The 218636-nt window shown below is 39.0% G+C and overlaps 20 protein-coding genes, 2 long non-coding RNA genes and 1 pseudogene across 43 annotated transcripts in view; 13 read left to right on the top strand and 10 right to left on the bottom strand.

Moving 5' to 3' along the window:
* c1galt1b (core 1 synthase, glycoprotein-N-acetylgalactosamine 3-beta-galactosyltransferase, 1b) overlaps positions 1-2606 on the bottom strand; it is a 9799-nt gene extending 7193 nt beyond the window's left edge. Inside the window, exons 1-2 of one of the 2 annotated variants that reach the window (XM_034870355.1) lie at positions 2038-2606; positions 1604-1875 (exon numbers count right to left, since the gene is read on the bottom strand). In XM_034870355.1, the coding sequence (XP_034726246.1) occupies positions 1604-1826 (223 nt within the window). In that variant the 5' untranslated portion in view covers positions 1827-1875; positions 2038-2606. Of the gene's footprint in view, positions 1-1603; positions 1982-2037 lie in introns of those variants that run through there. The other variant, XM_034870356.1, reaches the window with a different exon arrangement.
* Positions 2607-4141: 1535 nt separating this feature from the next.
* Positions 4142-14542, bottom strand: os9 (OS9 endoplasmic reticulum lectin). Of its 2 annotated transcripts, XM_034870344.1 has the most exons (15): positions 14343-14542; positions 13749-13931; positions 13189-13252; positions 13034-13110; positions 12744-12842; positions 12347-12548; positions 11881-12036; positions 11612-11727; positions 11360-11420; positions 8447-8529; positions 8112-8306; positions 7684-7885; positions 7109-7276; positions 6496-6605; positions 4142-5561 (listed from the first exon to the last, which is right to left on the bottom strand). In XM_034870344.1, the coding sequence occupies exons 1-15, from the start codon at positions 14490-14492 to the stop codon at positions 5424-5426; spliced, it is 2004 nt and encodes a 667-aa protein (XP_034726235.1). In that variant the 5' UTR covers positions 14493-14542; the 3' UTR covers positions 4142-5423. The 2 variants fall into 2 exon arrangements, with proteins under 2 accessions (XP_034726235.1, XP_034726236.1); XM_034870345.1 differs by lacking the exon at positions 7109-7276.
* A 7410-nt stretch (positions 14543-21952) lies between these two features.
* Positions 21953-33705, top strand: b4galnt1b (beta-1,4-N-acetyl-galactosaminyl transferase 1b). Of its 6 annotated transcripts, none has more exons than XM_034870348.1 (12): positions 21953-22162; positions 26059-26154; positions 26975-27197; positions 27311-27487; positions 28118-28224; positions 28580-28617; positions 28713-28893; positions 29542-29634; positions 29770-29957; positions 30045-30185; positions 30276-30513; positions 32192-33705. In XM_034870348.1, the coding sequence occupies exons 3-12, from the start codon at positions 26983-26985 to the stop codon at positions 32407-32409; spliced, it is 1596 nt and encodes a 531-aa protein (XP_034726239.1). In that variant the 5' UTR covers positions 21953-22162; positions 26059-26154; positions 26975-26982; the 3' UTR covers positions 32410-33705. The 6 variants fall into 6 exon arrangements, 5 of the variants coding, with proteins under 5 accessions (XP_034726239.1, XP_034726238.1, XP_034726240.1 ...); XM_034870347.1 differs by lacking the exon at positions 21953-22162 and adding an exon at positions 24377-24507; XM_034870346.1 differs by lacking the exon at positions 21953-22162 and adding an exon at positions 24384-24582.
* Positions 33706-34293: 588 nt separating this feature from the next.
* LOC117943919 lies at positions 34294-34663 on the bottom strand. Its single transcript, XR_004656460.1, has 2 exons — positions 34611-34663; positions 34294-34470 (listed from the first exon to the last, which is right to left on the bottom strand). It is a non-coding gene; the product is annotated as an uncharacterized LOC117943919 (long non-coding RNA).
* Positions 34664-35315: 652 nt separating this feature from the next.
* arhgef25b (Rho guanine nucleotide exchange factor (GEF) 25b) lies at positions 35316-55110 on the bottom strand. 2 transcript variants are annotated; one of them, XM_034870342.1, is made up of 17 exons: positions 55051-55110; positions 52818-52923; positions 45078-45400; positions 44882-44986; positions 42222-42349; positions 41832-41898; positions 41552-41655; positions 41259-41328; positions 40451-40540; positions 40256-40348; positions 39923-39973; positions 39502-39579; positions 39210-39401; positions 38938-39118; positions 38642-38847; positions 38412-38544; positions 35316-36259 (listed from the first exon to the last, which is right to left on the bottom strand). In XM_034870342.1, the coding sequence occupies exons 1-17, from the start codon at positions 55108-55110 to the stop codon at positions 36237-36239; spliced, it is 2010 nt and encodes a 669-aa protein (XP_034726233.1). In that variant the 3' UTR covers positions 35316-36236. The 2 variants fall into 2 exon arrangements, with proteins under 2 accessions (XP_034726233.1, XP_034726234.1); XM_034870343.1 differs by lacking the exons at positions 35316-36259; positions 52818-52923; positions 55051-55110 and adding an exon at positions 50243-50684 and having other exon boundaries at positions 38323-38544.
* A 1312-nt stretch (positions 55111-56422) lies between these two features.
* ankrd33ab (ankyrin repeat domain 33Ab) lies at positions 56423-61272 on the top strand. Of its 2 annotated transcripts, XM_034870353.1 has the most exons (6): positions 56423-56691; positions 57513-57821; positions 57921-58050; positions 58289-58429; positions 59455-60285; positions 60371-61272. In XM_034870353.1, exons 2-5 carry the CDS (start codon positions 57561-57563, stop codon positions 60276-60278), a joined length of 1356 nt encoding a protein of 451 aa, XP_034726244.1. In that variant the 5' UTR covers positions 56423-56691; positions 57513-57560; the 3' UTR covers positions 60279-60285; positions 60371-61272. The 2 variants fall into 2 exon arrangements, with proteins under 2 accessions (XP_034726244.1, XP_034726243.1); XM_034870352.1 differs by lacking the exon at positions 56423-56691 and having other exon boundaries at positions 57203-57821.
* A 235-nt stretch (positions 61273-61507) lies between these two features.
* LOC117943916 (activin receptor type-1B-like) lies at positions 61508-70234 on the top strand. The gene is made up of 9 exons (XM_034870351.1): positions 61508-61754; positions 63205-63450; positions 64117-64383; positions 64518-64748; positions 64896-65063; positions 65680-65836; positions 66355-66479; positions 66589-66719; positions 67659-70234. Exons 1-9 carry the CDS (start codon positions 61688-61690, stop codon positions 67782-67784), a joined length of 1518 nt encoding a protein of 505 aa, XP_034726242.1. The 5' UTR covers positions 61508-61687; the 3' UTR covers positions 67785-70234.
* A 594-nt stretch (positions 70235-70828) lies between these two features.
* prkag1 (protein kinase, AMP-activated, gamma 1 non-catalytic subunit) lies at positions 70829-78990 on the bottom strand. Of its 3 annotated transcripts, none has more exons than XM_034870104.1 (13): positions 78804-78990; positions 77671-77722; positions 77473-77573; positions 76521-76602; positions 76356-76414; positions 75512-75557; positions 75366-75420; positions 74882-75008; positions 74453-74618; positions 74314-74351; positions 73708-73854; positions 72713-72812; positions 70829-72527 (listed from the first exon to the last, which is right to left on the bottom strand). In XM_034870104.1, exons 1-13 carry the CDS (start codon positions 78810-78812, stop codon positions 72517-72519), a joined length of 993 nt encoding a protein of 330 aa, XP_034725995.1. In that variant the 5' UTR covers positions 78813-78990; the 3' UTR covers positions 70829-72516. The 3 variants fall into 3 exon arrangements, with proteins under 3 accessions (XP_034725995.1, XP_034725993.1, XP_034725994.1); XM_034870102.1 differs by having other exon boundaries at positions 77473-77591; positions 78804-78956; XM_034870103.1 differs by having other exon boundaries at positions 78795-78944.
* A 661-nt stretch (positions 78991-79651) lies between these two features.
* Positions 79652-84270, bottom strand: rhebl1 (Ras homolog, mTORC1 binding like 1). Its single transcript, XM_034870617.1, has 8 exons — positions 83864-84270; positions 82773-82844; positions 82601-82668; positions 82113-82195; positions 81619-81675; positions 81485-81532; positions 81083-81164; positions 79652-80991 (listed from the first exon to the last, which is right to left on the bottom strand). The coding sequence occupies exons 1-8, from the start codon at positions 83913-83915 to the stop codon at positions 80899-80901; spliced, it is 555 nt and encodes a 184-aa protein (XP_034726508.1). The 5' UTR covers positions 83916-84270; the 3' UTR covers positions 79652-80898.
* Positions 84271-86524: 2254 nt separating this feature from the next.
* On the top strand, positions 86525-98209 carry LOC117944076 (zinc finger protein Eos-like). Of its 5 annotated transcripts, XR_004656493.1 has the most exons (9): positions 86525-86727; positions 87854-87911; positions 88010-88105; positions 88433-88687; positions 89175-89342; positions 89427-89576; positions 89886-90017; positions 90542-92020; positions 98198-98209. XR_004656493.1 is itself a non-coding variant. In XM_034870611.1 (8 exons), exons 2-8 carry the CDS (start codon positions 87872-87874, stop codon positions 91426-91428), a joined length of 1728 nt encoding a protein of 575 aa, XP_034726502.1. In that variant the 5' UTR covers positions 86525-86727; positions 87854-87871; the 3' UTR covers positions 91429-92248. The 5 variants fall into 5 exon arrangements, 4 of the variants coding, with proteins under 4 accessions (XP_034726502.1, XP_034726504.1, XP_034726505.1 ...); XM_034870611.1 differs by lacking the exon at positions 98198-98209 and having other exon boundaries at positions 90542-92248; XM_034870614.1 differs by lacking the exon at positions 98198-98209 and having other exon boundaries at positions 86625-86727; positions 88010-88109; positions 90542-92248.
* LOC117944080 (40S ribosomal protein S26) lies at positions 94509-96283 on the bottom strand. The gene is made up of 4 exons (XM_034870619.1): positions 96195-96283; positions 95121-95298; positions 94886-95016; positions 94509-94603 (listed from the first exon to the last, which is right to left on the bottom strand). The coding sequence occupies exons 1-4, from the start codon at positions 96195-96197 to the stop codon at positions 94568-94570; spliced, it is 348 nt and encodes a 115-aa protein (XP_034726510.1). The 5' UTR covers positions 96198-96283; the 3' UTR covers positions 94509-94567.
* Positions 98210-99007: 798 nt separating the features above from the next.
* Positions 99008-103048, bottom strand: fkbp11 (FKBP prolyl isomerase 11). Its single transcript, XM_034870616.1, has 6 exons — positions 102682-103048; positions 102492-102554; positions 100438-100525; positions 100282-100315; positions 100041-100111; positions 99008-99257 (listed from the first exon to the last, which is right to left on the bottom strand). The coding sequence occupies exons 1-6, from the start codon at positions 102778-102780 to the stop codon at positions 99049-99051; spliced, it is 564 nt and encodes a 187-aa protein (XP_034726507.1). The 5' UTR covers positions 102781-103048; the 3' UTR covers positions 99008-99048.
* Positions 103049-106190: 3142 nt separating this feature from the next.
* Positions 106191-110899, top strand: LOC117944079 (ADP-ribosylation factor 3). Its single transcript, XM_034870618.1, has 5 exons — positions 106191-106311; positions 107838-108090; positions 108197-108307; positions 108397-108521; positions 109126-110899. The coding sequence occupies exons 2-5, from the start codon at positions 107943-107945 to the stop codon at positions 109285-109287; spliced, it is 546 nt and encodes a 181-aa protein (XP_034726509.1). The 5' UTR covers positions 106191-106311; positions 107838-107942; the 3' UTR covers positions 109288-110899.
* A 2899-nt stretch (positions 110900-113798) lies between these two features.
* erbb3a (erb-b2 receptor tyrosine kinase 3a) lies at positions 113799-133644 on the top strand. 2 transcript variants are annotated; one of them, XM_034870609.1, is made up of 29 exons: positions 113799-114158; positions 120194-120351; positions 121151-121337; positions 121667-121792; positions 121901-121966; positions 122471-122589; positions 122934-123075; positions 124446-124559; positions 125027-125144; positions 125264-125337; positions 125440-125530; positions 125704-125721; positions 126562-126779; positions 126891-127023; positions 127173-127266; positions 127828-127982; positions 128077-128130; positions 128231-128372; positions 128453-128572; positions 128671-128769; positions 129280-129465; positions 129572-129727; positions 129846-129921; positions 130057-130203; positions 131174-131271; positions 131427-131621; positions 131720-131788; positions 131968-132229; positions 132763-133644. In XM_034870609.1, exons 1-29 carry the CDS (start codon positions 114071-114073, stop codon positions 133536-133538), a joined length of 4281 nt encoding a protein of 1426 aa, XP_034726500.1. In that variant the 5' UTR covers positions 113799-114070; the 3' UTR covers positions 133539-133644. The 2 variants fall into 2 exon arrangements, with proteins under 2 accessions (XP_034726500.1, XP_034726501.1); XM_034870610.1 differs by lacking the exon at positions 125704-125721.
* A 2899-nt stretch (positions 133645-136543) lies between these two features.
* Positions 136544-143923, top strand: pa2g4a (proliferation-associated 2G4, a). The gene is made up of 13 exons (XM_034870196.1): positions 136544-136808; positions 137979-138107; positions 138302-138407; positions 139180-139249; positions 139351-139443; positions 140172-140235; positions 140429-140507; positions 141812-141890; positions 142010-142143; positions 142277-142371; positions 142461-142588; positions 142695-142748; positions 142854-143923. The coding sequence occupies exons 1-13, from the start codon at positions 136727-136729 to the stop codon at positions 142908-142910; spliced, it is 1170 nt and encodes a 389-aa protein (XP_034726087.1). The 5' UTR covers positions 136544-136726; the 3' UTR covers positions 142911-143923.
* A 1314-nt stretch (positions 143924-145237) lies between these two features.
* On the top strand, positions 145238-146887 carry LOC117943933. Its single transcript, XR_004656461.1, has 4 exons — positions 145238-145323; positions 145424-145450; positions 145951-145973; positions 146568-146887. It is a non-coding gene; the product is annotated as an uncharacterized LOC117943933 (long non-coding RNA).
* Positions 146888-148377: 1490 nt separating this feature from the next.
* On the top strand, positions 148378-160610 carry crbn (cereblon). 2 transcript variants are annotated; one of them, XM_034870125.1, is made up of 11 exons: positions 148378-148566; positions 148854-148963; positions 149146-149348; positions 149927-150079; positions 151575-151737; positions 152347-152409; positions 152519-152603; positions 152734-152849; positions 153962-154026; positions 156879-157010; positions 159032-160610. In XM_034870125.1, exons 1-11 carry the CDS (start codon positions 148494-148496, stop codon positions 159213-159215), a joined length of 1347 nt encoding a protein of 448 aa, XP_034726016.1. In that variant the 5' UTR covers positions 148378-148493; the 3' UTR covers positions 159216-160610. The 2 variants fall into 2 exon arrangements, with proteins under 2 accessions (XP_034726016.1, XP_034726017.1); XM_034870126.1 differs by lacking the exon at positions 159032-160610 and adding an exon at positions 157887-158373.
* Positions 160611-163980: 3370 nt separating this feature from the next.
* On the bottom strand, positions 163981-166016 carry LOC117943601 (annotated as a pseudogene).
* A 714-nt stretch (positions 166017-166730) lies between these two features.
* vhl (von Hippel-Lindau tumor suppressor) lies at positions 166731-169536 on the top strand. The gene is made up of 3 exons (XM_034870278.1): positions 166731-167209; positions 167792-167905; positions 168411-169536. The coding sequence occupies exons 1-3, from the start codon at positions 167023-167025 to the stop codon at positions 168602-168604; spliced, it is 495 nt and encodes a 164-aa protein (XP_034726169.1). The 5' UTR covers positions 166731-167022; the 3' UTR covers positions 168605-169536.
* Positions 169537-172387: 2851 nt separating this feature from the next.
* On the top strand, positions 172388-179926 carry tatdn2 (TatD DNase domain containing 2). Its single transcript, XM_034870476.1, has 7 exons — positions 172388-172657; positions 174858-175168; positions 175589-176011; positions 176276-177271; positions 177423-177550; positions 177854-178037; positions 179766-179926. Exons 2-7 carry the CDS (start codon positions 174869-174871, stop codon positions 179904-179906), a joined length of 2172 nt encoding a protein of 723 aa, XP_034726367.1. The 5' UTR covers positions 172388-172657; positions 174858-174868; the 3' UTR covers positions 179907-179926.
* A 1027-nt stretch (positions 179927-180953) lies between these two features.
* On the bottom strand, positions 180954-182479 carry ghrl (ghrelin/obestatin prepropeptide). The gene is made up of 4 exons (XM_034870085.1): positions 182072-182479; positions 181355-181432; positions 181159-181273; positions 180954-181040 (listed from the first exon to the last, which is right to left on the bottom strand). The coding sequence occupies exons 1-4, from the start codon at positions 182183-182185 to the stop codon at positions 181021-181023; spliced, it is 327 nt and encodes a 108-aa protein (XP_034725976.1). The 5' UTR covers positions 182186-182479; the 3' UTR covers positions 180954-181020.
* A 2394-nt stretch (positions 182480-184873) lies between these two features.
* ccdc174 (coiled-coil domain containing 174) lies at positions 184874-189321 on the top strand. 2 transcript variants are annotated; one of them, XM_034870327.1, is made up of 11 exons: positions 184874-185129; positions 185311-185418; positions 185531-185631; positions 185719-185777; positions 185861-186014; positions 186298-186393; positions 186502-186638; positions 186736-186830; positions 187189-187336; positions 187485-187637; positions 188559-189321. In XM_034870327.1, the coding sequence occupies exons 1-11, from the start codon at positions 185088-185090 to the stop codon at positions 189161-189163; spliced, it is 1698 nt and encodes a 565-aa protein (XP_034726218.1). In that variant the 5' UTR covers positions 184874-185087; the 3' UTR covers positions 189164-189321. The 2 variants fall into 2 exon arrangements, with proteins under 2 accessions (XP_034726218.1, XP_034726217.1); XM_034870326.1 differs by having other exon boundaries at positions 187479-187637.
* A 16063-nt stretch (positions 189322-205384) lies between these two features.
* Positions 205385-218636, top strand: part of LOC117943825 (FYVE, RhoGEF and PH domain-containing protein 5-like) — a 20101-nt gene continuing 6849 nt past the window's right edge. For 2 of the 4 annotated variants that reach the window (XM_034870194.1, XM_034870191.1), the window contains exons 1-10: positions 205386-205603; positions 206503-209050; positions 212926-213079; positions 213614-213672; positions 213786-213816; positions 214177-214328; positions 214437-214593; positions 217525-217615; positions 217724-217774; positions 218183-218241. In XM_034870194.1, coding sequence (XP_034726085.1) covers positions 205594-205603; positions 206503-209050; positions 212926-213079; positions 213614-213672; positions 213786-213816; positions 214177-214328; positions 214437-214593; positions 217525-217615; positions 217724-217774; positions 218183-218241 — 3312 coding nt within the window. In that variant the 5' untranslated portion in view covers positions 205386-205593. Of the gene's footprint in view, positions 205604-206502; positions 209051-212925; positions 213080-213613; positions 213673-213785; positions 213817-214176; positions 214329-214436; positions 214594-217524; positions 217616-217723; positions 217775-218182; positions 218242-218636 lie in introns of all 4 variants that reach the window. The other 2 variants (XM_034870192.1, XM_034870193.1) reach the window with 2 other exon arrangements.

The raw sequence follows: 218636 nt of genomic DNA, 5'->3' as shown, positions 1-218636 counted from the left end.
GCTCTGTGTGCATGCGCGCTCCCGCGGCCAGGGGATACAGATCCTGGCGGGGATAAGTACATTGGCACGACACCGGAACGCACAATCACCAAACGAGCCATAGACATTTGAACTGGCTAAGGTTAGCGTTACGTGGCATTGACCGCTTCGGTCCGTGGCTGCTTGACGCCGCCATAACGGATGGACACAGACAGGGAGACGGACAGACAGACAGACACACACACATAGACGGAGACAGACAGACAAGCAGGCACACATACGCGGAGACAGACAGACAAGCAGGCACACACGGAGAGACACACACACACGGAGACACACACACACACACACGGAGAGACACACACACACACACAAACACACACACGGAGAGACACACACACACAAACACACACACACACCTGTCTACATGCCAGTTTAGCCCGGTCAACCATAGCAGCGACGAAGAGCAACAAATGAGTTAACCAAAGCAGTCAATGTTGCCCCTAACACTATATGTCAATAAACGGTAGCTAAAAGTCTAAAATTAGTCCTAACTAGACACCGACTCCCTTCAACTTTGAAGAGTGAAATTCGGCTCGCTTATCTGTTCACACATTTCAGTCACTATTTTGGAATTAACGTTATTTGACAGTTAAATACTTTGTAATCTACAACAGAAAACGAACACTTACCAAGTTTTGGATTTCCCCCTTTTATTTTGAAGCATCCTCCAAACGTTACCTTCGCGTTGCACCCGGAGGATGAAGCGATGGAAAGTGCTCGCTGTCTCGCAAATGCGCAAATGGGCGTATTAAACTTTATTTTTTTGGCTATCCAACGTAAATCAATCTCTTAGGTGGAGCTATTAATACATTTTTAGTTAAACCACTTGAATATATATATATATATATATATATATATATATATATATATATATATATATATATATATATATATATATATATATATATATATATATATATATATATATATATATATATATATATATATGATCTTAAATAGATATATTTAAATAAAGCAAATTATATTTAAATGTGTCACCTCTAAGAAGGGCTTGAATCATTTTTTTGAGTGTAACTTCTGGATTTCCCCAGGTCTATTCCTGATTGTCTTTCTTTATAATCTCCATATACACCAGGAAGTAAGCCATGTAAAAATGCAAAAATGAAACTAAGTCGTTGTAATAAAACGGCTAAAAAGTGTGGCAGACAATAGCTGATGGACTACATGATACCCTAAAAATACACATTTACCAATCTTTAAATCTTGCTCTTTACCATCATTTGTACAAATTAACATCGGTCTACTTCAATCCACAGTGCAGATTTGAGAAGTATGCCTACATTAGAGTTGCTTCCAACGTGTGCGTGAGGAGAATTAGTCTGTCTACAAAGGTGTAAAGAACAACTTTATTGTGAGACATTACAATCAAGTTGTTCTTTACAATACAAGTATGAGTTTTGTATTAGGATCAGATCATAAAGCCTAATGCAGTGTCTGGGAAGGACAGAAACAATGCCCTACTTTAGGCAGATGATTTGAGTAGAGGGAAGCTGAAATTTGATATAGTCCTTTGGGGACATATAACGATCATAAGACATACCTATATGATGCGGGTGCTTCAGGTTAAAAAGAGCAGACCTCTCCTTCTTCCATATTGTCTTCTCTTCCTCAAGCTGCTGGTCGTCATGGACTTTATCAAAACTGCTGGCCTTCTGTGTTGACACTGTCCTCTCAAACGAAACTTGCCGAAAAAACACGTACAGTGTGAAGGTTCCCACCGCGAAACCTGCACAGAAGGACAATTTGGATCCGAGGGCCTTCATGCTGGACCAGGTGCCTCACTGTGTCCTATGTCGTTCAACTTGGCAGGTGCTGCAGGTATAGTGAGAAAGACAGCATGCACAAAAGTTTCACTACAAAGGCCCCCTACTTGAGCTGTTAAGTCCCTATCGACTTGTTAGCAAGTGGGGCAATTACAATAAAGTGACAACTGATGAGTATCACTCCCTGTTAAAGAAGGTGGGGTTTACTCACCAGCGGTATCGCAGACATCATAGCAGCTGGGTTATCCCACAGCTGATTCAATATAACAGGTAACATGAACTTTGAAATGCGTAAACCAGTTTTCACCACGACGTAGGTTAACGTTTCCCCACCATATCTGAACGATAACTTGAAGCTAGCTCAGCCAGCCACAGAAAATGTCGCTAACAGTTGTCGTGACAAAACTGAAAACGAGCTAACTAATCTCAGGATTGGGGAAAACGAATTATAATAGCAGCAATTTACAGCTGGCATTGACTCCTGGCCTTGGTGGTGGGACAGCAGGCGTTAGCAAACTAACCGTTAACGTTAGCTAACAATAGTCCGTTAGTTTCACCGACACTACAAACGGCTATCCTTCCTGTTGTGTCAACACAACTAACGGAAACGTTACTGTTACCTACTGAGCAAACTAAAATGTAATAATTGTTGAAGGAATACGCCCAGTAGCCTAGTTAAAAGAAAATAACCTAAATACTAACACACCAATCTAAAGTTGTTGCAAAACGCTGCATAAACTACATTGTAACTTATGTCTGCTGTCTTCCGTCCTGTCTTTCCGGTCAAGTTGCATTATTTTCAAAAGAAAGCGCACATGTTTTCTCCTGCTAAGGCAGTGGTGCATTAGCAAACGTTTTTTATAATACATTTTCCACTTACTGTATTTCAATTATTTATTATTAATTAACTACTAATAGCACAAATCTGACAAATAAGTTGTATACATCAGTCCAAAATTTGTCCAAATAATGCAACAGTAGGTGTAGTGGCCGTCAGTTCGTTAATCTTGCCCAGAATTACGGCGATTCCTCCACTAGGCTTGTATGCTATTATGTCATGCTGCCCCCATAGACTTTACTTTTACTATTATGTTTTAAAGTCTTGTAATATCAGCAATAATACTATTTATTATTTAACATTGTGGATTTACTGATTTTACAGTCTTTGGCTCCCACAAGGATATTTATCTGTGCTTTGTTTTGAAAACCAAGTCTTGGCTGCTTGCCTGGTGTCGGCAACATGCTCGTTTCCATAAGGGTCCGGGCAAAGAAATATGAGTCCGAGCTAAAGCTCGTGGCGGTGGAGAGGTTTTTGTGACCTGGCAACATTTACAGTTTACAATTTTTTGTTGTTCTTTTGCGCAAATAATTTGAAGTAGGCTAATGTGCATCGTGGATACCCCCGGCTCCACCCCTAAAAAAGCATATTGGTGGGTCTGCCATTTTTGTTACGTCTCCTCAACGCGAAAGGGGACGTTTGGTTTGTTTTTCTCTGCAGATAGCCTAGTTGAATAACCAGTTACGCGTTTATTTTTTTGACTGTAATCTGATTTTTGAAATTATAAACAGTAGGCCTATGCGTCCTATTACTTCGTTACAGATGAGTAACGTTCCAATTGCATTTGTTTATCTAAAACTTGCAGAAGCGTGACAGACACGATTGTATCACTTAAATTAACAAAAGGCTATACATTGTCCTACTGCCTGTGAACCAGCAGCTGAGAAAATAAGTATTAAGTTACACCTAGTTGTTCAAATTAATTCGGGAAAAATTAAAATAAGGACCTGATGCAGAAGGGCATTCAGTTTGTTCATCTAATCCACTACAAACAAATGTTTATCACTAGTACATACAAAAAACACGTGGATTGATATTATGCAGAGGACTTGTATGGTATATCTTTTTTTTATTGCAAAACAACTTATATTTAAGGCAGCACAGATGGAATTTTGTCAGACTATGAAACCAATATGGTGTTCCTAATACAGTTAATATAGCCCCATTCAAGAATATAGTAATAAACATATGTTGTCCTATCTGCCTCTACTGTGAATTGTCATGATTCACAAATAATTTGTGCAGCTAAAGTGTAACGGCACACCCATTTCTTAAGAACAGGGTGACACAAAAAACAACAAAAAATGTGTTTGTTTCCCGTCAAGCCACACAAAGGAGCTGGGGCCTTAATCGCAAACTTGAACATAGTTTAGCTCTCTTTGGATTAGTTGGGTTTACTGGGCCTAGAATTGTTGATTCTATAGTATTGTTTTCCTATTTATATAGCTAGCTCAACCCTGTCACTTTGTATTGCATGCCAAGAGCAAATAAAACCATTAAGGCTGCATAACAAAAAAGATCTATCTAAATCATTTAGAAAACAGATCCAGCTAAGTCAATAAACCACATCAAAACACACATCCCGATGCTTTTGTCTGGTTACTCTTATTCTTAAGCCTCTAGAAGAAATGCCTCAATTGTGTGTCTGAAAAAGTTTGTATACAACTTATTTCCACAGTTAAGTTTCATATGCAAGATTGCACAGTCACAAATCTGAACACATTCACTCAGGTAACTGAAGTCCCACTTAATTTGTGCCAATTTACAACAAATCAAAATTATACTCACACGCAATAATCGTGTTCATGTGTTCCAAGTAGTCACAATTCCTCATAAATTATACAAACCACCTCTGTAGGATCCTTAGAAAAGTTTTGTGTGGATCCATTATTTCGGTCCAGTGAATATTGTGTTCTTCGTTTTCCTTTGCTCAATAAAAGGTAAATTAAATTCTTGTCAGAAATGAAAGTACACACTTAAAAGATGTATCTTCCTACATTCCTTTTAGTAGTCTTTTAAATCCCTTTACCAACACAGAACCAAAAAGAAACAAATTTTTGTGAAACAATGTTAAAATTCTGAGTTTTCAAAACCTTGTACTAAAGATATAAAGTGTCACAGCATGTGAGGAAACACTTCTGCAATCTACAGTTGTGATCCAATCACAAAATGCAGCAACAAAGTGTCAAAGTGAGAACTGAAATTTGAACCTGTGGGTTTTTTGTTTGTTTTTTTCAAATCCAGACACAATCCTACTTTTTAGTAAACATTCAATTGAGCATGTGCAAACACTCCTCCAGTTTGTTGAAGCATGCACAGTTAACTTAAAAAGGTATTTTAACGTTAACGTTTTTGAGACAAATGTAATAATTCAACTGTGGACACTGTGCAGCTGACAACTTCAAAACTAGATGCAAACATTCAGTACAATTCACTGACATTAAAAAAAAGGGTACATCACAATCTATCAAAACTGGATCCCATCAAAAGGGACAATGCATAACTTCCTTCAACTGCACGAGTACAGTTGAAACATTGCGGTTTCATTGTGCAATATAAACCTGGTGCCTACTGCAAACACATAGACACACAGACACATATCTGCATGTGCAAACAGATGAGTTGATATTATCTGCCAGGTTTAATAGCAGTAATTGAATCATTGGGGCTCTATTTGAAATTTGCAGCTGCACTTCAGAGTCCCCCTCCCTGCTGGTTTTCACAGGAGTTCACCATTACATAAGTTGCACTGAATGAGCTCATATGTCCACATCGTCTGAGTCAGAGGCGCTGGATGACTGCGACTCCTCCTGGGACTCTCCCCACACAAACCTATAGTTGTTCTCCAAGTCCTGCTGCCTCTTTTGCTCTTTGTAAACCTCTTCTGTGCCTCCAGTCTATAAAATAGAGGGAACAGAATGTGTTTCAAAGCAACCACAACTTTTCTGATCAAATGTTTACTTAACTTGCGGTTCATTATATAAAAACAAAAGTCACAGTCCTCAAGCTGAAATGCTGAATGGCAATGACACAAAACACACACAGGTCATAATCTAGTTAATGTTTTCTAGACAGTGTGGCAAAGGTCGACAAGAAAGTGTACTTGAGGGTGGTAAGTTGTTTTAAGTGAGGCGGGACTGTCACCCAGATCCAATACATGACACCTGAAACAATAATCACACTAATTGAAAAGGCTTCATGTGCTGAATAAAAATAGCACCTCTGCTCCCTTGTCTTGCAGGGTCATGTTTTATCTCCTAAAACGTGTATTCATTTTTTTATGTTAGAGTGGTGTGGCCTTGACCAACTGGCACTTTGCTTGTTTGAAAGCCATGATGTCTCTCTCTCGTGGGTGGGCTAAATTCTCTGAGCAGGCGAAGCATAGAAAGGGGAGGTAACCTTGTCCTTTAGGTCGGCCCATCTGAGCTTCCATTTTCTTAAGGACAGAGCAGGATACTCAGGGCTTGGTTTACACCTATTGCCATTTGTAGCCACAGGGGGACAATAGTTATGCTGGGGGAACGCATATAAATGTTAACAATATAAAGTGAAATTTTCATGCCATGTGACCTTCAAGTAAATAATAAGTTAACAAAATGTTGTGTCTGAATGAGTGTTAAGTGATAAAACGACTCAACTGACAACTTACATCTGTCACTATACCATAGTGTTTCATGACTACAGTCTAGTGATTTGACTATCTAATCAAGCAGTAGTTTTGCTGAACAGCTGTCTCACACATCTGCTGGCAAACACGGTATTACAGTATGACTCACACCCATAGGGTATCAAATGAGACCAACAAAAAGCTACAATCACTTCTTAAATTACCAGGAGATTTATGAGGAGCTCCCTGAAGGACTTAGTATCTTCTTCAGTCAGCCATTGATCACCTGCCTCCTCTGCATTTTTTCGCGTCAAGATCTTCACCTCAATTTTACCTGCCAAAAAAAAAAAAGAAAGAGCAAAAGGCAGGCTTTGCCAATTAAACAGATATATCTAAGTCAATTCAGATATTAAAACAACAAATAATCATAATGAAGTATGGTACAAACACAATTGTGAATGAAAAACAAAAGACAGACATGGCACACCTTTGGTTTCCCTTTGCCTTTAAAATAAGCTTCAGCCTACTGCTGTCGGATATATTTTGCTACCATAATCTTTCATTTTGCAATTCTGGTTAAAAAAAATTAAACTAATTTAATTGGTGCCCAAAAGCAATTTTTTAATCTTTGGTGAAAGAATACGTGTTTAATTGCTGGCAGCATGAACAATTGGACTATTTGCATGACGATCTTTTGAACAGCTAAACCTTGGGAAAAACCTAAAATCTGACAATTTATGCTTTTTGACGAAGATGAGAGGAGAACTACTATATGCTGAAGATAACCGATGGAAGAGAGAAAAGGCCGTGAGTGTTTTGGGCACTCCCCCCTCATACCTTCTGCCTTCAGTCCTGCTTTCTCTAGCTGTTCTTTAACCACGTCCTTTATGTGCTGCCACTGGGGGTCTCCTTCGCCCATCTCCTGAACTTTGACCTCCCCATCAGGGCTGCTGCCCGTCTTATACTTAGTAATTTTGATCTTAACATGGTCGTCAGTCGCTTGGTCTGGGGTGACGAGACAAAAGAGGGACAAACAACATAGTTCACCTCAAAAACCCATCAGCAGGGCCACATGATGGAGGAGGTGTGAGCCAAGAATGCATATTTCAAAGTCTTTTAAGCAATACATTTCTGCGTTGTCATAGATTTATGAAACTGTGATTAATTTCAATTGGGATTTGATTACGGAAAATCCCTGACAGATACATCAATGGCAGCAGAGGAAAGACCTCTAACCAAAATAATTGAAAATATAAATCTGACAACATAAATTCTCTTTGAATCAAACTAACTCCATGTCTATACTGGGATGAAAGAGGTCATGACAAACTATTGCACATATGAATGAATGAAATATGAGGCTGATGGAGGGAGACACAGAGTGTACAGACATGAGCAGGTTGCCTGGTTACCTGGCTGCTTGGGAGCCAGGCTGGGGCTTCCCCTGGTTGGGTCACTGGCTCTTTGAACTCCTGCTGTTTTCTGCTCTGGGTCCTGGACGTCTTTCTCCTCCAAATGATCAAGGAGCTTGTCCAGCGTTGTCTCCAGTGTCTGTGTTGCTTGAGTGCGATCAAACTCCCCTTTCAGACCTTCTGTCTCTAATTCCTGCTGGGCCTATAACACAAGAGAGAAGCCAATCACATCCAAGTATTGTTACATTGTTTCACTGTGTCAGATCTGCCACTTAACTTTATTTATATATATATATATTTAAATCAGTCTTTGTGTTGAAATGACTCTTTGTATTTATTATAAGGATCCCCATTAGCTGATGCCTAGGCAACCAGCTAGTCTTTCTGGGGTTCAAAACAAACATAACAAATTGTCTCTAGTCTGAAACCTCATTTATGATGTTGTCAAATTCCTTCTGCATTTCCTCCTTTATGTCATCAATCTTATCAGAGGGCACTGAGAGGTCGGCCATCTCATCCTCGAACTCCTGTAGCAAACGCTCATCTTCATATTCCTCGCCGAGCTTCTTGGTTACCCTGTCTGCCGGTTTCTCTCCTTGACTTTTGGCTTGGTTTTGTGCTTTCTACAAAAAAAAAAAAGAAAAAAATGCAGCATTGAATACTCATACACTTAATATTATATTATATTACACAACAATATTATAAGAAATATAATCCAACAGGTTTTCAAAAAAGTATTATAGTAATCTTGGAGAGTACTGACCTTCCGGTTACTCTCTTTGAGATGTTGGACAAATTTCATCAGGTCTGCGGGGTCAGTGATGATTTTAAAGTTGAATTTTTCAACTGAAATTCAAAAATGTGAAGAGATAAAAGAATAACGATGAACAACAACACACAAACTAAATGTTTAATATAATGTTCCATCATTCAATTTGCAAATCAGACTACACAAAATAACTGCACAGAAATGAAGTAATCGGCTGTTTTATTAATCGTGTTTGAGGCTCTCTAAAGCAGCAGGACAATAAATCAGCTGTGCTGTAAAACAGTGGCCAGAATGATCATAAATGGCACTGGTCTTCCTTCTGGACTATGGACAGTGTTGGTAAGACATGTTTGAGTTAGAGTGAGAACTTATTGCTGCTCCAAAAGGAATTTCAATCCCAAAGCTGCTTGTCACTAAGAGGTGAACCAGAAGGCCATTCTCCCTCCTGTTAAAGCCTAACTCTCGCCAAAATGCAACCTAGGGTGTTTTTGTGAATGTAGTCTATCCGAGTCAAACATTTGTTTAAAAAGCATAATTAGGACGGAAAGGCTACTTTAAAGATTTACAGTATTTTAGTTTTTCGTTCAAATGGCCTTTTGAGTGCCAGAGCTAGGGGCACTTCTATGATAGCCTGGCTCTGCCCTCCTACGTACTTCCTCTCAATTTTGATTTCACTTCAGTACTCCTGCCGGATTTTCGCGGTACAGCCTTGGGTTTTCTTGACCAAAGTTTTTGGCGGTCCAATCAACAAACAGAAGGAGTGGTTGACAATGATGACATTAAAGTTGTGCGCTAGTTTGAGTAGTATTTCCGTAACGCCAGCAGATTCGTTGTGGCAACACTGCAGAATATCCAGAAGTTAAAGCCTGAGTAATAATCTTTTTTGAGTTTTGTTGGTGGCCATGATGTTGTGGCCCTCCTCCCTACAGGGTTTGGGATAAGTTTGATTTCCCAGCTCGCTCCGTAAGTGGTGAAGGAGTTGCCTAAGGCTAAGGCTATGAGGCTAATGCTAGCAATGCTAATGCTAAATATAAGCCTTGTCGATCTCCCCTCTTGTTGCACATGTGCATGATATACAGTAAGTCATGGGCAAACGTTAGCGATTGGTTATAGCAGATCCGGAGTGTCTCTGGGCAGATCAAATAGTTTTAAACTACTAAACCATTTCTTTTATCCCACCTAGAACAGTTGCCACATCACTTGTTTTGATACCATTACTTCTTTTAGTAAACTTTCCGATTACAAAATGTATGAATGCAAATCTGCTATACTTTTCCTTTAGTACTCTGAAAGAGTAAATTCCCCAGGTCAAACACCATTTAAAATAGTTAGAGATAGCTTAATTTATCTTGATATTAGAATTACCAATAAAATTGATGATTTAGTAGAAGCAAATTATAGTCCAGTAATAGAGTCGGTTTCTGAATCTATTAATAGATGATCCACGTTATCAATTTCCATGATAGGGCGTATCAAGGTACTTAAAATTAATGTTCTTCCAAAATTTCTTTACCTCTTTCATTCCATTCCTCTTGGTCCTCCTATTCATTTTCTTTCAAAGATGAAAAGCCTGTTTTGTAATTTAATTTGGAACAACAGACGGGCTAGACTTTGGTACTATTGGGTTGCCCAACTTAGTACTGCCTCCTCTACCACTCAATTCATATTTATATTCAGCTATATTAAAACTAGAACTAAAAGCAATAACACATAATCCCTTTGTTCAAAACTCGATTATGATATGGTATGAGGTTCATAAACATGTTCGTGAGATACCTGTGGTATCTCAATTTACACTAATTTGGGATAACAGCGCTTTAAGTCCCGGCAAACAAGATTTGGGCTTCAAATCTTGGACAGAAAAAGAACTAAGTAAAATTGCAGATTTATTTAACAACAACATTCTCATGTTGTTTAAAGATTTGAGACGAAAGTATGACATCCAACCAAAACATTTTTTTAAATACCTGCAGATAAAATACTATTTATATTCAAAATACATAAATCTTTATTTCTAGCTACTCTTAGCTGTATTGAAGAAATGGCAACAAAGCATCTCCCTAAGAGGGGATTGACGTCAAGTTTTTATGTCTCCTCAGAGAGTAAAAGATTGGCATGGTGTGAAGATTTAAACTCTGCAATCTTAACTGAGGACTGGCAGAGGATTTGCTTAAAATCTCAAACACAAACAATAAATACCCATTTTAAATTACTTCAGTTTAAGTGGATAATTAGAATTTATGTAACACCAACTCAGTTAAATAAATTCAGCCCCAATAATCCCGATACATGCTACAACTGTGGTAGAAAGGGCACATTATGTCACTGCCATTGGACTGCCCACAAATCCAGGCTTTTTGGAGTGAAGTGATGGATATGATTTTACATGTCACAGGCTTAAGGCTATTATTAAACGCCAAACTGTGCATCTCTGGCATTTTTACTCGTGAATCATAATCTCAGTAAGGCAAACAAATCCATGATTACTTTCTGCATCTTACAAGCTAAATATACCACTGGAAGAACTTATTTTTACGTTGAAAGGGTAAATATCTTGTCTTTGACAATATGTGGAGATCTTTTATAGTGTTTTTAGAGGGGAGAAAAGCATTGGAGGCATGCTCTCCGTATATGTCAACATTCAACAAATGAGTATTGCTATGTATTAAGTATATGTTTGCTTGTCTTTGCTTAGTTTTATCTGAAGTGCTTAACTCTTCAGGTAAACTCTGGGATAGGTTAACTTTAGGACCACATGAGCCTTACTGTGTCACCTCTGATTTGCACCTGTATTGTTTGTTGTAATGTGATTATCTTCTCTAAAAATGAATTAACACAGTTGTTAAAAAAACTATTCTACTCTGTCCATCCTTTCAAACAGCTGTGTGTGTGTGGGGGTGTGTATACCTTCATCACCATCATCTATGGCTTCATTGTCTGTCAGTGAGTTATAGCCATCATCTCCTTCCTGTGTGTAGAAAACAAAATCAGGTTGGAATTGTGAAGTGGGGAGGGACTATATATGCCTGCACCATCTAGTGGCCAGGATCTGGAAAACAACTCTACAGTACATTTTAAAAAAACAACAGTATTAGCAGTTAACCACACAATTTGTGTATATTGTGAATAAAAAATTCATTATAAGACATATTTCTTTACCTGATTCTCCTGTTGAGAAGCAGTTGTTTTTGAACTCCTTGGCTTTGTAACTCCTTCCCAGAAGTCAGAATCTTCTGCCTCCTCTGACCCGGCACCCTCAAATACTTCAGAAGTATCTGCTTAAAATTAAAGGCACAAACAAGTTTACATCTGGCATCTGATGTGGAAATTTAAAATACTGAATATTATTATTTATGTGAATTTACAAATTACTACAATATTTTAAAGGTAATTTGCCTTTTAAGTATAAAAAAAAAAAAAAAATGCACCTTTTGTGTCAGACTGGTTTGGATCATCACTGGGTGCAGGTGATGTCTCTTCTGCTGTTACTTCCACTGCTCCATCTGCCCCTTCATTACCAGTCAACATCTCATCAAGACTCCTAAGCTCCTCTGAGATCTGCTCTACTTTACGCTTTGTATCGGCTAGGAACAAAGGAAAAGGAAGGAGGGAGGGAGGGAGGGAAAGAAAGATAATGTCACACATTTTGTTATTGTTTTGAAATTAGACAATGAAAGATTTCATGTGCCTCAAATGCCTTTTCAACAACAAATGTCAAAAAGTTGTACATTTTACTGCCTTTATCTTCCTATCAGTCACCATTACACTTTAAAATACTCCTTTCCAATATCATGTCCTGCTCCAGTTCTACTATAACAGGACATAATGTTAAAGTAACAAGCAAGACTCTCTCCACATGCTGCCTCACAGCAACCTTCTTTTTTGTCAACTCACAGACTTGAGCTTTAACGTAATCCATGTACTGTTGGGCACTTAGTGCTGGCTGGCACACAATACCCTGGGGCTTGGCAGTGGAGGGTGGCCGCAGGAATGGATGCTGGCAGGTGCGACCTGTGTGAACTGTCAGCACATAGCGGCATGACTGAGGCTCATCCACTCGGGCGATGTAGTCACCAGAGCCTTCCTCACACACAAACTGGAAAAGTAAAATTAGTTAGGTGAGTTAAGGAGGATCGCTTAGTACAACATGCACATTTTCATGTCATATTCACATTCATATCTGTTTGGAGTAGCAAAACAGAAATGAAAACATAAACAAAACAGAAAAAAAACTGACAAAACCACACGGGTAGAATGGTATAGAAATGGATTAAGGAACTGAAAGTTTTACCCGGACTTCAGTCTCTCTTGGATTTCCATTTAGGTCACACTTTGAGCCATTTACATAGGTCTGACTGTGGTAGCGCTTTAGCCTGTGCTGTTTGGAGGCCTAAGGAAATAAACGGAAACATGTTTTAAGTAAACTCATAATATACTTAATACTCAAAATGTGATGCTTCTGATGTTTATGCACTTCTAATTGATCACATATAGTCCTTACAGAAAGTTCTTCAATGTATACCCAAAATTAATAATGAATCATGGATGATTAAAAAAACTACAAGATTGAGGCAACTTTACCTTTGCTGTTTCATTGTTCCAATCAAATTCAGATTCATAATGACCTAGGAAGAGAATGTCTCCTTTGATTTCTGTGTCTGAGGGGAGAAGAACGACATGTGTCAAAGTGATTCTCATGAAAAACATAGATTAAAAGCACAGAGATAAGCTCTTACCTTCAAGGTGGTACTGTCTGATATGCTGACCGTGGCAGAACTCATATGTCCACCAGTCCTTCGTCTGCAGGAAACACAGACAGCAAACTGTTGACCATACAGCAATTGACAGACACATTTTTCTTTTCATTTAGGCTACTTGCACAATACCATCAAAATGTCATTGATCATGCTGTTAGAATTCCACACACTCAAACAACTTGTACACATGTTTTTGAAAAGGTTAGGGCCAGTAGGACACCTTACAACAAACTCTCCTACTCAATGACTATGTTTACATGTAAATAACATTCAGATTTTTGTCCTTATTCAGAAAAAAAACCTATATTCTGACTAAGCTATTTACACGCCCAATAAAAGTGAATATTCCACTAATATTCCTGTTTACATAGCCATACAAAAAACGTTTTTTCAAAGTTTAACAGCCGTGGCAGACTTGTTGAGCCATGCGAATACAGCTTCCCTCTTTCATTCCTTAAAACAGCTTCTTGAAAAGGTCGGCGTAGCAAAGCGTGCTCAAATCAAAAAATCTGTTGAAAGATAACCAGTTGAGAACTCACCTTCACTAGACACTGAGCATTGTGCATTGGACTGAGTAGGTCTGGGATGTCAGGCCCGGTGTACCCTTGTGAGTCAGGCTCAGATGCAGGATCCTGATGAAACCGGACGGCCTGGGCTGGAAGTCGACACTCATACAGCTGCTTGTACTTACTGGACACCATCATCACCTCCTCTGTCTTGGTCTAAAGGAGAAAGACTGCTGTAGCATCCTGACGTGTGACAATGCCATTTATGACTAGTACAGTACTTTAAGTCTATTGACTAGCTGGTTTTGCTACGGTCTTCTAGTGTAGTTATTTGCAATATAAAGAAGTTGCAACTAACTCAGTGGAAGTTAGGAAGCTGAGGTTGTGTTGTGACAGCTGTCAAGAATAGCTGCGTAGGTCACGTGCAAATCAAGCTTCTTTCGTGTAATTTGCAAGCCAATTGTATAGTTACATTTTTAAATTACATTTTCTAAACTAGCTAACTACAGACAGGATACTTATTACTCGCGTCAGTAACATTAAAGGAAGATAGTGCACGCTTGCTAACTGTAGCCTACTTTCTAGCTAGCAAGCTAACCGTTAGCTTTCCCGAAACACTTCGCTCACCTGCCCCAACATTACGGGATCTGGGAGAATTTGAATCCCATATTTCATCTCATTCAGCTCCTCTAAATTCAAGAAGGCTGGAATACAGAGGGGGCATATCAACAAGAAAGCGTACAATCTTTTTAGCAACCGTACCAAGGAAGCAGCCATGATTGACTACCCTTGTCTGACAGCAACAAAACACAGAAACAGAACGCCTGACCTGGTAGCAGTTGATTGGTCCATACGAGAAGAGCTGCTCTGCCATTGGCTAATCTATGTGTCTATCAATGCTTCAACATTTCTGTGTAAAGATTTATGAAAAAGATCCTTAGCCACAGAGCAAATAGGCTCACTACATTGTGACATTGTGACATTAAAGGACATTATTCACAATTACCTCACAAACTCACACACAAGAAATGCTCTTACATACTCTACTAAAATGCTTTCATGTACAGTACACTACTGAAAATTATACCTTTACTTTTTTTACTTAGAAATCAATTTACAAACATTCAGTCATCGCAGCTCTTAACATTGGATTATAAAGAAAAGTAATTACAACTTATATAATATGAGACCAAGTAAAAAAAGTGATAAGTACTATATAAACAAATCTATGAATAGAGCAAAATAAAATTTAAAAAAAAGTAAATGTGTAAATAAAAATGTGTCAGACTTACAAACGTTGTCAATGATATTGAAATCAGATGTTCTTAATTAAATGGTTTGAGAGTATATATCAGATATGGTTATAGCTTTCTTATTTGTTGCAAATTTAAGAGACTCAAAATCTATGTCAATTTCAATTTGTAATAGTTTAAAACATGGTCTTGAATTTGAAAATTTGGATTTATGAATGCCAAACTTCCCTAATAAAATTAAAAGAGTAACAATTATACATACATATTTTTACATTCAAAATATGTAACAATATGTGCCCCACATGTGATTGTATGTGTTGCTTTAGAAACCATATACATAAAATATATAATATAATATAATAATATATTTAAAATATTTCCAGAATGTAATACAAAATGAACAACCATAAAAAAGATGAGTTAACGATTCTTGCTCTGTCTTACAAAAACTACAATAATTGACAACTGTTATGAATTTTGAGATGAACAGGTTTGTAGGATAACATTACACTCTAATAAGCAAAGATCAATTCATCTGCAATTGATCGCGGGTCATTCTGAAGCGTCTGGACGTCTTATTATGATGGAAATCTATACATCGCAGCAACATATTAATTGTGTGGCTTAGATGTATTACAGTTAATGATTTTGTGCCCTGGGACGCGTTCCTATGTGCCAGTGTGTTTTTTGTAACTATTTGTGAAAGTTATGTTAGAAATTTTTCTGAATGTAAAAATCAAAATTTGAACAAAAAACATGTATTACAGATTTTATTTTGTGTAGGCTTTGCCCTCTATGAGCTGACACTTTCTTTTTTTTAAGATTATTTTTTTAGGCTTTTCCCTTTATTATAGTGACAATGGAAAGACATGAAAGGGGGGAGAGAGATGGGAGATGACACAGAGCAAAGGGCAGCAGGTCAAGTTCGAACCTGAGCCGCTGCAGGACTCAGCCAACATGGGGCAAACCCTCTTACTGGGTGAGCTAGAGGCCTCCCCGAGAGCTGACACTACTGATTTTATCCCCTCACGCATGCGCAGTCGTGAAGATTTTTTTTCCCGCCCTTGCGTCATGCAACTGTAAAGGCTCTCCTTTTGGCTTACATCAAGTAATCGGTGGCCCTAAGAGGCATAGTGATGCAGGCTCCCAGCTCCTGCTTGCAGCCTTCTGAGTGGAGATGTTTATCCCCAGGAGCAGCCGTCCAAACGAGCCCCGCTGTGGCTGCGCTTTTTGGAGCTTCAGCCATTTGTGGAAGAGGCGTTTTCCAAGCCCGGGAAACTGAAGGCTCCGGTTTCCACCTACGCACCTTTTACCACGGCGACACAGAGTCGGTTTTCTGTCGGCCCCACCTCTGGAGCAGAGCCTGGTGGCCACCTTCTTCTGGCTGCGGAAACCCACACCTCCATCCCCTCGAGACCAAGTATGTGCGAGGGTTGATCCTCACCCTGACGACCACACGGGACGCTTTGTCGGATTAAGGCGTGCAGACTGTGGCCCAGCGCAACATTTGGCTCCACACGTCACAGCTACCCGCGGAGGTGAGACGTGAGCTCCTGGTCACTGCTGCGGCTGCTTCTTCCAGGGCCTCCTTTCCGTCCCGCAGCTGGCAATGACGGGGCGCAGGGAACATCTGTGTCACCCCAGTTAAGAGCGGAAACCACATTTGCCCTTGGCCCCACTAATCCCTCGCCACTTCCCTGTATCTAAACAGCAGTTTACCGTCAACCAAGCAGCTATTGTTTCCATTGAGCATCATCACGCTAACAAACAAACTTCCCCACACAAGCATACACTGGCCCACTGGCCCACTGTTGCACGCAGCGTACCTACACTCTCTTGTTGTGCAGGTTGCGTGAACGAGCGCCTGCTCAAAATAAGCGGCACCGCGCAGACACCCTTTTCTTCACGGCTGTTCCAGCAGGAGGAGAGGGGCTCTGACCCATTGGCTGCTCCAGTCTTAACAGATGGCAACCAGCCACCACCCTTTTGACGAGGCCCTACCATGGGCTGCGCAACACGGCCACATGTCTCACGTAGCAGCAGAATGGGCTCTGCGCTCACAACTGGCCATGTCAATAGACAACACAGACATGTTAGCGTGGAAAAGCCTGACACACATGGATTCATGGATGTCTAAGCTAATAACACAGGGCTACACGCTCCAATTTGCCTCCCCGCTACCTTGCTTTGCTAGCGACTCTTCTGTCACACCTAAACCAATACTTACCTTCTGAAATATTAACCACTTTGTATCACCATCAGAAATTCAATCAGTAAAGTATTAAAAATATAGGATCACAGTCATTAACTGGACATAGCTGTTTGTTTCACTAGTACTCTTTCTCAGATGACACACTTAATTGCAGTTAGTATTCAGTTCACAAGCAGTTCTGCTGTGTTCACACTTTTGTTTCCCTTCTACAACAGACTATGTTCAACCCACAAGCAGTCCTTTAGCAGTAGCCTATAGCAATGAGTGGAGGATAACCCACCTTGGGTTCCCACATCTGTGGAGATGGCCAGGGCATACAGTATTGTCCATATCCTGGGGCCAGTGCATTGACATTGAGCGGGTTAGTGCAAAGCCCCACCACACGTTGCGTTGGATGACCTAACGAGTCATACGTGAGTGTTTCTCTGGGTTGTCTCTCCCTATGTGATTGACGTGGTTGCATGTCAGTAAGTTCTGACTCCTGGTTGCCAGGACAGTCTGCAGCTGAAACTGTATGTGACACCTCTTCGGTACCAGCTCTACTATCTAGCACTGTGGCAGGAGTCTCAACCCTGACCTCCTTTGTTTCAGCCTCAGCTTCAGGCTGAATTATTTCAGGAGCATTTTGAGGTCCAACATTTTGCTCTCCAGGCTGGTGGTGTTGGTGTCTCAGTCTATTTGCCCAGTAACATTCATCATCACTTGAACTCTCCGAATCTACTGATGTATCTTTCGTTTTACTTTCCCTGTGTCTCTTTGCTTTTTGAACACGCAGATTCTTTCGAGTTTTTGTAGCTGGTTACTGCTGTGGTAATGCATCACAGGGCATTAACATGTTACTATGGAGGATTCTGCCTCTCCCTGTGCCACTTTTAGCCTTGACTTCATAAACTGGGCTGTCTTTGCCCTTTTGAGAGACCACAATATGTATTTGCTTTTTCCAATATGAGCGCAATTTCCCGGGCCCTCCTCGTTCCGACACGTTTCTAACAAGGACTCTGTCACCTGGAGAAAGCACTTGACTGTTCTCTAAGCATTTGTTTAACGAACGTTTGTTGTTCACTGATCAAGTGATCTAAGTTGACAGGAGGATCCCACTGTTGTTGTTTATATATCTCTCTGTGACTTTTCCATGGTATAATTAGGTTGGACTGGGGCATTATCGATAACTACTGAATTAACATGGAGCTCCTCTGGGTTGTCCTCTGTATGCTCCCCATCATAATTTTACCAGGCATCGAGATGTCATGCTGTGTAGCATTTCTGACATAGATGTTAACTTTACGAGAGGAGCAGTAAATATTAACCAGCTGGCAAGTTATTTCTATGCCCTCTTCCAAAGAAAGATTCTCTTCAGGTTCAAAGAGCATTTCTGTGTTTACTTTGAGATCCGTTGCTCCAAGGCAGCTAATACACATGACTTGTCCTCCTGGGACTTCAATGGACACGCGTCCGGTTCTGACTGGGTAAGAAGCATTGTCCCTGGTAGCTCCCTGGATCAGATTTAGTAGTGCCTCTGCCTTTCCTGAATCTAGTCTTAGAGCCTGTCTGAGCAAAGCTACTTTTTCCTTGTGCTGCACCTGGACTTTCTCATCTCTCATTATTTCAACAATGGCGTTAAACCCTATTATCGGTCTTTTTACTACGTCCCTGCTCACAAGCACTGGAACTATTACCTCATCAGTTCCTGATGTTTGACCTTTTTGGTCACACAGATTGAGACTAACCTCAACCCAGCCCTGAAAGGGAATTTTTGAGCCGTTGGCTGCTCTTAAATCCAGAATTTGCTCACTATCTAACAAGTCACTGATTGGGTGGATGGTTGCATCAGGTAAGTTTTGGGATTTCCATGCTTCACTCATGACTGATACTTGTGCCCTTGTGTCCCACAAACCTAGAGTCCTAACCTTATTCATTTTACACCAGACCAGACACTTCTGGCCTACCAGCTGTGCTAATCGTTTGTGTTTTGTACCAGCATTCTTTGAATGAGAGGATTGATTTTTATGCTTTTCCTTTGACATTGAAGGGGTAGTAACAAGTTGTGGGGGGGGGCAGTGTTCGTCTTTTTTGTTTCCTTTCATGCAAATGTACGGATTCTATCGGTGGGTTCAGCTTTGAGCGTTGATTTTTTTGGGACATTGCTATTGAGGTTATGACGTGTCCCCCGGTCACAACCTCCGCCAGTTTTCCGTCAGTTTTTGTCCCTCCCCTACTCTACATCCTTTTGCCCAATGTTTGTCACTGCCACATTTAAAACAATGGTTGCAGTTTTTGTTGTCCTGCTACACACTGTCTTTTTGGTCTCCCAGGAGCATTCACAGGTAAGTTGACTCTGTTTATATCACCCGCTTGTCCCTCGTGCTGGACAGTTTTAAACAGGGATGCCACTTGGCCTGTAAGCTCCCTGATTGCTGTGTTGTTCTCCTCCATTTTTGGAAATAGGGGGTTTTCTTTAGTTGGTTTGTTAGGTTTAGCTACAAGCAGTTGTTGGAGAGACACTTTCATCTTCACTCCTCTCTACTGCGTTAGGGTTGCCCAATGAGCGTTTTTGTTGGTGGCTTTAATCTTTTGGATCCTCTTATTTTCATTGTATTGCGCAACCTGCATCTTTTGCTCATCATTACTTTCCTCATCCCGCAGATACATTGTCATTTCTGCTCTTATGTTGTCGTTTGACAAGCCTGTCATGATGGACTGTGAACACTGGCTTTGGACTAGCTCTTTGCTATATTTCAGTACAATACAGTTGCATCCTTTTCTGCATAGTGAGCTCTGAGTCATTTTCTAAGGGTAAGGTTCCTTTTCCCCTCCAGACAACTCCTCAATTTTAATCCAGGCCTCACAGCACAAATAACTGCTTCCACAATTTCAAATTCGGGATAGCATTTCCTTAGCCCACTTTTAATCTGATGTTCTAAGCTACTAAAGCTAAGAGTGTCCTTTGAGGCTGACTCACCCACATATTCATTTATTTTGAAGTCCTTTCTGAACACCCTTGAAGGAGCATAGTAGCTGTTACTCAAAGACTCTGGCTTCGCGTTGAGTTTCATTGTGCCCCGCTGTCTCCAAACCTCTGTTCTCCAAACCTGTCTCGGTTCCTCCAGCAGCGACGGAAACAGTGTGCCTCTTCCTCGTGGTAGCTCTGATAGGGGCTGTGGCGAGTGAGCTGCTCCCACGCCGTCCGCATACATGGACACCGCTGCTGTTTCACCGCCGTCCGCCGCTCCCGCGTCCCCGTAGTCTGTCACGGCCGTCGGTTTGTCCCAGAGTGTGTCGAGCAGGTCGTTCAGTTGCAAAAGCACAGACATACATTCGTTCTCCTTCTCTAGGAGCTCAGAGCGCTCACAAAACGTTTATGACGTGCTTAACCAGTGCACGGCGGGTTTTACCTGTGTTGGGCTGAAATTCAGCCATTCAAGATTCTTTCAGGAAGAAGGGTTCAAGCCCGTAGGTTGGATAAAAGAACGTTTATTACAATGGAATATATGTTCCAGAGACAAGGTTACAGAGACTGTGCATCCATAGCTCTCCATAAGTTTGTCTGACTCTTTTCCCTTCCTGCTTGATCTTATGTGCACATGGGGGGTTCAGTTGCTACCACGTGACATGTTTGTGCGCTGTGTTTTGTCTCCAGAAGGTTAGTGCCTAGCAGAGCTCGGCCTGCAAAATAGATAACAGGTCTCAGATTGCTACTGGAGAGGACCTTCACCCAAACACAAGACGTGTTCTCTGCTCCGTGGCATGTCTCTGTGTTCTGTCGGCGGCTCGGCCGGCTCCTACTCCCCCGTGTTCAGTTTCTTCCTGGCCTGCGTGCTTTTTGGTAGCCTATTACTTTTCTTGTAGTTTCAGTAATATACTCTGCATTCTGCAAAGCCTCGCTACTTTTAACGCTACTTCATCAAACTTCTCTTCTTTTCTTCGTCAAGTTTGGAAGTCTATCGATATCGTGAACAGACAGTGTGTGAGTCTAATGCGGAGACTGAACGCGGAAGTGCCTTAAACTTAAACTATATCTGAACTCCAGCAGGGGGCGACACATGCAATTGCAAAAGGAGTTCGGTTTCTGTAGAAGTTTATGAGATGAAGCAGGGGGTGTTATAGGGCGTGGCTATGATGTAATTGTCAGTGAAAGTGTTTAACGTAAAGTGGCTCCACCCTCACTCCTCCCTCTTGTCTAAAATTGTCACATCAGCAACCATGACGGCTGGGCCCATAACGGCTAACTCAACAGGATAGCAGATCTCCACAAACCATGGGTGACGTCACACATGCTCTGTCCACTAATTTTACAGTCAATGATGGAAAGCCAAAATAGAAAAGGGAGAGGTGGCGCTGAGATGCAGGCTCAAAAGGAAAAAAGGGATTGTGTTGCTGTGCTGTGTGTTGTTAATTCATTCATCATCCAATCTCTCTCTCACACACACACACACACACTGTAGTCTACTGGGGATGTAGCCTAAAGGGGACTGAGTAGCCTACCCAGGGCACTGTGATGAGGGCCCAAAATTATTTGCTCTGGATGTGGGGTGTAGGGCCCGTAGATAATCATTTTCTAAAGGGCCCAGAATTTTGTGCTTCACACGCACGCGAGTCATTGGTAAGTTATGTTTAGAGGCAACCGTCTAGTGGATGGAACGTATTATAGAAACCGTGTTATAGTTCAATAACAGTTCATGAAGAAACGGCTAGGTTCGCATGTCGGAGCTCTATGGAACGAGCTCCAGATGCTGCATTTTCGCTGGTTGACCACTGAGTGTTGTGTTGTGTGGAGGTGCGGTGCGGTGCGCTGCTGCTGCAGGGGAGCTCCGTCCACAGCCTGCAGTGCTGATGTGCGGCTGCCTTATTTGTCTTCTGGCAGCTCCACTTTCCACATCTAATTCCATTTGCAAGTCCACAGAGGAATTCATTAAAGGGGGGGGCGACCTCCCTGCAGGCGGTAGGTGAAGCAGGCTAGGTACACTGTGCGTCTGTGAACTGAGGTGAGCTCCCTATTTTATTTGTCTGGAATAATGCCTTATATAGGCCTATAGTTTAGCCTTCGTCTTATGCACGTCATTTTTATCATTATTTTTAGTTCTGAATAAACATTGGACAACTTCTCTAACAGGCAAAACGAGAAGAAACGAGAACCGTGAACACTATCGGAGCCAAATCATTTTCGATACAATTGAATGCAACTGCGGTCAAGCCAGCCGACACTCAGATTTCCGTGATTAAATTGTAGTGCACTCATATACTAGTACTTTTGGTAAATGTTTTAAAATTAGCAGATTGACGGTTTTAGCAAAGTTAGCAACACGGAAAACATAGAACTACTTCCGGCTTTCAAAATAAGGTGTTAAGAAAGTCAATATGTAAAATACAAATAACAATAAGATTTTTGGATTACATTAACCAGAAATAAAAACAAACATTTGTACTGTATACAATTTTGGATTTTACACATTTCTATTGTTAAATGACTTTTAGGTGTAGGCCTAATAAAAACAACATTCCTCCCTTATTAAGAAAGTTGCTCATATATTTGAATGAAGGGCATCACTGACTGCACCTCTGACCTCAAATCTGATACCTTAGGTGCCATAACAAGACTTTGCTGCATAATTACAACAAAGGGAACACAATTTTGATAGCATTCTCAATGTGAAGCACTTCACCTGGAAGACATAATATTTTGGGTAACCAAGTTCTTTAAGGCTGGTGATTAAGTGAGTCAGGGCCACATAAGTCTTGTCAACTTTGATATTCACACCCACAAAGTCAACAGCACTTTATTTTTAGGTGCTTAGTCCATGTACCTTGGATACCTTATATCAAAGAAACACACTCCCTTTTTCACGTACACTGTATTTACAGCACAGTTAGCTGACATAGAGGGCCACTAGTAGTGTAAAACAAAGCCACATTACATACTGTATGCTGCATTTTTTTTCTACAAAGACAGCAATTTCAATCACCTGTCCAGTCTCATATTATTAGTGTTTCACGGTAGAAAAATATCCATATTTATACAGTAAAATTGTTTGATTTATTTTCATGATAGAAATTCTTTTATTTGGAATAATTGAGATGTGGCATCTCCCCTTGAGATCTCCCCTTGAGATGTGGCATCCTTGAGATGTGGCATCTCCCCTTGAGATGTGGCATCCTTGAGATGTGGTATCTCGTTTTTGAGGGAGTCCTAAAAGGCAAAAAAATACAGTACATTCACAATTAGACAAAACCCTTAACAAAACAAAACATACATCACAAACATACACATACTTACAAACCAAAACAAAAGCTCTTTATCACACCAAAATCACGCATATCCTACCCATTCCAACCAATACATATTAGACAATAAACAATTAAGGTGATTACTGTCCACATTAATCAATTGAGAAAAAATAAACTAAATAAATAAATAATACACATACAGTATATACAAATATGTACATACATAGCCTACACATACAGTACACATATACTTACACACATACATTCACATGTACACATACAAACAAATAATTAAAAATTAAATAAAAATCAAGTATAAGTATCAATTATGAGTATCAAGTATGAGGAAAACAAATGCAGCTTGTATGCAAATAATTATGAAGGGAGAGGAGATAGCTCTAAAAGACCTCGGTAAACCATTCCAGTCGGAAGGGGCTTTAAAGTTAAAGACTCTCCTCCCACTTTCTTTGGATATACAGTATGTGGTACAAAGAAGAAAAGATGGTCAGTGTCTCTTAGGCTATAGGATGATCGATATAGAATCAAGTGTTGTTTCAGATAAGATGGATAGCAACCAGTGAAACTGACATTGAGCATTTATTGAAGGAAGATTCAGTAACTAATACATTTGACAATGATGCGCTCTAAAATTACACCTCAGTACAAATCTGCAAAGACTTTTATAAATCACAGTCAGAGGTTTAAGATTGGTTTCAGCTGTGTTCTGGTAAACAACATCCACATAATCAAAGAGCAAAGTCAAGGAGCGAAGTCTTTTTATAAGACCACCAGTTTCATATTTTTAGTAATTTAACGGCAGTGGTATGGGATTTTACCCGTTTTTATTTCTTGTAAATATAATCCAATTATCTTATTTTTGTGTAGGCTAGGCCTACTTTATAAACTTTCTTAACACCTTATTTTGAAAACCGGAAGTAGTTCCACCTTTGCCCTGCGCCGTACAACTGCATTTTACCGAAAGTACTAGTATATGAGTACACTACAATTTCAGCGTCGGCTGATTTGACCACGGAGATCTGAGTGCCAGCTGGATTGACCACAGTAGAAAACAATATATTCTTTTTAGAGAAGATGTCTTTCTCATGTAAGGAATGTAATCGAAAGAAACATCAAGCTTTGAGTGCATGATTTTTTTTTCTGCAGTCTTAATCACTACAAGGTAGGCTATAGGCCTGTCTGAGAGATCGTATTGGGCTATCTCCAGACATTTTTCTTCGCTGGACAGATTTATTCATTACTTTGGCAATTGTAATATGTTTAAAGATGCAGGGGAGTAAGGAGGAGTGTTGATGCAGAATTCCCGTGATTTTTATATTTAGAATCTGAATGAGGCAACGGCTCTGTCACTCGCGCTTTGGGAGGGTCCCCTAGAGCTCCATGTCTGTCCACAGCTCTCTCCTCATCTCATCATAGGCTTGTTTTGGATGAATGAGAAACAGCAAGGCAATACACTTTCTGTGGCTATTTCCTCATGATTTAGGTCATCTCTCTCACCTCTCTTGAACATCCCAGTTTCTGTAAGAATGGTTTCACCATCTAAGCTAATTATCAAATGCATTAATGTAGGCTATTAGCAGGGCTACATCACTGCCACTATAAGGACTGTGGGGTTGAATTAGCAATCTTAACAGAACAAAGTTCACACTTAATGTAAAAAAATCAATTAAAAAAAATCATTATAATTCTTCAAGCATTAGCCTACATTATATTTTTTCCTGTTTGGTTTGAATTAACCTACCTTATGTTATAGCAGACCTTGTCTTACTCAATATTATGTTTATCTGATTTTGGATATGATCATATCATGCTGTCTCTTTGGTTTGGTTCGTTATAATCACTAAATTGTTAAAAGCTGCACATTTGAAAAGTTTTATGAAGCATAATAGATTTGTATGCTTTTACTTCATTTGTTTTTTATGCTCGTGTATTTCTCTATTTAATGTTGCATGTGTCTGTTACAGCTAAAATAATTTGAGATCATTAGTATACTGTGGCATAGGCCTACACTCTGATTCTAAAGCGAATACAGGAGAATTTTCTTTCTTCATTGGATGAACATTTCAGTCCTAATTCTTTGTGTACCTGAAATCTATTTTCAAGATGTAGTTTTGGAGAGAAAGCTATCTTATTTTGTCTTCTACAGACAGGATCACGTACATGTCCAAATGTAACTCTCTTTTGAGTCTACAACAGTGAAGGAAGTAACAGAGTTTGGTAAATATAAGTTAGCCTATATATCTGATGCACATACTGTATGGTGTATCTTTCATCACTAGTAGACCAGAAAGGACTGATTTTAAAGCAGCACTATGAGGAACCAGTTCCTTTGAGAGATGTTTAACTGCACACCACAACAGCCCAGCTGATTTTGTGCTTAGCGCTGGTCCTATCCTATTGAATTTTTTCTATCTTACCACAATAAAGCTAACTTGGTCACCCCCTGCAGGATTTCCCCTGGGGGCTATAGCACACAAGCAGCTGATAAAGCATATGACCGCTCAACTGTGTTTTTGTGATAATGCTATTGCGTCATGGAGTTTGGCATATACTTCTTTGGGAGCTAGTCTTTGATGTTGTTATGATTTTTTTTAACCTTTTTTTATTATCTGTTTGGCTTATTTCTTTTTGTTTCCAGATGGGGAAGGTGCTAATTCACTTCTATCTACATTGTTTCTGGAGATGCAGGTGCCTACTGAGGATGTCCTTTTACTGACTGGGTAGACGCATTTAGGTAACTTTCCTACTTATTAAACACAAGTGTAGGTCTGGAAATAAAGATAAGAGAAGGTAAAGAGAAGATAAGTTAAGGAATTTTCTTATTGGGTTTACGATTTTATTTCCACAAACCATATATACATTTTGAATTTATTTTAGGTGTTTGTAATATCTTCTAGCCACAGATGGCAATTCCACATACAGTAGACTGGAATATGTCTGTGTGGTCAGAACAATTTTGGTCATGAAGGGTGAAAGCACAATAAATTAGAAATGTCATTACATTTATATCCCAGCAAATGAAACAGGAGTGTATATTGAGAGATTGTATAACAAACATCACTTTCCTTAGTATTGTACCTTTAACATCTTTTCCTAACTGAAAAAGAAAAACATTGGAAACTTTCTGAAGTTTTGTGTGACTATATGGCTATATGAACTGGCTGAAACTGATTTAGTGTTCCGGGTTAGGACACTAACACAGATCTAGAGCCTATGAGGAGGTAAGGTGAGCTGTGGACATCTAGGATGTAGAGCAAAGTTCTTCATTTAATAAATGCTTCTACATCCATTTCCTTTGCACCCCTTGGTGGCTCCACCATAAATGTAACCAGGGCATGTAGAATTGCTTTGCAGCTCTGATTCCAGAGTCTATCTTACATGCTATGTTCATATTTATGATGGGGGACAAAATTCCCCATACATTGTTTATTCATATCAGCATCATATCAGTTTCAGCTACATTTTAAAGTGGATCTCTTTTTGGCAAGTGTGGAGAGTAGGAATTATTCTTAATTACAACAATCAGTCTTTCAACATACATATGTCTGCGTCAGGTTTCAGGATGCGCTCCCTGAAGAAGACTGTGTTGCTCGCCATCCTAGTGTCTGTGGTGCTGGTACTGGCCCTCCTCCATTCGTGGCCCACTCGGGCTTACACTACAGTGGATGTGTGGCAGCGACAGGGGCCAATAGTAGAGAGGCATCTAGGGGAGAGGCTCCCAGAACCAGACCACCGATTAGGAAACATACCCTTTCATGTGAGGGACAATGTGGCAAGGTAATTCATTTTTTTTACTTATTTATTTAGTCTATCTATAAACTCCTTAGCACAACAGAGCTAAGCTAAAGCCGGATTTCCTCACATGCATGTGTCTCCAATGATCCATCCAGCTTGTTGGCACGTAACGGATGCGTATGTGAGGGTGAGAGTGGAGGAGTAAACTTCCCCTTCGCCCAACTTCTGTTCCCACGGGTGTCAGCTCACCCGCTGCACACTGCCTTTGAGGCCTCTGAGCTGGAGGAAATGAAGAGGAGACGGGCCAAAGAGTACAAGAGTTTCCAGGAGAGGTAAGCGTCACCGTAAAACAAAATTGTCAAATGTTACCAGAAGAAATAACAATGAAATGTCATCTAATTGTTGAATAATAATAGTAATTGAGGAAGCACTATTAGAAGGACTAAATATCATTTTAATTTGGCTTTATTTGACTAAATCCAGATTCAGTCATCCTTTGATCAAGATTGCAACCTTTCTGTCTCTCTCTCTCTCTCTCTCTCTCTCTCTCTCTCTCTCTCTCTCTCTATCTCTGACATGGAAAATGTCACTGATGCTCTGTCTGTCTCATACACCTCTTCGCCTTTTGTAGTTTGGTGCCAATCAGGATTCATTATTGCAAAAAACTAGATCAAAATGGGAAAATCAACATAGTAATTTTCTTTTCAGTTTATTTTTCTTTCCTATCCTGGATCCCTTGATACCTTTTTTAACATTGAAAGGTTTTTCTGCACAACATTTTTTTTATAACCAAGAATTCAATCAAAAGGTGACAAGGGTATTAATAGCTGCTATTGAATTATCTCTGATGTTTTTGTGGTTTCAAAGAGCAAAACTCACTGGAAGCGTATTTTTATACATTCCTCGTCTGTTATGTGTAAGCTGCAGTATAAATCTTCCTGATGTGGATTCCCCCATCACAGGTCACAGACACCTTCAGATGTTCTCATTATCGCAGAGGCCAACAATCCCCTACAGTATCCAACACAGGGGGTTGAGGTACGGCCGCTGAGAACAATCATCATCCCAGGTAAGACTTCAGATAGAGTGGGACACGCATTTAAACAAGACGTATTCGTTAAAATAAATTGTTTTCCAACGTTTACAACTGGATGTTGGGGTAGCATATTGTTGCTGTATTAGATTCAATAATTTAATTAAGGCATTGGTTACTACAGCGAATAGATACAGCATGAGATAAAGAGCAATTTAACGTGTTTAGCAGAAATAAAATAAAAAATGCAAAAACAATCCTTTAAAAGTAAGTAGCATACTCTTTAGAAAGCATATATGTATTTTACTTTATGCTAACAGGAAGTGGATGACATTTATTCCAATGGCTGTAGTAGCGTATCAATCTGTTGATGTTATCATCATGTTTTCAGGCTTGGCCTTACACAGCCTTCCCAGAGACCACTACTCAGTAAGTCTTTCAATAGGTCTGTCTTTACTTTTACATGTTTGACATATTTGCTGGGCTTTTATCCCACCTATCCCTTTCTTTCCATCTCGCTGCAGATAAACATCAGTGCCGCGCTGGGAACGCTAAACGTGGCAGCAGAGGTGGACGGGATCAAAATCAAAGGGGATGGCGAGATGCACATGAGTCTGTCAAGCAGCCACCTGTCCAACCTAAACCGACAACTGCAGTTTGTCACCTACACAAACACACTGTTCCACCCTAACACAGCAGACACAGGTGAGGCCTCACACTAAAATCAGTTTTTGTTTGTTTTCTTTCTCTCTCTGGACTTTCGTATTCTTTTTTTCTTTTAATTCATACCCAAACCATTTCTGTTCTTTTCATGTACAGAATCAAGTGCTTTGTAATCTGGAATACATTTTATGGAATAATTGGAGTTTTGGGAAACAGTCTTATTTTACGGATATAGAGTTAGATGAGTAGATTGATAGCCTACCACTCTTAAATCTGAACAGTAAATATAAAGCTATAGCCAGCAGCTGGTCATGGTCTGCTGCGACAGCAATCTCCATACTTGGATATATTAGCGGAGATTTTTTCTTTGTATAGAGCTGGCCAGCCAGTCAGAAGGCCATCTAATAATATAGCCTGCCTGTTTTGCTAAAAATGAATGATCATTAACTACAGTGACAAAGCCTGAGGACAGGCCATGACCAAAGACCCAATTTATCGCTCTAAATTATCTGTCAACCAGTTACACTATTCAGCATTAATCTTTTTGTGGATGGTACAAAAATCTGATATTCAGTATGCATAGATATCTTACATCAAACAGCATTTTAAAAACTGTGGAGCCATTAGCCACAGTTAAAACCTATTACACTAATCAAATTTATTAAAAGTAGTTTTTGTTGTGTCTTTTAGTGCAGTTGGAGACAGAGGGGCATCAAGCCAGCTTCAGTATCAAGATTCGTCATGGTATAACACCCAAACTATATAACACAGGATCCAAAGGAGGTAAAACACAACACTTGTAATCATGCTGTCATTAAACCACTGAACAATAGCTTTTTATTTACATTTTTTTTATCATTTGTTAAAAATAAAAAATTAACTTTCCTCTAACGGTTGTTTGATCTTACTTCTCTGCAGAGTACAACATCAGTGCCCTCGTAACCATAGCTACAAAGACTTTCCTGCGTTATGATAAGCTTCAAGATCTTATCAACAGCGTGAGAAGATACTATCCAACGGTCACTATAGTAATCACTGATGACAGCGAAAACCCCCAAACCATTTCGGGGCCTTACATCGAACATTACATCATGCCTTTTGGAAAGGTAGTGGGAAGTGCCAGACACACACTGAAGTATTTACATTTCACAATGATGCTCTTTGGTATTCAAGCTTTGCGACATGTGTCCTAGGGGTGGTTTGCTGGACGAAACCTGGCAGTCTCTCAGGTGACCACAAAGTATGTGCTGTGGGTGGATGATGACTTCATCTTCACAGCCAACACCAAGCTGGAAAAACTGGTGGATGTTTTAGAGAGAACCACTCTGGATCTGGTGAGGAATAAACCATTTGTCTAAAATGTCTGGTTTTGTTGCTGTCAGTGATATCAGTAACATCAGTGTGTGTGTGTTTTGTGTGTCCAGGTGGGTGGTGCAGTGCGGGAGGCCACAGGTTACACTGCCACCTACAGACAGACCATCTCCATTGAGTCAGGGAAGGAGGATGGTGACTGTTTACACATGAGGAGAGGATTTCATCACATCATCCAGGGCTTCCCTAACTGTGTTGTGACTGATGGGGTCATCAACTTCTTCCTAGCTCGTACCGACAAAGTCCAGCAGGTTGGCTTTGACCCGCGCCTTGCAAGGGTAGCTCACCTAGGTGAGTACAGTGAAATAATTATTTTCATACATTACAGTTAAGATGGAATGGGGGATATGACTATACACTATGTAACATACAAATATTTTAGCATTCCATTTTTCTGACAATGAACATAAGACATTTACTTAACAACATGATGGTTAATACACACACACTGTATCAAAGCAGGAGGTGAAAGAAGCAATACCTTTGTCCCAGTTACACACTACTGCACAAACAGATTATATACAGTAGATATGTTTTTTAAACTTTTTCTTCATACTGGTACTTTGTACTAAGAGGTAATTATACAAGATGTGAAATTATGGATTTTAGTTAAACTGGTTTCACAGGTTTGGAAAGCCACTGCAGATTAAATTTACAGTAACAAGCTTGTAAAACACGTTTTAAACATCATACATCATATTTTTAGCTGTTTGCAGCTCCATGCATTGTTTTTGAATCTATTTTGGCACCATAGTGTCCGTCAATAACACATTCAAAAAAATCAAGCAGTTAATTATGCATACGGAGATCATTTTAAATTTTGGCTTATTCAATATATACCTAGTCATCATTCCTACCTCACATTGCTAGACCAGCTAGTGCAACTTCAAAACCCACTTGGAATTTCAATTTACTGAAAATTCAGTTTACTTGGCACATGAAAGATTCAAAAGAGATGTTCTACAGAGCTACACTTAGGATCTGAAATATGTAATGATGGAAAACAATTAGAAACAGAAAACAACAAAGTGATAAGATTTATATCTTATGTTAGTTATTGAGATAGTATCATATATCAGTAAACTTGTTTGTACAAATGATACTGTGAAATCTTTGAATTAGCACGTCCCAGAATCAGTGCGCTGCTATAATTAAACTAAATGCATGCATTAATAAAAAAATTATTTCAATTTAGTCTTCTAATAACCAGTTTCCCACTACTCGCCCTTTAGCTTTTAGGTTGTAAAAATCCTCCTAAACCGTCTTCATGTTTTTATGGCTGCAATGTTCATGCAAAGTTTTATTCTGTATATATTCTATAAATTACATATCTGGTATATTTGAAAACATTCCACATGAAACCTGTAATGATCCTAACCCAGTGAGGTTTAAGAAATTAGTCAGATTAGATTGAAGAGCCCCTATTATAATTTTTTGGATTTTTCCATCTTTGAGTGTTAAATAGTTTTTTGCATATGCAATAGATGTTTAAAATAACATATTTCTGATTGAGAAACCCAGCCCAGTTTTATACATTTGCTGCCCATAGGTACACAGCCTTCCCAGTGGTGAGTTTGAATTTGGCTGACCAATCACAACAGAATGGGCCATCTGACCAATCTGACCAGACTGGGCTTTTCGGGAATGGGGGCCAAAAGCTCAGACAGAGTGTATAAGACAAAGGAGTTGCAGCAATGGGCAGTACTAGAAACATATTGTGTAACATGTAATATGTTTATGTATGTTTTGTAATCAAAACATGTAAACCTTTTTGATCATACCCTTAGAGTACAAATATGATGCTCAAAAGGAGTATGATAGGGGCTGTTTAAAATGAGTTGTCTAGATGTGTGTATTTGTGATATTCTGACATGTGTGAATTGTTCTTCTGAGTTATGTGTTATATTAATAAAGTCTATCTTATATTCTCTTATTTGGCTCAATCATTTTGTTTGCGTTTATTTTGCAGAGTTTTTCATCGATGGCCTGGGTTCTCTCCACGTGGGTTCTTGTGATGATGTTATTGTCAACCATGCAACCAAAATCAAACTTCCCTGGGTCAGCCAATCAGAGAGCGACAAGACTTACGCCAAGTTTCGTTACCCACCGGCGTCCTCTGATGCCACACACACAAAAAACGGCCTCCTGTTCTTCAAGAACCGATTTCAGTGTTTGACTCATAATTAGTTCCTCTTAACCCTGAGTGTTCCTCTGCTCCTCCTGAGTTGCCAAAGAAGTTCTCCTCCGCCCCGTCCTGTCAGATAAGATTTTAGAAACATACTTTGGTTTGCCTTTTCTCAAAAATCTTCACAAGAGGTTTCAGGCTTCAACATAGAGATGTTCCATTAGAGCAGTTTTTAACATGTTTATTCGGTCAGTGTTAAAAAGAAAGTCCTGATACACAGTAAAGATCCAGAAGCTGGATAGGACAATCCATTCTCTCTAGAGAGTTGAGAACGAGCTGTAATAACAAACACAGACCTAGTTATATGAGAGCATAAATTGGATTAATTCGAGGCTTTTTGTTTGTCAAATCTTATCTGGATTTACATCCTTGAGTTGTTCTAACAGAGACTGAGCTTTGGGTAAACCAAACAGGTAGCATCTTTACTGACTCACTTCATTGTCATTCTAGGCTAACGTGAGCAGAGGTTCAAGTGTCCACTTTCAATTTGCACTATCCAAAAACAAGACTGAGCTTGAAAAAGCAATAGTGACATCTCATAGCCTGAGGACGACGGGAAACTTTACAGACAGTGGCATTCCTGCAGAAACAGCGCAGTATACTTTTTACAGATGCCACATGAAGAACGCAGTCAGAACCTTTCCACCTGTGGTACCTGCGCTCTGTGATTGACTGGTCGTGCCGAAGGTTCGGCTGCTGGTTTTTGTGTGTTTTTATCTCTTTGTGTCTTTGGTTTTGCTACCCCTCTTTACCCAGAATGTGCCGTTTGTGAGCGATCAATTACATCTAAGCAGGACAAACTTGCGATCCCATCACATCTGGTGTTACCTGACCTGGGAGCAGCCTTGTTTTTTGTTGTATGCTGTCTTATACTTTGAACCACAAGAAGAACAGCGCTTCTGTCCAGTGTATGCTGATGAGAAACAATGATTCATTACATGCTAAAAACCCTAAAAATAAAAGTGCATGTTTATTTTCCCTCATTATAAGAGAAGAAATTAGGCAAAAAACAAGCATATTGAGACAGAATTAATGAAAGTTTGGTGATAAATTAACATCCTAAAAAAAAGTGAGTAGTCAGAGCATGAGAGGGAAATTGAGAGAGACAAAGTAAATGAGAGACGTTAGACGAAGTATTTATACTGACTCTTTGGAGAGTTACTGTATGTCCGACTGACACTCATGCCTGAAGTGATGATGCTGTTGTTATATACCATGGCCTTAAGATGGCACCCTTGTATCACTATAGTTTCCTATTATTCTTTTAAAGCCAGGTTAAGCGGTTTTCTGGAAAAGGCAGAAGAAAAGACAAAAAACACCGGAATTGTAAAATACAGCCTTCCTCTTGCAGCTCTCTTCATTTGCGTTCGTAGAACAGCCAATAGGAGCGCCCTCCCCCTGAAATGACCTGTGATTGGCCAAAGTCTTCTGTCACGGGCTAGATTTTCTAAAGCCTGCAAACAAAGCCAAAATGAGGTGCAAAAGTCTAGCTATTTCTCTGTCCACTGGAATTACAATATCCTCAAAGGGTATTATTGAAGTTTTACTCAATGATGCCAATAAAAAACTGCTTACCCCAGGTTTTACAGTTGTTAGCAAAGCGGGGGCAGAGATTTATCAGCTGATGCTTTTTTAAATCTTGAGAAGAATATTTGAAAACAAATTTGTGTGTTGTTTCTTTCCATTATAGATTCTTCTTTTTTTTCACCAAAATGCAACATTCACTCAGTTCAGCGCTGTAGACAGGGGTCAGAGTGAAACTGGATCACTGACAGTAATATAAAAGGCTTTTGTGTAGTTATACGTGTAGTAAAATGTGTCTCATGTTAGGAATTGTAACCAACAACTGAGATCTTTAGCTGAGCTGAAAACCTTTATTTTAAACAGTGATCTATGTTGTGTTAAAAGAAATTTAACTTACCTGCTTTACCCAAAAACCACTGGGGTCAGTCGAATGATTACAGCTGTATGAAGCTTTTTCAATTCATTTCAATTGTTGACATATTAAATTAATTGTGGAACACCTGTCTTTAATTGCCCCAAAATATGTTGTGCGGTTGGGACTCTGATCTTTGTTATTTTTTCTGTGAGGCAATAGCTGTACCTAATCATCCACTAGGGTGCTCCCTGCTACACTGTAATAAACCCATCAAGGATATGAGAATTTTCGAAAAAGCTCATTTATGGCATATTTAAAAAGGACTGCATGGTATCAATGTTGAGCAGTGCACAGATTGTGTGTTAGAGAGCAGACATGTTTTAGAAGATGTAGGAGTTGTGGATGGTTGTGAGTGCAAATGAACAGTGAGTCTTTGGGACATGATGTTTCATACAGTCAGGCTTCAATCTGCTCAATGAAGCATTGTGGAAAGAAGAATCTAGTTTAGAAAACATTTTTATGGTTTTCTGCAGTGATTTCTGCTGCAGCCCCGTAACTTTAGAAATCATATTCTCCACAGTAGCCTAGATGTTTGAATGCATCTATTTATATTAACAGTTCCCTGGGAAGATAATGGGATTACTGAACAGGCCCAAGGGTCACCTAGACCAATACCTCTGTTTGAGGTGACTGTTGTGCTTGTTTAAACCAAACAACTACAAAGATGCACAAATGACCACAGAGAGATACAGAATGACTACAAACAGGTGCAAAACAACACAAGATGCAAAAGTTGCATGACTGAAAAAAGTGCTAATCAGCTACCTGAAGAAGCAAAACACAGGAACTGCAAAGAAACGCAAACAACCACATCTTGCTTCATTGTAGGCAGGTTGGGGGTCCTTTGACACGTCTGTGCTTCGGCCCTGTTGTCTCACCCAACATCTTGTGCAACACAAAGTAGCTGTGACATATTTTTAGTTTTTTCTTTCCTCCAAAAATGACAAATATCTGAAATGAATTTCCCTGTCTGTGTGTATTAAGTCAAAAAGCTTTATTGATATGATCCCACATGAGATTATTTACATTCAACATGACAGTGAACGGTGAGCACCTTTGTGTTCCCTTTTTCCTCTTTCTGCTTGATTAGGACGTGTGCTCTGTGTGAGATGCAAATGTGTTTGGTTCAGATAGCAGTAAAACAATTGCAGGGTTAAAATAGCCCACCAAAGGGAAAACATCTACTGTATTTTCTCAAGGAACACACAGTGGTCACAGGGAACACACAGACATACACAACTTGTATGGATTCAGAGTCCACAGTGAAGCTGGAATCTGCAATCACTTTGTGATTTCAAGGATGGAGACATTTGAGAACACAGAGTATGACTGCATGAAGGGATCTGAGATTAGAGTTCTCAGGGGAAATAAAGTGGAATTGGTCCTTTATGAAAATATTATGAATTACAAAAATATTGATCCATGAATTCTAATGAAAAAAGTGAGAAATACATATACGTACAATATGAAGTAAAGTCTCTGGTTCTTCAAAACCATATTTTCACACATTTCACCATCTGTAGATGTGTGCATCTGCAAATATGTATGCAAACACACACACACACACACACACACACACACACACACACACACACACACAATCAAACCAATACTATTATACATGATCAAATCCAGATTAAGCTAAATTATGGTGGTATTTGAAGGATATTTGGAGGGAAATTAAGGGCAAAATGTGAAGAAGGGAGACACTGAGAACTTCTGTACAGGAGTGAAACAAACAATGCTGACAGATCACTCTGACTCAGTTGAGGCACTCCTACTGCAGGAAAGTGAAGTCAGTTCATTTGTCATCGTAGTTAATTTGACCGCTAGCTCTCCTTCAGATTATCCAGATTGTTTGGTTGATGTGCACCCTCGTTTAATGTGGTCTCATGGAAACTCGAAGTCACAACCTGAGGGGAAAAAACAACTAATTCAATGTTTTAAATACTTGTTTGGTTTATGTGTGTAACTTCAAATAGTTGACAGAATGTTCCTATTTTGCATTTCCAGTGTTACAAAAACACCTAACTTGAATAAACAGTTAATGGTAATAGCAAGCAATGCCTATTTAGAAATTCATTATTCAGTCCTTTTGGGTAACCTAAAAGTAAATAAAATGTTCTATATACTTTATTAATTAACAAAACAATTTTGAAATACATTAGCTTAGCTGTCAGATAAAATCATGATGTGATTCATGCAGATAATCACATCCCCCAATTTAAAGATTTCCAGTGCCCGGAGGTCTGCGTTTATCTGCCGGCAAAACTGCACAGGATGACTTGCGTCAGCCAGTTGAAATTCAGCACTGGTTTAGCTGCCTCGTCTTCCCCATCTCCACCTTCTTTTCCAAATGGGGTCTATAAAATGCATTTAAAAAAGGCCAAATGCCAAACTCAAGGTTTACAAAAACGCCAGTCCATAGTTGAATGGGTGATGTCACAGCTGCCACTGCCAGTATTTTATTACAGTCAATGGTAAAATCCCATCCCACAAAAAAACGACTTGGGTTTTGTTATTTTACAGTTTGTGGTTTTGCTGTCAACACATAACATATTTTTAACAAAGTTGTTATAGCTATAACATGTCAGCAAACATTTGCTCATTTATACAGTGAGCAGCTACAAGCAACATAATCATTCATTTGGGTTTGTGTTTCTTTCCACCTGACAAATGCTGTTTTAACAACTCCTTAGGGAAATATCGGACTCCTTAGTCTTAGCTAATAGCTACTAAATGCTCTAACATATGCACCAGCTAGTTGCTTACTGTGTCTACTGTTTGGTGCTGAGAAGTTACAGTGAGGTTTTTAGAGATTTTCCCCCTGAAAACAGTCACCTGTCTTTGCTTGAAACTAAAAGCGGTGAGAGGGAACAAAAAACAGTAAAGTTGTGGGGCATAAAACCAAAACAATGAACTGAAAAAAACAAAAAGCTCCATAGAGCTGAGGAAAACTGTGAGATGGACTTTCTTTGTTTATAGAGATTTTACATAAAATGTGCAGAAACAGATTCTAACTAACAAAAATCTGCGGGATAAGCAGCATAGAAAAAAAGATTTGACTAGTCTGTACGCCTGCACCTAGAGCAGGATGTGAACACTTCTGATCCAAAAAAACCAAGACGGACAACAATAGGACGAGAGCGACTTTATAGAATCAGGCCAGATAAGCACATCTAATACGTGATCAAACCATTTCCTTCTCCTGGTGGAAGTCTGAGAGAATAAGATAAAACAACAGGTCAGTGAGTTTTTCCATAAACTGAATGACTGAATAATACTGGCTGCAGATTAAGTTGACCTGGTTTTTAAATCCACGCAGAAACAACAACAGGATATTTCACAAAAGGCAAGCAGAGAGTAATTTCCCCTCATCATCAGTGTTCATGACAACAAACTGCTTTAGGCAGCTGACATGGAGATAACAGCTCCATCTGATCTGATCCACCCAATGTAAAAAACAATGTTACTAATAATAATAATAATAATACATTTTATTTATATAGTTCTTTTCAAAATATTCAAAGAAAAAAGAAAACCACACACAAAAAATTTACAACACACAATATTAATCAAACATTAATAGATGCTCTAAAAAGGTGAGTTTTGACTTGTGATTTGCACATGAAGAGATTGGGGAGTTCTCGGATGGGTTTGGGGCAGTACTGTTGGCAATGAGAATAATTTCGTATTAGTCTAACATTGTTTCATCAGGAAAACCCTAACTATTATACCTTTAATCTTCACTGTATTTGGGAAGCAAAATAAATCTTAGACATGGACGTCTCTAAACATAGGTAAATAAAACCAAAAACTATCCTTATTGCTGGATACCTGCCAGTAAGTCAAAACATTTTATTTTTAAATTTGGGTAAACTAACCTTTTTTTGTTATTTAGATTATTTTTGGGGCATTTTCAGCCTTTATTTTTGACAGGACAGTTGAAGACATAAAAGGGGATAGAGAGGGGGAATGAACTAACCTTTTAAATTGTGGTTTTACTACTTCTACATACACATTGGGATACACCTTTCACCGCTGTGTGAAGTAAGACTGATGTACCTGCATGCTGTGCTAGTTGCGGGCCATTGGATGTGCGGCGGGCGTGTCTCACCTCTGTGCACAAACTGAGCTGCTGGGTGGAAGAAAGTGGAGGGAGAGGTGTTGGAGCGGTCGCAGTACAGGGATTAGAAAGCTTGAGAGGGAAAGATAAATCAAAGAAAGTGAATGTCAGAGAATGAGAAATGTATTAAAATACAGAAATGTGCGAGGAAGCGTTGCTGCACACTCACCACTTTCAAGGCCGGGCTGTGGTGTGGCGGACGCAGAGAGGGCAGGGAGGTGTTGCTCGAGAGCAGGCAGGGCTTCTGGCGTCGGTCCATGGATGCAGAGGAGTGAGGTCGCAGGCCAGATTCTGACGCAGTTGGAGACTTCACGTTCCTGCCCAGGCTGTTTGATTTGCTTTCCCTGCGTTGGTACTCTATTGGAGACTGAAGGGCTCCATTGGACAGGAAGAGATGTCACATTACTCAAACGCACCAAACTCTCACATCTGTGGTTTTATTGAAGAAACACTAAGCTCTGGTACCATTAAGGAAGTTCCTCTGACTCTCCAAAATCTGGACCACGTCATCAAACCAAGCTTGCTGTATTTCCAGAGATGATGCCTGCATGATGAAGCGTGTCACACTGCCATTAGTCCCGCGGGAGGTCAGAACCAGAGAGCATGGATCATTCTCAGAGTGCTCTTCCACGCCCAAACAGCTGACCTGAAGCCCACAGGAGACTAGTTAAACATTAAGAAAAAACACTAAACCAAAGATGTTTTAAAGATGTTTTAAAACATAGTCTCATTCGCACCTTGATGCTGTTCTTGAAAGTATACCCTGGCAAAGAGAAGCCCTTTTTCTTATCAATTGGCTCACTAAAGATGACCAGCTGCTCAAACAGAAAGACCCTCCTCTCCTTTGCTCTGGACGGGAAGCTGCTTTCCTGCTCACTGACAGAGAAGGTATCCTGCTGGAGCAACTTCCCCTGAGCCGTTATTTTCCCCTGAAACAGTGTGTTCGTCACAAACATTGTCATGGACTGTAAGTCACCCTGGATATGCGTTTCATCTGTGATAATGGACAGGAAATAATCAGTATCTCACCTCAAAACCTTGGAGCCTGCCCACGTTCATCATATCATTACAGCGCTTTGGCACAAAACACATCACATCCACCGCCACCTGATGAGAGAAATTGGATGGATGAGAATCAGTTGAAGTCAAAACACAATTTGTGATATAAAGACTCAGAATAGTACTTTACATATTCAATTGCCAATTTATTTATTTATTAGATACAACTAGCTGAAACAAATGCAGTTTTAAAAAACATCCTCGCAATAAATCCAAATTTTAAGAGGTTTGAGTGAACAGTTTAACAAAACTTAACCTTATAACCTTCATGAAGGTAGGATTAATTGCAGGACTGTTGTACTAGACTGCATTAGTTTTAGCTACTGTGGGGTGTACCTAACAAACTGGCAGCTCATTGTGCATGTATTCACATTAAGTAATGAGCTCATACCTGCAGCTCCTCAACATCTCTTCCAGCTTTGCTATAGTACTTCAGGAAGTCCTGGGGTTACCAGCCAAAGAGAAGTTAACACACAGTTTTAATAATTTTCAATAAAAGGAAACAATACCCCCATAATAAAAAATGGAAACGCCTTTTATTATAGTGTCTGCATGATAACAAATAAGACAAGGCCGATTGACTACCTACACACAGGTCTTCCTCAGAGTTTGTGGGAAGAGCAAAGCAGTTTGCCTTTTCAATTCCTCTCTTGCGGACATTGATTATATCTTTAATGTTGTGTTACAGTGCCAAGCATGCAGATACACAATCATGACAGCAAACCTTCAGCAGTAGCTGATACTTCATGATTCTCTGAACAGGTTTGATAAGCAGATCATTGAGCTGCAGCCTGTGACCCAACTGCTGCCTGAGATCCTGTCAGGTCACAGGAAAACAGAGAAAGTGTCCTCAGTAAAAAAAGTTAAAAGTCATTAAAAAGCTCCAATAACATTGACAATAGTACAATTGTTTACTCACCTCAAAGTAGGTCTCGATGTACTCAGAGACAATGTGTTCTGATTTTGGTTTGTTCTGACAGTAAACCACATACATGTGAAGACGCCGTTCCTGGAAATAAAAGAATTAAAGAGAGAGAGAGCTCATGTGACAATTACGGTATTCCAAATAATTTGTGTGTGAAGGACAGTGACAAACGGACAGAGGAAGAATTAAGCCTCTGAGTTACTCTGACTCAGTTTTCTTCCCAGAGCTTTTTTGGGGGGGTTATAAAACCAGTGAAGGACCTTTGCCTCATTAAATAGTTCCAGTGGCTGACAAAGAATGGTTTAATTTGCCATGGATTAATTGGCCTGCCACACTACACTGAGTGAAGTGGATAGAGGAGCTGAGGTGGAAAAGCTGCACCAAACCAAAATGGTTTTAACCAGTAGTTTATTTTTCTGCAGTGTAACAACATTATATACTGATACTGACATGTACAATGCCATCAAATTTTATTTACTACCCATTTTCCTTTTTTTGAAACAATGAATCCATGTGATCGGTACGTTTCAATTTATTCTGTTGTATATGTTTGTAATTCCTTCCATTCTCAAGTTGTGGAGATCTGTTTTCACTTTGATATTAAATAGTTTTCTCAAAGTTCAGTTTTACATGTAAAAACTTCAAGGAGGGTGTGAACACTTTTTCTGCAGAGCATCTTTGACACTGATTGTCAGCTTTGAGAGCTGATGATTGTAAAACTGTTTATTCTGCAGCTGCACCTGCAGACAAACTGATCAGCAAGACACATTTGGATGGTAGTAACTCACTGATGTAGACTCACATGTTTGATGAAGAGCTGGGCCAGGCGGTCAGGATCACCCACACATTTCTCCAGCTCTCCCAGCAAATAACTGTGTGAAACGAAGCAGAGAAAGTCAGGAAGAAACAGTCATCCATCCACACGTACGTGTATACGCACGCACACACACACACACACACACACACACAGGAAACAGCCACAGGGGACGTGACACACATTGAACTACCATGAAACATGAGGAGCTCAGAAAAAATGTGTAAACTGTAAGAGATTGTTCAAATTCAGAAGAACTGATTGGGGGGGCTCTGACTCACTTCCTATGCCAGTCATAGATCTGGCGAATGTTTCCAAACACAATCCTGTCCTTCCCTTTTAGGTCCTCTGGAACTACTTGATTAGCCATGGTGCCCATGTATCCCTATACACACACACACACACACACACAAACACACACACAAACGTCACTAATCAAATCAGAAGTTTGGAGAGTCTGTTTAAGATGTGAATGTTGCAGAGTGTTATTGATAAAGGGATCTCAGTTATGTCTACATTTCATAACCAGATTATTTACTGAAGACGGGATGAGAGACATACCTGCACTACGAGTCCAAGATCTTCCACATACAACCTTTCTGTCTCTATCAGCTCTGTCAGCACATATCTGAGATAACATTTTGAAAACAGCAGAGGACATTAAGTAAAAGAAATGTACATTGGCTAAATAGCCAAATTTGGGAAATAGGCTAATTTGCTTTCTTGCTGAGAGTTAGGCCTAGTCCACACGTACATGATTATTTTTGTAAACACCGTTTTCCTGTCTTCGTTCTCAAAGAAAATCCCATCCAAACAAGTGCTGTTTTGAAAATATCTCTGTCTAAAACGAAAGTGGTATCAATCTTCTTATCTAACTTAATGCAAGAAAGTGAATAAGCATGTTTCCCCCAAATGTCAAACTACTCCGTTAATGTAGGTGTCAACACCTACATGCTCTTCTCTAAGGCAATGTCTCTCTCCTCTTCGCTGTCCACTGTAGCTGACCACTGGCTGGCTGAGTCATCAGTCCCGGTGCAGCCATCTTCCCCTTGGAGAGTGTTGATGCTGGACTTTTGACTCTAAAACACACAAAAAAGACAGTACAGCTTATGGTAAGCATCACTGTAACATGTCATGTGAGAGGAGACGACAGATCCTGTTTTCTTTAGGGCATTGACCCAGTGGAAAGTACATTTTCTCAAGTACAGTTCTGAAGTATGATTTTGAGGTACCCCTTAGATTAACATTTTTATTAGAGTTGTTAGCAGTTTTATTAATGAGAGATTTTCCCTGTTTACATCTTAGATGGTTTTTATACTGAGGATAAGAGGTAAAATCATCCATTATTTAACAAGTAAAGCACATTTTAGAGAAATTTAGAGATTTTAAAACGTGACAGAGTATCCTTAAATTGTTGTATTGCACATCTTCCAAATGCTGTGGTGCAGCGGGATTTCTGACCACTGGGCATCAACCGCATAAACTTAAATCATAAAGCTTCATCTACAGCAGCCCTTGACCCAGCCAGCACACATCTGTAGAAATACATAAAGATGAGAGGGTCCTAATTCTGGGGAAACATCAGTAGAGCAATTTTATGCTCCACTCTGCTCCCCCCAAATCCCAAGTAACCTGAGAGTAATAATACACTTTTAATGTCTCTTCTTGCTGCCCACGAGACAGTTGGGCAGAGACATTTGGAAAAGTAGAATCAGGCCTAAGAGAGGATGGTGATTAATGAGCAACATTTTTAAAATTTGTCCAGTCAGATAATAAAGGTTGGGGTAATTGACCACAGTATGGAAAGTTGTTATATAACAACTATCACTCCACACTTGAAAGCAGTATAATCTAATTTGAATCTGACTGCAATCCTTTTGAAAAACTGTAGTCTAACTACATTTTGTGCTCTGCCTCTGTACACTAGATGATAATCTTTCTCCCATTTTTTTTTTTCTTCAGTCATTTTTGCTCTCTTACTCTTTCTGAGTTGACTGTTTCTGTCTTTACCCAGCACACATTCTGCCTATGAGAAACATCTCAGGCTTATTCAAACCTGGTTCTGATCAGCTAGTCAGAAGCCATTAAAAATAAACTTTGCTTGCTTGCTGCTCTAAATGTTCTCTCACATTAATTTCTCATCAGCTTGAAATCCATTAGTTTCTCTGGAAATGGAGAGGCGGTTACAGGACTATATTTTTTATTTTGGGAAATGTGGTTATCTGCTTTTATGTCAAGAGTTAGGTTAGACTACGATACCACTCTTGTGTCTGAGATTGGTCAATCTTCTCACCTGACTCTTGGCGAGAAAGCAAATAAGCGTATTTCCCAAAATGTCAAATTAGTAATTTACAGAGATGATAAGGCTTCTATTTACCCTGACCTGGGCAGGACAACGCTGAAGGGTTGAGAAGCTGAACTAAACATAAAGCTGCAGGGCTCTATGTATCCCAAAGGGCCATTGGACTGAGAAAGGCTGAAAGTGAGGATGGTCATTTATCAAGCAGAACAATTTGAAACAATACCACAGGAACTGGAGCAGTAGACAGCCAAGGAAGGAAGGAGCCCAAAAACGACAATTTCATCCTGAACTGGACGTGTAGGTAAACCCGTTCCTTTACCAATCCAACAGCCAACGCCAGTATTTATGTTCACATATGGATGGTGACCCTGAAGTTCCGCTAGGCTAATTAGCTCTCTGTTGCTCAGGCTGCTTGGGTGTCATGACAGTACATTCTTATCCCCAACCCTTTTACAGACTCCTTTGCTAGTTAATTACTTCCAGATGCCGTCTAGAAAAGCCCACAGGATTGATTCCAATTCACAGGACCTTTCTAATAGTAGTCACTACAGTGTAGGGTTATCAGAAAGTAGTTGTAAGTGCTTGTGTGTTTGCATAAACACAAAATATGCAGCAAAAATATGTGCTATTCATTTAGCACAGTTAGTGGAAGTTGAATGATGTGTGCAAATATAATGCTTTTCACATGCTAATATAACCCAAATTATAATTTACAGATTCAGTAAGAGTTGTATCGAGATTTAGGTGTATGTCTTTCTGTCATTTGTACATTATTAACTCATGAGACCTGCATAATCTAAGAGCTTTATTATGACAGAGTTTCTACTGAAAGTATTACAATAACTGGTAGGGGAGTGAAGAATTCAGTGTTGGGAGCACTTTTAACTTTTAGTTTTCATTATTTATTGTTCAATTTTGTTTTGAATTGTATTACTTAAAAAGGTTTTTTTAATGTCACATCAGAAAAAAAGATTTAATTTGTACAATGTGTCATTTCATACCATTGCAGCAATAACCTGTACGATATGTTCCCCATTTTTCTTTTGCAATTTTCATGTTGTTCTTGTAGACTGGAAGATCAAGGTAAAAACTAACTTGTTTTACTTTCTTTGTTCATATGATTAAGTTTTCTAGTTCTTTAGTTCTTATATTCTAAAACATCTTCATTTCAGGATTTATAAATCTTCAATCAATCAATCAAAGAATCATTAAATTAATCTTCACTGAAAACTGTACTTTATCTGCTAAGACAGACCTTTGAATAGAACAAAATAGACTTGAATAGAATAGACAAGAATAGAGACATTACAAGAGACTGTGTGTCTGTGCCTTGCAGCAGGTCAGATAAGTAGCTCTGACAGGGCGGCTGTGTAGGAGAAGGAGTTGCTGGACTCAACAGATCGTCTTTAAACACCTGTACAACACAAACACAACAACCATTACAAACAAGAACATTAAATGTTTCCTTAGGACGTAAAATGTACCAGTCTATCTTTAGGTCTCACCGTGTCTCCTGGCGAGAGGATGGTGTAGTTGTTGTGCGGTTCCAGAGGCCTCGGCTGACTTTCACTGTGGGAAACAAGCAATAACTGCTGCCTCCTGTCTGACATGCACATCTGCTTCTCGACTTTTCCTGCTCCTCCTCTGGCATCAGAGCTCAGCTTGCGGACGGGATTGGTGAGCCATTTCTTGAGGGTTCTAACAGGGTGCCGTGATCCTCCAGACGAGGAGTGTGAGCAGGGGCTGGAACTGCCTGAGGCCTGGTGGGGCACAGGGCCCACTGATGGGGTGACACTGATGGTACTGCCTGCCACAGAATATGACTCTGCTGCAAGGAAAGAAAAAGAAAGAAAGACAGAAAAGGATTTGGTTAACGTACGTACATCAGCTCATTGTGGTGTACATCCTCTCAGGTCAGAAGCTGCAGACAGATTTCTGCACAAAAATGTTGGTCAATTTCCTGTGTTAAGCCCTAACTGTAACTTTAGTAGCTGCAGCTCCTGTACCTACGGGTTCTAAATCATTATAAACACATCTGTTCTCACAAGGAAGGACTCATAAGTTTAAGCGCAATTTATATAATGCATTTGTTAGACATTGTCTAAAAAAGTGCATTTAATAATAATAATAATAATAATAATAATACATTTATTTATAGAGCGCTTTCCATCAAAGTGCTTTACAGCAGGAATACACTTTAGATACAAACAGTAAAAAGAAATAAAAATCGAGACAGTAAAAAGTAAATAACACCAGACAAATACATCAAAGATAGATTAGAATTTAGGACTCACACGCAGCATTGAATAAGTAATAAGTCTTAGCTTTGATTTAAACCAAAAATGTGATGACCCCAACCAAAGGTCCATCACTGAGCTTTATACAGAACCATGGCTTTTACTAAGCTGTGGAAGAAGCAATACTGGACAATAGAGTCAGTTAAAACAAATCTAAACTGAACATGTAAATTCTTGTTTTTAATGCATTGATACAAAGATAATTTACATTTGCGGAGGTGCACCTCATGTTGTGTCATGCCACATCTGCAATAACCTGCCCTTATTCTACAACATAGGTTGGACCAACACTTGTGCTGACACCGTTTTACGCCACAGCTGGATTTTGTTTACAGCTTTAAATCTCTTGACTATGGAAGCTGGTACATAATCCTCTACCACGCCGTTTAATCAACCACCCTAACATTAACATGTCACTATGTTTTGCTGATCGTAGCAAAGTGGAATGTTTCAGGACCCTCATTTTGTCGTTTTGGAGTCCTACCAGAAGCCACTATTCCCTGTCAGCACATTTATGTAAGCTGAAATCATAATAACAAGCTTTCAAGAAGGCAGTGGAAATCTAGGTCAGCCATTTGCCAAAACTGCCTGATACTGCAATTAAATATTATGCAATATTCATAGTGAAATACTAAATCATGTTATTTTTCTTCATTTCAGTTCACCTTTTATTTCACTGGGACATGCAAATCTAACATGCTGATGTTAAGCAAGTTGAATGTAGTGGACAAACTCAAGAAGACCGAATGACTCCTAGCAACGGCCCGGTGCTTCCTTTCTATCACTCTGGCATAAGCTTTCCAAGGGAAGCTGAACAGTGTGATACCCCGATAATTGGAGCGCATCCTCAGGTCCCCCTTTTAAGAAATGGGAACCCCCACCCCAGTCTACCATTCTGTTGGCACTGTCCCTGACCTCTGTGCCACCTAGAAGATACGTGTCAGCCAAGACAGCCCAACAACATCCCAGCAGTTAACCACGAACTGTCAGAAAGCCTGTGATTTAACTGTAAAATTGCTTTCTGACACCAAATCCTCAACCATGTGACTCCAATAAGACCATACCAGAACAAATTCGTAAGAATCAGGTTGGTGCAAACATCCACATGCCCACATACACACACATACTGTATGTCACGTTGAGCAGAGGCATCTAATCTCCATGTTTTTCATCTATCAAGATCCGATCATACAGGACGTCCAACAACCACCTTACCATCTGTTGAAATTATGCAAAAAGTGCACCTTACTGCAGGGTTTTTAACAAACACATCAGCATTTCCTATGAACTGACCCTTCCTGGTGCATGATGGTCACTGTGACGTCCAAACCACTACAGAGTTTAGCGACTCAGCTTGTCATGTTTATTTGAGGCGCTTATGTCATGTTATTTTCCCACAAAGCAACAGCTGGCCCACTATTCGGTCTGCAGGGAGTGTCAGCAGTCAGCCTGCAAGCATGCACGCTGTGAATGCATTCTCGCATGCAGGCTTTATGGCCATCCAAAACATATTAAACATTGTCCTCTTTTTAAACGTTCTATCCATGAAAGTAGTAATGGATGAAACGTTTTAAGAAAAACATTTTCTATGACCATTTACACTTATCACTGGGGCAGATTTGTGTAACTTCTCATGGAGGTGGTTTTATGTGCCACACAAATTCCCTACTGCGTAGTGATTAATGGATGGATTTAAGGTTGGGTGGGGTTTGATTCTCTCGGCTACCCCATTTGCTCAGGCAACATACCTACCCAGATGGAAAGAGATGGAAGTACATGGGACCAAAACATTAGTGAAGGGTCAGTCTCTCCAACAGTAATCCTTTCTGTTGGATTATTACCTGCCTGGCAGCTTGGTGTCAGCAAATTGTACTACACTGTGGCTCACAACAGTTTCATATGCAAAAGTGGAATTAATAGACCAATAATAGAGCTGTGATGACAACGTGAAGGAGTTCACTTCTGACCAGTGTTGTGCAAGTTACTACAGCTGCCAGAGCTGCATCATAAAATGGTTCAGAAAGTAATATCAAACTGAGACACACAAGGCATTTGAACACATATTTCATTGTCTATGTTGCCATACTGTTGCTTGCTCTGGAGGAAACTACTGGAACTGTTGGGTCCTTGTGGATTCTGGAGTGTGGTCTAGACCTGCTCTATCTGTAAATTGTGTCTTGAGATAACTCTTGTTGTGATTTGATACTATAAATAAAATTGAATTGAATTGAATTGAATATGTCTACAGGTATCAATATAAGTGTATAGGTGTTTGTTCACTCTTTTCGCTCTTTGCTCTTAGCTTCTGTGACCTGAGCCATTACAAGGGCAATTGTATCTGCTGGTAAACAGGAATAATTTTGATTAATGCCCCTTCACATCCTGTGTGTTGACAACTGACCCAGTTACAGTTATCACAGTGTTGCAGGACTCTTGCCACCACATTCTTTTCCCCACAGTGCTGCAGGCTGCTAACGTGGTTTCTCACTTGTACATTGTCGCCATCCCTCATAGTTTTTGTTTGCTGCTAAAAAAGGCTCCTGTGAAAACAGCTGCCTGCTGTGGCTGGAAACGATCTCCATATCAAATCAATGAGCTACAAGACGCTAAATGACGCTATCGTTATGCACAGTTGCACCTTGGCCTATCTCGTAGTTATTTCTCAATTTTATTTTTTTATTTTAAAAAGTGTTTCTATTATTTTAGTTTACTTTTAATTTTTTAATCTATATTCCCTCATAGATGCATTATGTTAAGCTCTTTGAATTGCCTTTAATCCAGAAGTAAATTTGAGGAGGAGTTCTCAGTGTCTGACACTTTGAGCTTCATGTCTTATTGTCAAATTGTTCTTAAATGATCAGGCACTCCTGTGGTTCAGCAACAAGAAATACACAACCAACAAATGCAAAAGTGCAACATGGCTGAGCCTACAGATAAACTTCTGTATGTAGGTGATCAGTGGTACTAAACACATTTGTGCTTGTTAGTCATCATGTTTACTTTACATTACATTATGGCAATGATGACTTCACACACAATGGTTAGTCATGGCAGTTTCTCAGCCACAGGGATGCATGTGTTATGAGAAAATGACATTGTTGGCAGACTTTTAAGTAGATAGTAATAAGTAAGCAATTATCTTAGTAGATAAGTAGATAAGTAACAACCCCCAAACATGCTTTGTCTGGAGGCGTTTCCCTGCCTTTATAAATATCTGTTGGACATTGTGCTAAACTAAACAAAACACTTAATGAGAGAGAAGACACACGCACAATGGAGTTACAAGAAGAAAGTCTTCAGGGAAGGTAGAGGGAGAACAGAAAGCTAAAAAACAACAACAGAAGAAGGCCCTGAACCAGACAAGAACAACGCTTGAAAATGTAAGAAAAGGGCGCTGCAACAAAAAAATTCCTGCAACCACAAGAATAGAAAAGGTATGAAAGAAGAGAAAAACTGATTAGGTGAAAAAAGGAGAGTCAAACTGGACTTTATTCGGCTTTCAGTAAACACAAAGCAAACTCATCAACAGAATCACAAACACACAGAATCAATATTTTTGAGTCAGACAGAAAGAAAACACCTTGTATAGCAGCAATATTGACAGAAAGAAAAAGTGTCTGAGATATCCTGTTCAATGTTGCGATCACAGGTGAGAAAGCAAGGCAAGCGCAGCTCAGAGAAGAGCTGCTGTAATCACCCCCGGAGCAACTAGAACAACAGAGGATTTAATGGTCGAGGCAGTAATGGGACGTGTGTCTACCTATGTGCATGTCCAAAGGTTTGTGTGTGTCCAGCTGCCTGTGTTCTGAAACAGAGTCGCTATAATAAGAAGAATGAGAGAATCCCACTGTTTTTATCTGCCGTCAAAAATCCATCTAATATAAGACTAACTAACGCTACAACACAAACAAATAAATAAGAGAAAAGGTCTTTACTAATGTATGCTAATGTTTAATTGCATGCACTGTCAAATATGGAGCCCCAACATTAACATTTACTAAATGTAGTAACAAGTCAACAGACTTTTAAAAATACACTATTGTTGATTAAATAATTTAAAAAGAGAAACACCAAACATAAGGCTTTCTTATTTTCCTTCAACCTCCAATCAGTTGATGATAAAAAAAGAAACTCTTGCTTTAGGGAAGAGTGCTTATATAAAAGGAAAAGTCAGGAAACCCAATAAAGCCCTACTATGTATGGCTTATTTCTATTGTTGTCCCAGGGGATGGGGAGTAATTATTGCCAGTCATGCAGATTGATGTATGAGACATAAGATCCAAGTGCATCTCCTACAGGACAAAACGTTGTATACAAGCACTCCAAATAGCTGTTTCATATAAAGTAAAAACTTTACTACACCATCTACGTACCTCTAACTCGAACAAAGCAGCAGCCACATTTGTTGAGCAGTTTTCTGAACAGGTGCTGACACCCACACCCTTGCTGGTGGTGACCCCCTCTCATGATGATCCACTCCTGCTGCTGGACTCAAGACCATCAGAAGCAGACATCATGCTGGAGGAGCATACAGATATGCACGTGGGCGCGTGCACACACACACACACACACACACTATTCCTTTGGTAATACGAGGAGGAGATGGGTGAAAAAGTATACAGAGCGCTCCACGGTCATTTTCCAAATCCGCTAGATACCCCTGAGACAAGACAACAACAAAAATTCTGTTTCTATCCCATCATTTGAAGAATAACAGCAAAACCTCCTCCTCTACTCTCAAGCCTCTCTGTGTGGTCAGATAGTGGCCAAAGACTATGAGAGGGTCAAAAAATAAGCGAGGGAGCAACAGAGAGGCAGGGAATGGGAGGGACTTTGATGAGGGAGGGGGTGGTGGCTTATATGCTGCACTGCTATGCCAGCATCTGTTTCCCAGTCCCACCTCCTCCAATTCCTCTTCACTCCCTTTCCAGCTTCCTCATCAGCTTCTCTTCTCAGTGTTTACTCTGTGGCTGTGCGACCTTTAGTGAGCTACATTGACAAATATTGCTTTTGAAATAAGCTAACTGTTTGACTTTCTCTCTTCCCATAAAAGAAAAAAAAACTAATTTAAATTAAATGTGATTGCATGCATTCAAGCATAGACCCACTAATGTGCAAACAGCTGCAGATTTGCAAACACAGGACGAGCACCCAAATGTCTGTATTTAAAGTCAATGTTTCCCAACCTGATAAAAATCTTAGGAGTTTTTAGAAGATAAGTTTTTTTTTTTAAGTTCTTCTTTTTTCTTGTGATACTGAGTTTGTGTACAAGATTGAGGACCAAAACGCAGAGACAGGCAACAAACGTGGGTTTATTAACTAAAAGAGTCCAGCAAACAGAGGATGCTAAAAATGCAAGACAAAGTCCAAAAACGAAGTCTAAAAATTAAAGAAAAAAAAGTCTAAGGGAAAAAGAAATCCAAAAACAAGAACACACACTGGTAAGACTATAAGGCTGGTAAGGGAAAAAAAGCAAACATAGAACACACCGACTGGAACCACAGACTGTCCGGAACAAGCAAACAAACAAAACGACCTGAGAAGAGACAAGTCGAACACAGACACTAAATACACTGGGTAATGAGATAACAAGAGGCAGGTGACAAAAGGGCTGGGAAACAGGTGGAAGACATCAGGTAATCACAGGAGAAAACACAGGAAGTAAAACTGAAGACAAGACAGCACAGAAAACCAGACTATCAAAATAAAACAGGAAAAAGAAAATACAGACATTCACAAGGGAACACAAGACAAAAACGACAACACAAGACCAGGGAGAAAACACGGAGATAAAGAACCAGGAACCAAACTGAAACCATAACAGATACACTGGATAATGCCTTTTTATTTAAGCTAGCAGCCAACGACAACTTAACAAATGCAAACAGTACTGAAGGGCTACCCAGATATACAGTAGATTTAGAGAAAATTCAAAAAACCTTTCTGGGAAAGACAGTGACTCTCCAACTGTGATGCTTGGAGTTTCCCTGGATGTATGTAACAGACTGTGTAGCCCCAGGTTTCAGATGTACTTGCACTTACAGATAATTTATGAATCAAATGAGATCAACAAAGATGATCCATCATATGCGTTATTTTAGAACAGGTAAAGAACCTCGCCTCCATATCAAACTCTTTTGTCACCACAGATATCAAAGCATTTCCTCTGCTGTGGAAAAACCAACATGTTTTTCTGAGCTGGCAGGACAGAGGCAGACCGATTTAATCTCAAAACAAAGATTAAGTGTTCACGACTAGATGATCTTCTGAGTGCAGCTGTCCAGGGCCCGTGGCAACCGGTTGTGTGATTCAACAAGATTTATGCATAAACTAATACGAACCCAAACATAGACAAAGTAGGTGAGGAAGCTGCTGTGTCTATGTAATATATTTTAGACAATTTGATGCACGCATGCACACATACACATACACATACACATACACATACACATACACACACACACACACACAGATAAGCACACATTCGCGTCACTAGACAAACACAGCCCTGGAATCTCAATCCACTAAGGACAGATTACAGCTATAATAATATCAAAATGCTCTTTTGGCTGTCGAGTTAATCCTTTAAAAACTGTGCTGACACATGATCAATGTGAGCTGCAAAGCACTGATCTAGCTACAATGTAGGATTATTGTATCTGAATGCTTGTTTATATGTGCGTGCACACTACTAATTAGCCAATTTTTAATCATCAGACTAAAGTAGTGTGTGCTTTTTGTTTGTTGTTGCATTAAGGATTTAAAATCCAACATGTATCTAGGATGTTTTTTGTGCAAAGTGAAACATTTACAAAGTCTGATGACGCTGTTCTTCCTTTTCATCAGATCGCTCCACACTATGGGTGATTTAAAAGGTGCACACAACAGTGCACAATATTACTTCATAGTCACTGAAGACACAAGTACAGCAGAGAGACCCACGGTTACCTTTGCATCCTGCAGCTACACTGGACCTCCGGGCACACTTGAACTGCTTCTGGATGTCCTGATTGTTTTCATCTGACAACAGTTTCTCCCGCCTGGTGTCTGAAACCTCGTACAAAAGACGGATTAAACAAGTTAAAGTTACATTTTAAAAAAGTGTCCTATTTAGCAAAGCCATTTATTTGTTGTTGTATTGAAATTTGATCTGAATGAGACAAATTTAGGGGTTGGTCATAAGTAAATACGTTCAGCACCATTCAAAACCAGGGTTACAAGGAGCTGTACAGTACAACATTGAATACAATTAGAAAGTTCAAATTGTAAGATAACTATATAAAAAGAAACAAAAACAAAATCTACAAAATAAAAGCCAACTTTGATGTTAAACACTCAAACAATAGAAATTGCACAGGGGGGGTTAACCCATTCCAGGACAATGTGCTTTTGTAACAGGTGAGTTTTTAACAGCTTCTTGCCACCATCCAATGACTCTGCATTTTTATAACTAGGGGAAGACGGTTCCAAAAGGGGGGGGGGGGGGGGGGGGGGGGGGGGGGGGGGGGGGGGGGGGGGGGGGGGGGGGGGGGGGGAGCCACCACTGTGAAGGCGCGGCCGCCTTTTGTTTTCAGCCTAGATTTCAGGACAGCCATAAGACCTGGGTCAGTAGATCGCAGTGATCTCACCGTGGCCAGAGGCCACAATAATTCAGAAATATAAAGTGGGGCCAGTCTGTGAACAGTGGTGCTTTGTAGGTAATTCAAATGATTTTAAAAATCAATTCTGCAGTTTATTGGTTAGCCAACTCTATGTCAAGTATTAGTTAAAAGACTATAGGCCTAACAGAACCGAGTGATTGAGCTTATTATTTCACTTTCCGACTTTATTTCACCTCTCTCTCAACCCCTCTCTCTTTCCTATTTTTGCATCAGCTTAAGTGGTTTCTAATCTTATCTGAGGAATTTCCCTGAGAGGACTAAACTGATGGGGAGAGTAAAGGACAACATGAAATCCTCAGCCAAAGAAGTCTGATTCTGTCTGAAGGCTAAATCCATTTTAAAAGTGACTTCTAATCTATAAAACCTTTAAAAATTCTTGGCTCAAAGCTGCGCTTTAAAGTTAGTTATCAAGCTACTCAGTCATAATTTAAGTAAAGTGTAGGACTATATTGTCTAAGTGTAAGTCTTAGAGATGATTCACAACAATTTGCTGTACCACAAATGGGATTTTGGATGACGACATAGGCTATCACTAGATAGATTTCCTTATTTAAGAATATTCTCAAATAACTTCATATTGAATGGTGAAATTAATAACAGGCGTTTGCATGCCACACACATTTGACAATAAAGAATTTCCAAGAGAATAACATTTTGATACACACATTGGAAATGAAAGATAAACACGGTTTCCACCATATCTTGATTACACATTTTAAACCGGTGTGCTGTTTACTGACCTGCCTATAGCCTAGATTGTACGATATTTTATACCTGCTCTGTCTAAATGATACCATTTGATTAACTGCTCATTGTCAAACATTTCAAAAACATTAGTCCTTTCCCTAGACATTGGCGTACGTCTCTGTCTCCTCAATGCTATCTCAAGCCCCAACTGGCAACTCCTAACCACTTGAAAGACCTCTGGTGCTCTCTTAAATAACTGGGAGAGTGAGAGTGATTCTTAGCTTTAAGAAATTTGATAACTTGCTTTATACTTAAGTTTGAAAGTTCAAGTACATTTCACAGATTCCCAACACTTAAGACTATAACGTCACTTTGAGAAGCTAGATAAATCCAGAAATTTGGGATTGATGTTTTGTTTTTATTACTACAGAAACAATTCTAAGTAAGAGGATATTAGACGGTATTTTGGAGAAGAATTCTAAAGTTTGTTTAATTTTAATCTCACTCTTTAGTCTTGTTATTTGTGCAAGTACTGCCACATAAACAGTAGCAACATTTTGTCAGCACACAAAAAGATACACTATTACAGTTTTACATGAAAGAATTCAATTTGACTAAAGCCAGGTTAAGATCTGACATAAACAAAAGCATACAGAATGTTCTTACTCTCAGGTGTGTTCTTGTTCTGGGTTCTGGGTGAGACTCCGTTACATTTTACACAATTAAAGCATTTATGCGAATGAGAATTAGGAGGAGCGCAAGTTGATATATGCTAGCTTTAAGCATTGATGTTTTGTTTTTTCCATCACCTCACTTGGACCAAAGACACTCACTTTATCAACTCTGTATCCTAGAAGTTGTTCAGTCCTCCTATGCACTTTGCCAGTCTTCATTTTGCATCGCTTTCTCTTCGTTTTTCTTCTTAGTCTTCTCCCCTTATTTAATCATCTTTGCCCATTCATTTGATTATAATTTTAATCAAAAGAGAGCAAACTAGTTGAAAAGCTACAGCAGAAGATCCCTGTCATTCTGCCTGATGTCCAACACAAGGATAAAAGTAGACAATCTATGCTTTGCTTCAGGTATTTATCTCCTCCAGGCAGATGATGACAGCTGCTCAATTATAGTGGGAATTTTCCACACACCCTTCTGGACAAGAGAGGGGTCAATCTGTCTGGGCAGGTCCAGCCACGTCCTACAGTTCCCATAGGCTAATTTCAGTCTGTGATTATTCCCAAAGCAGGAGTTTTAACTTACTCAAATAGCTTCAGAAAAACTTAAAATGCTTTATTTTTGTTATTGAGTAGATCATACTGCCTATATAATTCACTTCTTTTATTTTTATTATTCATGTTTCATTAACTTTTAGCTTTTATTCCAGTTTCTACACTCAACCATGTCTGCACTGCAAGTCCTGCAATAAGACCAAAAACGTCTTCAAATCTTTAGAGACTTCAATTCATATAGCGCAGCTGTATTTCAGATTTAATTATGTTTATGCAGTTTCAGCATTCCTAATATTTAGGACACATGTTTAACTGCTCATCGGTTTCACTCTGTTACGACCAAATTATAAGGTCTGAGATAAGAGCCTGTGAACTGTGTAAGACATCCCCATCCTGTTGTAAATCTGAGAATTATCACTCAGCCTTGAGCCGACTGCCACTGCTGTTCTGTGAAATGACTTCTGTTGTTGTGTTAAGTATTGAGTCTGTAATCTGTCCCATCTGTTCAAAGCAGGTCTGTCACCCCTGATGTGATCTGAACAACTGTTAGTCAGTCTTAACAATCCATTATATTCCTCTGGCTTAAGCAGTTTACAGTGGACATTTAAGACATTTACAATTGGATTAATTACTTATTTGGGGATGGAATAAAAAACACTGTATATGGTTTATGTGCTTAAATGAGGGATTTTTGCATAAATGCATATTTATTAACATTTAATAGAAGATGACATGTGCTTGTTGTTCAAGTTTTCTATCCATGTTCTTCTGTTTAGGTTCTTATTTGTTTTTTGTTTCCCATCTTGATTTGTGCCATTTCATCAAATGCGTCTGTGATTTTCCAAAAAATGTGTATCAGAATAAAGACAAAAGAGAAAAAAAATGACATCTAACTTCAAGAAACTCTCCTTAGTCTAGCCAGATTTAAAAAAAAAACAAGTCTAAGTAGATAGTAGAGGCAACGCTGGTAACCCTTTCCATAAGCTGGTGTAAGTAGGATGAGCTAAGGACAGGAGCTGAAGTGTCTCTGTGAAGACTCTGCGAAGACTCCTCCTCTCAGTTTTATAACATTGCAACAATATGTGGAATGGAAATGGGTAACGTCCCTCTATTTACAGGCCCAGGAGGAAACAGTGATCTGTCGGCTGCAGTAGGAGTGTTGGAGGAAGTCAGAAGTCATCCAACAAAAAGTCCAGAGCTGTGACATACGTACGTGGATACATCTACATTTACAGCTGACACTTTATGGTGAGTGTGTATACTTTATGTTGATTGATCAGTTAGTTTAATCAAAGTAAAAGTACTTACATTATGTACTGAAGAAGGATGCTAAAACTCTGCCTCTGAGTTTTCCCTTTGGTTTCATGAGCTGTGATTGCACATTGGTCTGTGACATAAAACATTTAGCAGGAGAAGTGCTTTCTTGTGCTATGAAAATAACTGGAGAACCATTGTCTGTGATCCACTTTAGACATTTTGAATATTCCCAGATTGCAATTATGTTGCTTTGATTTCAGTGTCAGAAACACTTGAGTATAAGTGTAAACATTTTCATGTAATGAAATACATATATTTCACCATGAATAAATTCATAAAGCAGGAATATAGCCAAAGTGTATGTGACCGAGGTTATTCTGAGGTGGATTTTTTCCTCATTCAACCCTCCTGTTTGTTTAGCAGGGCTTTCAGATGCTGATCCAGTTACTCAACAGTAAAGGCACACTGAGCTGATGCAACCACACCCACACCATGACTCACAGATAACACACTCATAATGCCTGACTATCAGACTCATGTGATCACGTTGTCAGTCTGACAATAAGCAAACTTTTGATCTTTTAGCGTGGCAGATCTGAAGCCTTTTATAAACAGCATGTTGTGATTTACCAACAGCCTTGAAGAGATGATTTTAACTTGGCATTATGTTTAATTACAAAGAGCTTTCCAGGGAGTAAACTAAATCCTCCTTTCTCTGAGTTTCCATCTCTAGAACACACCTGATTGTACCTTTGTTGCTATAGACAACAGTAGTTTCTGACAACTAGTTTCTATTTTTGACTTTCTTGTAGATGTAGCCAAAGGACACAGCACTGTCTCACGTGTTCCGCTGTTGAAAGATGGCCAGTGCAGTGAAGGACCCACACCTGGGCTCAGGTCCTGATGAGGATGACATGTCTCTGTTGGGGGACGAGTCCGATTCAGACAGCATCCTCTCTGATGACTCAGTGCTTCCAGACTACACGCCGGAGATAACAGACGGGAACGCAGCATTAACACTGTCTCAAGCATGTGCCCGTAATGACTCTGTCTCTCTGCGGAAAGTTCTGGAGAGAGGGGTTACAAAAGAGGAGGTCAGAGAGCTGGACATCAATGGCAGGGTGAGAGTTTCATTCATTATGGTGATAATTCAGCACATGTAAATAATGTCTAAAACACTCCCACGGTCATTGATCCTTACCGTTGACTATTTCCAACAGAACGGCTTGATGGTGGCTTGCGGCAAAGGTTTCGTGGACATTGTATATGGGCTTCACACCTGTCCCTTTATAGACATCAATCACCAGGACAATGAAGGCAACACTGCTCTGATGATTGCATCCCAAGCAGGTAAGTTGTACCTACACAACAAACATTACCAAAACAATCAAGTTCAGAGGATAAAACAGTAAAGTACAACACAATAATGGTGTATACAGACAGCAGCAAATATGATAAACAGTGCTATGTGACTTATATAGACTGAAAACTTTGATCTTGATGTAAACAGTCTAAACTAGCCGTCTTTCAAATGTTGCACATCTTCCGACGCAATGCTGATCTCTGAATTCTGTGTTTTTATCTGCAGGTCATATCAACACAGTCATGTATCTCCTGAACTACTATCCTGGTATAGACACTGAGATTAAGGATTGTCGAGGTTTCACAGCCCTAATCAAAGCTGCTATGACCGGCCGCAATGACGTTGTGGCTGCCCTTGTCATGGCTGGTATGTTTTTTTTAAATGCTTGTTTGCTTGATTTCCCCATTTATTGTCATTCGTCTTAGTCATTATTGCATAATGTATGCACTTTCTGGAGAATTATCTATTATGACCTTGCTGGCATCATTCTAATATATCACACGTTCATTGACAAAAATTAAGACCTGAAGAGCTCATTTTATGGTTATATATTAGTATATATATTACATTTTATATATTTACAGATTTCTAAGTTACAAAACTTTCAAACACATTGAATTTTTAAATAGACATATAAGATAATATTCAGTTGACTGAACTCTTAGGATCCAGGCATTCAAAGACCCAACTATTACAAACACTATTTTTAGTTTTTTCTTTGTCCCCCAAACAACCTTCAACTTTTTAACAATGTTGCACTCATACAAGAGCACCTGTTCTCTGATATCAAGTCTTTTTTTTAAAACACACCTAACAGTAGCTCAATAACCAGGACTCTTACAGCTCTGAACAAACAGTTACAGCACTGGTGATGAGAATAGCTGAGCCCACAGTTTATCTGTCCATACTTGAAGTTAGCCAACTCCTTTCGCCAGTGAGTTTGCCAGTAACGCCATCACGGTTTAAGAGCTCATTCTGAGGACATTACCGCATCTTAACACACCCTCCAGTGACCTCGACTTAGTAGTATGGCAGGCTGGTTGTGGATTAGCCACTTGCAGAGTTATTTGAAGACTGCACAAATTAGCTAAAATCTCTGCTAGTCACAAATCTTTGTTTAACATTGCAGTGGGGCTGCAAATAATTATTATTATCTTGATTGATATTTTGTTTTATCGATTAGTTGATTAATCTTTTAGTCCATGAAATGTTTAAAAGCACAGGAAAAAAATGACGCTCACAATTTCTCAGAGCCTGTGGTGATGTCCTCTATTTGCTTGTTTTGATTGATATAGTAATCATGCAGCTCTGCATTGCAGCTAGAGGTGGACAATATGATCCGTAACATAGATGTTCTTATGATTCCTTTGCTCTACCATCTTTATTTCCAGGGGCTGACATACATGCAGTAGATTCCACAAAAGGAAAATGTGCCCGGGATTGGGCACAGAAAACAGGTCGCTATGAGACCCTTTGTCATCTCCGCCGCCTCAATATGCGGCCAAGAGCAGAGCAGTTCTGTGAGAGTTATATCCCTGAGTGGCCTGAGCTCAAGGAGAGGGTAGCCAAGGCCACAGCTGGGAAAAGTACCACAGAAAAAATCACCCAGCGGATCAAAAACAAATTTGCATTCAGATTTCCTCATGACCCCGAGGACAATGGGGCCTTGGACCACATGGTGCGCATGACCACCAGTGTCCACAGTCCCCTTATTTCAACTGGATGCCGTCCCCTCTGCCCTACAAGCCCTCCTGAAGTGGGGAAGAGACGCATGGCTGTGCCAGAGTTGATGAAGAAACACACAGATAAGGAATTAGAAGAGAGCGCAGTGTGTCACAGCAACGGCTCAGTATCGAACGTCATTCTCACAGTTCAATCTGCAGAGTCAATCCCTATAGCGTGCTGTTCTGAGACTGGGCGGCGAGAAAGCATCATCTCATTGGCTTCCACTAAAGTTGCTACTACATTCATTCCACGCAGTATGGCAAGAAGGAACAGCATATTTCCCTCTGGCTGCATCCCCAAAATCGACATCATCAGGCCTTCAGATGCAACACCAAAGAAAGAAAAGAAGAAGAAGAAGAAGAAGAAGGAAAAGGGCTTCCTGGAACCCCCCAAGTGGAGGTACAAGGAGATCAAGGATGAGAAAAAGAAGGAAAAAAAGAAAGCTGAGAAAGAAAAAGAAGGGAAAGAGAAAAAACTGAAAAGTAAATAAAAAGACAAGAAGACTAGAAACTAAGAGTTTGGAAAAATAAAGGGATTTTCTGCTTTTTTTAAACAAGATGCTTTTTTGTGTACAACTGAGGGTTTGAAATTTCCAAACAAAATATCTTGGAAATGTTCAACAAATATAGAACCTTTGACCTAAAGCGGACATATGTAAGAGAGGAGATTTCTTTTCTTCCTAAAATTATATGACAGAGGACCTCAAGCAAGCACTGCAGAGCCTCTTTGGGAGGAGTTTGAAGCTTTGAGTATGCATTAAGTAAGAATAGAAACAAAGTTTATTTTTCCATAAATATATACAAAATGTATAGAATCCAATTTTTTATTTAAAAAATGCATTATTAACACAATTATGTCACAATGCATAAAAATGTTCCATACATATTTACTGATTCAGTTTCACAGGTGCTAAATCCTTTCTGGGATCTACCTCATCATTGACATAAAGACTGGGCGGAAAGGCACAATCTGTATAGCTGCATATTTGTTTACTATGCAAGAAGTTAATATAGAAACACATAGCCATGTCGTAGCTAATTTATGTTGTTAATATTGTTTTATGTGTTGTGTATTTTTGTAAATAGCTAGCCAAAAAAAACGTTGTAAATAACATACAGTATGGCAAACATGAGTCACAATGTGTTTATTAAAGGTTATTCTAGGTTTTATTGCCATTTTCTGCCGATAACATATTCATATATATCCTGCTTTTATAACTCAAATGAGAAATTAGAAAAGTAAATATAGGACAGTGAACTTTTCAATTCAATCAATTGATTTATTGGTATTGCACTAGTCGATATTTTTATATTAACAATGGATCAAATGACTGTACTGACTGTAATGACTGTGTGTTTGTACCTAACAGCTAAAGAGCCAGATATATTTATCAGGAGTTTGTGGAAAACAAACCAGAGCTAAAAAAAAAAAAAGGTGAATATTCTATTGTATCCATGGAAGCTAATAAACTTTATAAGGTGATATTACTTGTATGTCCATGTTGTCTTTTCAGTTTGTTCTGCTGTACTAATTGACCAGAAAATGAGATGGTCATTTTTTTGTTCCATTTCAACATTTTTCTTGCTTTTTCAGAGTTGTTTTAAAAAAAGAAAAAAGAAAATCCTTGCAGACATATCCCAGGACCTCCCTAGATAGTTGGAGGGAGAGATGGAGGGAGGGATGGATGGATGGATTGATGGATGGATGGATGGATGGATGATTACTCACTTCTTTAATCCGCAGTCTGTGGCTGGCTGTCTATGCTGCCGCCTGCTGGTGGAGAATGTTAGTAAACTGTTCACTGACAGTTTGGTTAGCTGTCATCATCACGCCTCGCCACCTCTTACGTTAGCTAGCTAACTAAATGTCTTATTGCGATGAACTGGGAATTTATTGATCATGGCTAACCTACGGATTTTGTTAGCTACCCTGGTTGTTCAAGCATTCCTGTACAAAAACTGTGAGGGTGAGTGACTTGTTTTGTTCATGAGCTGCTGCCGTCATCAAGGCAAAGGAGTGTGGAGTTAGCTTTTAGCTGACGTTAGCTAGCCATGGACGACACATTGAATTGACACATAGCTAGACATTAAATCAGACTTTATTTGTACAAACCCTGGCGACTCTTTAAATACATTTAATGTAAATGTAACAACACGATATCTTACCGTCTTTCTATCGCTGTCGGAGCTAGATAGGCTGGTCTGCAGAAGTTAAAATGTGTTTTAGGTAGCTCAATGAATTATTTAGCTGTAAACAACAGAGCTTGACTAGCTAGCTAGCTAAGCCTCAGCTGTTTGTAGTCAAGGTTATTTAACTTGCACAACTAAAGAGACGGTTGTCACCGCTCTGTACAATATTTTCCTAATATTTTGTAAACGTTTAATTACCTATTTGTCTTACAGTAGCGATATCATTATGATGATGGATATTATTGTGATGACGGTGTAGCTAATACAACAAGTGTACCTGTTTCTAATAGTAGATTAATATACAGTTTATCATGATATGAAGCCTGGTGAGTCTAGTGTGTTAACTCATCTTCATCTGTGTGTTTGTATGAAGCAATATTCCACTTTTGCTTCTGTGTATAAGAGATTAGAAAGTAATAACAGTATGTTGCTCATATGTGTAGCTCGTTATCTGATTGGGCAGAGTAGGAGTGGTCACTTGTGACATTTATACCTATGGAAAGTCTGAAATGTCAGTCTCATTTCATGTTTAGTCAGAATCTTCTTCCTTATTTCTTCTCTGGTTGTTTTGTTTTGCGTATTTGACCACCCGCATCTGTCATGTAGGTGTTGGCATTGCATGAGTCAGCACCACAAAACAAATTAACTCTACATTTCCCCCATTTGATGTAGATGGCACTAAAGTTCAAGTGCACGTGTGTGGGTTTTCTAACAACCAAATCCAGCACACAGGCTCACTAGCAAAGTTGCTTTCTAATGAGAATCCAATGTGGGCTTTTGCAGAAGTACTGGAATGTGACATCATTTCTGTGTCCTTAATAATCTTTGCAATGCTTCACCCATCTGAAATTTTTCCTTTTAGTACTTGGAGTATTTAAGTGGTGCTGCTGCATAGTTGTTTTACTCTCTAACCTTGTCAGGTAGCTTAGTGATATCAGCAAATATTGAACGGATAATATTGTATTGTGATAAAACATGTGCTTTACACCCCTAATTGTTTGTAAGTCCATAGCTTATAATGTTATGTATACTGTTGGCTGGTGTTGCCCTCTACTGCACATGATGTGTACTGTATGTTCCGGCACAGCTGAGAAGAAAATAAAGTACTTTGCTCATACATTTGATGAGCAATGATGATGATACGTTTTGTAAAGTCCAGTATTTTTAATTATGCAAACTATTTAGTTTTACACTGTGTTGCTTCTTCTGCCCTCTCCCTCCTTGCAGCTCTGTGGTGTAACTGCACCACTGCCCAGTGCGAGAAGACAGGCTACCAGTGTGAGACCGATGGAGCCTGCAAGGCCTCCACTTCCTTAATAAATGGCCATGAGCAGCACATCCGTATCTGCATCACACGGGACAATCTTGTGCCCCCCGGACAACCGTTCTACTGCCTCAGTGCAGAGGGCTTGCTCAACACCCACTGCTGCTACACAGACTACTGCAACAGCATTGACCTCAAAGTACCCTCAGGTATCACACAGCATGCACAGTATGATTGGTTCATTTAGTGCTGGTATCACCAAGTGTCTGACCTTTTAAGTTTTTTATTTTTGTATGATACAAATGTAAATATAACATACAACTTGGAGCAAATCCTTAGTACAAAAAGTTGTGTCTTTACCTGGAGGACTGTACCACACATCTAACATCCGCTCCTTATAACAAACACAAGGCAAGAACATGTTTTCTATTTCTACACAGTTTTGTGACTCATGGTTCCTGGGAAGACATGTTTCCTGTGTTGTTTTGTACAATGTCCAAAAATATTTTGCAGAGAGTAGGTGGTGAGAAGGTTCACATACACATACGCATTCATTAAAATGGTTATATGAGAATGGTCAAGAGGGAAAATAAGCAAACCTTTTATAGTATTAGTCTGCTGTTAATGCAAATTTAACACTTGTTTTTTTCACAGTAAAAGCCTTTTTACTGTAGAGAATTGAGAATTTCTTTCTTAAATAACTGGGAATAATCAATAGAAGTTAATGCAAGAGTCAAATGTTGACTTATTGTTTGCTTAGTCGAAGGCTTTATACCTTTACTTGTGTCCCTCATGGACACAAAGCAGTTCATATCAGGGAGTCTGCTTAAATGTACTAGATGTTGCCTTTTAATTCTCTGCTGTTCTCTTTTCAGTCACAACTCAGTCAGGACTCGGGGGAGGCTACGGCCCTGGTGGGACATGGGTGCTGGTGGAACTAGTCGCTGTGATTGCAGGGCCACTGTTCCTGCTGTGTCTTCTGCTGCTGATGTGTATGTTCCTGTATCAGTACCACCAGCGGGCCTACAGCCACAGGCAGCGATTGGAGGTGGAGGACCCCTCCTGTGACAACCTCTACATGGCCAAAGACAGGACCCTGCATGATCTTATATACGATCTGTCCTCGTCTGGTTCAGGCTCCGGTCAGTGCACAACGTTATAATTTAGCTGCAAACCAGCCTTCATGTTGCACTTTACACTAGTTTGACGTTTAAAAAAAGAGAATCAAATTGAAATCAGAAAACTTCTGATAACGATTCTTGTCTTTTCTAAGCAGGTTTGCCTCTGTTTGTCCAGCGAACCGTGGCGCGAACAATTGTCCTCCAAGAGATCATTGGTAAAGGTCGTTTCGGGGAGGTGTGGCGAGGACGTTGGAGGGGGGGTGATGTGGCGGTGAAGATCTTCTCATCCAGAGAGGAGCGCTCATGGTTCCGTGAGGCTGAAATCTATCAGACCATTATGCTCCGCCATGAAAACATCCTGGGCTTTATAGCTGCTGACAACAAAGGTTGTAACATCACAACATGTTGAAAAATGAACGAATAATTCACAGATTAGGGTTACTGATGTGTGTGATTTGTTTGTGGTATAATAATTCATCATCATCAAGTAATAACATTTCTTGTGTATCTCTATATTTCTGTCTCCTGCCCAGACAATGGCACGTGGACCCAGCTGTGGTTGGTGTCGGACTACCATGAGCATGGCTCGCTGTTTGACTACCTGAATCGCTACTCTGTCACTACTGAAGGAATGCTCAAACTGGCACTGTCAGCTGCCAGTGGCCTGGCACATCTGCACATGGAGATTCTAGGAACTCAAGGTAACAGCAACACTTTTCAGCTCTTTTAGTGCTGATGTGAAATTATTTCCCTTTTGAAACACGTTCCTTATGTTTTCTCCCAACAGACTAGCACAACGCCATAGATAGAAATTGATAAAAATGTTCTTGAAGACATTGTTGTATTAGTGAAGGGATTTCTAATTACTTAAACATTTGCAAGATGGCTTATGCATTGAAAAAAGATGAATGGTATACCTGTTGAAAAATAGAGACAATGAGAATCCAGTGTGGTGAGATTGCACCGAATTTCTAAATGTAAATAATTGAATGTTATATAATTTTTACCTTTAGTATAGCCCAGGGAAATTGTTTTTGCTCTTATGTCTAAGTCATCTGAGTTTATGTCCATAATCTACTGGTTACATTTTACTACTGAATCCTCTGCTTAACTATCCGTCATGGAAGATTAAAGTTGAGGACATGTTATTGCACTATTTTTACCAACCAAACTGGTGTCCCAAAAATGAAAATTGTATAGCTAGTTGTAGTTTTTAGTTTCATAAAAGAGAGTTTAGGGTTGACAATGACATGTTAAAAAACAAATTTAGAGATATGAATTGAAAAGGGTCTGAAGTGTACATTTATGTTTTGGTAGGAAAGCCAGGTATCGCGCACAGAGACCTGAAGTCCAAGAACATCCTCGTGAAGAAGAACTGCACCTGTGCCATCGCTGACCTGGGCTTGGCTGTCCGTCATGACTCTGGCACAGACACCATCGACATTGCGCCCAATCAGAGGGTGGGCACCAAGAGGTCTGTGTCAATATTCGGATTCAAATTCAGTTTTATTGTCATTAAGCAGATTACAAGCACAGAGCTAATTAAATGCAGTTAGCATCTAACCAGAAGTGCAAGAATAAAGTGATATACACATAAAGTGCAGGAGTAAGTATTGCAACTCTAAATTACAATATGTACAACAAATACAGTGTCCGTGAGTGAATATATCAAAATGTCGACAGCAGCGATTGCAAATGTGAGGTATACTTATACCTTAACAAATGAACAGTTGGATGATATGTGTACAGAACATAGTTAAACAGTGAGGTTGTTCAGATAATAAAAAATATGAATGGTGCAAGTAACATGGTATATGTACAGAACATTGTTAAATAGTATAATAATGTTGTTAAACAGTATGATTATATGCACACCTGCAGCAGCTGACCGTCCATTCTCACATATTCTCACGTTATCTTTGACACCTTTCCCAGAAAACTCTTTAACTAATAATAATTATTACAAACTGGGATTGTTTTTACATCCCTCAGGTATATGGCTCCAGAGGTTCTGGATGAGACTATCAACATGAGACACTTTGACTCATTCAAATGTGCTGATATCTATGCTTTGGGGCTGGTCTACTGGGAGATTGCACGCCGCTGTAATAGTGGAGGTCAGACTCTTGTGTTTTTACTCTGGATACTCAACCTGTGTTCTTTGATTTTTTTTTATTGATGTTAACAACTGAGATCACAGCACTGAACATTGACCTGTGTTATCAGGTATCCATGAAGAGTACCAGCTGCCCTACCATGACCTGGTACCTTCTGACCCTTCCATAGAGGAGATGAGAAAGTTGGTGTGTGACCAAAAAATACGACCCGACATCCCCAATTGGTGGCAAAGTTACGAGGTATAAAAATGATCGATTAAAGCTTAACTTTTGTCTGTATTTTTTCTCCCTGTTTAAGTTGCACTTGCACTGTGTCTTTTTTTTAAAGTTTTGGTCAATATTCATGTCTATAATCAGAACATTGCACTCATCAAAGTAATTGCTGAGATCTAGGAATGCTGTGAAATCACTAAAAACTCGTCTAAGAGGTTATCAGTTTAGTCCCCCAGGGTGAAGATTATGTATTATTATTTATTAAAAATAAATATATATATTAATATATGCTTATAATTCGTACTCAAAATATATTTGTCACACTGTTTATTGACTGTTTTCCTATGCCATGAGGGATGCACATTTCGGGCGCACTTGTTCTCGGTTATAACGCTAAACTGATGGCCTTTTTACAACTAGAGCCAGACGCATCAGCCAGTATCACTAGATTATCAGTATTTTTTATATATATTTTTCCAATTGGCCAGCACATATCTTGGTCACATTCTTCCTCATTAAAAATCTTTATGTTTAAGTGATTTTCTTATGTAGACAAATAAAAAAAAATAAAAAAAGTAAGGCTTGCGAATATCAATAATCAGCTTTAAAAATGCACATTTACATTTGTTGGGCTTTACTTACAACCTGTCAGATTGTCTGACGTGTTTCTTGCCCAATCGGATTTTCCAGATCTCAGCAATGATGGCCAAAGCTGTGATAATAACACCAATGATGGAATAAAGTGATTTGTCCATAAACGTTCTTTTTGTAATGCAACTTTTTTATGTTTTTATTTATATTTTCAAACCAAATTTGTGGATTGACATTGGCAACACAACACTTGTACAGGAACAGGGTCTTTCAAACACTAAACATACTGACTACTTAAGCTACATTTATATCATCATAATCAGTCATGCTCTACTGCTCTTAATCCTTATTTGCTTTTCCCCACTACTGGTCCAGGCCTTGCGGGTTATGGGCAAAATCATGAGGGAGTGTTGGTATGCTAACGGAGCTGCCCGCTTGACGGCCCTGCGCATCAAGAAGACCCTCTCCCAGCTCAGCATTCAAGAGGACATTAAAGTCTGAGCAGTCAGTCGGCAGAGCTCCGAGAAGGAGCCCTGAGCAGGTGCCAACTTCCAGACTGTAGGACACTGAGAGGAGGCGGCAGGGCCTTCTACAAAGAACGCACAAAGTAAGTGAATATGATGGAGATTCGCACTTTGTAAAATATGACTACATAGACATTCCTGCCAGTTTTGAAGCCACTTGATTTTTTGACAAACCCTACCTCGCTTACCCAGCCAAACTACCAAGAACACCTTTCCTACCCTCAGCTACTGCTGCCCTTTTTGTTCCTTTCTACATTCCGTACTATTGAGGATCCTTGGATGTGTACTTGTATGCAATCGATAACAGGATATGTAATTAACCATTCAACATTTTGAAAATCTGTTGCTGATATTTCCTCAAAGTCTCTTTGATCACAGTCACTTAATAGTTAACTAACAGCATTTTTGCTCTTTTTTGTCTTCGAAAGGGTGCAAGCTGGGAGGGTTAGGCATGTTTTTAACTTACTTCTTTCTGTTATTTAAATGACTAGATCTTGTGTGGCTGTTGTGCAGGTTTCTCTGTCTCACCTACAGCTTACAGACACATCACAAACTGCTTAGAAATCCTTCAAAGACAATAATCCATCTGGTTCTGCTACAACTGTGTTGTTTAGTTGTCTGCAGATTACCATGTAAGCATGTACAAAGCAGTTGAGGAAGCTTGTGTAAATGCAGCCCATTTGCTTTCAACAAGGTGTTGTAAGACTTTGAAGTCACTGGAGCATAAGTGCAACTTGCCGAACATGATTTGGCCTTTGGACCACTTGCCTGGAGCCCTTCCATAAGCTGTTGTAAACCTCAGGTTTTCCTTATGTTTTTGTATGTTTAGAACCATGTTATTTAACAATGTTTAATACATATTTAGTATTATTAAGCAAAAATGCATTTCACTTGGACAGTTACATGTAGAGCAACAGCTGCCAGGGACTTGATACAGTATTTTCTGTCCTTGACCTTTTAGCTGACATACTTGCTGGCTTCAGATTGGGACACTTCTTACAAAACACATGTATAATATTTGAATGGTGGTATTCCAATCTGATTGTCTCTCGATCAATCTAGACCATAACCTGCCATGAGAGGAAACGTGGCTCCAGCCCCTCAGATAAGCTGGTACACGCAACATTCTGATACACCTTTTGCCATTTGCAGCAGCCAATACTAATTACAATGTACTTTAAATACAGGGCAAAAACGTTTAATTTTTAATACACTAACTTCAGGAATCTGAATAATAGTTTGTTTTTATGTTGTTGTTTTTTTATATTGTCGAAGCATGTCAAATGTTCTTTTCCCCTCAGGGTGCATTTTCCCTGGCCAAGTATAACTACTGCACATAAAATAGCTTTTTAAGGTGATACTTGTATAAATAAATGGATGTTGGTACTTAGTTTAAGATGGTTAAATCTTTTATATCAGCTTTTTGGTTGGTGGGATGATACTTACTTCTATCTTGACTCTTGCTGTAATTTTTGACCTCTGAAGTGACTTTACAGTATGTGTCTGACACTGCTTATGTTGACTTTCTCCTATAGTCCTCTACTACTGCAGAGCAGTATTTGATTCTTAATCAATGTTTTCCCCTCACAACCCCTTTTTTTCACCATACAATACCTCCTTAATGTACAAATTGTATGTGGATTGTTTCAATCAAGGAAACATCGTCAGAAACCACATTTAACTTGTTTCAGGAAAAAGCTGCACTTTTGTCTTTAGCTGTATGCAAATTCAATAGGTACTGTCTGTATGTAGTCTTTCCCATGCTATTTATATTTGTATGCTGTGAGTCTATATAAAAGCCTGAAAGGCCACATGTGCACTACTACTGACCTTGCAGCTTTTAAACCAAATTGTTGAACAACAATGAGAATGTTTATATAAATCATGCCAACCAGTTGTAGTACAATTTAACTGGAAACTGTAAAGAGTCTGACTTTTTCTTTGAGATAAGAAATATTGAAACTAAATACTACTAAAATGTCTCAATGCTGTCTCACAAATGTGTTTGACCAATACTTAAAATCACTTGCTCACTGCACTGTATTGTATTAGTCTAACAGGATGTATGTAAGAACGACTAGACTGCACTTGATGCTGTTGTTTTTGACCGTGGAGCTCTACTGTTTGATAGGTGTAGTGTTGACTATATTTATACACCCAAAGGGGAATGCTTGTCAAATTGGATCGGTCTTACAACGTATGCAAATGCATAGTGTATTTCAGGTTTTAATACCTTGCTCAAAGTAACCTCATGGATAATTAGGAGGGTGTAAGTCAAATAAATGAGGTATTATTCTACAGTTTGCAAATCCCAAGTCTATGTCAGGTCATGGCAAAGAAACAACTGCATCTATGTAAAAAAAAAAAAAACGTCATGACTTCAATTATGTACCTTATAATATGGAGTAATAAATGCAATTGTTTTCCTATGTGGTGTCCATTTACTTTACATTCTTTCCTCTTGGCCAACTCTAACTTTATATTTAAAAAAAAAGAGATTCCAAGTGGTATGTCAGTGTTGTTTAGACCTTGTTTTTGCTGGCCGGTAAGTAAATAAGTTAATGTTGGTTTAATGAAAAGCTTAAGTTAGTTGTCAGTGCTATCATATCAATGCTACCCAGTTACATCTTTAGACACAAGTTAAATGCGATTTATAAGATTTGTGCATTTAACAACTACATGGGTAATTAGAGACTGCAGACCTCCACCCAGACATTCCCCATCTAACAATGTTAAATCTTGGGCATTTTCCCAGTTGGGAACTCATTTGTTTGACTATTCTGACACCACATGAATGCAGCGCAAATGCCCTACCTCACATGGTTAACAGAATTGGAAAATAATTTGTGTATCTGTGACGTGATTCTGATCCATTCCCAAATGTAATGGATTCTTCCTTGGTTCATGCTGCAGCTTTCCACCATTTTCATGATAGTTTTTTCTGTAATCCTGCTGACAGACAAACAAACCAAAAAGCATAGCCTTCTTCGGAGCTAATAAAAATAATCTTACCAATTACAACAAACTCTTAAAGAACTTTTTATTGCTCATGCTTTCAATCAGAATCTCAATGCCGATTACTACAAAACTGTCCATTTACATACAGTTGTACGCATTCCATTTCATATATACCAAAACAGAAAGTATGACTATTTCCTGGTCCCTCCTCTTTAAGAAAATTGTAAGGAAATGCTGGTTTTGAGTGAATTTGATAAAGTCCCCTAAACACAATGAACAGAAAAGGGTTGTATAAATGCATAAAACTTGATGTTCAGATATGTCATCATTGACTGTATCGGACCTCAACATAACGCTCCAAAATTGTTCAAAATCCAAAAACAAACAATGCCACAAAAACATTGGTTTTCTATTAATGGGCCACTTTTTAAAAAACTGATGAGATTTTGCAGCATGGAATCAATAAGCAATTCCCTTTAACGCTAATGCCAAACCCCAAAGTGTAAGTAACAAACTGGGCAGATAACAAGGTCTTTAAAGTAACATGTACAAGCCGTTTAACATTGTGTTATACAGGACAACACAGACAAAACATAAAACCCATAAATATCCAGGATACAGCACCATTTATGTCATCTCATACAGCAGATTTATCAATGCTGTTCTGGATTTTACAAATGAGGTTGTCTCGAGAGCCTTAAGTGCTCTTTCTGGTTTGCTGAATTCTCTGCACACTGGTGACTGTGGTAACATGATTTCATTGTTGACAAATGTACATTTAAATTTTGGAGCAACAAGTCTGAAGGTGAAACCTGCAAAAGGCTTGACTCATTAAAAATTGAGTTAGACCATGACCAAGATTTTCAAATAAAACTGACCAGTGCAGACAACTGGCCATCTCCAAGGCATAGTGTTTGAATGATAAATTAAGCTAGATATTTTTTAAGCTATTCACACAAAAGTAGCATGAAGCTAGTTTTTGTATGTATGTACAGTATTTACCACACAAAGAGTACATACAGATAAATACTTCTGTAACCATATGACCATCAATATTCAAATTGGTAGTTAATCAAGGTAAAAATGATTTAGAATTATATTCTCCACCTGCATGTAAATAATCAAACTAGCTGGATAACAAAATAATTTCAGCCGGAAAACACAATCCATACTTATATGTATAAAGAACTGGCCTTAAGCAATGGTCAGGAACGAGCCAGAACAAAAACACACACCGAATGTTAATCTGAGAAAGTTACATATTGTTTAAAATTACCCTAACATAGGCTTATGTGCATCTAGATTTCAGTCTTTTTATAAAAATGAAATGCTGCCAAAAAAAGGCAAGACAGGTATAATCAGTTTTCCTTCAGCTTGTAACTGATTACATCATTTATACTATTGGGGAAACACATTTAATCAAAACATTAATGGTCCTACGCTTAAGCTAACGCTAAGGTGGGAATGATGCCTTGTCATCCCGAGAGGATACAACTCTTCCTTATAGGTCTCTAGTGCTTTTACATCTCTCTTGGCTCTCTCTCGGCTTGGAATTTGGCTCAATTTACAGGAGCTAGGGTATGTCTTGTGCTACTACAATTGTATCGCCGTGTGTGGATATAGAAGGTCTGGTTACAGGAGATGGGTGATGATACTTATATAATGTCAAAATTCACCTCTCGCATGCCTTTTCTTTCTCCCTTCGCTCTGACCTCTTAAAACGGTAGCCTTTGCTTGTTTGAGTTACTTCATCAAGCTGTGCCTGTGGACAGAAAAATCTAATAATCACTCATTTTACTATTAACATGTTTAGGATGTATAAATAGTTACACGGCTTTTAATACTACTGGTTTTAATAGTACTTATTGTATTTACACTATGATGTTGCCTCTATTAAAAATGTGTTGGTTCCAAAAAATCTTGAGAATGCTACCGAACTGTACTTACCCTCTTCTCCATCAGTCAGCACTAGTGCCTGTAGAATATCTGAAAGGGAGACAATTCCCTTCACCACATCCTGCTCGTCTACCACCACCAGCCTGTGCACCTAAAGAACATCAATGTTACTTTTTATTCCTTTGAGTTTTTATTTAATGCAAAATTGGAGAAAAGATGGTTATAGCTTTGTTTGATGTGTCCCTCGATTCAGGACTTTGATTGAAAAAGAAGAATAAAGTATGGAGGAGCATTTCAGACATTGTTCATCATAAGTAGGGTTGGGTACCGAATCCTGTACTTTTACCGGTACTGACCCAATCACGCGAGTATTGGTTCACGTAAAATCATATGGTGCCAAACTTCGGTACCTGAGAGCGTGCAAGCGCAAGCTTTTTTGTCCTCTCTGCATGTTGACAGAAAGCGGAGCACACGCACGCATGGCAACAAAGCATTTCACAGTGCTTTACATGAAACATTAAAGAGCAATTAAAAACGGTCATGATGAAAAAACTGGCTAAAAAAGAATAATATACAAATACAAAAAGTAGAATAATTATTCAATTTAATAGGTTGTAGGGACGGGTTTGGGAGGAGAGGGAGAAGTTTTATTTTTATTTATTTATATAAATATATATATATATATATATATATATATATTTTTTAACAAATCAGTTGTAGGCATTTGAAACTGTTGCTTTAAGTAATAGACTAAGACACTTTTAAAGTTACTATTGATAAAAAGGTTCAAACCCACGAATCGCTGCTTGCGGTTATATTTTTTTGTAATTACTCAGGGAAAGTACAGAAAAAAGTACTATTTTTCTAAAGGTACACAGAACCGAATTTCAGGTAACGGTATTGGTAGTGCTATTGGTCCAAATGCGGAAAGTACCCAACCCTAATCATGAATTATTCATGTTTAATAATATATTTAGTAATAGCCTAAAGCAACAGAGGGAAAACAGGCCATAAGAGACGGACACATAATGACCTCCAACTCTCACCTCGGCCTCCACGAGTCTGTTGATGATGGCCTGCAGGGTCTCGTGCCTGTGGCAGGTCAGCACTCCTTCAAAGTACTGAGAGCGGTGCTTCAAGGCTTTGGTCACTGTCACATCCAAGTTGTTGTACGTCTTCTCTGCTGCCAGATTCTGTATGAACACAGGCCTTCAGGTTCAAATGTTTCTTTATCTTAAACTGCGTGTTAAATACAATAACATTTTTAGCCAGCAGAAATGAGTATCCCAAGCAAAGCTGGGTAAAATATATGACGCTGTAGGTCATATCGCCAAACTGTACTCTTAATATAAGAACTGCACTGATTACTCAATTAATGGATCAACAGAAAATTAATTGTCAACTATTTAGAGAATACAGGAATTGTTTTCAAGCAAAATTTCCCAGGATTTGCTGGTTAAAGCTTCTCAAATGTGATGATGTGGTGCTTTTATTTGTCATATCTGATTGTTATGTAAATATTTTGGGGGTTTGGACAGTTGTTGAAAGCAAGCAATTTTAAGGCATCATCTTGGGATTTGGGAAATTAAAGCAGGCATTTTCACTGTGTGCTTATAAGCAACAACAAAAAAGGTAAAAGACAGATAACTTACTATAACATCAAATTTAGAGTAGATATCCACCACTCGACCTGGAAGAGAGGCAGCGTATCAGTACACAAACTAAATTCAAGAGGTCTCTGGTCATTAAATGCAAAATCAACAAGTATGTTATTTCAACCAGCCCACATACCTTTGTCATCCACAACGGGGAGCGCCGACACTCGCTGCTCAACAAAAATACCCAGCGCTGTGTACAGCGGAGTGTCTGTGCGGACCACTGCTATGTTCTGGAATGTTCCAATGTTTAGGTCCTCTAAGGTTTGTTTCAAGAACGACGGTTTTGGCATCTCCGATATCTGAAAACAATAACAAGAGATTGTGCAAACTTTTCTTTAACTATAGGACAATTGTATGTCTTCGTTAAAGAGTTTTGTAATTTGCCATTTTCCCAAACTGTAGACAACAGTCTTTACTCTGTATTAGAAGCCTGCCACGTTATTAACAGACTCAAACACTAGTATTCAATGTAGTAGGAGTAGTGGGATTAGTAGGAGTAGTAGTAGTAGTAGTAGTAGTAGTAGTAGTAGTAGTAGTGAGGAGAGAAAACAAGAGGGCTTACAAAAAGCTTCAGGAACTTGAGAATCCTCTTGTGTGTGAGAATATATAGTGTGTTCCCAGTCAGGGGGTCGATTACAGGCAGTCTGTGGATCTTATTCTTCAGCAGTGATGATACTGCATCATACAAACTGTGACAGAGAAGTTTAATTTTATTAATAGTTTAATTTAAAAAAGTGAAAGGAAATAGAGCTAAGAGATAGTAACTAATGTTAGCTCATCAACTGTTGGTAACTTGAAGTTATTACCTTCAAGTGAAGCATTTGTCTGATAAATACTGTTTACAAACATAATCGTAATTGTATTTCCTCATCAACATTTGCTGGAAATGGGCCAACTTTAAAGAGTTACTGCCACAGTATAAATCATCAGATGCCCCATAGTTGTATGTCCCAGCATGTAACATTTGTGTCTTTTGACACCAAAATACAGATGCCTGGAAGTACTACTGTCCAACCAAGAATAAATAGAAAATAAACAAAACTCACCTTGCATTTGGAGATATACTAACCAAGGGCTTAAAAGAGTCTTGAAGGTACAACTCTGTTATAATCAAGAACAGACAATAAAGTCAAAACCTTAAAGATTAGACAAGTCGATTAAAAAATGCACATAACATATTAAAGTTTCTCACCTCTCCATGTTTCAATTTTGTGTTCTTCCAACTCATATATCTGAACCTAAAAGGTAACAAAAAGAGATAGGGTTAACCTATTTAAGAGGAACTAAGAAAGAAATCCAGACAAGCTCAATACAAATGGAAAAGGAGCATGGGCACATTAAGAAACATATTAGTTAAAACCCTACCTTATTACAAAACAAGTCTGAAGTTGAACTCTAAAGCGCCAATATCATGTTCATTTTCAGGTTCATAATTGTATTTTGAGGTTGTACCAGAATAGGTTTCTGTGGTTTTATTTTGAAAAACACCATCTTTTTTGTTGTATTGCACATTGCTGCAGATCCTGTTTTCACCCTGTGTCTTTAGGTCTCTGTTTTAGCTCCAGAGTGAGACATCTCACTTCTTTACTATCTTTGTTGGGAGTTACATGTGCACAGTAGCTAGGTATGATCACATCAGCTAGATAACTCTTTCTCCTACTTTGGTCAGTACAAGGCAGGATTGGCTGGGAGACTTCTTCTCAACAAGGGTGCACTTGTGAAATACCTCCAGAACAGGGACATGGAAGTAGTTCTTTTGTAGATTATGGTGAACTAGTGTGTGTTGTAGCAGTATTTTGCCATTGAGATGGCATAGCATGCTAGAAATAGCATGTGCTACGGTTAGCCACTTTGTCTGGGGTAGTTACCGCATGGATAGTTTTTATGCGTGTGGAAGCACCAGAGACACAAAATAACACCCCAAATCCCAGAAAAAGGGATTTTAAAAAAAATAATATGGGCACTTTAAGATTTCAATTTTTACACCTTATCTTACAATTAAAAGGACTAGGACCATTTGGTGTCCACCATCTTACCAATGGAGATTTGTAGTAGCGATGTAGGATGTTAATAAAGTCTGTGATGGTCAACATACCTGTGGAGATGCATGAGGAGAATCCAGTTAGTATTTTTCAAGTCAGTCCTTTATTACATTTTGTTTTATACTGAGTGAAAATGTACCAAATGAAAATTGCCCATACCAACAAAGCACTGCTTTTTGCTGTCCCACAGGGGTGCCGCTCTTACCCCATTTGAAACAAGGGCAAAAAATGCCTTCTTCACCTGTAAAATGAATCACACCCAACGTCTCAGTCTAAATTAGCTAATCAGAGCAGGTTTTCCCTACTGTAATAAGGCTTCAGCACAATACCTAAGTAGGCATGGGCTAGGGCTGGGCAATATATCGATATTATATCGATGTTGTGATATGAGACTAGATATTGTCCTAGATTTTGGATATCGAAATCTCATGACATGACATAAGTGTTACCTTTTCCCGGTTTTAAAGGCTGCATTCCAGTAAAGTGATTTACTTTTCTGAACTTACCAGACTGTTCTGTTTTATTATTTGCTTTTTCCCCACTTAGACATTATTTCCACATTACTAATGATTATTTATCTAAAATCTAAGTGTGAAGATATTTGGTTAAAGCACCCACTGTCAAACCTAGAATATCAGGTATTTGGTCAAGAATGTCATGATATCTGATTTTTTTCCGATCGCCCAGCCCTACCATGGGCCAATATCATTCTGACAGTATTATAACTTTTAGCAAAAATAGCACTTTTTTTTTTAACCGTCTGGATAAAATTAAACAAACATTTTTTTCCACTGAACCCAGTGTATTTTATTTTTAATCACACTGCTTACTGGCAAAGAGACGGATTACTAAACTACAGTTTTTCGCCTTGACCACTCATTAAAAAAACACCTCATACCTTTGGGATGTAGTATAATCCAAAATGACGTGACATTGCTTTTTTTTTTCTCTAATTAAAAAAGGTAAAAATCTTCTCAAGGGAGGACCCCTATACCCAGTGGCCCCTATACCCGGAGGGTTATTTGGTGGTAAAAACCTAAGTCGCCCACAAACCTTGGGAAAACACTGTAGACATATATTCAATTTTCATTATGTAAAGCTTTTGTTTTACCTGAAGTGATGTATCAAACACAACCAGTTTGGAGCTGGTAGGTACGAGGTCATAACACCGGTGGGACTTCATAAACCTGGTGTACACATTGTGCTCTGGGTCTGGAGGAATAAGAGAAACTATTAATAACACTTTTTTGATGTATTCAAATGTCACTTTTTTTCTCAGTTTGATCTCATAAGATTATAAGTAATTTACCCTCTATGACTGGGTCATTTTTGCCATCAAGATCATCAAGAGTCACTGGAATCTGAAATAAAAAGATCAGTAAATTTCAGTTTGTGTAGGTGACCTTGTGAATATATAAGCTATGTTGTTATACAAAAGCCTGCATATTGTGGCTGAATAATCCCCTGCCTAGCTAATTCATTGACTCCATCAGTGCCATAACAGGCCTGCCAAAGTGTCCAATCCGTCATACCAGATGACTTTGCAGAGTGTGAAAAGTGAGAAGTAAATAATACAATTTCAATAAAATACACTGCTATTCCTATGTTAAAAATGTTCTTGTCAAAAAGAAAGAAAAGTGGACACAGTGTACGTTTTTTCAAAAAAATGGACCAGTTACTATTTATTTGCTGAGGAAACAGGAAACCCCTGTGTTTTGCACGTTCACAGTCATAAATGTCTCACCAACAGGTCCGCTGGTTGCTTCATTGATAATGACTTCAATTGTGGAATGTAACCATAGACTGTATGAATGTAACTAACTAATATCTGTTATACACTGAGGTCAGCTAGTTAAACATAAAACAATCTATAGGTTAGCTAAGCTTTACATTTGCTAATCCTATATGTAGTTGATTCATCTGTTATTAGATTTAGATTATTTTTACACAGCTGCTATAATTGAACAGTGCCCAGCTGCTATACCGAGACAGTATAATAGCTGTTGAAGTTATTTGCAGGCTGAATAACGCAAACGTTGCTTTTAACACAATAATAACGTTAACTTAGCTTGCTAGCTAAGCATTATCAGTAAGCTAGCGTCGCTGTCTGTTGACATTAACAAACCAGTCGAGGTGACTTTCCATGTCAGCTCTGACTTTTGCGTCGGCTACACTGGTGAAGCATAACATGACAAAAGGTTAATTTCTTGCTTAAGTAACTAGCTACAGTAACTGTACATCGATACCGAGGCTGAAACCATTAAAAAAATGTGTGCCAGTTAACATTACTAACAAGTGCGCTAGCCTCGGAACTAGTTCCTCTGCCAAGAATGAGCTAGCATTAGTTAGCCGCTACCGTTAGCATGCTTTTGAAAGTCTCGTTAGTTAACTTTGTAAGAGAGTTTACGATATAAACACTCTCAAGTTACCTACATAACTTACACACTCCATATTCCTTTCGCCGTATCGCCTTCCTTTGGCGGATTCGTGTACAACACAGGATGTTGCAAAAACATTCAGGTTGGTTTTCCGCTACAACTTGCATTGAGCAACCTGAATAGCTGTTCAGTCGTAACCGTACTGCATGTAGTGTTAACGCACCACAATTTCATGTCAAATGTTGACAATACATTAACCCTTATACTATGATGTTGTGTATGCCTACATACCTTTATAGAGTAATTTAGCGTAACAGTGAGGTTAATTTAGCGTAACAGTGAGGTTACAGTTTAGCCCTCTTACTACATCCATGAGTATAGCCCAATGATATGTGATAAATGACCAGTTGTTAGTAGTACAGTAGTACATCAACCTACATAATTTCACTGTAAACTGTGCGGTAATATACTGAATAGGCAACTATTTTGCTACTTTTAGCTAATTAATCCAGCCAAAATCAGCACAATGACACATCAAATGAGTAACAGATTTATTTATATACAAAACTGTTTACAGCAATATTTCTGAATTACATTAACCCAGAAGGGGATATTGGTGGTCAAGTGCACACCATCACTTGCAACATAGTATCAAGTCAACAGATGGGAGAAAAAAAAAAACAAAAAAAAACATCAAGAGCACCTTGAGTTACAAAGGGAAGCAGATGGGGAAGTTTAAGGAACTGTAAGGCACAAGACACAGCATCCCCAGCTTCTGGTCAACCATCATCCATCAATCAACTACTTACTCAGCAAAGCACTTGATAAAAAAGTTATAATTACACACTACAAGTACAACATGACGATTATGGGGGGCGGGGGTCTTTGTAAGGCTACAGGATCAAAGCAAAACAAGTCATTTGGGATCTCAAGCATCTTGACATTAAACATGCAAGTCTACAATATGCAATTTAACTTAAATGTATGTCATCCTAGCCTGGTTTGGCTTGCATGAATCATCAAATCAAAACCATGAGCTAAATTAATAGTTAGCTTACTCTGTAGCAGTTAGCCACTTAAATAGTCTTACGCAGTGTTAAAATGCAATTTAAAAATTGCAACTCCATAATGTTCATAATTATAACGCAGTTTTAAGAATATCTACTTAGGATATTGAAGGGAGAACAAACCTGCACCACTCAAAAAGACTAATAGCATCAAACCAATTCCTAAGATTCTATTATATAGTATACAAAGGCCTTAGCTGGTAAATACCAAAGATCTATCCCAATCTGTACTAAATTTCTCTGAGGGTTGTCCAAAAGATAACATCTTTATTACAATAAGGAGAAATTAAACTGTAGAAAAAAATCATAGAGGACTAATCTGCTTAGCAGAAGAGCTTAAAATGTGAGTTGGTAGAGATACAAAAAGATTCCTCCATCACAAAGACACAGTTCAACAGTTGATTGGTGAAAGGTACCTAAAGATGAGTTGATAAAAAATTACAGTGAGAACTGTGAAACCAGTGAAATATCATTCCAGGGTGTTCAAGGAAATCCACCATTTGTGAAAGAAACTGACATTTTAACACCACATTTAAAGCAATGTGATCTGTGACTCTTCATCACTGTAAAAAAACAAACAAAAAAAACTGTTGAAATGATACCAGTCCTTAAAAAGGTAAATATCCAGCCCTACCTGTATATTAGCTCAACTACTCCAGGAATATGAGACATAAGCCAATAATGTCTCAAACATCAGATTTACAAGTAGTTATTACCATAATAGGTTCACGAAAACATTATCTGCAATAATTGGGACCAATGTTTGGCAATATTATTTTGTTTTCTGGGCATTTGCTTGTACTCAAAGTCAAGATTTTGCCCAGTTGTGGTTTACATTTCAACGACGGTGCTTCTTTGTCTAAAAAATGGATTAGGCTTGCTCTGAGAAAATTCTCCCTGTGGTTACAATTAGTTGGATGGTTTATCAAATGTTTGGGCAGTTGCCTTGCTAAGTAAATCAATCTAGTATCACAATGGATCAGAAAAGTTCAACTGCAGTGTCTTGGTGTCGGTGAGGTCACGGTTGGCAAGCTGGTGAGGTTGTGCCTTCTGTCTTCAGCAAATTAGCTTACTGATGTCCTGGATACAATTTTACATCATGGCACACTTCTTCTCCTCTGGGGGTGCATTTCCATCAGCTTTCTCCATCTCCAAAATGATCCGCTTGAAAACCTCCACAGCTGTCTGCATTGCAAGAATATTGTCATCAGTTAGGATCTGTGTAAGAATTAGTATGCATCAATGAGCTTGTTTTCAAAGAGATACCTATCATTACCTCATTCTCCTTAGCTGAGGACTCCATAAATGCAGCACCCCAAGAATCAGCAAGTTTCTTTCCCTCCTCTGGCTTGATAACCCTGTGAAAAAAATAAAATGGAAGCTCCACTTACTGAAAACACCTTTTGTATCTTTTGTATTTGCACTTGGCTACACAGGCATTTCATGTTAACAGGATCAATTTATTGTTAGTTTTGCTCTTTTCAGGGGATTTGTTGACACTAAGAACAATGCTGAATATAATTCTACTTATCCTTTAACTTCTTCACACTTAAATTAAAAATGTATTTAATGTTGAATTGTACTAAGTGTTTAAGACCAAAAGGTCCGACAGTATTATCTGTGTTATTTTTAACCTGACACTAACAGTTTATAGCCAAGATTCAATAATCATAATTACCTTTCCATGTGGAGATCTTTTTTGTTCCCTACAAGAACAGTTGGGACCCTAAAAAGAAAAGAAAAAAACTTGGTTGGAAAGATGACCGTGACAAATACTGAAGTATGGGATTTTAAAGATCCAACTGAACTTACTGAATCTTCCCAACCATGTCTAGCAGCTTGTCGTGTAGAACCTGCACAACTTCAAAACTAAACAAAGACAGACATCAAAGTACTTTTTCATACTGATCTGAGGATAGTCAGTATTTAACTCTAACCTGTATGTTGCTTACTATTATAATACATAATGCCAGTCCAAAGAACCCTATACTGTGGCATATTTGGTAAATGCAATATGGGCAACAAGCACACAAAAAAAAAAAAATCAACTACTCAAAAATGGAACATTATAAATCTAGTTCTATGGCAATTGTATGACGTGAGATGTTGGTTTCCATAACAGTGGGTTTAACCCTAGTATATCGTTGTGGGTTAGGATTAATGTATATGCATAAACCATATAGTCTGTATATGTTAGAACACAATGCTAGCGTTAGAGTGTTGTTTACATAATAAATAATGTTTTTAGACTTCTAACAGTGTATGCCTCATTATTCATACATATATGAAAACAACCACCCACTCACCTTTTATTGGAAGTCACTGAATAGACAAGGACATACCCATGGATGTCCATTGAGTGGGATTGGTGAAAAATAGAGTACTCATCCTACAGACAGAGGAGAGGTATTATAATCACATTGGGTATGACTTTTACCAAACATAAAACATTAGTAAATGGAGTCGGACATACAAGCCTATAGCTTCTAAAATAACTGGCAACTGTCAATTGAATATACCTGTCAATCTGACAGAGAACATGTCATAATAGCAGCCTAAATTAGCAAAGTTAAAGCTAAGTAATATGGGCAATGAGGCGAGGTAGACAGTGCAGACGAGTGGCATTAACTGGCTGACTAATGCTAAACTGGACATTCAAATGTCTCCACAATGTCTTGCTTAACACTAGCACAACAAATCAACGGTAGACCTAGAGATTTACTGATCACAGGTGTTGATTCAAAACCAAGGGTTTAGTGTCTGTGTAAGATGTGGTGGTAGATGATCAACTCACTTGTCCAGCTGTATCAACCAGCTGAAGATTGAAGTCTTGACCATTCACGCTGACCAATTTGTTAAAGGCTGGGGAGAGGAATAAGCCAGTTTTTCAAAACATTTCTTTAAATTACACCAAATCCATTGTGACTTGTTTTGTTGCAATATCTTATTAACAATTTGACACATACTGTTTTCGATGGTGGGGTCATAGGAGTCAACAAACTGTCCTTCCACAAACTGTATTGTAAGAGATGACTTTCCTGTGCAGGGCAAAGAATCATAACATGGTTGTTTTACTAAAGTTTTAACAAAATGTTAAGCCATTACCAAAAGTGGTGCATCTCTGTAGTATCAAGATAGGCTCCCACATATCGATAGCTTTGATTTTGGTGTACCAAAATCTGTGAGCTGTCAGATCAGAGAGAATCAATTAGATGATATTGAGTGATAGTGCTCTTCAAATACACTACAGATTCTGCTACCAAAGCCATCCAAAATGTGTGATTCTCCGTGTATCTATGGGATCACTTTGTTTCTTTACAGCTTTAATTTGTGACCTTATCTAAATTCTTTGGTGGCACCATCTGTGGTAATGGCTGCTATCTAAGTAACAAAAGATCTGATAAAGTATACAAATGTTTGCTGGCCATACAGCTGAACGTTTTGGTTAATACAGCTAACACAGAATCTGATTGGTCATATATTTAAGACAACACCGGCCACACAAGTCAATTTACTAATAAAAACGGATGGTATTAACTTGGTAGGAGATCGAATATAATTACATGCCGACTTCCTCTAACTGTGGACATTTATAATCGATTGATCTTATTAACGGATATAGAAGAAGAAGAAAAAATCCAAGGGACAAAATGTAAAGACTTATTTCCAACATAGTCTCCAATGGAATATAAAAAAAAACGGACATAAACCAAACCCCTGACATCAACTAACGTTACATACTTTTATTAGACATGCTCGACTAAAAGTTTCGACACACAGCACTTGGCTCTGACCCAGTATGTCACCGGCTGAGCTAACTTTGTTTTCACATAACACGTTACAACCAGTAACAGATGGCTATACAACATGGTAACGTTGATTATAGTGTGGTTTAGTGATCAACTGCTCAGCAAACACACAAAGCACAAAGAAACATGAACACAGGTGATCTAGCGTCACCGGTGTTCGTCGGATAGCTACGCTTAATAGGAAAACAAAGCGTTAGCCTGTTAGCTGACTAACATTAGCTGTGCACGAGCTCGTGTGCTTTACTCACCTACAGACCTGTAACCTATAACAGCAATCTTTCGATGTTTCGGTTGGGGCATTTTGGTGAAAACGTTGTTCAAAAGGTTTTAATAATGTAACGTTAGTAACTTACGCCACCTAGGTTTACTATCGAAACAAACTTTTATCGCCACATTCGTATCACATCACGTGACAACAACAAACTTTTCGGAGCTGCTGCTTGAGCTGGGCCTCGAGCCGGAGGTTCAGAGTTTAAGTAACGTTATTTATACCAAAAAAATGTATTTTTCTTTATCTGATATTCTTATCTATATCGACCGATAGTTTGAAAATATGAAATTTCCGTTCCAACTGAAATTTGAATTTAAAAAAAAAAAAGCTCGCTCAACGCGCTCACGATTCGCAAGTCAAACTGACGGAAACTGTCATTGTGTAAGCACACCGTCGTAAAACCGGTGAACACGTCATACCTGACATGGACAATTTGTACAGTAGAGGTCACCCTTCGCGCGCCTCTTGATACCTCCATGTCTGTGCATCCCTGTCAGCCAGCATGTTTTTGATTTCCAGTCTTTTAGACTTTCCCAGACTGGCTTTCCGTCAAAGAAATACAGTCCACAAGTGTAGTTTTTCCCACAATAGAACAATATGGCAGAGGTTTCTAAATGTATGTATAGAATCTTGACAGATGTCCAGCAACAACCTCATACAGGATACTATATATTTAGGCTACTAAACTAATATAAAATAAAATATATATATGTATATCTATCATACAGTACTTTTTGTGAATCTGTTTTTTTACTGTTTTTGTATATGTTGAAGTAAAGTATCTCACATGTTAGTTCTCTTTCTTCATCCTTTTTTTTCAATTGATACAATACAATTGATAATTGTCTTGTTATCAATCACATATGCTTAAAATCAGGTACTCTTTTAAAATCATTCTAGACTTGGAATGAAATAATGTTGAAGGATGGTTTATTTAGCCAAATCCAGTGAATACATTAACACCAAATAATAAAAATGTATCAGTAAACAAAAATTATCCACTTTCTGTTTCGTTTCTGATATCCCATATCTCATTCCTTTTTACCCATTAAATCTGTGCTATTCTATTGGATGAACTTGTCACTTTTAAACCCTATCCACATTATTATGTATAGTACTTTATTCTATTTTTATTTAGATCTATACATCCAATCTTATCCCACATCCTATTGTCATTTAATCTTATTTTTATCTTTTTATGACTAGTGCTCATTTTGCAATTAGTGCTTTAATTGCTGAGCTGACTTGTTGTCTCGTCCAACCCATTTCATTATACCGTTGACCCTGCATTAAACTATATGTCTAATGAAGTAGAACTGAAACAGGCAAATTTCAAATTGACCACATTGTAGGCTACTTTACTAACTGGACAATGATGCGGCCTCATTAGCCCCAACAAGACTGTGGGCCTGTTTCCTTCACAAATCTATGTTATGATTATCACTGTCTGGATCAGTGGTGGAAGGTAACTAAGAACATGTACTCAAGTACTATACTAAAGTAGACATTTGAGGTACACACTGTCTACTTCTACTCCACTATTGCAGGGAGGAATATTGTACTTTTTACTACACTAATCTGACAGCTTTAGTTTTGAGTTATTTTACAATTAAGATTTTTACACACAAAACACATGTAGTTTATAAAATACAACGTTTTATCATAAATTAAACTACCCAACAATATATAGGCCTACAAGTACAGCTGAAATGTTTAGACAATTAAACCATTTTTGTAGTTTACTGACATGACTGTTTTGATCGTTTCCAGTTTCTAAAGATTTTTCTGCATTAGTACTTTTAAGTTCTGATATTACCTACACACTTTTACTTAATCAACATTTTAAAAGCAGGACTTTTACTTGTAACAGGTTATTATATAAACTGTGGTATTGGTACTTTTACTTAAGGATCAGAATAATTCTTCAACCACTGAGGACTAGGCAGTAATGATTGTTTTAGTGTTTACTGGTAAGCTGTAAATATGCATTTAAATATTTAATATTTTTAGCTACTTCTTGTTTGTGAAATAAAGCGTGTTTAAGACACTGAGGTTACATTCACACTGCTGGCAAAAGTGAAAAGTGGCTTCAATATTGTTTTTAACAACAATGTGAAAAGCACAAATCACATGGAATCTGTTCATGCCATCACCCCTCATTGTTTACCTTTAATCACTGATCATAATCTTGTGATCTTGTCATATACATATTGTCATATACTTGTCCTATTTACATTACATTTACTGACTGATTATGGAGTTTCAATAGTTTTTGTTTACCAATCAAACAACAAAACTGTTGACTACCACGTTTTGTAGACTTATTCTTTGATCAGATGTTTCCGGACTTAGCAAACCTTGTCACCTGCCATTATGGTGGATCTTATTATAGTTTTGGGATATACCGATTCGTGGTTCATGTAAGGCCACTCATTGCTGCTGGTTGATTAGCAGCTAGATTTGGGATCTAACCGGAAATTGTGTGCAACTGGAGGTAACCGTAAACCATGGTTAACGCTGCCGATTCGCCAAATCCATGAGCCATGAGGGCAGGTATGTCCCGCCCTACTCTGCCTTGCTCTGTCTCTAATTGGTTCACCTTGACATTCTTTTCCTAACCCTATCCAATCCCACTCCTCTTGCCGAAACCCCTCCACCCCAATCAAAGCAGGTAACGAGTATTAGCCAATCAGAGGAAAAGTAGGACTGGTCATTCCTTTCTCCCTGCCTTCACCGTCCTAGGGCAAAAAAAAATTGTCTACCAGAGATGCAGGAGATGCTGCCGTCAACAGGCAGATGAAAATACAGAATTCAATACTGGAACGGTCCTGGCAGGGACAGGTAATGCAACAGTTACCGGTAGAACCGGACAACTTTAAAATTATTATTTTAAAATAATTGACCTCCTCCGCTGTGTTGTGTTTTAAAAGTCAGCTTTTTAGGCTTCAGGGAGAGCAAGCTTGCTAGCTAAACACTAGCTGGCTACCCATAGCATTTGGTAGAGGGTGGGTGCCATAGCAACCGTTTAGGAAACATTGACTGTGGTGGCTAGCTAGCTAAGATACTTCAGGCTAACGTTGGTTTGTTGTGCTTGCGATAAACAAGACGTCGTAGAGACTTCAATGTCCAATTCAGCGTCAGTCAGCCAGTTAATGTCACAAGTCAGCATTATCTACTAAGCGCCATTCTTTTTAGTAAGCTGTGGAGGATGGCAGACTGTTGTAACCCTAGACATATGTTGAGTTTAGCTAACTTGGTTTACGGTGATTTCCATCTCATGCAGTAAGCTAACGTTAGCCACCAAGGCCGATCCGTAAACTTAGGCTACCTGAACCGTTATGTAAACGTCAAAGTAAACGCTCTCTCTTTCTCGGTTACAATCTGGATGTTAGAATGATGTGTCTCAGATGAGTCTAACGTCAGATTAGCTTAACATTAAGTCACTTTATTGATGTTGTCATCAACCTCAGCTAATTGTATCTGAGTTAATCAGCTGATCTGTGGCTGCTAAGGTTAGTGTTGGCGCTAACTTAGCTGCTTGTTGACTATTTTCTGGTATGATTAATTAACCTACACCAGCTTATCTTAATCACATGTTAGCTTTAATAGCTAATATTACATTTAAATATCTGTGCAGTTCAGAATGTGAGGCTTTAGTTAGCTATCGTAACATGGCACCGACAAGTTGACTGTAGTTAGCTTATATTCACGCTAGCCTTCAGTGTTATATTTTTTGGTCATTAAAAGTGGGTGATATAACATTTTCATATTCTTATCCTGAACCTCTCCGAATTAGGTCTTAGGTGTTACCATATACAATTGATTTGACGTTCATCAAGGGTTTTATTTGATGTCCAATTGGACCTGTACCTTTAACTACTGTATGTTTTGTTATGTTTGAATGAAATTAGGCCTGAGTGAATGTGTTAAAGTGATAATTCCGTTTCTAACACAACCGTCATTTTAGTATTCAGCCTGAACTAGTATGGATGTGGATGACTGCAATGGCCGGTCTTGCATATCAGGTAGGACTGTTTTTCTTTTCATCACAGATACACTTACCTTCAATGGTTGGCATGTTGTTCCAATGACAGATCTTGCTTTTTTTTCTTTTTGGTTGCAGCTAGTGGAGACTCTTCAATGGAAAGAGAGTTTTCTGGGGCCCTTGGAGGTCCAACAGTGAGCACCCCTAACAGCTCCCCTAGCCGCTCCCTCAGTGGTAAGTGAGTAAATGTTTGAATATCCCACAAAACAGACTATGTAATGGTTAATGAAATTCTTAATTATTACACAAATCACTTCCTTGTTTAGCTCCCAATATATAATGGGACAAATCATACTACTATATAATCTTAATGTCAAATGTTTACAATGCTTGTTCAAAGGTGTACACACATTTTTATGATTATTTTATTATTCAGATTAGAGTACACATAAACTAATTTGAGATTTAGTGATTGAGGCATCCCTACTTTTATCATAGAAGTAATGGCATGTAAAACTATGCACACTACCATTCTTCATGTCTGCTCTTGTGCATCCATAGCTAACTCCATTAAAGTAGAGCTGTACAGTGATGAAGACCCAGGTCGCAGTACTGAAGATGAAAGAGGGGAGCGGGTAGACGAAGGAGGTCTAGAGCAGGGATCTGAAGCTGTCAGAGGCTACAGGGAGCTCACAAATCCTGAAACCATGCAAGCTGGAGCCACCAGACTGCCTAATGGAAAGCTCAAGTGTGACATCTGTGGAATGATCTGTATTGGACCTAATGTTCTCATGGTGCACAAACGCAGCCATACAGGTGACTGATCAGTTTAGATTAGATAAGTCATCTCTGTGAAAAAAAACAATGATTCAGTTTGCTTTTTGGGAAAGAGATTAGGTCAGATACAGAATATATCTTGGGATTTGGTATAAGAGAAAATCTTCAATTACATTTTTTTTTTTTAATTTTAATAATTGATTTGGCAGGGACAGTGTACATTAATCAACATTGCTGTAAATGCACCAGAATTAGCCAAGAGGCTATTTTTCATCCGTTGTCCCTGGACAGATCTTAAAATTGTCTCCCTAAAAAAAAAAAAAAATAAGAAAATTACAGTCAACAATATAAATAAAAAAGTAGTAAAACAGATAAAACAATGCCACACATTCTCTTAAAATCACCTTTTTTTTGAGCCACTCAGGATCCAATCTGTTCGTACAAGTGATTCTTGCATGAGGCCCAATGCGGCAAACACTATAATGTAATTAAACAAGTTGGGTTAACAGGTTTGATCTATCCCCAGGTGAGCGACCATTCCAGTGTAATCAGTGTGGCGCCTCCTTTACTCAAAAGGGTAACCTGCTCCGCCACATCAAGCTGCACTCAGGGGAGAAGCCCTTTAAATGTCCGTTCTGCAGTTATGCCTGTCGAAGACGAGATGCGCTCACTGGCCACCTTCGCACTCATGCAGGTAGGACAGATTCAAGCCTGATTTCTTATGTTCATGTACGATGTTGTGACAATAATAATGCTTTCTTCACACTTTTGTCCCCAGTCTCCTCTCCAACTGTAGGAAAGCCGTATAAGTGCAGTTATTGTGGCCGTAGTTACAAGCAGCAGAGCACCCTGGAGGAGCACCGTGAGCGCTGCCACAGCTACTTACAGAGTCTGGAGTCACAGCAGCCATCCAGTGCACAGAATCCAGGTATAGTTCTATAGCATGCATGGAGAAGCACTGTCAGGAGTAACCAAGTAATCACATTATGGGGTTGTAAAAATCAATTTCCAAAGGGATTATAGTGGCATCTAGTGTAGAAATGTAGTCTACCTCCTTAACAAGGTTATGCACACAACCTTTCTCTTCTTTTCTATCCAAACTTTGAAAAAAAGCATACAATTTAAAAATTTGGGATAAATGCTGTCCAGGTAGTAAGACCCCCCCCCCCCCCCCCCCCCCCCCCCCCAAAAAAAAATATATAAAAATAACGTTACAATTTGTTTATACTCTGTGCAGGAGAGGAGATGAGAGAGCTAGAGTTTATACCAGACTCTCTACTGCAACCCTCCTCAGACAAGATGGCATTTATTGATCGGCTCACCAACAGCATCACCAAACGCAAGAGATCCACACCACAAAAATTTGTAGGTGAGCATTTGGTCTCTGTGTGGACAGGTTGAGGAAACTGAAAGGTAGTAGTTGGGGGAATTGGATACCACATACTTTAGTACTGATCTTTTTTTGCTAGTGATGTGACCACAGGCTTTTACAGTTTAATGTATTAAAGCTGTATGATTTGCCATAGATTCCAATCAAATGTCAAAGTGAATTTAGGAACTTCTGTGCTTTGTTTTGGGGTTTATTGATTAGAGTTGCATGTAACTGATGCAGGAGAGCTGTGGTCTAAACATCAGTAAATACAGGATCAGGACAATATAATTAAATGGTTATCAAGTGAACAGTGATAAACCATATTATACACAAAAGCACCATTATTTTTTTCCTGCAACTCAACTTGCCCTTTCACTTGATCATCATAACCTCCAACCTTATTTTCCAAAAATCTTGGCCAAGGTGCCTGCCCATGTCTTATTATTTTTTTTTATTCAGTTTTGACGTCTTCCACAGACTTCGATAGTACACTATCATAAGATTGGGTTTCTTTATTGCAGGACAGAAGAACATCCGCCTTAACCTTGCAGATGCACCTTATGAGTTCACCGCTGGTTTGGATAAAGATGGAGAGATAAACGCAGGGGACCTTGAAACCCAGCACTTTACTGGTTCAGGAGGAGAATACGCAGGTGTAGCAGGTAATGGAGGAGGAGGGGTGTCTGACACACTGAGGCCTCTACACCTTCCCACCACTCACCCTTCATGTTTATCAGAACTCAGGCCGATCATTAGCTCTATTCACACCTCTGTCGCTGTTGGCCCGAGGCTGGATTGTACAGGGACTGGAGCCGGGCTGGGAGCTGTGGCTGTAGGGGGGAGGGAGGCAGCAGAGGGCCATGAAGACCTGCCTGCTGGTCGTAGTCACGCACCCTCACCTAACAATGGTTGCCAGGACTCGACAGACACAGAGAGCATGCCAGATGAGCCTTGCAACAGTACCGCTCCGACTCCAACCCTGCACAGTAACAACGGCCATCATCTTCAACACTCCAACAACCACCACCCAGCGCCTCACCCTGTTGCACCCCACAGGAGTCGGGACAGACGTAGTCCCAGCCACGCCAAAGACAAGGAAGTGGAAAGAGAGGATGGAAGCCACTCAGCCCTTCCACCTCCTGCCCTCGCGCCAACTCCAAGCTCACCCACAGCGCCCTCCTCCACCTCCAGGGAGGCGTTTCGGGTTGTAGACGGGGAAGGGCGAGCTGTGCGCTCTTTCCGTTGCGAGCACTGCCGTGTGCTTTTCCTGGACCATGTCATGTTTACCATCCACATGGGCTGCCACGGTTTTCGCCAGCCTTTTGAGTGTAACATCTGTGGCCACCGCAGTCAGGACCGCTATGAATTTTCTTCACACATCGTCCGCGGGGAGCACATCCTTGACTGAGGATAAAGGGGAGTCAACCTGCTTCATCTAGAGCTATTTTTACACTGAGACAAGGACCTGGCTGGGTTTGGTCTGCACACGATATATATATATATATATATATATCATGTGTGTGTGTGTGTATATATATAGCTCACAGAGGCACCGGTACATTTAGCATGTACCAGCATTAATGGCCAGCTCGTGTTTTCTAAAGTTGGTGTAGCGGTCCTTATTTTTAATGCACTTTGAACAAATAATCAATTTTAAAATGCACTTTTAATTTAATATATTCTAAATTAGATTAAGAGCCAATGCACTTTTTCATCCGCTGATGTGCCTTGCTCTGAAATTCAGGATTCAAATCTAATGCACAAATTACAGTAAACAAATCAGACTTATGTGCATAACCTGAAAACTGTCCCCTCTTGTGCACTTTATCAGAGATAATATAGTTTTTTTTTTTCTCCAACTTGGGGTTGATTCTGTAATAGATTACTTTATTATGAGATGTGCAGACCAAGCTCAAAAACCAGGTCCAAGTCAAATAGATGTTTGAGAGGTTTTCCTTGAATTAGAATTGCACTTTTGTTTTTAACGTGTGTGTGTGTGTGTGTGTATGGGAGAGTGTGTATGAACGTAACAGAACTTGTGTTTTATGAAATTGAATACGTAAAGTGGAAAATGAAGGCCTGTGTGAATACCGTGTGGCACGGTGTATAAATGTTTTTCTTTTCTTTTCTAAGACTGCTTTCGTTGCACTGATACCTGCCAGAATACTATAATATATTAAACTATTTTATGGAATACATTACTGACCTGCACATTTCTCTCAAGATGAAAAACCGATGAAATGTTTTTCTCACAAGGAAAGGAGATCAAGTATCACTGCCACAATTTTAGAGATTCTTATGAGGTTAGGTCTTAACAAGTTATTAACATTTCCCCTTTCATAGCTACATCAGACCAACACTAATCTATTTATATTAGAAAATGATTTGGGTGTTATCTCATTGTAATGTGCCTTTCTCACACTGATCACACCTTGTTGGCCAGACATGAGCTACCAACTGTCATATCTTGAATCAGATCATTGTGGCTGATCTTAGATCATGAGTTCCAACATAATTTACTTATTCAAATTGATTTCCAGACCAGTCTCGGGCTTATAGCTTGTTTGTAATGTTTGTATTCTCCTCTCTATTCATCAAAAGTTGGGTTGAGTTTTGTTAATGTGTTGGCAAATAACCAATTATGCTAATTTATCAAAGACTAAATGGGCATATGGCATTTTGCGCATGCTGCTGTGTCATGAATGAGTGCAGTGTGGAGTGGCAGCTTACTACTGTTCTCATAGGTCAAATCCTGAAAAAGGTGTTTATTTAAAAATGGGTTCCGTCGGTTGTGATGATATATCCTGTCTTGGTAATATGGTCCAGAACTGTATGATAAGAGCAGTGTGTCAGAACAACACTGTCAGCTCTTGATTCTGTCTTCATCTGTGACATAAAACAATTGATAGTTGTAGAAACATGTTTATTTGACTTTACACCATGTAAGCACAATAAGTTGTACTGTTAAGCAGGCTAACTTGTTCACTCTACATTACATATTGGGGCAAAAAAATCAATACCTAATGTGTTGATTAACCGGACATTTGGTTAAACCAAAGAACCACTACTTCCTACTGTTGCTCGGTCAGTTAAACCTTGTATGTTTTGTTTTTTTCCTGGAGTTATCTCCACTTAATTTCACAGAAGACATTTAGAAGTCATTTGGGGGTATCCCTTCCAAACTAAATATAAAAGAATTGTTCTCAATTCTTCTTAGTTCTTAATTGGAGCTGCATTTGTTCTGATGATGGGTTAGAAAGCTGGTGTTGGCGCATTTCACTGAGATGCGGGTCACTATTAATTACCTTAATATAAGAATAGACATTAGGTAATGTTTGGACAGAATTTTTGTAATCGAAAGGGTCACTAAAGCTTGTAGTTTCCCTGCAACCTAATCTAGAAAACTTTGACCTTGTGACTTTAAACACCAAAGTGTTCATTGCAAATCACTCAAATTGCAATGCCAGTTTGCATGGGCAATAAAGCGCTTCAACAAACTGAATACATTTTAATTCACAGTATATCATTTTGATTTAGGTACCAGCTACTATACACAAAGGCCCAGTTGTGACTCATCTCTTGTTGGTGTAATTTCTGTAGACTTTACAATTGTGCCTTTGGCTTGTTCTTTTGTCCATTTTATTATTGCTCAATAGCAAAATTACTTACATTTCAAGTGTACAGCCCATTAATCATGTGGTGCAACTACTGCACATTAGAAAAGGATCCACATTATTTTGGTCATCCTTCAAAAATTGTAGCGTACAACTATGACCACTAGTTATCAGTGACCGAGCCCAGACTAAGTTAACTTTTACAGGTTCTACACATTAACCATGAAAAGGGACTTCTGCTAGGAGCCAAAGAACTGACTAGAGATAAAGTGTGTAAAACGTCCTGCAGATGGAACAGTCAGCCATTTTGTTGACCTCAATGTGACAAATATACAAGAAGTTACTGACTTTGCTAAAATCCTCTTCAGTATTTGCATTTTCAATTTGAACATTCTGCATCAGAGACAGAGCAAACTCCCTGTTCACATGCTAAAGGTTTGGGTATAGATTTTTTTGTATGTTCAACACTAGACTATGTGCTTCTAAACTTGATGCATGCGATACCAATGCGTTTTGCTCCTAAACCTACACCCTTTCCATTTTAAAGATAAGGACAACCAAATAAACTACCTACTCTAATTTAAGACTATACTTCAGAAAACTTCCATTTTGTGTTAGTTTTTTTTTTAATGCACTGTTTCCTTCAGTTTTACTGTCTTTGTAACCCTTCCCATACTGATAATTGTCCAATATTGCTTTAAATAACTGCAGAGCCTTTTTAAATGTATCATATTGTAATTATGTATTTGCATAATTCAATCTTAAACTACTGTAAGTTTTGTACTGAAAGTCTATTCCAAATAAAATACTTGACAGGCCTGTCTTACCAAAAACTGCACAATTAATGGTTAATTGGATTAACAAACTTCACACATTCAAGTTTGTAAAGACTTGAATTTATTCTTCAGGTGTACAGCATCTTCAAATTCTGCTTTACATAGGCTTTGGAGGGGCTCTTGGTGCACCGGCCTGTAAAAATGAAAATAGAAATTTAGAGTGATATCTGATAGAACCTGCTCACCGTGGACAATGTGACATCAAGTGTAAATTAACATTAATGGCTGTGTTGCATTCAGGTGTGCCAGTTTCAACACCTGAACTACAGACTCCTCTGAAGGTGACAAAACTACCCTCAGTCAGTTAGAGCTATGTTTTGCCAGCTATGACTAGTCAAATTAGCCACTGTGAAATTGACTTTGTAAAACTTCAATCGAAGAGGTAACAGGGCACAGTGCAGTATAAGGTACTTACAGCGGGCCTGAATCTGGGTGGTGGGGTGCGGTCTTTCCTGGCCTCACAAGAGCGGTTCCTCACCACTTTACTGTGGATAGCACAGCTGACACAGTAGTGCAGCTTCACATAGAGTTTGGGCAAAACATAAGCTGCAGAGTGAACACAAATGGAGAAAAGTTCAGATGAGGCTAAGCCACCAGGGTCAAAAGACAACTTATGACTTACAACATGAAAAACAAGCCCATGCACTTACAGTCAAAGACACTGGCCTCTGAGATGTCTCTCACGGCTGCCGCCTCCACGATGTTCCTGATGACAAACTTCTTGATGGCCTTGTCCTTGGGTACACAGCGTGCGCAGTTGGTGCAGCGGATGGGCTGCACATGGCCACGGCCCTTCTTGGCACGACCGTTATTCCTCCTTTTCTTGGTCTGCAAAAACAAATGTCAATTAGAAAGAGACTAACTACAGACAACTTATGTGTTTGGTACTGAACAAAGAGTCAGCAGCACAGCAACAACGGCCAGGCACCGAAAACTGGCCATCTATGTATAACGTGATTAGGCAGAGTTGGTTGGGTTAGACAATAGTAACATTTAAAAATGTATATTTAAAAATATTTTTTGAGAAACGTCTATTTAAGATGTTTCAAAACTGTTAAGTTACTGTGTTATATACTCGTTTTGAACAGTTCAAACAATACCAGCCCTACTAACAGTCCTTAATAAGGGTACCTGAGCAAAACACTGACAATTTAAGACAGTCCTAGACAGCACAACTTTGCCATGCCAATACAAAATATCACACAGGATTATCAGTAACGTTATTTGGAGGAGTGACTAACGTTACTAGCCACGTTACCCATTAGCTACTGCATCTTGTAAACCTTATAAAAGGAGATCGTCAATGGATGTGGTGGCTCTGGTGTCTCATTTCAACACGTAAAAAATATATAAGATTTAAAGATGGCCGTTTTATTTCACTGACGCATTAGTTTATACCACGTTCAAAAACTGATAGCTAATGAACCCATATTGCTTCTTTGTGTTTCCACGCACGTTTACAGTTACAATCCTTAGCCAGCTAACTGACCTAGCTTACGTTACTTCACAGGAACACATGCACAAAACGGTTAGCCTGCTAACAGTTAGCATTAGGCCTAGACTAATTTTTTAACATATCCGAGTGACATCTAAGGACTATTCGGCACATTGTGGTTTAGCTATTTGAATAAAATACCTAATATGAGATAGTATTGGGTTATTATTCGAAAGTAATGATAGTTAATTCTGTTTTTGCCACACGGGCGCCACTGCAACACACTCACCATCTTGCACGGGAAGCTGGAAAGAGAACCGGAAGAGGTTGTACCGCGAGAAGTAGTGCCGACCGCTCCGCCTTCGAAATATTTTTCGAAATAAATATTTTACTTACTATATCTTACTTTATTTTTTATTCTGTACACAATTGTGTGTTTACATTATGTGTACAGCATAAAAAAATTACACATATATCATTCAGAAAAATAATGTCAATATTAGTTTTTTCGCGGAGGGTTATCAGGGTAGCTGGTCAAGTTTCTCCAAGCATCAGTCGAGTAAGCGGAGAACTATGGAATGCCGTTTTACTCAATGTTAAATTAATTAATAAATACATCAATAAATGAATAACACACAAATACATTAATGAATAAATATGGCTTTGAAATACATCATGAAATATATACATACATACATACTTAAATACATGTAAATGTTCACACAAAAATGAATCAATTAGTTAAATAAATGTATACAAATGTTTTCCTTTTAATTATTCTATGGTACTTTAAGTAGTTAGTGGTTCAGTTACCCAAGAATAGGTGACTGTACAGAGCACCTCGAGCTGCCGATTGTGGTGCACTCTCACCTCATCGGCCTTATATGGCCCACAGCTCTGTTAGGAATGTGAGTGATGGGTGTTATGATGGGTGATGGGTGAGTGATGTTAGGAATGTGACCACAACCTCTGATTTGCATTTAAAAACTGGAAATAAATGGAAAGGGAAATAATTAAATGTGGATTCATGAAAAACAAGTCTCTTGAAATTTATGACAGTGGACTTATGAAATAAAAGTAGCATGAAATAATTAAAAGTAAAACCTTTAAATATATTAACTAATTGATTCATTTTTATGTGAATATTTACATTTAATTATTTATGTATTTATTGCGTTGTTTATTTATTTCATGATGTATTTCAAAGGCATATTCATTTATTTAGTCGTGTATTTATTTATTTATTTATTTTAGAACAAAACGGCATTTAATAGAGAATTTAATCACACAAGCAGTGGCATCAAGCCACGCGTTATATTAAAAGAAGCCCACCTATGTTCTTCAGCTTTCTAGGTAGACTCAAAAGCACAGACAAAGAGTGTTAAAAAGTTATATGGTAAAAAAAAATACATTTTAAAAAGATAGGTTAACTTCAGTAGGCTACTCAATCTGAAAATGTAATTGAAATAAACCAACCCACTGTATTTATTGGCTACATTTTTTCACCCTAATCTGAAATCGGCAGATTAATTAACTTTTCTTTCAAAAGTATGAAATGGTGACTACTTTTACATGCATTTACGGCTGTAGTATTGCGCACTATTTTATGTTCATTACAAACCTTCATTTTCCAAAACATGCTATGATGTTGAAAATGTATTTTTCTTATTATTGTCGACATCATTAATAATGCAGTTGACATGTATGTCATTGAGGAAATGAAACAGACACACTCTACACTGCCATAGATAACCTAACTAATCCGTTTTGAAGATTTCCTAAGACCTTCTGGAAGGTTAACACAAATCCAAAATTCTTACGCCCTCATAAATGCTGGAATTCATGTGACCTGTAGTAAATGAATTAAACAAAACTGCTTTCGTCTTTTATATGTATTTTGCATGTGACCTAGCTTGTATTAGCAAACAGTTACAGCTTAATCAGGAGAGGTTTTCTTAAATCAACTCAACTACAGATTTTTATGAGCTGTTTTTTTTTTAATCCCGTATCTAACACAAGTCTCTGATACCTCCCTCTCCTCTTTGGCTAGACCATCAATGTTGCACTGTAGATCCATCGCCGGGTCAAGTTTAAGGACCTTTTGCATCAGGTTCAAAAGGCTCCTTGTCACCTTGTTACAGTGACTTGTTACTATGTATTTTAGTGCTGAAGAAATTGACATAAAAAAGGAAAAGCTGCAGATGTAATATTTTAGAAGAACTTTTCAGTTAGCTTTACAGCTTATCATTGAGATATGTTTTATGGTATCTCCTGCTGATCTTCTTTAAAAAGGAGAGAGTGAGTTTATTTGGCCAAATTCGTCAGATGACACACCAATCTTTAACAAAGAATATCTCTAAGCAACACGCCACTCTTTGTTCATGTTCTACATAAGGCTCTCACTCTATGTTGCTCTTTTGACATTCACATGAAACAAAAACAAAAGAACAGGTCAGTGAAGCAGTCTGCCAGCTGTTCCAAGTGTCCTTGGACTTTAACACAATGTCCAGTTGTGGTTAAGTATGTTTTGTACCTCTGCTTGTGCTGGTAAAAAGATTTCCTTTTATCAAGTTTTGTTCCCATAAATCTACACGTAAAGGAGCAAAGCCAGCTTGTAATAATGTGATTCTGTCGTAAATATGACAACTGTTGCTCAAATTGTTATTTTGTGTTATGTGTATGTTATATATATATGTGTATGTTATATATATATATGTTACATAGTATAGTCTCTCTGCATTAAGTAATGGGCTGATGTATTTACTTGTAAGCACTGTCATGGGAGGTGGCTGTGACTCAGGAGGTTTAGCCACAGTTGGCAGTTAAATTCACAGTTCCTCCTGTCTGCATTTGGAAGTTTTCTTGAGAAAGACACTGAACCACAAATTGCTCTTTGCATGCATTGTAAATGGGCAGATGAGACACTGTTAAGTGCTTTGGACAAAAGCTACTCTGGTAGTTTTGGCCCACCATCACTGATCAGAGATTTACAGAGAGAAATTAAAGGGATAACTGCTGTGTTTTCAGAACACCTTCCTTCCAGATGTTAAAACGTATATTAAAAGCAGAGATTAATATGAAATAAACATTAAGGACACAACATACAATTAAAAATTTTAATTAAATAAATCTTTGCCTTGTCCTTATTTCTTCTTGCTCTTCTTATCCTTCGCCTTCTTTTTGCTAGGCTTCTCGGGACTAGCCTTTTTGTAGAGGTAAAGTCCCACCAAGCCGAGCAAAGTGGGCACGAGAGCCAAACACACAATGGGCAACACGTCGTTGACCATTTTCTGCCACGGCGTCTGCTGTGTCAGAGAAAGCACCTCCACCTCGAACTCAAGGGCAGCGTCACCTAGGACAGATCAAGTTCATGTTCAATGTTTTGTCACATCAGGTGTTGAATGGGTTTGTCCTTTAATGTCTCCAATCAACATGAGAAAATAAACAAGGATATAAAATAGAATATACAATATTACATAACATGTAAAAAAGAAATTAATCTCAGTAAGGTACAGTATATTTAAATCATTTATTTTGTGTTTTCAACAAATTCTGTGAAAAGACCAAAACGGATGAATAGATCACACTAACAAATATAATAGACCTGTTCAATGAGCCACACAGCTGCACTAGGTAACACCTTCCTTTATTAAAAAAACTAAACAAAATATGGGCACTGTAGTTTATTTCTGAGTCATTCCCACATCCACCATCCGGCTGCAGTGGGGCTCAAAAGTTTGGCACCTTAGGTAAAAATTTGTATTAATGTGCATAAGGAAGCCAAGAAAAGATGGAAAAATCTCCAAAAGACATCAAATGACAGATTAGACATTTGTACAATATGTCACAAAACGTTAGAATTTTTCTCTAGCATTTACACTTTCAAAATAACAGAACAAAAAAAAAAGGCGGCTGCAAAAGTTAGATTGTTGTGTATCAAGCTGCAGCTAAAAATAGTCCCCAACAAATGTACCATTTACTGTAGCTTGAGTAATGACTAAAAATGCTGTGTCCCGCTGTTATAAAATATTATGAATGCTTTGTTATTAAAATGAAGTTGTACACACTGTGTGTGTGTGTGTGTGTGTGTGTGTGTGTGTGTGTGTGTTTTGATTTGTATGCATGTGCGCCATACCGGGAATCGTAGGAGGGTATCCTTTTTTTCCATATGCAAGGTGAGATGGAATAGTGGCTTTTATTTTTTGCCTGAATGAGAGTAAGAGAAATACAAAACACATTTAACTGAGGAGCATTTATCAAGTTTCCTTAAAAAAAAACTATTACTGTGTAGTAGTTTTAGAATTTGTCCATGCTAATTGCAAACTAAATATATTGCTACGCTCTTTCTCCTCAATGGACTTTTGTTTTTCACTTACCCTTCACACACGCCAACCAAGCTTTGTTCCAAACCTGATAAGAAAATCACACAGAGAAAGTAAATCAGCAAAGTAAGCACATTCCTCGGCACGCAACAGGCTGCAGATCAAAGTGTCACTGACAGAGCAATACAAAAGGCTTTACTGTTAATTTACCGGCAATAACTGTCCTCTTCCCCAGCTCGACCACAAGAGGGTCCATGGATAGTGATGAGTCGATCATCTTTCCATCCATCAGTTTACCCTGGACATTTAAACACAAGGCATGAGATGGTGACATGAAAAAGATTTACTGAGAGAAATTTCACAGCTTGATTTGTTTGAATTTAGTAATACCTCATTTGATGCATACTTTATCATTATTACTATTTTTTCTACTTTTGTTTTCTGTGAAGAACATAAAAAAAATTCAAATACACCCCCCCCCCCCCCATGTAGGTGCTATGAAACTTAACTGTGTCCTCCTAACTGGGACTGCTGTGAGTGTGTGTGGGAATGTTGTTGTCTTTATGCACCTGCTATTCTCACACAAAGTTAATACATTGTTACAGTTTAAGCACTTTGTTCACACATGTTCTGATGAAGTTCTAAGAAATAAGCACCAGTAATGATCAAAAATCCTGTTTCCATTTTTTAAAAATAATTGAAGTTCCTTGTTTTCTTAAAAAAACAAAAAAATGATCATATGACCATAAATGTGATCTCACAAGGGTAAATGGAAAATATCAACCATAAATGATATATCATTGCTAATTGAGCTTAAGTAAACATCTGTTAAGTATTTTTATATAGATAGTTATATATGAAATCAAGGAAACAAGAGGAAGACACAGCTAGCCTGGCTCTGTCCACTGGGCAATACCTAGCTACCCGTTTCCCCTTGTTTTCATGCTTCATGCTAGGCTAAGCTAACCTGCTGCTAGGTCTGGCTACAGACAGTATTTAGCTATATATATTTGGGAGTGGATCTATTTTCTCATCTTACTCTTGGCATGAAAGCAAATAAGCATATTGTAAAGGTAATCAATTGAAATGATTCCTATAAAGATTAAAAGTTAAAGTAAGGACTAGCTATACGTTAGGTTTACACACCTGAGGCAGACAACACACTGTATTTGTGTAACAGTAGCAGTGAGGGATCAAACAGTGTAGTTCTGCAGATCTTTTATGCTCAAAACTCTTTCCAGTTTCGCTTTTGTTTTTATGCTCATTTCTATGAGACAATCTTTCATTCAGTAGTAATAGTTAGCCTCACCTGTGTCATTTGTTTCAACAAAAGCCAAATCATTAAATTAAAATGAAATATGCCTAATATCAGTGGACAAGATATAGGCCATTTTCAATTGCATTTAGGTCAATTCTAAAATATAACCTCAAACTTTACAACTTCACTTATTCCCTACTAACATTGTTTATTTCTAGAATATATTTTTTTGATGTAATATTATTAGGCCTCTGTTGTGTCATAATAGTGATATTGCAACAATCATTTACTCTGTGTAAAACTATTTTTTTATATATACTGTATATTGAATCTGTTTTCTGGGTAATTAATAGTGAGTAAACAATGATCAAAACAAATGGCACATTTGATGTTGCTTTGTTTATAGCCTACTACTGTGTATCAGCCCCAGTTTGTTGCTCTCGTGTATGACCATCACATGTGAGTCACAGAGCTTCTACTGTTTAGTTTATTGTAAACACCCGGCACTTTCAAAACACAGAAGGTCGTTTAACAACACTTTGACATTAACTGACATTACAAAATGTGGTGCTGTGTCATGCAGCTACAGTTCATATCATACAACTGTACATTTTTAAATTCCTAAAGAACATACGAGTACTGAGACTCCGGTAGACTATGGATGAAGTTGGAGCTTATTGCTGACGTGTTGCACCGCCCCCACCACTCCATAGTAAACGGAGAGACTAGATAGAGCTCACGATAATGACAAATAAAACACACCGACAGACAATTAACCACAATCTGACCCCATTTACATTCAGAAAGACATTTCTATCAGCTGCAGACCGCAGATCTGAGTGTTTTCATAAAAGAAAGAACAGCGGTGCACGTGGTTCATGCAGACAGTGCCACATAGACAACTGCCTTCGTCAGCAGCTCGACCGATTTCCCTGCTTGTTATTGTCAAATGCATGCATAGCACATTGTTTTTTTTCCAGTTTCAATAACTGTGTTTTTGTCTTACCGTGTAGTGTATTTGCAGCGTGTCTCCCATTCTGGAAAGTACAGTGCAAGTTTCGGGTTTCACCTTGAGTCAGAAAATTCAACTGTTAACACTGTGGCATTTATTTGGCAGATAGTATTGTGTTAAGAGCTGCTGTTACTGTAACTGCTGCGGTAGGCCTATGGCTGTGTAACACATGTGTATCACTCACCAGGGTCTCCACCTGCAGCTCGTCGGCCTCGTTTTCTTGTCCCTGTGCGAGTCTACAGGTGAAAGTTGCGAGCAGCAGCAGGAGACCGCTGCTCTTCATTGTGAACTTCTTGACAACAGCTGCCACAAAAAAACAACAACTTCCGTGTGGGCTTCTTATCCAGACAGCAGCGGGGAGAGAGCTCAACAGACTGTCTGCCCCTGTGTTCAAAATGGCTCAGCACCGAGTAATGCTGATGTGTTATAATGCAGTAGAGATAAGGAATCGCGGCCCGTGGATGTTGTCCCAACACCTGGGTCTCCCTGAAGAGCCCGCCTCAAACATTCCGTCCGCATCCCATCAGGCTACCGGGGATTAGAAGCGGAAGCGGCGCTCTGCCCAGGCGCTGGGGGCGGTACTGTGCAGCGTCGGCCCAGCTCTGTCTACTATGGGCTCTGTTGCTCCACGCTGAAGACTGTCAGGAGCAGACATCCTTTGTTAAAGCCTGCTGCACACGTGGCTGCTAGTCCCCCACAAGCCCTCAGGTGCTGACTGCAGAGAGCCTTGAAATGATGCCGATGAAAACAGCCCACAACAACGTGTTTTCATAAGAAGACCGAGGCTATTTCTTTGTGACTACACTGAACACAATTACAAACGCAACGCTTTTGTTTTTGCCACTAACGTTTCTTGAGATGAACTCAAAGCTCTAAGACTTTTTCTATGTTGGTCTACACAAAAGGCTTATTACTCTCAAACATTGTTCATAAATCTGTGTTAGTGAGCTCTTCTCTGTCGCCGACATAATCCATCCACTTCACAGGTGAGGCATTTCAAGATGGTGATTCGTCCGCTTGATTATTGCACAGGCGTGTCTTAGGCTGGCCACACTAAAAGGCCACTCTAAAATATGCAGTTTAACTGTGTTGGGGTTCCGAAAAGCAGTCATTATATGGTGTTAGGGTTGCTAAACTGGGATCCGTAGTGGCACTACATTACCTTTTCCCAAATTAGCTGGCTTCTACCTGTTTAAGACCAAAGTAATAAAACAACAACCAAAGCTGATGTGTTCATGCGTGACCACATTTAGAATCTGAGAAAAATATTTTCAGAGCCTTTTAAAATCCTTTACAGTATCTGCTAGAAAATCTTCCCAAAGGCTCTAAATATGTAAACCAAGGCAGTGTTGTCACATACATAGTTGATTAATTGTACATTCACTAACAGACATAGCCTACACCGTAAATGATTCTTATAGATTTAGTAAGAAAAGGTGATGTTCACCTATGACTCACGTAGTTCTAGTTTCAGTGTAATATTGAAGCGCTGTCACAGATCCTGTAAGGCAAAAACACTCACTTGTTAAAAGCGTCAAGAAATGTCAGTACGGCACGTACTAGTCCATGGTCATGTATAAAGCAAAGAAGAAAACATAAAATATAGCTTTAACAAGAGAAGATTGAAAATGATAAAACAATGTATGCACATTTCTTAACTACACATAACTCAACAACCCAGGAAAATGTTCATCTCACATGAACAGCTTTTTTTGTACTTTAAGGCACGTATACGTTTAATATAAATTCAATAGTTTCCCAAAAAAAAAAAAAGTGAATGACTTGTAAAAGAGAAAAACTGTTGTTCTGGTTAGTTATGACGACTTAGAGAAATAAACAAAAGGTGAATTAGTATAAATGTGAAGTCTCCTCTTTTATTATCCCTTCAACTCTGCACAATATGGTCAGATAGGCAGCATTGTTAGGTCACCCGTTAAAATCTCAAACTCAGAAAAATGCATGTCAAAAACACTGAGAGGGTAATCCCAAATCTGTTGCAGTAAATAATAAATGCCATTTTTGGGACTCCGTTCATTTTACCTTGTCAACTATTGTTGTCATCCATAAATTACTTCCACTTTCCCTTACTTTATTTGTAGCCATTACCTGCAAAGTTGCAACCATTTGAACCACCAACTCTCTCAAGTTTTCGGTTTACCAGCAAGATACTGTTTAAGCATTACTGGTACGCATTGCAGTATGTGTGCCACATGCTTAGACAAAGGATAGTTTTTTTTCCTGCAGAGAAGTTAATTTGGTAACAAGCTATGTTAGATGGTGCCAACTAAAACAAACCTCCGCTGTACCTGTACTGCTTATTTATGTCTGACCACTGTATCCTGGTGGGCAAAGTTGTCACAGTGTGTTAAAGCATTGTAAATGTATGGTCCATAAAAAGTAATACAAATAAATGGCTGAAATTATAGAAGGACAAATAGCAGTATGATCAAGTATACTACATCAAAAAGCTGTTAAATTGCTGCACTGAAATAGATATGAATGACTCAGCTTTGTGTGCATGTTTACGATCAAACCTACTTTTTCTCTCAGATCACAGAGGTAGATTTGTTGTAAAGGCTGGTAAAACCACAGTATATAAATAAAAAATAAAAATAAAACATTTGGCCCCATTGCCACTTAACTACTGCACCAAAATTTCACATAGACTACCAGTAGGTAATAAGTTTTCTGCTGGTAAAAACATGTTATGATCCCATCTATCATGAGTCATATCACATAGCAACATCACAAAAACCAGGACTACGTCACACTGAAAAGTTAACACAATACTGTAAGATTGCAAGAAACGGAATTGCATAACTTCTCATACCTTTATTTGGTTCCACGTCTGTCAACATTGTTGAAAACGTTTCATGCAATACTGAAAACCAAGTCACTATTTCCTGAAAACGTAATAACTTCATACATGCAACAGTATGAAACTCTCATTAACAGAAATGTCCGGCTTCATAGCAAATACAAACACAGGGGGGCACAAGCCCAAGCAGAGAGATATGTCTGACCAAAAATTTGAATTTAAAATAGCAAATAAACTTCCTAACATTTGTGATAAGCATTATGCTGTCTGAAATCAGCTTGAACATGTTTTCCCTGTGTTAACAAGAGCACAACTTTTCCTAAAGAGATTTATAGGCCCTGCACACCCACACAGGTGTTTTCACTTATTCTGATTGATTAGGCCTCTGCTCAGGTTGTAAGCTTTGCTGCACTTATTAAGACTCCATGTAGGGATGGCAATAAGAATAAAACATGTATCGTGCCGATCAAAGCTAGCAAGAGACGAGGGAGATGTCTATCAATGTGTGTCCACCAAGACCTGAGACGAGGTCAAATCGGCCAGTAAGTGAAATCACCTGTGATGCTAGACGATGGGTGTGCAGGACCTTTAAAAACAATGGTCATGACAACACATTCAGGTACTTAAACATTCTATTTTTGGTTTGTTTTACCAGTAAAATGAATGTCAGATGGTATATGAGTATTGATAGACATGAAATGATGGTCAAGGCCAGACCACTCACTTACCTGTGCAGAGCCAATTTTACTGTGACACTGATATTTAAAAAGTATTTTAAGGCAAATTAGGACTGATGTGACCAGGTTTAAAAAAAACTGATAGAAATGTGACCAAATGTTAACAAATGGACAAATAGAGCTGTTCGAACGTCTTTTCTAAACATTGTGGTTAGGTGTTGACCTAAATCTCGCGAGATCGTGTTTGCTGCGGAGTTGCTAGTGTCCCTCGGAAAATACCGTGAGACATTCGGTAACGTTAGAGGACTACTCGACTAAGGTAAGTGAGTATACTGTCATTGCCATCAACCTGATAATATACGCGCATGTCCTGGCAGGTTATCATATAATGGTGTGTTTGATGGCTGACCTGCGCTGATTGTTGTGTTGGCCGGGCTGAAGCAGCGGAGGGCGACCCGCTGGTAGCAGCTGAAGCCCGCTGAGGCGATAAGCGGATGGATGAATGCGGTGGGTCGGTAAGGCAGATACGCTACCAACCGTTACGTCTTAGCGACTAAAGCTAAACTTGACTGATAAATGAGTTTACAACCCATTAGATAATGATGACACTGTTAAGCTTGGTAGCCGAATTTAGGTGTGAATCTTTAGCCATAGATATATGTGCAGGTCCGATGTTGAAGGCAGCTGAATCGCCGTAACGCTACCCGGCTAACGTATCCGCCCGGAGTTGAATCAACATTATCAGGCCGGCATATCTTGGCCTTGCTACCACATAAGTCACCAGAGCTCACATTTAAACATGTACCCATCTGTGAGAGGACAGGAGCTGGTGTCAGGCAGTGACCAGTGTGGTAATCCTGTTCAGCACCATGGACAGGGCTGCATCTAGTCTCATCTATTGACTTTATTTAAATCTTCTTCTTTTTCTTTTTTTTTACTTTTATTTGAGTCTGTTATTTCTCTAAATCCCTGACTGATATATGGTAATCAAGTCATGACTTCAGAGATACATTAGTACTAAAGACATTAGTTGGGAACATAGCGTATGACTTTTGAACATACCTGTGCATTTTTTATGGGTAAATTATTTTAGTTAAAAGCAAGTGTTGTGTTGAAAAGCAACAAATGTGCAGACCACAATATATCAGCCTGGTTCCAGACCTCTGAATGATGTTGAATTATTTTGGCACTTGAAATGAAAACGAATAAATGAGAATGAAATCAATATGATTGTCAGGCTAGTGATATGTGTCTGAAAGCTGGTAAGTGGACCTTCCGGTTCTTAGATGCAGTTCCACTTTTTAAGAGTATTTTTGGACAACAGACTATTATTTTATTACTATGCTCTAATGACAACTATATAATATAATATAATATAATATAGGCTTGTGTAAATGTGTTCTTCTGTCTCTGTTTGCAGCTAGGTGGCTTTGTATTTGGAGTTTAACTGAAAGTGTTCAAACCAGGCCTTGTAATGTAGGACATTTTGCATGTGCTCTAAGGGCTTGGCGTGGTTGCAGAATAACATTTTAATTTTAAGGAGGAAAATACCAGCAAGGAGGGTCTGAACAGATTGCGCTGCAGCTTGTAGTCATGGCACTGACATCCTTCTCCTTCACCCTCTCTGTGATGACTGTTGGCAATTAGCATAGCTTGCACCTGTCTTGGGCTGTGCATGTAGAAGTGAGTGTTTCTGGCTTAGTGGTGCAGTCTTTGCAGAAAACTTAAAGCAGGTAAGCTGGAGTGTTCCATTGATTGTAATTTAACAAAGGCCATACAGATAGTTGAGCTTATTAATACTCCTTTATTTATTCATGTTGTGCTATGTGTTCTGTTTCTTTTCAGCCCTTCTTTATAATCTATCTCTACTGGACAAGGGAAACTTTGCAGGAAGGTATCTGTAATCAAGGTTGCAGCCACGCTCGGAAGTTTAAGAACTTCATCTGAATCATGGGGAACATTTTTGGGAATTTGCTGAAGAGCCTCATAGGGAAGAAGGAGATGAGGATCTTGATGGTGGGGCTGGATGCTGCAGGAAAAACAACAATCCTCTACAAGCTCAAACTGGGGGAAATAGTCACCACTATCCCAACAATTGGTAGGTGACCAGTTAAAATCACAGCTGTAAAGCATTGCCATGAACACAAGTAAGTGGACCAATATGTTTTCTTTTTATGTTGTATGACCCCGCTCTTTTTTTCCAGGGTTTAACGTGGAGACAGTGGAGTACAAGAACATCAGCTTCACTGTGTGGGATGTGGGTGGACAGGATAAGATCCGGCCACTCTGGAGACACTACTTTCAGAACACACAGGGTGAGAAGAGCTAATAAAAGCGTATCACCAGCAACTTTTTTCTTTTTCAGTAAAAAATTATTTATTTTTTGATCCTCTCACTGTTTCAGGTCTAATCTTTGTGGTGGACAGTAATGACAGAGAGCGTGTGAACGAAGCACGAGAGGAGCTGATGAGGATGTTGGCTGAGGACGAACTGAGAGATGCAGTCCTCCTCGTGTTTGCCAACAAACAGGCAAGAAACTATTACTATTTTGCATATATACACACATATTATACACAGTGCATATACATGAATACACAGCAGGGTTGTAGTGTAGCATTGACCCACATATTCCCACCTCTTAGTGTCTTTGAGACATCACAATTATTTGTGATATAAATTTAAACACAAATATTATTAATTAACTTTAGAAATTCTATAGGCGACTGTCTCACTGGCTTACAACCCTCTAAGTTTTTATACGCATAAGATACAACATGTTAATTAGTGAGTTTTAAAGGTGCTGGTAGGAGGATTATTTTGCCTTTGCCTTAGCCAGGCTAGCTGTTTCCCAATGTTTCCAGTTTTTATGCTATGCTAAGCTATCCCCCCGCCGCCTGTAGCTTTGTGTTTACCGTACAGACATGTATTTCCTGGGAAAACAATTTAAACAATTGGTGTCAATCGAATAATCAATTAAAATACAAACACATATCCAAAGTAAACACATATATACATATTTTGAACCAAACCATAAAATAAGACATCAGCAGTCTTTAGGGTCACACAAAAACATAATCCCTAATCCTTGACTTCTCAAGCTCTTTCTCCGCACTGAACTCTCGCCCTTTGACAGGATTTACCGAATGCCATGAATGCTGCCGAGATCACAGACAAGTTGGGCTTACACTCCCTGCGCCATCGTAACTGGTACATCCAGGCCACCTGCGCCACCAGTGGCGACGGTCTCTATGAGGGCCTTGATTGGCTGGCCAATCAACTCAAGAACAAGAAATAAGAAGACAACTGGAACAAGCCACCACACCCTGCCGAGTTTTCGTTTGATTTGGGAATGGGGCAGCGTGCTAGGTACAGGGGTTTCGATTAGTGGGTGAAAAGCAAGATTCTGGGTTGGGAAGATTTTAGGCTTTCGTTTTCAATCTCCTGAGGTTCCTAATAGTTTTCAGGGCTCATTAAAAACAGATTATTGTGTGCTTTATATTTAACCTCTCAATCACACAAACACACAAATGCACACCAACCATAAGCAATTACAGCAGACACTTGCTTTTCCTGTGTCGACCCCTTGTATTTAGGTGCAATGTACTGTATGTTCGTATCTAGGTGCTCTAAGAAGTCATGTGTGACTCCACTGAGTCAGCAATGAGTTAAATATGACTTTTTGTTGGTGTATGTCTTTTAAATCATCTATGGACTTTCAGTCATCCATAAAAAGAATGGTTGTTGGGTCAGTTTTTTTTTTTCAAACAGGGCCATGTTTGGAAAAGTCACAGCTAGCAGATTCATGTGACCGTTATTCTACCTTCTAATTTTGAAGCACTTTAATACTTAAAGTGTGTAGGTGTGTGAACATGCACATATACTGTATGTGTTTTTTCAAACGGCCCAGTATCAATCATGAAAAAGACAAGAGGACTGGCGTTTTCCCTCTCACATGTCCACTTACTGTCTCATGTAGGAAATCTTTTTGATATTTTTGGCATGTTTCTACTCTCCATATGGCAACCCGACGTCTTAAAACAGCCCTTCTCAACACGTTCTCAGCCGCCCGAGTTGCATGCGTCCTGGTAGATCTAGCTGACATTGTTGCATACTTTTCCATCCTTGGAGCTGCATGCTTGTTGACGCTGTTTGTAGATTTTCTCTAACTGCCATCATTGTGTTATGATGCTGTTTATAGTAGGCTGCAGAAACTAAGCGAACCACCAATTCCTGCATTTAGTTGTCAACATGCGCTAAATACAGTACAGTAAGCTTTATGGTCTTTTTTTAATTTATTTTTTTAAATGTGAAAGCAGTATACAAGAGACAACACACATGACCTGCACAGCTGCTGCTCCTCTGCCTTCATGTGTGTCCATAAGAGGACTCAAACCACCTCAGGCTGCTCTCGCTTTGTGTGTTTTTGTCTCAGACTTGCATATCGGGGGATGATAACTGTTACTGAATGTGAATATTGTCAATGAATCTATAAATGGCTGTACTATTTATTTGACATCCATATATTATACCTTTTTATTCCAGTGATAATTGTGTAAAGAAAGCAGGGTAAGCAGATCAATTTAGTCATTGGTACATCCACGACTCACTATTGAACAGCAAACGAGTTACTGCGTCACCACAGATACCAGCAGAATCCACAGACTTCTTGTGTGCCAAACATGGGTACTATTACTCATGTACCACGGACAGTACAACATACTTTAAATCCACTCCACTAAGTTATGAGTGCATTGTTCATATTCACCACAGTTCAAGATGATTAGGCAAAGATTTAGTCTTTTTGTTTTTCGACTTTACTTGACTTGGCGGTAGATTTTCTAGGTTTTCTTTGGGTTGTAAACTTTGGTGTAGACTGTGTCTGTGAAAACAATGATAATCAGTACGAACAATAAAAAACGGGGAAAAAACATTCTGTACAGTTATAGTTACACAAGCAGATTTTAAAATGGTGAAGACACTGTTTCAGTTTTGAATGCAAAGATACAACAAACACAATCCTGCTGTATTACAAATAAACCCATTTTATGTATGACCTGTTTCATGAACTGATTAAGTGTTACTGAGGGATTTAATATTTACGTATTTAGCTCTTGCTGGGAAAAGCTTCCAACAGAAGAGGGCAGTCTTTAGCAACAGTTTCTGTTAGGGTTCAAAGCACAGCATAAAGACTGGTGTCTACATTTTATAAATCAAAGTTGTTGCTTTTTAAATCTAATTTATCTTTTTCATCCTCTTTAACAGGCTCAGTGTTGTTTTATAACCTTACTTCATGACTTTTCTATATGACCCAAACTGTTAAAAATGGATGAATACAGTAGCCTAGATGTTTGTCTGCTCTAAATGTTGTGATTGATTTTAATAGTATTTTTTACACATCGCTTCTGTCCAAAAATTACAGGGAGGAAAAGAAAATGTTTGGATTTAAAGTTATTATTTTTATATAGTCTGTTTGACCCCAAATCATGAGGAAGTAACGCCAATGTCAACTAAACCCTGGGGCTATAATGCCAGTATTTCTCAGACTTGCAGTCACGGTTGGCAGTTTTTATTCCAGGAAGAATGAGTGAAAAAATAACAATTTTGCCCTCCAGAATTAATTCCTAGCCGAGTATTCCTTACAAAACCTTTTAAACCAACATAAAAATGTAGGCCATGCAACTGTTTAGATTAAAAAGCTTTAGAAAGAAAATGAAGGTATTAAGGTAGGTTTAAGGTTATAACAGTTTTGAATTAAGCATGGAAAAATATCCTTAGGATGAAGGCTATTTGGACTATGATCTCAGTATCTTTAAAATCTCAACTACGGCAACTACATATATTTCTGTATTTTTATCAATTTTACCACACAACGTTTATAATTTAGTAGCTTTCAGAGTATGTTTGATTATGGCAACCAAGTTTAATTTATTCTTCTTCAGTATGCTAAAATCATGATTAAGTAGCAAGACACATATTTTGAGTAAAGCGTGTCCAGTTGGGTAACATAGACTTTCCTGATCCGGTGTACCTGTTGCAGCTGATTGTGTGTGTGTGTGTGTGTGTGTGTGTGTGTGTGTGTGTGTGTTTGTGTGTGTGTGTTTTAACTGTGCGTTTGTTATTGAGAATAAAAGTGCCACTATGCTGCTGTTCTCCTGCCACAACCCCTTGGGATCTTACAATTTTATTGATTCCCTGAATTTCTTGGCTGTTTCTGTGAGGAAATACTTTTAAAAATGACTTCCTGGTAGTGGTGAAGTATTAACTATTTGTCTTGAACACCCTTTCATATTTCAAGAAAACCTGAATGAAAAACGAAAAGGTGACTCTTTCTTGTCAACTGGAGACATTTTTCTGGCAGATATAATACATATAGTTCTATGTGATTTGACTTAACCTGCTAATAGGGAAAACAGCAACTTTTTTGTGTTTAGTGTGTGTGTGTGTGTGTGTGTGTGTGTGTTTAGTGTGTGTGTGTGTGTGTGTGTGTGTGTGTGTGTGTGTGCGTGTGCGTGTGCACATGCACATGTAGGACTGGGGCTGCAGGCAGAGCCAGTTTCTACAGAGCGGTTCAGCTGGCTCGCCTACTCTTACAGGCAGACAGTGTTTGCATCAAGCTTGAGTGACACCTAACAAGACAAGAGATAAAATGTTCTAACCAAACCAGATAGAAGTCTGGCTTCAAGGAGAAAACTTCCTTCTGTACAACTGTGGTATGCACAACTTGTAAACAAATTAGTCTAAAGTTAAATCATGCAGCAATAAAATAATAGCAATAAAATAATCTCAAATTTCCAGGGCACCATCATAAAAGAGTGGAGAGGTCAACGCACGATTGTTAAAACAACTGATTAGAAGTAAGAACTGTTGCTGAGGATCATGTGTGACTTGACACACAAAGAGGAGCAGGAGTAGAAGTGTTTATTTGTTGTTGTTTTAACAGGACAATATTAGTGAGGATGTGCTTTGCTATTTCAGGGCAGTCAAAATGGCCCATTCTTTGTTAAAGGTTATGAGGGGGAAAGAGCAAGTGACTCACCTTTTCTGACCGTAATGGTACACCCCCAAAAGAATTTGCATTTTCACAGTGATTAAGCACACACATGTAAATTTAGGCCTGCTGCATAAACACTGCAAACAGAGCAAATTGCCGTTTTAATTTTTCATTTGGCTTTGCTACATGAGAGTATTTTCCCTGTACGTCCAACATTTGGAACATCTACTCTCCTTTGTTTTTTTCTGCATCTTCCCAGGGCTAAACTTAAAAAGATGTAAGACCAATCCTTTGCTGTCTTTGCAACTAAACGTTTAAATAGTTTACCCTTTACTAACAGATAATCAAATTATGTTTTATATTTCTTTGCCTTTTCTTGAAGTGTTATTTCTGTTTTGAAAATTCAGTTGTGTTGCTTCAGTGGGTTTTTATTCTACACAATGAATCATTAATATCGTTTCATACCTAATTATTAATCTAAATCATTGACCTAAATCAGCTAGGGGAAAAGCATGTTTTGAAGACCCCTCCTGAATGCATCCGTGTTTCGTGGCAAAAAGCATTCAATATTTATGTTTTCCCATATTGATGTAAGAAAATGAAATTAAAAAAGTGCTACTGCATCGTTTAAGGCGATTTCAAAGTTTGCATTGAGCTTCCATGTTTTGTAAGTCCTGTGGCAGCAGGATGGGCTAGGCCCTCCCAGATAAATCAGTGCCAGCGAAAGAGACGGTCCCGCCGCTGATTGGCTGAGCGCTGCGCTCCAATCACAGAGCTGTAGTGATTCCTCTCGCACGAATGGAGCGGGCGGCATGTAAAGTTACGGCTCAGTAAAATATCAGAAAAGGAAATACACAAACAGGTTTTCACTACAGAGCGGATTTTCTCCTTCATGTGAATACTAGAAGAAAACGAAGGAGATAAATAACACAGGGAATCTGGATTGACTCAACAACGACTGTTTCTAAATGGACTCTCCTGGATTGGAACCACCGGGAACCATTTGTTCTGAGATAAGGACACGCTTCTCATTAATGTGATGGCAATATTTGTATGAAACGTCCCTATCTTGGAAATTTGAGTGAAGATGACTGCCCTCGTGAGGAACGTACAGCAAGTGCTGTGCGTCCTGTTGCCGTGTGTTCTCCAACTCTGCACCGCACAGACACAAGGAGGTGGGCTCGAACGCACGCACGAAAGCGCGCACACACACACACACACACACACGCACGCACGCACGCACGTACACACACACTTTTGCGTCCAGAATCATCACTTTTTATACTCAACTATTCCAGAATATAGCCTAAATATAGAGCTGTTCGCTCTATGTGCTATTGGAAAACACCTGTCCTCTTTCACAAACCGCAGTCAACAGAACCTGTTCCGCACACGTAAAACTTGTTTGCTGTGAGTCACTTGCACCTCTCCCACGACTCTCTGTGTGCTTTATTATGTTTGTCTCAATTGTTTCAAGGCTTTGCGACAGAGGAGCCCAACCTTACACCGCCTGTTGACCGACAACCACAGTCATATAGAAAGACTTCACCTCTGATAGCCTATGTCTATATTGCCATTTTCTCAGTATGGTGGGATAACTATTCAGATGTATTAGTTAGTAGGCTACTAAGTAAAATTATTAATACCACAATAAAAACAATTATCAAAAGTCTTGCTTTTGTGTGAGGCTGCAACTTCTGAAAAATGAAAAACAGATTCTCCTAGCAGTGTCAGTTTCATTTCATGTTAACTGTGACTCAAGTAAAAAAGCGCAATAGGTCTACTTCCCACCATAATGCAGTGAAGTAGAAATTAGATAGAACTAAGAGTAAGTGTGTCAAAATTGCACTCAACCACAGCACTTAAGGAAATGTACTCAGTTACTTTCTACCACTTGGGGCAGTGACGTGTTCAGGCCGAGTGAGGTGTTGTTATTTGAATCACAGCACGACTCTGTGAACTTTGACCTTGTGATCGTGTACCGACAGTTGTCACCTGGCTGGAAGGGAATCAAGTTTGAGAAAAACAATGTCATGAGATGCCTCTGGCACCTGAATGAAACACTGAAAAGATAAAAACGCCAGTATAAAAAATACAGTTTATCACGTGAGGCATAACATTTTATTTGTTCACTAGACATTCAAGGAGCATTGATGCAAACCTTGGGACTGAAACTTTGTTTGTTCAGATTTACTGGTCAAGTTCTTGGAATAAAACTAAAGACATTTAAATGAATTTCAGAAGTATATTTTAATGTCAAAGTGTAATTTTCTCAGAACGTCTCTTTCAGCCAGATGTTGAACAGGATTTTGCAGTAACCAGTAAGAAAAGAGGTTGTAGTTGTTATGTTGATGTATATAGGTGGACCAGTACGCTAAACTTTGTGTGAACATAACTGGCCAGTCATAATAGATAATTAATGGCTATGTAGTTTTTTTGTGTGTTGGGAGATATTCACGATGGGTTTTTTATGTTATCATTTTATATCCTTAATGTACTTTTCAGCAAGAAGCAGGGTTTGATAATCAAGAGAAGATGCTTTTGACAGAAAGCACAAGAGGGACACACGTTACACAAACTTGTTGGAAATGAACACAAGTATTTTTTATACTATTGTTGTGCCAACAGGAAATGAGTTTTTATTCCACAAACATCCTCATGGCAAAACAATGCATTATGTTAGTTTAATGTCTCAGATGTTAAACATGTAATGTATCAGAGGGGGGTCAGTTTGTCAGTGTACAGCACCTGAGTGTAAAATTTGATTTCATATCTTCCAAGAAAACAATGGGTGGAGCCTTTTTAAATTGCTTCTGTAGTTTTACAGGTGTGACTTCCAAATGGAAAACTGATGTATCCAAAAGCAAGTACTCTGCTGCTTCTGTTGCCAAAGTTTGATGTAAAGAATATCTCTGCGACAGCCTTAGTCTGTTCACTAAATATTGAGCAGTCCTGTATGTGTTGGGAACACAGGAAATTAATCTTCCAGTTTATCTGTGCACAACCTCTGGCTGTGAACTAGTGAAGAAAGAAATAGTTCATGCGATCAGGTGTCTGTCTTTGTGTTTGCCTGTGTGTGTGAGTGTGTACAGGCTCACCTGTGAGGTATGCAGTAATCATTTGCACATCCTGTGCCAAGTTTCTGTTTACCTTTGTAAGTCATTGTCTTCACTGCTTTAATAGGCTTGTTTATCTCCTCCTCCCTCTTTTCTTTTCTTTCTCTCCCTCTCTTCTTTTTGAAACCCTGGTTGTAGACAAATGAAAATAACAGCTGAACTTGATCCGTGTTATGTTTTCAACATGTGTTAGGTTACACTTTAGTGCCAAGGACAATGAGACCGTTTTGCTCTAAGTTTATATGCTGTATACAATAGTTAGTGATGGAATATGTAGTGAGGCAGACATACTGCGGTGTCTGTAAAGAGTGAGGAGACACAGAAAGTAAAGTGTTGGTGCAGACAGATAGAGGCTTGGCCGCACATCTTGATGCACTACGACACTTGTTTTGTACTTTCAAAATAGGGCCATTGTGTTTGTGTGTCTGTGTGTTTTAATGCATGTGTGTGTATTGACTCTAAAGCCTCCACCCCCTTCCTTTCCCCCCCATCATCTATCTGCCAACACTGAAAGTCCTCTTTTGACAGCGAAAACCCACTCAGCCTGTTGAGATTTTCCGATTTCCACAGCTGCAGCTTGTGCATTGTGTGTACGGTTGACATAACATTTTGTCACACACTGTATTGCATGTGTGCACACCGGTTTGTCCCCCTCTAAAGTGGGTTGTTCTTGAACTATATGCATACTGTACATACTGTGGCGTGTGGAAGGTTCTTGAATGTACAGTTGGATGTTCAGAAGTATTTCTCAACAGGCAATTGAAATAGTGTAGAGTCAACAGCAGCAAGTCATGCACTGATAGCTTAACTAAGGCGGGGTAGATAAAGAGCTTCACCCTTGAGCAGCTCATAAACTGACATCAATTCAATTGAATTGCTTTTAATGAGAAAAGAAATCTGAAAGCAAAGTAGTTATTGCAATTCATTACCCTGACACGGAGCAAACTAGGGAATCTAATGTATAGAAATGGCCCATGCATAGTAGTAAATGTTAAAGCAAGCTCATGTCCTGTGCCATTGAAATAGTAGCCTACTCCAGTGATTTCACATCTTAAAGTTGATTGCCAGTAAGAAACAGATTTTAAAAAATATGGTCAAAATGGATACAGCAAAGACAGACATATCCCAACCAGTCCCTCTATAGCTCCAATTCCAATAAAACTTCTCTCAATGCAACTTAGTAGAGTCTTTTGTTGTGCTGCATTAGTGGTTGGCCACAAAAGACCTTAATTATGAGAAATTTCTGACAGCTCTGATGTCTCCCAACAGTGAAAAGATAGACTGGTTGAAAATATCTGCATGCACCATTAGACCATGCCTGCCTAGCAATACTCCATGCCCCCATTTAAACACTTTCTGTTGATGTTTAGTCTCCTTAAATCCAGATTACCTATATGACAATGCTTATTTTCTCAAACCTTAATAAACCCCCTCCAGAGACACAACTACATTGAACAAATGCTTCCAAAAGGCTGAGTAGTACTCCTCCTGACAAGTAAATTGATCTTAATGTGTAAAACCAGTGGAAATCTTCTTTAAAAGGTCAGTTCATCCAAATCCCACACAAACATATCTTCAACTTTCCACTAGCCACAATGACACAAAACTTGGACACATTGGGAAATGCATGTTTTTGTGATTTGAGGGAACTGATCCTTTAATATGAGTTAGTACAGAGCCAGTCCCTCTGAACCCGATGTTCTCAGAAAAACAATAAAGTGACTCTTATCAGGACTTTATGGACCCAAGACATGCTCGCTGCATGCATCTCACACACAAACACCTTGCTATGTCTTAAGGTTAATAATCATTATCCTTTTTATGACCTTGTTGATCCTGTTATTCTACTGGCCTTAAATTTGGACTCTCATGGCAGTAGAAGGAATGTGTTTTTGAGTGTGTTCAGCGTACATCATGTGTGTGATCTGTGTTTGAGGGTGGTTTAACAAAAACATTCCTCGGATCCTTACTGAGTACAACAAAATCAACAACCAGAAGTTCACCAATGATATTTAGGTGAATGGGATTTTATTCGTGTGGCCCAAAATATTAGAAATTGCATCATATCTAGAAACTAAACGGTCCTAATTACTTTGGATAATTCACACACCTCACTGTAAACACTTTTCATTGTAAACTTGGAACTTCTGTCCTAAGAAGAATATATGGTAGTCACTGAATAAAAACAGTTGGCACTGTATTCTGTGGATTATCCAGAATAGCTGGGTCACTATTTCTGAAGCAATATGTTGCTGTTGATTTTCCAATGTTGTGAGTACTTTGTGAGCACAACTGAATTTTCATACCACAAAATCTTAAATAAAACCAAAATTTTCAGGTGGTTCAGAGAATATAGGACATGTATAGGTTATACAGAATATATAAGTGCAAAGACAGCAGACATATTTAATATCAAAAATCCTTACAACAAAAGGAGTTCTGGAGATAGCAGGCAATCCATAAAAACAGAACAGGCAGAATCCCAACAAAGGAACAGACAAAATACCAGAAAGGGAACAGACAGAACCCCAAAAAAACAGTAACAGCAAACACAGAAAAAGTGCCAAACCCACTAAACAGCAAACAGTAATCCGACAAGAGACAAAGACAGAACAGAGACTAAATACACAGGGTGATGAGAATATAAGGAACAGGTGACACTAGGCTGGGTAAACCGGTGAAACCCATAAGACAATCACATGGGCAGGAAAACTAAAGACAGGAAGTAACATCAGAAAAGACAAGGGAGAAAAAAAGCTTCAAAATAAAACAGGAAACAGAAACATACAACCACGACAAAAATTGTCAACATGGTAGACAAAATATGTTTTTAGAGGGCAGGGAACAAGCAACATCTTTGTAAGTGCAGATTTAAACTTCATGGACAAAAGAATTTCAACGTTTAAATGTTATGTAATGACTTGCTCCCGTGTCGCCACAAGATCATCTTGTGTCTAAGACTGACAATGTCAAGATTGACCTTGAGGTCAATTTCCCATTCATCCTCAAGGTGTTGAATGGGTGCAGGCCAGTCAATCTCTTCTACACCAAACTTGGGAAACCATTTCTTTATAGATCTCAAAATCTAATTTTGAATCAGATCTCCCCCCAAACTGCCACTGTTGGAAGCACATTATTATTTGAAATATCCTTGCATGGTGAAGCTTTAACATTTCCCTAATTGAACTGAGATATTACGTTTGTCACAATGTGGACATTGCACAAGTTCCTGTTTGTATTTTTTAGACAAAGTATTGACATTGAGCTCAACGGACATGTTTAATTCTCTGTCCTCTCAGTCCTTCCCTTTCTCTTATTTTCTCTCTGCTGCTTCTCTCCTGTCTGACATTTGAATAGCAAAGCAGCCTTCAAGTGACGCTGAATGGCTGAACTCCCACAGACCATAAACAAGGCCTTGTATGTTTTCCTCAGAGAAGGAAATGCCCTGTGTACAATCCTCAGCTTGTTTCACACTGTTACAGTACATCCATTTATACTGTGCGAGCAGAACACAGTGGTTTTTAGTAAGTTGCATAAAACAGTCCTTATAAGGGCTCACGCTGTTCCCTCGTAAATGATTTACAGTAACAGAATATGCATAATTATTTTATTTGTATTGTTATACCATTGCATTAACAGCATATACATTATTTCTTTCTGCACTCCTTGGTACTACACTCTTTCCTTCCCATTGGGTAAAGATGCACATGCTATAATGATACTGTTAATTGTCTGTAAAACGCAATGTGTGAAGGAATGTTTGTTAAAGGATAAAACTGCTGCAATTCTGTATTTGTTGGTATTGACAACAAATCCCATGAAAAGAACAACTACTGTCCCTATAAAGCACGCCATATGACGTATTTTGTTCTAAACTTGTTCCAAGGCTAGATTTTTAATTATTAGCATTGCTACAAATGTCAATGGGATTTTGACTTAGGTTTTCTTACTGCTGGGATCAACTAAAAATGCTTAGTAGAGGAATTTTGTTGTTTTCACAATGAAAAAAATATGAAATATCACCAGCCCTATCCTTTAAATAGATGTATCTAAACACATTAACATTAACAAGAGTTCATTCTTCACTTTTCCAGTGGTTGTATGTTCCGGCACCCACAATGCTCTAAGCACGACAGGAAATTCAGAGCTCCAGTACAACCTGATGAAAGAGATGTACACTGGCTGTGAGATTGTGATGGGCAATCTTGAAATTACCATGATGGAGCACACCAGAGACTTCTCCTTCCTACAGGTGAGGTTTTGGACACGTGAAGGCATCACAACAGGTCTATAGAGAGCTATTCTGGCTTTGCCAGACCTTCCTTCACAGCGCTGAGGGTCTGGCTAGTTCACATAGCATTCTGGAATGGGAGAAAAACATGCTCTGATTTATTGGCACTTCTTTAAACCAATCACAATCTTAATGGATGGTGCTAAGCACCAGACAATCAGGAAGGAAGTTGTTTTGGTGGAACATGTGTTCATTCAAAAGTTGTTTTAAATCGTGTAGCAGAAAACTCAGATTTGACAGATAGTCTAGCTAGCTGTCTCAATTTACCCTGCAGAGAGCTGAGGAGCAGTTAATCATAGTCCACGTAAATCCACCTGAACTTAAAATTACAACACAAAGAAAGAGCAAGGTAACGGACATCCGGCCAAAAATAATGAAATTCCATCAGCAATGAAAGTGGATTGTTGCGGAAATGGACTAATAGAGAATTACCCTACTTCATCATATGTGTCTCTGAGAAAAACTGCATGGTAACCAGTCTAGACAGATATTATGGATTTACTTGATGCCCAAAACAATGCCACATCTGAACTGTTTATCACCCTCTGTAGTGGATGATGTCTCTGTCTCAAATGCACAATGAGCTCATTTAAGTCCCCCTCCAATTCCTTTTCTAAATCAATCACTGCACTTCCGTCAGGGTGACCAGCAAAACACAAAACCACCTTGCTGCCAGGTTGTGAGTCTGATTACTATGACTAATAAAATCAGAGGATACCAGTAAGGTTTTCTTTCATTTCTTTTTTTTTTAACCCTCCAGTCTATCAGGGAGGTGACAGGCTACATCCTTTTAGCTGTTACCGAGTTCAACCGTCTGCCTCTGGACCGCCTGCGCGTCATCAGAGGAACCACGCTGTATGAGGACCAATACGCTTTGGCTGTGATGCTCAACTACCAGAAGGACGGGCAGCATGGCCTTCAAGAACTGGGCCTGACACACCTCACAGGTACACAGGAAGGCAGTTGGTTAGTGTGTATAAGTGTGGGAGGCTGGAGTGAAACAGATAAGGCTGTGACACTCAGTTGGAGCTCCCACACCCACACAGTGCAGCCACACCTTCACGGTACCTCATCGTCAGTGTGTGTAGTCACAGTGATGGTATGCCCCTGGAATGTCTCAACTGCCAGTGCAACATGAGCTCCAGTACGTTATACTGAGTTTGTACGAGCCATAGTAATCAGCAAATGGCAGAGGTTGATAGGATGAGTCATGGGCCCGTTGGGGCTTGCTTTGCTAATTGTCTTTCCCCATATAATGTCTGTTTGCCGCCCACAGAGATACTGGAAGGAGGAGTCAAGATCATCCAGAATAAGTACCTGAGCTACGCCCAGCAGGTGAACTGGCTGGACATAGTAAAGGATGGAACAGCTCATCTTCTGATCGAAGGCAATGGGCCTGACAGTGAGTGGAAAGGATGATTATTACAAATATGAGCATCAATTACCTTCCATTTTAATGTCAGACCATTTTTATGGTATGTTTATGGTATTTACAATTTTTTTATCTTAGAGCCTTGCAACAAAGCATGTGGAGAACTTCCATGTTGGGGTCCGGGAAATGACACTTGCCAGATCCGTGAGTGACATCAGCATCCCTTTATTTTTCATGCATCAACTCACTTCTGTAATGCGGTGGTTCCCAAAAGTGTGTTGTAGCAATTTTTATTGTACATTTTTACCATATTAAAAATGTTAAGTTTTCACACATCAAAAAATAAGGAATAAGAAAAAAACACTGAAATCACCATATTAAAAACTGTATTAAATAATCAGTGGTCATAATAACACACAAATCCATGCAGTAACATAGCTCAAAACTGCAAATTTAAGGCCTGTATTATTCTACTTATTATTTATGTGAGTTCATATATGCCACATATCGCACATTGACCACAGTTGATTTGTTGGGTCATTAAAAACACACATAGCTGGAAAAAGGTTGCACTTATATTTGTATGATTGGGCATGGACGTTAAAATCACTACGAAGGGGTGAATTGGTTTAATTTAGTTTAGTTCAGTAGTTTGGAAACACTTCTGCAATAGGTTAACAAATTAACATACTCTCAACTCTCTTTCAGTGACAAAGACTGTGTGCGCTCCTCAGTGTAACGGCCGATGCTTTGGTAGAAACCCGAGCGACTGTTGTCACAGTGAGTGTGCCGGAGGCTGCACTGGAGCCCTGGATACAGATTGCTTTGTAAGTCTGCTGCTTCGATAGGCTTTTTAACACAGACGATATTTGACGTTTCACAGTAGAAGAGCACAGCTGTAAATATTAAAATGAACGATTGCTGAATTCCCTTCAGCTGCTTCATTTTCAGGGTCCTGGTATTCTTGACACTAGCTATCACAATTTCATGACTAACTGTGAGACTTGAATAGAACAGACCCATCATTAATGTTATTAGACACACCTGTGCTTTTCTTACTTTGACAAGTCAAGATGTCTGCTGTGAAAAAGGCCTATTATAGACAAAAACACACAAAACATGTCTATAAGCTGCGTGGTTGACTGTGCTGTCTGTATGTGACGTTTTACAGGCTTGCAGAAACTTCAACAACTCCGGCGCCTGTGTGCCTCTGTGTCCCCAGACCATCATCTACAACAAGCACACATTCAAAATGGAGCCCAACCCCAATGCCAAGTACCAGTATGGATCCATCTGTGTGGCCCAGTGCCCTAGTGAGTCACACACTGTCTTATATGTTCACACAGACTCAGTTATATACCATTGCTGTCTGTTCTCCCAACAGCAGCAATGCCGTTTTTATTTTTATACAACATTTTGTTCAGCATTCAAAGCTTTTTCTAAAACAGCAGTTACAACACTGTCACAAAATAGGCTACTACCTGTATCTTAACCTGCTCATGTACATGTATATTTGTCTGCTTAAGTGTTGTTTAATGTTGCCTTCAAGACACTTTTTAAAGTATGTAAAAAATATTTTTGTGGGAACTTAGTTTTCCCACATCAAAAGTTTAAAAAAATTCTAAGAAGGGCCTTGAAGCATATTTATTAATACATTTTTTTAATTGATTTTATTAAAGTGTAGTTAGGATTTTGTATGTGTTTTTGTTGTTAGCTTGTAAATGGCAGTGGCGGACCAAGGGGGTAAGCAAGCCTCCACGAAGCGTACTTCCTATGGAGCCATTTTGATGCTAACAGACCATCACCCGCTATTAGCATTCCATTGATTTTCATTCATTTTGGTGCCACTTTGACAGCAAATAACTTTACATCTGAAGCATGTAAATACACTTTTTGTCCATTGTTTATTTCTAAAGAAACACGACAATGTATAAAAGCTCCTTTACCTTGGATCTCACGTTATGGCTCCGTAGCAGACGTTTTTGTAAAAATAGGCTAATGAACGTGTCACAAACCACCGCAGGCAGTTTCAACTTACATTAGCTGTTTATGTTAAGTTACTATTGTTAACTAGAATTTTAGTTAGCACTAATTAGTCTGTGTTTTTTTTTATCTCCTTACAACAATCAGAGTGATTAATATTTCTCTTGGCACAGCTACAAGAAGACTTACAACTTTCAGACAGGTTGCTCACGTCACATCTACGCTGTCAAGCTCAGTTTGCAGCTGCGCAGTAACGCTCAGCTATCACTGGAAAAGTGCTTCAAATATACTTCACTTGTCTCTGGGGAAGCCTACAGCGTCGCTGTGTCCATTAATTTTACTTACTGTCTAGCAAACGCAGCTACAATGACAGATGACAGTGGTTTTGCTCTCTGTAGTGACATCTCTGCATTGCGGGTTTCCGGCTTTTAGACATCAATAGGCTTACGGATTAGTGATTTACCAAATCAAGATTGCCCAAGCTATGTTGAATCTCAGATTTCTGGGAAGTGTAAAGACATTTCCCCCTTCAGTAAAGTAATGTAAAAATCACCTCTCTTCTGAAAAACTTTGCACAGATAATAGTCATGAATTAAGGTCAGACTTTTAGGGGAAATAAACATGCAAAAAAACACTTTTGAGTGGAGATGGACATTATGTCTCTTATTAAAGTTTTTTTTTTTCTTTTTTTTTTTTACAGCTAACTTTGTGGTGGATGGCAGCTCGTGTGTGAGCAGTTGCCCGTCTGATAAAATGGAGGTGGAGAAAAATGGAGTGAAAAGTTGTGAACCCTGTGGAGGCCTCTGTCCTAAAGGTATTTAAGACAATTCAACTGCTCCTTCACAATTTATTGAGGGCACTTGTTGAATGCAATTGAGAAACATGCTAAGACCACACTGCCCCACTCTGGTCAGCAGTGGTTTTATCCTTTACAATGTAAAACTCTGTTGCAAGTTAAAAAAGAAGTGTTTCTGGCATTTTACTGTATATTACATCATTTGTGGAAGCAGCATGTACAGCTGGTTGAGGTGGAGCAGATTTCTACAAATGTATTTTATTTTATTTGCTGATATGTTTTGTATGTAAAATCTTGATTCGTAAAGTAACTTTAGCTGTCATAGTCTAAGTAGCATAACATGTAACTAAGCACGTGTCTCAAAATTAGAAGAACAGCATATGAGTGAGTGTTCTCAAATACTTCCCAGCACTGCTGGTTCATTCTACCTAACTTAATATGTTCTTGACCTTTTTTTTCCCTCCTCTTCTTCATCTTCTTCACAGCTTGCCATGGCACAGGAAGTCCGACCAGACAGACTGTAGATGCTCTTAACATTGACAGTTTCATAAACTGCACTAAGATCCAGGGTAGTCTGCACTTCTTGGTGACTGGGATCGACGGGTAAACTGATATTTGAAGTTTATAAGATACAATAGAATTTTTACTGTATCTAATCAGTGCTTTGTGGATAATTTTTGCAATTGTCCTTTATTTTAACATCTTTCTTTTCCTGTTGAAAGTGATAATTACAACAACGTACCAGCCCTTGATCCAGAAAAACTGAAAATCTTCAACACTGTGAGGGAGATTACAGGTGTGTGTCTGTTTAAACTGTCGGTGTACTTTGCTTTTAATGCCACGTCACAATGTTTGCAGAATGGTTAAAGCTTCTGTAACGCAATGTCTTCATTTTCAGATATTCTCAGTATACAGTCGTGGCCTAAAAACATATCTGACCTGTCAGTCTTCTCCAACCTCCAAACAATTCAGGGAAGAACACTTCACAAGTGAGCAGTAGTTTTCTTCTCTGTTTGTTCTAACATTGTTTTTGTTCTGGTTGACTAAGGTCGCCGTACTATCATGTTGTTCACTGCATTGCAGACTAAACCTTCACTGGCATGAATCTGACTGTCTTGTATCTCTTTGTTCTCTTATTGTACCTCAATGTTACCCCATGTAGAGCAGTGAGTTCTAAAAGGTATAGTAAATTTTTCACACGCCTGACTGTAGATTCCTCTTCATGGACTACCTATTATATATTATTCTTACAGGGCATTATCAGTACTGGGATTGTGTGAATTGGTGGTGGGTGCAAATCTTTAATGAGTTCACATCTTGCATGCTCTTCACAATGACAATTGATTAGTATTTGGTTGCAAATTATGGAACAAAAGAAAGACCATCAAGACTTTAACCTCACAGGCAACTCAACTCCTTATGGTGAAATGTAATCACTTCTGACTACTTACATAACGTTGAAATTTAAATACCACAGAGTTTATATTCAGTTGTGCAATTTAATACATGATATTAGAGGTATTATTGTTTTTAAGGTTCACAGATAAATCCAGAAATATAAGTGTCCACTGAAATCAAGTCAAGAAAAAAATCAAGTTTCTTAAATTGGATTGGTGTTATTCAAACTTAAACACTTGGGATACAAAGAATAAACAATCAAGTCTAAATAAAATCTTACCTGTGTTATTGATAGTTGCATTGATATGATCAAATAGAAGTTCACATGAGTACATGGAAACCATGGACACTTCAATATTTTTGAATTGTAAATTTTTTCTGTATGAATTTGTGAACATTAAACCTGAACCTGTTTTTGAAATTGCAAAACTTTGTATGACCTTCTAAAAGAATTTAAAGGATTTCAACAATCACAAATTCAGAATGCTTGTTTTTAGAGTAAAATACTCAGTTGCCTATTAAATTTTAATTATAAAGTACTTTCTTTGCTTCAATAATATTTTAAACAAAATTACAACTATTCATTTCTTACACAACATTTATTCACTGCTCACTATTTCAGGGGCTACTCTCTTCTGGTGATGAAGATCCCCTCTTTGACCTCCCTGGGGTTACGCTCACTGCGAAAAATAAACGATGGCGGCGTCTACATCACAGGAAACAAGAAGCTCTGTTACCATGACACTGTTAACTGGACGAGTATCATGACCAGCAGCTCTCGCCCACAGCGACGCCAGAAGCACGTCGACCTCAAGGAGAACAAACCAAGAAATCAGTGCGGTGAGTGAGGGTAAAAATGATCCTCCCTCCGGGAGAATCATTTTTAACCATCTCCCTTGTCAGTGTTTATGATGAAGATAAAGTAATTATTTTGTTCTGTTGTGTGTGTAGTTATTGAGGGCCATGTATGTGACCCCCTGTGCTCTTCTGATGGCTGCTGGGGCCCAATGCCAAACCAGTGTCTGTCTTGTAAGAAATTCAACAGGGGAGGAACGTGCGTGCCAGACTGCATGTTCTTAACTGGGTGAGTCTTTACAAAAAAAGAACACTATGAGTAATAGTATTTACAATGTTTACCTTAATGTGAGTAATGTTTGCTGTGGCATATCTGTATCCAAGTGTTTCAATCTTATCTGCAGTCTGGTGAAATATTTTATTTTTCTCTGAATGTAGGGAGAGGCGGGAGTTTGCCACTCAATCAGGAGAGTGTATGCCATGCCACCCAGAGTGTAAGGTCCAGGAAGGGAAGCAGACCTGCACAGGCCCGGTAGGATTTTCTTTATTCAGTGACTAACCAATGTCAATGTAGCTGCACTGCTTTACAGTCATTTTTACAAAACAAGGTTTTTTATTAGTCATGTGCACAACAAAAGTAGTCAAAAAGTAGTAGAAAATCTTAGGCCTCAAGCACCTTCAACAATTATCATTAAATAACAAAAATAAATAAAACTCGGGAAAATCTAAATCTGAATCTTAGACACAAAAATAGTGCAAGTTAAGATATAGGGTTAAAATATAAATAAATAAAATATAAATGAAGTAACATAATCTGTGTACACAGTGTTGCATATCAATACAAACTGGATTTAAAAAATAATGCAGTAATGTTTATGTGCATATAAGAGAGAGAGACAAAGAAAGAGAGAGAGAGATGTAAGGGTTCTAAAAGTACATAGATATATAGTGTGTTGTAATAACTTTGTGTGTGTTGCTGCCACCTAGTGACATATTTATACTCCCTATTCAAACTGTCTTTGAACCGTGTCTGTCTGCTTTGCATTTGTCTGTCAACTACTGAACTGTCTGAACTATCCCTTTGTCTGTCAAGGGAGCAGATCAGTGTATAGCATGTGCCAGGTTGCGGGACGGTCCACACTGTGTCTCTTTGTGTCCTGAGGGGGTTATGGGAGGGGACGAGGTCATCTTTAAATACCCCAACAAGCAAGGCAGCTGTGAAACATGCCACATCAACTGCACCCAAGGGTAAGATATGAATAGAGCTCTCCCTGTGTGTATTCATATATGTTGTTGTTTTATTTTTTACCTCTTTTACCTCTTTTCTGTGTTTTGTGTATAGGTGCTATGGCCCAGGAATTGGAGACTGTGTGGGGTCATCTCGGTACATTTCTGGGTACGTTGCTCTTCTCAATTTGACATATTTTAAAATGTTTAGACATTTGACTCATTATCGAGTCATGTGCCATATTTGATTCCTTTTCATCTTCCATCAGACAAGAGACCACAGCCATCGTACTGGGAGTGATTGCTGTCCTCTTCGCTTCATTCTCTGTTTTTGTGCTGACTGTTCTCTACCGCCGAGGCCTCGCCATCCGTCGCAAGCGAGCCATGAGGAGATACATGGAGAGCGGAGAGGTCAGTCAGAGTCTGACGTCTTTGCAATGCTAGTATGCTTAAGTTAAAGTTTGTTTTCAACACGTGATCTGTGTCTCCAGAGTTTTGAGCCGCTGGATCCTGGAGAGAAAGGGTCTAAAGTCCACGCTCGGATCCTAAAGCCCACAGAGCTGCGTAAGATCAAGCTGCTGGGTAATGGATCGTTTGGATCAGTCCATAAGGTAGCTGGGACTGTGGCAGTTGCCTATACAAACCTCCTCTTTCACATTTGATATTTATTTAAAAAACTATGAATATTTCTCTATTTCTTACGTCACAGGGCATTTGGATCCCGGAGGGCGATACAGTGAAGCTTCCTGTGGCCATAAAGACGATTCATGATCGCACTGGACGGCAGACCTTCTATGAGCTGACAGAAGTAAGGAAATGACTCAAAGGAACATATCTTTTGTGTGTCTAATATTCACCAGGCTTGAAAGCTGGCTCTGAAAATTGTATAGAGTAGCTTGCTACCTTGCATAGTCACCTTGGGTTCACAGAATTTCCCAGAGTCATGCAAAAAAGAAGAAATGTGCCAAAACAAATCTAAGAAACTTCTGAAATCCCTCCTGCAGCACTTCTCTGCTGTTCTGATAATTTTCCACAAAATAGCTCAATTTATTAGCTTTAATTATTAAGATAAGGATTACTCATTTTCAACATATTGAACATACAGAAAAGTCGTTGCAGGGGCTTGAGAAATATTTTAATGACATTTTTCATGTTTAATATTTCCCCTCACTGTGGAATCTTCACCTCCATTAAAAAACAATGAAGAAGTGAATATTTGATACTTTAAAGATTTTTAGTGAATTACTCCTTTAAAAATTGAATCAAAGGTTAACTTTTCTATTAAAGATCCATAATGATTTACTCATGCATCATGCAGCACATGATGGCCATTGGAAGCATGGACCACATTAACGTTGTCCGGACCCTGGGTAGCTGTCCCGGTGCCAGCTTGCAGCTCGTCACCCAGCTCAGCAGCCAGGGCTCCCTGCTGGAGCATGTCAGGAACAGCAAAAACAAACTGAGCCCGCAAAGGCTGCTCAACTGGTGTGTTCAAATTGCAAAGGTAAAGGACCAACCTTCACCGTTGGTGTGCTATATTTTAAACCACTGTTGGCTCTGTTCCACGGATATCCCAAGCTCTTAAAGGTATTGTTGTCCTTTCTCATCAGGGTATGTATTACCTGGAGGAGAACAGAATGATCCACAGGAACTTGGCTGCCAGAAATGTGCTCCTGAAGAATAATTACACCGCCCAGATCTCAGACTACGGCATTGCAGACCTAATTCACCCTGATGACAAGAAGTGCTTTTACAAAGAAGTCAAGGTCCATAGCCCTGAATTTATTTTTTCACACTGCTACTGTTTACTCACATTCACTGTACACTTATTCTGTCGTTTGAATTAAGGTAATCAATAGATACTTTCTCTGTTTACGTCTTTAGACACCAATCAAATGGATGGCTTTAGAGAGCATCTTGTTTCGCAGATACACACATCAGAGCGATGTCTGGAGTTACGGTGAGTTTTAAAGCAGCTCACAAGTACCGCTTTGGGTAATATTGAGTGTTTATTAAACAGTAGTGCAGGTATGGATGTTACAGGTGCACCAGTTGTGCTGTTTCATGCTCCACTGAATCTGTGACCTTCATTTAGGTGTTACTATATGGGAGATGATGTCCTATGGGGCAGAGCCGTATACTACGATGCGTCCACAGGATGTTCCAGATCTGCTGGAAAAGGGCGAACGTCTGTCCCAGCCTCAAATTTGCACAATTGATGTCTACATGGTCATGGTTAAGTGTAAGTGCCAGTCTTCTAATCTTCTTTTACTTCTGGTCTGACCTACAAAAAACTACAGCAGTAATACAAACGCATGGTTTTTAGCCATGCTAGCAGGAACCTCTCCATCCATGAGGAACTACTGGATGGATTCAGATTGACATTCATGGTCCCCATAGGATGAATCTAAATGACTTAGGGGGTTACCAGACTTTTCTTCTTCCACCATCATGACGTCCATTATTTTACTTTTAGTAATATGTCTTGAATGTTAGTTGGGTCGCCATGAAATATGGTCCTTCACTTGACATTCATTCACTTCACATCTTCAGATTCTTCATCTTGTGCCATTATCAGGTCAAAATTTTGTTTTCAATTTATTTTATTTATTGTATCAAAACATAACAAAAGTTATCTCGAGACACTTTACAGATAGAGTACGTCTAGATCACACTCTATAATTTACAAAGCCCAAACAATTCTAGTAATTCTTCTAAGAGCAAGCAATTAGTGCAACAGTGGCAAGGAAAAACTCCTTTTAGAAAGAAACCTTGGACAGATCCAGGCTCTTGGTAGGCGGTGTCGGAAGGTGCCGGTCTGGGGTGTAATGCACAGTGGCAATGATAGTCACAATAAGGAAAATGGGACAGTGACTACAAATGGTAGTCATAGTAGTTAATGTCATAGCAGGGCACTGTAGGGCATTACAGGCATTAGAGCAAATGTAGCATGCTAAGACATTGCCCTAAGGATTGAATATGGTAAAACATTATACCTGCTTAGCGTCAGCATGTTAACATCGTCTTCATAAGCCTATTAGAATGGTGACACTAGCATTTAGCTAAAAGCATTGCTGTGCCTTAGTACAGACTCAAAGAGCTGCATCGCTGCAGAGTTGTTTATACATTTTAATTACTTTCAGATGCTCTTTACTATGCTCTAGATCCATAAAAATGACTGGCAAACCATAGCTCTTGATTTTAATTTCCAGGTTGGATGATTGATGAGAATGTCCGCCCAACATTCAAAGAACTGGCGAATGAGTTTACCCGAATGGCCAGAGATCCACCTCGCTACCTGGTGATCAAAGTAAGAACGGCTGTTGTTTATCAGTAGCCACAATAGCACTTGTTTTTTCTGTTGTTGTTGTTGTTTTTTACTGTAAACCGAATATTCTGTGTATTGTGCCGCTTCAGTAGAAGGGCATATGGAATATGCTAATTTATGTCACCTCTTTCAAACAGGAGGACTGCACCCAACAGGACTCAGCCCCAGATGAACTGGCCCAGCGGAATGCAGACCTGGATGACCTGGCGGATCTAGACACTGAGCTGGTGGACGAGGAGGAGGAAGGGGTGGTAGATGGGATGACTGCAGCCCCCCACTATTTGTCTCAGGCCAGAAGCTTCAGTCGCCTCTCCAGGATGGATACACACAGAGTAAGAGATGCCTCTTCCTGTCAATTTTATGGACAGTTAATATCTGGAAATGTCTTTTCTGTCACCTCCTGGATTTAAATCTTGCTTGTCTTGTGTAGGTGGTTATTACTTCATCAAACCTGGCTGGATACCTGCCTATGACTCCAGGTGTTGACAACCCTGGACAGGTAGCTAAAAGGGCTTTTTGAGCCACTTTTTATATAAACTGTTTTGTATTTGTGTATGTCCATCCAGTAAAATTGAGCATAATTAAGACATGCAATTGAAAGACATCAACAACATCCTACATCACATTCCTACTTTTGCCATTTCACTAATGCACGTCTGTTTGCGTTGTCTTATGTAGGCCATGTGGCAGTCGCGCTCTCGACTTAACTCGGCACGCACTGTGTCTGAGAGCTCAGAGGGCTGTGGCACAGCAGTGGAGCTTGAGATGAGTGAGGACTTCTCCCTGACAGGGAGCCTGAAGAGACAACGTCAACGTCAGGACAGCGCTTACATGTCGCAGAGGGACAGCTTGTCCGGCGGGCCACCAGAGACTCCATCACCAGAAATGGAGGAAGAGGACCAGAATGGATACGTGCTTCCTGGAGACAGCCCAGAGAGAGGTGATAGCATCATTCATGTTTGCTGTCAATTTAAATCATATTGTCAACATTCTTTCCTGGAAAATGGGTCTTCATGCCTGGTTAGTTCTGCTATGTCACACCCACTATGTTATGGACTGAATATTAAACTTCCAACTTAAACTTGGCGCTAAGCACCGGGAAAAGCCATGGTGCTGCTGCAAAATAGCCTCGGGAAGAAACATGTTTTGGTGGAACATGTGTACGTTCAAAGATTTAGAACTGAAAACACAGATTGGACAGATAGTCTAGCTAGCTGTCTCAATTTACCCTGCAAAGATATGAGGAGCAGTTAACCATAGTCCACATAAATCCACCGGAGTTTAAAATTAAATTAAAACACAAACAAAACGGAAGGTAACAGACATTCGGCTGAAAAGAGTGAAATCCGGCGGAATTTCCGGCGGCAACGGAGAAATCACGGAAGTGGAGCATCGTGGATATAGACTAGGTCCTACCTGACACATTATTCTAAGGCAAAACTCACCATTTCATCCATTTTTCTTTTTTTCCAGATACCCTACTTTCCTCTCGAGTCGCTCCTGGCAGGATGGGCAAGTCTCATTCGTCGGGCCTCATCAATGACCCAGATGAGGAAGAATATGAGTATATGAACAAGCAGACGTGTCTGACAGCTGTCTCGCCTAGGCACAGCAGCCACTGGCCGAAGCCGAACAAGAAGCGCTCCTCCTCTGTATCGTCAGCAGTGACAGCATGCTCTGGTGACACCACATCATCTGTGGAGGTCAGGGGAGGTCACACAAGGAGCAATTACAACTCTGATTCAGAGCAGCAGGAATCTAATGAAGTTGAATATGAATACATGGACATCAGGGGTGAAAAAGATGAATGCCCTCCAGTGCCTGACCCTCCTTCGGCTCCTACACCACTGAGTAAGGGCAGAGAGGTGGAGCTGGAGGAGAAGGAAGAGGAGGATGAATATGTGGAGGACAGTAATTACCATTACACAAACAGACAGCCAAAGCTGCGTCAAGCTCTTAGAGAAAGGAAGGAGCTGAAGATAGAAGGAAGGGACGAGGGTGAGGCGTATGAGTATGAGGACATGGACTCCTTTGCTGCCCTGCGGCCTGGAGATGCTGTGGTGTACCACAACCTGCAGAGGGAGGGGGAGGGAGCAGTAGGAGGCACAGAGGCACATCGATCTGGCTTCGAGCCCTATGTTAAAGTGCGAGCTGGAGTCTGGGAACCTGCAGCTGGCGACAAATCTTTTGACAATCCAGACTACTGGCACAGCAGGATGTTTCTGAAGCCCAAAGCAGTGCCTACATGAGGAACATTTTAAATCTCTCACTTTCCTCTGAGACGTATTCATGAAGGACCTGAAACAGGAAATGCAATCAAAGCCATCTTAATAATGTAGCCTAGGACACAGTTTCCAAAACCCAGTATGTGTGACTTTTTACACCTTTGTTTACTGTTACAGGCTGACATTATATCTTGTATTTAGGCCATTGATTTAGGGCATTTTCTAGAAATAATAGCACTGAGTGTTGAAAACACTAACAGAAATGAACAGATTACAAGCTATATTTTTCTGTTTACATTTTTTAAATGAACAAAGCTTTTCTTGGGAACAAACACATTTGTTTGGAGTTTGGACTTTTATGTTTTGAGACCTCTTTTAATGACGGTACGTGAAATATATTTTACATTCATTAAAAATATTGTGAAAAAGCTATTTTGAAGCACCAACTATAATTATTTTATCGGCTAAATGTAATTTATGTTCAGAATGAAAAAGTTAATTCTGGACCTTTTCAACATTATAATTTGATCTAAATCTAAATGTTTGCTCATTTTTTTCGACATTTAGTGAAGCAGTCAACTGTCCCCCCTGGGACATGGGTTCAATTCCTGTGTGGACATATTGCAATTTCTGTAATCATCCCCTCTTGTGATCAATAGATCTTTTTTCCATACCTCTCATCCACGTATCACAGCCTTCATCAGAGAATTGAGTTTCTACTGTTGTAATTGAGAGTTTTCTCAGCACTCCAGACGGTTTGATAGATTTGAAAGCTCTTCAAAAAGCTAGTAAATTGACCTTGTGATGAAAACAAAGGTAAGGTCTAAAAATGTTGCTGCAACATTCTGACCTCAAAATATAAAAAGAGGTGGTTCAATTCTGTTCTCTTCTATTGTTGTTGCCATTATGGGAATAAGCTCACTTTAACACATCTTTTTCCGAATAGTCTAACAGGGTCAGATTAAACACGAGTGAACAACAATGAGCTGTGGGTCCCATTGGACCAATATACAGTATTCCTCCTGCTCTCTATAAACTGTATTTAACTGGTCACTAGGCTTCATTATATTTGATCTAGTACCAGAAACCAGTATGCTAGAACACTACTTGCAGTCTCTTATATTACAGTAACTTGTGGTTATACAGTATATTTAAACACAAATGTAAGTGGGAATGTGTACCTTGTAAATGTAATAAAGATATTGTGATTTAGTAATGCGTATTCCCAAACAAATGTGCACTTAGTCAAATTAACCAACTGGTATACAGGGAACCTGTAGCTTTTGGGCACCTCAAGCTGCATGGGTCCCCAGGGATTAGTAGACGTTGCCTTGTTGGCAATACAGCCAGAACATAGCCTATACCTTTTTGCATCTCATGGGGGTTTCAAGTGGATAATGTTTGCTTTGTCACTGGTAATATCCCTAAATAATGCAATACATGATTCTCTAAATTAGGAAGTTTCTCGTAAGGTTTCTCCGGGGTATCATTACTGCCATGCTTTAAAGATTTATGGTAAACGTGGCCATTACATTAGCTCATGTAACTTTATTCTACAGTAGATAGGTCAACAAAATGTCACATTTGGCTTAAAACAATAGTCTAGTGCGTCTAAGTCCCAATCCTACCCTCCATGTAGCTCAAAAGTGGAAAGATATCCACCTAAATGACTAACTCTGACTACTGAAGCCTGATTCACATAAACCTTTGAATACATATTTTGCATTTCTGTGGATTTTGTCCCCCTTCTGAGGTTCTCCTGCGTTTTTTAATGGCAGTTTGTATCCAATGTGTTGTACTACAGCCAACTACTGGTGCTACATTCCACCTACAGTGTCCAGCCCATCATTCAAATTCTGCCCATCAGTTCAGTTTGTTAAAAAACTCATCACGCAACTCCTGCTTTGGCCACGTCATCCATATTCCAGTATATTTTTCAAGCAAGTTCCCATCAATCCTGTTCTTTCTATTCATGTAAAACATGTTCCACAGTTTCTTGTTTCTGACACCTATTACACAACTCTGTTTTGCCTGGAGGAAGTGCACTGGTAGGAGATTTTTAATGGCCAGTGTACGCCCTACTCTGCCTTTGATTGGCTTACCTAGGCACACATACTTTTACTATCTATGTAATTAATCTCACTCCCATAGACTGCATAATATTAATGGACAGAGTATGCGTGACGTCACCCATTGGTTTGTGGAGATCTGCTATGAGTTGTTGAGTTTCCCATTACCAAGGGGGTAAGGCTCTCCTCTCTAAGCGTCGCTACCATGGTGCAATTGTAATGCTACTAAGCAATCACCTGCAGTTAGCATCCCATTGACTGCCCTTCATTTTGGGGCTACTTTGACAGTGAATTACATCTGAAGCGTTTCAATACTCTATTTGTCCGTTTTTTATTTCTAAAGAAACACAAGAATGCACTGTAAAAAAAGACTCCATTACACTTTTTTTTTAAATAGAAGTGGGTCATATTCGTTCTCATTGACTTTTACATATACCGACCTCGATAGTAGGCTACACAATCGTATGTGTATGGTTTTGATTACAATATGCGGAATTAGGCCTACATTACGTTAAATATGTATGTATATTAATTATTCACCGCGGTGTCAGTACAACATAAACAGTGGTCGACAATGTCGTTTGTCTGTGTGACGTCAAAACTGTAACTCGGAGTAACGATCTGGTACAAGTTCACGAGTTTTGACTGCCGTTCCAGGGCCCTTCCACGGGCAGAAGGTTGTGAAGACATTCCATACATCCACTGTATAGTAAGGATATTTTATTTTTCTACCTATTTTATTATGCTGTTTTTTTTTATTTAATTTTCTACTGATGCCAAAGTGTTCAATGAATGTTTAACATGTTTTGTAAAACTTAAAGATGATAATAAAAAAAAAATAAAATAAAAAAAAAAAAAAGGTTGTGAAGACACGAGTCACGGGTCGCCCGGAACGCAGCGTAAGGTCACTCCTCATTTCTTTAACCGTCTTGGCTCATGTCACACCTGATCAGAAGGCAACGACTACTAACCAATCAGAGTCCGATTAGGGCGGGTCATGTCTTCGCCGTCCTAGGAAACTCAAATTTGCCAGCGGGAGGCCGGAGTGTTAGCTAGCTTAGCTACACGTCTGAACCGATCTGAAGGGAACTGTCCGTTGCTTTTCAGGGCTGACTAGCGACTGAAACTTCACTCACTGCCAAGATGTCCGACGAGGAGCAAGAGCAGACCATTGCCGAGGATCTGGTGGTCACCAAGTACAAGATGGGTGGTGACATCGCCAACCGTAAGTACATTTAAACGGTGACTGGCTGAGATGACCTGCTCTATTTGGCCTGTCGTCCAACCAACTAACGTTAGTTTCCCCACACAGCAGCAGCAGCCATGAGGCACACTATGCAATGCTGTCCAAACTGGATAGCTAGCTAGCTAGCTAGCAGCTACAGCTGGTTCAGTGTTAGCTAATGCTAGCTCCTCTGGTTCTGTTGATTAACGTTGATCTTATAACGTTAGGTTTTAACGTTACTGGATGTAGCTGACTGTCTGTGCAGCTATCGTGGGATGCTAACCAGCTAGCTAGACCAGCATGTTACCAGTTATGGTAAAGTCAGCTAGCTAACGGTGAACATGAAATATTAAAAGATAAGCAGGCTTTTACAACGTTAAATGCTCTCCTCCTTACATCACCAGGCGGAACTCTTTGCGTTAGTTTATTCTTAACTTTTGATGGTTAACTAAGTTATTTTTTTAATTCACATAACTGACAAGGTGACAAGTCAGCTAGAGGAATAATGTGAAGTCTTACTCTAACGTTATTCATATTCATATTCATATATAACGTCTCAATGATATTAAACTTACAGGTTAAATAAGTAAAATTGTTGTCTCTGTGCATTTGCAGACGCAGTCGTTTTACCTACCTGTGTGATTTATCTTCACTACAAATAAAGGATACCTTTTTTATGAGCTTACACATATGAATGAAATTCTCGGTCAATGATTTAAAGTTATGTAATGTAATATATTAATTCAATTTTCAGGAACTGTTTTGAGTTAAAAATAATTATAACGAAATGGTTATCCAGCACTTTAAATACGTGGCAAGTAAAGTTATATCAGCATTTTGATCAAAATCGTATTAACATTGCCTGCTGGAATATTATAGAAGATGTGCCACAGTATACACGGTAATAGTACAACAAAATCACTGATGATTGACAAATCAATATCTTCTAATGGTATATGTGGTCATATCACCCAATCCTATTTCAAACTTTGCTTTACTTTGCACGCTATCACCTAGAGATTGGCAAAATTGACAGATGTTAGACCTATTGGCATTGCTTTAGGACAATACCTAATATGATATCTGGCAAGTTATCAATACTACAATGACCTTTCAAGTTCAACATGGTCCTCTTCTGCACCTTAATGGTTTGCTGTGTGTGTCACCCAGAGGCTCTTCGTCTGGTTGTGGAAACAGCCAAGCCCGGGGTGTCGGTGCTCAGCCTCTGTGAGAAAGGGGATGCCTACATCATGGCGGAGACTGGAAAGGTCTTTAAGAAGGAAAAGGAAATGAAGAAAGGTGAGCCAAAGATGATACTAGTGAGTCTGTTGTTACTCGGGTGAACTGAGGTGGACCCATTAAGAAGAGTTAAGATGCAGTCTTGCAAATTGTTGATCAAAGTGTGAATCCTTTCATCCTTGTTTACTTTTCTCACTCACATTTGTGGATGATTTCCAAATGAAGACTTGGTGGTTCTCTTTTCCCTCTTCTAGGCATTGCCTTTCCCACCAGCGTCTCAGTCAATAACTGTGTTTGCCACTTCTCTCCCCTGAAGAGTGACCCTGACTACGCACTTAAAGATGGGGATCTGGTCAAAATGTAGGCACCACGCTCTGCATTGTTCTGTGTGTCTTGAGTCTTCCAATGTGTTGTCTTCCCCTCTTTCTATGTGACATCTTGACTTGTATGTGAGGTGTTTCTCTTGGCTGTTGACTGTCTGCTTCATCAGTAAGGTGTTGTCTTCTTTTGTGTCCTGTGTGGCAAACGACAAGTAAGATTGGACAGTTTTATAACATTGTTTTTGTTGTTGCAGTTTTCGAAGTGACATGTTGGATTTTTAGCGTTGATGGCCAACCATCTGCTCAATCCGATTCACAATTTTCTAAAGCAGTGTTGTGCTTTTGAAAAAGGAAGTCGGCTCATCTTAGTTGTTGTATTGCCACACATGTTTTTGTCTCTTGTATCATCTTTGTGCTGTGTGGATCTGCAATGTTTTAAAGATATTTGTTGCTTGTGGTGATGTGGTTACACAATAGGTTTGGATGATTCTCACCTTTTACACACACCTTTTACCTAACCCTTTGTCTGTTCAATTCATTAAAGTCTGTATTGCTGCTGCCTTGAATTCACAAGTTCTTCACTGAATTCCAGCTGATGTACAGCCTCAAATTTTTTTAATTGTATTGTATATGTCCTAAGTGGAGGAGGATTGGTATATCATCCTTCCTAAATTGACTTGATTGGTTCTTGTATCAACATTAGTAATCTCAACAGCTGGGTGGCAGTTAAATTTGCAATGAATTTGACACATGATCTATTTAATTTGTATTATTGTTATTTCATACTCATCTCGACCTCTTATTTTGTTTAGAGATCTTGGGGTTCATGTCGATGGCTTCATTGCCAATGTTGCTCACAGCTTTGTGGTAGGAGCCAGTAAGGTGAGGGCCTTTTTCTTTTAAATAATGCTTTTGCCTCGTTTTGGGTCCTCTTGTCAGATCACTTATTTAAGTCTTTTTCTCATTGTGTATTATTTCTGCAGGAGAACCCTATCACAGGGCGGAAAGCTGATGTAATCAAAGCGGCCCATCTGTGTGCAGAAGCAGCTCTCCGCCTTGTTAAGCCTGGTAACCAGGTACATGGAACCACTTAATAATAATAATAATAATAATAATAATAATAAATTGAATTTGTGTAGCGCTTTTCCCGAGCTCAAAGTCGCTTAACAGAGAAGAGACAGTTTAAAAAAAGAAAAAAAAAAAAAAAACTAAGGATAGGCAGAACAGAAAAGATGGGTCTTCAGACGGGACTGAAAAATGGTGAGGGACTCAGAGATGCGGATCTCATGGGGGAGGGAGTTCCACAGCCTTGGAGCTGCCCTGGAAAAGGCTCGGTCCCCAAAACTGCGGAGCTTTGACTTGGGGACAAAGAGGAGACCGGCTGTGGTGGATCTGAGGGCCCGTGAAGGTTGGTAGGGGGAGAGGAGGACAGTGAGGTATGACGGGGCAAGGTGGTGGATGGCTTTTGTAGGTGAGGACCAGGATCTTGTATGTGATCCGGTGAGCGATGGGAAGCCAGTGAAGCTGTTTTAACTTCCTCCCGGTCTTTGCCATGTCAGCCATGAGTTACTTTTTCTACAGTTGCTGGCTATGGCTTATTAAAAGATTTAGATGGGCCTTCAAAGTAAAGAGTTAAATTCTGACTTGCGTCAGTGTGTAAAATTCATCTTTGATTCATCTCCTCCTAAACATTCGCTGCAGATCCTTCAATAGTTTTGCTTTAATGCTCTTCCTCAATTTAATTGGTCAGTCAGTGCAGAACTCTATTTTGTATTTGAAAATGTTGCATTGCTCTGTCTTTCAGAACAATCAAGTGACAGAAGCCTGGAACAAGATCGCTCAGTCGTTCAAATGCACACCAATTGAGGGTGAGTGCGTATTCAACGTTTGTGCCTCTCAGTGTGCCATGTCATGAAGAAAGGCATTCAGAAAAACCATAAGTGTTCACATGTCATCACATCAGTGTGAAGACATTGACTCACAACATGCAAGGGTTTTGTAGAAACGGGGAACTTTTTCTGTTTTTATATTATTTTCTCTCACTGGCTCTGTGTTTTAAAGGTATGCTGTCTCATCAGCTAAAGCAACATGTCATCGATGGAGAGAAGACCATCATTCAGAACCCGTCAGACCAGCAAAGGTACATTTATTCACTTTTTGCAAACACCATAGGAGTAAGGGAGGGTAATCAGAGGCAGTGTGTGGGTGTTTTGAATTGTATCAAACCTTTAAGACACAGTCTCTGAGGTTTTGTGTGTATATAGACACACAGAGCACATAATGGATCATGTCTAAAGGTACTGAGTGGGATTTGGTCCTGTCAAGCAATATTGCATTTAAAATGTTGCGTTTTCTGTTTGTGTAGACGCACTAGTTTGTTTTGTTTTATAGTTCCCTGTAATTTTCATTCATTTCACAATCTTTCCATAAATGTAAGAATTATTTTATGCATTTCACCTGTGATATCTAAAGGTCTGGCATTGTTTTGAACAAGAGTAATGTTAGCTGTAACCCATATCACAAAAGTACATATTTTATAGTTACTAGTACAGTGTCCGTTTAAAAAATGGGCCTGTTTTGAACGGGCCGATTTTCTTGGCCTGGGGTGTTGCTGCTTAAAATTTTCTCCAGAACAATTTTTCCCCAAAATTACTTACAGAAGGACCCCTAAGCACTTGATATGCAACCACACTGTACATTCTACTACTGACTTGCTGTGTACTTCTAATTCCGAAAATAAACCTTGTACTACATTTACCTGTCAGAATGTTGCAGATTCAGATTTTACTAACAAAAAATGTAATGTGTAATCACTGACATATTGTGAGGGATAGAAAAGCTTTTTTGAGTGTCCTGCTTGCACAATGTTCTGAGTGAATTTAAGCTGGGCTTTTGGGTAGACAGGGAACAGCCAGCATGATGGCAGTGCTTCTTTTTTTTTTTTAACCTTTTTTCTTCAACCCTCTATCATTTGCTTGTTTAGTTCAATCCACAGCTTACTATTCAATATCCAATGCTATCCAAACTGCTCCAAATTCTAAATCCCAAGTTCAGTGGGTACCCAGGAAACCAAGTGTGAAGCAGATTGGATGAACAGTTCATGAGACACACATACATAGATTTGCTGATTTCTTAGAGACGTGTACATTCTCTAGCCAAACAGTAACTTTTAGTTTCATGTAGTGAGCTCTGAGACTTGTATCACAGAACCAAGATAATGTAAATTAATGGAATTTGGTGTGTGGCGCTGAAACTAACAAACCAAAAATCACGTTTGGAGAATCTCAACAGCAACTTGACTTCCCTGTAGTGCTTAATACTATTTTGAGTGACATCTTTGCAGTGTTTTGAATAACGGATGTACGGTATGGCTGTTAAATATGAATGGAGTGCAAAATATGTGATTTGTCTTTTTCGCTCACTGCTGTTGCTGTTCATTTTCAGGAAGGACCATGAGAAGGCAGAGTTTGAGGTACATGAAGTCTATGCTGTGGACGTCTTGATTAGCAGCGGAGAAGGGAAGGTCAGTGTCCTCTTGTCTTACTTTAGTCATTACTTAAAGCTGCCGAAAGTGTAGCTAATAAACACTTTAGTGTAAAGAAAAGACACTCGTTGTTTTAACCCTCTGTCATTTACAATTAGGCCAGAGATGGAGGTCTGAGGACTACGATTTATAAGAGAGACCCCAGTAAGCAGTACGGCTTGAAGATGAAAACTTCCCGTACGTTCTTCAGCGAAGTAGAACGACGCTTTGATGCCATGCCCTTTACTCTTCGGTAGGATTACTACACTTTGTGACGATAATGCATAGTCCACCTGCTAACATTTTAAATAGTTTCACAGCAAGTTGAATATTAATAAACTTGTGGCTCAAGCTTTTACTTAATATCACCATCCTATTTCTGTCAGGGCGTTCGAGGATGAGGCCAAAGCCCGTCTGGGTGTGGTAGAGTGTGCCAAACATGAATTGTTACAGCCCTTCAGTGTGCTACACGAGAAGGACGGTAAGTGTACACCTTCTATCATCTTTTGGCTTATCAACAGCTTTCCCTTATTATTCACAGCCCCCTTCCTTCTGTGTCTTTGTTCTCAGGAGAGTGTGTAGCTCAGTTTAAGTTCACAGTGCTGCTGATGGCAAATGGGCCTCACAGAATCACCAACGGACCCTTCGATCCAGAGCTCTACAAGTCAGAGCACGAAGTTCAGGATGCAGAGCTAAGGGTAAGACCTTGAATTCACTTTTCTTTACATCAAGTGCCTCCATTACACAGAAACTGGCTGCATTTGACATAGTATTCCCTTTTATAATGTATCTCTTCTTCCCCAGACTTTACTACAGACCTCTGCAAGCCGTAAAACACAGAAGAAAAAGAAAAAGAAGGTACATTTTTATTTTGACAATGAACCGTCAACCTGTCTTACAATTCAATTCCTTGTGATTTGTGTCACCTCACTGATCTTTACCTCCCTTTTTCAAATCCTACAGGCCTCAAAGACAGCAGAAAATGCAACGGGACAGCCAACCGCAGAGGCCGGAGAATAAATAAATAAATAAATACTGCCTTTTCACACATGCAATACCCCAAAGAGAACCAAGATAAAACATAACAAATTTCCCCAAACACTGCCCATAATACACCTAATAATGATTTCACAAATAAAACTGATGAATTTTAGATCCTACATGGATGCTTACCACTTTACTGCATTTATTGGAAGTACCATGTTGCTTTTTCTTCCCTAACTTGGCAGTAGAATGATAACCACAAGTAGTTTTAACTTTAAAAACACTTGTTGCCAAATGGTACATGTGCGATTGATGCCCGTGTTTTTGTTTTTGTTTTATTTATTTTTTTAAGGCTCTTTTGGTCCTTCATGTCTGCATTATTTGCAGCTGAACATTTCCTTTCAAGTAAAACTGAAGCATAAAGTGGGGATCATTGGGAGTGATTGGCTTTGTTTGTTTTTTGACATCCAACTGCAGCTGAAGGATTATTGGATGATACCAACCGAAACGTTGGATCACTTTTGTACACTCTGTATTCTTTTCTTTAAGGCATCGTGTGTCTGAGGCTATCATGGACTCTCCTGTTTGAATTGGATGGTTCCACTGAATTTTCGTGTGTTCATTCCCTTTGGCAACAAAGTTACAAGTTATCTGAAATTGTTTATATGTAAACAAAGATTTATAGTAAAATTAATATTCAGATATTTTATTGAAAAGGTTTATTAGCAACTGAGAATCATAAGTGATGAGTTCAGTCATCCAATGCATTTTGAAAAAAATGACCTTTTCAACATTTCTTCTTAACGACATTGTGCAGTAAAGGGTTAAATTATAAATTTCAATAGACAAAACGAAATGGACAACAAATGACAGTTATTACAAGGACTATAATATAAAGGATGTTTCTTGCGTCAGAGCGTACGTTGTGAGGGTTTATGTTTGTTCTTCCATCAAGGCCTGACCACATCTTTGGCTAAAACTACAATTTTTTTTCCCCCACTAAATTCTTAAAGCGTAAACCTAACCAAATGAATATTCAAGTATACAAGAAAAATCAGTAGGTTTGGCCATTATGATGTATACGTCTGAGATTTTGTCAGAGATTTTCGGAATGTTCTAGGTAATTTTTGGAAATGCTGGAAATCTAGGACCATAACTTATTTATCGCACCAACATTAGATATATTTGTCTGATTTAACAATAACACATTCCTGACTGGTTAATTTTTTTCCAATGAATTTACCATATTATGATAGATAATGAAACAATATTAAATTACATATCAGAGGATCGTATCTATACCGCCCTCTCCTTAGCAACAGGATTTTTGTTGTTGTTGCATTAATCATGTTTGGGTTAGAGAAATGTATTCTATGATCAATTTGAAAGATTTCTGACGGATAAAATAAATCTAATGTCAAAGTCAATTTAATAACTGCTAATAAAGGTTTCTAAATTGTCTTTCCATGAATCTGAGCGCATCTAGGACTGCATTTGCTAATGAGGACTGTGTGCTACACGCTACTAGTGGACTTTGACATGGTAGTTGCAAGAATATCTCATTAGGGCTCACCAACGGTCTCCGAGTACACAGACCACGCCCTTTTCATAACTTGTGAACAGTTTAACCACCCCGGGGTAAAAATTTAACTTAAGATATTTATATTCTTTTTTTGAAATGTCTCCAAATAGTGTTAAAGGCCAGTTTTTTGGTCATATTTTGGTATTCGCGTTTTTTTATTTCAGTTCGGTGATGACGTCACGTTGGGGGAGAGTAGCCTCAGCCTGGTACTAGAACTATGGAGACTGACTTGGATGTGGAAGAGATGGAAAGGCCAGCAGCCAGTGCCAGCGCAGCAATGCATACAATGGTGACATTTTTTTTTATGTCAGTGAATAGCACCGGGTCATCGCAGCTTTTATTCCAATTGTTTTTTATGTCATTATTTGGAAATAAAATAAGATTCTACCAACTTGACCATTGCAGTGCTGTCTGTAAAATCAAGCTTTTAAAAAACATCAGTTCTATTTATTTCCAGCATGAAAGACTAGTCTCTCTTTTCCTTAAAGAGTCCTAAAAACTGTGCTCAGTTTCTTTAACTGTCTATGGTTTTAACATAACTGTCTATGGATATATCGCCTTGAAAAAGCAGATATTTCATTAAAAGACGCCTGTCCCAATTAAATTACTTTTGAGCAGGACAGACGCAGGCCTGAACATTTAGGCACATACCCTGAATTTGGACCTTGGATTTACACAGCTGCCCGTGCAATAATCAAGTAATAATTCTTTAATCGTCTGTACAGTAATGATACATAGTTAATAATCCATAGACAGTTAAAGAAATAACCAGCCAACCGTTGGCGCTTAAACATGACGTCAACGTCTGTATAAATAGCGCCCTTTTTCTCCGTCACATCCTCTTTCCGTTGCTCTTCTCGCTTTGAGGTATGGGATTCTGGTTCACTGCTAGCTGAATCCAATCTAATCGTTACGTTTTATAAATCATCCGCAGTCACTAATAGTTGTATTTGTATTGTTTTCACAGAATCTTCTCCACGCGATGAGAGCCAAGGTGAGTTAGATGGCTAATTTTTTCGTTTTATATTCTCTTCCTGTTCCAGTCAATGCGTCGAGCTAAATAGCACCCCCCCCTGCGTAGCTGCTTTATCTTGTTTGTTTGAAAATGTTTAAATATGGATTTCTTTTACAGTCATTCTAACAATGTTAATAACGTAAACCTAAACTCTTAGAAAATGCGTGGAAATCATCGTAAATGCTCTTACAGACTGTCCCGCGTTGATGCATGCTCCAACATTAGCAATGCTAAACCTGAGCTGAAGCACCGGTAACCTTATCGATTGTGTTTTAAGAAAAAAGGTCGAGTTCTGATAGATGACCCAACACTACTGTTGGGTGCCTAATCACAGCTGTAGTCTGCAGTGCTAGAGTCGTAGTAGTTTTTTTTTTTCACATCATGACAACAGACAAGCATGCTGTCTCAAGTCATTAAGTAGGAGGGCACATTTGAACACTTAGCTACTGTACACTAATACATTTCATCTTGTGTTCTAGTGGAGGAAGAAGCGTATGCGCAGGTAAGCACTTAACATTTTGTACAGATTCCTTACTCACTTTTCTGCTGAGTGTATAGAAATTAAGTGACAGGACTACCTTGGTTATGTTTCTCTCCCCCTACATAATCACACTGCAAAAATAATCTAATCAGCCTACTAGCACCTCATCAAATGGCTCTTGTAGTTTATGACGATAAGGCCAATTCCCATTGAACGTTGCTGGCATATTGGTTATAACCATTATGGGCAGAGAACATTAAATCTGCAGTCACTGGTTCTAACATTTGATAGCACTTTGAAAATTGAAAATATATCTGCTGTAAAATGTCAGTTATCCATGTGGTCTAAGACATGCTGATGGAGCCGTGTCCTAAATATTCGCAATATTGTTACCATTTTTTAATAGGTGAAATAATGACTTGGTTACAACCCATTTTAAAATGGCTTTGAAATTTTAACTTCAGGAGAATCTGTCCTAATGTTGCATAGGAAGTGTTCTTGAATCAAGGGAAATTTAGGGATTTTTATCTATACTGTAAAACTTTATTTACCTAAATATGCCAATCATATGTAAGACTTCATTAAGTACATAAAATGTGTTTTGCATTTTGACAGGCTGAAGCGTAAAAGGAGAAAGATGAGGCAGAGGTCAAAGTAAGCCCTCATCCCTGCCAGCTGAGATCCTGTCCGAGCCTCTCCAGATGACTGACGCATGTGGCTGAAGTGGAGCCTCCATCAGGGGAACGACGCCCAAGTCCTGATTTCAGATGACGGTGCGTCTCACGGAGCCTGCTGTGAACGTCTGACTGGAAGAGGCAAAGACGCTGGACAACATCTGAACTACAGCTGCTTTGTTCACGGACCATAATACTTTGTTTTTAACAACTGTCATGTGGTGGTGTATTGAACAATAAATGGAACACTCTTAAAATTTACCAGAAGTTTTAAGCCTTTATTTTACTGATGCAACAGGATCTGTCTGGGTTTGTATTTACATTTTACTTTAATGTATTGCACAGCTTGTAGTGATTTCTCAGACTTATACCAAGCTCTGGTTTTCTGATTGTTGGGTCACTTGTGTTTTGGTCACTTTGTGTGTAGAATTTTTAAATGGAGCTGTATGTAAAATACTTAAGCCAACAAAGTATTTAAACCATATATGGCCATTGACTGAAAGGATTTAAAATTAACTCTAATGCCCTTTTACAATTAGTGACATGGTTGTTCACCTTTTTTACGGGTGTCAAAACACTTGTAGTCCGCCCATTAAAACTAATGCACGGTCCTCACCAAAACTGTCAAAGTACTATCCACCTGAAGTTTCTCGGTCTGATGCAAGCTTAAACACAGTCGGTTACATAATTAGCCTGATGCTGTACTGGCCATGGCACTGATGCTGCACGTTATACACATCCTTTACATTGACTTATGTGGAGGATTAATATGCATAAAGCTGTTTATCCACAGTAACAAACTGAAACGGTCCTTCTGAATCGGTAGGGTCTCTGATAAAACTGGGTTGCAGCTGAAGTCAAACAAAGTATACTCTTGCAGACATTATTTCGTAATTTTTGTAAACCTCCAATATACACTGTTGTATTTTCAAGTAGCTTGATACGTTTCTTTTTAATTATACAATTGTTTCTGCAGTTTGAATAAAACAAAGCTTTTTAATTTGGGTAAATAAGGATGCATTCGACTTAGCAAACTGCACTGGTGGGCACAAACCGCATGCATCTGTTAGTGTGTTTTACGTGTGTTTGCATCTACTGTTTGAGATTGTTTGTGATAAATGACTGAGTTTTTAGTGGCGTATTCACTTCCTTTACTTAAATTACTTGCTGAAGTTTAATTATAGTAGAAGTCCTGCATTTAGAATGTACTTCACCTGGAAAATGTAGTACTCATTATGAAAAAAAACTCATTATGTAGGCAAATTGACCTCTTGAATCTCCAAAATAACTATAGTTGTAACTAGTAGCTGTCAGATAAATGAAGTAAACTATTAGAAAGTACAATATTTGCCTCTGCAATGTAGTGAAGTAGGAGAAGTGGCATAAATGGAAATACTCAGGTGAAGTAAAACACAGTGCTGGAGTAAATTAATTTAGTTACTTTCCAACAGCTGTCTCATAAAAGGAGTCCTGGTTGCCAATTGAAATGGTCAAGTATTATGAATATGTTTTTTTTATATAACAGACCATCTAAATTAAAGTGATGATTTTCCATCTATTAAAACATTTGCACAATCCAGTGGTTTCCAAACTGGGAGGGTTGAAGGGTCACTGCAGGAGGGGAATACATGGAGTGCAACAAAAGTTGCATTAAATTTCTTTATTTTGAAATTGGGGCCGTCAAAGTGGAGCATGACAGAAAAGAAAAAATGTGGGAACCAGAGAAGAGACACAATCTCTTATTTATTATTTTAATTTAATCCGACTCCAGTCTTGTGACACACCACCAGGGGGCGCTCGGGGTCTGCCTTGACGCTGCACATTGAAGACGGCGTAGAAGAAGAGTTAGTATTGTAAACACAAGGATATGGCTGACGAGAGGGTTGGAGGTGAAGACAACATTAACGACAACATGGGGAACCAGTTACAGCTTTTACCAGGTGACAGTTAAACTCACAGAATGACTGGTCTGTCTGCTCGGTGATTCACCAGAAGTGCGATTATTCCTTCCCCCTGCTAACAGCTAGCTAACATTTCTTCACTACAGGCCACTGTCAGACATCACATCCAGACTGACACATTTTATGAACATACTTCACTTTCTGTAATTATTTTTCCATCAGATTGACTCTTTAAGGTGATAAAGTTGCAGCTGTAGTTTGGTTAGGAGACACTAAAGAGCTAATTAGCCTCACTGTGAGCCTCTTTGCTTGCTGTGCCATGGCAGACAACGAGGAAGAGGAGGAAGATAACATGGAGACTGAAGACCGAGACAGTGAGGAAGCAGAGAAGCCCACCATCATCACCTTTGACCCCAGTCTCCCCACATCACATGCTGTGAGTGATGCCACTGATGCTTTCTTTCTATAGATAATGGCTGCCATGTGACCATGTGTAATGTTGACTGCCATATCGTTAGATGTGTCATTGTATTTTTGTAATCCGTAAGAGAGCTGTATGGTAAGTTTTCTAAAGCAGCTGTGGTTGTGTTGAGTTTACTCTGACCCCTGTGGTGGCAGTACCTGGGTTCAGACATGGAGGAGTTTCACGGCCGCACAGTCCACGATGAAGACAGCTGTCAGACCATCCCTGTGCTGCCACACACAGCTGTGATGCTGGTGCCAGGCCAAACACTGCCTCTGCAGCTCTTCAGGCCGCAGGAGGTCAGTATGATGCGGAGCATCATCCAGAGAGACCGCACCTTTGCTGTGCTCGCACACAGGTAAGAAGCAATGCAAATAACTATGTAGCCACTCGCAATCAACACATACTGGACAGATCGGATAAATGGAGAGTACTTACAGTATGTGTTTGGCTTATCAGTTAAAAAGTTATCGTGTCATGAGGGGATACTATTTATACTAGGATAACTGTTGTATAATATATAATTTTATGACATTTGAAGAGCATTTTTAAGTCTGAGAAAATAATCATGAGGAGACCATGAGGGTAATCTTCCCTTGAGCTTGGAGACTTCAAATGTATAACAGAAAGCCTGTGTTGGGAACAGGGTTCATGCAATGTTCAGGGCCTTCACCAGGCTTGGTTGGAGGTTCTATTAACATATTTCATTAGGTTGCATGATGGGAAATGTAGGACCAGTGTTTTTGGAGCTTGATACAAATGAAAGAGTAAAGTGAGAATATGTCTCTGCCGCTTCGATTTTGACCATTGTTTTTGTACAGTATGTCTGTTGTAAGTCCCCCAGCCTTATAGAAGTGCAACACTAAATCACTTGAGTACTCTTTAGAATTATTTTACGAGTTTAATATATTTGGTTTTAACTGGAATCTGTTTCAGCAATGACACAGGTGAGCCGGATGCAGAGTTTGGGACAACAGCGGAAATCTATGCTTACCGAGAAGAGCAGGAATATGGCATTGAAACTGTCAAAGTGAAAGCTGTGGGCAGGCAGAGATTCAAGGTCCATGAGATAAGAACTCAGGCAGATGGGTAAGTTATAATTGCCTTATAAACCATTAAACCAAAGGTTAGAGCTAAATGCATGTGGACATTTGAATAAGAGCTACACTTTATGAATAAAGACATAAACATTGTGTTGTGGTCCTGTGAACCCAACGTTGTCTGCAGGAATCAGAGCACTGCATGCAGGTTGTCACCAAAATCACCTATGCAGGGGTCGATCCAAACAAGAAGCTGGATGTATGTCTGTTATTAAAAACTCCAGCAGCACTCTGGACTAGGGCCGCAGATCAGTGGATCATCTACACGTGTGTCTGCTCTAAATGTCCATGTTAATTTGTATTCACATTCATTTTGAGTGCAAGCACAAAAAATTGAGATAAATATAGAAAATAATTTCCTCAGATGTTCGTAGCCCATATAAACAAGAAAATGTAACTCTTTGATTTGCTGCCAGATCTTTAAAGAAGAGGACATCAGATATCAGTTTTTTATCTCGCAGCCTGTGTTAGGGTACGGTCAAGACTTTATTTTTTAAAATGACTTAAGTGGTGCTCTTATAGTTCACAGCTAGAGGGCAGACTAACTATTCAGTCATCTTTATTAAGTAAACTGAGAACATCATAGTCAGCTTTTATTAGTGGAGTTTGTACTGTAAATATACACATGGGTTTTTGCACAATATTTATTTGTTTAAATATGAGCTCTTTGTGGTTGTGTTAGAGTTTTCTGCTACATTATTATTATTGTTTTAATCAACCGAGTGGGTGACAAGAAAATGCAAAGAAGTTAACTGTCCATAAAACCGGGTCTTCAGACATATTTCCCTCTTTCTTTAGTTGCTGTTGTGTAATGCACATAAATGGTTACCATAATAGTGTTGCCCTTTTCTTGTTCTGCAAGAGACTGAATCTTTCAACCTGTGATTGACCAAAGTCTCCCGTGCATGCTAGATTTTATAAAGCCTGAATAGAGAGCCAAGAGGAGCTGCGGCAGTCTAGTTTTCTCCGAGACCACTTGAATTACAATATGCTGAAAGATTAATATGGAATTTTTGCCCAACAATACCAACAATAAAGTGCCTTTCACAGTTTTTTAATAGATATGTAGACATTAAACACCACAGGTTGTCATTTGACAGGATTGAACTGAAAGCCGTTTTAGGTGCGTGCTCTGGTTCATGGTTACATTAATGTTTTTTTGTATTGCTCATATGGCGTTGCTTAGTGAATATTTGTTTGTCTGAGCTCCAGGGAGTTCATTGAGTGCATCTCTTGGCTAAAGAGTTGGAGGACTATTTCTTATTGCTGACAGAGGAAATTTACAGATGGCACCTTTTTACGATCATTTCAGATTTACAAACATCATGTCATACACCTGCTAGCTTTCAGCCAGCAAACCGTTTGTTTAAGCTGTTATTCATCTGCTCGGCTTCACTCTCCTTCTGCTGCTGTCTCTAACATTTCTCTTCTTGCTTGTCTTTTTTTTCCCCTATGTCATTGCCTCCCCTTGTTTGACTCCACAGAATCAGACAAGCCAAAGTACAGATCCTTCCAGAAAGAATCCTTCCAGATCCTCTCTCTGCCGTGCAGCTAACACCCCTTTCCAGGCTCCACATGCACCCCTCCTCCAAACCCCCAACTCAGAGCTGCAAACAGGCCCAGCGCTGGTGGAAGAACTACCAACAGGTCAGACACTCATACCCTTACAGTACATGTAATACACATGTGAAACAATAACATATTCTGCTACATAAAAATGATTCAGAATCACTTTATTGTCCATCAAAAGGAAATTTGAGATAGCTTACAATAAAACTGCAACTGCAACAATCAATTCCATTATTGATTTTCTCAATCGATTGATTGTTGGGTCTATAAAACATCTGCAAATAGTGACAAATGTCCAAGTTGACTATTCAAATGTCTGTTTTTGTCAGACTAAGTCTAAAACCCAAAGATATTAAATTTACTATAATGCCAGACAAGGACAGAAAAAGCTGGGATAATCTATCATTTGTGTAATTTTGTTCTTTTGTTGCACTGTTTTTGTTTTCTTAATGATACAACATATAATAATATTTATACCATATTGTGGTTTTAACCTTGTAGCACCATGGGGATTTCAACATTTAAATTTGTGCCCAGGGTCATTGTCATATCTGAGTATGTTTGGGTGTCCACATACTTTTGGCCATGATGTGCATGTCCGTAATAGCAATGTGGGAAGGGAAGAGAAACTATGCACTTTGGTAATCATTGTATAAAGACTAATGGTGCGTCTGTTGATGATAACAGAGGAAGTTTCACTGTGCCAGTCTGACGCCATGGCCTCCCTGGGTCTACGCTCTCTACGACTCTGTGAGTGCCCCCGCCCGTGTGCACTATTTGGAATTTCCTCCATTGATAAAAATTAAATAGGAGTGAATATAAACCACATTTTCTCTGCTTCCTGTGTCTCACCTCACAGGAGTCACTAATGAACAGAGTGAAGATACAGCTCCATGAATGGGACGAGAATCTGAAGGATGAATCTCTCCCGACGAACGCCGTAGGTCAGCCTGTGTTCAGCCCCTGTTCAGTGTGTTACAGATGGATAGCAGACGCTTACACACATGCGCATGCACGTCTCTTCGTTTGTGTTCTTTGTGCTTTCATCCCTGTTTTTCCATTGGTTTCTGTCAGACTTTTCCTACAGAGTGGCAGCCTGTCTGCCCATAGATGACGCTCTGCGGCTCCAGCTGCTGAAGATCGGCAGTGCCATCCAGAGACTTCGCTGTGAACTGGACATCATGGACCGGGTAAGGAAAGGCCACCACTAACCCTACATTCCTGTCCAACCATCTCTGCATTTCTCTTCTGTCCCTGCAGCCATCATCTCCATCATGGTGTGATAAGATCTGGTGTTCCTACTTGTGTTGTTGTGCACAAGCTGTCTTTTTTTTCCTCTGATGTTCTTTGGTATATTTCATCATGCCTTCAGGGGCTGACAAATATGTTATTGCTGCGATATTTTAGTCCAAATTTGGTCTTTGCAATCAAAACTGTTTAGAAATGATTTAGTGTAAGCAAAGGTAGTTTAAATGTATTGGTAGTAACTCATTAGCTGTTTGTCACTTAAAGACGCGCTGATGTTTATGTATGGATGGTTTTACGCACATCACATAGGTGCAAGACTGTCAGAAAACAGCGTCCATGACACACACTTACTCCAAGCTACAAACTATAATTACAATCCAACTTAGATCTTCAGGTCAAAATGTTTGAAAAATAGAAATATTTTGGAGAATAATAATTTTCTGTAGATATTTTCTGTCAAGATAATATTGACATAAATGAAATGGCAAGAAAAGCTCCTTTTACTCAGCTAGAAGGTCAAAATCTTCAAGAATGTTAGTTATTAGGTGTTTCATCTGAATGGATCAACCATCTACTCACCATCTAACACTGGGTTGTGAACACCCTCTTTATATAGATGGGTTGCACATTGTTGATGATAAATTAACATATTGACAGTTATCATTAGCTTTCAATAATCAACTTCTCATGTAAAATGTGCCTTTAGTAACATTTACATTTGAATGTTGTAGCGACAGAACAGATATTCCAGGGAGAGGTAGGCCCTCTGTCATCCTAAACCTTATCACAGACATTAAGCTGAAAACGGCAACAACACACACACACACACACACACACACACACACACACACACACACACACACACACACACACAGACACACACAAACACAAACTCTTAAACTGTAGTGTTACTGCTGCATCTAGAAACCTTAAAGTTGTCACTGGATGCATTAAGTTCTTCTTTAATGTGCCCACCTCAACAAAAAGAACACTTTGCATTGAGAACATCTGACGTATACATCCCTTTAACTTTTTATTGTTTCCCCCTTCTCAGTGCACGTCACTGTGCTGTAAGCAGTGCCAGGACACAGAAATCACCACAAAAATTGAGATTTTCAGGTGAGAACATCACTACTTTTGCATGTTGCATTTGTTTGAGAGATAATTCATCACTATGAATATTGCACCTGATGTTGCACTTTCTTTACTTTCTTAACCCAAAAAGGAGCTGAACATTTCTAAAAAGCTGCATACAGTCGAATCAGCAATACTTGCAAACTCCGAGGAGGTCATTTGATTTAGAAGTAAAAAATATAATTTACTGGAGCTTTAACATTTTTAAACTCTTAAAGTGCTTGTTAACCCTACTTTTATCTTTAATGCTATTAAGAAGCTGCACATCACATGTGACATTTTGGGCTTAGTTTTGATTTTCCAAATCAAAACATGAACAAAATTCAAGTTTGTGTTATACCTTTTACAGAAAGTGAAGAAAAAGGAATATTAGGCTGTTAGCAGTATTTGCATTTTTTTTTACAAACTCCAACATTTACTGTATACCCAGAAAAAGGTCTTTGCTTTACTTTGAATCACTGTACTTTGTGTTGCATGGAGTCGACCAACTTCTGGCACCTGTGAACAGATATTCCAGCCCAGGATGATTGAACTACATTCCACAATTCCTCTGCATTACTGGGGTTTGCCTTAGAAACAGCATTTTTTATGTCACCCCACAAGTTTTCTATGGGATTGAGGTCCGGGGATTGGGCTGGCCACTCCATAACATCAACCTTGTTAATCTGGAACCAAGGATTTGCTCACCTACTGGTGTGTTTTGGGTCATTCTCTTGTTGAAAGACCCATTACAAAGGCATTTCCTCTTCAGCATAAGGCAACACTACCTCTTCAAGTATTTTGATGTATTGAAACTGATCCATGATCCCTGAAATAGGCCCAACACCACAGAATGAGAAACATACCCATAATATGATATTTGGACCACCATGCTGTAGTGTCTTCACAGTGTACTGTGGCTTGAATTCAGTGCATGGGGGTTGTTGGACAAACTGTGTGTGGCCCCTAGACCCAAAAAGAACAAATTTGCTCTCATCAGTCCACAGAATGTTGCACCATTTCTCCTTTGGCCAGTCAATGGGTCCTTTGGCAAATTTCCGACTTTTTCCTCAGTAATGGGACTTTGCGAGGGCTTCTAGCTGATAGCTTTGCTTCACATTGTTTTCTTCTGATCTTAACCGTACTCACAGGTAACTTTACGTCTCTTTGATTTTATTGGGGCTGATCATTTGTTGAGCCTTGGGCATTTTGGCTGTTCTTCAATCCATTAAAATGGTAGTTGACCATTTTTTCCCCCACTTATTTCAGGCTTTGGATGCCATTCAATCAGGAATTTGAAATCATTCTGGTTGAGCAGCCTATACTTTTCTGCACTTCCTTGTATGTTTTCTCCTCTCCATTCAACTTTTTAATCAAAGTCCGCTGTTCCTCAGAGCAATGTTTGGAACAACCCATTTTGCAGACTATTTCAGTGTGAAATGTACTGTAACCAGCATGCACAACATTTGCTTCTTCCTTAAATAAGAGCCATAATTGACACAGGATTCTTCACTGAATCAATCACCTAACTAATTGAACACAACACAGTTTTTTTCTGACACTACAACACTAACTAGTAAATTATTTACCATGTCAAAACATCACTTCTACCAAATATTATTATAGAACACAACTGTTTGTATGTATGTATGTGTGTGTGTGTGTGTATTTTATTAGTTATTATTACTGAAAAAAGTGTGTATATACTATATATGTGTGTGTGTGTGTGTGTGTGTGTGTGTGTGTGTGTGTGTGTATATATATATATAATTTTTTTTTTTAATTACCTTCATTCCAATAATCACTGTGATTATTAACAATTGACAGTTGCATAAAGTCTGAGCGTTTGGGGTCACTATTCAATTTCCATACCACTCCATTATAGACAGAATACCAGCTGATCTTGGTGGGTGACTGATCTTTAATGTGATATCTACATAGCCCATTATCAGCAACCATTCATCCAATGTTCCAAGGGCACATTCTGTTTACTAATCTGATATAATTTTTAAAAACTAAGAAAACATTGGAGAACCCTTTTGCAAATATGTAAACACATAATGTAATCTAAAAACTGCTGCCCTGGTTAAAAAAAACAATGCATGTGTTCTCAGCTGGGATTCTGTCTACACTGGAGTGTAATGGAAATTTCTAAGTGACTGCAAACTTTCGACAGGTAGTGTAAGTGGCCCTGCACTGCATCTGCACACTCACAGTTTAAATGCACACACACACATACTCACACACTGTTATGTAATAACATAATTTATGACTGTCTATGGTGTCAGATAATTAATGTGTTTATCTAAGAGTCACACACAGAAGCCCAAACGAGAATGCAACTGTCCAGACCCTTTCTTCACATTTAGTTGATGAGAAAAGTACAATAACTGTTTTATCCGAGGACTTCAGGTAATCTCAGTTTAAAAGGATTTCTGAGGTTAGACACTTCCTCTGACTACTCAAAAGTTGATCACATTATTCATCCTCGAGTCTCAGCTTTGTAGTTTGTGTTTTGTATTTCCATAATTGCACTTTTCACTTAGTTTACATTTTATGTACAGAATCCACCTTGACACACAGTGGTATCTAAGATGTGGTATCTTTGGAAGCCCTGCTTGTGATATTGAACGATGTGAGTTTGTGGCAATGAACTCACTGTTGGGTTCAGAGAAGCTGCAAAATTTAAATGTATAATTTAGGCATTTTGGGGGGCATTTTGGCTCCCTTTATACCATTTATGGAATCACTCATCAGTTTCTGGCTGTTTTGTTCCTTCTTTAAAATGGACCATTCTGATATTTTGTTTTTCGCTGAACTGTTTACTGATGACAAATCCCTCCTGCTTTTTCCTGCAGCTTGTCTCTGTATGGCCCCATGGCTGCATACGTCAACCCTCACGGTTACGTCCATGAAACCCTGACGGTCTACAAAGCAAACAACCTCAACCTGGTCGGCAGGCCATCCACTTTGCACAGCTGGTTTCCAGGGTAACTTTGCTATTTACTCATGGAATTTAGCTCGTACTCCTCCCTCTGACTGCTAAATGATGCAACATATAAAGCACACATCATAAATTCATTTATAAATATAAAAATAAAAATGTTATCATAGAAATGTGAGACATACTGCTGCTCTGACCCATTACACCAGGGGTCCTAAACATGCTTTTATACCATATTTGCTCTAGCTGTCTTGTTGTGCTGTCAAGTGCTCTAAATTAGAAGTCATTAGCCTTTCTGAATGGCATCAGATTTTTAGTTCTTTAAGTTTTGAGCTTTGAGAGGTTGTGAAATATTGGTACTATTACAAGGCTAAACTAACCTGGGCTCATAAAATAACAAAGGAACACAGAAACTAAAGGCTAACCTATACTTTCCCACATTAGAGGGATTGTGCTGTGTTAAACTGACTCACACAGCTGCTGTTTTCAATTCGCGCTCCGGAGCTGAGCCTGCTTGTTTTGGTGACCTACACTCCGGATATATATTTTAAAGATCCTTTGTCTGATTTGGGACTTACTGTGCTGCTCCTTTCTCAATCAACCTCCTGAATGCATCTCCTCCCTTGCTGTTTGACCTGGGTTAAATCAGCATCACACACGTGTCATGCCGGTACTGGCCATGTCCATCAGCTACGCCCATTTCTCTAAAAACACTAGACTGATATCATAACGTAACACTGTGCCATAACACAAATACCCCATTAAGTATTTTTTTTAAATTGGATATCCACTATAATATCTAAATCTCGTAAACAAGTATAATGAATGTAGTTCTTGATCAATAATAACGAAAACATTTTGAAATACTTGCTTTAAAGGAATTTTCCACTTAAAATCTGTTCGGAGTATTAAAGAGATCCAGCTCTGTGTCATGGCCGTGTGGGCAGATGAACGGTGTGTGGCCACAGCGCCCGGAGCTCCCAGCTGAGCAGAGCAGCGGAGGTCTGCAGAGATCTGCCGGATGACCTCAGCTGCTCCAAGAACCATGAGCTCCACTGAGGAAAGCTAAACACATACTGTTCATCAAAACACACTACCCACACAAAGATTGCGTTAGATCCAAATCTCTCTGGTCTCTGTCCTGTCACAAATTCTGGTTGGCTTGGGGTTAAACAACCACAAGTTGAACAACTCATTCACTGCTTTAACCAGACCAAATGAACTATAGGTTTGAAAACTCAAACTCAAATGCATTCAAATATCCTGTAGAAACTTCTCAAGCCACTCCTGCAGCATAACCTACTACTCCACTGCAGACCTGTGTGTTCAGTATGTCCCAAACACTATGTCCATGTCACACTGAGAAGTTTCTATGAATATCTTGATGAATGAGGCTTGCCATGGGAGTTAATCGCTGTGAATACAAGATATATACAGTTGCCATTGTCCATGAAGGAGCCACAAACCTTTCAGAGCCACATTTCGATCCTTGAGTAGTTGATATCCAAACAATAGATTTCTAAGTGTTTTATCCATTTAAAGACTTAAACAGTTCATTCAGTCCCCCTCCGCTAAAAAATGTGTTTTTATCACTGTTTCTCTAATGTTAATGAGCTTCACTGTAAAGGATGATGTAATGCAGAGCTAAACACTAGAAGGCTGTTTCCACATTCATCTGTTTCTATTTGCTCACCTTAAATCTGAGTGGAAGACTTGGATATGTGACATCACAACTAGTTTGTAAGCCAGTCAAAATTCATTATGCAATTTACACAAGTGACTAGGAAACTTGAAACCTCCTGAGCACACTAAGAATTGGCTTTTCAGGGAAGTAGGATACATTTTGTGTCCAGTACTAATCCTAACCCTAACCCTACTTTTGAACTTAAAATGTGCATATTCATAGATTCTGGATTTTGCAATGAAAGCAGTTGAAATTATTTTAATATTCCTTTTAAATGTGGAAAAACTGCATCTTTTTTCCAAGCAGATTCTATTTATTTTATATCTTAAAACATGATAGAGGGGGATCTTCAAGAAAATGTTGTCCTCTTCCTTTGCCTTTAGGTACGCCTGGACAATTGCTCAGTGCCGAACCTGCGGGTCTCATATGGGTTGGAAGTTCACAGCCACCAAGAAAGACTTGACTCCAGCTCGTTTCTGGGGTCTGACCCGTTCAGCTATGCTCCCTCGTATCCCCCAGGACAAGGGGGAGGAGGGAAGACAGGGCTCTCGCCTCTTCTGCCTGTGAAGTTGAACTATCATTTATCGTAAAAAAACAAACAAACAACTTCTAACCCCCCAAGCCTGGATCTTCATGCACTCTCTGGCTGTGTTTATTTCTAGTAATCAATGCATCACACAGCGCCTGTCACCCTTTGCAGTAAATCCATCATATTAGTGGAAAGGTCAGTAGGCCTTTAAATGGCGCTCTAAGAGCTAATTAGAACGGGATGGAGGTAGTGATTTTTTTTAAAGGTTCTTAAGATGTAAAAGCAGCAACGAGATGACAAAGTGCATTGTGAGAAAGTGATGCAGAAATAGAGAATAACAGATTGAACAGATTGTTTCCATGACACGGCTAATCTGCACTCTTGGTAGATGCAGACACACATACTCAAAAGCTATGCTTAATGCATAATTTCCCTTCTACTCCTTTCCTCTGTATCATGGAGAGTTTCATTGCATGTAGCTGAAGTAGAGATATTGTTGGTCACATACTTTAATCTGTTGTAAAACCAACCAGTTAATATGAATTATCTTAGCATTCACATCCTTTGTGGGTTTCTCAGATATGTTTTCTCATTTTAGCTGCCGTAAGTTAGGTGGAGGGAATGAAAGGGCACTTGTGCACTATGGGGGATATCTTCAATCTTGGAATAAATTGGATGTATTTTTGTATGCAAAAAGATTGGAAAGTAAGTGAACATATTCATCCATGTGTGCTTTTTATTATCACATCAGTTTTTTGATCCAATAAACAGAAACTGAGGTGACAATAACCACAATGTGTAATATACTGGTGTAAATTGATACGTGATATAACTGGTTTCTGTTTTTTATTCAACGAAGGTTCATTGTCCTGTCAGATGATGTGCTTCAGGAAACAAACTAGTGGAAATTAGAGATGTCCTGGTGTCTAATGGAGGACTGCTTTTTTTTCTTCTAAAAAGGTTCAAGCTAATTTACATAGAGAATGAGAGGAGCTTTTACCTGTCTTCATTTAGTTTGTTCATGGGTGGCATGTTAAAATGGTGTGCCTACACCCCAGCTCACTGTCTTTTGATGAGTTTGATGAATCAGTGAAATACATATCTGAATACAAAGGTTGTAAGAGATGAAGAGATAAGATTTATATAATTAAATTTTATTTTTTATTTTTTTTTAATGTTTTTTGTGGTTTGTAGTTTCACAGTTTTCAGGATTTTACTTCTTGCGATTTTGTTGCAAGGTACTGGCTCTTGTTTGTATAAATGTAACTGTAAATAAGAGGCAGTTATAGCATTTTTTGTGTAATATAAATGGTGTTCAGTTTGTAAGTCTGGCTCTTATTTTGCATATCTCTTCATGTCACAGGGAATTTTTTCGAAATAATCTTGTCAGTAGTAAATCATATATTGCAATAAGAAATCATCTAGATTGTGAAGATGTTTTATTTCAAATTACATTTTTGGGGATATTTTCTTAAAGGACGTTTGACATTTTGGAAAGTATGCTTATTCGCTTTTTTTTGTCGACATTTAGAGGAGCAAATATATACTACTCTCATGTCTGTAGGACAAATATTTTGCTACCACCAGCAGCTGGTTAGCTTAGCATAGGACACTGAATGGAAACAGATAAACAGCTGGCCCGGCTCTGTCAGAAGGTAACACAATTTACCTACAAGCACCATTACAATTCACTTATCACATATTGTGTGTGTTTACACTAATTTTTCAATTAAACAAAAAGTGTAAGAAAGATATTTTGTGATTTGACGGAGGTTAAGGCTATTTCCTGGATGTGGAGATTCCTGTTCCTAGTTTTCACTTAGTTTTTTTTCTTTTAGATTAAACCGATGAGGCATTTTTGAACAATGCCAGGCTAGGTGCTTGCCTGTGTTTCCAGTAATTATGCTAAGATAAGCTAAGCTAAGCTAAATAGCTGCCAACTCTAGCTTGATATTTACCATGCAGATATGAGAGGGGTATTTCGTTCTTGACACATGGGCTTAATCATCGGCGTTAAAGCAAATCTGTGTAGAAATAAGGTCATAAGTGTTTTTTAAAGGGTGATGGATTTTAATTTAAAAATAATTATGTTATTCTTACGGTCTATATATAAGCACCATGTCATATGGGTGTGCAGTTCTGAGTTGTGTAACCTATCACTTGAGGAAAATTAGCAGACTTCTCTCCACTCCCTCTGCAGCCACAAAAGGCTTTTTTCATACATGCAGTTGTATTCCCCAAGACCTGGAGACAGACTTTGGTAATCTTATGTCAAATCGGTGGAGTTCCCCTTTAAGAATCAGAAAATGTAAACTTCCTCAGAAATATGCCAACATTTTAAATCTTATACTTCTTATATGATTTTGTTTCATAAAGGGAAGGTTTTTCACCCTAAAAATGCCAGGTAAAAATCTTAAATCCAGTGTTACGCCTCTTGTGATTAGCCTATATTCTGTCATGTTGCTGATTCAGTGTTCGCAGGCTGTCAGACTTTCTTTCACCCCAAATAATAAAATGGATACTTCACTGAAAAAATTAATGGTATTGTCCAAAAAACTGCGTTTTCTTGTTTTTCAATGATATTCAGTGTACCACAAAGTAAAATAAATATGCAGTTATCCTGTGACCATTTCTTAACTTACATGTCTCAGAAACTGTGTGTGTGTGTGTTGTAGTAGTAGAGACCTTGTGAAATTATGAAAATGTGATTGAACAAGCAGGTAAACATGTCCCACCAGAATTTGTAAATCTTCACATCTACAGGCGAATGGTAATGTGCCTTGTTTGTGTTTGTTTGCTTTGTGTGTCTGCATATAATGAGTTTGCTGTGTGTTAAACTTTCAGGCAGATGCATGCACAGAGCTTAAATTGAATGCTAGCACAGTGAGTAATGAGTGTGAGTGGGAGAGGAGCCATGTTTAACACGTGAAGCTCCCTTTTGCTTGATACAATAAATGGCATTCACAGTTAATCAGTTAAAAGGATTGTATGCTTAAATGTATTGGGTATTGGAACCTTGAAATAAAACATTAGCACAAATATAACGTAACTTAATATACTGATGCAACAATTTACCTTCTGAAAAACAATAAGAAACACTTTGGATCCTGCCCCTCTTCGATTAAGTTTTCCACCTGGAATCAACGTAGGAGACAGATCAAGGTGAGATGAACGAAAAAGAATTGTTTGCATTAGTAGTTGACCTGTCTGCTCACTGCTTTACATCTCGTTAGGAGTTATCAGACATAGTACACAGAACAGTACAAATTGAATGGCTGTTAATCCATTTAAATTGATAAAGGTAGACTGAAGATGCTTGTTTTTATAGATTATTATGTTCATCTGCATATCAAAGAACACTGGAACGATTCAGAGGTGATGCGACCTCAAGGGTCTGATTAGGAAACAGTTTAAATGAAGCACAACTTCTGGGTTTATGGCCTCTCTCTCTCTTTCTGTTTGGTTGAGACAGGAGTAAATGATGGTAGTGGACAACGCAGACCGTCAAATCAGAAGTTTAGAAGCAACTCAACATTTTATTTAGTTACTTCTTACTTTTAAGTCAATTAGAGGGAGAAACTAACTCACTGACACTCAGTTGTGCCACTTTTTTAGGCACACTTGTACATTGTAATGCAATCCAACACAACTGGTAAGCCATAAAATGTACTTTTACAACGCATATAATGTTGGTGATGCCTATACGAGTGAGGGTGTTGTACTGCTGCATAAAGGGGTCCCTTATTTCCTGATCCCCTTATGTATGTTAATGGGAAGGACACTATATGAGGTCTAGTACAACACCACCTTTAACTATGACCTCATTGCTGAATCATGTGTACATTTTTTTGCACAATCATTTACATACCACCTGTGTGGTTCACATCCAACATGTTTACCTCAACCTTCCACTGTTGCACATTCCCAATTTCACACAGGAAACAGACGCTAAAGAATTTCTATCAGTCCGGTCTACTGATGGAGCATTTGTTTCCTAATTGTCCAAAAATAATGGCTGAAATGAAATGAAGGCCTTGTAAGTATATGGGTGTTAGTGAAATAGATGGATCACGTTCCCGTCATGTGTATCATGTGTGCATGTGTAATATTTTTAGGCTGTGGCAGTCTTTGGAATGCTGCTCCATAACTGTGAAAGTCCCTGACCAGCAGATCATGCACATACCATGTTTGACATACACCTGACTAACATCTGTTTATTACATACTTTCATAAATAGAAAAACTTTTTTTTTCAAACTTTTTACTAAATACTCTTTGAATATTATGATTTTAATTATGTTATTATTTTGTAATTAGTGATTGAAAATATGTACTTTTACACAAGTAAAAAGACAAAGCAAATGGGAGAATATAACTTTTCCACACTTGCTTTCTGTTGGTTATAGCCTGAACAATATTTTACAAACACAGTCACTCAGTGTGTGATTTTAAAACAGTTATTCACCACAAAGAACATTTATAGAACGTCATGTAAAACAGTTGCTCTTGCTTTCTATCTTTGTAATAGTTTCCTTTTTGGTAAATAAAGCTATATATACAGTAGGGTATATTTGATCCCTTAAGGAATCTGAACTTAACTCAAAGGACTGCGGTGCATTGCGATATTGTAGTATAATGACGGACATTTTGGTCAAAATTCCATCAAATACCAGTGTTTCCAAAAACAACAACACAAGATTATGACGTTCTTCTTTATCCTTAACAGCATTACCTGAAATTCAGTCAGTGAATCTGTATGAAAAGGCAAAAATGTTGATGAAGTCCAAATCCAGCTTCTATGAAAATTTTTAATGTCATCAATGTTGCCCCAGTCTTAACAATGTGATTAAATTGTGTTTTTTACAGTCCACGCTGATTATTTGTTTTCCCCAAAAGGCACTGGCCCTTCAGTCCAACAAAACAACAATTGTTTTTGTCATCTGCGCAGTTCTCACTAATGGCCACCCATTCCAGGTTTGCTTTTGGTGAGCGCTTCCATAGGCCTACCACAAACAAACCCACATACGTATCTCCCTCGGTCAAATGCAGAGAGAGCTCAGGCAGCTCCGCCAGGCGCACCGAAAGTTTTTTTCCGTTTCCATCCATAACGCATTATAACGCGTTGCCCTCATTTGGACTCAGAAACATTTTTTAAGCTAATGTACAAAGTACTGACCAGCGTCGTCTCTTCATTGAGTGAAACCTTCCATCCGTGTCGCCGTTGGCACAGGACTGCAACCAGCCTCTTGGGAAACTGGCTGCTAAACAGAAGGTAAATGCAGGGATTCGCGCAGCTGTTCAGACTGGCCAGCAACATCAGGATGGTGAAAGTCGCAGCTGGAATGATAGGGACAGTGGAAAGCGTGGTGTGTTTTTAAAGAAGTGTCCTTTGAATGTGGATAGGCTACAGTGCGTAAATGCGCACGTCTTGGCACGTACTAAGAAAGTAAAGTAAAATGAAATAACCTACACTATACATTAAATTAATAATAATAATTAAAAAACACATCAAACTGACCACAAGCAAGGAATCTTTTCTGACTTACTTTCTTTCGGTGCATGTGTATCCCAGGCGGACCAAAGCTGGACGGTGAAGAAGGGAGCCCAGCAGACGATATAAACCAGCACGATGACCACCGTCATCTTCAGCGTCTTCACCCTTGCCTTGGACATTCCGGCCACACCACTGGCTCTGGATGGCAGAGGGAGACCCACGTTGCCCCGCTGCTGAGTCTTTTGGTACAAGTTGATCTGGATGGCTCGGCAGATGCGCACTTGGCAAACAACAACTGTAATAACAGGTAAAATAAAAATGACCAGCGTGGTCCAGGTTATGTAAGTCTGCAGCCCCCACGGCTGAATGAATTTTGCCCAGCAGTCAAACACACCGGGTGCAACCTCGACCTGTGAGAAAATGAAAACCTGTGGCAAGCTGCCCAGCAGAGAAATTCCCCACGCCATGCACACAGGGATGTTAAATCGTGTGCTTGTCCGCTGGAACTTCACCATCGGGTTGCAGACAGCTTGGTATCTGTCAACTGTCATCATCACAATCATGTAAGTGGATAAAAACATCCCGAGAACTTGAAGGTACTTCACCAGGCGACACACCAGGTCTGGTCCGACGAACCTGTCTGTGATGTCCCACATGGCACACCTGGAAGAAAGCGACCACAAGATCCGCCAGGCACAGGTGGAAGACGAAGACGCGCATCCTGGACATCTGTTTGCGCTTTCTCCAGAGGACGATCAGCAGGGAGGTGTTGAGGATGGCGGCGCTAATGAAGATGACACTGAGAAGCGAGATCTCCAGCGTGGCCAGGCGTTCATCTCTCGCCGCATCTTCCGTACCCACAAAGTTACTGTCATTAGGACACATTGTGTTTGGTTCGTCTTGCCAACTGGTCAACAAACAGGCTGCTGGGGACGGGCAGTCTAAGAAAACAGTTAAATTAAAAAAGTAGCCTATCGTCCCAACATCCCAGCATAAGCATTTCACACGTTTTCACTTCTATAACCAGCATGGCAATACACATCTTGAATCTTTTCAGCAAGGCATTTAATAACAAGTATTTCTACCTACCTTTAGCCTGTATATATATGTTTTTTTTCAATTAGTGCTGGAGGTGAATTGATAGTTTGTGGTCGAGCTCAGGTTGGGAATCATCCCTGGGGAGGAGGGTCTTCAAGCTGTGCCTTGTGTTTCACGTGGGGTTGAAACTGGGTGGAGCTCAGATTCATTAAGTAGCCAAACCCGAGTCTTGTTATTCTTTACTAAAAAATGAAGCCTGTATGTGCTCATTATTGAGTTTTTGCACATAATGGAATTATTATACAGGTGATATAAGCTTGAGAACAGCTAATTAATAAACGTTGAGATGACTGTTCATCTGTAGTTTTGTCAGGTTTGGTAAGACTTTTATCATACCCTTAATCATAATTCAAGGTTGCTTATTATTACAAATATAGGATATAATAAGAATATGTTGTGTTTAATATTGCATTTAATATGTTGATTAACATTGTTGAAAACAAATACAGAGGGGTTATCAGCAGAATATTCAAAAGTATATTGTATTTTCACACATTTTATTAGATATTGGTTTAATATTACTGATTAAACGTGTACATAGATGGAGATAATTTTGACCACTTTACTGCTGGGAATATTTATCTTAACATTTTATCTTATTCTATATGTATTCTACATATTCTCGAGCATATGTTTTTTTGTGTACTGTACAATCTTCGCATGCAGAGTTGTAAACCTAGTGAATTAAAAGCACAGTAGCCCATGGCCTATTAAGTAGCATAACACGGAAACGCTCACATAAAGTACAACTACTTTAAAATTATAGCCTTACTTGACAGTACATTTATTTGATTGTATATTAATTTCAAGATTGTAATTACTTTTCTTGCTTCGCTTAGTTTGCAACACACTGGGTAATTGTTTTATTTTTTAAAAGTCTAAAGGCACGAAACACATCCTTGTTGAGAACGAAACGTCATCATGCTTCTTGACCAATCGTAGCGCGGAACAGCATGCCGTGACGTCCCAGGACTCTCAACCGGAAGGGTGAATGTAAACAAAGTAGTTGAGATTTAGAAGTAGAGTAGACTGTTCTCTTCTAGTGTTACTGAAACAATTGCTTGTATTAATTTTTTTTTTATAAACTATGTACACTAATTAACGTTGGACCGACTAAGTGCTAAACCTGTTGATTCAACGATATTCGTGTGTCGAAAATGGATTTCTTGCTATCTTGCTGCTAGCGAGCGTTAGCTAAACTGCTAATCTCACTGCGCTAGCTAAACGTTGAGCGTTAATAAGCGACCAGCACCAATGCCTCAAGAGGGAGAGCAGTCTCTTCCACTGGTTCGCTCCCTGAACAGTCGAATACCGATAAATGCTGTGTTTCGTAACCTCAGTCCCCGTGTCGTACGACCACTATGGATCGATTACCGCGGAGAACCCCGGGCATATGTTGATTTACAGCCAGGAACGGGACGAGAAATGTCGACATTTGTCGGTAAGGCTTTACCAACATTGCAAGCTACGCTACCTATGCTACGGGGTTGCTACTTTGTCCCAGATTGGATATACGTTTCAAGTGGTGGAAGTAGTACTATAAGTAGAAATACCATAAGGTAAAAATAAGGAGTCAGTCTTTAGTATATTATTAGCGTTGGTATATACTTAAAGTACCAAAAGTAAATGTTCTCATTATGCAGATTATGTTCCTTTTCAGAATCATGCATACTTAAATAACACATCATACTTTATTTGTACAGTGCTTGAGTGGATATGCTTTCCACTGCACGTTTCCCATAATGATAAGTGGGATTTAATGAACACTAGGATTTTTGATACAGCTCTAAACCTTAATTTAAGGTTGCATTTCAGACAAAAAACACTATGAGCTCCAAAGTTGGTCACCAATTAGTGTCTATTAGTTGACTACCAAAAAGTGTGAACTGATGACATGTAGTTAAAGGCTTGCCTTTTCTGTTTAGTTTGTGAATTGCCAGTGCAATGGTATCACTTGTGGGCTGTGTAATGTACCATTTTGGTCAATGTCATTTTTTGATAGTTCCATGAATGGTTTTCCCAGGTCACCCATGGATGTTCAGAGATGCAGAGACTGATGAGCCACTGAGGGTGAACTGCAAAGAACTGTATCTTCCTAAACCAGCAGAGGGTAGAAATGCTAATATCACTTTACCAGGTACAATTAGCCACATTACCTAAATATTAGCCGTTTTCATGTTTAATTCATTACTACTCACAAACAACCCACAAGAGTACATTTATTATGCACAATATAATAGGCCCATGTCACTGTAGACCGCATCTGAGCAAACTTAGCTTGCTAGTAAACTCCAGAATAAATGTTACTGGTGTATTTTAAAAGCCTGTCTAACTGCTGTTGATTACGGTGCTGTGAACAATTTCCAGTCTGATAGTTTAAAGGACAAATTACAAAAATAGTATTAATAGTTTTCCACTTGCCTTCATCCGGTCATGCAAGTAGTCGTGGCTTTGACAGGAATTTGAGATCTCTTGTACTGACTTTTTACCACACTGCATAAAACTAGGTGAATTGCATTTTGCTTACAGTGCTCAAAGCTTCACAAAATTACAACAACAAAAAAGTCAGAAATCTTTTACAGAAACGGACTGTCTTTGCGTAACATGTTTTCAACAATTTCTCTCTTGTTTGGTTTGCACAGTTTACAGCCTAAAGGATCGTGCTCTTCAGGTTATTCGGCGTCTGGTACGAGCAGAAGACTACAGGAGGTTGGAAATAGCACGGTGTCTCCACGAGGAGCTGGAAGATCTGCCCAGTGTATTGAAAGATCTCCAGCGCATGAACCAGCGAGTAGAGCAGCATCTGCTGGAGAGGATCCATTGCCAGGAGGAATGAGGGATGAAACTGGATGAATCATAGTCCCATATAGACAGCAATAATATATTCCACAATATTAGAAAGCACAGAAGCCAGAATGAATTAAATATAAGATACAACGTTGGAGTTACGTCTTGGGTGAGTGAGCAGCTGTTGCAAAGTCTTACATTTGCTGCAAAGGAATTGGATCTGCTGTCTGTTATATTCACTCATTGGCTTAGGCAAATGTCTTCCTCTGCAGAAAAAAAAACTTTGTTGCATTCACCCTTTAGGACAAGAAGTGTTCAGTTCATCTTCAGTTAAATATTATTGTTTAACCTCTAAAATGGTATTTATTCCTTAAAGGCAAGAGAAATGGGGACCTTCTAGTTATTGATACCTATCTGATGTCCCTCTCTACTTTGTTTTGCCATATTGCCACTCTGTCCTATGCACAAGACATATCTTTCAGTACAACTGTGTTTTTTTCATGCAAAAACAGTGTTATAACTTCTGTCCTAAATATCATGTTATAAAGGAGACTAAATAAAAAGTATATGGTCACATTAGATAGATAGAGAATTTCAGAGAGATATGTGTTGTTAATATTCTGAGTGGGAATGCCTGAGATAAGGTGATCTTAACCAATTCCGTTTACTGCACATCACCCCTCATAAACATCTTACTTTGTTATTCTAGCAGTTAAAAGACTGAACTCTTAAATTAACTCTCATCCTAAAGCTTTTGCTTTGGAACTTTAAATCTGGAAAAGAATTTGGAGTAATTATGGGTATATTTTCCAAGTTGTTCTATTCTGCTGGATGTAGACATTTTTCAGAATATACCTATCAACATAAATGGACCGTCTCTAACATAACTTAGTCTTCTAACATTTTGTCTTGCTGCTGATTTCCTATAGTAAAAAACAATTAACATTGTCTTTGCATTTTTTATAGACTAGGCTGTAAAAACACACTAAGGAATTTGTGCTTTTGTTTTTGCCTACTTTTTCATTTCTGCCTATTTTGTGCTTCTGTCACCATGTTTTAAATGTACACATTGCTGGTCTATCTCAAAGACGGTAATTGAGTTTATTTGTGTAATACATAAATAAAAGATATATTTCTTAACTGGTTGAAATCTGTGATGACTTGCTATTTTAGTTATTTGCTTAGCCACTTACAATGAGTACAGCAATTGATTATGAAAAAGTAAATTTTGACTGGTCACAAAACAAAAATCATAAAAGTGAGACCTCATTGCTCAGAGCATATAGGGATGATTATTGAGAAGCCATTATGTTGGTGGAAAATTACAACATTAATACTGCTTATTTTGTAAGTGTGATGAAATGTCACTGCTGATTCATGATTTAGGAACCCGGGGCTTTCAGGTGCAACTAAGTTGACCGAGTTTAACAATAGACAGAGGATTAGCATTATAAAATCTTAAAGCGATTTAATTGTAATTATTGTTATTAAGATTGGTAGAAGAAGAAGCTGAACAACTTCACACAGTTGACACTTGGATGACACCAACTGTTTAAGGTCACATTCAAACAAGGATGTCTCTTTTAAATCACAATCTGAAATTATAACCTGCTCTAGTTCAACACAGCAGGGGTACTGTTGTCAAACTGGTTGCTTAGCAACAAAGTAACACAACCCGTTTTTGTGTGTGTGAGTCGAAGTGAGCTGGCTGCAGGAATATCATGAACATGCAGACAGGGGAAAAGAAAAAAGCATGGGACTCAAGTCGTTTTAGGGGAGAGAAGTAAGAACTTGGTCACTGTTGATCTCTCACACATGTAAAGTATTTGTTTTGCAGGCGTGTTGTGCATGATGTCACTTTGTTGGACTGAAGGAATAAACGGTAACACATATTCATGATTCATGATTCATGATGATTTTCTTCACCAGCATGACATTTTGGCCGAGAAGTCACCCTGTCCTGTTTCCCCATCTCCAGACAGACCACTGGAGCAAAATGAAAACAACGGTAAGAAAAAATTAAAAAAAATTCAATCTAAAGAATGACATATAAAGTGACGCGATCTTGATTAAGAATAAAAACATACAACTACTTTTTATTCCTATGATACTATGCAGTTATTTCCACCTAGGTTCCAGTTCATTTTGCATCAGTTCCAACTGCCTTGTTGAAGGACAGAGGTTTGTGAAAATAACCCAATTTCACAGATAATATACAATTGGGAGGGGACCGGGAGAGCACTGTCTACAGTACATAGAGGGCAGAAAGTTCTGTACATATGATACAAAGAAAACAATCTTGATTTTGGCTTTATTATATGCTCTAGTTTGTGAATCACATGAAGGTGCTCTAAACCAGACCCCCGGCAACAGCCTGTTGCCTCCATTGATTCTGGCTGAAACTGCAGTTAATGATCCAGTTCCCTCCATGGTGCAAGCATACAGTAAGTCCCACATTAACAAGAGCTGTTAAAATATCTTACCTTTTCATTATTTGCTACCCCTGATATATATTTTTTCTTTAGGTGTGAATCAAAATACACCAAATACCTCGCCTCAAAACAAGCCCCAGTTCAGGAATGAGTTCAATGACCGTGCCAGGAGGGGCTTCTGTTACTGGGTTATTGAAAAGAAGGGCTCATGTAAGCACAAATCTGAATGTCACCTACATAACAAGTATCAGCTTAGTGTGACATTCACATGCACATACCCTGAATCTCTTTCATCATTACTGATCCTGCGGTTGTGCACTCAACCATTACAGTTTTGAAGCTTATATTCAATGACTACCAAATAGCTTTTTGAGAATGTAAACAAAACACTTTTAAATGTGTTAAAATGTGTCTAAATGAGGGTTAACTATGTGTCTTGTATTTATATTTTATTTGTATTTAATAACTAATGTCACTTTACATTAGGATTGATTTACACAGGTCAGAGGACTGATGTTTCTTCATTTCGTCCTTACAGGTAAAGGATACAGCTTTGGGGCCTACAAGACATTTTTGGGATTACCAAAAGTCTAACAAAAGGTTTAATTATTGTAACCTTCATATATATATATTTTTAAATCACTTAAAACCATATGATTTTACGCAGAGGGTATACTGTAATTAATCATCTATCACCTTACCAGATTGTGTCTACACTTAAAAAACTGTTGACACCATTTCCACTACCTGGCGAGTGATTTGCTTTTTGTGGAAATGCTGTTACTGTATTTGAAGTATTAAACTTGGGAATCCATTTTTTTGTGAGACTGCAATAATGTGCTTAGGATAATGTTTAAAATACCTTAACCTACTAAGGTAACATCTGAAAGGGAGTTGTTAAATACATTATCTGACGCTCCACTCTAAGCAAGTGCCGTTTTTCACATAGGGCATGATGACCACTGTTTTAAGTTATTCTGTAGATATCTACAAATGAAATTAAGATGTACTGAGTGCACACATCTTTTGTATCACTGTTCAGCATTAAACACTGCCCGTCTTACCTCTGACCACTGGTAGAAACATTCGGTGGAAATGGTTTATTACCTCCTGTCTTCTAAATTGTGTTTGTTGTTTTGTTGCTATCTTGTGTTATGCCTTTATTTTCATCATCAGGATTTCCTCTACATTTGAGTATATATTTTATTCACTATTTAAAAGCTTGTTTTCTTTTTATAGTTTAAATGCAAAGGCTTCGTCTTTAGACCATAGTTCTGAGCACCAAATGACTAAACTTCTTGATCAACCAAGGCACCCCATCTTGTTTTAGCCATTGACGAATCATAGACAGTTAAAGAAACTAATAGTTGTTTTTTTCCCTATGGTTGTCGCTCGTGAGTCAAATATCGTTTGTTAAACTCGCGAGATGTAAACTATTGTTTCAAACGGTCCAAACCCGAGCTTTTACACAATCTAGTGGTTAATTAAACACAAACTTTTAGCTAATTCAATCCAATATTGAACACGTCAGTGAAAATCGTGATATTTTGATTTTGTTTTGAAACGTTGTTAGCAAGAAATTGTGTAAGCTGCCGTTGAGTGGCTGACTGATCCAACGCGGATAAAGTGACATCTACCCACGCTTCCCAAGCTGCGCCGAGCCTGAGAAGGTAATTTGACAACTCTTAAACATTTGCTAGCTAGCTCGTTGAATTTAATTGTGCTAACGGGCTATATCGTGTAAATGTACACGAAGTGTAAAGTCACAATAAAAATAACTGGCTTTTAATTGTATTTTTGTAGCCAGAATATTTACCTACTTTTTAAAGGTCATAGTTTGAATTAGCAAGTGAAAACAGTTGGCTAAAGTTAAGGTGCTAGCTAGCTAACGGCCTCTTTTATTAACGTTACCGAAATCTCACCAATGTTTACATTTTCAACGTCTTTTCTCCTGAGACCAGGTCTGACGGAATCATTTACAGCTGCACAAAATCCCCAAAACACTAACTTATTTTAACGTTAACTGTTGACGGTGGCACAATTCTGCAGAAACCGCAGCTAGCTAGCTAGCACCTGAAATTAACTGACACATCTTCAGGTGTACGTTAGTTTTGCTAAAAAAAACTTGGTGGCCAAGGTCTTCTGGTTGTGGCTAGAAGGGATACAGCTAGCTACGTCCTGAAGTTACGCAAAATCTAATATAATTTTAGTATTTTAAACCCAGGAAACGCGTGTTCGTTTATCGGAAGTGTTTTAATCCAAACCATGAAATATTTTCTATACTTGACTAACGTTACTCGTTGTGGGTTGCATAAACCTAGCAAGCTTACTGTCGTAAACACTCTCCTTCCGTCGCCACTGTCTCCACACTATAATATACTTTTAACAGTGTGCTCTACTTGATCTATTTTCTGTCATTGTGGCAACATTCCCTTTCCTGTGTAAATTTTCTGAATGCCACAGGGACATGCTCAACTTTTTCAGCCTTCTGGCACAAATCACAAAGACCCATCAAATGTTGCACATACATTATATGTATACATACATAAATTATACACTCCAATATCCTTGCCATTTGCTCTCTTGTCGAGCATAAACTTCATTTTTTGTGTCCTCTACTATAAACATGTCTGCAGCACCCTTTTTCTTGGATGGTTATCTCCTGGGCTCCTTAAATTGACCCAGTAATTGGACACCAGCTGTTTCCAACATAACCACAATGTCATTTCTTGGTGGCCATGATGTATTGCACACATTTTTATTTAATTTCACAGCAAATAAAAATGATACAACAGACACAGGGCTAACAATGTGCTATGTACAATGACAACAACAAAATGTTTTCAGCTCAGACAATAAGATCATTAAAGTATAAGTTTGACCAGTTAAAGTATTGGTATTTCATGGCTACTCAGCACCAGTATGTTATGGAGGGTTTTCTGCAGTACTTTTTTGTGACGGTAAGTCTTTTCTACGGGAAACGACAAACTTAGAGCTGGCAGCCACATGCTGAAGATGGCAAGTTTTTAAGAAAATTTGGATCATGCGATTACATAAGGCCTGCTTGGTTCTTTCAGTGAATGATTGTGAAGATTTACAAAAAATATGTTTACAGCATTTGCTATTAAACAGACGCTTTTGGACCGATGAGCGGGATTTTTATGGACAAATAAACACGGTTATCAGTGGTAAGAGCAAATTACGTTTAATCATGTATCCAGCTAATTTAAATAGCTCACGTTACTGTATTGTGTGAACAGTTAACTTCATGTAATATTTTTCAGCATCAATCATTTAATTAGGTTTTTCTTTTGCGGGGTGCAAACAATCTGCGTTTTTTTCTTCTTTCTCCTATGCCAGAATGTATGTGGTAGTGCCAGACCTTTCCCCACAGCGCTGTGTATAAAGGTCTGGCAATTATAACTTAATTTGAATAGCAATTCTTTTAACTACATAGTTACAAAATGCATTAATGAAGGACACGAGAGACGGTAATAAAAGTATACAGTATAAATTAAAACCCAGACAGGCCTAAATGAAATCATTTTAATAATCCAAGTCAGTTGAAAGCCAATTTAAAAAGGTGTGTTTTTAGCTGATGTAGTAAGACTCAAGGAATAACCTATAGGCAAAAGGCATTTAGCATACCCTGCATGCTATATTATAATAATAATAATAATAATCATGCTAATGAGTGCATGGTTAGCTCTTAATCTACTAACTAAATTGATTACCAGATGAGTATATTATTGTAGAAAAAAAATAAATACTTTTACAGTGAGGCTTTCATGTTTTTCCTTGTTGCTTGCATGATGTACTGGATGGTCACACAGATCTGTTTATTCCTTTTCTAACTGTGAATTGGATTAGAAATCTCAGACATGGACAGCAGCAGAAAGAAGGTGACGTTTAAGTGGCGACGAACTGCAATCACCTCACCCACACATCCTCAGCAGAGGGAGGCTGGCTTAAGCACACCCACTCGCTGGAATATGTCGCCGAATGAAGATTCAAATACTTTGCCCCTCAGTGAGTCTCCAGGACCTGATGGCCTTGGAGCACTAAGTCTGGACACTCCCAAGAGAAAAGCAGTGGTGCTTGGTGAAAGCATGCCCTCTTTTGGCAAACTTAAGCTGAGGAAGCTTTCAAGGATAAATTTGGAAAAATTCACCACTTCAGAGGTAAATAAAACCACAAGATTTGTGGTTCGATCCCCGGCTCCTCCGGCCACATGTCAAAGTGTCCCTGAGCAAGACACTGAACCTGTGTGTGTGTGTGTGTGTGTGTGTGTGTGTGTGTGTGTGTGTGTGTGTGTGTGTGTGTGTGTGTGTGTGTGTGTGTGTGTGTGTGTGTGTGTGTGTGTGTGTGTGTGTGTGTGTGTGTGTGTGTGTGTGTGTGTGTGTGTGTGTGTGTGTGTGTGTGTGTGTGTGTGTGTGTGTGCTCTTGTGACTAATTAAGAATATCGTTTTTAAATGTTTATTAATGGTCTAAATACTATTGAAAGTTTTTTTGATCAAAGTTAAACTCCAATGCGCTATGTCATGCATTATGTTAAGTAACAAGTTACTGATTTATTTTTCTATTTGCACCCTAACTATCAGGAGAAACCTATGAAAAACTTATCCAGGCAGCTAGAATCCACAGAGAGCCAGCAAGTATCCCCCCCACCTCTCTCTCCCGTCTTGAAAAAGGAGAGGACACCCGAAGAGGGATCGAAGGCTATCTATAGGAGAGCATTGATTGCAGCCATTGGCAACACAAGCACCGGAGGCCGCTTTCCAAAGATCCCCAAGACTTGCACTAACAGCTTGTCTTTGCCGTTTGTGTCTTCACCAGTGGAGACTCAAGCGGCCAGTCCAGCATCACTTGATGGAACGATACTAGATATTAAGTGTTCCTCGATCAAACCTGAAAATAAATTTGAAGACAACGGCACTGTCCAGGGAGAACAGTGGTCCCCACTTCGGATGTTTGAGGACATTGATGTCCAAGGTGACAGCTCAGAGCTAAAAAAAGATGGAAGAGTAAGTTAACTAACATATAGGAATGTATCTTTTCTTGTTGTGTTTGCTTAGAACTTATAAATGCTATAACAGTATAATTTTGACTTTCTTGTCTGTGATTACATTATGTTTTCAAATCTAAAAAGAAATATCCAAAGCAGACATGATGTTGGTACAGAAGGCAGGAAATTGATGTCCATTAAAATTATTAACCATAAAATAATCATCAAGCCACTGAGGGTTATAAGATAATGGAGATTTTTCACTATTTGTTTACTTTTTCAGAGTGTTGTGCTAAAAGAAGAAGATTCACCCAAGAGATTAGTTGCTTCCGACTCTGTGTTTGTAGAAACAACCTCTCAAGACAAGTTATTTGCTACAGAAACTAGACCAGAAGCCGAAGACTGTGACTCGTCCCTCCTTGCCCTGGAATATATCCCAGATTCTTTGACTTGTTGCTGTTCTGACGACCAACAATGGGAAAGTCCTTCTGTGACCACCCAGGGAGATGCAACGTTCTGTCTAACCTTTTCATCCACCAATGAAACCACTGGGGCTGTCCAGGCAGCTGCTGAGGACATTGAGATGCCTTACTCACTGTCACACAGGGAAGTTTTTGTCTCAGTCAAGCAGCCCCACCCAACAAACGTGGCCCCTCCAAAGGCATTCAGAGTGGAGACAGAGCGTTTCAACTCCTCCAGCATTACGGCCTATTTATCGGATCCGTTCGCTCTGCCGCTACACTCAAATAGAGGAGCATTGAACCCTCACTTGAAGTCTACAACTACACGCAGGCAATCAGATGTTGGCTCTTCCATGCGTCACCCCCCCTACTCCTTTACACATGGTGGCACCCCTAAAAGAAGATTTTCCTTGGGGGCAGAACCTATGTGGAACAGTTACCCCTGTCTGAACGATCAGGTTGGTTTCATAGACACACACTGCCATATAGACATGCTCTATGGAAAGCTTGGCTTCTGCGGGACATTCAACAGCTTTCAAAGGCAGTACCAAAGCAGCTTTCCTCCAGAGTTCAGAGGCTGTATTGCCAACTTCTGCAACCCAAGGCTCATGGTCAAGGAGGCCCTGTGGGAAGGTTTGCTGGCTGAAGACATGGTATGGGGGGCGTTCGGGTGCCACCCTCACTTTGCCAAAGAATACTCAAGTGTCCATGAACGCAACATATTGATGGCCATGCGGCATCCAAAAGCTGTGGCATTTGGTGAGATAGGCCTGGATTACTCCCATAAAAACTCCACTGACTCCACCAGACAGAAAGAGGTACCGGTATAATCTAGGTTGATGTGGTCTGCGTGGTATAAAACTTTGTAGTTTAGTGACTGCTTACATTTTGTGTGGAATTGAATGGTACTATTGTAAAATAATAATTAATGTTGTGGTCCGTGTTTTGTGTGTCTGCTTCTTTGTGAAGGTGTTTGAGCGTCAGCTGCGTTTGGCTGTGGCCATGCAGAAGCCTCTAGTGATTCACTGTCGGGACGCAGATGATGACCTGCTGGCAATCATGAAGAAATGGGTCCCGAGGGAATACAAAATTCACAGGTGCGTGTGGAGGAAAATCATCTGATCAGTTTATTATTTTACAGCACTTTAAAAAAATGTATGTATTTATTGCCTGCCGATTTTTTTTTTTTTTATCAACATGAAGAAAAAAAAATGCACTCTTCTGTTTGCTTTGAAGGTATAATCCTTAAGATATTTTTTGATAATAAGTATATTTTTTGCTCATTTTGCCAAATCAACAAAGCTCAAAATCTTGAGGATTACAAAAGGCCTTCATAGTGTTAACTGCATTTAATCGGCAAATTTTCTGTCTTGATTACTTCCTGATTATATGGTTTCCAGGCACTGTTTTACAAACAGTTATCCAGTGATTGAGCCCTTCCTGACAGAGTTCCCCAATCTGTATGTGGGTTTCACAGCCCTGATTACCTACTACAAGGCCACAGAGGCCCGAGATGCTGTCCGCCAGATCCCTCTGAACCGCATTGTTCTGGAGACAGATGCACCATATTTTCTGCCAAGACAGGTATGTTTAAATTGAGGCCTAGGAAAACCAAAACACTGCACTAATATCATTGATGATGGATGATCTTTTTCCCAGTTCTTAAAGCACCACTAGAGAACTTTTTGTAACTTAAAATAATGTTTCTAAATCGTTTCAGTGGTTCATCAACTTGTAACATTGTGAACAGCACTCCTGCATTTGCTTCGCGGCTCTTTACCGGCTCTAGCCGCACTATGCAAGTTTGCCAAATTAGGTAGCGGATCTGTAGTTCCAATGAGACATAAGGGCACAGTTCCGCTTCCAACCTGTAAGGGGACCGAAGCTGGAAAAGTTACATAGTGTTGCTTCAATATTGTTAATTGTGTTGTAATCACAGCTGGTGCACACTAGGGCAGGAAAAGGGCTTTTAAGCTCTTTGTCTTCTGTATTATTGAACAAAGACAATCAATAAATCATTGTATATTATGAACAACACAATATTAGACAGATTAAACAAACTGTGCTTTCCGGGAGGCCAGGCCTGTTTGTGATGGTAAAATTAGGTAATGCAGGAATTTATATATAGGACATCTTTCATTTAAGTACTTCAATCAAAGTAGTATAAGGAGCACTGACAAAGCCTGGTCTAAACATTCGTAGGAAAGCCAGAAACAAATCACACAAATACAAGTGCAGATTGCAGAAATAAAAAAACAAATGTATGGCTTTACTACGGCGCCATGTCAGAGGTGACATGGAGGGGAAGAAAAAGATGAGAAAAAAGAGAGCTTGACTTCGTTTTCGCGAGATATTGAGTATCATTTGTGTGATATCAAGTTTTATTTGCAATATCTCGCAAATCCAAACAGTAAAAACTCTATCTCGCAAAACAAAGTCAAGATCTCACAAAAGTGTTGGTTCTCAGTATATGTTCTCTTTTTTTTTTTTGGAAAGTGAATTTTTAAATTTAGAATCTTATTGGCATCCATTTTGTCATCTCACACTCGCCATCTGCTCAAAACGTAACAATAGTAGTCTTTGACCGTCTCGCGAGCCCAAACAAGTGTATGCAGCGTGCCTGTTGTTTTGTTTCCAGTCTAGCTAGATCCGGTGTGGTGTTGTAGTTTTTCTAACGTTACTAGTTGTAGCAACAACATGTGAAAAAAAGAGCGTTAATGTCACAATAAAAAAATTGACGCCGTTAATAACGTTAGTTTTTTTTATTTTTAAGTTTTTCATTTCTGCATTCCTCCCGAAAGTGACTTGAAAGGTTAAATTGTTTGATTTATTTGATACATTTGTTTTCATATGTTGCTAACATTTCACTTTTTGACTGTAAGATTAAAGGGAGAAAGGCTTGGACGTTAAACAAGAGCTATTCATTATTTTACCTACTACTGATTAAAAAAAGCAAACACAGGCTACTCTTTTGTTTGTATAATGATTTTGCTGTTGTGATCACACATTTTTTTACTACTGCTCTGAAAAATTTGAAAAACAATCGATAAGAGTAGTAGGGGGCCTGTGTAGCTCACCTGGTAGAGCGTGCGCCCATATAGAGAGGCTTAGTCCTCAATGCAGCAGCCACGGGTTCAATTCAGATCGGAGGCCCTTTGCTGCATGTCGTTCCCCCTCTCTCCCATTTGGTGTCTAAAGCTGTCGTTACTAACAAAGACCTAAAATGCCCAAAAAAATCTTTAAAAAAAGTTGTATTATTAAAATCAAAAACAATACCCAATACTAGTTATGGGTGTGTCTCACTCTTATCAGGTGAGGAAAGATGTCTGCAAGTTTTCACATCCTGGTATGGGCATCCATACGCTGCTGGAGCTGAGCCTGCTGAAGGGGGAAGACATGGCTACAGTCCTCGCCACCATCCGAAACAACACTGTTCAACTTTACGGCGTGTGATCTTCAGAAATGGATAAAAAAACTAAACTAGCAAGAAAGAGAAGTCAGAATCAATGTTATTGGCAATGGTTTGTGAAACAAGTAAAAAGAAAAAAAATAACTGACTGGAAGGATACTGTATAATATTGTTTATTTGATTATATTTTAATCCGTTGTTCAACAGAAATTAATTCCTAAGCTTTTTTGGTGTCTAGTTTTTGCTGTGTTGACATATTGTGACATCCCTTGTTTGTTCTAATTAGTTTGGACATCAGTCTTGTCTGGCTGCTGTGGAGTTCAGTTTGAAGCAATGAACACACATTAAAAACCTTTAATCCTGCTTTTAAATTCTTGTCAAAAGTCTCATCATTAATGCAAATATGTGCAGCGTATACGTGTATATAATACAGCGACTTGTTTGGTCTTTGCTGTGAGCAAAGCTGATTCTTTATTGAAGAGTGCTTTTTATTTTCAGAATCATTAGCCTGGCTCATTGGTGACATTTTCGAGTGGTTAGTTTTCCATCCTTGGACAAGATTGTGTCTCTTGTTTAGAAGTCTAGTTTTCTCGCAGACCACTTGAATTACAATATACTGAAAGATTATGGATTTTTCTTTCCTAATGACACCTAAAGTTGAAATTGCCTACCAAAGCTTTAATATAAAAGTGATTAAAGTTGTAAGGATACTTACCGGGAAACCCTCCAAGTTTTCAAACCATCACTTAGAGACACAGTTTATTTTGTTTTCTTATTAAAGATTATTTTTTGGAGGGGTATTTTAGGCTGTTATTGACAGCACAGCTGAAGAAATAAAGGGGGGGGGGAGTTCAGCAAAGCGCCACAGGTTTGAGTTGTATTCAGGCCCTCTGCGTCGAGGATTAAACCTCTAAATATGGGCCTTTTTTATATACTGTATATCACAATATTAAAGCATTAAACCTACTTTCAATTGAAATTGAATTGAAATTGGTATGCAAAAACATAACCCTGCCCTTCCCCAACACTCCTTAATTCCTCAAATACACCCAGAATCTTTACTTTGTCAAAAATGAGACAGAGAGACAAAGGATAAGTCAATGCTTTATTTTTTCAGGCCCGTGGGTCTCTGAAGATGTTAACATTGTTGTTTGAGCCTCAAAGTTTTGATGGTCTCTCTGAAACAGGATGAAAAATGTTAAAAATAACATTTAAAACTAAGTTTAATTATTTTACTATAAATATTTCTGAAGCAAACACACTTTTTAATGTATTAAACAGAGGAATTGGGCAAACCTGCTGCAGCCTCTGTGTTTCCCAGCAGGCGCTGAATGATCTCCTGCAGTGCTACACCGTACTCCTCAAAGTCCTCCTCTCTCATGGTGAAGCCAATTTCAAAGGGGGCACTTATCTACTCCGAGGAGAGGAAGACTATAAAGTTTTGGGGATGACATTGGGTTGTGTGCTATAACTGTGTCGGATTGCTACTCACTGTGATGTGGTTATCCTTGGGGAGTTGCCTAGGCTCGTCCGTGACTTGGCGGCCGACTCTGGAAGACTTCCCCTTGTCCTGTGGTAGACCCAGACCAGAGAAAGCTCATGATTGATGCATGATTCATTAGAAGTTTAAATGTAATCAAGGAGATTACGTAAGGATAATTTATAGGCAGTCATTGCAGTTCTTAACATGAGTGCACTGTCCAGACAGCCATTCCTTCATCTTCCTTCATCTTCATCTCATCTTTTAGAAATGTTCATGACATGATGGGAAAAATGCCTCCTAATAATGCCACATGATCATGTCTAAAAAAATAACTAGTGGAAAATGTTACAAATTGCAAGATAAATTCAATCACAAGACTGTCAGAACAACCAGAAGCATAACTAACATTGACAGGAGAGAAATAGGCGAGTTATCATTTAACAGTGAAGACAAAGAAACATTAAATATAAATATGTGAAAAAATTACAAGAATTAAAAAATGTATATACAAAAGTAAAAACAACCAACAAGTAATTGTTATGGAAGATTGGTTTGTCTTATGTTGAAAGTGATAATAGTTTTACATTCAGTACAGCAGGATATAAACTGGTTTATTCAATGTATATAAAGTAAACTGCCAAACAGCTACATGCAACATCAATTTTTTTATATTTTCATAAAAATGAATCCAGTTGATCCAAATTTGTCAGACAGAAAGCATCTTACCAGAGGTCTTTGTGAAGGGCTGAGAAAGCTGGAGCCCGCGCTGGTCGACTTGCACCACAAGGTCAGAGAACACAGCAAAAAGACGAGCAAACAGGTGTTTCTTTTCAAAAACATGTTGAATTATAAATATCAATATGTTGAAGTAAACTAAAGTGTAAAGCTGCTAATCTGAATCTGAGAGTGATCTTAGTTCTCTTACCCTTAAAATGGCCTATTTTGTTTTTGAGCGTCTGGCTTCATGCCTTTATATATATACACCTTTCACCCTCCTTCATTTTGGTTTAAAAATGTGTTCAATATAATAGAAACTATTTGTGCTCTCATATCTTGGAAGCATTTGACTGTTCAAATGTTTAAATTGATAACAAAGTGGGCATTTCTCTGTTGTTACCTGATAGCAGGCCTGTTGGTCAAATCTATTCATTGGGATGATGGAGGTAAACGTATCGATGTCAGAGATACAGAAACATCTGGCAGATTCAGCCTAATATGCATGGCTACAGAAACATGCCAGGTGCAATACTCATGGAAATAATTGAACCTAGTGTTTACTCGGAGTCACAGATATTAAGGTTAAAAACAATCACTGCTCAACAGTAAATCACTTTTTTTAATATGTCTTAAACTGAGGCATTTGACAAATTCTGAGCCAATAAATGTATATTTGATAAGATTATGTGTTAAACCTTTTTAAACGGTCATTGTGTCTTTTATGAATAAGACACATTACAGGTACTCACAATTAGAACATTCCCCAATGCATTAATTCCCTAGATTTATAATACAGAAAAGGCAAAAAACTATAATTTCCTTAATGCTGCACAAAGGTTTTGGTCAGAAGATCTTAACCTGACATGTTATAGCTGTAACTCCATGCTGGGAGCTGCACTTTTGCAGGATAGAAATATTTCTGTGTACCAGCTGAGAGGACCTACTGAATCTAACATCATGTATTGAGAGATACAGAGGCAAGGCGGGAAGAGGGAGGAAGAAGAAGAAACTATCCACCACAGAAAGGTTAACATTAAACCTCCAAAATATTTTGAAAAAGCATCAAATTGTTGAGAACAAAGTCTACCTTCTCATCTTCAACAAAAACACCAAACTTTATATTCATCACTGTCAGAGGAGGCATCACGATTTCCCTGGTCTGTACCCAGCTCTGCAGATCTTTCCAGAAGGGTTGCACCAACTCACACAGAATAAATACATGGTCAATCTAGACCATGTATTTATTCTCAATTTCCTTTTCACAAAAAACACATTAATTTGTTTTAAAATTGAATCTTAGTCTTAAGAATTTGTTTGTTGGGTAAATTTCATTTAAAATGATAAAGTTCACTTCTTTCACCTTCGGAAGAAGCGGAAATGAGAATGAACTTTTCCTTATTTTCTTAGCTAACAACACCAAGGTCGTTCAACATATATTTTCTTCTTACCGGATTAGGATAGAATTCCTTTAATAGAATATTCCTGATAACTTTCTTGGTACATTTATAGTCACAGAAAGCAATTCCTTCTAAGCAGAGCTGCCTCAGACCTGGAGTACCTAATGTTTCCTCTCACCATTGATTTTAGAGACATTGGTATAGCTTTCAACCATATATCATAACACTCGGCATTGCACTGGAGCTGGTATTTATCACAAAACTCCTCGTGCTGTAACAGGATCCCATTACCGTCCATAAAATGAGCAATTGCCCAGATTCCTCAGGAATTCCATTCCTCCATGCACACAGATTTTCTGCCTACGAATATGTATCTATTATTCCAAACTGTGGTATTATGAGGTGTAAAATTATCTTTATGGATCAACTTCCAATAGAGAAGAACCTGCTGATGGAAAGCAGAAAGTTTTATGGGTTTGTGAGCTGCATTCAAAGTCACATCGCAGATGAAAGTCTATTTTACCCATTTTGGAAAATATTAAATTGGTGGCACTAAACCAAAAGGATTGCTTGTTATTAAAACAATTTTTTAACCATTTCAATTTTAAGACACCATATTTAAATTCAATTGTAAGCCTGAAGCTCTTGAAAACTGGTCAAGGATTTGTAAGGCTATGGGAATTTCATTTTCATTTTTAAGAAATAAAGTTGTGTTGTCAGCCAATTGACTTATGGTAATTTGTCTGTCATTCACATCTAACCCTTCAATGCAACTATTCTTTATCAAAATGGACAACATTTCTGCTACCATTATGAATAAAAGTGGAGATCTGCTGCAACCCTGATAAATTCCCTTCTCAATCTCATTTCAGGGACAGGTGCCATGCCCTAAAGCTACAAAACTATACAGCAACCTAATTATATTTCAAAAAATTTACCCAAATCCAAAATGTTGTTAAGTTTTCAAGATAAAGGGATGTTCACATATAAAGATCTTTATTTGTCTATGGGTAAGTCTCTCATATCGAAGCGTAGTGCTACGAAGCCATCACCTGCAGTTAGCATCCCATTGACTGCCATTCATTTTGGCGCCACTTTGACAGTGAATAACTTTACACCTGAAGCGTTTCAAGACTCTATTTGTCCGTTGTTTATTTCAAAAGAAACACGACAATGTATAAAAGGCTCCATTACCTTGTACCTCACGTTTTGGCTCCGTAGCAGACGTTTTTTTAAAATAGGCTAACGGGTGAGTCATAACCACGCGACTTAACGTCGCGTAGTCGATAAATCACCGTGTTGTCAGGAGAAGCACGCAGACAGTGTGTGCCGATGTTATCTTTTAATATACTGTTTCCCTACGCTCTCCGTCTCTGCTGATGGGGAGTGATTGAGATTTTCTCTTGCACATCTACCAGAAGACTTACAACTTTCAGACACATTGCCCACGTGACATCTACGTCGTCAAGCTCAGTTGGAGGCTGCGCAGTAGAGCCTAGCCATCGCCGGAAAAGTGTTTCTATTTTCCTTCACTGGTCTCCGTTGGTCCACTTCTTTAACTGTCTATGTTCAGGCACTGTTAGCAGTGGTTTGGACGTTATGGTGTAGAAAAGAAGGAGCTAGTAAGCATGGATAAAAAGAAGAAACCCTTCGATGTGACTGCTTCGTCGGTGAGTAGCATTGTGAAGCATGTTTACAAGCATTTTGTTGATACCCTGTGTGACGTTTAATTAAATTATAATAACAGCTAACGTTAGCTAACTGCCAGGCCTAGCACAGTTAAAGTTGTTTTGCTAAGCATTTTCAGTTTATTCTTGACCTATAATTCGCATATTGCCTTGTTTCTTACAGCTGGTGGACCTTAAAGCTGAACTGTACAGAAAGCAGGAACAATTCAAACAAGAAAAACTTGGCCATGAAAATACTGGTGCTGGATTGACTTCAAAATCCAAACTCAAGGTAGTTACAGTATGCGTTATTTTGGGACATAGTTTTAGCGTTACCTGCTTTTATAATGAATGACTAATGGAGATCACTAACCATGATGTCTTTTCTTTATGCTCATGTCAAGAAACCTAATGTCTGGAGCAAACAAAACGCTGGTGTTTCAGCAAGAGCTGAAAAAGATGCAGAACAGCTGACTGAGGAGCAGTGCAGCCTTGATACATCAAAGTGAGTTCAACACATTGTAAAGAGGAGACATACTGCCATAATACATGGTGACCAAAAATCTCTGAATCCTCATTTAAATTGTAATAGACGCAGGTTGGAGGAGAAGGCCAAACTCTACGAGCAAATGACTAAAGGAGACTTTCCAGGTTGGTGGAGAATAAATTATATCTGATTTTTTTTGGTGCGAAACAAAATATATTTATTCCGTAATCACTGTTTGATACATCAGATGAAGAGACAGAGGGACTGTTCCTGGTGGATTTCACCCAGAAGATTATTGACAAAAAGAGAGAAACACTTGCACAGAAGGAAATAGAAAGAGAGAATGAGGAAAGAGAAAACTCGTCTCCTGTCCCCCCTCCTCAAAACCCAGATGAGGAATGGTAATGTCTGATTCATTCATTTTCAAGGGTTTGATTTAGTAAATACGTACTTTAGTTAGTATGTTGTTTAACAGTACATTAGTGAACTACATACATGAAAAAACACTGACCAATCCCAGTATGTTAACTTCAAACTAGTACCACCACCACTACTTACTTTAAAAAATGCTGCTTATAATGACAGTTCAAATAAAAAAATATGAAAATGTACATGACGTAATGATGACCATGTTTTTAAAACCCATTTCAAAAACTGTTCTCATGCTGCATTGTTTGACTGTAGGGTGGATTATGTGGACGCTTTGGGTCGATCCCGAAGATGCATGAAGAAAGACCTGCCAGGTTTTAAGAAAATGGACCAAGACCTTCACGGAAAAGGGTAAATATTCTACAAAAAAACTTCTCTTTAAAGACGCAGGTGATGGTTTCTGGATGTTTGTGTTATGCTGGAAACTGCAACTCTTTTGGCTATGACTATTTCTTGTAGAAAAGCCTCAGCTGAGAAGACCTTACTCTCGGAGGACATGCGTCGAGAGCTGCAGAGGCAGGAATGGGAGCGGGAGGAAGAGGAGGCTATGAATAGGCCTATTGGACCGATCCACTACGAGGACATCCGAGGACAAGGTTACTGTTAAAACATTTCAACACATATTAGAAATTAAGGCTTTTGTTTTATAAGTCTTGGGCTGTAGAAAGCATTTTGTGTGTCTGTTCATCTCAGAGGCTCGGGATCTCGGTGTGGGTTACTTTGCGTTTGCTCAGGACGAAGAGCAGCGTAGAAAGCAGAGAGAAACACTGGACATGCTCAGAGACCAGGCGAGTTGCCCATCTCTGGACAGATGTAAACTCAAAAATGCATTTTTAAGGTTCCCATGATAACAAGCACCCCATACTACACACATACTCTTACATGTATGTACATGTATCATATAGATCCACACGGTTCTGACAGAAATATGTTGTCCATATGCATCCTTGTTATGTCTTTGTTGTTTACCGGGTTTTGCTTAGTACATCATTACTGTTCCCAGTTTTGGCAAGGCTGCTACACATTTAAAGTCTTTGATATATTTGATGAATAATATCTATTTTGAGTCTAAACAGATCATTGATGCCCCTCCTCAGTGTTTGCTCAGTCTTTATTTCTCAAAGATGCATCACCCTTGTCCTTCAGACAACAGACCAGCGCACTAAGAGAGAACAATTGAAGGACAAGAGGCAGGTCATCCTGCAGGCCCGACTGGCCAAGGTGAGGCAGAGGAAGATAAAGAAGACCAAGCTGGATGGCACTGAGGACGAACAAAAAGTGGAGGACAATGAAGGTTAGAATCCACAACCACCTCACATCAAATGTAGCCATTACCTCTGTTAGATATTCTAGAATTGGAACTGTTTGCGTCTGTTCTCATGCTGCAGTTCAATGATCACATTAATGTTAATAAGGCTTTGTTGTGAATTGGTTTGTCCCAGGTGGTGAGGACAAAGGTGAATTAATAGGACCCTGTCCTCCACCAGAGGACTCCTTGGAGGTTAGCACACTGAAGAAGGTGGAAGTGGAGATCCAGGAAAGAAAGGACACCAAACCAGGAGTTCCTCATGTCAGAGAATGGGACAGAGGCAAAGGTAAGCCTTAATATATGAAGTTCCATATCACAAATGTATCTCCTTCCATTATGACTACAAAGAAAGTATGTTGAGGGGAAAGAAATAATAATAAGTTTCCGGCACGAGTAGGGCATATACCTTTCTACTATTTTTCTAGGATGGAAAATCAGTGGTGCAAAAGTCTACGTGAGTAAAGTAGACAACAGAAAATAAAAAAATAATAATGATGGCTGAATTCCATTTAGCGACTTGAAATTTAGGGTCCTGGTGTTGTGCATGCTGGCTGACAGTCACACTGTCATGGCAAATGAATAGGACTGAGCCATTGTTAATGTTGTAAGTAACACCTGTTAAAATAAAGAGATGAGCTGACTGGGGCTTAAGTCAAAATGTCCGCTGTGAAAAGATGTCAAGCACTTAAAATACCTTTACCAGTGCCTTTGGAAAGCTGACATTTGTATTCAATAATGAATGATTTTAAGTTTAGTAAGAATTGCATTACACTATAAACCCGCTTGAGGTTACACACAAAATCATTTATTTTTCAATCAGATTCAGATCACTCTCTACTTTATGCTGTAGTACTGTATAGGTGTCCTACATGATTTTCACAGTAAATTCAGGTGCTTCCTCTTCACGCTCTGTAAGTTAACATCCAATACATCTGCAGGGGGAATACAAAGTTATGAGTTTGTAAAGTTAGAGTTATAGATCGTAATCTCTCTCTGCCCTTTTTTGTGGTCCTTTGTTACAAAGCTGTGTTTAGGTATATGCTATAATGAAATTTGTCCTAGATGAGACAATGATTCAAACTGAATTATGTACGCAACAGATAATTGTGCCTGTGTTTATGGGGTTTCAAGATTAAAGTATTTTTTTTTGTGTACGTTATCAATTAGCACACGTCTTTACCATTGCCTTTTTTACGGTTTCTTCCAGAGTTTATGTTTAGTGAGTGGACCACTCGGCGCCGCGAAGAGCGAGAGTCAGAATTTGCACCTCCCTCTGCGTATTTTAATGAGGAGAAGAGAGCGAGACTAGGGAGGAATAACACACAGAAGATTAAACCCAAGATGTCCTTCAAGTGGACCAAAAGCCCAGAAAGGATCTCTGAGAGCAAAGAGGAACCACAGTTTGAGCCTAAAACTGCTGCTTCACCTCCTCAACCTCAACAAAACCCTCCACCTCCTCTACATCCACAGAACTCATCACAGTCATTCCCTTCAGATCACCCAGCAGATTCAGCTCCTGTGTCTGCTCCTCCATTTCAACCCCTCTATCCCCCTCCCTCCTTTTATCCTCCACCCCTGCCTCAGTTTGCTGGACCACCTCACCTACTTCCTCCGTTTTCCCCACAGTACCCGAATCAGTATCACCCCCAGTATCACCCCCAGTATCACCCCCAGTATCACGCCCAATATCCACCTCAGCCACAGAGCCAGTCTCTGCCTCAGCCGCCCCCCCAGCCCGTAGACCTCAACCAGGCCCGGCAGCCTGCACAGAGTCTAGACGACATGCTGTCCTTCTACAGGAGCACTACCTGATCTCTAAAATAGAATGTGTGCTTTGTAGTTGGTTCATATTGAGAGTGTAAATACTGCTGTTTCCTATTTCTTTTTAGAAAATCATGGAAAAAAACTAAGCAGAACTTCTTAGCTCTTTGGAGTTTAATCATTTAATAAATATCAGGAGTTTGACTGGACATTGTTCTGACTTTTTTTTTTTTTTGGCATTGGGAAAAACAATGATTACATTTTAGTTTTTCAATGTTTTTCAATTTGTGTAATGACAAAGGGGCATGAAATGAAGTGGTTACTCCTGTTTGTACAAGTCTGCTGCAATATGAAAATATCCACCAGATGGTATTGTACACATTCATGTTGAGAAAATCTCTGCAAGTGACCAGACTCGTGTACTGTGGTGGTCCATCTGGATTATTCTAGAGCTATCATTATTTTCATAAGTTAATGTCTTAATTTGTCCTTCCAACAATCCAAAAACCAAATATATTCAATTTATTATCGCATCATCACACACAAGAGAAAGAAAAGCAGGAGATTTTCTCAACTTGGAAAGACATTTCTGCTGAAGAACTGACCGAAAAGGGTGCTGTTTTTTTTTTTTTTTTTTTTTTTTTTTTTTTTTAAGTCAATTGAGGAATCGTTTCAGCTCTGAATTCTACAAATAAGATTTTGCAACACACCTGTGTGTTTTCCAGTCCTTGTGTATACATGAGCTGGTGAGTCAAACTCAATTTCAGTTCTTAGATTCCGTTGAGATAATTTTAATGCAGTTTGAACTAGTTCAGATCCTTCTTACACACTCTTCAGTGTCCTCAGAGTGGCATCCAAATAATTTTAAATGGGATATAATTAATGCTAAAAAGTAACATAATTATCCTCAGCTAGAGTGGGGATTACAAGTATTTTATACACTTTAGATTTTGCAGGTTTTCCTACTTATAAAGCATGTCAAGGTCTGTCATTTTTATCATAGGTACACTTCAAGTGGGAGAGACGAAATCTAAAAATAAAAATCACATTTTATGATTTTTAAATAATTCATTTGCATTTTATTGCATGACATAAGTATTTGATCACCTACCAACCAGTAAGAATTCCAGCTGTCACAGACCTGTCAGTTTTTCTCTAAGAATCCCTCCTGTTCTCCACTCATTACCTGTATTAACTGCACCTGTTTGAACTTGTTACCTGTTTAAAAGACACCTGTCCACACACTCATTCAACTTCTCCACAATGGTCAAAACCAGAGAGCTGTGTAAGGACATCAGGGATAAAATTGTAGACCTGCACAAGGCTGGGATGGGCTACAGGACAATAGGCAATTAGCTTGGTGAGAAGGCAACAACTGTTAGCGCAATTTTTAGAAAATGGAAGAAGTTCAAGATGACGGTCAGTCTCCCTTGGTCTGGGGCTCTATGCAAGATGTCACCTTGTAAGGGCATCAATGATCAAGAAGAAGGTGAGGGATCAGCCCAGAACTACACGGCAGGACCTGGTCAATGACCTGAAGAGAGCTGGGACCACAGTCTCCAAGAAAACCATTAGCAACATACTACTCCGTCATGGGTTAAAATCCTGCAGAGAACGCAAGGTCCCCCTGCTGAAGCCAGCTAATGTCCAGGCGTGTCTGAAGTTTGCCAATGACCATCTACATGATCCAGATGAGGAATGGGAGAAGGTCATGTTGTCTGATAAGACAAAACTAGCTTTTTGGTCTAAACTCCAATCGCTGTGTTTGGAGGAAGAAGGATGAATACAATCCCAAGAACACCATCCCACCCGTGAAGCATGGAGGTGAAAACATCATTCTTTGGGGCTGCTTTTCTGCAAAGGGGACAGGACGACTGCACCGTACTGAGGCGAGGATTGATGGGGCTATGTATCGACAGATCTTGGCCAACAACCTCCTTCCCTCTGTATGAGCATTGAAGATGGGTCGTGGTTGGGTCTTCCAGCATGACAACGACTCGAAACACACAGCCAGGGCAACCAAGGAGTGGCTCCGTAAGAAGCATCTCAAGGTCCTGGAGTGGCTTAGCCTGTCTCCAGACCTGTACCCAACAGAAAATCTTGGTAGGGAACTGAAAGTCCGTATTGCCAATCGACATCTCCAAAACTCGAAGGATCTGGAGAAGGTCTGTATGGAATAGTGGGCCAAAATGCCTGCTGCAGTGTGTGCACACCTGGTCAAGAATTACAAGAAATGTATCAACTCTGTAACTGCAAACAAAGGTTTCTGTACCAAATATTAATTTCTGCTTTTCTGATGTATCAAAGAATTATGTAATGTAATAAAATGCAAATTAATTATTTAAAGATAATAAAATATGATTTTTCTGGACTTTTGTTTTAGATTCCGTTTCTCACAGTTGAAGTGTACCTATGATAAAAGTTACAGACCTCTGCGTGCTTTGTAAGTAGGAAAGTCTGAAAAATCAGCAGTGTATCAAATGCTTGTTCTCCCCACTGTACCACAAACTCGTAGGTCTTGCAAGGTAATTTATTACCACATGGCTGGTGAATATCTTTTATAAGAACACTGTGTAATGAGCAGAGGGGAATTATAACAGAAGATGTTTTTAATAATGTCTTCTCTTCTAACATTATTGCACATCACAGCAATTAGTCTGACCTTTAACTATGTGATGAGAATCTGAATATCACAGGTTTTAATTAATGTTACCACAACAGTAGTCTCCTAATGGCAGAGCAACTCAGTAATTTTTATGTTAGCAGGATGAGGTACACAAAAAAACAAATTCAGACGTGTGGTGAATTGTTGACTCCATTGTGACCTTAAACACTTAAAGGGTAACTATTGTTTTTTTTCAACCTGAGCCCCATACATTTGTGTCTAAACTGATTACCAAAAATAATTTTTAGTTGATTGAATTTGGTCCAGTATCGAGCAAGATCGCAATGATGGGCCGGCATGAACCGAGCTACAATGTAACCTAATGGGGCAATTGTGAACCCTTGCTTTTTGTCCAATAAAAATGAATCTATTGATACTGACGGACTCAGATTGTTACTAAAAGTGTCTGACAACCTTATCGATCTCAGGACATTACTTTTTGTCCTTCAGCCGCTGCTTCACCCTCCTCCACCTCTGTTTGTACTCTGGGTCAAATAAATAGGCTACATGTGGTCATTGAAATATAACAACCTCATTCACACTGTCGAATACATTTAAATATGGAGTCATTACATTGAAAATCTTTTTGATAACAGGAGCCTATCATTTCTGTAGCCTATTCCGTAAATAAAACAGACTACATGAGCGCTTTTTCTCGTCTCACGTTTCACTCTTTTCATCACTGTCTTCAGACAAAAAGTCATGTCCTTAGATCAATAATGTTGTCATACACTTATTGTAACAATCTGAGTCTGTTAGTTGGAAAAATAAAATAACAGTTTATCAGACAAAAAGCAAGGTTCCACAATTGCCCCATTAGGTTACACTGTAGCTCGGTTCTCGCCGGCCTGTCATTGCGATCTTACTCAATACCGGACCAGATCAATCTATCTTTGGTTAATCTATTAGACACACAAACTGCAGTGACCCACTTGTTTTTACCCCTATTTGTTCCCACAGCGTCAAGTTAGACCGGTCAAATCAGTGTGAGAATTACACACTCAGACAGCTTCGGCACAGCCCTCCTGGTAAGTGTGTGTGTATTCATATACATTATGTTTTAAGTGTGCCTGTTAGTGAATTGACATGTTTGTTTGATTTGTTTAAGCCAATTTGCTGCCTGAGTAAATTTGCTGCCTCGGAGGTGAGATGATGCTGATGACAAGACCTCCCAGAGTCCCATTCATACAGGGATTTAAATATGCTCTTACATAAAAACCTAATGCAGTACAGCCCATAATACTCATAACAATAAAAAAGCCCTATTTAATAAGAGCACACAGAGGCATTTAGGCCTTTTTTTTTAACCATGGCAATGTCAGTCTGTCGGTTGGACGATCCACCACTTTGGCCCAGACAAAGAAATATATCAACATGTCTTGGATGAATTGCCACGCAATTTTTGTACGGATGTTCAAGGTTCCCGGAGGATGAATTCTTATGACTTTGGTGATCCTCCGATTTTTGCTGTCACGTCACCGTGAGGTTGACGATTGTGACTTTGAGTTTGATGTCTCAACAACAATTAAATAGATTGCCATAAAATTTGGTACACGCATTCATGACTGTGTCAAGAATCCAAATGTGTGCTGAGCGCACAGATAGCTTAGTTTGTAGAGCGGGCGCCTATATATAGAGGTTTACTCCTCAACACAGCGGTCCTAGGGTTTGAATCCAACCTCAGGCTTTTTGCTGCATGTCGTTCCCCCCCTCTCTCTCCCCTTTCATTTCTTCAGCTGTCCTTTCAATAAAGGTCTCAAATGCCCAAGAAAGTAATCTTAAAAAGAAAATAGAATCCAAATGTGCAATGCTAAATGCTATTGCTAAACTAAGTCTGGTAACGTGAAAGACATTATACATGCTATACATCAGCATGTTGGCTTTGCCATTGCAAGCATGTTAGTAATATGACATTGGCATTTAGCTAAAAAAAACTGCTGAGTCGCTAGCATGGCTGTAAACTCTTTATGTATAACATATACAGGAACCTTTCCTGGACCTATAGGACAAACAGATCGTTAGGAGCAGCTCCTATTGTTTTCAGCCCCTACGCTGTCCGTCCACCCTGCACGGGGAAGAGCAAGAAACCTCTTCTGGGTAGATCAATTACCACTGCACTAATAACTAACAGACTTCAAAAATGTGCCTCTTCTCAGTTTAATTTGACTTGCTGACTCGCCAATTTGATGAGTTGAATCACTTATTAGGGAGAGGAAGGAGTGTCTCATTGACAGATCCACCCTCCTCTCAGGGACCAGCTGCACTGACAAAATGATCCCTGCATTTAGTTGTGGCAGTTTAATCCTGCTGTTGCTGAAGAAAATGGCAACCTGCTGTTTTCATAATAGAAATTAAATGACCTTCAGCAATTTCAAAACCTCTTCAGATCTAATGTGATTTGTCTAAGAAGTTTAACATGTAGTACATTTTTTTTTCATTTAGTTCATTTTTATGCTAAGCGTTTTCTGTTTAACTAGGAGTCACGAATTTCTGTTCAGACACACACACACATACACACACACACACACACACACAGACACACACACACACAATGTAGGTCTCAGTTTACTGTTGGTATTCCTTTCAGTGCAGCTATAAAGCTACTGTAGCGCAGAAGCTAATGGAGTCTTTATGAGAAGGTTATGAGGTCTGACACTTACAGTAATCCTGTCTCATCTCCTGAACAGACAATCAATGTTGTATTTATGACACTGCAGGTCCTTGATCCAGAAAGGGAGAGAGGAGCAGATCTGGCTCCTTGTTAATGCAGCTTTACTGGGGTTAAAAAGGCAACCATGGAATGGCAATAAGTGGCAATGGTCACCCCCTTCACAATCAAAATGGAACTTCAGACATGGTAAGAGCAAATGCATCCCTCTATAGACCTGATAGATATAAAGATGTATTCAGATACACTAGTAACTAGTGCAAAGAAGTATTTGTATTGATCCACATCTGTAACAGCAGCATCTAAAACACATTTAAGTAAAAGCACATGAGCAGTATTATAAAAACAAAAACATTAACACTTTTTGGGGTAACATACACCCAGTTGTTAAAACTAAAAAGATGCAGGACGAGCTCGGATAAGACACTTGTCTACAAGAGGTTTTAAATTCTTGGGGCAGTTTTATGATGCAGAGTTTCAATGACCCAACTGAGGATTGGATTTACAAACACAGAAATGGAATCAAACTCATAAATTGTCAATCCCAGGGCAGATCCTGCAACTAGATTACTGAGCTGGATGAATATTTGGTATGGGAACGGTTACTCAACATAAGAGCAGTGCAGTTTCACAATGCAACAAAAGAGACAAAAATAGACCAAAGCTTTAGGATTCTTTTTTTAAATTACTGACATTAACATAAAACAAGTGAAGGGAATAAAGGGAATACCACTGGCTCCATTAAGGATAAAAGGCCATTAAGGCTCCATCAGTAAAATCAAGCATATTGAACCAACAAACACGTTTAGAAAACTACTACAGGATAATGAGAGGTTTGTAACAAAAAAATGAACAAATACAGTCTTTAAAGGTGGACTGCTGTTTTCAGGTCAGTTTTTTTCATACTTAAAGTTGTTCAAAAACAATTTTTAGCCCTGATCAGAGTTGCAAAAGTGTACACTTAACTGGGAATGCCAAAACTTAACTGTGACGCTAGCGCAAGTATGCCAAGAATTTGTTCAGGACAGATAGTGAGGAAATAACTTTTTATGAGCCTTTAAAACAAGAGATTTTGACTAAAAACTGGCAAAAGTAAGGTGAGAGAAAGACACATAAACACATTCGTATAAAAAAACATTGATAGAAAACTGCTAGACAAGTATTAAATTAACTTTTAGATTAGTTATTCAGTGCAGTCATAAAACAATAGGGGGCTTTTTGTGAGGTCTGGCAAGACTGAAATAAAGACAAGTGGAAAATTGGACATTCGTTACAGCTTAGTACATTTAATTTCTGATACGTAAGCAGGTTTATCCATCTAAATTAATTTGACCTTCTGTTCTGTACCACCTGAGATGGACACCTGGTTGGTTTCATTTTCTTTTAGTAATGACGTGATCCTCGCTTTGGGATACAAGTTGTTCTTCTGTGTGCTTATCTCAGCTGTGGAGCGCTGCGGGAGGATCTGTTGTTCGAGTACTCACATAAATTCCACATTAAACCTAATCCTATAACCTAAATGAAAAGCAGTGGGAAACTGACATATAAAGATACAAAGAGAAGAATGACAGCCAGTTTCTGAGACTGTTTCATCCTTTTGTTTACTACTATTACTGTTTGTGCTCCAATTGTTACAGACAATTATCACAATAAATGTTGCTAGGGAAAGTAATGCTCCTACCACTACAACTTACTAAAAAAGAGTAATGTTACCCTATACCTACATTAAAAATGGGTCCTTGGAAATACATTTTTCATAATTTAGAGGACAAAATCTGCACATAATTGAAAGAGGCATTAAAAAAAAACAAGAAAAAAGTAAGACTTATTTAACCACATGCTTTCAAATCAGAGCAGCGTCCATAGGGCTGACAATTAAAACACATTATTGCCTCAACATCCCACACTGTTCAACAAGAGCACTGTTTTGCTGCTGTGGGCTTCTTTAATTGTCAATCAGTGAATAGCTTCTTCCACTGGCGAGTATCCCAACCTCCACACTGTGAGACGATGTTGTTCACTTGGAAGCCTGGGTCCCTCTGTCAGCATCACCCCATGGTGGGCTGTAATGAGTTGGTGTGTGTGTGATGAGAGCTAATGCTGCCACAGCTATTGAGCCGCTCTTGCCACCAGGCCACAATGCCACTCCTGCTGCGTTGTGTCAAACAGCCACATGTAAAACAGACTGGTGCCAGAGAGCTTGATGGTAGGCTTGCTGCGGTGTCTTCCCAGCAGCAGATGGATCACAGAAAGAGGGACAATGGCCCTGTGGAGTCTCTAATGACAGCATTTGGCTGCACTTCAACTCACAACATGGGGCAGCTGAATATATGTTGTAAATAACACCTATGCTCTCCGTTGACCAAATATTGTTAATATTGGGGCTGTTTATCTTTTAAACATTTTCAGTTTGGTGCTGATACAACACCTGAGGTTAGTCCTGATACCATTACATTACTTTGAGAAATAACAACATGCTTTCTGAAAAAGCCTTGTTGTCATTTATAAAGTAACAAGTAGTTGATTGTTTCATAGACTTCCATTGTTGTACAAAATCGATTAAAAACACATAATTGAGCCACACTGTTACACTGAGTGACACTAGGCGAGGAAGTACTCAGATCCTTTACTTAACTGAAAGTACTAACACATTCATTTAAAACTATTCCATTGCAAGTATGTCCCACATTCAAGAGCCCACTTAATTAAAAGTACAGAAGTATGATCAGTAAATATATACTGTGTGTCAAAATTCAAATTACTTCTTACATAGAACAACGGCCCCTGTGACTGATTAATATGACATCATTTTCACTATGATATCATTTCACTGTTGTAGCTGGGTGAGGTGAAGCTTTTCTTTTAACTATTTTTCATAAAGTTGAGTATTTTGATCCAGTTCCCAACCTAAAGGTCAGGCATTCTTTTGAGGGACACAAGGTTGTGAAATGATTACTCGTGTACAATAGAAGAAAAAACTAAGTGCAATTGAAGCAACACTAGGGAACTTTTCCAGCTTTGGTCCTCACAAAGGTTGGAAGCGAAACTGTGCCATTATGTCTCATTGGAACTACAGGTCCGCTACCCGATCTGGCAAAATGGCATAGCCGGTAGAGAGCCACAAAGCAAATGTAGAAGTGCGGTTCACCTTGTTACAAGTTGATGAATCACTAAAATGATTTGGGAATTTTTTGAAATTTTGAATTATTTTGAGATACAAAAAGTTCTCTGGTGTTGCTTTAAAGCTACAAGCAGTGACGAATGCGCCACTCACACCTCCCTGGACGTCGAAACTACTGGTGGGACGCCATTGACCTTGCCGTGCATGTCTATGACCATCGGACAGTGTGTAGAGTGTCAGGCGCTGGAGATGATGTATTGCAATTTTAAATCACTTGCATTATGTTGCTCTATATTACATTTAGACAACACAATGGACATGTCATATATATAATATATCTCTATATGTTGGTGTGTTAGAAGATGCAATGCAACTGCAGGTGCACTTGATTTTTTATTCTCTGGGCATCTGACCAAATTTCAGTTTCCACCTTTTAATGTACAGATTTGTTCATAATAAGTGGGCTAAATTCATTATTTAAAGAAGCCAGCTAATGTGTTTCAAATGCTGAGGCATGTTAAATATATTAAGTGTTTAGGTGTGTGTTCAGCTGAACTGTGAGCTGGGAGAGCAGTTTGTCTCCTGGGCGGTGTATGTGTTGCCTGACAAGCTCCATGCTCCTCATGGTGCTGGATAAAGATATTAGCTGGGCCCTGTTGACACTGCATGCACACTAGTAATGGCCTCATAAATTTTGCTTGTGTGAAAGGGAGAAAGGGAAGTAAAGGGACTGTGGACTCATTGGCAGTCCACTCTCACCCTCTTCCTGCTTTAAACCACCCAGCGTGCACCCTACCTGCAGTTAACAGATGTAGAAAATAGTCTTACATAGAGGTACCATTATGTTCCGTATATTTAGTAAAGTAACTCCTTTTTTATAGCACAGATTCCCAAAACGACTCAAGGTTTAATAAAATGTATTTTGCTTTTTAATGTCACATTGATAAATAAATTATGTAAATGTAATTGTATGGAGATTGTAAGGAGAGATGTTATCCCAATTCATCATAAATCATTTGACAATGTCACCCTCCGCCCCCAAACCCCTAGTTTCACCAAACAAAACTCATTACATCACGTTACTTAAAAGGTGAGTCATCATATTTAGTCGCTACAACGTTGTGATGTAACAGGGTTTTAAATAACCATCTGTTGAATTGTGTTGAAGCCCAAGTGTGACTCTTGCACAGTATTCCCCGTGCTGACTTCTGGTGACTACATTCTAGCCTCTACCTCTACGTTGGCCTTCAGGTAGTGTCTATCCACAACATTCCACTTCCGGGATTGCTCAGTTAGTTTAAAGAAAAGGCAATAAACCACAGCATGTTTTTCTCCCATCCCTGGAATGCTGCTGGCCAGACCCTTCTCCGCAGCGCTGTGAAGGAAGGTCCGGCAAAGTGAGACTTCAGGTAACATAAAAATGGGAAAGGCCCTTTCTAGAGCCATGTGTTTGGTTTGTCTGGTCTGGGCTACTGTAGCTAGACAGCAGTGCAACATGGCATCTCCATGGAAGAGGACCGGCTCCCTTTGTAGACATTAAGTGCTCATTCTAAGCTAAAGAAAACACAACAAATCTTAGTTTTAGGTGATTATGCAAAAATCATAGTTGAACATATTCTACATACTACATACCGCTCCTTTAAATTCTTTAAATAATCACTAAGTTAGTTTCCTAACTTTGAATTTGATTGTTTCTTGTTGAGTTATGCCTATTTAATGATGTACCAATATTTACTTTGATTAGTTATTTTTGTTTTCTGTTTGGACTTTTTTAGGAGTTGTCTCCAACTTTGTTTGAGGAGTCGGATCAGTTTCTTAATATCAGTAAAATGCTTGACACCATCATGTGATTATGAAATACTGGGACCTTCTACTTTCTTTAATTTATCAGCAGATATAAACCTTACTTTAAAAGTGTTTTGAGAGCTTAACGTGTTGATATGTGTTGTTGTGATTGTGAGGCTTGTAACATTAGTAGCTTAATTAATCAGCTAGCACCCCTGGTGTGTGGTGACTGTTGTTTCTTGACAACAAACTTCTTCTGATGATGTTTGTTTTAAGTTTTTGATCATGTTCAGAGACAATTTTACAACATTCTCAGCACATTATTAGGTGTTAAAAGACTGAAAGTGATGGTGAAATGGGATTCTCAGTGACTTTGCCTAGATTAGATGCTTGAAAAGGAGGAGGCGATGTTTCTTGATAGCACAGATGTCACTCTTGCTCGCTCCGGTGCCACATGGCCAGTATTGATTGTCAGATCCAGAGGGCTGTTAAGGTGCTACTTGCATCTCATTGTGGCCTGCAGTCAAAGATTAATTTTGCCTCTAAAAACAGACTCTACCACCTCCATTTCTCTTCATTGGTCATAAAACTTAAATGGCTGTTTACCATCTGATTTTAAACACGCAGCAGCTCAACATTAACAAAAACGAGCACAAAAAGTAGGATAGTATAGGAATTAAATCTATGTAATTAAAATGAACGTGTGTGTGTGAGTGTATTCATTAAAGAAATAGTCTGGCATTTTGACATTTTAACTTATTCAAGAGTGAGAGGAGAAGACTAATACGCTCATGTCTGTATGGTAAATATGGAGCTACAGTAGATAGTTAGCTTAGCTTAGCTTAATACAAAGACTGGAAACAGGGGGGAACAGCTAGCTTTGCTCAGTCTGAAGGTAAAGTCCACCTTCCAGCTGATCTAAAGCTCACCTTTTAACACGTCATAGCTCGTCCGTTACATCTGTTTAAAAATGACTATTTGCTGATTTATGGGGATTGTCTGCCAGACTATATTTTTGGCCGGGAGCAGTTACCAGGCAACCTGTATAGAATCCCTGAAGTCATTGCTCCCTGCCAAGTAATATTCTGGCACATAACCCCCTGACAACGCAATGTGTGATTTGTTTAAAAAACACTTGTTTTTGGTGCAAATTAACAAACAAGATCTGACGTGTTTTAATGAGGGAGGATTTCGTTAACTTGGGACAGAGATAGGCTAACTGTTTTTGTCTTTTTATGCTAAGTAAAGCTAACCAGCTGTGAGTGATAAGATCAGATAAATTATTGTGCTTAACATATGTGTTGTTATAAATAGAAAACAAGTGACTTCCTAATCTTAGCCTATAAAGAGTTTGTTGATGTATTCCTGAGAAGGGATAAAAACTCACTTCACGATAATAATTTAATAACGTGTCAGTGTAACAGCAAGTTTAGTTTGTTTTTGTCAGCGGGTTTGATGGATATATGAATCCTGTTTTTTTTTAATGAGCTGTTGTAATTTAGCCTTCTTATGATTAATTCACTTCCATTGCTTGAAAAATGAAACCTGTCTTGTCACCTGAACCAAGACACACACAACACACATGATGATTGAGGGTCAGTTCAGGTTGATCCAGTGTGGTTTTACAAAGATGTGTGATCTGTGCTCACATTAATATGTTGCGTCTGTGGTAGTTTGTTGCGTCTATGGTAAATTGAGTTTTTAGTGTCTGTATATTATCTGTTGTATGTTTATTGTTATTGGGCCCCCTCCGAAAAGCTAGCTTATTTGGAGTTTCCCATTTCACACGAACTACATTTGATCTTCCAACCTTCTGAAATTGTGTTTAATGATACAATGATGGCATGTGAAATAAACGAAACAAAATTAATATGGTCATTAGACATATTGCTTCCCATGACATCAACCTGATGGATGTATTTTTCAGTTTCCGTTAATAACTGTCACTTAAATCAACAGTGATTAATTAGCAGAAAGTCAAAGCCAATGAGTAAATCTTAGTGTTTTAATGTGTATTATGCTGCTGAATTCCTTCAGCATAAAACATGTTAAAGCCAGTGTACCAATACTGAATGTACAGGTATGTTGACAATGCGTTGAAGAGAATAGGAGGCATTGCTAATCATCAACAACACTTTTGCTTTACATTTATTTGATATATTTTCTTAAAGCACAGATGGCTTAACCATTTTGTCCTTCGTTCATAGTAGTGAGTCAAAGCTGTGCTGAATTCCATTAAACACTTCACTTAAACCCTCCAACATTCCCTTACTTGATGGTTTATGATATTTACATATTTAGTCAATTCTTTCTCATCTCTGCTTGTGGTTCGAGGCTACATAAGCCGCATAACACACCCAAATCTTTGAATGACCTGTCAAAAGGCAAATTGCATTGTGGTTAATGTAGGTGCTGTATTTTTACAAGGACAAAGGCTGCGGAAATATAAAATAACTGATGGTCGGGTTTTGCGTCATTGATTTTGATCCTTTCAATGTTTATTGTTCAAAAAAAGCTATATGCTGTTATTAGTACCATTTCAAAGTAAATAGCTGTCATAATAATATTTGTGCGAGGAATTTAAAACATTAAAAATAATAGATTGATACATGTAAAAAAGTTTTTTCCACTTTTACATCATAAATCTTATTTTTTACAACTTTAGTTTGTCAGAACTTATCCCATTGTGCATCTGTCAGAAAGTGCTCACAGAAAAACAAAAACAACCCCCCAGCTGTGTTTTCTTCCTTGTCATGATGTGACGGCAAACTAAAATTAGACGGCCATGACACAAGAGTTGGTTCTTGCATCCTATTGGTTCAAATACTTAACAGTTTGTGGGATGCAGTGTTGCCAAAGACAACACAAGTCAACAATACTTTCCAAGGATACACAAATACTGCCTATGTATTCTGTGAAAGGAATAGGTGTGGACAGTAATAACCACTTAGTTCCTTTCTTATTTCACTCATTAAAACTCATTAAAACCCAAATATCTCTAATGGGATGAGAAAGTAATTTAAATATGCACTACTGATAAATAAGATATATTTACAATTTAGACTGAGTATCCTGATTAATTATACTGTTTTAAACAACATAACAGAAAACTTTACAAACATGTTTTAATTTGCAGCTAATTTAAAATTATTTACATTATTCATTCAGATTAAGATTAAATAGAACTTCTCGTGTTCATGGACCCCAATTTTTCTGATATAATACCTTTAGAAATAAAATAATTAAAAGGAGGCCAAGAATGAGTCAGAAAATGCCAAAGTGCCATTATCTTTTAAAAACTTTATAAACCCACAATGATATCAAAAAGTAGGACAATGGGGCCCAGGTTGAAAATAACTGGAATCATCCTTTAAGTATGGCGACTACGCCCTTGGTGCTGTAGTTTTGCTGAAAGACTTGAAAACAGTCACAGGAAGGAGTATGTCAAGATGGAGTTCCTTTTTTAAGCCCCAGTCTTATTGTTTCACTTCAGAGCAGGAGAGAGGAGGAGACACACTCTTTCCATGCCTGACAAGAGACATACAGACAAAGATGGACCTCATGGTTCACATTGGCTGCACACATGGCTTGAAATGTTTATCTAATCTGTCACCAAATACATACTGACATTGTTCAATACTGTTATTGTACACATCAAACATATATCATGGCTGTATGTGTGTCTGACCTGGAGCTCTTCTATCCCAACTTCCCAGAGAGATCTGCGTAGATAAATGACAATTTATTGATTAGGTGTTAAACTCCTAATCTATAAATACATGCATTCATCTTTGATTAATGAGGGGCATTGTAGTGCAGCAGGTTTAAAGAATCAGCACACACTTATGACATGTTGTTGCAAGAATATCATTCAGTTTTTAAAATTAAAATTTCTAAATTTAATATTTTATATTAAGCTTATTAATATTTATTCAGCCTGAGAGCCACAAACAAGTTGCGGACGTAGTAAAGTATATAGGGAGAAATAAATGCATTCAATTAAATTTTATTCAATTTTTTTCATATAGCGCTAAATCAACAACAGTTATCTCATTGCGCTTTTCATAAAAGAGCAGGTCCAGACCGTACTCTGATGTTATTTACAGAAACCTAACAATTCCCACCATGAGCAAGCACTAGGCGACAGAGGCAAGAAAAACTTCCTTTAAGAGGCAGAAACCTTGAGCAGAACCATGGCTCAGGGTGGGCGGTCATCTGCCTCGACCGGTTGGGGGTGAGAGAAAGAGAAAGGGAGAGAGAGAGAGAGAGAAAGTTATAGTCATTATGTAGGATCTCTTAAAAATATCATGTATTGCCAGCCTTAGCTTTATCTATTTGTAATTGTGTGTGTGTGTGTGTGTGTGTGTGTGTGTGTGTGTGTGTGTGCGTGTGTGTGTGTGTGTGTGTGTTTGAGTGGGGACATCCCCTCATCCCTAAACATTTTTTCATATTGGCCATGTTTGTCAGAGGATCTGTCATTATTTCCTCATGCTGTAGGCTGCAAAACCAAGTTCCTCCCCTTTATTGACTCTACGAAAACACAATTATCGCACCAACAAAAAGGTGGTCAAAGGTGCACTCCAATAATGTTTTTCAATGAGCCAAAACACTCTGTTAGTGACAATACTGTTTATAGTCTCAAAAGCAGCACACAAAAAGCAGCATTCTGGTACCTGACTTAAACCAATTAGGAAGAGTTAGTGTGTTTTCTTGTTTAAATTGAAGGTCATGTAGAACAGACAGAGACAGTATGAACATTCAAAGTATTTACAATCATACGCCAGGAGCTTTGGACTGATGTGCCTAGATTTCCTCATGTAGTTGTTGAGGAGAGACTGTTCATCATTGTGTTACAGACTTCTCAGGACAGAAAATCTCTGCGTGCTAGGAAGACTCTACATTTTGCTGTTTAGCCAGGATTAACTCCTCTTAGAACAATTCACAATATAATGTATGTCACACTGGGATTAGATCTAATCATGTTTCATGGCCTGAAAATGGGTAAGTTTTAGTTGTGAGGTGCATTTACAAATGCAAAATTGTATCAAATAGAACATGGATTCATGTGTTGCTGTTTTTTTGGGGGTAAGAGTCAAAACAGACAGGCTGCTGTCTTGCTGCTGTCCTGACCCCCCCCCCCCCATTCACTTCCCATGTTGATGCACCTGTTAGTTGCTAATGAGTCTGTGACACATAGCACAAATATGTTTTAATGTAATAGGTCTCCACCAGCTGACTACAAGTCAAGAGTAAAAATAGCTTCCCTTACTTTGCCTCCAGTGAGTCACAGCAAATTCAACGAGGGGTTAATGTGAGCATGATGTCCATAAGCTGAGGGATGTGAAGTTGGGTTGTGCAGGAAGCAGGGAGAGCAGTTTCCTGTTATGTAGAAAAGAGCCTGTTGTTCAGCCATCAGACAGGAAAACAAGACTTCTTTATCAATGAAAGAGAGTTGATTTAAGATTTTTTTGATGGTAGTAATTCATCAACATATTCTCCTTACTTTCATAATGAACCATTGCATGTGCAAACATTTCATGTTAAGTCATTAATACATTATATTTAATCCATCAAATCTGCAGTTATGAATGTAGGTAGCCTAGTTGAACACTCATTATCTGGCATCCCGATGGTTGTTCTTTTTAAACGCTTGGCCAATCTATATAGCATCAGTAAACCATTAACAGTAATAAAGCAATCAAGTAAAGTATATACCCTATTAGAACGTGTTGTTTTCTATCACAAAAGTTGTTTGTACATGTAGGCTAGTGTGTGATCAAATTCCCATTGACAGGATCTGTTATAAATGTAATGACTGAAATATGTCTGTATACAGATCTTTTACTCACTTTTACCGCCGTCAAGTCATCCACAATACATCCTTTAACATTTACCCTTTTGTTGTACATTAAAATGAACAGCCTTTTATCAGACAGGCTGATATTGACATTTCCAACACTAGACCGGACCTGCTGTTGCTGTCCCAGGGATCCTGGTCTGTGCTTAGCGGATCGAGCTTTTTTTTTTTTCTCCATTTGGTTTCCAGTCGCGTCCCGCGCGCTGTAGGACGCACACACGATCAGCTGAGCAGCGTTTTCGCTCTCAGTGGAAACAGAGCTGTTGTTCAGACAGACTAACCCACTCTCTGTTTGCACAGTTCAGCGGAGTTTGGCTCCGTTTTTTCACGGTATTACCAAAGCTGCTTTCGGGGACGAGATGTTGGAGATGGTCGCTTCGCAATAATGAACACAGGTGAGATTCATTTGGAAGGATAAGGGTGGTTTTGAACCAAATGTATTTCACTGTGTGCTCGACATTTAGTATATTATGAGCATGTGAGTATTAAGCATTAAGATGGACATAGAGTTTTAGTTTTTATAATATCATATTATATCTGACTTGTTGGCTACATTCCTCTAAATAGATGGTGAATCCAGTGGTAGCAACAGGATGTGAACCAAACCAGTGTTTAACGCAGTGTGTATTATTGGCATGGCACGGAACAGTCTAATGTTTGTAAATTATTCACGTAACTTTCTGATAGAAAAAAGTGATAATACCGTGATTTAGTTTTTTTACAATGGAAATTAATTTCCTCTGAGCCTAATTTTTCTTATTAGAACATTCCGGTCCTTCTCTGAAAGGTTATCATACGTCATGGAAGAGTTACATATATAAAATATACATGAATTACAGATGTTGTTTTTTTGGTCACTGTACCATCCATAAAGTATTTTTCTCAAAGCGTAAAGGCAGCCTGAGAGGGGTTCTCACTTAAATCACAGGAAGTGAGTCAGGGGAATTCCTTAATTTTTTGTATTCATTCTCAAAGGATATAAAAGCAAACATTACTCATTTAAGTCCTTTCATACCCATTTTTTGTGTAGGTAGCTCCTACTGGAAAGTATGAGGAAAGCTTCCAGCTGACCTAGGTTTATTAGGTTGCCAGATAAGTTCTTTATAAATATTGTGATTTTTTTGGAAAATAAAAAGGTCAAACGGTGACCACATGACATCTTAATGTGACTATTACACAAACACTATTGCAATTTTATTGTGTGTGAAGTTAGACTCTTAACACAATACAAATGACCTGTAAGCTATTTTAAAGTTTGTAATCTTACAGTTTCCTTTTCCTGTTGTTCTTCCAGACTGCACAAAGCCTTCTGTTGCTCCAAAGCCGAGGTTTGTTTGTCACGCCAGCCTGAATCTTCCCTTCTCTCTCATGTCTGCAGCCAGAGGTCCCAGACCTTCAATCGCCCCAAAACCTAAAGTCACACCAGAGCTTAATGGCACCCAGGGAGTATGCATCAATGGCAGTTTATTAAATTCAGATGGGGAGGTTGACGAAGACTATGAGGCAGAGAACGGTCTAAAGAAAGATGAACAATTTAATTCCTACATCCTGAAATCACCACAAGAAGATGCTCAGCGGACAAAGGATGAAGAGGTGATGGAGGAAGAAAAGGAAGAGGAAGAAGACATAATTCAGAAGATGGACGATGACTGGAGAGTAACTGACAGTGCGCTAACAGAGGAGGTGGACTCCTTGGAAACATTTTGGGTCAGTGATGCTGGGCTCACAGCTGACTCCGAGGATATGGTAGATATGGTCGACACGGACGTGAAGGTGGACATGGACGCCGAAGGTTGTGACGGAGGAGAGGCCCTGGCCGACACAGATGGCCTCTCAGTGGGAGACATTTCGGTTAATAGCATTGATGAGGAGGCAGGCTGCTATTCTGCAGAAAATCGACACATTAGGCAGAGGCAGGAAAAGCTCCAGATGAAGGAGGATGAAACAGGGGACTGTACAGCAGATGATTTAAGTGAGTCTCTCACAGACGAACCTGGTCTCCTCAGCAATGAAAACATGGAAGACACTGATCCGAAACATGTTTTTCAAACAGATGGGGAGGAGAAAGAAGATGAATCTGCTCCTGATTGTGGCATCACTTGTAACATCCTGAAGTTTAGATGTGGCCATAACCTGAAGGAAAAGGGCGAAAACCTTCAGAACAGTAGTTTTCATGACTTTATCCCCAAAGATCAGAAACAGATTGAGAGACACATTGCCGTAGTAAATGATCCAACTCATGAGCCTTATTATGTCTCTTCAGAGGACATTTTTAAAAGAGAGATGATGCCAAGAAATAACACAGCTCATGGACAACCACAGAGTCCACTTTTGTCTCTAAACATCAGTGGAGTATCGGCTGGGAATTATGAGGAAACAGCAGAAAATGGACAAACAGAGTGTGTGTCCTCTGAGGATTATGTGGAGGTTGGTAACAGTCTTGAGTACAGCAGCTACAACAGTTATGAAAACAAGGTAAGACCCCATCAGAAAAGTACTGAAGAACCCAAAGCTCATTCAGCGGAGGCCTTGTTCAATCATGGGGACTGCCAGCCGAGATTCAGACTGGTATCTATCTCAGTGCCGACAGACACAGACACCTCGCTGACATCTTCTCTCTCGGAATGCCAGCTGCTTTCCCCGAGTGACTCAGATGTGTTTGAGGAAGACCTGGATGGTCACATAGTGCCATTTCTGGATGACACTACTGATACGGAGCAGGACATCAGTGATGAGCACGTCTATGAGGAGCCGGGGCACAGCTCTGAGGGTGAAAATGTTTTTCCTTTTCAGAAGAGAACATCAGAGATGCGCTCCAGCTCACAGTTATATCGCATTAATAACAACGTGGCTGACATAGGAGTGCAGTTCATTCAGAGGCCCTACACGAGTGGATTTGGACAACCTGCACTGAGCAGCAGCCCAATGTTGAGCTCAATGCGGCACAAGAGCTATGGCAAACCCCACTATTTGTCCTTGTACCCCCGCTCCCTCTCCATGGAGGGACACAACATGCCTCTAGGTGTCTACAGCTACATGGATGGATCCCCAAGACAGGGCGGTGCCATTTGTTCATCTGGAAGCTTCTCACGGTGCTCACCTTTATTGTCCAGTGGCCTGTCCACACCCACATCTGCAGTCGATATCCCACCTCCGTTTGAGCTGGCCTACATTACCAAGAGGCCCATCACTAAGAGTTCCCCCTCGCTTCTAATCGAAGGAGATTCGTCAGAGAAAAACAGGAAAAAGAAATCCTCCATTAAGCGTTTCCTGATGCTTAAATTTAGGCGGAAAACAGAGAGCAAGCCTGTGGTGGATGTCAACCCGTCCTTGATTAAGTCCTCAGCAGAGTCCAACCACCACACACCCAGCAGACTTCTGGATTTAGATAGACGCAGTATCAGTAGCTCTCCACAGCTCAATTCACACTCTGTTAGTAGACCTCATGTCTCAACTGAGCCGGCCTCCAACTTCTTACTCTACCAGGAAAGCAAAAGAAAAGGGAGCTCTGTGGCCTTTCTCAATCGCAGCGTTGTCCGGGTGGAGTCCTTTGAGGACCGCTCCCGTGTGCCTTTCACACCTCTGCCCCTGACCAAGCCTCGCTCCATCTCTTTCCCCAACGCAGATACCTCTGACTATGAGAATGTACCTGCCATCAGCTCGGATTATGAGAACCTTCAGGTCCCGCAGCGGAGGCCCATCCGACAAGCGCCGTTCACAGATTACTTTGACCGTCCCAGTCGGGCGCTGTCCCCTGCCAATGACACCGACGGTTACGTGGACATGAGCAGCCTCCCTGGGTTCAAGGGTAAAACTCAGTCACATGAACAGGAAACAGAAAGGTATGTTAACAAGAGTCTACAGCCGCACGGCTGCTCTTTGAGGTTGTACGTGAGCTAAATGCTAAGATGTTCACAATGACAATGCTAACTTAGTGATGTTTAGCAGTTTTAAAGTTTACCATAAATACATCTTAGTTTAGTGTGTTAGCATGCTAACAATTGCAGGCATTTGGTCATAAACCAAATTAATGGATAAATTGAAATTTTGATCTGATGATGGTGCTAAAGAAAAAGTCTAATTATCACCAAAGTCATTGGGATTCACCGTCTGGGGCACCTGAACATCCGTACAAAATTTCATTGCAATCCATCCAAAAGTAGTGACGGGCCAACTGGCCGGCTGGCATTGCCACCCATAGAGCCATGATTGATGCAGCTGGATAATATTAGTGATCCTTGCCATCTTTTACACCGAGCACAAGCTTCTTTTTTTTTACTGCTTGGCCACTGTGTGGGTTTAACAATGTCCCTGGGGAGGAGGATTTATAATTTCACGTTGAGTCCCCTAAACCTGCGACCACAACAGACATGGAAGTGATCATGCAGGGAGGGAATACAGTGCTTCCTTCATGGTATGCAGGAGATGTACTAACCTCAGCTGTGATGTGTCTGTGTGTTGTTGGGACATGTTGGGTGATAGTGAAGGAAATGCTGGAGGTGGGGGTAGTCTCTTCAGAACTTAGTCAAAACAGGCGTGTGTCACCCACGAATCGTCTTTTTGGATATCAAAAACAGGCCCCTGTATTGATGCTGTAGTTAAAGCCTCCCGTCTCCCTGCTGCGGCGTTATTTGTTAGTATGATCACCCATGCTGTGCTGACATTACCCCAACCCCCCTGCATTCCTGTTGGCTGTGCCCCTATCATACAGATCGCTCAGGATGATTAATAACCCGAGCATTTTAGTGTCATTGCTCTTCTCTAGCCAGTCAAGAACAACATACTGAGATACAATCTCTCAGCCTGTTGTTCTGTAGTCAGCAGTTGTTCACTGCAGTGCTTCCCTTTCATCATGTCTACCATTGTGGTTTGGTGTACAAGAAAAACCCCAGAACAAAGGCTCTAAAATGTGGAAGGACAGACATTTAGTTTGATATTAAAACAAAATAAAAGTAATACAGAAGTTAATACAACATCTTTACTCTATCCTCTCTTTTTTAGGTTTTTAAAGTGTTTTGTGATTTGTTTTTTTTGTGTACACATTCCTACAAATCTTATTATATTCACCTATTGGAAAAGTGTGTGATTGTTTTCATTTAGCTTATTTAGTGTAAAATGATACTTAAGTGGTATTACAATACAGTGTACAACTGTTCTTTTGAATATGGATAGGTATATATAAGCCTGCGTAGACGTATGGGTTCACAATTAGCAATTGAAGTTTTGACTTTGGTAATGCATTGAAAGCATTGTAGACAATAGGATTATGTGTTTACTATTACTTAAGGTATTATCTTAAATTCAGATGACTGTGTTTGGGAGTAAAGCTGGCACAATTAAACGATTAGTTGATTAGTTAGCAACAATTATCATAAGTGTAACTCGTTTTTGGTTCCATCATGCATCATTTTCATCTTCAAAATTTCGAGGATTGTTTGTTTTCTGTGTTTTACATTAAGGTAAGCAATTTGAGTTTGTAATTTTGGGCTCAAGGAAATTCAATTTTCAGACATTTTATGGACCAAATAATTAATTCATTAATCAAGAAGACAATGGAAAGATTAATCAATCAGCCATTAGTTGTGGCCCTAACTGTGGACTCACTGCCAGTTCCCCCCTCTGCTGAATTATTCTAATGTCCGCTAAAAATAATTTAGTAACATAAATGGATAAAACAAAAGTTAGTGTATGTAAATAAAGTGCCATCGCGAAGAATGTTACGCTTATCTTACTTAGTTATCTTGCACCTAATTCCTACTGGGTGCCTTATTTTGCCATTATTGTATTGTACACATTTGTTTGTAGTCCGTACCATGCAACCATGGTCTTGAGTAATTAAAATCTGAATATAACTAAATCTGAGAAGGATACATGTTTCCCCACACTGTTAATGTAAATTAGGGCAGGTAAGACATCAAAGTTCAACAAAGTTGGACATCTCATTTGGCACCCGCACTATTTTATTTAATTGCTTTTGTATCACAAATTAGACACTGTGTAAGAACCTAAGCTGTCTATGCAAATACAAAACAAAGACATGGGTATGATTATCATTTCCAACACTTTTGAGCTTCCAGTGAATACACAGTAAAGCAATATCCGGATGGACAGAGTTGGTGGTTGAGGCTGTTAGTTTTGCAGTACCCTGAAGGGGCAATATTAGCAGATCATAGTTTGGAGATAATTTGCCCAATCACGGCTATCCCCAGAACAAATAGGTTTCACCACTGAACCTCAGGCAAAAAGTTTTTTTATTTTTTATCTCCTTCTGTAATTTATCTCCATAGATTTTGCCTTGAGCTTTTATACAACGTTGCAGGACTATGAGAGGTGACAAAGGCAGTTTCTGTGTGGGTGATATAAAAGTCTAATATAGAAACTGTGCATGTGTTTGTGGTTCAAACACCCTCTGGTATCTCATCCAAAGTTTGATCCAGTGAGCAGTAATGGGCCATGCAGCTCTAATGTGTGTGATGCAGAGTTCTGAACTGCTCACATATGCTGTTCATAGTAGCTAATTTGCATCTCAGTGGGGTTAAATCCACCGGTGCTTGCAGAGAAACATGGCAGGAACATTGGCAAGGGGATTGGTCATATAGACAACTACTACATCACCATTGTAACTTAAGGATGTGTTTTTATTTGCATAGCTTACACTCCCCAATGAGCCGCAACCATTAGCATATTCATTTAGGCTCCCTGCAGAAGAGAATCTTGTAGCATAAAATACCGACATGCGTCCCTGGTTTGGTACAGTTGTCACCGCGGGCCTTTCAGGATCAGTTTATTGGTTTCTTTTGACCAGCAATGTTTTATCTATTCAAATTTGCTTCTTACGCTGAATATGTTTATTATAGTGATATTTCAATTTAGACAACCATAACGGACCATCAAGATGTCTTGGATGGTTAAATGAAATTCATCTGATTTATTCTCACATTATTGAAAGTCTGGGCACAGAGCACAGTTCGTATGTAACCACGGAGCCATACAGTTCACTTGTAGTTCCCAACCTTGGGGTCAGCACCCCACCAAAGGGTCACAAGATGATTAAAGGAAACAAGAACATATATTAATCCTATACAAAGTTAGTTTTTATGTGACGTTTCTTTTGTCTTGAGGAATGCAAGATATAACGGAGTATAACGTGAGTTTCAGAGTTGCTAATGTACAGATTTTGGTACCTTGGGACAAAGCCAGGCTAGCTGTTTCCCCCCGTTTCCTGTCTTTCTGCTAAGCTAGGCTAACATGCTTCATATTTACTGTACAGATAAGAAAGTGGCGTCAGTCTTCTTATCTAACTCTTCGTAGGAAAGCAGAAAAAAAATTACTCATTTTGGATTTTTTTTTTTACAAAATATTACTTTAACATGAAAGAAAATTAGACGCCAAATCACAATGTACCTTAACCGCTCACCAATCATGTCCACACCAAGACCATACCTTTTAATTGGAGGGCATGCGTAGACAGGCGATCTTCCATTTTATGGGGTCAAAACCTTAAAAGGTTGGGAACTATTGGACTAGACCTGCATATAGTGTAATGCAGGTATTTGAAGTTTAAGTTAGAGTCAGTGTTGAATTATTCCAAAAGATGCAATTAGTCATTGTAGTAATTGTTTGCTACTTGACTCTCAGCAATTAAAATGTTTACTTACCTCATGAACTTACTGTATGCATGCTGTATTTCACAATAGCACCCCTTCTTTCTCACCAGTGCCTATACAGAAGCCTACAACGTGTGTTCGGTGGCAGGCTCTCCACAGACTGTCTCTGTGGGTAAAATCAGAGGAGAGACAGCGGGTGAAGAAGACCAGGGACGCACCTCTGAGGAGGAAGACGGAGGTGCAGACAGCATTTATGAGAGACAGGTTAGTTCTTAAAAATTGTGTCGAATTGTGTAGAAGTGGAAATAAATATTTATACAACATGTAGATTATTTCTGTTGTGAACTTTTAAATATCTTGTATGGAATTCTAAACAAAAAATAACATTGTCGTTAGTTAATTAATTAATAATATTTTTCAGTTTTCTGTTTTTACCAACACACTTTTAGCCAGTATCTTTTAAAAGGTGATTTCCTTAGTTTGTTATGTGTACATTTCCAAATGGTAGGTAGAAATAATGACATATTTGTAGAAGAAAAAAAAACTGAACAGAAAAAAACAAAGTGAACAGTTTTCACCTTGGGCAATTGCAAAATTGCCCTCATAAGCCAGGATTTTAATGCGGGTTAATGGAGGATAATGGGCTACTACGAGGCTGTCCTCATTATTTAGAATTTGAATACCGCTTGGAGACAATGTGGAGATGGGGACCAGCTATATTTATTGTATGGGTGCCAAAATGCTTCAGCTCTTCCTAACCCTGGGCTTATTACATATAAATAATATGAATGGTTACAGCATGACGGCCGATCCGGAGCCTTTTACATCGCGAAAGAGCTGGTGGATACTGAGAGATTGTAAGTTATATGTAAACTATTTTCCGTTATCAAACATATTTAATAATCGGTCAAAACTAATTAGGTTCCTGTCCTTTCCCTGTTTGATTGTGTTTTTATTTTCCTGTCCACAGACATGTGAAAGCCCTCAAGCTCCTCCAGGAAGTAAGTGATGCATCTATATTCTGTTTAGATTTAGATTTGTGTGTGAGTTGATTCACTGAGCACAATTGCTCATTCACATCCACACCTGAAAGCTAAACACTGCAAACACAGTCTGGTCTTTTGGCTTCTTTAACCTTGTGACCCAGACCACCACTGCTTCAGTTTTTTTTTATTGATGATGAGATTTCTTGATACAATAACTCATGTACTCTTTGCTGTCAGATATTATCTTGTTACACTGTTGCAAATAGGAAGGACAAACAGGGAAGAAATGCAGACTTATGTGAAATTGGGAGTATAGTGAGATTTTAAACATGAACTATGAAAAGTAACCATTCCGCCACACTCGCCCTGAGCCAGGATTTTCGGGAAGCAGTGGGGGCAGCAGTCGGGGATGAGGGGGAACCTGTGTTAGACGAAGAAAGGCTTCGAGAGATTCTCAACGAGCTGCCTGATGTTTACACCTTGCATCGCCGAATCCTCACCGAGCTGGAGAATCGAATCCGACACTGGTGAGACACATACACTATCCAACACTGTTAATCCTGACATGCACACATATGCGATAACTAAGAAGGAATTACCTTCCACACTCTCCCCTCTGTTTCTCCATCACTCAGGGAGGAGAGCCAAAGGATTGCAGACATCTACCTGTCCAGAAAAGCAGAGTTCTTGGTTTTCACTACTTATATCGGCCACTACGATCGAAGTATGAGCTTGCTGGAGGACAGCTGCCGATCATCACCTGCCTTTGCAGCAATTGTTCACCAGTTTGAGGTCAGAAATATAGCGCTTAACTCTAAATACAAGGCACGTAATAAACACATTTTGCAATCCACAAAAATCAACATTTAAAACCATACCTTCTCAAAGTTATACACATACATACCTTGATAAAAAAATAGGTCTCTCTGAGAAAAGAAAAGTTGTTCTCATGGGAAAGCACATAAATATGATGAGTATCTTTCCTAACCACAAGTTTATACTTACGGATGAACAGTCCTATTTTATTGATTTTTGTCATGTAATTAAATACAGTAAAACACTGTTGGGTACATGCAGTGTATTCTGTCTCTCTGGCTCTGCAGCAAAGGAATTCTGGCCCTGAATGCTTTTCATCTTCCTTTTCCTCACCCATTCTCCTCCTCTACCTCTTTCCACTGTGTCAATTTGGAATTCCAGCCTGCATGAAGCAGAAGACAAACATTTGATGTTGTGCTTACTGCTTAAAAGTGTAAAAAAAACAGGAATACTAGTCAAGGTGGTACAACATTACAGAGGTTTTAGTCTTGCATTGCCAGGCCTTCCTCCACAGCCCTTCAAAGGAGGGTCTGGCTAGTCCATACAGCTGGGGAGTAAAAAGTGTTTTGTTTTTATTGGCATTTCTTTAAACCAATCACAATCGTCTTGGGAGGTGCTAAGTCCCGGACACAATAATAATGCCTTTGCAAAATAGCCTTGGGGAGGAACTTGTTTTAGTGGAACATGTGTATTAGTTGTGTAACAGAAAACTCGGATTGGACAGATAGTCTAGCAAATGGTCTGGATTTACCCTGCAGAGATCTGAGGAGCAGTTAACCATAGTCTTCATATATCAACAAAAGTTTAAAATGCCAACCAGGTCTGGACTGTAACGGTTGCCGGGTTGCCCCTGGTAACCAGATTGAGGGAAATTGCAACCATTTTGTGGCCTCTATTTGCACTATTTGGCAACCACCTGTTCAATATTTGTGTTTTTTTAACATATCAAAACAGATCAAAACTTAAAACTTGAAAATCATATTTCAAAATCAGTCAATATTAAAAAAAATATTTAGTCTCCATAAAGTTCAAACACTTTGTTACTTTTTTGTTCACGTTAACGGCGTATGTTAAATCCTGGTGCTTATATGGCACCAGTGCGGTTAAAATGCTGACAGCTAAACGGTGTAAAGTGTGACTGCATTTCACTGTAGCCAATCCCAACAACGGGACATAAAATAGTCTCCCGCGAAAGCTCAACCGCTCAGGGCGCTGGTCCAGCCCTCACTGGGACATGTCTCCATTAGTCCATGTATAGGACCTGAGCATGTGTGTGTATTTCAGGCCTGTGTGTAGTGTGTATTAACAACGGAGTGTAAATTGTAATTTCCCCATAGGGGATCAATAAAGAGTATAAATTATTAAACTATAAAAGACACAAACTAGTACTTGGTCACTTCTGTTGAAAAACAAAACAGACATGCTGTTAACAGCAATGTACTGGTGAAAGAAGTTATTATTGTTCAAAGTTATTATTACATTTTTAATAATCATTTAAATTCCCCTTTTTTGTGCTGATTTGAAAATTGATCCGATCCATGAGCGTCATTATGCGTTGCACCCCTACTTGAGAAGGATGGGAAATTCTATTGCAAGCCATTATCTCATTGTTTCATTATTAAATTGTGTGGTATAGTTACATAAAAAATCAATAGGCAGTTTAAAACATTGCAACCGTATTGTCAATTTTGGCAAACAATAGCTGATGCCTGGTTGCCAAGCCGGCAACCACTCTAAAAAGTTAGCATTTAGCCCTGCCAACACAAAGAAAGCCGAAGGTGTGGGACATCCTGTAGAATTTCCGATGGCACCTGAACAATCCCGGAAGTGGAACGTCGTTTATATAGACTACAGAGGTTTTGATTAAAAATAACCCCATATATTTGATAATTATCAAGAGCCTTACTTACCCCTTATCAGCAGGGTTCAGTGTGTGTTTGCGCGATATGACAAAGATGAAGTGCCAGTTTTGTGAAACCAGAGATGGGGATGGCTAAGGGTGTGGTGCTGGTCTGTGTGTGCGTGTATGAAAGAGAAGAGAGCAGTTTTGACTAAAAGCAAAGGATGTAAACCCTTTAAAGGTTACAGCCAAAGCCAGACAGTCAAGTGAATAAAGGTAGTGATTTAACAGGGTTCTCGCCTGTTAAAAGAAACACCCAAACAGGCAGCATGTTTAGATGTTAAGAACTAATAAGTTTGAAATGAGTCATTAAGAACAACAATGAATCACTGAAAGTCTCTTTATAAAGCAGGGGATTGTAAAATTCATGTAGGTTGCCTTTTCACATCCAACACATCCAAGTTTTACATGTTCTTGATTAAGTGAACACACACAAGACGGTGTTTTTAAAACCAGTCAGCCAGTCTATTAAGTTTATTATTAAGTTTAAAATATGAAAAATATGGATATACTATAGTATCACAGGTCAACAAGGCTATTGCAGCATCTGTTCCATATCCACTGTTTAATTTACAATCAAATATTAACAAGCCATGGACAAAGGAGATATTTTCCCTCCTTTTTATAGTCCACAGAGGAGAAAACTTGGCAGAAAGTCTTTGTGGAGCTTGGCAGTTTTCACTATCTAATTTAAAAGCACCTACTTTTACAGAGAGAGCGAGAGATATCACTAATTAAAGCTTTAGTGCCTAACATTTTGATATGAATGAACATCCGTTACATTCAAGACATGGCCAAATGTATAATAATATAATATATAATAATGTATAATTGTATAATATTCTTCTCAGTACACCTTTATGTTTCTTTTTCACACACTTTGTGAGATCCCTTGACCTTTTTAATTGGTCTGACATGTTGTTAATGTGGATTTCTACAGTATAGCCGCAATTACCAGCGGTGATACAGTGAAAATGTTGAATTTGTATTTGTTTTATTTATCCCAGCAGCAGAATCCAGCTGGAGAAAATTTTTCTCTGAAACATCAGCTCCTGCAGGTCATTGTGCGTGTGGCTCAGTACCGCATGCTCCTCACTGGTGGGTCTCATGTAGGACAAAATTTTTCTAATTAAAAAAATATAATTCACCCATACCTTTTGAATTTTTGACTCTCTGGGGGCATTCATTTTCCCTCACTCCTCGCAGATTACCTGAACAACCTCTCCCCTGATTCTAAGGAATATGAAGACACCCAAGGTACTGTAAACAAACAGCACACCCAGAGTAGACAGAGGCAGTTACTCAGAGGAGAGCCTTAGTGGCCTGTATTTACAGGGAATTATTTGCTTTTTTTCGAGGGGCGGCCATGAGAGAACCAATTTAGATTTTCTTTGTTTGTAGTGGAAACCACAAGCAGTGATTTTTAGCACTTTTCTGTGTACAGACTGTAATGTATAATTCATGAGAAGGCCAGTTTCAGCGACACAATCTCTTATCTCCAATAAGGGAGCCTCCGCAGTTAAGACTTGTAGACATATCCAGGCTCTCATTCAGGTTTCTGTTTGGTGACTTTCTAAGGAGAGAAGATAGCAAAGGTATATCTAATCAATTATGAACATCCATTGTTCACTTCTTTACATAGATATGTCTGTTTCTCTTTTACAGCTGCTGTGTCTGTCATATCTGACATTGCAGATCAAGCAAATGACAGCATAAAACATGGGGTAAGTGTCATGTGGAGGTTTATGTAACTCTTGATCCCAACAAACACAGATTTGCATCCAGAATTACATATCTTATTTTTAACATAAACCTTGGTCAGGGCTGAAAACACAGACATTAAAACACATATATATTCAATCTCTTAGCTTAGTACTTACAACAAAAAGGTTTGTTTATGTGTCTCTATTTTTGTAAAAGGATGAAAACTGGACCCCTTATAACTTTAAAATGATCCCTGCCCAGTCATTTACCTGAAGTTTAGGTCCTAAACAGATAATTCAAGAAGGAAAATTAACTTCATGAGTAAATTAAGCGTCACTTTTCACAAAACTATATATATACTATACTATATATATATATATATATATATATATATATATATATATATATATATATA

Source organism: Etheostoma cragini, chromosome 4 (assembly GCF_013103735.1).
Source record: "Etheostoma cragini isolate CJK2018 chromosome 4, CSU_Ecrag_1.0, whole genome shotgun sequence".
Lineage (NCBI taxonomy): Eukaryota > Metazoa > Chordata > Actinopteri > Perciformes > Percidae > Etheostoma > Etheostoma cragini.
This window is presented reverse-complemented; position numbering and strand designations above follow the sequence as displayed.

Bases quoted from the DNA above. Each gene is read 5' to 3' on its own strand.
- ghrl (XM_034870085.1), bottom strand. From the start codon at position 182,185: ATGTTTTTGAAAAGAAACACCTGTTTGCTCGTCTTTTTGCTGTGTTCT. The intron at 181,433-182,071 runs GTAAGATGCTTT...GGTCTACCACAG, and splicing joins GCCCTTCACAAAGACCTCTG to GACAAGGGGAAGTCTTCCAG. The intron at 181,274-181,354 runs GTGAGTAGCAAT...TCCTCGGAGTAG, and splicing joins CCAAGGATAACCACATCACA to ATAAGTGCCCCCTTTGAAAT.
- ccdc174 (XM_034870326.1), top strand. From the start codon at position 185,088: ATGGATAAAAAGAAGAAACCCTTCGATGTGACTGCTTCGTCG. The intron at 185,130-185,310 runs GTGAGTAGCATT...TGTTTCTTACAG, and splicing joins TCGATGTGACTGCTTCGTCG to CTGGTGGACCTTAAAGCTGA. The intron at 186,394-186,501 runs GTAAATATTCTA...TATTTCTTGTAG, and splicing joins CAAGACCTTCACGGAAAAGG to AAAAGCCTCAGCTGAGAAGA.
- os9 (XM_034870344.1), bottom strand. From the start codon at position 14,492: ATGGCTGCTTCCTTGGTACGGTTGCTAAAAAGATTGTACGCTTTCTTG. The intron at 13,932-14,342 runs GTGAGCGAAGTG...TTTCTCCTTTAG, and splicing joins ATCCCGTAATGTTGGGGCAG to ACCAAGACAGAGGAGGTGAT. The intron at 13,111-13,188 runs GTAAGAGCTTAT...TTCTCCCCTCAG, and splicing joins CAGACAGTACCACCTTGAAG to ACACAGAAATCAAAGGAGAC.
- ankrd33ab (XM_034870353.1), top strand. From the start codon at position 57,561: ATGGCCAGTGCAGTGAAGGACCCACACCTGGGCTCAGGTCCTGATGAG. The intron at 57,822-57,920 runs GTGAGAGTTTCA...TATTTCCAACAG, and splicing joins AGCTGGACATCAATGGCAGG to AACGGCTTGATGGTGGCTTG. The intron at 58,430-59,454 runs GTATGTTTTTTT...CTTTATTTCCAG, and splicing joins GGCTGCCCTTGTCATGGCTG to GGGCTGACATACATGCAGTA.
- arhgef25b (XM_034870342.1), bottom strand. From the start codon at position 55,110: ATGAAGACTGGCAAAGTGCATAGGAGGACTGAACAACTTCTAGGATAC. The intron at 42,350-44,881 runs GTAATGTCTCTA...TGTGTGTTTTAG, and splicing joins GCACAGACACACAGTCTCTT to AGTCAAAAGTCCAGCATCAA. The intron at 38,848-38,937 runs GTACCAGAGCTT...TGTCCAATGGAG, and splicing joins TCAGAGGAACTTCCTTAATG to CCCTTCAGTCTCCAATAGAG.
- LOC117944080 (XM_034870619.1), bottom strand. The intron at 95,017-95,120 runs GTAAGTGCATGG...TTCACTCTGCAG, and splicing joins AGAGGCCAGTGTCTTTGACT to CTTATGTTTTGCCCAAACTC. The intron at 94,604-94,885 runs GTAAGTACCTTA...TCATTTTTACAG, and splicing joins CACCCAGATTCAGGCCCGCT to GCCGGTGCACCAAGAGCCCC.
- erbb3a (XM_034870609.1), top strand. From the start codon at position 114,071: ATGACTGCCCTCGTGAGGAACGTACAGCAAGTGCTGTGCGTCCTGTTG. The intron at 121,338-121,666 runs GTACACAGGAAG...TGCCGCCCACAG, and splicing joins GGGCCTGACACACCTCACAG to AGATACTGGAAGGAGGAGTC. The intron at 121,793-121,900 runs GTGAGTGGAAAG...TTTTTATCTTAG, and splicing joins CGAAGGCAATGGGCCTGACA to AGCCTTGCAACAAAGCATGT.
- pa2g4a (XM_034870196.1), top strand. From the start codon at position 136,727: ATGTCCGACGAGGAGCAAGAGCAGACCATTGCCGAGGATCTGGTGGTC. The intron at 138,408-139,179 runs GTAGGCACCACG...TATTTTGTTTAG, and splicing joins GATGGGGATCTGGTCAAAAT to AGATCTTGGGGTTCATGTCG. The intron at 142,144-142,276 runs GTAGGATTACTA...TATTTCTGTCAG, and splicing joins GCCATGCCCTTTACTCTTCG to GGCGTTCGAGGATGAGGCCA.
- vhl (XM_034870278.1), top strand. From the start codon at position 167,023: ATGCCTCAAGAGGGAGAGCAGTCTCTTCCACTGGTTCGCTCCCTGAAC. The intron at 167,210-167,791 runs GTAAGGCTTTAC...TGGTTTTCCCAG, and splicing joins AGAAATGTCGACATTTGTCG to GTCACCCATGGATGTTCAGA. The intron at 167,906-168,410 runs GTACAATTAGCC...TGGTTTGCACAG, and splicing joins TGCTAATATCACTTTACCAG to TTTACAGCCTAAAGGATCGT.
- prkag1 (XM_034870102.1), bottom strand. The intron at 74,352-74,452 runs GTATGTGGGCTG...CCTCTCTTCCAG, and splicing joins CCCCGTTGTGGATGACAAAG to GTCGAGTGGTGGATATCTAC. The intron at 73,855-74,313 runs GTAAGTTATCTG...GTGTTCATACAG, and splicing joins ACTCTAAATTTGATGTTATA to AATCTGGCAGCAGAGAAGAC.
- rhebl1 (XM_034870617.1), bottom strand. From the start codon at position 83,915: ATGCCCCAACCGAAACATCGAAAGATTGCTGTTATAGGTTACAGGTCT. The intron at 81,533-81,618 runs GTAAGTTCAGTT...TTTTCTTTTTAG, and splicing joins GACATGGTTGGGAAGATTCA to GGTCCCAACTGTTCTTGTAG. The intron at 80,992-81,082 runs GTAATGATAGGT...CTTGCAATGCAG, and splicing joins CCTCAGCTAAGGAGAATGAG to ACAGCTGTGGAGGTTTTCAA.
- b4galnt1b (XM_034870350.1), top strand. From the start codon at position 26,962: ATGTCTGCGTCAGGTTTCAGGATGCGCTCCCTGAAGAAGACTGTGTTG. The intron at 28,225-28,579 runs GTAAGACTTCAG...TCATGTTTTCAG, and splicing joins GAGAACAATCATCATCCCAG to GCTTGGCCTTACACAGCCTT. The intron at 29,635-29,769 runs GTAAAACACAAC...ACTTCTCTGCAG, and splicing joins TAACACAGGATCCAAAGGAG to AGTACAACATCAGTGCCCTC.
- LOC117943916 (XM_034870351.1), top strand. From the start codon at position 61,688: ATGGCTAACCTACGGATTTTGTTAGCTACCCTGGTTGTTCAAGCATTC. The intron at 65,837-66,354 runs GTCTGTGTCAAT...TACATCCCTCAG, and splicing joins CAGAGGGTGGGCACCAAGAG to GTATATGGCTCCAGAGGTTC. The intron at 66,480-66,588 runs GTCAGACTCTTG...CTGTGTTATCAG, and splicing joins ACGCCGCTGTAATAGTGGAG to GTATCCATGAAGAGTACCAG.
- crbn (XM_034870125.1), top strand. From the start codon at position 148,494: ATGGCTGACGAGAGGGTTGGAGGTGAAGACAACATTAACGACAACATG. The intron at 154,027-156,878 runs GTGAGAACATCA...TTTTTCCTGCAG, and splicing joins ACAAAAATTGAGATTTTCAG to CTTGTCTCTGTATGGCCCCA. The intron at 157,011-159,031 runs GTAACTTTGCTA...CTTTGCCTTTAG, and splicing joins TTGCACAGCTGGTTTCCAGG to GTACGCCTGGACAATTGCTC.
- tatdn2 (XM_034870476.1), top strand. From the start codon at position 174,869: ATGGACAGCAGCAGAAAGAAGGTGACGTTTAAGTGGCGACGAACTGCA. The intron at 176,012-176,275 runs GTAAGTTAACTA...TTACTTTTTCAG, and splicing joins AGCTAAAAAAAGATGGAAGA to AGTGTTGTGCTAAAAGAAGA. The intron at 178,038-179,765 runs GTATGTTTAAAT...CACTCTTATCAG, and splicing joins CATATTTTCTGCCAAGACAG to GTGAGGAAAGATGTCTGCAA.
- LOC117944076 (XM_034870611.1), top strand. From the start codon at position 87,872: ATGGATGTGGATGACTGCAATGGCCGGTCTTGCATATCAG. The intron at 87,912-88,009 runs GTAGGACTGTTT...TTTTGGTTGCAG, and splicing joins TGGCCGGTCTTGCATATCAG to CTAGTGGAGACTCTTCAATG. The intron at 89,343-89,426 runs GTAGGACAGATT...TTTTGTCCCCAG, and splicing joins CCACCTTCGCACTCATGCAG to TCTCCTCTCCAACTGTAGGA.
- LOC117944079 (XM_034870618.1), top strand. From the start codon at position 107,943: ATGGGGAACATTTTTGGGAATTTGCTGAAGAGCCTCATAGGGAAGAAG. The intron at 108,091-108,196 runs GTAGGTGACCAG...CTTTTTTTCCAG, and splicing joins CACCACTATCCCAACAATTG to GGTTTAACGTGGAGACAGTG. The intron at 108,522-109,125 runs GCAAGAAACTAT...GCCCTTTGACAG, and splicing joins TCGTGTTTGCCAACAAACAG to GATTTACCGAATGCCATGAA.
- fkbp11 (XM_034870616.1), bottom strand. From the start codon at position 102,780: ATGAAGAGCAGCGGTCTCCTGCTGCTGCTCGCAACTTTCACCTGTAGA. The intron at 100,316-100,437 runs GTAAATTAACAG...TTTTCTTATCAG, and splicing joins GAAGAGGACAGTTATTGCCG to GTTTGGAACAAAGCTTGGTT. The intron at 100,112-100,281 runs GTAAGTGAAAAA...ACTCTCATTCAG, and splicing joins TTGGTTGGCGTGTGTGAAGG to GCAAAAAATAAAAGCCACTA.